Source organism: Saimiri boliviensis, chromosome 1, assembly GCF_048565385.1.
Source record: "Saimiri boliviensis isolate mSaiBol1 chromosome 1, mSaiBol1.pri, whole genome shotgun sequence".
Lineage (NCBI taxonomy): Eukaryota > Metazoa > Chordata > Mammalia > Primates > Cebidae > Saimiri > Saimiri boliviensis.
The window spans coordinates 98,971,872-99,255,602 of record NC_133449.1 but is presented as its reverse complement, the minus strand read 5'-3'; the positions used below and the strand labels follow the sequence as shown (position 1 = coordinate 99,255,602).

Sequence of the window (283,731 nt, the reverse complement as noted above, 5' to 3'; positions counted from 1 at the left end):
CTTCAAATATTAAAATGCATGTCTCTCTCTTACCATCCACAGATCGCCACTAAAATATATCCAGGGATTGCATTATAAAGCCCTAGCTTCCTTATCCACAAACCTGAAATCCAAAAGGCTCTGAAAAACTTTAAAAAAAAAAAAAATTCCTAAGCTTGTGGCAAATCAATTGGCCATGAGACTGCCAGCTGACACACAGAGGCTGAGAGGCTTCCTCCACATCCCCAGCACATGCAGAAGAGCAGAGCCGGGGCCACAGCACGAGGCAGGGCCCAGCCAGGGCTGAGTCAGTAGGCAACGGCCCGGCCATGTTCACGGTTGGTTTGGTTTCATTTTTGAGGTGGAGTCCCAGTCTTTCGCTCGGGCTGGAGTGCAGTGGCACCATCTCGGCTCACTACAACCTCTGCCTTCTGGGTTCAAGTGATTCTCCTGCCTCAGCGTCCCGAGAACCTGGGATTACAGGCACCCACCAGCATGCCCAGCTAATTTTTGTATTTTGGTACAGATGGGGTTTCGCCACATTGGTCAAGCTGGTCTCAAACTCCTGACCTCAAGCAATCCACCCACCTCGGCCTCCCAAAGTGCTGGGATTACAGGATTGAACCATAATCCCCCACATCATGTTCACTTTCCGAAGTAAAAAAAAAAAAGAGAGAAACAGAGTTGCAAGGATCATCTGAGCCCAGGAGTTCAAACCCAGCCTGGGCAACATAGGGAGGCCCTGGCTCTTAAAAAAAAAAAAAAAAAAATAGCTGGGTGGGGTGGCGCATGCCTGTGGTCTCAGCTACCCAGGAGGCTAAGGTGGGAGGATTGCTTAAGACGGGGAGGTCAAGACTGCAGGGAGCGAGGATTGCGCCACGCACTCCAGCCTGGGCAACAGAGTGAGATCCTGTCTCCAAGAAAAGGAAAAAAGAGGAGAAAAAAGAAAGAAAGAAACATGCTAATCTCAAAGGTTTTAAGATAGGGGTTCCGGAGCCACACAGTGAAAACAAAACCAATACTGCTACATTCCGTTCTCGACACTGGCCTGGTCCAGGGTCGGTTCGTCTCCGGACTGGACAAACTCACAGAGACAGAAAGCAGAAAAAGGCCAGGGCTGCGGGAAGGGGGTTTCGCGTCTACTGGGGTCAGAAGCTCAGTGTGAGAAGACAAGGTTCTGGTGACGGACGGTGGAGATGTTTGCCAGATTCCAGAAGGCAGTTGAGGCTGGGGAGGAGAGTCCCCGGGACGGGGGCTCTGTAACTGTACACTTCGAAATAGTTTATATGGTTAATTTTCCATACATTTTATTGCAATAAAAAATGTTGAGGTTTGTCTGACCTACTAGCTCTCGAGATGTCCCCTTGCAGTATGACTAAGTGTGGGGCGAGAGGAATCATCCTGCTGGGTGATTCGCTGTCAGTGAATGCTGTGCCAGCCGGGCCCCCTGAAACACATCATCTGGTTCAGCCCACACCTGGAAACACCTGCCCAGGGCAGACAGGTCGGGATTGAGAGAATAGGGCTCTGAGTTCAGGCTCTGCCTCCACCGCGTACCAGCTGTGTGACGTAGGGGGAACCACATGGCCTCTCCGGGCAAAGCTTCCTCCTTTCTTCAAGGAAATGGAGGGTACCGGCAGCCACCGAGACCCGAGCCCTCAGGAAGAGGCTCCACAGCCATTCGCCATTCTCCCTGTGATTACTCGATTAAAGGTGCGGTTGGCATGGCCCGCCTGACGTGGGAGATGGGAAAAACATCCAGGGTTCCACGAGGTGCCTGTCCCAAGGAAACCCAAGACCCATGGTGGAAAGACAAAAAACCCGTGTGTTATGTGATAAAAACGGGATCTGAGCATATTTGAAGGTGGGAGGTGACAAGGTGTCAGTGAGCAGGTGAAGGAAAAGGCAGAATTATCCTCAGCACGCAGAGGGAGGGATTACGGAGGCGACAAAGGCAGAAGGCGAGGTGACAGCCCACAGCTATTCTTATTTACGGCAGAAAGAGAAGAGAGCACAGTCAGGCAGGGGCTGGTGCCCGCGTCTTCCGGCCTAGGACTCTTGCATGTCCCCCTTGTCCTCTGTGTCCCACAGTGGCCATCCACGCCGTCCCGCCACTGGAGCTGAGACCACTGCAGCAGCCCCTCCCTGCTCTCCCAGCCACCAGCCTCCGAAGCCACCTCGGGCTCCACACACGGGTCTGCCGGTCACATCACACCCCTGCTCAAAACCGTTCGCCACTGCGAGTGGCCGGGTGGGCAAAGCATGCCTTCCGAATGGAAGGTCCCAGTGTCGTCGTTTTTGGATCCTGAGCTCCCGAACTTCGACTTCAGAGAGAAGACGAGAGGAAGAAGCGCGAGGTCAGTGTTCCGGCCCACAGCACGTCTGCCAGGACAGAAACTGCACGTTACCAGACAGCAGCGGAGCAGGCTTCTCGGAGAACAAAAGTGTCTCTTTTCGCAGCTGAGCCAATGCACCTCTGATAAAATAAACACAGCCGGACACTCTGTTATGTATTCATGGAGAGGGTGTTTACATTTCAAAATAAACGCATCGCCCTCCTTCAAGTCTTTTGGTCAGAAGACTCAGCTCCGTGTGAGTCCCACCAGTGGACAGAAGGAACCCAAGCCGGGTGCTGCGGCTCTCGCCTGTAATCTCAACGCTTTGGGAGGCTAAGGCAGAAAGATCGCTTGAGTCTAGCAGTTTAAAGCCAGCCTGGACAACACAGTGAAACCCCAACTCTACAACAAATATAGGCTTGGCACAGTGGCTCATGCCTGTAATCCCAACACTGTGAGAGGCCAAGGCAGGCGGATTATCTGAGGTTAGGAGGTCGAGACCAGCCTGTCTAACATGGTGAAACCCTGTCTCTACTAAAAATACACACACACACACACATACACATACACACACACACAGACACACACACACAGACACACACAGAGACACACACAGAGACACACACACTGACACACACAACACACACACACACAAATTAGCTGGGCATGGTGGCACACGCCTATGATCCCAGCTACTTGGGAGGCTGAGGCAGCAGAATCACTTGAACCCGGGAGGCAGAGGTTGTGGTGAGCTGAGATGGTACCACTGCACTCCAGGCTGGGCAACAGAGGGAGACTCCGTCTCGAAAAAGAAAAAAAAATTAGCCAGATGTGGTGGCGTATGCCTGTAGTCCCCGCTGGGGAGGCTGAGGTGGGAGGATCGCTTGAGCCCAGGAAGTTGAGGCTGCAGTGAGTCCTGATCACACCACTGCACTCCAGCTTAGTCGACAGAGCAAGACCCCATCTCAAAATAAAAAAGAAGGAACCCCACACTCCAGCCCACATTTTCTCAAAACCAGAGAAGCCTAACAAGGAGCAAAGGGCTAAAGGGTCGAGGTGGGTGTGGGGGTCTCTACAGGGTAGCTTGGAATCAAGCCGGGCACTGCAGTCTCAGCAGAAAGAACCGCGGCATCCAGAGCTGAGTGGGCACTGTCCAGGGAAGATGGCACCCCGAGGGGCAGCAGTGAGTCCCCTTCCCAGCCCCAGACTCTAGCCAGCACAGCTCAGGCCCCCTCCATCCCAACCGTCCCAGCACGTCACCATCGGACGCGCCCTGGCTCCACTCACCCACTTCTTCACGGCCTGTCTCCCCACTGCAAGGTGGGCTCCTGGCAGGTGGGGACTCTGGTCTGTACTGTCCACAGCTGCGCACCCCCACCCTGCCCCAGGACAGGCCTAGCCCACAGCGGGGGCCTAGAACACGGGCTCCAAGGAAATGCCTCGGTGCACTGCCAGCCGGTCTCACCCCGAGTGACCTCGTCGGCACAGAAGCCCCTCTCCTCTCCCCATTTCGCAGCCAGGAACACGTGGCTCCACTCTCTCTGAGCCCTGGTCCCCATGGTTGGGAGCTACAGTGACACTGAGGGTCCACATGGCATGTCCCTCAGGGTCAGTGCAGCTCTCAGCCATCCCCGAGGCTGCAGGGAGACACGGCAGCTGGGGCCGCCTGGGGGCCAGGGTTTCTGATCTTCCTTCCCTTCTGCCACCCACAGAGAGGCTGGCTCCCAGCCCCAGGTATGAGGATGCTGAGGCCACGCCTGCATGTCCTGGCCACCCTCGGCTGAGCAGGCCTCGCCCAACCAAGGGGCGCTCTCAGTAGAAGGTAGGAATTGTCTGCTCTTCAGAGAAAAACCATTTGGTTTATCACTGATTGTATCTAGAAATTGCCCTGCACGCTCACCACACATCCAAGACAGAAAGAAAACAAACTTTACAAGAACCATGCTGATTTTTGCTCCAATAGCCCCACGGGGACCCTGGGCTGGCCATGCTGCTGGGCAAACCCTGTCTCTGCTCCAGGCCCAGGATGCTCACCTGTGACGACGTGCAGGTGGGGACCACCCCTCTAGCGCCCTTGGCCAATGAGGAGACGGGGCAGGTGGATGAAGGTGCTTGCTGCAAGGTGACACAGAGCGAGACAACCCGGACCAGGGAGGGCCTGGATCCTGGAGGGAGCTGCCAAACTGGCCAGCGTTGGGAGGACGGACGTGAGTCCTGCAGAGAGGCCAGCGTTCTTGTGACTGCCGGTGACGAGAGCAGCACAGTCCCAGGACCCATCTTCTGGAACCAAGCGGAAGACCTGAATTATTTGGGTTTTAGGCCCCAGGCTGAGATAAAAGATGTGGGATTCTAAAGCTGGACGTGAGACTCTGGGCGGCAGAAACCTTCCTTGCCCCTCCCCAAGCAGATGGAGCAGGGCTCACTGGGGTCCCCGCAATCGCCCTTCCAATGCAGACCCCCAGGTGGCTCTGGATCCACTATTCCGAGCCGCCCACCCATGTGTCTGGCTTCTCCGCCAGGCTCTGAGCTCCGTGGGCCCAGGTCTTGTTCTCCCTGCGCCTGGCATGCAGGGGGTGCGCAGTAAGTGGCTGACGGATAAATCAATCACATCCAAGCCCTCGTGTGACCCCACAGGAGATACGAGGTGACGCGGCTGGTCTCCAGACGCCCCACCCAGCGCTCATCCTCTGACGCGGCACAGGCTTCTCCAAATGCCCCGGACACATACTCACAGCGGAGAGACCCAAGCTCGGGGTGACCTTCAAATTCAGCTCAAAATGGATTTTGCTGATCTTAATAAAAGATCCATTTAGCTTCTGAATGAGGGAATGCGAATTCCAGCAGGCCCCCTCTCCCCTCCGTCTAAACACGCGGTCTAAGCACAGGGCCTACTGGGACGCCCTCCCAGCGCAGGGAGCCTTGGCAAAGAACCACAGCATGTCGCGGGATTAATTTATGGAGCTGCTCAAGGTCTGGGCAGGTCTGGCTGCCAGCAACCGGGGAAAGCACGTCTGTGTCCCACCCATCGAGTCACAATGCTTACCAAAGGCTTCGGACAGAATCCGGAAAACTCTCCAAACTCCCCCAGGGCACCAGAGATTCAGCCAGCACCAGCCACACTGAGGAGCCATTTTCTCCTTTTCTCCCTCAGATTAAAACAGTAACACACACTCATTGTGACAAGCCAAGACGCAGGAGTGCACGCAGGAACTGGACACCGACCGCCCTCCCCGCTCTCCCCTCTGCCGCCCCCAGGGGCAGTGCTGACAGCCCGCTCCGAGTTCTCCAGGAAACTCGTGAACAAGATGGAACCTGGCGCCAAGTTCCAGAGGACAGAAGGGCCTACTCTCCCCGGTCACCGAGACGGAGATTATCCCATGCACACTACTCCCCGCTTCGGAGCCTTGCTCGGGTTGGGACTATAACGCTGGCCCCAACCCTCTTCCCAAAAGCCCCAAGTCCAAAAGCTCTGGAAACCCTAAGTTTTTCTTAACTCACTTGGCAGCAAAAACTGCCCTTCCCTGCGGCTATTTCGAGCCCCAGCTGTTCCCCACCGGGCGTGGACATTCCCATGCTCAGCTGCAGAAACACGGCCGTGTTTGGCTGTCGGCTGCTGCCCCCACTCTGCTGGGGGGTCGTGTCAAACACGACGTCGGTACTAGAGTCTCTGTCTGAGGGTCTGAGAACTCCTGACTTCTGAGATACATCTGGCCCCAAAGGGATCAGACCAGGGGCTGCAGGTCACAAGGGACAGGCACAGGAGCCGCTGGCTTTGAGTTGTTTTATTTTTTAACTGCATGTTAATGGAATTAGGACTGCTGCCTTTGGAAACACAGAGGCGCTCATTCTCTCTAACCGTTCCGGGACATTCTCAGCAGAGCTGTGCCCCGGGGCATCGGGAGTCTTCTCCCTGGAGGTCAAGTTCATGGGGTTCATTTTGACCCCACAAGCGACGCCGCCGTGGCCACCCTCACTGGTGGGTATACACCTCCCGGAATTTTTACCTCTATAAGGGATTAACGGGGGGACCCAAATGCTGTCGGAAATAGAGGGCAGAAGAAGGCAGATTGGACGAGTGTGGCAAGAGCAATACTCCAAGACTCGAAACCCAGAGCGCCACGTCCAAGTCCACCCCCTGCGTGACTCACAGCAAGTGACTCAACCTCTCTGGGCCTCAGGAACATGGGAAGCTGCGAGGATGCTCCCAGCTCTCCCTTGACAGCTGCCACCCTGTCCCGGTCAGGCCCCATCTCCAAAGCGGTTCCTGCTCGCTTCCTCCTCTCCTTTTCCAACTCGCCTGCCCACTGCCACTCAGGAAACTCCCTCTTGTAAGACGTCTGCTTCCGCTGCTGTTCACCCCGCCCCAAACACGCAGTGGCTTCTCAGCGCCCCCCGTGAATGGAGCTCGAGCTCCTCTGTGGGATTGTCTAAATCTTCCACTGAAAATATTAAAGCGCCTGAATCCCAGCAGCTGTAAGACAGCTGCCTTCACCTATGTCCGTTCCTGCTCCCCTTACACGCAGGCAGAGGCTGGGTGGCGGAGTGTGGACGGGTCTCTCACTTTTCCCACCTCACAAATCTCCTGAGTGATTCCTGTAATAGGAACAAGTCTTCATGAGTATCTGAAAGCTACTGGCCCCAGGACTGGCCCTGCCTGGGCTACGGCTGCCCCGAACACTCCCTGTCAGCCTCCTCTTAAAAAAATACACAGACAGACCTAGGCATCTTGGACCCTGCTCTCTAGACACTTTCCCAGCCTTGGCAACAGAACTTCAGATTCGCACCCCAGACAGAAGGTCTTTCAACCAGTTCCGGAAATACACTGCACAGAACAGAAGCCCGTCACAGTAGACACCAGTGCATTAAAGGCACTGATAAGTCCTGCAGCCAAAGCTCCTGTTTAGCCGTCTTTAATCTACTGTTTCCCAAACACATTTGAGCAAGGGGAGAAAACCATCCCAACCCAACACCCAAGTCACTAGTGTTCCCTGGCACCCATGTGGGGGCCTGCTAAGTGTCCAAGGTCACCTCCCACACTTCCGGAGTCATCTCCTGCTCAAAAACCTTCCAGAATGCCCCGTCTCCCTGGTAACCGATCTGAATCCTCAGCCTGGTATTTGCAATCAACCTCTTTTTACCTCTTAGAAAAAGCAGCGCATGTGGTTACTGCCTTGCGCAGAACTAGAAAAAATAGTGTCAGATCAGCCTCTGACCTCCAGGGTGACATTTAAGCGAGCCCACTCCCCTCCCTAAGCCCCAGTCTCCTCATCTATGGAATGGAAGAACCAGCACCCCAGGACCAGTATTTCTGGGTTCTAGTCTGTGCAGGGGTCTCAGCTCACAGCTGCAGCAGAGACCACAAGGTGCGTGGACACAGAGTCCAAGAACAACAGCAACGAGAGAAGGTGCCCGCTCTCCTGAAGTGAGTCAGGGGCTGGAGTCAGAGTCGAGCTTTGCTATGTACTGGCCGCATGAGCCTGGGTAAGTCCTTCACCTCCCGGAGCCTCATTTCCTTTTGGAAAAGTGAAACAGGTGGCCAGGCGTGGTAGCTCACAGCCCAGCGACTCACAGCTCAGGGCGTGGTGGCTCCCAGCACTTTGGGAGGCCAAGGTGGGTAGATCATGAGGTCAGGAGTTTGAGACCAGCCTGGCCAATATGATGAACCCCCATCTCTACTAAAAATACAAAAAATGGGCTGGGCGTGGTGGTGCGCGCCTGTAGTCGCAGCTGCTCTGGAGGCTGAGGCAGGAGAATGGCTTGAACCTGGGAGGCGGAGTGAGCTGAGATCGAGCCACTGCACTCCAGCTTAGGAGACAGACTGTCTTAAAAAAAAAAAAAAAAAAAGAAAGAAAAATGAACCAGGCTGTACACAGACGTACACATAGACATACACACACACACGTGCGTGTACAACTGGAGAAGTCAGAATAAGACCGACGGATTGTGTCAATGTCCTGTGCTGATTGTGACATTGTATTACAGTTACCCAGAAGGCTACCACTGGGAAACATGAAGTGAAGGGTACACTGGCTCTTCATTATTTCTCACAACTGCATGTCAATCTACAATTAACTCAAAATAAAATGCTTTTAATCATTGGTTCAGGCCTGTAATCCCAGCACTTGGGGATGCCCAGGTGGACACATCACTTGGGGTAAGGAGTTCAAGACGAGCCTCGCAAACATGGCGAAACCCCATCTCTAGTAAAAATACAAAAATTAGCCAGGTGTGGTGGTGGTCACCTGTAGTCCCAGCTACTCGGGAGGCTGAGACAGGAGAATCACTTGAACCCAGGAGGCGGAGGTTGCAGTGAGCCGAGACTGCGCCACCACTCTCAAGCTGGATGACAGAGCGAGACTCCATCTCAAAAAAAAAAAGAAAATGAAGCAGGTGAGCCCAGGAGTTTGAAGCTGCAGTGAACTATGATCACATCACTGTACTCCAACCTGGGTGACAGAGCAATATTCTGCCTCTAAAAAAACGTAAAAAGTTACAACAAGAATAAATGTAGGCCAGGTACAGTGGCTCACACCTGTAATCCCAGCACTTTGGGAGGCTGAGGCGAGGAGATTGCCTGAGCTCAGGAGTTCGCAGCCAGCCTGAGCAAGACAGTGAAACCCTGTCTCTATTAAAATACAAAAAAATTAGCCAGGCATGGCAGCGTGAGCCTGTAGTCCCAGCTACTTGGGAGGCTGAGGCAGGAGAATCTCTTGAACCCGGGAGATGGAGGTTGCAGTGAGCCGAGATCGCGCCACTATACTCCACCTGGGTGACAGAGCAAGACTCCAACTCAAAAAAAAAAAAAAAAAAAAAAAAAAGAATAAATTTAGAAACCCAGCAGGGATACTCACGGAGATACCTCAAGCCTTGAACAGAACGGTGTGTCTGTCATTCCCTCCAATGCCTATACACGTCGTGAGTACTCAATAAACAGACACTGAAGAAATGAATGAATGGAGAAATGGAAGGCAGAGGTGTTCGACCTTTTTTCTTACTCTTCTGATGAAGTCTTAATAGTCAAGAAAAGGAAACCGTTTTGAAGTTTGATGGCTGGGTACGCTGTAACCAGAGGGCTCCTGTGGTCTCCCAAGCATCGGACGCCTTACCAAGAGATGCCAGATGCCTGGGGCGGAGCCGTCTAGCAGGCTCCCAGCCCCCTCCAACAGCCCCCTCCTGCCCTAGTCGGCCAGAGGCCAGGTGGGCACAGGCACACAGCCAGCAGAACCGAGAACAGGGGTCACTCTTGTTCACAAAGGCATTTACACAAATCCCGCCTTCCTCCCGAAAGGGCGAGGGAGCTTCCAGTAGAGGCCCAGATCCTGTCCTGACCCCCGCACCTTCTCCTTCTGCCCTCGTCCCTTCCAACAGCTGGCCCAGGGATGCCACCCAGAGGCTGCCAGAGAATATCCCCCTCCTGGTCTCACCTCCTCTGCCACTTGCTGAGGCTGGCGAGTAGGCCAGGAGGCCCCCAGTCTCCCCAGAGACTGCAAGGTCACTCAATAAGAACCAAAGAGTAAGGGGACAGGCCGTTGACGGAGGCAGCGGAGGCACAGATGAGGTCCAAGAAGGTGCCTGCAGAGCCGCTCACACCTGTGAAGCCAGAAACAACCTGGGCACCCAGCAACAGGTGGCCAGGTACAGCCAATGAAACTCCTGTTATAGAACGCTGAGCCGCACGAGGCCACATAACAACACTGGGCACTTCGCTCTAACACGTCCTGACTTAGCTAACCTTTGAAACCACCGTACCATAGACACACGGCTATTAACCTTTACAGATGGGGCAGCTGTAGCACAGACGGGTTAAGTAATGGACCCAGAAACACAGAGCTAACAAGGGGTACAGCCCAGACTTGAACCCCAGCTTCTTGCTCTACAGTGGAGAGCCCTAACCCCTCTAAAACACATTCACGTTGTCCTGGTGAAAGACGTCAAAACCTGCAACGTACAGCCTGGCCCCACCCACAGCACTGCCCACGTGTGCGCCGTGCACACGCCTGTGTGCACCAGAATGTGCACAAGCAGAAAAGGGCTGGAAGCACCAACCTCCTTCTCCTCTCCGCTGTCTACATTTTCAACATGTGCACCTTAGATTTTGGAAAAAGATTCAAAACTGCTGTCCTTGCCCTCCTTGGTGCCCCGCCAATCTGCAGGTGCCCACCCACACCTGCCCACCCCGGGAGCCCTGCTCATGCACGGCCTGCATCCTTCAGGCCCCAGACAATCCCACCGCCTGAGAGTCTATCTGTCATGGTGTCAGGGAAATATTCCACCCAGAAGCCTAATAAGCATCACCTCCCACACATTTTGCATGGGCGCAAGCGGCCCTTCTCACCCTGGGTGCTCACTCTCAGGGTGAGGGTAAGTGCCGGCCTCTGCTCGGGAGCCCAGCAAAGGCATGAGGACTTCGTTTGCAGCAACAGTTGGGGGACATTTATGCCGGAGCGTTAAGGGAACAGACGTAAGAGGCACAGGGGCACGGAGAGCTCCGTCTGGTCTGGATAGAAAGCGCACACTGAACACGCCAAGGAGGAAGCAGGAGACACCAGCAGTCGCTGCCTCTGAGCTGTGAGGCCGGGCTCGCGGAGCGCCACCCCCTCATTCCACTCTGAACTTTCCAAAATTCTTACAGTAATAATGTAATAAACATAAAAATGAAAGCCAACGTGGCCGGGCGCAGTGACTCATGCCCGTAATTCCAGCACGTTGAGAGGTGGAGGCGGGCAGATCACCTGAGGTCAAGAGTTTGAGACCAGCCTGGCCAACATGGGGAAAGGCCATCTCTTCCAAAAATGAGCCGGGCATGGTGGCGCGTTACCTAAAATCCCAGCTACTCGGGAGGTTGAGGCAGGAGAATGTGGACATACGTTTTTGTTTCTCTTGGGTATATACATAGAATTAGAATTGCTGGGTTACACTATCACTTTATTTTTTAATTTATTCTGTTTTATTTTATAGATGGGGTCTTCTTGCTCTGTCACCCAGGCTGCGGTGCAATGGCACGCTCACAGCTCACTGCAGCCTTGACTTCCTGAGCTCCAGTGATTCTCCCACCTCAGCCTCCCGAGGAGCTGGCACCAGAGGCAGGACCACGCCTGGCTAATTTGATATTTTTTAAGAGGCACAGGTCTCATTATGTTGCCCAGTCTGGTCTCAAACTCCTGGGCTTAAGCAATCCTCCTGCATCGGCCTTCCAAAGCGCTGAGATTACAGGCATGAGCCACCACTCCTGGCCCATATCCTAACTTCATGATTAACCTTTTGAGGAACTACCAGATTATTCTCCAAAGAGGCTGCAACATTTCCCATTCCTACCAGCAATGTATGAGGATTCTTCCGTATGATTTGCTTTTAAACAAGGGGCACAGCAGGTGGGTAGGTGATCTTTATTTTCATAACAGTACACGTTCAATTTCTATGAAAGTCCCTTGCTATCCTTGAGCCTTCATATCAAAAAATTATTTTAATATATTTTTTTGGTTTCCATTTTAAAGGTGATAAATCCCAACTCCTACACTTACTGCGTGGTCATGGGCAAGTGGCTTAACTTCTGTGTGCCTCAGTTTCTCCATCTGGAACACTTGTGATTATATCCACCTCGAAGTGGGGGTTAAGTTAGTTAATGCATGTGGAGCACCTAGCCTAGGGTCTCTGGTAGTCAGTAAGACCCCTGTGGTGTTAGCATTTTTTTTTTTGAGACAGAGCCTTGCTCTGTCACCCAGCCCAGGCCAGAATGCAGTGGCGCCAGCTCAGCTCATGGCAACCTCCTCCTCCCGAGTTCAAGCAATTCTCCTGCCTCAACCTCCTGAGTAGCTGGGATTACAGGCACACGCCACCATGCCCAGCTAATTTTTTGTATTTTCAGTAGAGACGGGGTTTCACCATGTTGGCCAGGCTGGTGTCAAGCTCATGGCCTAAAGAGATCCACCCACCTCAACCTCCCAAAGTGCTGGGATTACAGGCGTGAGCAAGACACTGTCATCCTAATATCTATTTTGTAAAAGAATGGAACTGCCGAGGAAGCCGCTGTCAGTGGCTCTGACAGGACCCTGGGCCACCCTGGAGATGAAGGAGCACTGGGTCTCCAGGACGCTGCCCACCATCAGCCCCACACTGGTGAGGCCTGCCCTCTGTGCCCCGGGCCAGGAATCCCACATCGGCTTGGCAGCTGGGGCTGACCTCCCATGGCCTCTCAAATTGCTAATGCAAAAATACCAGGATAGCTATTGCCAGAGGGGCAGTTTTGGCTGGTGAAGCAGAAATTCCCAGGGCACTGGCATTCTGCCTCAGCCTCTGACAGGCTAAGTTGTGGGCAAGTCCCTTTCCCTTCCTAGGCCTTGAAGTCCTGTTAAATAAAGTGAAGAGTGTTAGACTCAAGTTCGCCCAGTTCTGTGATTCTAAACAGACACTCAGATTTGTTAAAAATACAAAGATGAGTGAAACTGGAATTTCAGTCAAGGTTACAGATAGAGCATACTTTGCAGCAAAAGCAGAGAAGGTCATAAATACTTTAAAGAGTAGATAATTTGAATAAGATATTAAATATAACACTATTAAATGCATATGCTCCAAATAACACGGCCACTAACAAGAGAGACAGCCAGCAACTTTTTACAATCTGTGCTTCTGAGATAAAGTAATTATCTTTTCTGGATTAAAAAATATTTCAGTTTAGTATTCTTCTTGCTCATCTAAGTTGTCATAAAATCTACTCAAGCCAAGGGACACACCATCTGGACTTCACCAATGTCCATCACAAGGGCAGGTGATAGAAATTGCTTTAGCCTCCACTGGCTCAATGCACAGAGAAAAGATCATGCCTGGAAAGTGTGCCCTTAGGACTGGCTAACTTGGAACAATCCTGGGGTTTTCACACACATTCCTCCTAGATTTGCAAAAGTAAAGCAAGACAGGTGACAAGTGCAAAAGAGAACATATTTCAAGCCCTCAAAAAACTGATTCAAAAACTTTAAAGAGGTAAATCTCTAAAATATAAACCTCTTGGGAGATTAATAAAATTCCTATACAGGTTTAGAAAAGAGAAAGCACCGATGACCAATATTAAGAATGAAAGAGGGGACATCATTACAGAACCTACAGGCATTCGAAAGATAATAAAGAAATACTAAGAACAAAGTTGTATCACTTAACTTGACTACCAAGACAAAATGAATACACTATTTGAGAACAATAAATTACCAAAACTGACTTAAGAAGAAATAAACCTCGTGGGAGACTTCTCATTGTCAGTACATTAAGACAATGGCCAAGTTTCCCATTCACTTAAGAAAGTAATTCAGAAAAAGATTACCAGCTGGAACAGGTTTTGAAATGTGGACAAACCTGGTTTGTTTTGGCAGTGATGTCTCTTAGAAGTTTTATTTACTATGGGTTTTAAAGACATACACTTAATGCCATTTTTATTGTTTTTCTCTAACCTCCCATTTTCACTGAGACTTTGATCTTGCCAGCTGTGATTCTGCCAAGTGCCACGCTTTTCAGGAATGCCACTCCTATCACTGGCAAGGAATCGCTATGTACAATGCACAAAAGAAAAACCAACAGAGGGGTCAGTGGGTAAAAATCCCAGTTTCAGCTATTTTTTCTACCTAGTTGGAGAAACAGGGCTTACACGTGAGTCAGTCAGAAGACAACATGAAGCCACAAAGAATGAAGTTATGAGGAAATGAATGAAATTATGAGGAAATGTCAAAAACGCTGCCTGGAGACGAGCGTCCAGGTCGGCCAGCAGAGGGAAGAGAAACTTCAGCTGGCAGGTGTTAGCAAAGAAGGCTCCCTGGCGCGGGAAAACAGGCAGAAACATGGAAGAAGGAGCATGTGTCAAGACTTAACGGTGGGAACAAGCTCAGCTGTTCAAGGAACGGTGAGGAATCGGCTTCCAGAAGCACTAGAGTGTGTGCAGGGAAATGTGTCTGTAACAACGGCTGTTTACCTTGTGGGAGTCACATGACCCCCACATGAGTCTGATAAAAAGCCACTGACCCTCTCTCCAGAAAATGCACACATGCACCACATTTTACATTAAATGTCGAGGGTTAAGAAAGGTGAATGTGAGAACAGAGGTAGTGTTGAGAATGACGGATCTTTGTAAACTCCCCCTCTTTTTTTTTTAAGATAAGAGATAAGGTCTCACTCTATCACCCAGGCTGGAGTACAGTGGTGTGATCACAGCTCACTGCCGTCTTGAACTCCTGGACTCAAGTAATCCTCCTGCCTCAGCCTCCCCAGTATCTGAAACTACAGGAGCATGCCACCATGTCTGGCTCATTTTTAATTTTGTTTTGTAGAGATGCAGTCTTGCTATGTTGCCCAGGCCGGTCTTGAACTCCTGGCCACATGCAATCCTCCTGCCTTGGCCTCCCAAAGTGCTGAGATTACAGGTGTGAGCCACTGTGCCCGGACTCCGCTAGCTCTTTCCCATAACCTGACCCAAAAGACAGCCCTCCTGATTCACCTGGACTAAAAGGGTCTAGGTCTCCATGTTTTTGAGGTCTAGGTGCCAGCTCTCAAGAGCAGTGGGAACAGAAAAACAGAAAAGAAACAATGAATAGCGAAAGTAATGCTACTTATTCGGGCATTAATAGAGCACATACTGTGTGCTAGGACCTGGAACACACACTCTACTGTCATTCTCAGATACAGATGAGGGAACAGGGCCCAGAGACGGACAGACGATCAACCGCTGCCCAGTAGCCAGCAGCCCCATGAAGAACCACGTGCCTGCATGCCCTTCTGCCCCTTGAATGAGCACTGGGAGCTCACGGGAGTTGAGGAAGCCTGGACCAGGGACCCTCCAGCCGTTGGCAGGTTTCCGTCCCACACCTTGGATGACAGTGGCCACCACCTGGCAGCCACTGTGAACAGGGCCCAGCACCCTGCAGGTGGTACCAAGGCCCATGGGAGATGTGCCAGAAGCCTGGGGACAGGGGTCCTGCTACAAGGCCAGAGCAGTCCAGGTGGGGACAGAAAGGGTAATCCCAAGGGTGAGGGGCACAGGCCCCTTCATTCCCAGAACTTTTGAGTGGGCCCTCGGCTACCTCACCCTCCCTTCCTCTGGCCCAGGTAACCACAGCGATCATTTCCGGAGTCCAGACCACAGGCAGGGCCCTCAGTGGCGGCTTCCCCTGCTCCATGTCCCACAGCCCTGCGAGGTCGGGCCCAAGCCTGTCCCCGCGTGTGGGTGAGGAGCCCGAGGCCCAAAGAACGGAGTGGGCTGCTGAGGGCCGCCCAGCTAGAGGCAGGTGGGTGTGAGACCTGACCTCCAACTACCCTTAGCCAAACCACACGTCTCCCAGTCAAGAGCAGACCAGCACGACTTGCCCTGGAACCTGGGTTTCTCCGATGCAGAAAAGGGATGGTACTAGCGCCAGCCTCACCTCCTTTTGTAACAATGGCTGGAGAGCCAGGTGACTCTGAGTAAGAACGGGCTTGGTCATGGAAAAATCTAGGAAGCAAGTTTTTAAAGTCCTCCTTTCTCTTTCCCCAGAGCAGGGCTCTCAGCCCAGACAGTGGGGGCCCCAGTGCTCCCTAGGGCCTTGGACCAGCCTGAAGCTGGCCTCAGCATTACCCGGCTCCCCACCACCCAGGGCCCCCGAGCCACGGGGCTGCTGGCTTCTGCTGCTGCTGACACTGCATTCCGCTGGCCTGATGAAGGCCCTGGAGCTGCTGCAGCCAGAGTCACAAGGGATCCCATCACGTCTCCTGGGCCCTGAGCTCCGGGCACCTGGACACCACAGCCGGGCAGCAGGGTCGCTCCCATTAGCCAGCTCCAGGCCTGGAGGGGACAGGAGCAAGAGGAGGACCTCCTCAAGGAGCTCCGCTCCCTGGAGACACCAAGCGTGGCTACATCATTGCACCAAGCCGGTGCTGGTCCGGCCCACGCTCAGCAGGGCTGGCCTCGTCTGGTCATGACAGTCACCCTGAGGGGCTGGTGGGAAAGAGGAAGTCAACTGCCCTCATACCCTCATAAACTGTCTTGTTTACAGGGTCAGTGAGATAATGTCTCGTAACTGATACGTGGCAACTGTCACTTCGATTTCCTTATCACCATCACCACCATCATCATCCTTACTGTATTTCACTGATTTGAAGACCCAGACTTCAGATTTTTTTTTTTTTTTTTTTTTTTTTTTGAGACGGAGTTTCGCTCGTTACCCAGGCTGGAGTGCAATGGCGTGATCTCGGCTCACCGCAACCTCCGCCTCCTGGGTTCAGGCAATTCTCCTGCCTCAGCCTCCTGAGTAGCTGGGATTATAGGCACTCACCACCATGTCCAGCTAATTTTTTGTAGAGACGGGGTTTCACCTTGTTGACCAGGATGGTCTCGATCTCTTGACCTCATGATCCACCCGCCTCGGCCTCCCAAAGTGCTAGGATTACAGGCTTGAGCCACCGCACCCGGCCTTTTTTGTTTTTTTTGATATAGGGTCTTCCTGTATCACCCAGGCTGGAGCACAGTGGCACGATCATAGCTCACAGTAGTCTGAAACTTCTGAGCTCAGGGCACTCTCTCCCACAGCCTCCTGACTAGCTGGGACCACAGACGTGTGCCACCACACACAGCTAATTTTTTAATTATTTGTACAGATGGGGTCTCACTATGTTGTTCAGGCTGGTCTCGAGCTCCTAGGCTCAAGCAATTCTCCCGCCTCAGTCTCTCAAACTGCTGGATTACAGGCGTGAGCCACTGCACCCCGCCTGTTTTACATGTTAATGTATCTGAAATGTGAAATCAGGATGAAATCTCACAATGGGGAGGGTCAGTCTCCCAGGAAGCATCTTCTCAGGCCTACGGGGACAGAATATCAGTGGCGACTGTGGTCTGATGTCACCACCTGGTACCATCGTGGTCCCTCATGCTGCTTCCCCCTGCTCTCATCTGGCACAGAGTAGGGGCCATGAAACTGCTGATTGAACCCACCCATCACCCCTGCTCAGGCCTCTGCATCCAGAGCCCATGGCAGAGAAGCCCCTCACTGTGTCAATTTCCCTGTAAATGTCTCCAAGGCAACGGCCCTCCCGGCCCCTGCAGGGCCGTCCAGAGTTTCCCAGAATGGCCCCGGGAGGGCTCAGGCCACGGGCAGCCTGCCACCAGCACGGAGCCCCAGAGGAGCTTCAGGCCACAGCCGGGCGAGAGCGAAACACCAGGAAGTGGATTTGGCTTAGACTCCCAAAAGCCCACACAGAGCAGGAAAGCCAGAGACTGGGGACATTTCTCCTGCCATCCAGAGAAATTCTTAGGACATGTGAGTCCTGGGAAGATCTGGCCAATATGCTCAGAACCATCTCACCAAACAGGGAGACGGCGCCAGGAGTCCCAGAGCTCCAGCTTAGTGAGAAGTTTCCAGCAACTGTTCCAAGCGTGCTCAGCCCAGCTCCCTGCAGGCTGCAGGCCAGACACTGTGTTCTGCATGGAGGTGACTTCTGGGGCTGCTGGGAGGTCCTCTGCCAAGGGCGGGCAAGGACTCAGCTCTGGCCACCTGGCAATCATGACACCAGAAAGTCACTGGGAAGGGGCGTCTCTCAGACCTGTGGCCCCAAAGCGACTGCTAGAGTAGAGACAACATGTGTGCAGCTGGTCTGAGAAGGGAGCACTCTGCCCCTGGAGCTGACACCCGCATGGCCTTGGGCAAGTCACCTTCCCTCTCCAAACCTCAGAGACATTCGTTTCCAGACGTGAATAATTGAGATACAAGAGGCTCCAAGATAAAGATGCTGGCAGAGGTCGGGGAGCTGCGGCACGGTGGGAACGGGGCCGGTTCAGCCAAAAGACAAAACTATCACAAATGGGCAAAACTCACAATGAAAGACTGGACAAAGTTAAAGGGACAAAAAGACAAATCCAAACTGTCATAGATCTTAACACTCTTTTCTCAGCAACTGCTAGACCCAAAAAAGAAATCAGTAACAACCTAGACCATCTGAACACCGCTACGAACCACCAACGTCCTCAAATTAACTGATATGGAGAGAACCAACTACTGTTGCTTCCATGCCCTTTTCAAGAGCTTGTGGTCCCTTCTCTAAGAGAGTAGACTTAAATATAAAAGGATTAAAGCCTTACAGAGTACCTGGTAACAGAAGTCAATTAGAAGTCAATAGCTATAAGATATTAAGACAGGCCAATGTTTGGAAATTAAGCAACATACTTCTAAATAATGCATAGGCAAAAGAAAAAAACACAAGGAAAATTGAAAAATATTTCAAATGAGATGAGGATGAGAAATGACTTACCACAAAGCGTGAGGTGCAGCTAAAGCAGCACTTAGAGGAACATGCATAGCCTCAATTGCCAATATTAAGGTAGGGATAATCATCCCTCCCATGCAGAATTTTAGAGAAAAATAAATGAGCTTTCACGGGAAAAAGAGGGAGCCATATGGGGGATGCTTAGCAAATATACCAGTGCCTGGCCCCCTTCTTAAATATAAGTTAGCAGGTATTGTTGAGGCTAGAAATTTCTCGCTCCACATTCTGAGGGACAACATGACTTTGCAGTTTCCCCTTTGGGAATATTAAGATCAACAATTTGCCAGGCGTGCAGGGGTAGGGGGAGTAGACACATCAGAAGATATCGCCAGCAGAGTCACTGCGGGGGCCGCAGGTGTTGACTCTGAGACAAGGTAATAAACCAGAACCAGAAATAACAGAAGGGAAGACAGGCCGGAGTCACGAATCAAGTCCAGAAGCCCCTCCCAAGACTCTTCCTGTTGCCCAGAACTCCCCAGGCAGAATTCTCAGAGCTGTAGAGGACCCTGAGAAGTTTGTCATTCCTTCCTGACACATCACAGGTAACGCCTGGCTCCTGAGGGAGTGACTTCTCCATCCCCAGAAGGATTCAAAGGGAGACGGAAGACACTGGGGAATAATGAGATGAACAATGACTGAGATTTTACTGGGCCTTGGTCTGTGCAGAACACGTCAACAGCTTTGTCTCACCCTCATAACATCTCTGTGAAGAAAGTTCTAGAAAGGAGGCACAGGGAGGTACTTGGGAGCCAGATTCTGGGCCAGACACACAGGGATCCTGTGCCAGCTCCGCTGCTCCCCAGCTCTGGCCTTGGCACGGTTCCACCTCTCTGAGCCTCAGCCTGCACACATACGAGATGGGGACAAGCATCTCTAAGGCACAGAGAGCGTCCACGTAGCTGAGCCATCGTTCCTGCCCCGGCTTTACAGCCAAACCTAAAGCAGGCCAGGTGACTTACTCAGTGTCACACAGCAGAGGACAGGTGCAAACATATATCTGAGTCCAAATGGCCCCAGGGCACAGAAGAGAGCCAGGCCACCAAATGAAAAGTGACCCTGTGGGGCCACAAATGACCCAGAGGACCACAGGGGTGAGAGCAGAGCAGGGAGGGGTCTGGGTGCCCCAGCTGTGGAACACCAGCTCCCCACGCCCGCCCTGCACCTTCCCTCCCCAGTCACTATGCCCACCTCCTTCCTGGTGCAGCCCCGCCAGACTCCAGAGTCTGTGCCAAGCTGTGCCTTAAGACAGGCCCCGCTGTGGTGAAGAGGAAGTGGTGGCACAGGTGAGAGCTAGGCTGGCACATGGGCCCTGCCAGATTCACCTCCAGGCAAGAATGTGAGAGTGTGTGCATGAGTATGCCATGAATGACAGAGGGTGTGCGGGAGTGAGTGTGTGCACACAGTTGTGTGTGAAGACATGCGGGTGTGTCACTGCAAATGACTGTGCGGGTGTATGAGTGAGAATGTAAGGGCAAGGGGGTGAGAGGACAGGTGTGCATGGAAGAGCAAGCATGTGAGCACGTGGACACAGGCGTGAGGGGGCGTGAGTGTGCGGGTGAGTGGGGCATGTAAGAATGCACGTGACCACATGTGCAACAGTGAGTGTGTGTACAAATGTGTGGGTGAGAATCTGCATGTGAATGTGTGTGCATACAACTGTGTGAGCGCGACACATGAGAAGAAGGTGCAGGTTGTGTGTGTGTGAGGGAGAGAGGTGGGTGTGCTGGGGTGCACGGGTCAGAGGGGTGGATGCCGGGGGAGGAGGGGCTCCACTCCCATCTCGGGCGGCCCTGAGCAATCTGCTGTCGGTCCCAGCATGCTCGCCAGCTTGGCCTGCCTTCCTGAAGACCTACATTGCACTAGCTCTGAAGCCCTGACCCTGTCACCTGCCAAGGGACAGGTGAGCAGCCAACGTGCTCCAGGTCTCGCTCGTTAATAGGAAGCGCTCTTGGAGGAAGTATCCGCAGTCACACCCCTGGGCACTCATAAAACCAGACCCAGCATTGACCCCAAACACTTGCGAATTAGAAAGAAAATGCAGTCTCCGGAAGAGAAAGAGGTTGGGGTATGGGAGAAGCAGCAATTCCCCTTGCAGGGACCAGGCCACCGGGGGAGTGAGTGGCCCCTTCTTTAAGTGCCGCCTTTCACCATAGGGCTTGCACGTGAGGCCACCCAAGGGCCAGGCCTGACCCTCCTCCACCCTCTGGAGCCTGCTTGTGTTCTCGGACAACAGGGCTGAACCCAGAGTCCACTGTGCACGCAGCGGCCGACCAGGTACATTCTGGGCGTCTGCAGGAGGCTGAATGATGGGTACTGTTCCCACAATGGCACCTCCTCCTCCCGCAGGAGCCCTGACTGCCCAGACTCCTGGCGGGGGTGGCTCCCAGGAGCCCTCACTGTCCACAGCGCATCTCCCGCACCTGCTGTGAACAGCCTTGCCGGGGGCGCCACACGCAGCGTGGAGGCAGAGCACAAAGCCACATGCTGGACATTCCAGGGCTCCCTTGTGCAGAGGCTCCTGGGGAGTCGCACAATTGCATAAAAGAAAGAACAGCCTACATCTGTGAGACGGTCCCTCTCAAAGGGCAAGGCACGCCTGGAGGCCGTGGCAGCTCAAAGGGACCGCAGTTCTTGGGACACCCGAGCCTCCGCCTGCCCTGCGCTGCCGCCAGGGGCCTCCCGGCCTCCCTTTGCTGCTGGCGTGGACCCCAGGCCCCCTCCCAGCCCCATGGCCAGTCCTGTCGCATCTGGAAGTGTGGAGGCCCCACATCACTTCCCAGCTGCCGCCCTCACCGCCGCCACTCCGCCACGCAAGCCTCACAGCCTGCAAACCTTCCCACCCGAAGCGGGAGACGAGGCTGCTGGGTGTGGAAGGGTGACAAAAACGCCACAGGTGTGGTGTCAGCCCTCTGACCCTCCACCTCCCGAACTGACAGCCTTCCTGAAAGCTGATGCCAGGGACCATGGTGGCCTCCTCCTGTGCTAATCAGGGGCTGGGCCAGGTGGAAGCCAGACCCCACAGGGGCTGCACCACCTCACAGAGGCACCCCTTAATTCCAGGGCAGGGGAAAGGCTGAGAGGGTGGCGTTGGACTGACCACTCCGTCACCTCCCAGCCCTGCCAATGATGGTTGGCACCTCTACCTCAAAGTCCCTTAGGTATCTGAGGCTTGGCCTCTTTATCTGAAAAAGTTGGAATGATGCCATCTGACCAGGGGGCACTTCACACCTCCGTCTGTGATCAGAGGTGCGGAATTGGCATCTTGCCCAAGGTCACCAAGTTAGCTGGTGGCAGCATGAAGCCCAGATGGGACCCACAAGGATCACGGGGCCAGCGGATGCGGTGGGCAGCTGTGGAAGCCGGGGCTGACACCAAACACGTAGCCCAGGTTCACCTGCTCCCAGCTCTCCAAGTTCAACATCAAGAAACACATGTTATTTCTAAATGTAAAATATGTCACAATCTGAAAATGTCTTTAAAACGTTGAAATGGTTCCTACAGCATAATAAATTGGCAGGCAGCATCCCAGCATACATTTAAGGAGTGAAATAAGGACTTTTTAAGGTGACATCACTGGTACATACATTCCAGAAGAGGAAGCTTTTCTATATTCGCCACATAGTTAAATGCTAAGAACTCGTTGGAGACCCCTCCTCCAGGGAGCCTTCCTGACCCCATCTATCTTCATCTTCCTGGTGGCTCCAGCCTGCCTTCCCATTGAGGAGGGGTGTGGTGAGCAGGTCAGAGTGCAGATGCTGAAGCCAGGCAACCTGGGTGTGGATCCCAGTTCCGGTGCTTCCCAGCTGTGTGACTTTGGGCAAGTGACTTAACCTCTCTGTGTCTCAATTGCCTTGTCTATAAAATAAGCCCATAAAACAGAGAGATAGTTAGATGGGGCAGCGCAGGCAAAGCTCTTGGGGCAGTGGCTGGCACAGGCACACACTATCAACACTGGCTGCTGCTGCCACTGGCACTGGTCTCATCAGAGCCCGAGGGCTTGGGAGCGGAGGGCTGGAACCTAAACACCCTGTGCCAACAAACAACCTAATGATGGGCAGGATAGCATGGCTTCGGTGGGTGAACTTTGAGGGGACGCCCTTGGGCCCTGGGCTGCCTCCTCTCCCCAACCCACTCCCGCCAAGTAGAAACAGCTGCAGCAAGAGGCACTGGGCCTGAGCCCTGGCTTGGCAAGGCTGAATACCAACCCCAGCCTTTGTGCCACTCTAACGAGGTTCCGTTCCTCTTGCAGGAAGCCCAATCCAGCAACCAATTTCATCAAGGGCTCCACGCCAGACGGGCCGGGCAGCAGAGCTCAAAACACACAGTCAGGGCAGCCAGACCCCAGGCAGAGAACCTGAGAGCCATGGGCTCACAGAGCCAGGCCAGACCCCCAACCTCCCGGGTCTTCCTGCCCCACGGCCCCCTGCCAGCACGTGCAGAAAGACAAGACGGCTAGCAACTGTCAGCTGCGCACGAGCCGGGGCTCAGCTAGTACTCTGCAGTCTGCTCCTATCTTCCAGAGGGGACAGCTGAGACCCAGCCAGGGTACAACATCTTGCCCAAGGCTGCAGCGAGTGTTGGGGCCATAACCCCGTTTCTAATGCCCAGGGCCGGAGCTGGAGCAAGCCAAAAGCCCCCAGAGCCCATGCAGCCCCCTTCTCCCTTCTTAGTACAGCTCCCCTCATCCCAGGAAGAACAAACACGATAGCCATCTTCAAACACAAATCCACCACCCGCAGACCAGGACTAGGAGGACAGACTGCAGACAGAGTAACAAAACAAGGCTTCCAGGCGTCCCCAGCGTGACCTTCCCAAACCTAAGCCCCATCACGTCCCTTGCCTGCCGGAAACCCCAACGGGAAAAGCGTCCTCAAAGAGTTAAAACTCCAGTGATCCGAGGACTCAGCCACCTTACTCCAAGGGAATACTCAAGAAAATACTCAAGGGAAATCATACTACAGGGCATACTCAAGGGAAACGCAGACACCTGTCCACACCAACACTTGCCCATGTGTGTTCACGGCAGCGTGATCCAGAGGAGCCGAAAACCGGAAAGCCAGCATCCATGCGCTGATGATGGAGATGCAGACGCGGTCCACCCACATGACGGCGCCTGACCGTGATACGGATGGAGTTCCGATCCACGCAGCACCGTGGCTGGACCCTGAAAACACGACGCTGCACGAAAGCAGCTGGTCACAAAATGTCACATATTAGATGATTCCATCTACAAGAAAACGTCCAGAACAGGCAGATCCATTGAGACAGAGGGCAAATGAGTGGGTGCCAGGCGTGGGTGGAGGGACTGACTCCTGACGGGCACAGGGTCTCCCTTAGGGGTGATGGGAATGTTCTGGAACTGAACAGTCACGGTGGTGCACAACTCTGTGACTATACTAAAGCCCACTGAATTGTACACTTTCAAAGGGTGACTTTTACGGTGTGTGAATTAGGTTGCCAAACAATCACAAAAACCAGAGCTTTCTCCAGGTCAGCCTCACAGGCCTGGTTCCTACCTGATGGGTCTCCGGCTGCTGCTACAATTGACGGCATGCCCCTCATTCCTCCCTGTCCCCCACACCTCCCCCCCTCACTCTCCCTCAGTCCCACCTCGAGCCCCCGCCCCTAGGACCCTCCCCACTGTGCAGGTGGCAGGCACCCACCACCCCTCTCTCTAGCCACTCTGCTGGCCACCATCACTACCCCCAAAACCCTGCCTGGTTGCTCACTGCTGGATCCTGGTGACCACAGCAGCGCCTGGGGCACACTGAGCACTCGGTAAAGATAGGCTGGGCAAACCGGACACTCATAAAGACAGGCCGGGCACACTGGGCACTCAGTAAAGACAGGCCGGGCACACTGGGCACTCAGTAAAGAAAGGCCGGGCACACCGGGCACTCAGCAAAGACAGGCCGGGCACACTGGGCACTCAGTAAAGAAAGGCCAGGCACACTGGGCACTCAGTAAAGACAGGCCGGGCACACTGGGCACTAGTAAAAACAGGCTGGGCACACTAGGCACTCGTAAAGACAGGCTGGAACTTGCAAAAGCATCTGTTTCCCGCAGCCTTCAAGGATAAATCCCAGACTCCCCAACTGTGCCCACAATGCCCTCCATTGGCAGTTCTCACCCTTGCGCTTGAACCTTCTAGAAGCTTTAAAATACCAGGGCCCAGGACCACCCCTCAGAGATTCTGATTTAACACGCAGGGGCTGGGCCCTGTGTTTGCTGTTTTTAAATTCAGATTGATTGGCGTTGTCTTTACATTGATTCAAGTGCTTCCAGGGATTCCCAACACAAACAGGAACACCGGTCCTGCCCATCCCTTGGGCCCGCCCCCTCTTCCCACTCCATGCAGAATGAACCACTGCGCTCCAGCGAATCAACCCCCCGTGTGCCCAGGCCTCAACGCCTGCTCCTCTGCCAGGAGCACATGGCCCCTACTCGGACTTGGCTGAATCCTTTTCAGTCTTCAGGACTCAGCTTAAATGTCACCTCTTCCAGGAAGCCTTCCCTGCACACACCTGTTTCTCACCCTGCCATAGGTTCTCAGCAGACCCCATCCTGACCTCAGCACAGCACTCAATGCCCTGCACAGCCATGGCTGGATCTCTTCATGGGCCCCTCAACCTCTCACCGTCCCCCAGCACTTCGAGGTCAGGGGATGCCTGATTCGCACCAGGTGCTCCCAGAGTGCCCGGCCCAGGGAAGGCACGCATTGTTCGGCTAGTGGGTGGAGTATGCATGTGTCTCTCCGGGGTAGCCATGGATGAGGGCAGGGCTCGCACAGCGACGGGAGGCAGGACTGTAGTTCATCCCTGGCCCAGCACTGCCGGGGTACAGCGTTGTCTGAAAGTGATGATCTGTGATTCTTCCTGACCCTCACATGTTATCCTCCAAAGGACAGAACCCCAAGGCATTCTGGGGCCCTAGCATCATATACGAAATTTAAAACCAGACCCCAAGACACAGTCATGCTCCTTTTACCAGCCCCATGGCAGACTCCCACCAACAGATCACAAGACATTTCCCAGAATCCAGACACAGCCTCAGAACCCTTCTTAACACAGCGTGAGACAGAGGAATGAGACACCACGTATACAATGCAAATCGCCTGTGACCTCTGGAGAACCATCCTGTCGTTCTGACAGATGGGGAAACTGAGTGGAGGTCGCCCAGTGAGGAGAGCTCCTTCCACAACTGACCCCAAGAGGGTCCTACCTGGGGCTATGTGAAGACAGCAGGCAAGTCCTGCAATGCTATTCTCCAAGGACAGATGCGTCACTCCTCTTCCGTGTGCCCACTAGAATAGGGACCTGAGGGGGAAGAGGGCCCTGAATTCTGGACACAGGGTCTTCCCAGGCAAGAGAACGGGCCCAGAAGTGACACATCCTCCAAAGACACTCACAGCAGAGTTAACCTCACAAGGGTGAGATCCTGAGATTGGAGACCCTGGCTCCTCCAGCCGCACCCCGCTCCTCCCGCTTCCGGGAGGCTGAGTTGTGAAGACCTTTCGCCTTCACTTCCTCCTTCCCCCGGTTGTCTCCAATTGCCTCTGGGTTTAGGAGGGGCACATCTGGAAAGCTCACTCCTCCGACTTGAGAAGGGCCAGGCCCCTTTCCGGCTGCTGCCAAGGAGAGGGTGCCAGTACAGCCCCAGCCAGGCTGCCTCCTCTGGCACCTTCCAGAAGGTGCCCCCTTCCGATCGGTCCTGACCAGGTGTTGCAAGAGCCTGAGCCTGGGGACGAGGGGCAGCCAGGCACCCCTGAGGAGTAGGGAACCGCGTGGGCGCAGATAGCCAGGAAGCATGGGAAACACATGTGCACGTGGCCCTGATGGGCGGGTGACGACAGACACTCTCTGCAGACCTCAGAAGTCCCTGCAGAGAAGAAAGGTGGCGGCAGCAGCAACACCTGTTCTGGGCTCGGAAGCCACCCTCGGGGGGCCTGGCTGGGGCGTCCCCACAGTGAGAGGCTGGAGTATGATTAGGTAAACAGCTGCATGCGCCATTAACCAGAATGCTCTCCGGACACAGTTCTGGAAGCAGGAAGGGCGGCCCGCCCGCCAACTGGCTTGCAGGGAGAGCCGATCCATCATGCAGCAGATCCACCCTTGATGGGAGCTCTCCCAGCAACAGAAGGAAGGTGCCGGCTAAGATCTCAACAGATGGGCCACGCTGGGGAGGCAAAGGCACAGGGTGCCACTGCTCAGTGAGAAAAAACTCGGCGGTGCAGCCGAGGCAGCCCTGTGGGGATATCTCAGGGCCTCTGCCCCACGAAAGCTAACTCCTGCCCTTGAGATGTTCTATCGGCTGGGGCGAGGGGGGGTGGGCACACAGGGGAAATTACGAGCCGCTGCCCCACCTCCAGGGCATGGCCACCTCCACGACTGGAGACCCACAGGGGACAGAGACAGGATTTAGGGAGGTGAAGGTGTGAGGATCACTTGAGACCAGCCACGGCAACAAAGTCTCTACAAAACACCAGAAAATGAGCCAGGGATGACGCAGCACACGCATGGTCCCAGCTACTCAGAAGCCTGGGGTGGGAGGATCGCCTGAGCCCAGGACGTGGAGGCTGCAGTGAGCAGACACCGCACCGTTGCACTCCAGCCTGGGCAACAGTGAGACTCTCTCAAAACAAAACAAAAGAAACCCACAAACAGCAAGGCCAGGCCAGGCAGAGGCTGGAGCAGACTCAAGGGCTGGACTCAGGCCCAATGCTGCTCCTGGGGTTACTGCTGAGTAACCCTGGACGAGCTGCTTAACCTCTCTGGACTTATTTCCTGATCTAGGCAAAGGGGACAGTGGCACCTCCTGAAAGTGGGCTGTGCGGAGGCTTCAGTGCATGTAAATACAAGTGAGGGGTGCACGCCTCCTAGAGTGCACGCTCAGAGCACTTCATAAAGGCATCACCCGTACCATCACGTCCCCAAATGCCACCCCCAGCATCCTGGCCAGCCCTATTTCTAGCTCTGAAGGGAGGGACAACCATTCCCCACCCCAGCAGAAAGGCAGAGGCAGCACTTCAGGGAGGGAAAGGGGGGGGCCGACGCATCTGCACCCCACTGCAAGCCAGGCCAGGCTGGCTCACCAGGTTCCACGACAAACCTTCCAGAGGGAAGAACTTCTCAGATGCAGCCACTGAGGCTGAGGCAGGGCCAGAGTCTTACCCAGGATCACACAGCCAACTCCCAGCAGCATGAAGATTCAAACCAGGCCTGTCTTAAGGCAACCCCAGGGTCTTTCCAGGGTTTCGTGCTTCGGGTGGGGGTGCCCGGCCAGAAAAGCAGGCTTCAGCCCTCCCCTGCCCATCCTGGACACAGCCCTGGCAAAGCAGGAGGCATGAGGCTGGTGCCTGCAGAGTGCGTTGCTCTGCGGGGAGCTGGCGCCCCGCTGGAGGGAAAAGTACAAGTCCTTATCCATGGCAGAGGGGACAGGGGACACCCTTCTCCTCTCCTTCCTTTTTTCTTTTCTTCTATTTTTTTTTTTTTTTTTTTTTTCAGGTTTCCTCTTGTGTTTTAGGGCTGACTCACTAATGAATGAACACTTCACAAGGGACCACGGAGGACTCACAGGAAGCAGCACAGATCACGGTTCTGGGACATGCCACGTCCCCCGCTGACTGGCTTCCCCACAGCACTGCCCTACTCACCCCACCCAAATTCTCAAACCACCACCCCCCAAAAACAGATAGGAAGACGCCCATGAGGATCAAGATCTCAGGGCTGGCATTAGGACCCCAGCTTGGGGACAGCCCCTCCACCCTCTCACTCTCCCCAGGGGCCTTGCAGGATTCTCCCTGATGGCCCCCGCCCAGAGCCCCAGCTCATTCCCAGCTCCTACAAGTGCCACCTTCGTGGCCCATGCCCACCCTGGCACTGGGTCCCACTTTTAATCTGTTCTGCTTCTTCTCTGCACTTAGCTCTGCTGGAAGCGGCTCCTTCCCTTCACTCCCCATGTGCGTCTCCCTCTCCCACGACACTGGCGGCTCTGAGCCTGCCACCAGATCCCCAGCATCTGGAACCACGCCTGGCTCAGAGTCCGTGCTCCATAAATATTTGTTGAATGAATGGGAAGGAGGGGGAGGAGGACGGAAGGCCAGAAGGCTGCATTTCCGGCATTCTCCCGGCTGTCAGTCGTGCCTCCCGGGAGCTGGGAGCTGAGGCTTCCCCTTTCCCTCCATCCAGGGGAGCCTCAGACCCGCAGAGCTGCCCACTCTGTGGGCAGACTTGCCCCGGCGGCCTCGCCACCCACCTGGATTGCTGGCACCGCTGGGCCTAAGCAGATGTCTTCTCCGTCCGTTCCACTTTCTTTCAAGAAACTGTTATTGCCCCCCTGAGCCTTCAGCTTCAAATCCAGCCTCCTATTCCTGATTTCAAGGCCTGGAGTTCACTCCAAGCTTGCTTCCTCTCATCCCTGGCAGGCACCTTCTGCCCAAGGAGGCTGAGCCGCTCACCCCGCTTCTGGGCCCACTTGCCTGCCCCATTCCAACAAATGCTACCTCCTTTCTGAGGCTTGAAGCAAGGGAGTCAGTGGAAGAGGGCCTAGTGGCAGAAGCAGGTTCGAACCCCACCTCAGACGCTCACTGGCTGTGTGTCGTCTGACTGCTCAGGGTCTTGGTGGACTCACTATAAAATGAGATGAGAAGGCCTCGAGGGCCATAGAAGGGGTGACTAGGGAACAGAGCAGGCGTCCATACGCGTGAAACCTTGTGAAACCCATGCTGACCCTTCTGCGCAGACACCAGCCTGCGTTCCCGTCCACGCCGGACTACTCTCCACTCCCCCTTCCCAGCCGCCTGGGAAACGGCGGCTTCTTGCTTCCCGGAGTTCTTATCGGTCAAGGCCAATGGGCAACATCCCATCAACTCCTGACATGTGAGCACATCCACACCAGAAAATGCATCCAAATCTGGACGTTCTGTACAAAATCCTGTGTTTGAGGCCTTGCTGAGAGTTCTGACTGCCCTGTGACAGACCGCTGCCACATGTAAAATTGGTCCCAGCCCGCAAGCCAGCATCTTGCACACAGAACCAACCACACCCAAGAATCTGCTCCTATGCATCAGGGCGGAGGGCGTGAGGGTCCCACTACAGGATGGTCCCTGACCGTCTGTGGGACTTAAATTTCCCCCAGTCCATTTAACTCCCACCATGTCCCTACAAGGCAGCCAGGATGTTTCCATTTCTCAACCAACGAAATTGACATGCCACCAGGACAGGAAACTAACTCCCAGGTGCTTCAGTAGCAAGAGAAAGGGCAGTTTCGAAGCCCGCCTCAGATGCCTGCTGGCTGAGCGTCGTCTGACGTCACTGAGTCTCGGTGGACTAATCAATAAACGAGATGAGAAGGCCTCGCAGCGCCACGGTAAGGAGCAAACGACCTGGGGTCAGTCTTGCTCCTAAACTCGGTCTCTTCGGCCAGTTTCAGCCTTTTCAGGAACCGCACCGCTCCGTGCCACAGAGGAGAGCAGCAGCAACCGTGACGGGAGACGGTGCACTCACCCAATTACAGTGAGAGGCCATCCCACCAAAGCCACAGAGACAGCTTGAAAGTCCAGAGCTGTCATTGGTAGAAACGGAGATCTGAGCAGAGCGTGAAGGTGGGGGCCGTGTACTGGGGGAGGAGGGGCAAAGCATGGCAGAGCACACTTGCCAGATGCGGCCACTGTGAGTGAACGTGTCCCCCAGATAGCCCGCCTATGTGCCCCCACACGTGCAGGTGGGAGGCAGGATCAGGAAGCTTTCAAGGGGTGGAATGGCCCTTTTGAACAGGACAGCGCCAACTTTCCCATCCACAAGTCCCTCTGCCCACCCTTGGCCAGCAGCTGCCGCTACAGGCATTTGATTAAAGCAAGCAGCACTGACTTCCTTTGGCAGAAATGACGATCCATGCCCCAGTAGCCAGGTTGGTGACCGCCACTCACAGACGCCTACATCTACCTCCCCAGACGCACCGGGGGCAGTTCCTGCTTGGGCCCTTGCAAAGCCAGATCCCAAATTAACTGAGCCCCGCCTGGCTCCTCGCGGGCGGGCAGCGGGAAGGCAGGCGCCTTATAAACAGGGAGAACGCCAGGCCCCCGTCTGCCTCCTGCACAGCTGACTTGCAGAGAAGAAAGACACTCTTCCCGCTGGGTGAAGTCTGTTTAGGCCACTGTCCCTCGAATTCCACACCCCCACGTCTGGAACCCTGTTTCCCTCAGTCGTAAAGCAAGCAGAGTCTCAAAGTAACAGTGTGAATTTGGGTGGAAAACTCTGGAAAAGCCACATGGGAGCTAGAATGGAGAGGAACTTCCACCTCTGATGTGTTTCAAACCGGGTGAGTGCAGACCTCTCTGTGACCTGCACGGCTGGACTAATTACCAATGTTATCAGGCGGATGACAGACATGCCCCGAACTTCCTCTGTGTGACAGATCCCACTGCACACACACCCAAGTTCAGGCCCGTGCCTGCTGTTCTCAGCAGTGCCCTATTCTTCCCTAAGACCACTCCTGACCGGCACTGCTCTGACCGCTGCCCCATGCCTCCAAGGTCAGCCAAGCCAATGTACCTACCAAGTACCAGCCCAGTGACTCAGGGAGGGTACCTCCCCCAGAACACACCACACAGAACCAGTGAAAACTCCTCCTTCCAAGTTTTTCTGAGGAACAGAAAACATCTCTCCCTTCTCTGCATGGATTTTGGAGATGAAAACTGCTGCTTACCTTCGTTGCTGCTGCCACCGGGGAGCTCCAGCTCATGGGTCCCTGGCAGGTGAGCCCTTGGCCCGCAGACACCAGGGTCCCACACTCCATGCAAGCGCCGATGATCAGCTGCTGTCCGTCATCCACCAGCAGGCTGTGGCTTGCTCGAAGTGTGTATAGGAACAGGGGCAGCCGGGCCACCCGCACAGACTTCAGCCCCAGACACCGTTTCTTCTCCTGCTGGCAAAAGAAGCACACGAATGTCTCCACGTGGTACTGCCGGGACCAGGCGCTGACAGCGTGATGGGTGCTGCGGGCCTCGTGCTGCAGCCACTGGGCCAGCAGGTCATGGTAGCAGAGCACACAGGTGGCCACCAGTCCAGTGGAGTCCACAGGCATGGCACGAGGCGCCGGCGGATACACGGTGAGGAAGGGGAAGAACGGCTCCTTCTCGCCCAAGCGGCTGGCGGGGTTCACGTTGAGCTGGAACTCCCTCCCGGGGCCCAGCTCAGCCCCACAGATGTAGCAGATGGACACATGGCTGCCCTGGGCTGATGCGGGCAGCTCAGAGAGGGCAGGGTCGGAGGCGGAGAAGGCCTGGTGGTACCTGCCCAGGAAGCCCTGCACGGAGGTGATGAGCTCCTCCTTCTGGCAGGCCCGGTACAGGGCCCAGACGTCCTCCAGCACGCTGAAGCACTTGGGGCAGCTGCGGACCTCGCAGCGCTTGTTGGGGCCCTGGGCATTGGGCGGGCAGGGCAGGAGGCTGAGGAAAGGAAAATGCATTGCGCTCCTGGCGTTGCCGTTGAGGATCCTGGAGGGCACCGCCCGGGCATCCGGGGTACAGTCCTCCCCGCAGAGGTAGCAGGCCTCTCGCAGGGCCCCAGGCGGAAGGCCCTCTTCCCTGGGGAGTCTCCTGCCCTTGGAGGCCATGCCGGGGGCGTGGCTGTCCAGGGGCACCACGTAGAGTCGCTGCAGGACTGGCACGTTGGCCAGCTCGAAGCTCTGCCACTGCTGCGTGAGGGAGGAGAAGCAGCTGGTGCACACTAAGGTGCTGCCGCCCTCGCTGATGGGCTGTGCCCCTGGGGGCGGGCTGTGCAGCCACAGGAAGGGGAAGAACGGGGCCTGCGCCAGCTTCTCCTGCTTCTGCACGTGGACCTGGTGGTGCGAGGCTGGGGACAGCGGGGACCCGCAGATGTAGCAGCAAAGGCCCTCTGGTGGGGCCGCCCGGCTGTCCGGGAGGGCCCGGGGGCCACGGCCACTGTTCTCCTTCTCTTTGGGGTTGCAGGAGCCTGGGAAAGGCGACTCCTTGTGATCCTCTTCCCCGCTGGTGATGTTGATGTCACTGTCCTCGGACGTGCAGAAGCCCCGAAGGGTGTCCCCCAGAGGCCTGCTCTCCAGGGGCTTGGTGGCCCTGCCGGAGGCGGGCCCTTTCATGCCGTCTGCAGGGGCCTCTTGGACAGGAGGGCCCTGCCAAGGATCCTGAATGCCCCTCAGGACGCTGGCCCGGGCCTCGGGAACCCAGTGTCTCCCAACCCCCTTCCGCCGGCGCCTAAGCCCGGCCTTGGGCTCCCCATCCGCGTGGAACCTCGCAGGGAGCCCCTCCTCCTCCACGCGCCCCTGCACCGGGGCCTCTGCGCCCGGTCCCGGAGGGGGTCCCAGAGCCGGCCTCCACTCCTGGCCGCGCCCCCCGCGAGGCCCTGGCCCCGGGGGGACCCGCGGCGCCGGCGCCCTGTCCTGGTGGGGGCTGGCAGCGTCGCGCGCGGGCGGGTCGGGCTCGGAAAGGGGGTCGGTGTCCGATAGATCCGACAGGTCCGAGTCTCGAGTCCCCTCGGCTGCCCCGCGGAGCCGGGGGCCGCCACCGTCGTCGTCGTCGTCGTCGCCTGCGGCGCTGCCCAGCGCGTAGGCGACGTTCCACTCGCGGGGGGCCCCGGCGCCGCCGCGGCGGCCGCCCGCACCCGCGTCGCACTGGTGGGGCCGCTTGAGCCAGTACATGCGCTTGTCCACTGGCGTGCGGGCGCGCTCGAAGGCGGCCCACTGCTCGCCCAGGAAGCAGCGGCACACGGCGCACACCAGCACGCAGCCGTCCGCCGGGGACAGCTCGCGCGCGCCGGGCGCCGGCTCCTGCTGCTGCAGGAACGGGAAGAAGGGCTGCGCCGGGGCCCCCGCGCCCGCCGCCGGCTGCTTCACCTGCAGCTTCAGCTCCTTGCCGCGCCCGATGCCGCCGCCGCAGATGAAGCAGGAGAGTGGCGCGCCGCCCGCCGCCCGCTCGCCCACGGCTGCCATGAGCCGCTGCTTGCGGGAGACTGGGGCCGGCCGCCCGCTCATGGCCGCGCCGCGCCGCCCGCCCGGGCCCCCGCGCGCCCTGGGCCGCCCTCAGCGCCCGCCCGCACCGCCGCCGCCGCGCCCAACTTGGAGCATGTGTGCGCGCCGCAAAGTTTGGCGGCCGGCGGCCGGCGCGGGCGCGAGCGCACGGCCGCTCGCAGCGGCGCCCCCCGGGGCCTGCCGAGCCCCCGGCGGCGGCGCGGGCCGAGGCGGCGCCGCGGCGAGCGCGCCCGGAACGCGGCGGCGGCGGCGGCGGCGGAGGGGCCCAGGCGGCTGGAGCGGCAGCCGCATGTGCGAGCTCCGGCGCCTGCCAAGGCGTGGGGTCATTTAATTGGGGAGGAGGGGGCGGGGCGGCGGCGGGCGGGAGGGGCGGGGAGGGGCGGAGGGCGGGCGCGCGGCGGGCGGGGGAATCCCTCCCCGCGCGCTCCCTCCCCCGCCCTCCTCCTCCCCGTCTCCCTCCCGCCCGCCGCCGCCTCCCCCCGCGTCCCAAACTGCGCACAATAGCGGCCGGCTCCTCTATCTATTTTGTGTCCAGCCGGAGCGGCGCGCGATGATTCATTGCCCCAATTAGGGGCTCTCTCCAGCGCGCCAGGCTCAAGCTGTCTGAAGGGTCTCCTGGGGGACCCGCCGAAACCCATCAGCAGCTAGAGCTGGTCTTTAAGTAAAGGTCAAGCAGGACGCGGGAGGAGCCAGGTAAGGACGCGGCGGGCGCCCTTGGAGACATTGGAGACGGAGGAACCCCCGGCCCCAGGGCCGCGGTAAGGGCAGCCCAAGTCCAGATGCTGGCACCCTGCGGGGTTCGCTCAGGGCGGTCCGGCACCCTCTAAAGGGGGAACCAAGCCAGAAAGCCCTTTTCAGTCCCTAACAGGCCTGGGTTGGGGACACCATTCAGGGCCCCATGTTCTAATTTTGGAGAGAGCGAAGAGGAGTCGTCCCAGTCTCCTTGGACCCACTAGTGAATGCAGCATCCAGCAGACAGTCTGGGGCCTGCTCTGCCCCCTCCCCACCACCGCCAGGGGTCACTGGGTCACCAGCAGAGGTAGAAAAGGTCCTGTGTGTCCCAAGTCCAGTGACTTAACCTCTCTGGGCCCCGATTTCATTCTCTTCAGCGGGAGCTGCAGCAGAGGATTAACTGTTTCCACGTCTTTGTTGTACATGTGTAGAGATACGTTGTATTTATTTAATAGGCAGACTGTTGTAAATGCTTTATATACGTCACTCAATTGCTCCTCCCAGTAACTAAAGGTTAAGTGTGATCAGCCTCATTTCACAGACAGCAAAGAAGTGGCATTGACTGCCGTCGGGCTCCAGGCCCTGCTCTTGACCACCGGGGTGAGTAGCTGTGCGAGGCAAATGTCTGGTCCATGTCACCAGCCTGCTGATGGAGACTGTCCATGGCAGGGCAAGGCCAGGATCCCTGGGTCCTCCCAGATGATCTGGCTCAGGCCCTGGTCCAGTCCAGGCATCACCAGACCTCTCATTTCCCATCTGTGAAATGGCACCCCTTCCAGCTTCAAAATTCTCCGAGTCTCTGACTTCTGGGCAGTTTACAGCTTCCTCACACCATTCTCAGCCTGGGGACAAAGGTGCCCGGTGGTCCCCTCCACCCACTGGGACGCTGAAATGCAAGTAAAACTGGGCTTCCTCTTGGCAAGGAAGAGGGCCATGCGTTATAAATAAACGCAAGAAGGCCTCAGCGCCGCCCGCGCCTGCTCTCCAGAATCCCTGGGGGATATTCCAGGGCTCAAGGTCCAAGGGTTAACAGGAAATCGTCATTGCCAGAGATGAGGGCCTTCGGGCCTTCACCCTGGCCCAGAGGAATGCTGTGTCAGCAAAACTGTCCCGAAGGAATGTTGGGGGTGGGGCGGGGGGCTTCCTGGCGCCTGGCATTTTTAATACCTGGAGAGAGGAGGGCGGGGGGCTGATTAGGAAAAGTGTAAAGGGCAGTGCCTGTTGAATTGCATCCTTGCAGAGTTAGAGAGGCTGTCAGGTCCCACACAGACCAAGTGGCTGCTGGTTAAGACACTGCCCGGCCGGGGACATCGGGTCCGCTGGTGAGTTAAACGTGGGTTCCTCAGGGCTGCGCAGGTGCTGTCCCTACTGCTGCTTCAAATGCGTTTTGGGCTCATCTTTGTGGCCATGGCCCCACTGTCATCCTCAGGCCTCCCTTTCTTCTCCTCTAGAGCAGGTGCTGTGCCGCCCTTCGCCGTCCCAGCTCCCCTGCACAGGAGTTTGCCATTGATTTTATTGACTTTTTTCTAACCACTGCTCCTGTCTGCCCCTTCCCCACCCCCCAGAATCCTGGGTGCTCCCTCCTGAGGGCAGGATCCAGGTCTGTCTTGCTCACCGGAGATCTGGGGCCTGGCTCAGTGCCTGAGTCCCACACACCTGGGTCTCAGTCCCGTTTCTTCCCTTGCCAGCTGTGTGAGCCTTGGGCCGACTTCTTACCACGCAACCTCTGGGTTTTCTGCTCTGCACAATGGGAGTTGTTAAATAAATGGGGATTTGAGCACAGGGGTGGGGTAAGTGACCGTGTATGTGTGTTGCCCATTCTTTTCTCCGGTGATTAAGGAGGTTCTCCAGCTACCTGTCTGCACTACCGTGTGCTATGGAGAGCCACTGTGATGAGGTCACACACAGAGTCTGACGGAAGAGGGCCATGGGCTCAGCCAGACCAAAAGAGAGAGGTCGGGTTGGCTGGGCTGACCTGGGTTCCTCCAGGAGGTATTCTGAGTATGCACCATACGTAGGCAGGGGTGAGTGTGTGCATGTGTGAATGTGCATGATTCTGCGTTTGTTAGAGTGTATACGTTTGTGTACATATGCGTAGTTATATATGTATGTGCAGCCTGTGTGTGAGCATGTGAGTATGCATGTGTGTGTGCATTGGTGTCCATGAGTTCACCTGCGTGCTTGTGGGTGTGTGCCTGTGTGTGCATGTCAAGTGGGCCAGTAATAGGAGCGGGAGGCATCCAGCTGGATGTTTGTCTTCCCTTCACTGACCCAGTGACTCAGGAAAATCCCCTGGAACACGTCTTGGGAGCCAGGAAGCAGAGTGAACACAGATCAGAGGAGAAGGCGGGTGATGGTGGCCACTCCTCTGGGTGGATGACATGGGGGCAGGGCCGCTGCCACAGCTCAACACACCAGATCGACATCACACCTCTGCCATTTACTAGCCGTGTGGCTTTTGGCTTGCTCCTTTACCTCTCTGAGCCTCGGTTTCCCCATCTGTAAAGCAGCACCAACTTGACAGTGTGCAGGGAGAGCGAATCGAGCCAATCCCGGGAAAGCACTTTGTGTCGGGATGCAGAATAGCAGTGATATAAACACTCGCAGCATGTGTAAGCATTAAACATCCAGCACGCCCGTTCCGTGTAAAGCACATGCCAGGACCTCTGCTTTGCAGGTGCCAACTCAACGAATCTTTCCCAGAAGTCCATGAGGTAGATTCTGTGGTACCCGCAAGTGTAGGGGTGAGGGAAGTCACAGGCCCAGGGTCACACAGCGTTGTGGAGCTGGGACTGGCTCCCAGGCCGCATGCCTGTGAAACCCCTTGCTTTACTAGCTGGCGAGATTCACTTTGCTTTCAGTCCTGAGATGCCGGGACAGGAACAACCTAGAGTCCGATCTCCCCTCTGCTCACATGTGTCCCCAGTTTCACACCAAAGGAAACAGGCCCTCACATGTGCCTGTCTGGATACAAAACAGGCCAAGTTTGTGCCAGGAGATGAGAAGAAATGCCAGGGTGCATTGGCATGAACTTCACACGCCAAAGTAGACTTGAAGTCCCTGTTTCTAATGGAAATGGGCAAAAGGCTCAAACAGGACTAAGCCGTCCAAACATCCCTGGCAAGAGCTGCTGACGCCACAGCCTTACCGTCCCCAGCAGAGCCCTCTCTTGGCTTCCCTCTAAGCCTTACACCCCACCCTGCAGCTGGAGAGAGGGTGCCAGGCTCCCTGCAGACCACACACTGCACAGCCCGGCTCTCCGTCCTTCAATCATAGGACTTGAAAAGCACTGACAGACGCTCATAGACAGACTCTGCATTGGGAGCAGGTAAAAAATGCCCACCTCCATTCTGCAGGAGACAGGAGGCTGTCAGCAAGGAGCACCTGGACGTATCTCAGATTTGCAGCTACCTGTAGGTTCGTCTTAGCCCAGAAACCGCAGGAATCTGCCCTCATCCCACCCCGGGGAGCTCATTTCCAGCCTCCAAACTTAACCGCACGTTGTTTTGTGTCTCTGTCTCTGTGCCTGCCTCTCCCACTGGGGCAGAACCTGAGCTGGCTTGCCTGGCCCTGCCCAGTTTCACAAAGCTGTGGACATGGTTGGGGACCAATCGGTGCTTGAACCAGGGACGCCGCTAGACTCTCCAAAACCTCACTCACTGTGCCTTCCAGTTCCAGAATCATTCAGCTGCCCGGCCAGCTTCTACTGCGCCATCAAACAAGATTCAACTCTGCCATGTGCCCCTGGCTTTTCCCAGCCCTGCAACCCGGCTTCCCTTCTCACCGGGGCCTTTTGCCCTTTTCCTCCTCCTTCTAAACTGCGCCTGCGCCTCTGGCATCCCTCCCAGGACCCACTTACCTTCTTAAGCTGGTCCATCCTCCTCTTTTCAGAGGCGACGTGTGCTGTGTTTGGCCTCCGGCTCACTGGGGACCAGAAAAACAAAATATATCATCTGACTGCCCTATTTTCTCTTTTTTCTTTTTAAATTCTTTTTGCTTAAGAATGAAACAAGCCCTTCCCTGCTATCCTCAGGAAGAGCTTCAAACATGGCAGGCCACTGGCAAAAATACATCCTCCTTCTCAGGGGGAAAGAATGTAACTGTTTTTGTTGTTGTTGTTGTTGTTGTTGTTGTTTGAGACAGAGTTTCGCTCTCGTTACCCAGGCTGGAGTGCAATGGCGCGATCTCGGCTCACCGCAACCTCCGCCTCCTGGGTTCAGGCAATTCTCCTGCCTCAGCCTCCTGAGTAGCTGGGATTACAGGCACGCGCCGCCATGCCCAGCTTATTTTTTGTATTTTTAGTAGAGATGGGGTTTCACCATGTTGACCAGGTTGGTCTCGATGTCTCGTCCTTGTGATCCACCCGCCTCGGCCTCCCAAAGTGCTGGGATTACAGGCTTGAGCCACCGCGCCCGGCCGAATGTAACTGTTAACGACAAAATAAATCGCTGGGATTTGTGGAGGCCTTGGGCTTATGAGCCAGTTCACCTCCATGCACTCACGTGACACAGCAGCACGTGGAGGCATCACATCCATTTTAGAGAGAGGGAAACTGAGGCTCCAAAAGGCAGGGATTTCCCCAAGGGCACCATTCTCGGAGTCAGGATAAGCTGCCAGCTTCGGGGCTGATGAAAATTCACTGCATTTATTGTGCTGATTTGAGAAATATAAACATTAAACATATGCAGAGCGTTTGGTAACCCTGTCTTAGGGTCTTGTTGCCTTTTTCTTTTATTTATTCATTTTACTTTTGAGACAGAGTCTCACTGTCACCCAGGCTGGAGTGCAGTGGCACAATCCCAGTTCACCACCACCTTCGCCTCCTGGATTCAAGCAATCTTCCTGCCTCAGCCTCCCGAGTAGCTGGGATTACAGGCGACCGGCTAATTTTTCTATTTTTAGTAGAGATGGGCTTTTACCATGCTGGCCAGGCCGGTCTCAAACTCCTGACCTCAAGTGATCCACCTGCCTCTGCCTCCCAGAGTGCTGGGATTACAGGCGTGAACCACCGTGCCTGGCCTTGTTGCCTTTTTAAATACAGGAGCTTCTGAACTTGGAAGTGGGTGGAGCATTTTCTATCTCGGGGGTCTGAGACAACTTAGGCAAAAACGGTTTGTAAACGGCAAAGTGCCTTTTGAAACAGTCACGGTTTGCGTTACACCGTTAAGTGTCAGAGCATGGGCTACAGATTTACAGAGCATAATCAGAGGCTCTAAAACCTTGCCTTGCTCCCCTAAACCTGAAAAAGAACCCAGCAGAGAAGAGCCCAGTCTCCCCCTCCAGGAGACACTGTCCCCCACCGCAGCCCTCACCATCTCCAAATCCAAGGCTATTGCCATGAACTTCAGGGCCTCATAAAACTCCTTTGATAAATGATCACCAGAGCTGACATGTGTCTGGGGATGATGGGACAAACACATAAATCTGGAGTGGACTCAAAGACTCCCTTGCTGCCAGCTTCTCAACAGGCCCCTGATTTGCAGCATGAAATTCACAGCAACCATTTACGTGGTATGTCCCCAAGCTTCCCAGCCACCACGGTTTCTTACAGGTGGGCGGGGTGGGGGCACAACCCAGAACTGCCGTGAGGGCACCCGGCGTGCCGTCGGCGCGCAGTACTAACCAGCGCACACCCTGCAGTGGCAGTAGCTGACGTTTAACTAGAAGGCAGGCACCGTGTTCAGAGCTGATATTCATATTATTATCCCATTTGGGTCTCACACCAGCCTAAAAAGTAGGCAAGTAGGCATGATTACACAGTTTTACAGATGAGAACACAGAGGCTTGGAACAGCAAACCCATGTCCCCTGTGTCACAAAGCTGGGAAGTGTTAAAGCTGCACTGAGAGCCAGTCTGGCCAGATCGCCTCACTCTCATCCGCCCTGCCGCGTGCTCAGCTCCCAGCCTGTTAGACCGCCTTCCCAGATCCTTCCTGGTCCCTCAAGAGGTCCTGCCAAGGATGCTAATGGTCAGGCCTTGCTGCAGGCCATTGAGTCCCGCCTGTGGCTTCATCAGCGGCCGCCACCTTCAGTACAGGTTTCCCCAGCTCTCTGGCACTGGAGTACTCAGTGGGCTGCAGCAGGTCCCCCGAGCTGCCCAACGGGAGGCGGTGAAATCAACAGCAGCAGATTATTTCCAGCTGCTGCTCTGAGTCACCGAAGCATGTTCCAAAGCCAGCCGCCAGCCCGCCTTCCCTGGCCTCTGATTTATGCAGCGGGTAGGTCGTTGCTGGACTCATGGATAGGGACACGAGGTAGGACTGAGGCATGCGTCTGACGCTACAGTGGGGTGTCATTTTTTCAAAACCTTTTTTACGGAAGTGTTGTCTCCGTAGAGAAAAGCGTACCTCATCATCCGTATGTACAGCAGGCAGAATTTTCACAAACGGAACATGTCTGTGTAACTAATACCCAGAAATAAGGCATGTCCAGACTTCCAGCAGGCCCCCAGGTACCTGCTTCCAGACCCTCCCCTACCCCCAAGGGTAATAACTTAGAGCCAGATTTCCAGGCACCTTGACTTCTTTTTTTTTATTATTATTTGTTTATTTTTGAGACAGAGTCTCACAAGGTCGCCCAGGCTGGAGTACAGTGGCGCAATCTCAGCTCACTGCAACCTCCACATCCTGGGTTCAAGCGATTCTGGTGCCTCACCCTCCCAAGTAGCTGGGATTATAGGCACCCACCACCACACCCAGCTAATTTTTTATACATTTTTTAGTAGAGACGGGGTTTCACTATGCTGGCCAGGATGGTCTCAAACCCCTGATCTCGTTATCCACCCGCCTTGGCCTCCCAAAGTGCTGGGATTATAGGCGTGAGCCACCGCGCCCAACCGACCATTTTATTTTCTAGCAGCTTTATTGAGATATTCAAATACCACACAATCCACTCTTTTAAAGTGTACGGTTCAATGGCTTTTAGTATATTTATGGAGTTTTCAACCACCACCACAATCCGTTTTAGAACATTTTTATCACCCCCAAAAGGAACCTCATACCCTTTGGCTCTCGCCCTCAACACCTCCAGCCCCCGCCCCACCCCTACCCCCCCAGTCCCTGGAAACCATTCATCTACTTTGTCTCTGTGGATCTGCGTGTTCTGGACAGGTGGATCTGCATAAATGGGATCGTACAGCACGTGGTCTTTTGTGACTGGCTTCTCTGGCTGGGCATAATGTTTTCAGGCCTAGCCCGTGTCTGCACAGCCTGTTTTTAACCTTCGCTAAGTGGAGGTAAGTGTATCACATGTACTCTTCGGGTTTGGCTTTTTGCTCGATGCTGGATCTGTGAAATTCTTCCCTGTTTTTGCCTGAAGCAGCACTTTGTTCTTTTTTCATTGCTGTATGGTAGTCTATGGATGAATATTCCATCATTTATTGGTCCATTCCACCACTGGTGAGCTTCAGGGGAGTTTGCATTTGAGACTCACATGTTCAATGTTTTTCTGAACATTATGTCATGGCTTCTGTTGCAAACACAAAATGCAGGCTGGGTGTGGTGGCTCGCATCTGTAATCTCAGCACTTTGGGACGTTGAGAGGGGAGGATGGCTTGAGCCCCGGAGTTCGAGACCAGCTTGGGAAACACAGTGAGACCTCATTTCTGCAGACAGATTTAAAAAGTAGCTGGTCATGGTGGCAAATGCCTGTAATCCCAGCTACTGGGGAGACTGAGACAGGAAGATTGCTTGAGCCCAGGGGTTCGAGGCAGCAGTGAGCTATGATCATGCCACTTGCACTCCAGCCTGGGTGACAGAGCAAGAACCCGCCTCCAAAACAACCCAAAAATCCAAAAATACATAATGCATTTCTGTTGAATAAATACCTAGGAGTTAAATTGCTAATCATGGGGTCAGTGTATATTTGACTTTAATACATACTGAGGTGTCTTAAATCACATTCACAGGGGCTATGGAATTCCCAAGCCTCCCTGCTTCCCAGACTCAGTCCTTCTGACTCCTCCCCTCCGCTGCCCGCCCACCAGCCCGACCTCCTGGGCGGCCTCGTACAGGGAACCCCCTGCCCTGCAGAGCGGCCGCAATGAAGTCCCTACAAGCTGCAGAGGAAAAGGGCTTGGTGGCCACGAGTTTGGTTGGGTTTTGCAAGTACACGTGGTCTCCCTGCCCTGGCTCTGAAACTGTGTTCCTTTCACAGGCCAGAAATACTTAGGCATGGCTCACTCTAAAAGGGGAAACACATTTTTAAATTCCAATCTGCCTGGGTCTTAGAATGATTTAGAACATTCCAGCTGTCTGAAGGACGGCGCTCACCAGGAACAGTGGCTCACTTTACAGTCCCCAGGATCAATCACTCACCATTTTGGGTCCTGATTCCACCCGGTCCTGGTTTCAATGTGCATTTCTTCTGCGGGATCTGGGTTCAAATACTGTGCAGAGTCCCGTCGTGCGAGCCGCCGGCCGGCACAGCGGCAAGCGCATGCGCCTTCGAGTGAGACGCATCAGTACAGCAATCGCGAGCCCTCAGCCAGCTGAGCTAAATCTGCGCCTATCAACCCGTTTCAGCCGGTCGGCGCCCGATGAGGGGTGGGTGCACACGTATTATTTGCCCTTTACACGTGAGGAAACGGAAGCACAGAGGGGCTAAGCTATTTGCCCAAGATCGCACAGCTTCTGACAGACAGAGCTGGGATTTCAGCCCTGGGCTGTCTGGCTCCAGACGCCACACTGAATACTGCACTATTTTGCTCTGGATTTCAAAATCTAGATAGAAATTCAGCCCTGCCATTTATTATCAGCATGGCCCCTGGGAAGCGGCTGAACTTGGGAGCCACATTTCCTTACTCCACGTGGGTGTGGCGCAATAACCACGCCCACAACACCCCCTTGTCAAGAGATCCGATGCCAAAGGGCCCCGAACACAGTAGACACTGCGCAAAGGTCCATCTCCCCAGCATCAGCACCCCCACCCCGCTCCCTGAAACAGCTCCCGCCTTCCATAAACGCCTGCCTCTAGAAGCCTGCATTTTTAGAGAGAGTTGAGACATTGGGTGTGCTCCAGCTAACCCCCTGAATTTGAGAGGTGCAGGGTCCAAGGCCCAGGGCAGCCCCGACTTGACCAAGGTCATAGATGGTCCAACTAGAACTCGGCATTCCTGACTCCCAGCTTAGAGCTCCTTTTGCCCCTTTAGAAAAGGGTAATTTGTGGTTATGAGGCCAAAGGGCCCTCACTTAGTCATTCAAGAACTTCTTCCCGACTCCGTTTCTTCCTGAGAAGCCTAAGGGTTAGCTCAAGGGAGGTCAAGCACTGGCCTTGAGGGAGAGCCAGAGAAAGTCTGATTCTGGGCTCCCAGGCTCAGCGCCCAGTGGGATGGGGTGGGGGCAGGCGAGGAGGCTGGGAGTCAGGCCCAGGTGTCCCGTTGCGACTGTAGCTGGGCACCCTGATGTGCCTTCCAGAAAGACTATCTCTCCGTGGGGCCCCCCTCGACCCTATGTGGCCATTAATATTTATCAGAGCTGAAAGCTGAGCTGTTGGAGAAGTGGAAAACAGCCGTGGACAGGTGCCGTGGTGGCTGGCACGCCGGCCCAGGGTGTGGGCAGCTGGGGGGGCTTAGCGGAGGGTAAGGAGGTGGGCAGGGTGGTGTGGGCTGAGCTGGGGCCTTGGCCTGTTGGGGGGGTTGAGGCAGGACTGCCATCTAAAAGGGGGAAGCAGATGATCAAGAAAGTGGGGGTCTCCTTAGGAGAAGCTGGAGCTCCCCTCCTGCCATGGGGGTCTGAGCCCAGAGGGTGGAGACAGTTGGAGATCCCTGGCCTGGGCTGGAAGCTGGGGAGCCAGGGGACGGACTTGGCGGGGCAGCCCCAACCTCCAACCTGCTTCCCCTCTGGGGGCCCCTGTACATCTGTTCTCCACCCAGCAGCCAGCATGGTCTTTTCCAAAAGCCAGTCTGGTCTCGGTCTCCCTCTTGCTTCAAATCCTTCTCAGAGTTCAGAGCTCTCAGGATAAAGGTCGGAATCCCTGTTTGCTGGCCCTGCCCAGGTCTCCAGGAGCTGCTAAGGCCTCTCAGGACGCTGCAGCCTCCTGGTGCCGTGGCCTTCCCAAGAGGTACCAGGCACATCGCACCGCAGGGTCCTGGTACCGTGCTGCTTCCGTGGCCTGGAACTTGCACCCCTCCCCTCTGTACCTGATGAATTCCTGCCTGTCCCGGGCATACCGCTTTTCTCACCCTTCTGCTCTGCAGGCTGACCCTGCAAACTACATTTCCCAGGCTGCTTTGCTTCTGACTTCCTATTAGGGACAGTTGTTGGGAGGCACTTGAGGGAGACTGAAGGGCCAGAGGAAGGAGGAGCCCTCTTACTCCCTCTGTCTTTCTGTCTTTCTCTCTGCTTGGCAGTGTCTCTGCATGTGGCCACAACTCTGTGGTTCCAGCAGCAGCTCTAGTAACGCCATCCTCCTCCCCTGTCCTGCCCAGGGGTGACAGCAGCTTCCTGCTCTTCGGGATCACGAGTCAGCCTCTCTTCCCCGCTTGCTCTTGCAGCCAGTTCTCTTTGCTGGCTTCCTCTCTTGACTCACCTGGCTCAGGTGCCCATTTTCTTGACCAGCGCTGGTCTCTGCGTGACCATCCAGACCTCGCAGGAGTCCTCCCTGGCCCCGGGGCCTGGCTCGGGAATCTCTGTGACGTTCTGAGTGATTTCTTCTCCTTCTGGGCACTGTGTGGGCGCGGCTTGTCGTTGCTGTTTGTAATTATGCCTTCATGAGTGTGGCGACTTGGCTAACATCTGTCTCCCCTCACATTTCTGAGTTTCACGAGGGTGAGGCCCAGGCATCTGTTCTTGCTCGACTGTGTATCTCCAGCACCAGAACCAAGTTGATGTCTGACATTTTGGGGGCACTCGATAAACACGTGCTGAATAAGGGGCAAATGAACGAATGAGGACAGCTGAGAGGGATGCGTTCCACCAAAGACATTTGCTCCAGGGATATCTTTTTTTGCCTAGATTTATGGGCACCTGTTGGGCACCAGGATGGATGGCTGGATAGATGGGTGAATGGACGATCACTGGGTGGGTGGATGGGTAGATGGATGGATACATGATGGCTGTGTGGGTGGATAGATAGGTAGGTGGATGAATGGATGGAAGGAAAGAGAAATGAAGTATGAATGGATGGATAAATGGATTGGTTCGTGGACGGACGGTTTGGTGGGTGGGTGAATGATGGGTGGCTAGATGGATGAGTCTGGGATAGAAGGTTTGGTGGGAAATGGATAGATGGTTGGATGGGTGGATGGATGGATAGATAAAGGATGGATGGATGGATGGATTAGGATGGGCTGGTATGCATACGGATGGGAGAAAGGAAGGATTTACTCCTGCAGAAAAGGGCAGGACGTGAAGACAGGCAGACTGAATTACGAGAGAAAGCACAGCTGCTCTTTGCTGAGCAGCAGCGGGTCAGGGAATGTCAGAGCTCATGTGGGGACTTCGTGTGCTGTTCCGCAAAATAGGCAGAAAAGTCAGGCTCTGAGAAGGGAGTGGTCAGGGAAGGTAGTATCTGAACTGACTGGCAATTCCCTGTGTTAACCAAGATTAATGACTTTGCTTTGGAGAGGACACTCCCAGCCACGGCTTTTTGGCCAGCAGGACATACTTGACAGCCCTGTGGCTGCCCCAGAGACATAGGGCTCCCAGGGTAACTGTCAAGGTTGACATGCCCCTGGCAGTGGGGGGCAGAGGTCAAAGGTGAGATCCTGGAGTCCCTAAATTCAAGACCAGCAGAAGCCGGAATATTTCCCTTCACTCCAATCCTGGGATCCACGACAGAGAATCTCAAGTGAAACAGGACCCAGAATCACCGTGAGCCTATTAACAAGCTGATGCCTGGGGCTCCCCAGCAAACTGGGTCAGGAGGCTAGAGTGGGGCCTGGAAGTCTGTGTTGATTTGTTTTTATTGGTAGGCGGGGGAGTTGTTTGTTTTTGAGATGGAGTCTTGTTCTGTCACCCAGGCTGGAGTGCTGTGGCATGATCTTGGCTCACAGCCTCTGCCTCCTGGGTTCAAGCGATCCTCCCATCTCAGCCTCCTGAGTAGCTTGGACTATAGGCGTGTGCCACTATGCCCAGCTAATTTTTGTATTTTTAGTAGAGACCAGGTTTTGCCACATTGGCCAGGATGGTCTAGAACTCCTGACCTCAGGTGATCCACTCACCTCGGCCTCCCAAAGTGCTGGGATTACATGCCCAGCCTGCACTGGTTTTAATGAACATGAAGGGATTCTGACACAGAAGTTCTGTAGACTACAGTCTGAAAACGATTACATTAGAGATATCGCAAACAGCATCCCCCAAGAAGGGCAAGGAGCAGGAAGGTGTAACAGTTTGAGGTTGGCCTTGGCAGCCAGAGATCTAGGCCCCATCCTGGCCTGTCTCTCATGACTGGAACCCCCCTGAGCCTTAATGTCTTCATCTGAGAACAAATTCTCTCCATGTTTGAATTCAGTAAATGGGCGAAACAACTGCAGAGATCATCCAGCCAATATCAGCCCTGAACACATCTGTCTACGTGGTTCAAGTCAAACGCACCTCCACCACACCAGAGGACTTCCAAAACTCAGCATATTCTGTAGCATTAGAACTACGAAATGCTATCAATGCCACTTACATGACCCCCAGCGGGGTTGGGGCAGCTCCCTTAATCAACCACTGTGATATTTCTGTAGCAAAATACATGAATATTCATGCTGAGTGCCCCAAGTGGAGCCTCCGAAGAGCCTCAGGTCAGTTTCTTGCAGCCAAATGATTGACACAAAAACTTGGTTTTTGGAGCGCTTGCAATTTTGCAACTACAGGTAAGGGATTGAGTTCTATATAAAGATGTGGGCATCCAGGCGGGTGTGGTGGCTCATGCCTGTAATCCAGCACTTTGGGAGGCCAAGGCAGGTGGGTCACCTGAGGTCAGGAGTTCGAGACCAGCCTGGCCAACATAGCGAAACCCCATCTCTACTAAAAATACAAAAATTAGTTGAGTGTGATGATGGGCACCTATAATCCCAGCTACTTGGGAGGCTGAGGCAGGAGAATCACTTGAACCCTGGAGGCGGAGGTTGCAGTGAGCAGAGATCTCACCATTGCACTCCAGCCTGGGCGACAAGAGCAGAACTCTGTCTCTAAATTAATGGGCATCCAGATGATGCTGTGAAAAAGCAGTCGTGCTCTGGCTACCTAGGTATTGACCTGGTATTGCTGAGTAGAAGGAGGCTCGTGGATAGTTTCAAAAGCCTACATCTTGGACCATGAATTTATACTACTCATCTGATTTATTTTTAATAATAATAAGTTATTAGTATTAGGTTTAGTTTAGGTTTAGTTTAGTTTCAGGCCAGGCATAGTGGCTCATCCCTGTAATCCCAGCACTTTGGGAGGCTGAGGCGGAAAGATCACTATCACTTAAGGCCAGGCATCCGAGACCACCTGGTCAACACAGTGAGACCTCGTCTCTACAAAAAAAAAAAATTAGAAAATTTTCTTGCCTGGCTAGGCAGGGTGTCGACCAAGGTCCAGGTTAAACACCTGTGTTTCCAGCTACTTGGGAGGCTGAGGGGGGAGGATCACTTGAGCCAGGGAGGTGGAGGCTGCAGGGAGCCATGATCTTGACACTGCACTCTAGCCTAGGCAGAAGAGCGAGACCCTGTCTCAGAAAAACAACAAAAACAGGAGTTTAAAAATATTTCAATGCCCAAAAAGTTGGTGAATGACACCTTTAAGGGACAGTGGTGGGATGGGGTGTCAGCACCGACCCATGGCCCCACTTAGGGTCTCCTCTGAGGGGTGACCAAGCCCCCCTTCCCTTGTTCCACTGGGGCTCTCTGCCCTCCCTACCCGGAGCCTTTGCAAGCCAGGCTCTGAAGAAGATGTTTGTCCCCTCATTGCCTGTCCAACCTCAGTGGGTCCCCTCTCTATGAGAGCCCCTGCCACGGACACTTCGGGGGCCCAGCGCAGAACACAGGGAGTAGGTGAGGCCAGCAGGCATGCAGGAGGAGGGGGTGGTGGAGGTGCCCCTTGTGGGGGTTGCCGACTTGCAGCCATCCCTTCCACAGGTGGCCTGCCATCTGCTCCGGCTCCCCGCCCAAGCCACGTGTCCAGCCCTCTTGAGTTTAACTTTGGCTGTGCACGAGGCCTGAGTTCATACAGCCAGAAAAAGAATTAGCCGAGAGCGGCCAGGCCTGAGGACAGAGTGTGGATCACTTGTCCCTAGTGAGGGAGGCTAAAAATGACCAGGGACCTTGGAAAGTCCCCCTGCTGAGGCCCCAGCCTGCCTTTTGCTTCCTTGGGTTCCTGGACTTTGGCTTGGAAAGCTTTCTAGAGCTGAACGTTCCCAGGCTTCACTCGACAAAGGGAAATGCAGGTCCAGAGAAGTGAAAGGCTTGCCTGGGGTCACACAGCGCAGCGGTTCATTGATTCAGTCGCTGATTCTGCTTATTGAAGGAGCTCCCTGCCCTCTGCAGACAGCAGTGGGAGAAGAGGCGCTGTCTATACAGACACCTAACCTAACCACCTGAATGTCCGCGGCGCGCAGAGCCTCTGCTTCCTCATCTGTAAAACAGGAATAATAAGCCGGGCGCGGTGGCTCAAGCCTGTAATCCCAGCACTTTGGGAGGCTGAGCTGGGTGGATCACAAGGTCAAGAGATCGAGACCATCCTGGTCAACATGGTGAAACCCCGTCTCTACTAAAAATACAAAAATTAGCTGGGCATGGTGGCACGTGCCTGTAATCCCAGCTACTCAGGAGGCTGAGGCAGGAGAATTGCCTGAACCCAGGAGGCGGAGGTTGCGGTGAGCCGAGATCGCGCCATTGCACTCCAGCCTGGGTAACGAACGAAACTCCGTCTCAAAAACAAACAAACAAACAAAAAAAACAGGAATAATAATAGTAGCGCCCCCTTCTCGGCGCTAGTGTGCTTGGCCATGTCACGTGTGTGCGATGAGAGAGCCCTTTTATTCAACCTCAGCGTCATGTGCTTTTAACTTTTTTTGCAAAAACTTGAGCAGTCACCATCACCAGCTTTTTTTCTTTTTTTTTTCTTTTTTTTTTTTTTTTTTGAGACAAGGTCTTGCTCTGTCACTCAGGCTGGAGTGCAGTGTCACGATCACGGCTCATTGCAGCCTCGACTTCCCTGGCTCAGGTGATTCTCAACCTCAGCCTCCCCGGTAGCTGGGACTGCAGACGCGCACCATGACAGCTGGCTAATTTTTGTATTTTTTTTGTAGGGACGTGGTTTTACCATGTTGTCCAGGCTGATCTCGAACTACTGGGCTCGAGCGATCCTCCCACCTCAGCCTCCCAGAGCGCTGGGATTACAGGCATGAGCCCCTGCGCCTACCCGCCTGCCTTTTGTAGTGAGGAAATAGACGTGGCGAGTTATTTGTTGGCGCACCAGGACAAGCCCAGACTCGGACCTGGTCAGTCTCATCGCCAGCGGGCTATCCCCACTCCCAACCCCCTCCTCCCTGAATCTTCCTCTGCCCTGCAGGGAGCATGTTGGAGCCTGTCCCCTGGGGCGGGGCCCAGCTGTCATCCTCCGGCTGCCAGGCCCCTCATGTTGGACACCTGGTGCCAGGCCTCAGGCTGAGGCTGGGGAGACACACACAGCTTCTGGCTCATCAGGGGCAGGAAAGGAGTCGAAGGGGCCAGGCGGGAGCCTTGGGTATAGCATGTTCCATCCTGTACTTCCCTCCACACGAGGCCTGTACCCTAACAGGCCCCGTCCTCCAGGCAGCCAGCCCTGCCTGATGCCTGTGGGGAGAACCCAGCCTCTCCTCTTGCCACCACGCATCTCCCTTACACCTACTCAACCATTCGGAGAGTCACTTACATGCAGGGTTCCAGGGTGGGAGCTGCCCTCCGTGGTGGACTCTCTGGCGCCCGCAGAGCCTGGGACCCAGCAGCTGAGCAGTGGGAGTTGAGTTTTCCAAGTATCAGCTGGAAGAACATTGTGTGTGTGTTTCTCGCAGCCTGGCGTTGAGGAGCAAGTGTTCCCGCAGCACACGCAGGGCAGCCGGCGGGCACCACGCGCTCACATTGTGGAAGACACCTGTGCTGGGTGTGGGGCCCTGTCTGTGGCCTCAGCCTTCCTGCCCTCCCGGTGGGTGGGGGCTCTCACCTCCACCTGGACTTGATGGCCTTGAACTTGGAGACTTCCTGTCACTGACGGGCAGCTGGGCTGCGGCCCCGGGGTGGCCACCTCCAAGTGTGTTTGGCCTGCTGCGCTGTTTGTTTCTGAGGAGCCCCTACCGAGGGTTGTTCCGTGGCCTGGTGGCTTCGAGGCCAGCTCAGGCCAGGCTTTCCTGGGGACTCTGACTTTCTGGGTCCTCCCAGGGCCACCACCCTCAGAGCTGTCATGGGCTCCCCAGGAGCTCATTTAAACTGGGGCCAAGAAACACGCAGGTGGGGAGATGAGGGCGGGCTGATGGCTGAGGGCGGCTGGGAGGGGGAGGCCTGGAGGCCACTGAGGGAGGTGGGGCCCGGGCCTCTTCCCAGCCTGGTCTCCTGGACTCCCTGGACTCCTGCAGAACCCGGGGCCATGCAGAGTTGGCCGTGCTCCACGGGGATAGGAGGCAGGGGCCTCTCCCAGGAGGAGGGAATTCATCCTGAAGGCTGGAAGGCATGGAGCCAGAGGCTGCCTGCTGCCTAGGCAGGAGCCGGGTGGGCCTTGTCCTGGGAAAGGACTGAATGCCTCTTCTTGCTGCCTGGAGGCGCCAGAACGGCCTGAGAAGGAGCCGCTGAGTCAGGACTGGCCTGTCCCCCTCATTCCATCCGCCCGGGGAGGGGCTTTCTTCTCACTCTCAGGAGCTGAGAGGCGGGAGAAGGACACAGTGATTCTGACCATGCACAGAGATGGAGGGAGACACACACAGGGGTGTGCAGAGAGACACAGAGACAGAGAGATATACACAGAGAGACACACAGCGGGGTGCAGAGAGACAGAGACAGAGAGATATACACAGAGAGACACACAGCGGGGTGCCGACAGGAGAGACACAGAGACAGAGAGATACACACAGAGAGACACACACACAGCGGGGTGCAGAGAGACAGGAGAGACATAGAGACAGAGAGATATACACAGAGAGACACAAACACAGTGGGGTGCAGAGAGACACAGAGACAGAGAGATATACACAGAGAGACACATACACAGTGGGGTGCAGAGAGACACAGAGACAGAGATATACACAGAGAGACACACACACAGAGGATGCTGACAGATACAGAGACAGGGAAACAAAGATCGGGAGACACAGAGAGACACACAGGCTGCTGAGAGACAGACAGAGATACAGAGACAGGAGACAGAGACACACAGGAGACAAACACACAGAGGATGCTGAGAGACAGAGATACAGAGACAGAGACACACAGAGGGGCACAGAAAGATGGAGAGAGAGATACAGATACAGAGATACAATGTCTCTACAGGGATACAGAAAAACATCGAGAAATACAGAGACACAAAGACAGAGACAGAGTATGTCAGAGGCACACAGAGATACAAAGATATGCATGCAGAGAGATGGGCACACACACAGAGAGACATGGAGACCACAAAGAGAGACGCGCACGCAGACTGAGGCACACGCATGCGGCTACACACACACACACACACAGAGTGATCCCAGTGCCCCCCACAGCCCCCAACCCTCATAGGCCCCGTGCACACCTGCAACCCTGTGACCCCACCTTGGCCTTTTCTTGGGGAGCAGGAGGAATAGCTTCTGGGGCCATCCTGCCAGCCATGACCCAGAGCCCAGCAGTCCCCAGGGCCCAGCAGTCCCCAGGTCTCTGCTCCCAGGGCCACATGTCCCAGCAGGAGTGTCTTGAGCTTTGACCCAGATTTGCTCCGAGTGAGGCTCTGCGTGGTAAGAAGCCCACCCAGTGCACATGCTTGGACCAGCCACCAAGACCCGTGTGTGCATCCTGGGACTGCCACCCCTGCTGCGAGACCCAGAGCAAGGGGCTTCAGCTCTCTGAGCCTTGGCCTCCCTCTTCTGTGAGGAAGATAGAGGTGGTGGCCGACCTGGGGCCTGGGGTAGGAGGAAGGTTGATAATGTGACCCCCACTTGGCCTCAGACGGGCTGTCACGCCACCTTGGCCCAGCTCTGCGGACTCCAGGAGTGGAGGCGTTCGGCTGCCAGCCTGAAGAGAGCAGGGGCACAGATGAGGGTCCAGCAGGGACCCGGCTTCCAGTCCCAGTGAGGGCACTGTTAGCCATGTGGGCTGGGGCTTGGGTTCTAAACAGAGCTCCTCCCGACTCGGCTCTGCCCTGTCCAGGGAGAAGATAAACCTCTCTCAGTGGCAGCCAGGCTTCCTGAAGAACCTACTGTATGCCCAGCACTGGTGGGATTCAAAGTGCTGCACTCAGGCCACACACTGTCTGATCCCATTGGCATGAAATATCCAGAACTGGCAACCCGTAAGGACAGAAACCAGCTGAGTGGCTGCCTGGGGTTGGGGGCTGGGGGGTGGGGAGTGCCTGTGGTTGGGGACAGGGTTTCCTTCCGAAGCAAGGCGAATGTTCTGAGATGAGGTACAGGTGGTTGCACTGCCTCATGACTTCACGCAGCGCCACTGAATTCACTCTTTAAAGTGGTGAAGTTCATGTCATTTGAATTTTGTCTCCATTTTCAAAAGGGAGGAGCTAATCTGCCCATTCTTTTTAGGATCGCTGCAAAGGTTACCCAAGATGGCGCAGGGAGCCTTAGCCCAGCGCCGGGCACACAGTCGCAGGGCCACAGCTGCCAGGCTTCGGCGGCTCCGTCTGCTCCGTCTGCTCGTTCCGGCTCTGTCCCGTGCTGACAGCACTGCCTGCATGTGGGAGGCGCTGTTCAGCAGGAATGGTTAGCTTCGGGACTGTGACTTCCCCCGGCCTCCCGGCAAAGCCCTGCCAGGAACACTTAGTAATGAGAATGTGTGCAGCACGACTGTGACCTTGACATCCATTATCTTCAAGAAATCTTCACAACAACCCCATCAGATGGGAATCTTTTAACATTCGTTGCCGTTAAATCTTCCCATGTTTACAGAGAAGGAAACGGACAGGGGTTAAGGAAGCTGTCCAAGGTCAGCCGCCAGCCAGCCCAGCCTGGCAACTCCCGAGCCCGTGGGGCAGGTGAGCAGGCGGCGTGGTCAGCCAGCCCCAACTCCCACCACGTGCCGAGCCTGGTACGGAGAGGCCCACCCTTGACTCTGTGCAGAGCGAGGTTCTCTGCCCTACTCTCGGGCTAGATTTTCGGAGATGAGGCCGGGAGGGGAAATTGTCCCTGTGGGTCTGTCCGGAAAAGACTCTGGACTCCCAGTACAGGGCAGGACGTAGCCTGCCCCGGGGTCCTCTGGCCGAGCCAGGAAGAAGGCCCCACGGCGGCCTGGCCGGCAGGGATTTCCCAGAGGGTCTGACTTGGAGGGAGAGGGGGTAAGGAAAACGTAGCCAAAACCCAGCAGGGAAACCTGCTCACGGCTGCCTGGCCCATCCGCTGTCCCCAGGCAGCCGCAGTGACTCTCACGGGACTTCAGCCACGGATTGGCCTCTCTTCCTTAGCCCTCAGTGGCCATGGGCACACCGCGTTCTCATTCTCGGAATTCTCCCGAGATCTCGCTCTTGACTGGCTCTCAGCCTGGCTGACCCCTCCCCAAGGCCATCATGCTGCTCTCCGCCTGGACTGGGGAAGGATCACCCTAGAGGCGTGATCCTCACTCCCCATTCCCCATTCCCAGCCCAACCCCTGAAGAATGCTTACTCCAGTGACCCCGTGAGCACGCTTCTGCCACATCCAGTTCTCCAAAACTGTTTCATGCATGCCACTCTCCTGCTCTCAAACTATCTGTGGCTCCCTAGTGCCCTCAGAGAGGCAGTTTGAAGACTGGCTAAAAGCAAAGATTCTGGAGCCGGGACATCTGGGTTTGAATTCTGACTCAGCTGCTTACACATTGAGCGCTCCTGGGCAAGTCACTGGCCTTGCTGTGCCTCTCTTGCTCCATCTGTGGGATAAACACTGGGGCCTCCCACACCATGCTTGGCATAGTAAATGACTGACAGACGGAGCATGTTTAGCACAGGGCCTGCGGGTCGTTGTAAGGACTGTGGATGCTGAGGGCAGAGCCAGTTCGTCTCCTGGGTCTGGACCAGGCCACAGTGTCTGGGGTCTGCCCAGCCAAAACACACGGCCCCCGCTGGCTGTCCCCATCACTGTCATGCCATGCTGAGCCTCCCGCTCCTGCAGTCACATTATCTTCCAAGCTCAGCTCAACAGATACCCACACCCTGGTCCCAAGCAATCTGGTCACCCAACTTGACCCCCTTCCTTGAGTGTCTACACCAGCGCTTCTCAGACAGGAAGTGCACGTGAAGCCCCCTTAGCCCACCGGGAGGAGAAGCTGACCGTCATCTGAGCTGACCCCTGGATAGGCAACTCTGGGTAGGAGGCCCCTGGCCTGCGGGCTTTGTGATCGCCCCTTCCAGGAGCAGGCTCCAGGCTGGTTGGGACCCAGCTCAGGGCCATTTATCAGAGTTAGGGGTCTGCCCAGTAAGAGGGCAAGGGTTCACCCAGGCTCTCGCCTCTGCCCTCCGCTGCACTGCCCAGTGGCTCTGTCATTTGTCCTGGGCAGCGCTCAGTAGCTTCACTTCCTCGCTCTGCGGCCCCCTCCCCTGCATGGGGCCCAGAGCACCCTGCCCCAGCTCATGCTGCCTCACAGTCGCTTGCTCATTCATTTGTTGTGAATTCATTAAATGCCCTCTGGGCTGTGCCCAGGTCTCTGATCCCTCAGCTGTCCTGTGGCTTTACTTTCCCATCTTGTGAAGCGGTCTTGGGATGGCTTATTTCACCTTCTTCCCAGGCCCCATTTGGGATGCCCCGTGGTCAATGCCCATCACAGGTTGAGCACCTACTGTGTGCCGGCCACTGTGTCATGCTGGTTACAAATGTCCTCCCACCAATGGCCCCGCAAGCCCTGGAAAGCCCGGGCCTCTTCTGCCCACCCTGACCCTCACTTGCATAAAGTAACGCTGGGCGAGGCAGAGTGACCTGCCCCAGGGCACACAGCCAGTGACAAGCCAAGCTGGAGCTTCGTGCTCCAAAGTTTGGGGTTCGCAGGGCCCCACAATACCCAGCCTATTGGTGTTGGCTGCGTGTGACAGTCACATCCTACGATGAGGCTTTCTGTGGCTCCTCAGTCCCCTCCAGCCCCTGTAGATGGTAGCTTCATCCTGTCCCCCACCCTGACTTCAGGGTCCTCAATCTCTAGCCCAGAAGTGTTGGCCTTGACATCAACCCTGAAGGCTGAGTACCAATTCCCAAAGGTGCCCCCTGTCCTAACCCTTCCTTGCACCTGCAACTGTGTTAACTTGGGTGGCCAAGGGACTCTGCAGAAGGACTTGGATGGTGGGGGTGCGTCCTAGATTAGCCAGTGGATCCGAGGAATCCCGGGGCCCTCAGGGGAGGGAGGCAGGGGCATCAGAGCCAGAGAGAGGAACGGGCAGATGCTCCGATGCTGGATTTGGAGAAAGAGGAAGGGGCCAGGAGCCAAGGAATTTGGGCGGCCTAGAATCTGGGAACACAGGACCTGGGCTCCCCAGAGCCTCTAGAAGGAAGCAGCCCCACCCACACCTGGATTTGGGCCCAGTGAGAGCCTCGTCTGACTTGTGACCTACAGAACCACGGGAGAAGCAGCTGTGATGTTTCAGCCTCGAAGCTTGCCATGATTTCTCAGGCAGCCATGGGACGCTCACTCAACGCCCTGGACAGCCCCGGCTGCCCCACCCCCGCTCCCATTGTACCGGCTTCTGGCCATGCCACCCTCCTCCCTTCCCTACTCCCAGGCTGATGCAAGATGGACCCCACCCAGGCCCAGACCCCAGGCCCGAAGGAGGTCTTGGCTGCCCCAGCCTCTGGGCTCCGGGCCCTGCCTCTGACCGACGGCCCCCCGCCCCTTCGCTTTCTGCCCCGCCCCCCCCCCCCCCCCCCCGCCCGGCCATTGTTAGCACCTTATCAGCCCAGCACATCTCGCCTGCATCTAATTGGAATTTCCTCGGAGGCAGGAAACCTGGCTCAGGCGTCTTTGCCTGTCCCACAGCACCGAGCGCAGTGTGGGCTCAGATGGTGCCCCGTGGCCTTCCTACCGGGTAAACTGAGTTGCACACCTGCCACTCTTGGCTAACCTCCTGGGGCTGCCTGATGCCCTTTCCCCTGGCCCAGGAAGCCCTGGAGGTCGGCATGCCCTCCCTCCCTCCCTCAGGGCCTCTGCCCAGGCAGCCCTCTCTGCCCGCAAGCTCAGCCCCTCGGGGTGCAGCGCTGCTCGGCCGAAGCCACCTCTTCTGAGAGTGTCCCACACGGCACTCTCTTGCTGGAAATAATTTCATTATTGCTTGGCTTTTTTTTTTTTTTTTTTTTTTTGAGTCAGAGTCTCTCTCTGTCACTCGGGCTGGAGTGCAGTGGCGGGATCTTGGCTCACTGCAACCCCTGCCTCAGCCTCCCCAGTAGCTGGGATAACAGGCACACGTCACCATGCCCAGCAAAATTTTGTATTTTTAGTAGAGATGGGGTTTCGCCATGTTGGCCAGGCTGGTCTTGAACTGGATAGCCCCAGCTGTCCCGGCGGCTGAGGTGGGAGGATCGCTCGAGCCCTGGTGGCTGAGGCTGCAGTCAGCTGTGATTGCACCACTGCCCTCCTGACCTCATGATCCACCCGCCTTGGCCTCCCAAAGTGCTGGGATTATAGGCGAGAGCCACCGTGCCTGGCCTTTTTTCTTTTTTTTAAATCCCTGAATCTTCTGAGGGCATCACGGTGCCTATGCCACTCCCAGGGCCTGTTTTGAGCAGGAGGTCCACGCATCTCTCCCGGACTGGCCAAGGCCGCTGTTGCACAAAGGTGTTCCTGTCTCAAGCTGACCTCGGAGAAGTCAAGCCCCGTCCTGGGCTGGGGGTTGCATCTGGAGCATGGCAACGCAAAGGTGAGGACATAAGATGCCTGGTGGCACGCAGAGGACATGCTCAGCTAATGGCAGCTGTTTCCCTAGACTCTCCAATGAGTGTCAAGGTGCCCCACCATCCGCAAGCCAGGGAGGCTATTGACTGATGAAATGTTTCCCCTGGCATGAAAGCACAGTCCATGAGGCCCTGTCCCCCTTTGGGCAGAGCCGAGGGCGAAGGAGACCCACAGCTGTGCAGACTCCCTGCCAGCGGGGATGGCCGCATTGCAGGTGGGACGACAGAGCTCTGGAGTGGGACACGCCTTGCTCAGGGCCACACAGCTGGCATGTCACCGATTCAGACTTCTATCCTGCTCTGTGTGACTTTGCCGTGGCCGAAAGGAGAGGAGCAGGACTCAGAGACATCTCAGAGGTGGACAGAGACTCCCAATCTGTGTGCAGTGGTTAAAGCTCCAAGTATACCTCATGCTGTGGACAGAGCCCCCCAAATCTGTGTGCAGCGGTCAAGGCTCCCTGTATGCCTCCTGCTGTAACCAGAACCCCACCAAACAGCTCGTGTTAAGGTCCCCAGGCCGGCCAGGCAGGGCTGGGCAGAGCGAGGTGCTCCTGGTCATGAACAGAGGGACTCAGAGGGCTTGGGGACTCAGAGAACGTTCCCTCCAGTTCCCCTGGGGAGAAACCAGGCCCCTCACTTCCACCCCAGCCCAGGTTCCTGCCCCAGCGAGGCTTTCTCATCAGCACAATCTGGGTCCCATTTGGAGCCAGGTCACAGGGAACACAGAGCAGCATCGGAAGTCTGGTGACAGGAAACGCTGTGACCTTGGCAGGGTTGGGAGGCTGCTGTTCTTGGTCGGGCAGGTCACGCCCCCGGGGAGGTGTGGGCGCACAGCCATGCAGGGGAGGCACTAGGTTGTGGGTTGGGGGATGGGGAGGCCCCTTTATCCCTGACTGGGTTGGAGCAGCAGTGACATCTTCTTTCCTCCCTCACTGAGCCCCTCTGTCTGCTAAGCTCTGAGTGGACATTATTTGTATAAATAAAATTCCTCACCGGGCTGGGTGGTTCATGCCTCTAATCCCAGCACTTTGGGAGGCCAGGGTGGGTGGATCACCTGAGGTCAGGAGTTCAAGACCAGCCTGACCAACATGGAGAAACCCTGAAACTCCATCTCCACTAAAAATACAAAGTTAGCCAGGTGTGGTGGTACATGCCTGTAGTCCCAGCTACTCGGGAGGCTGAGGCAGGAGAATTGCTTGAACCCAGGAGGCGGAGGTTGCTGTGAGCCAAGATCACGCCATTGCACTCCAGCCTGGGCAACAATAGTCAAATTCCATCTCAAATAAATAAATAAATAAATAAATAAAAATAAAATTCCTTCTGGGTCTGTGTGGATCCCCTCCTCAGCCAAGAGGCAGTTTGAGTCTGGGAGTGACAAGATCTGGCCCTCACAGGAGTGGGTGGGGCAGGAGGAGGTGACTTTTGAGCAGCTCATCCCCCTGCATGCCCTCAGTGAAGGGTCCTGCCTGGCACCGTGAGGGACAGGGGAAGGAGGAGGGGGACACTCTCTCAACAAAGGTCATGATGTCCCAGCTTTGCCGAAGGCTGTCTCTCACATCATTTCTGCCAGCTGCAAACAGCAGAGGAGCCCACAGCCAGCTGGGGCGGGGGATGGCGGCTGCCACCCAGTCAGTCTTGCTGTGCACCCCTAAGGGCAGAGCACGCTGCAGAAGGAGGGACGGGGACACAGAGGTTGCCCCAAGAGCTGGGAGCTGCTGAAGGAGGCCCCAGAGACCCCGAAGCGCCGCAGCCCCCACAAGCAGAGAGTATCCTTTCCCCTCCCACTTGCTTTGAGCAAACTACCTTCTGGCCAGCTCCCGGGCCTGACCCTGGCCAGGCAGCACAGGGCTCTCTGGGAAGGGTTTTCACAAACCCCTGTCCAGCGCATGGGCCACTGCAGGAAATCCCGGAGGCCAGCGCTACAATGCATTGCTTCCGGCTCCTAGGGGTCCCTGGGCACAGGAAAGAGGTGCCGGCGGCTCTTAGGCTTTCAAAGGGGACCGGGCTGGGTGGCCTCCCAGGAGCATCACGGCCTTGAGCAGCAGTGGTCAGGCAGGGGAACAGAAAGGCTGCCCTGGGAGGGCAGCGGGAGTTTAGAGCTGGGAGGGACAGCCTTCCTGAACGCCCACTCTCTCACTCATCTGCTCACATACCTTCCATGGCTCCCCATTACCTAAGGGATCACGTCTAGACACTGAAGCTTGGCATGCGGATTCTCTCCAGTGCCTCCTCCTGCAGTAGCCCTCTCTGCAGACAGACCACTGTCTTAAGCCAAACGTCCCCATCCTGACAGCCTTTGTCTCGGTCACTGCATCTGCCTGGAAGGCCCACAGGGCCCACAGCTCCGGGGTGGGCCCAATGTGCTTAGTGCTCCTCGTGATTGACTCCAATACTCCTCAACTCCGACGGTGCCTCAGTTCTCCCAGGATGGTGCCCAGCCACTCCCACAGGGAAGATGTGCATAGCATGATCAAGGCACTCCAAGTAGGCTGGCTTCGTTGGCTCAGGCCTGTAATCCCAGCACTTGGGAGGCTAAGGCAGGTGGATTCATCTGAGGCCAGGAGTTTGAGACCAGCCTGGACAACATGGTGAAACCCTGGCTCTACTAAAATATAAAATTAGCTGGGCATGGTGGTCCGAACTTGTAATCTCAGCTACTCGGGAGGCTGAGGTGGGAGAATCCTTTGAACCCAGGAGATAGAGGTTACAGTGAGCCAAGATCACACCACTGCACTCCAGCTTTGGTGACAGAGTCAAAAAAAAAATATATATATATATATATATATATTCAGACCAGGCTGGGCACATGGCTCATGCCTGTAATCTCAGCACTCTGGGAGGATAAGGAGGGAGGATTGCCTGAGTCCTGGTGGTTGAGGCTGCAGTCAGCTGTGATTGCACCACTGCACTCCAGCCTGGGCAACAGAGCAAGACCTTGTCTCAGAAAATTAAAAAAAAAAAAAAAGAAAAGAAAAGAGAAAAGAAAGAAGTGGTACCCATTGATGGGTACCTGAGGTCAGGAGTTCGAGACCAGCCTGGCCAATATGGTGAAACCCCATCTCTACTAAAAATAAAAAAATTCACCGAGCATGGTGGGGCATGCCTGTAATCCCAGCTACTCAGGAGGCTGAGGCAGGAGAATCATGTGAACCTGGGAGGCAGAGGTTGCAGTGAGCTGAGATCACGCCATTGCACTCCAGCCTGGGTGCTAAGAGCAAAACTCTGTCTCGAATAAAAAACAAAAAAAAAGAAGAAAGAAAGAAAAAGGAAGGAAGGAAGGGAGGAAAAGAAAGAAAAAGAAAGAAAGAGAGAGAGAAAGAGAAAGAAAGGAAAGAAGGAAGAAAGAAAGGGAAGAAAGAAAAGAAAAGAAATCTGAGCTCCAGGCCGGGCGCAGTGGCTCACACCTGTAATCCAAGCACTTTGGAGGCCAAGGCGGGCAGATCACCTGAGGTCGGGAGTTCAAGACCAGCCTGACCAACATGGGGAAACCCTGTCTTTAAAATAATAAATAAATAAATAAGAAAAGGAAAGAAATCAGAGCTCCAAGAGCCAGAAAATGGAGTCCAATGTAGAACTTGCTTTCTCTGGAAAAGGCCCCTAGCGAATGAGAGTCTGGTTCTGAGTCGAGCGGGTTTGTTAATGTGGAAATGACGGCTGCGGGGCAGCAGTGAGCCCCCCGATCCCTGGGGAGCCGAATCCCTGCACCTTCGTGTCACCTTCTGTTACCTTCTCTTCTGCCAACCCAGAGCAGCCACATCACCATCAGCCTCAACTGCTGGTCCCAAAGCCCCTCACATTCAGCTATTTGTCTTAAATAGTTAAATGTTTTTTAAAGCTATGTTATTCATGCAGTAGCTTTCACGGTTATATATAGGATTTTCTCTTTTAATTTAAAACTCCCTTGTTTCTAGTATCCAAAAGAGAGACAGATGCCAATGCCCCATGCTGGGCCATTGTCCTTCCAGGAGTGTGAGTGGGGCCAGGCATGTCTGATGCAGGTGGGCCAGCCCCTGCCCCCATCAGACATCAGACTCAGGAGAGACATTTAGAAATCAGACCTCCATGGCTGGGTGTGGTAGCTCATGCCTGTAACCCCAGCCCTTTGGGAGGCCAAGCCGGGTGGGATTGTTTGAGGTCAGGAGTTGGAGACCAGCCTGACCAACACGGTGAAACCCTGTCTCTACTAAAAGTACAAACATTAGGCTAGGCAGAGTGTCTGACGCCTGTAATCCCGGAACTTTGAGAGGCTGAGGCAGGTGGGTCGCTGGAAGTCAAGAGATCAAGATCAGCCTGGGCAACATGGTGAAACTCGTCTCTACTGAAAATACAAAAATTAGCCAGGCATGGTGGTGACGGCCTGTAATCCCAGCTACTTGGGAGTCTGAGGCAGGAGAATCACTTGAACCCAGGAGGTGGAGGTTTCAGTGAGCTGAGATCACATGACTGCATTTCAGCCCAGGCAACCGAGCAAGACCCTATCCAACCCCCTCTCCCGCAAAAAAAAAAAAAAAGAAAAGAAAAGTGAGCACTGAGCTTAGAGTTGCTACCTGTGGAGATGCTTAACCTTCTCTCTGTAGCTCTCTCTTAGGAACAGAAGGAAACCAGCTTTCTGCATGACTCAGCTTTCAGCTTAGTTTTGTCCTGGCATAATGAACAGGCTCCCTGTGTTTTATTTTCCTTTTACAGACCCCCTAGCAGGAGGCTCAGGTGCTTGGTGCTGGATCTGGAACATGGGGTGCTTCCGTAGGGCAGCTCAGGGAAGAACCTGCTGAGTTAGAACCCCCCTTTTGGGCACGTTTCCCCACCCTCCACGCCACCAGCAACCAAGGGAATCTCTGTAGACCACAAATCCGGCGATGACGGTAACACTAAGACTTAAATCCTCCAGTGGCCCCTGGGATCCTCGAAACAAAGTCCCCCACGCTCAGGCCTGCCACAGCCCCACCCTGCCACACCTTCTCACTTGTGCAACGGGGAGCATTTACTTTCTGTAACCCTCAAATGTGTACGTTTTCTCTCGCCTCTGTCCTCTTACACAGGCAGCTCCCATTGCCTGAAACACCATTTTGTGCCTCCCCACTCCTCTTTCTTCTTGCTTGTTTTCTTCCTTTCATTTTCAGCTTCAATGCCTCCTCCTCCAGGAAGCCGTCCAGATTGTTCCAAGACTGGTTGAGTACCCTTAAGGATTTCTGCAGCCTCCAGAGCTGCCCAAGTATTTCATATTTCTTACTCTATATTGTCAATACTTGAATAATTATTCCCTTTGCTAGCCAACCCCCTGAGAGGGTAGGGACCCCTCTGACTTCTCCAGGTTTCCTCCTTTATTTCCCACCTCCGGTGTCACCATGCCATCAACGTCACCAGCATCTCCACTTAAACAAGAAGAATCTTCTCCTACCTGCTTACTCTCCCTCCCCTCACACCCTCCCACCACCTGGTCAGATCCTGAGGCTCCCCTGCTCAAGCCCACTAGTGACCTCCCCATTGCTCTTAAAATAAAGCTCCAAGTCCTTACCCTGGCCCACAGGACGCCCAGATCAGACCCCGCCCCCTTCCCTTGGCGCCTCCACGTCAGCACGCCCCCACCCCCTGCCAGGCTTCTTTCCATACCCCACAGGGCAGCAAGCCTCTCAGGCCTCAGGGCCTTTGCACATGTGTCCCTGCTGCCTGGAGAGTTCTTACTGCTCCCCACGAGACTAGGCCCTCTCCTCCTGCCCAGCCCAGGTGAAAGGATCCCCCAGAAGCAGGCCGCATTAGACTCAGGGGCTCCGGCACTTGGCTGACTTCCCTCCTAGCCCCACCTGCATGACAATTACCTGTATTTACGCACTGGGTTATGTTTTATTCCTCGCATTCCACTAATGTGGAGGCAGGACGTTCTGTCTCGCATGCTGTTATACTCCAGACGCTTGAACCACACCCTGACCCCCAGCTGGACTCGGGCAATCTTTCAGAAATAAATGGAGCAGTGAAGGGACGAACAAAGGGCTTCTCTGCTGTGCTGGGTTTGAGGAGACCAGGGACCAGACCCCCTGCCCACACCCCCCTGGCCCCTGGCTCCACCAGCGCCCCCAGCCTCTCCTGGTGAGGATTTTCACTCGAAGAAGAGCTGGTGCTTTCAAACAAAACAAACACGCTGTCAAGTGGCCTGGTGGTGGTGGTGGTTTCAGCAGGTGGCGTTCCAGGGAGCCACAGACAGACGGATGGACAGAGGGCTGGGCAAGAAAGCGAAACCGCCAGCCTGGGTCACAGCTCTGCTGAGGTCTGTCAAGTTCCCCCCGCACCATGTCTGTCTCAAAAGTGTCAGCAATCCATCAGCATCAGGGGAGCCTGGGACCTGCCGCTGGAGCCCGCAGGTTCGGCTCTCTCTGCTATAAAGCTGTGGATCCCGGGCATGGTGGCTCATGCCTGTAGTCCCAGCACTTTGGGAGGCTGAGGTGGGAGGATCGCTTGAGATCAGGAGTTCAAGACCAGCCTGGGCAACATAGTAAGATCCTATCTCTACCAGAAAAAGAAGAAGAAGAGGAAGAGGAAGAAGAAAAAAGAGGAGGAGGAGGAGGAGGAGGGAGGAGTGGGGAGGGGGAGAAGGAAAGGGAGAGGGGGAGGGGAAGGAGGGGGAGGGGAGGGGGCGGGGAGGGGGAGAAGGGAAGGGGGAGGAGTGGGAGGGGCAGGGGGAGGAGAGGAAGAAAGAGAGAGAGAGAATAAGCCAGGTCTGGTGGCGGGTGCCTGTGGTCCCAGCTACCTGGGTGGCTGAAGTGGGAGGATCACTTAAGCCAGGGAGAAGAGGCTGCAGTGAGCAGAGACTGGATGACTGTACTCCAGCCTGGGTGACAGAGCGAGACCTTGTCAAAAAAAAAAAAAAAAAAAAAGGCCGGGCGCGGTGGCTCAAGCCTGTAATCCCAGCACTTTGGGAGGCCGAGGCGGGTGGATCACGAGGTCGAGAGATCGAGACCATCCTGGTCAACAAGGTGAAACCCCGTCTCTACTAAAAATACAAAAAGTTAGCTGGGCATGGTGGCGCGTGCCTGTAATCCCAGCTACTCAGGAGGCTGAGGCAGGAGAATTGCCTGAACCCAGGAGACGGAGGTTGCGGTGAGCCGAGATCGCGCCATTGCACTCCAGCCTGGGTAACAAGAGCGAAACTCCGTCTCAAAAAAAAAAAAAAAAAAAAGGAAGGAAGAAAGAAAAAGAATCTAAAAGCTGCAGGGAAGGGGAAGCACCCCATGGCGTGGGTGAGGTGGGGCAAGAGCGCAGAGCACAGCCGCCCCCCAGCTTTAGAAGTAGACAGACCGGGCTCGTCCCAGATCACGCCATTTGTTCAGGCTCTTGCCTTTCAAAGAGAGATCTTCAGAATGTGATCTTCAAGCAGGAAAGAGAAGTTGTGGGAAGGAGAGAAAAGGAAAGAAAAAAAGAAGAATGGGCTGGAGAGAGAGGGGAAGAAGGGAGGGAGAGAGGGAGAGAGAAACGGGAGAAGGAGGAAAATGAAAACCAGAAGGAGACAAGAAAGACAGGGACCCAGAGACCCAGAGAGACGGCGGAGGGGAAGGAAAGAGAAAGAAAGGAGAAAAGGGGAAAGGCAGGAGGGTTGGAGGGAAGAATGAAGACGCACATCCGTCCCAACAGTCCCCTGTCCCTACGCCACCCCAGAGGCCCTCATCTGATCTTGGCAGGCCAGGCTTGCTGGTGGGACCCCACCCACCGCCCAGGCCTGCTCTGCTCCTGGACAAGGCGGTTACACAACGGCCTCTGTGGACACCGTCCAGAAGCTGGAGGTCACATGAGACAGCTTGGCCCAGGACGGGGAGGCGCTTCCCAGACCCAGGCCACCCCTCCTCCCCAGCTCCCATTAGCTTGGCTGGGAGTCAGCTCTCCAGCACACTGGCCAGAGTGCTCCCAGATGTGCACCGCGGGTGATAAAAGGCACACTGGTTCCTGTCAGCAGCAGGGGGGACCCCCAGCAGCTGGCGGCCGGGGCAGATGTTTGCAATGTGTGCGCTGGCGGCAGGGAGGGGGGCCAGAGGCACCGAGATGGCCTGGCTGGCTCGCAAAGGGACCACACAGGGGGGTGGCCACACCCCCTCTCCTGACACAGAGCAGACGGGGTGGGGTCAGGTGCAGTCAGAAGACACCCTGACCTTCCCACCTGGGATGTGCCCTGGGAGTGGCATCCAGTCTGGGGACACCATGGGCCTCTACTGCCTGCCCTGGAACTATAACCTGGCTTGGAAATGGGCTGCTCCTCCCTATGCCCCTGAGGTTCTGGGGACGGCGCCAGTCCCAGTACTTTGCCCTTGACCCTTGGCAACGAGGGGAAACGTGTAGCCCAGTCCCGACCAATCACAGTTTCCCATTCTCCTGGCCACTGCTATTGGCGCCTGATCAGGACCAATGGAGTCCTTCCCTGAGAATGCAGAAAGTTCCCACCCGCGACTCTGACCCTGCGAGGGGCGATTCTGGAAGGTCGCTTGTGGCCACTAGACTACCCAGCAGGCCAGGAGATTGGGGTCTGGAATGGGCCTTGAAGCTGAGGTCATGCAGCAAGCTCAGGGGGAGGGTGAGTTTAGGAGAAGAATCAGCCAGGCGGGGTGGGAGGGGCTCTGGCAGTCCCAGCGGCGTGGGAGAGGAGAGGGGAGAGGAGCAGCCACCCTGGGCGACCCAGTGACCTTGAACATTTGAGCACCGTGAAATCAAGGCAGCTGGATGCAGAGCACAGGGGCAGCTGGGGCCGCCACAGGGCCGGGGGAGGGACTGCCCCTGCTGGGTCCTGCAGAAAGGAGCCGCTTTTTGCTTTAAAGCGCAGGCAGAGGCCAGTCAAACCAAAGCACCGAGGTGCCTCCTGGCAGAGATGGCTGCAGGAAGGGGTTAAACAAGGGCACCGTTAACTGGCCAGCTCGGGACAGGAAGCGGGGCCAGGCTGAGGCCAGGCCAGGGAGGAGATGCAGGATTCTTCCCCTCAACCCTCAAACTGACCTTTGCAGATCGCCCGGACCTTCTTCCTTTTCTCCTAATACGTTCGGGCACCAAGCTGCCCTGTGATTTGCGGTGGTGGCTTCTCTAGGTCTCAGGGCAGCCGCCGGGGGAGGAACTATGTTCTGCTCACTGTACAGATGAGGAAACCGAGGTTCACAGTGGTGATGCAGCTGCTGATAGCTGACAGGGCTGAGGCTGAAATCAGCCTCCTCTGATCCTCCGGCCAGGGCTCTTTCTATCTTTCTTTTAGAGACAGGATCTCACTCTGTCGCCCAGGCTGGAGTGTAATGGTGCAATCATCGCTCACTGCAGCCTCTACCTCCCGGGCTCAAGTGATCCTCCCACCTCAGCCTCCCAAATAGGTGGGACTACAGATGTGTGCCACCACACCTGGCTAACATTTTTAAAGTTTTTGTAGAGATGGGGTCTCACTATGTTGCCCAGGCTGGTCTCAAACTCCTGGGCTCAAGTGATCCTCCCACCTTGGCCTCCCAAAGTGCTGGGATGCCAAGCATGAGTGCCATGCTGGGCCTTTCCAGACCTCTTTACAGCTCTGTGGCTGCCACGAACACGGCTCTGCCATGGGCTGAGCGGCTTGCCTCTCTCCTTCGCCCTGTGCTGGGGTGACCCACAGACGCCCTGGTCTCCCCATCCTCTGCCCCATCTCCTCTCTCACAGAGCCCAGCTGTGAGTGGGTATCTGTCCACCACACACACACACACACCACGGTCTCTTCTGGAGAAACGTCAGGAGGAAGGGACATCACAGCTTCTAGTCTCTGCCCTTGGAACTGCTATTTGGGCAAAGTCCCTTCTGACTTTCTGGCCCATCCAGGCATTTTGCTGGCTGGTTTGGAGCCGGAGCTGAGGAAAGGGCTGTCTTTTCTCATTCCAGCACAGTTCCCAGTGCCTCGTCCAGCTGCGAGGGTCCCAGGTGCAGCTTCAGGGAGGGCTGAAGCCCACGAGTCCTGCTGTGTGCCCATCTCCAGCGGGAGGATGGTGGTGGCTTTCCCTGTTGAAGGTGGATATGCCCAGGCTCAAGCCCTGCCCTGCCTCTGCCATACACTCAGCTATGTGACCCTGTCAAGTTACATAACCACTGAGAGCCTCAGTTTCCCCATCCGTGAAGTGGGGATAACGACACCCTTAGGACCGCTGAGTGACTGGTGGACGCTTGCCCACTGGCTGCTATACCAACAGGCATTGCTGTCCCCAAAGCTGACACACAGCGAGCGCAGCGCCACCTCCTCTCCCGCCCCAGGCCAGCAGCCCTGGAAGGCAAGAGGTGGGGTCAGGCAGAAATTGGAGCAGCTCGGCCGGCCCACAGGGTGGGGACCGGAAAAAGAAGGGGGCGGCTGCAGGAAAGGTGTGGCCGGAATCCCTGGAGCCGGAGCCGGCAGCTGGAAGGAAGGAGTCGCCAGGTGGGTCCCGCCCTCGGCAGGCTTGCGGGCAGGCACAAGGCCAGGGCGTTTGGCTGGGCCATTCCCGCCTCCGGAGACCCCGGGATGTCCTTCGGGACAGAGGGCCAAGCATTGTGATGACAAGAGGTGCTTGCTGGTGGCTTTCACACAGTTCACTGTATGCTGGGGCCTTGGGAACTGACCTCAGCGCCCCTGGCACAGTAGGGTCTCAGATCGTGGCCCTCCATCTGCCATGTCCCTGAGCTTGGTGTCATGTGGGCTGTGGACCAGGGTGTGGCGGGAAGGGAGGAGGACTGAGCTCTCCTGTCTGCTGTCACCCATTCAGCTTGCGTCAGTGGGTGCCCCTGGGTGTCTGGAGGGGATAGAAGCTCTATGCGATCCCTGCCTTCCAGGAGCTCTGAGGGGCAGGGCCTGCCGAGGAGCAGCCACATGCACAGCGATTCTGCGGGTGTCCCAGAGCAGCACGTGATCCAGCCATGGGAAGATGAAGGAAACTTCCCAGAGGGGGTGGAGGCTGAGGCCGGAAGGACCAGGAGTCTGCCAGGCTGAGGCAGTAGAAAGGGAAGCAGCATGCCAGGCCAAGGCGGGAGCAGGTGCAAAGGCCCTGAGGCCAGCGACTGTGCGACACACAGAGAGGCAACCAGAAATGGGGATGAGGGAGAGGAGTCTGGCTTTGGGGCCGTTCTAAGCCCCTTTAAAGTGCTGGGTATGAAATGCAGCACCTCAGGGCACTGCAGAGGGTGACATGGCTCATAGGAGCGGGTTAGGACTCAAACCCAGGTCCGAGTCCCTTTGATCTATGAAGTCATGCACCGGACAGAGTCTTTCTCAGGCCGAGGGTGTGGCCCTGTCCCAGCGAGTTCAACAGACCAAGACAGACCAACCAGAAACCGAGCCACAACTTAGAACTTGACCTTTGGAAACAGACAGCAGGTGCTGGCCAAGGGCGTCATGGGGAAGGTGACCTTAGGCTGAGCCTGGAGGGACGGGTGGGCTTTAGGTTCCCAGCAGGTGAGAGGAAAAGAAGACACAGCAGAGAGTCCTCTAAAAAAGGACAGGCCTCCAGGCCACCTCTCATCTGCACTCCCTGCCCCATCTCCCCTTATTTTATTTTTTTTCTTTTTTGAGACTAAGTCTTGTTCTGTCACCCAGGCTGGAGTGCAATGGCACCATCTCGGCTCACTTTAACCTCTGCCTTTTGAGTTTCAGTGATTCTCCTGCCTCAGCTTCCTGAGGAGCTGGGACTACAGATGCCTGCCACCACGCCCGGCTAAGTTTTATATTTTTAGTACCAGGTTGGTCACCAGGTTGACCAGGATGGTCTCGAACTCCTGACCTCAGGTTATCTGCCCACCTCTGTCTCCCAAAGTACTGGGATTACAGGTGTGAGCCACCACACCCAGCTCCCCACCTCTCCTCTGTACCCCCTGACCACCTTCTCATCTGCCCACTTTCCTCCCTCCTCCAGCCTTAGTCTCCGCATCGCAAGTGGAAAGGAGGAGAACCAGGCAAAAAGGGCCAGGATGACTTGGGGACTCTCAGGAGCACTCTGGGGTATCTCCTGCCCCAGGAGAGGGGAGGGGGAAGGGGCCTAGGGTCAAGGCCCCAGCCTGGTCCCCTGCATTGCCCTCCTGCCAAGACTTTGGACAATGTCTCTGGAAAGTGGGGTTACTAAGACCCTCCTGGGGCATGAGTGAGGTGCCAAGGGGTGCCTGGTACACAGTAGGTATTCAATAAATGATCGTGAGCCCTCTGGGTGCTGCCCATTCCCCTGACAAGAAGCAGCTACGGATCCACACGAGTGGGGCAAAGGTAAGCCCCTGTGGGTCCCAAACATCCAGTGCTAAGCAGACTCCACCTGAAAGCAAGCCCTGCCTCTCTTAAGTATGCAGCTGTGCACACACAGAAACATGCACACACTCAGACACACATGTGTACACACAAATCTGCACACAAACACAGGTACACAAAGAAATGTGTACACTCGACACACGTGCACACACAGAAACACAAACATGGGCACACACCGAAATGTGCACACTCAGACACACGTGTGCACATACAGCATCGCAAATCCCATCCCCCAGCCAGGTACAGTGGTTCATGTCTAATCCCAGTACTTTGGGAGGCCGAGGTGGGCCGATTGCCTGAGCTCAGGAGTTCGAGACCAGCCTGGGCAACATGGCGAAACCCCCGTCTCTATCAAAATAGAAAAATCAGCCGGGCATGGTGGTGGGCACCTGTAATCCCAGCTACTGGGGAGGCTGACGCAGGACAACTGCTTGAATCCTGCAGGCAGAGATTGCAGTGAGCGGAGACTGTGCCGCTGCACTCCAGCCTGGGCGACACAGTGAAACGCCGTCTCAAAAATAAATAAATAAATAAATAAATAAATCCCATCCCTCATCTCTCCCTCCGTGAATTCACCCTTGAATCCCCAAGGCCCTGCCTCCTCTGTGTCCTGTAACCAACCATTCAAGGGTTCCAGTGCCTGAACCCCAGGACCAAGGAGAGTTCCCATAGCTGAGCACTTCCCCTCCCTTCCTTTCCGACCCCTCACTGCTCTTAGTCACGAGTGGTTACAAGCTGGGGTGGGGCCTCATGGCCAATTAGGGATAGAGTAAGTGGTACCCAGGCTTTGGAGAGGCAACCCCAAGTTCAAATTCAGTTACTCATCAGGGTTCCATTTTAATTAATTATTTATTTTGAGGCAGAGTCTCACCCTGCTGCCCAGGCTGGAGGGCAGTGGCACCATCTCAGCTCACTGCAGACTCCACATCCAGGTTCAGGTGATTCTCCTGCCTCAGTCTCCCCAGTAGCTGGGATTACAGGCACATATCACCATGCCGGGCTGATTTTTTGCATTTTTAGTAGAAACAGGGTTTTGCCATGTTGGCCAGGATGGTTTCGACCTCCTGACCTCGTGATCTGGCCACCTCAGCCTCCCAAAGTGCGGGGATTACAGGCGTGAGCCGCTGCACCCGGCTTTAAAATATTAGTTGGAGAAAGAGGTGGCCTCTCAGCTCGTTTCCACATCTGTCTTCTGGGTCTAATGGCTCACCCCTCTCGAGACGTGCCAAGGGTACAGGAAAATCTGTGTAAAGTTTGTGATGCGCTGTAGGTCCTCAGCCAGTGGCACCTGTGACTACTGTCTTCTGACATGCAGAGCTCCTGGAAACTTTCTCTGCAGGGTGGAGGCAGCTCACTGCCTCAGTTTACCCATCCGAGAAAGAGAGGCAGCTCTCCCCAAGGTCAGAGGAGGCTCAGTCATCACAGAGTCCTGTTCCTGCCTCGGCTGAAATTCTCGCCCCCGAGCTTCTCCAAATTTGGTGCTGCCTAGAGTCCTAACGCTGTTTCCTGTCCCCCCACCCCGCCCCTCCATCCTGGCTGCCAGAGGGGCCGCCACTGATGGGTCCCTCCCTAGAGTCCCCAGAAGCTGCCCAGAGAGGAAATCCTCTTCCTCCTCTTACAGGCTGGAAGCTACAGAATGTTTCTTTTGGAATTTTTTGGCTTCCACATTGCAGAATGTTCTAGCCTTGTCAGCCACAGGCCCCCCTTCCCTCTCAGCCGGTAATTCTTTGGCCACACAGGCAAGCCTGGACCTCACCTCTCCTCTCCCTCCTCCTCCTTCGCTGAAGTTTATTGCGAACAAAACAAAATACGTCCAGGAGCTCAGAAGATCTGACTGGAAATGAACGAAACTCACTCGACAACTGATGCTTTCCGAAAATAGAGACACAAGCTGTCCTGCTCTCCTGCCCCGGCCCCAAAATGACAAAAAGCGGGAGGGCAGGGGAGATTCTGAAGGGATGTTTTGGACCCTGCCTCGGCCTGGAAGAGAAAAACCCAGCTCTTTCCTCATCTAGCGCCTAACCCTCCCTTCTTGGCAGCGGAATAATTAAATATTCATGCCTTTTCTCCTTTCTCTAAGAAAGCGATAAGTCAGATTTCTGCACACACACAGAAAAAGTGCCCCAAGGTGAGGAGCCGGAGCCAAACTTCAGTTGGAGACAAAGCCTTCACTTCAATTTACGAATGAAAACACCCTTCACCTTTGCTGCTGCGAATTTCCTAGATACACACGGTCAAGACAATCTGAGAATTATGAGGCTCCAGGACCAATTAGGGCTGTTTGTGTTGACGTCAAGTCTGGGGGAATTTTTTTTCTTCTCCTTGCAAGTATTTATGACACTGACAGATGCAGCAGGGAAAAAAATCCCTGAACAGGAATGAGCCTCATGGGGCCATGTGGGTAAGGATTCAATGTGAAAAGCAGTCCTGGGGTTGCTTTAAGCTGCCAGATCTGTGTCCTGTTTTGCCGGCATGAAGACAGGGAAAGAGAGCAATTATTGTGTACCTACAGTGTGCTTCCAGGCATGTTACCAAGACTGCATGGTTGGGTTTTTTGTTTTTTTTTTTTTTCTGAGGCAGAGTTTTGCTCTGTCGCCCAGGCTGGAGTGCAGTGGTGCAATCTTGGCTCACTGCCGTATGTGTAACTGATTTGTAACCGAGTGTGTGACCTCATCCAAAGAGGGCCCCCCTTTGCTTTGAGAGACGGAGGCTTTCTCTGTCACCCAGGCTGGAGTGCAGTGGCAAAGTCTTGGCTCACTGCAAACTCTGCCTCCAGGGTTCAAGCAATTCTGCCTCAGCCTCCCGAGTAGCTGGGATTACAGGTGTGCACCACCATGCCCAGCTAATTTTTATATTTTTAGTCAGATGGGTTTCACCATGTTGGCAAGGCTGATCTCAAACTCCTGACCTCAAGTGATCCGCCTGCCTTGGCCTCCCAAAGTGCCAGGATTACAGGCATGAGCCACCGCGCCCGGCTGGGTGCATAGTTTAATCCCCACAGCAGACCCAAGGAGAAATAACTCAGCCCATTCTGTGGGTGAGGAAATGGAGCATCAGAGCCATTTTCTCAAAGCCCAGGGATGGGATTTTCATCCTGGCTCATTTAGCAATTTTTTTTTTTTTTTTTTTTAGATGCAGTGTTTCACTCTTGTCACGCAGGCTGGAGTGCAATGGCGCAATCTCCCCTCACTGCAACTTCTGCCTCTCACGTTCAAGGATTCTCCTGCCTCAGCCTCCCCAGTAGCTGGGATTACAGGTGCCCGCCACAACACCCAGCTAATTTTTTTGTTTTGTTTTGAGTTGGAGTCTTGCTCTGTCGCTCAGGCTGCAGTGCAGTGGCGCTATCTCAGCTCACCGCAACCTCCGCCTCCTGGGTTCAAGCGATTCTCCTGTCTCAGCCTCCTAACTGAGACCACAGGGGCCTGCCAGCAAGCCTGGCTAATTTTTGTACTTTTAGTAGAGACAGGCTTTCACCCTGTTGTCCCGGATGGTCTCGATATCCTGACCTCGTGATCCACCAGCCTCCGCCTCCCGTAGTGCTGGGATTACAGGCTCGAGCCACCATGCCTGGCCTACTTTTTATATTTTTAGTAGAGACGGGGTGTCACCATGTGGACCAGACTGGTCCTGAACTCCTGGCCTCAAGAGATTTGCCCGCCTCACCCTCCCAAAGTGCTGGGATTACAGGCATGAGCCACCACGCCCGGCCTAATTTAGCTTTAAAGACAATCCTGGCCGGGCGCGGTGGCTCAAGCCTGTAATCCCAGCACTTTGGGAGGCCGAGGCGGGTGGATCACAAGGTCAAGAGATCGAGACCATCTTGGTCAACATGGTGAAACCCCGTCTCTACTAAAAATACAAAAAAATTAGCTGGGCGTGGTGGCGCGTGCCTGTAATCCCAGCTACTCAGGAGGCTGAGGCAGGAGAATTGCCTGAACCCAGGAGGCGGAGGTTGCGGTGAGCCGAGATTGCGCCATTGCACTCCAGCCTGGGTAACAAGAGCGAAACTCTGTCTCAAAAAAAAAAAAAAAAAAAAGACAATCCTACTGTTTGCAATTCCATTGCACTTAGGTTCTCCCCAGGCAAAGCCCAGTGAGGTCTGCTGACCCGTGGGAGGCCGAGGTTGCAGCCTCCAGGCTCTGGCCAGAGCCCTGTCTCTTCTGCACACCAGGAAAATCAGAGAAGAACCTGAGGGTGAAGGGACTCAACAATGAGTCAAGTCCCCACCCGGCTGTCCCTTACAGAGCTCCCTGGACTGGAAAACGGAGGGTGAGAAAACCCCACCTGGAGAGCGGCAGGGCTGCTCTAAAACACACGCTGATCCAGCACCTGCTGTATGCAGGGGACAGTGCGGTGGCAAAGAGCAGCCTCTTATCAATGCCGGCCCTGCATAAGGGGTCGCTCCCTCTGGACCTCAGTGTCCACATCTAAAGAATGGGGACAAGGAGAGAGGCCCCTGGCAAGGTTGCTGTGGGGACTGAGATAAAGCAGCAGAGGTCCCTGTGGGTTTCTGCAGCCAGAGGCCTGGGTTCAAACCCTGCCTCTGGGCGGCTGTGGTGGCTCATGCCTGTACTCCCAGCTTTGAGAGGCTGAGGCAGGAGGATCGCTTGAGACCAGGAGTTTAAGACCAGCCTCGACAATGGAGTGAGACCTCATAGCGCTAAAAAAAAAAAAAAAAAATTGTTTTAATTAGCAGGGCATAGTGGCACGTACCTGTAGTCCCAGTTACCCCAGAAGCTGAGGTGAGAGGAACACTTGAGCCCAGGAGGTCAAGACTGCAGTGAGCTTGAGCCCAGCCTGCGTGACACAGACAGAGCCTGTCTCAAAACACAAACAAAACAAAGCCTGCCTGTTCCTCCTGTGTGACCTCCGGCCTGCAACTTACCCTCGAAGGGTCTCCGCTTCCTCACCTGGAAAACGGGGTGGTAACAGTGGTTACCTCACGCTATTGTTGTGAGGGTTAAAGGCATTTGTTTGCGGGAGGGGGGTGGGGGGGGAGGTGTCATGGTGACTCATGCCTATAATTTCAGCATTTTGAGAGGCTGAGGTAGGTGGATTACAAGGTCAGGAGTTTGAGACCAGCCTGGCCAACATCGTGAAACTGATCTCTACAAAAAATACAAGAATTAGCTGGGCATGGCGGCGCACGCCTGTAGTCCCAGCTACTTGGGAGGGTGAGGCAGAAGAATCACTTGAACCCAGGAGGTGGAGGTTGTGGCGAGCTGAGATTGTGCCACTGCACTCCAGCCTGGGCAACAGAACAATACTCCACCTCAAAAAATAAAAATAAAAAATGTGTTAAACAGTACCTGTATCTCTTTTGTAGTTTTTTTGTAGAGCTGTTGTGTTTCATAACATAAGAATTGTCTGTGGCGGTAGAGAAGGGGCATGACACGCACATCCCTTAGCACTGTCCAGGCACACAGTCAATCATCAGGAAACGTGCTGCTATTACTATTATTATCCTGTAGGTTAGCGGGAGCCATGGAGAGTCTTGGAAGGAGAGAGTCACATTGAGCAAAGTTCTATTTTAAGCATGTTAGAAGTAAAGACGTAAGAGCTGCGACCACCAGCGCATGAGCTACCTGTGTGTGTGTGTCTGTGTGTGTGTGTGAGGAAAAGATGGCCCCTGCTGGGCAGACAGAGCCCTGTGCCAGGGCACATGGCTGAATGGATGGAGCCAAGCACCTTGGCAGTGAACAACCTGTCCAACGGTACCTGGCAGCTTTGGCCAAGAGGACATAACGGAGTAGTTGTTAATTAGCGCCTTTGCTCCCAAATCTCTTTGCTTCTCTTGCTCAGTGTCCCCGCCCCCTGCCCCCCTTCACCGCCCCCCTGCACAGAACAGACAGCCCTGAGCCTGGAAGCCCACGCAGCAGATGGAAAGACTCCCAGCTGGCCCCGGGCCGGGCATGTGCGTGGGTGGGTGGAAGGGGGTGGGTGGAACAGCTTCCTGTGCCCCATCCCAGCTCGCTCACTCTCTGACCACATTTTTCCACCTCGCTTTTTTTCCTTATAATTCGCTCACACGTCTTACAATCTGGATTGTTTTTTTGTGAATGGAATGTAACCTGAGCGCTGGGGAGGAAAGTCCCCGGGAGGCCGCGCAGATGGAGAAGGAGCCCCTCTCCATGTGAAAGGGGAGCCGGGGCGGGCACTGTGGGTTCCCTGGCGGCCAGGGCAGCCGGCAAGACAGCAAGATGGACAGGGCCAGGTGGGGAAGGTCACGGTGCCCCACAAGGCCGAAGAAACGGGAGAGGCTGGGACTCCCCCAACCCCCTGCCGCCCAGCAGCTCCTCCGATGCGTTTTCTGAGCAGGCCACCCAGGGAGAATGTGACCCCGCTGGGATGAGGCACTGGCGGCTGTGACCTCTTCTAGAAGGAGTCTGGTGACTTCCAGCAGCAGATCTGAAGTCTGTGCCCAGCACCCGGTACTAAGCAGCACTCGTTCACCAATTCGTTTGTTCATTAATTTGTTCAAAAATATTTATTGAGTGCCATGTGCCGGGCACTGCGCCAGCTCCGGGAACTGCCGTGAAGGAGACAGCTGAGCCCCTGCCCTTGTGGACGGTGAGGAAAAGCAACCAGCACACGCCTCTGAACCTGACGGGCATCAGGGGTTCCTTCGGGAGCTGAGCGCTTTGCATGTGTTAACACCAGTTCATCCACAAGCCACTCTAGAAGTGATGCTGTCGCTGCCCATTTGACATAGGAGAAAAATCAAGGCCCAGAGAGATTCAGCAACTGGCACAAGAACAGAGTCGGGACGGCGGGACCCAGGCCCTTTCAACCCCTGGCCTGAGGGTCTAAGCACGGTGCCTCCCACAGCTGAGCCCCAGCCTTGGGTGTGGGTCCTGGGCTCCTGGGGCTCCCTGGGCTGGGAAGTCTGGGGTGGTAGAGGCTTCCCGGCCCCTCCCAGTGGCGAGGTAGGCCTTGCTTTGCTGAAGACCTGGAGCCTGCCAGGGTTGCCCCTGACGCAGCCAGGAAAAGAGTGTGAATTTGAGGGACTCAAATAGCTTCCCACGGCTCCTGCCTTCAGAGGCTGAGGATAATAACTCCCTCACCAAAGAGTGAGTGTTAGGATTAAACAAGGTTCAGTTTAGGCAAAGCGCTCAGCATGCTTTCTGGCATATAGCAGGTGTTCGACTAATGCTGCTTGCACAGTGAACAACCTGCCCAACAGTACCTGGCAGTAACCTTCCTGCTTTCTTTCATTCTAAAGTGATACAATTGAACTGAGATGTCCAGCAAGGGCTGGCGTTGAGGCCAGACGGACTTGGGTGGTGCTGAGAACTCTGGAGAGAAGCCAGAAGGTGGCTGTTTCAGACCCTGCCTGCCGCTTTCAACACGCCTGTCCTTTCTGAGCACTCACTGTGCTCATGATATGCCAGCACTCACCCCGGGCAGCGCAGAGCCACGGAAATTGTCCTCAGCAAGAAGACCTTGAAGAAGGCACCACGGTCATCGCCTTCAAAAGCCTGGAAACCTTCAAAGGAATTAATACCGTATATGCTTTCCTGGATTTGTGAGCCGAGAGCGCCCACATAGATGGAAAGCTTCCGGCCCTGGTCCTTCTCTCTGCTTAAAAAAATGTAGGTATAATCCATATACCAGAAAATTAGCAATTTTAGGCCGGGCGCGGTGGCTCACGCCTGTAACCCCAGCACTTCGGGAGGCTGAGGCGGGCGGATCACAAGGTCAAGAGATGGAGATCAGCCTGGCCAACAGAGTGAAACCCGTCTCTACTGAAAACACAAAAATTAGCTGGGCATGGTGGCAGGCGCCTGTAGTCCCAGCTACTCGGGAGGCCGAGACAGGAGAATCGCTTGAACCCAGGAGGTGGAGGCTACAGTGAGCTGAAATCACACCACTGCACTGCAGCCTGGAGACAGAGCGAGACTCCGTCTTAAAAAAAAAAAAAAAAAAAAAAAAGGGGCCGGGCGTGGTGGCTCAAGCCTGTAATCCCAGCACTTTGGGAGGCCGAGGCGGGTGGATCACGAGGTCGAGAGATCGAGACCATCCTGGTCAACATGGTGAAACCCCGTCTCTACTAAAAATACAAGAAACTAGCCGGGCGGGGTGGCGCGTGCCTGTAGTCCCAGCTACTCAGGAGGCTGAGGCAGGAGAATTGCCTGAGCCCAGGAGGCGGAGGTTGCAGTGAGCCGAGATCGCGCCACTGCACTCCAGCCTGGGTAACAAGAGCGAAACTCCGTCTCAAAAAAAAAAAAAAAAAAAAAAAAAAATGAGGCTGGGTGCAGTAGCTCACACCTGTAATACCAGCATTTTGGGAGGCTGAGGTGGGTGATCATGAGGTCAGGAGTTCAAGACCAGACTGGCCAACATAGCGAAACCCTGTCTCTATTTAAAGAAATATATACACAAATTAGCTGGGCACGGTGGCTCGTGCCTGTAATCCCAGCTACTTGGAAGGCTGAGGTAGGAGAATTGCTTGACCCGGGAGGCGGAGGCTGAAGTGAGTCAAGATTGCGCCACTGCACTCCAGCCTAGGCTACAGAGCGAGACTCCATGTCAAAAAAAAAAAAAAAAAAACATTTAAAAACTGCAGTTCAGATGTTTTCCGTATGTTCGCAAGGGCGCTTGAGTATCACCACTGTTAACTTCCAGAGAGCACTTTTATCACCCAAATAATCCCATGCACTTAACAGTCACCCCTTCCCTCTCCCCGCTCCCAGCCTCTGGCAACCACGCATCCACTTTCTATCTCTATGAATGTTCTTCTTAACGGTTCTTGTAAATGGAAACATATGTGATGCAAGTCTGCAATGAACAGCTTCTTTCACTTAGCATGTTTTCATGATTCATCCGCATCGTAACATGACTCAGCACTTTATTCCTTTTCATGGCTGAATAATATTCTACTGTGTGGATATAGCATACCTTCTATCTTCCTTCATGGATGGATATCTGGGTGAGTTCCACTGGTTGGCTACTAAGAATACTGCTGTTCTGAACATTTGCGGACAGGTTTTAGTGTGGAGGGACGTGCTCATTCTTCTTGGGTAAAAGCCTAGGCGTGGAATTGCTGGGCTGCATGGTAACTCTGTGTTGAAACCTTTTGAGGAGCTGCCAGATCGTTTCCACTGCAGCTGCGCCATTTTCATCCCCAGCTGCCGCGAGGATGGGTCCCAGCTTCTCCGTATCCTCACCCACACTTGCTATGGCCGGTCTTCATGATCCCAGCTGCTGTCCTGGTGGGAGTGAAGCGGCTTCTCGGTGCCATGTGGTCCTTCACTGGCACGTGCTTGTCTAACTGGGGCCCTCGCGAGACTGTGGCTCCAGCAAGGCACAGTCACCTGTCACGGCCACCACTGAGTCCCCAGAGCCAACCCCAAAGCAATTGCTCAATAAAAAACGTGTTAAATCAATGAGTTGCTCAAGAACTCCTCAAGTGTGAATGCAGGCGTCCTGACTGCAAGTGGCTCCGAGTTCCAAAGATTCTTTACCATTTAGAGAAGTCCAAGGAACCATAACAAAGTTGGCATCGTGTGGAAATTTCCCAGGGCCCATCTGTGACCTGTCCTCACTTCAGGCCCCTGGGGCTGGATGTCATCCTCACAGTGGGCCCCCCTGGCAGGGACTTGGTCCCGAGGGCGGGCAGGCAGCCGGGGAGTGACCGCGCCAGGCCCACGGGCAGCAGTGTCTTCTTCCTGGACGGCACCCCGGCCTGGCTGGGGCCCAGTCCCCCGCCTTGGCCTCCGAGGTGGTCGTCCCGGCCAAATGCACGAACACGTCAGCTCATTGGAGCGGATGTGCCCAGGCCGCTCTGGAGAGAGGGAGCGCACGGCTCAGCACTTAGCGTTTAAAGAAGAAGGTTTCGCAAAGCCTGGAGGCCAGGCTGTGAGTCGTCCCTGTGGAATCAGGGAGCCTGCAGGGAGGTCACTCTTTGTCCCCTCTGACAGAGGCGGCTTGGCTGGTGACCGTGGCCTCAGTGGAAGCCTGAAGTCAGCAGAGCTTGTACTGGGGACCTTCCCACTTTCCTCCCTCACACTCCCGGCCTCCCCTCCCTGCGGGAAGGCTCCCACCCCAGGTCCAGCCAGCGCCTCCTCTGCAGGACGGGCGAGGAGGCGGAGGCAGCAGAGGAAAACCGGCCATCACTCAGTGAGTGCGCGCTACACCCCAGGCCCCAGCCAAGCACCACATTATTCTCTATTTCCGCCGGGGAGGGGACGGGGGCTCTGACTACTCCCATTTTACAGATGAGGAAACTGAGGCCCACAGCCAGTCAGAACCGGTCGGTAGTCCACAGCTGGTGGGTGGCGGAGCTGGGTTTGGAACCAAGCAGTTTGGCTGTGGCAGTCCCTAAAAGGTGGGCTGGGAGGTCGGTGGTGATCTGGGCCAGAGTTATCAGGACCTCAAAAGCAAAATAAGGGTTCCTAAGCCAGGTGTGGTGGCTCATACCTGTAACCCCAGCACTTTGGATGGCCAAGGTAGGTGGATTACTTGAGGCCAGGAGTTTGAGACCAGCCTGACCAGCATGGTGAAACCCCACCTTTACTAAAAATACAGAAAAATTAGCTGGGTGGCATGTGCCTGTAATCCCAACTACTTGGGAGGTTGAGGCAGGAACATTGCTTAAATCCAGGTGGAAGAGGTTGCAGTGAATGGAGAAAACGCCACTGCACTCCAGCCTGGGTGACAGAGCAAGACGCTGTCTCAAATAAAAAGGAAGAGTGTGGGGGGGGGGGCAGGGCTCGGAGTGTTTATTTTATTTAATTTTTATTTCAATAGATTTTGAGAAATAGGTGGTGTTTGGTTACAGGAGTTAAATTCTTTAACTTTTGAGATTTTGGTGCATGCGTGTTTAGACTGTAAGAGGTAGGGGCAGCTGGCCTTTCTTCTAAGGGTTTTTTTTTTTTTTAAGCTGGGGTTTCACCATGTTGGTCAGGCTGGTCTTGAACTTCTGACCTCAGGTGATCTGCTTGCCTTGGCCTCCAAAGTGCTTGGATTACAGGCGTGAGCCACGACACCCAGCTGGTGTTTTTTTTTAATTGTTATTTTTTGCCCCTTCAGGAGCCTCTAAGGTTATGCCTTTTTTCCTTTTTTTTTTTTTTTCATTGGTGTGACAGAATTCTTTCTTTGAATAAAATGGTATGATAGGAAGATTTCACTTTATGGAGTTTTCAAGAAATGTTTTTTAGTACTGATTTTTAAATTATTTTTTATTTATTTATTTATTTATTTTTTAGCTGGAGTCTTGCTCTGTCACCCAGGCTGGAGTGCAGTGGCACAATCTCAGCTTACTTCAACCTCCTCCTCCAGGGTTCAAGCGATTATCCTATTCTTGGTACTGATTTTTGCTTAAAACACACACACACACACACACACACACACACACACACACACCCCTGGTTTTTGGTCAAATAAAAAGTCGTCAAGTTATTGGCGTCCCCACATTATTATTGCTTAATTTTTCTGATTGCTGAAGTCAGAACCCGCTGTGGAGGGGAGGCCACGGGCTCTGCTGCCCATCTCTGATCTCCTCGGGCACCAAACACAAACCGCCCCGTGCCTCAGTTTCCAGGTTTGGGAAACAGAGATGAGGATTCTTCCAGCGCCTGGCAGCCCGGGGGTTCTTTTCCCCTCTCCCTCCGGGACGGCCTGGCTCACCTGTCTCCCAGGAAGTCACACCCTCCCGCTTTTGGCCTGGGGCCTGCAAAACTCCCCCAGGGCTGATGCCCAGGCCACAGGAAACACCCTGTCCCTGGAGGGGCTTTAGGTCACAAACATGGTGACTCTCTCCTGTGTCTGAGCTTCTGGCGGGAGTCACCATGCAAGGCAGGCTGTGACATGGGCCCCTGTGTTGTTCCTACCCTCTGAGATGGACGGGAACATCCACAGGACATCTGTGGACCCAGGACACCTACGAGCAGTTTCCGCTTTTAGACGGCGTGGGGTAGTAATTCTGTTTTTTCTTCTCAGTTTTGGGGACCAACATAGGGTTGCCAACTTTTTGATTTATCACGAAAGAACATTTTATTATTTATTGATTGAGACGGAGTCTTGCTCTTTCAAAAAGGCTGGCATGCAGGAACACCATCTCCGCTCAACGCAACCTCTACCTTCTGAGTTTCAGCAATTCTCCCCCTTCAGCCCCCTAGTAGCGGGCATTACAGGCACCCGCCACCCCGCCTGGCTAATTTTTGTATTTTAGTAGACACGAGGTTTCACCAGGTTGGCCAGGTTGGTCTAGAACTCCTGACCTCAAGTGACCCATCCTGCTTGGCCTCCCAAAGTGCTGGGATTTAGGAATAAGCTGCCATGCCCAGCCTTATTTATTTATTTATTTTAGAGGCAGGGTCTTACTCTGTGGCCCAGGCTGGCATGCAGTGGTGCCATCTCAGGTCACTGCAACCTCCACCTCCTGAATTCAAGTGATTCTCCTGCCTCGGCCTCCCAAAGAGCTGGGATTGCAGGCACCTGCCACCAAACCGAACTAATTTATGTGGTGCAATCCCGGCTCACCATAGCCTCCACCTTCAGGTATCTCAAGTGATTCTCCCATCTCAGCCTCCTCAGTAGCTGGGACTACAGGCGTGCACTACCACACCCAGCTAATTTTTTAATTGTTTTGTAGAGACAGGGTCTCATTTTGTTGTGCAGGCTGGTCTCAAACACCTAGACTCAAGCAATCCTCCTGCCTCCGCCTTCCAAAATGCTAGGATCACAGGTGTGAGCCACCACATCCAGCCTTAACCAAGGACATTAAAAACAAACAAACAAACAAAGACCCCACTACCATTTTGTACCCAACAAGAAACACAAGACCACCAAAAATGAAGACAAGTCCCTGCATTCTTCCCCCCTCCAACCCCCTGCCTTTTTATTTGTGAGACGAAGCCTCAGTCTGTCCCACACACTGGAGTGCAATGGCACAATCTCGGCTCACTGCAACCTCCACCTCCCAGGTTCAAGCAATTCTCTGCTTCAGCCTCCTGAGTAGCTAGAATTACAGGCACCTGCCATCAGGTCTGGCTAATTTTTTTTGTATTTTTGTAGAGACCGTGTTTCGCCATGTTGGTCAGGCTGGTCTCGAACTCCTGACCTCAGGTAATCTGCCTGGTTTAGCCTCCCAAAGTGCTGTGATTACAAGTGTGAGCCACCACACCCGGCCCCTAAATTCTTTTAAAAATGAAACAGGCCCCACTTTGTCAGTTTGCATTTTCCATGTTCTTCCCAGTTCACCGTGGACTGTGGCAGTGCCGACCCGCCTCGCTTCGCCGTGCGGCTGGCTTTCGGGGACCCTGGGCTGGGGTCCTAGGACGTAGCATCCTGCCGACAGGTGCTTGGTGCTGGCTTTCCGCCAGCTGCAGCATGCCCCAGCTATTTTGTACTACTGGGAAACACGTCCCAAACTGCTGGCCAAAAAGTCTTCATGGAAACCCTTCCACCATCCCCAAAATGCCCAAGTACAGTACTAGGGAGGATGGACTGAGCCGAACACGGCCTTCCACCCTTGGAAATGTCACTTCTCCCATGCCTAAGGGTTCCTTTGCAACTCTTCACACTCCCAGATGGAATGTCCTTTTAGTGAACACATGACAGTTTCGTTCACTGATGTGGCCCCAAAGCCTGTGAGATTGCTGGGCTGAGTGGGCGCTTAATACATATTCATCAGTAACTGACAGAGCCCAAGCACACGTGCCCTAGTGGAAGACTCCGCAGCCACTAAAACAAGCGTGATCACTGTGCAAACGCCGACACCCGTAGAATCCAGATGGTGGGCACAAATTACATGATTTTTTTTTTTTTCGTTGTTCTATGTATTTGAAAATTTTTTAAATAAAAAAGGTAGAAAAATAACAAATAATAGATTAGCACATAAGAATGGCTGTGATGCCAATATGATAAAATAGAAATGATTTCCTGAAAAGACTGTGGAGACAGGCATCCTCTGTCACCCACAGGGCTCTCTGGATGTCTGGATGTGGGATCATGCCCCTTTCCTTCTGTACTTTCTTCCTGGATTTCTGGATTTACTATATAATTAGGGAGAGAAAGGCTGGGTGCAGTGGCTCACACCTGTAATCCCAGCACTTTGGGAGGTCAAGGTGGGTAGATCCCTGAGGTCAGGAGTTGGAGGTCAGCCTGGGCAACATGGGGAAACCCCGTCTCTACTAAAAATACAAAAATTAGGCAGGGCGTGGTGGCTCAAGCCTGTAATCCCAGCACTTTGGGAGGCCGAGGCGGGTGGATCACGAGGTCGAGAGATCGAGACCATCCTGGTCAACATGGTGAAACCCCGTCTCTACTAAAAATACAAAAAATTAGCTGGGCATGGTGGCACGTGCCTGTAATCCCAGCTACTCAGGAGGTTGAGGCAGGAGAATTGCCTGAACCCAGGAGGCGGAGGTTGCGGTGAGCTGAGATCGCGCCATTGCACTCCAGCCTGGGTAACAAGAGCGAAACTCCATCTCAAAAAAAAAAACAAAAAAACAAAAAAAAACAAAAATTAGCCAGGCGTGGTGGTGGGCACCTGTAATCCTGGCTATTCAGGAGGCTGAAGCAGGGAGAATTGCTTGAACCCGGGAGGCAGAGGTTGCAGTGAGCTGAGATCGCACCACTGCTCTCTAGCCTGGGTGACAGAACCAGACTCCATCTGAAGAAAGAAAATAATAATAATAATTAGGGGGAAAACCAGCTTTGTGAAAAATGCGACTTCAGGCGTACTTTCCCCACCATCCTTCCCTTTATCTCCTGTCCTGGGGAGCTGCTAATTGCTTCTAAGTTGCCTTCTCTTTGCTTAGGAGGCGAAAGGGTGTTTTTCCTGTTCCATGGAAACCTGTGAGCTGCTAAGAGCCCAGCAGAAGAGAGGCAGGAGAGGAAGGCGGCCCTGCATGGTCTCTGGGGCTGGTGTTTTGTGGGCAGCTCCCAGCTGGGAGCAGACGCCCTTCCCTATTGCTCAGAGGCTGCCTGGAGGTCAGGATGAAAGGTGTCTTGGGATATGGCGGGGCCCCAGGGTGTCAGGGCTGAGAGGGCACTAGGCATCAAGGGGCCCCACCCTTTCATTCAACAAGAAAATGAGACCAGGTGTGATGGCTGACTCCTGTAATCCCAGCACTTTGGAAGACTAAGGGGGGCAGATGGCTTGAGCTCAGGAGTTCAAGACCAGTCTGGGCAACATGGCGAAACCCCATCTCTACCAAAAATGCAAAAAATAGCTGGGTGTGGTGGTGTGTGCCTGTGGTCCCAGCTACTTGGAAGATCGCTTGAGCCCAGAAGACAGAGGTTGCAGTGATCCAAGACTGCACCACTGCACTGTAGCCTGGATGATACAGTGAGACCTTGTCTCAAAAATAAATAAGAAAGAGAGATCCAAGATGGCTGATTACTAGCAGCTCAGGACTGTAGCTCCCAGGGAAAACGCAGAGAACGAGAGGATGCCACACTTTCAGATGAATTTCTGTTGCTCCCAGACCAGGAGATTCCCAGCGGAGGAGCCCCAAGGTCACCAGCACGACTTCTGTGGCCAGCGCAGTGGTTTTGCCGGCGCCCCGGTGCAGTGGTTCCCACTGCAGAGTAAACTGGGACTGGGTCCCCTTTTGGTCGACGTTTGGAGCTCCGGGAAGGCAGAGTCGCCCATTCAGCTGACTGAAAAAGGGACCCAAGAAGGAAGCCAGACCGGAGATTCCCAGGCAGAAAAGCACCACAAATCTTAATGCCGCTGTTTTGGCCGGCGCAGTGGGTTGCTCAGATTCCGGCGCTGGGAATCAACAAGTTGGACATCCACTCAGAGACCTAATTTGAAAGTCGGTAATTACAAAGACGACAGGTGGATAAATTTACAATGATGGGAAGAAACCAGCATAAAAAGGCTGAGAATACCCAAAATCAGAAAGCCTCTCCCTCTACAGGGGATCACAGTTCCTCATCAACAAGGGAACAAGGCCTGATGGAGAACGAGTGCATTCCATTAACAGATTTAGGCTTCAGAAGGTGGATACTAAGAAACTTCTGTAAGTTAAAAGAACACGTTCTAGCCCAATGTAAAGAAACTAAGAACCTTGCAAAAAGGTTCGACGAAATCCTAACGAGAATAGACAATCTAGAGAGGAATATAAGTGAATTAATGGAACTGAAGAATATGAGAACGCCGCGAGGTATGCACAGGTTTTAACAGTTGAATTGATCAAGCAGAAGAAACAATATCAGAGGTCGAGGACCAACTTAATGAAATGAAACGATAAGACAAGATTAGAGAAGAAAGAGTAAAAAGGAATGAGCAAAGTCTCCAAGAAATATGGGACTATGTGAAAAGACCTAATTTACGTTTGATAGGTGTACCTGAATGTCATGAAGAGAATGAATCCAAGCTGGAAAATATTCTTCAGGATACTATTCAGGAAAACTTTCCTAACCTAGTAAGGCAGGAAAATACTCAACTTCAGGTAATACAGAGAACGCCACAAAGATATTCCTCAAGTAGAGCAACTCCAAGACACATAATCGTTAGATTCACCAGGGTTGAAATAAAGGAGAAAATTCTAAGGGCAGCCAGAGAGAAAGGTCAGGTTACCCATAGAGGGAAGCCTATCAGACTCACAGCAGATCTCTCAGCTGAAACCCTACAAACTAGAAACGAGGGGGGATCAATATTCAACATCCTCAAAGAAAAGAATTTTCAACCCAGAATCTCACATCCAGCCAAATTAAGCTTCATAAATGAAGGAAAAATAAAATTTTTTGTGAACAAGCAAGCACTCAGAGATTTCATCACCACCAGGCCTGCTTCACAAGAGCTTCTGAAAGCAGCACTATACACAGAAAGGAACAACCAGTATCAGTCATCCCAAAAACTTACCAAAAGGTGAAAAGTACCTCCATAATGAAGAATCTATATCAACTGATGGGCAAAATAGCCAGCTACCATTAAACGACAATATTAAACTCACAAATATCAATATTCATCCTAAATTTAAATGGATTAAATGCCCCAATCAAAGACAGACAGGCAAATTGAATAAAAAGTCAATACCCATTGGTTCACTATATCCAGATCCATCTCATAAGCAAAGACACACAAAGACTCAAAACAAAGGGTTGGTGGAAGATTTACCAATCAAACGGAGAGCAAAAAAAAAAAAAAAAGAAAAAGAAAAGAAAACAGGAGTTGTAACTTTCGTCTCTGACAAAATAGACTTGAATAGTAACAAAGACTAAAAGAAACAAAGACATTACATAATGGTAAAAGGATCAATGCAACAACAGGAGTCAATGATCATAAATATATATGCACCCAGATACATAAGACAAGTTCTTAATGACTTATAAAGAGATCTGGACTCCCACACAATAACAGCGGGAGACTTTGACACCACACTGTTAATTTTCGATGGATCAACGAGATAGAAAATTAACAGGGACATCTATGATTTGAACTCAGACCTGGAACAAGTAAACTCAGTGAATATTTATAGAATTCTTCACCCCAGGTCCACCGAACATACATTTTTCTCAGAATCATATCACACCTATTTTGAAAGTGATCACATAATTGGAAGTAAATCAATCACTCTTGAGCATTTGCATAGCCTTTCACAGACTTAAATGAAATATTGGTTGGCTGTTTGTTATTTTCTTCCCTTATTCCTTCCTGTCTCCACTGTTAAGCACGATTATCGGCATAAAAGAGATTTTTAATACCTATTTTTAGATTGCATTCCAGCCTGGGCAATAGAGCAAGACTCCTGTTCTCTCTCCCCCTTTCTCTTTCTCTTTCTTTAAAAACAAACAAACAAACAAACAAACAAACAAACAAACTCCTAGGGCAGTAAACCCAGTAGCTAAAAGAGAGATGGAAAAAAAAAAAATGTATTTGCAGTTTCCAACTGGTCTTTTTTTTTTTTTTTTTTTTTTTTTTTGAGACAGAGTTTCGCTCTTGTTACCCAGGCTGGAGTGCAATGGCGCGATCTCGGCTCACCGCAACCTCCGCCTCCTGGGTTCAGGCAATTCTCCTGCCTCAGCCTCCTGAGTAGCTGGGATTACAGGCACGCACCACCATGCCCAGCTAATGTTTTGTATTTTTAGTAGAGACGGGGTTTCACCATGTTGACCAGGATGGTCTCGATCTCTCGACCTCGTGATCCACCCGCCTCGGCCTCCCAAAGTGCTGGGATTACAGGCTTGAGCCACCGCGCCCGGCCTCCAACTGGTCTTAATGGTTGCCTGAAGGAATAGTTTAGTTAGGGCTTTAAAGCCTTGGGAAAGACTGCCATTTCCAATTAGGAATGTCTACCTTATCTGTGTACTATGACATTTTACATTGTTTATTGATAACTAGGAAGAAATTAATGGATAAGGGATATAAATCCATTGAGTCATTAATGGGTGGAAAACAGTATTAGATTCCTGACATACCATAATTAAAATGCAAAACCATTTAATCATGGATAACTGAGCTTTAAATAGTTAAGTAATAACTAATATGGAGAAGAATATGAATGTAATCCTAGTCTCTCTAATACTGAATTCCATTTCAGATAAATAAGTGTTACTTCATAATCAAAATGGGCTTGCAAAAAAAAAAATAAAAAGAAAAGAAAATGAGATTCACAGGGACAGAGTGACCTGCCCAGAGCCACACGGCACACCCGAGGCTAAGGTGGGACTTGATCCCATGACTCCTGAGCCGCCCCCGCCTGGCCCTCAGCAGGTCCCGTTCACCTTTCTGAGGGCCTCCACTCCCAGACTCTCTGTTTCGTAAACCCACATGGCAGCGATGCCAGCCACTTCCTGGCTTCCTGTGTCACCAGGCTCTGACATCATCACTGCGTTTTCCAAAGGGAAACATATTTTGGTTTTTCTTTGTCTTTTTTTCTGCTCACTCAAAGAAATCTGAGCGCCCTTCCTAATTGCTTGGTGGAGACTGAAGACAGGCAGCGAGGCACACCAAAAACTCAGTGACAACCCCAGGGAGCATGTGTCACGACTGGCCTGGAGGAAGATGGCATACCGGGCCTGTCACTGGGGGTGGCCAGATCCCGAGCCCAGAGGTCTCAAAAACAAGGGGCACGGGCGAAGCTCCCCAGTCCCTGATTTCGGTCCCCTGCAGGAGGAGCTGAGGGGGTCTATACAAAGCGCTTCGAGGCTGGAGCTTCAGCAGCTCTGAGTGCCAACAGGGCCTCTGAGGAAGTCAATGGCCATCAGCCCAGCCAGAGTGGAGCCCTACAGCCTGGACTACCCTGGACACAATTTCCGATTTGTACCTGAACCTGCACCTGAGCTTACATTTCCCGGCGTCCTTTGCAGCTAGGTATGGCCATGTGACTAAGCTCTGATCAGTGGGATAGGGGCACAAAGCAATGTGCATAGCTTCAGTAAAGAAAGAGGCATGACCAGGTACGGTACCGCACACCTGTGAGCTCAGCACTTTGGGAGGCCAAAGTGGATGGATCACTTGAGTTCAGGAGTCTGAGACCAGCCTGGCTAACATGAAACCCCGTCTCTACTAAAAGCACAAAAATTAGCTGGGCATGGTAGGGCACGCCTGTAATTCCAGCTACTAGGGAGGCTACAGCAGGAGAAATGCTTGAACCCAGGGGCAGAGGTTGCAGTGAACCAAGATTGTGCCACTGCGCTCCAGCCTGGGTGACAGAGTAAGACTCTGTCTTGAAAACAACAACAACAACAACAACAACAACAACAAAGAGGCATGGCCTCCTTTACCCCTCCCTTCTTCTGGCTAGATGGTAGGTACAATGGCTGGCATTCCAGCAGCCATTTTGGACCATGAAGCAATTCTAGGAATAGAAATTGATAGAAGAATGAGATAGAAGAAGCCTGGGTCCCAACATCGTGGAGCCTCACAGAAATGAGAAATAAATTCCCGTATTTTTAATTTGCAGTCGCTTGCAGAGGGGTTGTGAGGGGACCTGCTATGTCGAGGGGCTGGGACAAGTCCTGAGATGAGGCTGCTAATCATTGTGTGTAATACTAATTGCTGATGGGCATCTGTGAAACTCTTAGCCCAGTACCCAGCACAGTTTAAGAGCACAATAAATGTTACTTTATTTATTTTACTTATTATCTGAGACAGAGTCTTGCTCTGTCTCTCAGGCTGGAGTACAGTGGTGTGATCTCAGCTCACTGCATCCTCCACCTCCTGGATTCAAGCAATTCTCCTGCCTCAGCCTCCCGAGTAGCTGGGATTACAGGTGCGCACCACCACGCCCAGCTAATTTTTGTATTTTTATTAGAGACGGGGCTTCACCATGTTGGTCAGGGTGGTCTTGAACTCCTGACCTCGTGATCCGCCTGCCTCGGCCTCCCAAAGTGCTGGGATTATAAGCGTGAGCCACCGCGCCTGGACTTTATTTTATTTTTTTGAGATAGAGTCTCACTCTGTCGCCCTGGCTGGAGTGCAGTGGTGTAGTCTCGGCTCACTGCAACCTCCGCCTCCTCGGTTACAGTGATTCTCGTGCCTCGACCACCCAAGTGGATGTGACTAAATGTATGTGCCACCACGCCAGCTCATTTATGTGTTTTTAGTAGAGATGGGGTTTCACTGTGTTGGCCAGGCTGGTCCACCCCAAATTCCAGGCGGTGGGTGGCCTCTGGGACTGATGCTCTGCAGGTGGGTGTTGGGGAGGAGGCTGGATATTATGTCACATGGGGGAAGGTGGCCTGGAAGCACTAGGGAAGACAGTCTTATAAAACAGAGGCAGGGCCTGGGGCACCTCTGAGCCATTCTGCCATCCATTCAGCCTGAATCGGTGCACAAGGGAGTGGGCACCGAGGGACGTTCCCCAAAACAACTGCTTGGAAGTCCCCAGAAAGTCAGTATCGTGCCGGCTGAAGGCAGCGGGGTGGCTGCCCTGGGCCAGGAGAACATGGTTTTTGCTTGTTTGCTAAAATGGCACTATTGAGACAATTGCAGAATCGGGGTGAAGTGTGCAGAGGAGGGCACAGGACGTCACAGAGTGAACTTTCTGACTGTGATGCTCGTACTGGGTTGTGTAAGAGACTGGGCTTGTTCTTAGGAAAGACAGAGGAAGTATTTGGGCCAAGGGACTTCAGGTCTGCAACTGCTCTCAAGGGGTTCAGAAAATGAAATACACACGAGAGAGAGATGGGGCAGGGAGGATGAGAAACAGGCGTGGTAACAGGTCAGCAGCCGGGGCATCTGGCTGATGGAGTTCTTGTATTATTGCTACACAACTGAAATTATTTCAAAATAAAAAATTACAAAAATTAAAAGAACCAAAGTCAGTTTCAAGAAAGAAACAAGCCTGAGAACACGTCCTGATTCCAGGAGACTAGGCAGACCTGGGTAGTCAGGGCAGACCCTCCTGGATCCCAGGAAAACCCGCCGCCATGACGGCAGCAGCTGGACGCGGCATGTGAGCCCTCGAAGGGTGTCGGATGCCAGCACGCACGGGTCAGTTTCCTGCGTGTGGAGTCACAGGCGGACCCGAGGAGAGGTACTTGCTCTTGAGCTCCCTGGATTTCACGACGTCTGCAGCCCTCTCTCATGCGGCTCCCCAAAAATACATTTATAGGGCCGGGTGCAGAGGCTCACACCTGTAATCTTAGGACTTTGGGAGCCCGAGGCGGGCAGATCACCTGAGGTTGGGAGTTCGAGACCAGCCTGACCAACATGGCGAAACCCCATCTCTACAAAAATACAAAAAAAATTAGCCAGGCATGATGGCAGGTGCCTGTAATCCCAGCTACTCAGGAGGCTGAGGCAGGAGAATAGCTTGAACTTGGGAGGCAGAGGTTGCAGTGAGCTAAGATCGTGCCACTGCACTCCAGCCAATGTGACAGAGGGAGACGAAAACAAACAAAAAACCATTTATAGGAGAGAGTGGTGAGGGGAGAGCCCATGGGATCCGAATGGGGGTACACAGGCGTTCATGTACCCTGAACTTCACCCCAGCCCCGTCTCTCAATTTTTCTTTCTCTAGCCACTAGATGTCTCTGTGTTGCCCAACCAGGTGGTGGCTTTTTCTTTTCTTCTACTTTTTTTTTTTTTTTTTTTTAAAGTAGAGATGGGGTCTCACTATGTTGTCCAGGCTGGTCTTGAACTCCTGATCTCAAGTGATCCACCCACCTCGGCCTCCCAAAGTGCTGGAATTACAGGTGTGAGTCACCATACCCCAGTCTTCATTTTTAAAAAGCGCTTAACGTTTCTAAGATGGCGAATCAAATCTTTGTCCTTGCTCTCTGGCCCTCCTCTCTCTCACCCACCCCGTGTTAAGGTGGCCTTTTCTCAAATGAGCTTCTCTGGTTTCTCCGGGGCCACCCGGCCCACCGGACCTCTGCGGCAAGGCTTCTCCACCAGGCAGGTCTCTGCTGCCCTCCCGTGGCCATCGGCAGTAGCGCAGACCAGGCCACCTGGAGGGCTGACGCCTGATGGAGATTTGGTGTTCTCTCCTGCCCTAGACAAGCTGGGTTCTGCAAAGACGCAGAACCAGTCGGACATGGATTGAGCTAAAGGACTGGCTCACAGGACACAGAGAAGACACTCAGGAGGCTGGTACATGAAGGAATTAATTCACCGAGGGGATAATCCAAAACTCTCTCCAGGACCTGGCTGTTCCTTGGGAAGTTAAAACACATCCCTTAAAGGGGCCGGGGGCAGGGGCTCACGCCTGTAATCCCAGCACTTCAGGAGGCTGAGGTGGGTGGATCACCTGATGTCAGGAGTTCGAGACCAGCCTGTCCAACATGGTGAAACCCTGTGTCTACCAAAAATACCAAAATCAGCTAGGCATGGTGGTGTGCGCCTGTAATCTCAGCTACTTGGGAGGCTGAGGCAGGAGAATCGCTTGGACCGGGGAGGCGGACGTTGCAGTGAGAGGAGATCTCACCACTGCACTCCAGCCTGGGCGACAGGAGTGAAACGCCGTCTCCAAAACCAAACAAACAGGAAAAAAAAACCCACAAACAAAACTGCATCCCTTATGACAGACAACCCAAAATGCCAGCAGAGCAAAGCATTCACGTGAGGAGGACTTGAGGGGAGGTGACGGGGTGTTGGAGGAAGGGAGAGGGCAGGAGTGAGGACAGGGGCCCCAGAGACCCTGTGGGGACCAGGGGATGGTTTGCTCTCTTCGGAGCCTGTGTGCGTGTCCTGGGGCTCCCATATTAAAACTACCCCAGACTGGGGGCTTAAAACCACAGAAGTTTCTTCTCTCCCAGTTCTGGGGCCAGAGTCTGAAATCAAGGTTCTAGGGGGCTGCACTCCCTCCGGAGGCTCTGAGGCTCCCTCCTGCCCCTGGCAGCTCCCCGTGCTCCTGGCTCACACTGCATGGCTCCTGCCCCTGCCCCGAGGCCATGTGGCCATCTCCCCTGGTGTGTTTCCATCTCCTCCTCTCATGAGGAGGCCGGTGGTGGGATCAGCCACCCTCCGCCGGCATGACTCAGCTGATCACACCTGCAATGACCCTGTTTCCAAATAAGGCCACACTCTGAGGTCCCCAGGAGGACATGCATTTTGGGGGGACACTCTTCCCCAAGAGGGAAGGAAGCAGAGCAGAAGACAGACTTACCTGGGGCCCAGTGACAGCTGCACAGCGTAAAGGGGACACGGGACCCCCACCCAACAGCCTGGCACAGAAAGGGAGGAGCCATACGGACCATGGAACCCCACAAGCTACTTAGAGCCATCCCATGGGAGGTTGAGGGGGTTGATGGCCAGACAGAGAATGGGGACCCAGCAGGGACGGAGCTGGGTTGGTCCATACATTGTTCAGAGTCTGTGGGGAAACCCAGGCAGGGTGTCCGCAAAGAGATGACGGAGAGAGTGTGAGGAGGGGCCGGTCAGCCGACGCAGCCCAGTGAACACCTGGGGTCCGGCCGCAGAGGGAAGCCACCACCAGCCCGGGCCTGGGCTCTGGGAATTTCAATGAGTTCCGGGTCTCGTCCCCAGCCCCTGTGTCTGTCCCTTCACCCCCATGCCAGGGACTTACTTCTCCTAATTAAGTACTGTTACTATCCTATTCTGCAGGGGAGGGGACTGAAGCCCAGAGAGGTCAGGGGACTTGCCCAGGGTCACATAGCAGATTGGGCTCTGGGGTTTGGACCTGTGTTTAGCTGACCCTAAAGTCCTTGCTTTTATATATGCTTTAAAAGAAACCCCTTTCCATGAAAACCTCCAAACATACAGAGTAACAGACCGGCAGAGCGAGCCCTGTGCGAGCCAACAGCACCGCCATCCCTACGTCCTCCGCCGCCTCCCACCCGTTCCTTACTGTTTTGATTTTTGTTTCTTTTCTGAAAGTACAGTGTCTATACACTGAGATTCACAAATGTTACTATCAGTGGGATGTATTGGACTTGAGGTAGTACAATTAGACATGTGAGTTGATCTTTTCTTTCTGTGGTATTGTAACTGTCTTATTTCACTAACAGTGAACAGAGTGCACCTCTATAATAAGGAAAAAACAATGCAATTATGATAACAACATTAAAGACGTTCCGGCCAGGGGCGGTGGCTCACACCTCTCATCCCAGCACTTTGGGAGGCTGAGGTGGGTGGATCATGAGGTCAGGAGTTTGAGACCAGCCTGATTAACATGGTGAAACCCCGTCTCTACTAAACATACAAAAATTAGCTGGGTGTGGTGGTGCACGCCTGTAATCCCAGCTACTTGGGAGGCTGAGGCAGGAGAATCCCTTCAATCTGGGAAGTGGAGGCTGCAGTGAGCCAAGATCATGCCACTGCACTCCATCCTGGGCAATAGAGCAAGACTCTGTCTCAAAAAAAAAAAAAACAACAAACAACAACAAAGATGCTCCTTTGAGCCGGATCCTTGCCCCTCCCTCGGGACCCCTGAGTTTCCTCTGTGTGTGGGCAGTTCCACCTGAGCCTTCCCACAACCCATCCACCTGAACCTAGACCCCGGGAAGACCCGTGGTGGCAGCTTCCCTGCAGGGAGGAAGGAGCCCGGTGGGCGGGACCCACACACGTGGCTTGGCAAGTTGCCCCCTACCTCTCCCTGCTGCCTCCCGGGAGCCCCAACCACTGCCACGTTCCACAAGAGCCCCATCTTCAAAGGCAGAGCGCAGGCCTCTGTGGGATGCCCTCTTCTCTGCGTAGCCCCTGAGCCAGTGCAAGGCGGGGGAGGCCAGCCTCAGGGAGGCATTGCCTGGAGACCAGCTCCTCCCAGGGCCTGCTGTGGGCGGCCCCGTCGCCTGGCAACCAGGTGGCAGCGTCCCTTGAGCCCAGGCCACATAGCTGTGCCCAGCCGTGCCCGGCTCCTCCTAGGCCTGCAGGACCCCTGAGGCCCTGTCCTTATTCCCCACCACCAGGACGGCCTCAGCTCCGGTCACAATGAACATCGTCTTCTCCAGGTGAGGGGGCCGGTGCCGCCTGGCTGCCAGGGAGGTGGAGGCAGGGTTTTGAGGCCTGGGGCACCAAGAAAGATGAGGGCAGCAGAGCCCGCTGGGGGGGGGGTAGGGGGAGCTCTCCCTCCCACACCGCCTGCACCTCCTGCTCAGCGAAGACAGCGCTTGGGACCACAGAAGCTTCCAGAATCTGGCTTCCATCTGCTACTCAGCATTACCGCCTGTGGCTCTGGGGTGGCCAAATTCACCTCCTTCCCTCTCTCACTTCCACCTGGAAAACCCACTTTGCGCCTCAACCCCAGCCACGCCTCCCCTTCATGGAGGCCCTGTCCACACTGCCCAGCCCAGCCCTTCCCTGCTCTCACCACCTGCCTGCTCTGCCCCGGTCATATCCACGCCTGGTTCCTCCAAGGTTCGAAATCCAGGGAAGCTCTCAAGCACCCGATGTGTTTTTCTTATTTTTTTGAGACGAAGTCTGACTCTATAGCCCAGGCTGGAGTGCAGACGTGCAATCTGGATCTCGGCTCACTGCAAACTCCGCCTCCCGGGCTCAAGCGATTCTCCTGCCCCAGGCTCCTGAGTAGCTGGGACTACAGGCACACTACCACGCTCGGCTAGTTTTTTGTATTTTAGTAGGACGAGGTTTCGCCATGTTGCCCAGGGTGGTCTTGAACTCCTGAGCTCAGGCAATTCTCACACCTCGGCCTCGGACAGTGTTGGGATTACAGGCGTGAGCCACTGTGCCGAGCCCTGATGTGTTTTTAAAACACAGCTTCTCAGGCACACTTCCAGGGATTCTGGTGCCCACTCCTGGGAGCCCCAATATCTGACTTCTGTCCCCTGTGCTGCTGAGTCAGAAGCTCTAAGGAATCCGCCTGCAGGAACAGAGGCTATGTCTGGCTGTGTGACCTGCAGCAAGATGCTTTACCTCTCTGGGCCTCAGTTCACTCCATGTTCACGTGGTGATACCAGCAGCACCTTGCTTACAGGGCGATGCATGCGGAGTGTTTTGCGATGAGGGTGGTGAGACAGTTAGGGTCTGTTGGGACAGACAGCTGCTCCTCAGGGCATTTCTTGCATCAGGGATTTGATGAGAGGGTTGCACAGGGGCTTTGGTCAAAGGGAGAGAGGCAAGGACCGTGACATGCTGGAGATAAGGGAAAGGAGAGGGCATGAGACAGCCCAGGAGGGGGGCCGAGGCCGGGCCTCCACGGCTGTCTTAGAAGCCTGAAGGCGGCAGGTCAGTCATCGCTCACCTGCTCTGGGGAGGCGCCAGACTGGGAGCACGTAAAGGTGAGTCAGGACAGGGCACGGTGGCTCACGCCTGTCATCCCAGCACTTTGGGAGGCCGAGGTGGGCAGATCACGTGAGGTCAGGAGTTCAAGACCAGCCTGGCCAACATGGCGAAACCCTGTCTCTATTAGGCAGGCATGATGGCGGGCGCCTGTAATCGCAGCTACTCGGGAGGCTGAGGTAGGAGAATCACTTGAATCTGGGAGGCAGAGGTTGCAGTGATCTGAGATCACACCACTGCACTCCTGCCCGGGCGACAGAACAAGACTCTGTCTCAAAAATTTATATATATATATATAAAAGAATTTTGACAGCTTATGGGGAAAGACAGCACAGGGAGATTTCAGAGGGCAGAGGCCTTTGTGGCCAGGGACTGTGGCACAGAGTGACACTTCTAGGAAGACAGAAGCCCTTTTAGCATCACAGGGAGGAAAATGGCCGGGTTTGGAGCCAAGCGCGCATTTGTATCCCTGCGCACCGCTGACTGGCCCAGGCACATCCCGCTCCTCAGCCTCGATGGCCCTGACACTGCCACCTTGAGCAATAGCCTGTGACATGTATGTGCCACACCGGAGGCCGGCTGGCGGCAGCTCCTGTTTTCATAATCATTGTCTGCTCCCGGCATGACTGGGGCCCTGCCTCACTGCCCGGAACGGCCACTCAGGTCCCCGCGTCCGCAGGGACAGCCAGGTGAGGGTGATGGAGAATGCCGTGGCCAGTGCCGAGAAGTCCTTCGGGCAGCTGTGCTCGCTGCTGGCTGCCTACACGCGCAAGACCGCCCGGCTGCGGGACAAGGCGGACCAGCTGGTCAAACAGCTCATCGACTTCGCCAACTCCGAGAATCCTGAGCTGCGCGCCACCATGAGGGACTTCACCGAGGACCTAGCCAAGGTGCAGGATTACCGGCAGGCCCAGGTAAGCATGGCCGGCCCGGGGCAGGGATGCTGAGGGGCACCCAGGCTCCAATGCCAAGGTCAGGCCTGAGGGTAGCAGGAGCCCTGCTGTGGCCACAGCCAACGGGTGAGTCTCCAAAGACACTCACCGAGGGTGGACAGTTACACACTGCCCAGGGTCACACCTCTGCCTGCAGGAGTCACAGCCTAGGAGGCCTTGCTGAGTGAGATGAAGGGTCAATCACGCAAGGAAACCCAGGAAGTCAGCGCTGGGGCTCCACCAGCCCCTGAAGGAGATGCATCCAGGGCCTGTGAGGGCCTCCAGAAGGGACACAAAGGGGAGTGAGGGGCAAAGGGGCGGCAGGGTGTTTAGGAAATAATTAAAAATAGAAACTCCTGCCAGCCCAGAGACCTCCTCCATCAATTGCAGAAAAGAATGGAAAAGGGCTGGGTGCAGCGGCTCAGACCTATAATCCCAGCACTCTGGGAGACCCAGGCAGGCAGATTGCCTAAGCCCCGGAGTTCAAGACCAGCCTGGGCAACACAGCAAGATCCCATGCCTACAAAAGCATTAAAAAGTTAGCTGGGTATGGTAGCTTGCACCTGTGGTCCGAGCTACTCAGGAGGCTGAGATAGGAGGATCATTTGGGCCTGGGAGGTCAAGGCTGGAGCCATGATGGTGCCACTGCATTCCAGCCTGGGAGACAGTACAAGACTCTGTCTCATACCAAAAAACAGAGAATGGAAGAGCTTTACAATTGAGTACGCTTTAAACCAGAGAGCAACGCGTGTCATGGGCAATCCACGGAAGAGATTGGGCAGACAGAAACGGCACTCTCCTCTCCAGACAGGCAGACACAGCCCTCGGCGTCCATGTTCTCCAGACAAATGACAGCGCACCCCAGGAAGAGGCCTTGGCAGCCCCATTTCTCACCAGGAAGTCTCACCTGGTAACGGTGGTGGCCACCTATGCTAGCTAATTATCTCTGTTTGTTTTATTTAAAAAATTTTTTTAAAGAGACTGGGCTGGGTGAGGTGGCTCACGCCTGTAATCCCAGCACTTTGGGAGGCCAAGGCAGGTGGATGACAAGGTCAGGAGATCGAGACCATCCTGGCTAACACAGTGAAACCCCATCTCTACTAAAAAATACTAAAATCAGCCGGGTGTGGTGGCACGTGCCTGTAGTCCCAGCTACTTGGGAGGCTGAGGCAGGAGAATCACTTGAACCTGGGAGGTGGAGGTTGCAGTGAGCTGAGATCATGGCACTGCATTCTAGCCTGGTGACAGAGTGAGACTCCAAATCAAAAAAAAAAGAGACACGGGGTTTCGCCATGTTGTCCAAGCTGTTCTTCAACTCCTAGGCTCAAGCCGTCCTTCCACCTCGGCCTCCCAAAATGCTGGAATTACAGGCATGAGCCACCATGCCTGGCCTACCTAATTACCTTTAACCAAAGGAAAAACAAAACTTCTCGCTGGGCGCGGTGGCTCAAGCCTGTAATCCCAGCACTTTGGGAGGCCGAGGCGGGTGGATCACGAGGTCAAGAGATCGAGACCATCCTGATCAACATGGTGAAACCCCGTCTCTACTAAAAATACAAAAAATCAGCTGGGCATGGTGGCACGTGCCTGTAATCCCAGCTACTCAGGAGGCTGAGGCAGGAGAATTGCCTGAACCCAGGAGGCGGAGGTTGTGGTGAGCCGAGATCGCGCCATTGCACTCCAGCCTGGGTAACAAGAGTGAAACTCCATCTCAAAAAAAAAAAAAAAAACTTCTCATGGATCTGTGACAAATAGGTGGCAGAGCTTGGTGCCAGGCGCCTACGCTAAACTCCCACGGAGACCGGAGGAGGACCAGAGCACCAGGAGGCGGGCGCTATCTTCCTTGAAGTTTATGCGTTCACAGACATGGCTCCTGGCCCTCATAAAGCCACTTTCGACTGCAAGACTGGCAAGAAGCTGCTTTAGTTTTTTCGGGATTTTTTTGTTTTTGTTTTTGTTTTCCTCTTTTTCTTTGAGATGGAGTCTCACTCTGTCACCCAGGCTGGAATGATGTGACACTATCTCTGCTCACTGCAGCCTCCACCTCCCGGGTTCAAGCAATCCTCCTGCCTCAGCCTCCTGAATAGCTGGGACCACAGGCACGCACCACCATGCCCGGCTAATTTTTTGTATTTTTAATAGAGACCGGGTTTCATGTTGGCCAGGCTGGTCTTCAACTCCCGACCTTAGGTGATCTGCCCGCCTTGGCCTCCCAGAGTGCCTCACCCGGCCCTGCTGTGACTCTCAACAAAAATCTTGTCCCCAAAGCGAGGCTCAGTTTTTTTCATCTGCAAAGTGGGGTTGTCATTGCCACCCTGTGTGGCAGTTGGGAGGACCAGGCTGTCATGTAGCGGGACTGAGCACACACTGGGGACCCATCCTGCCTCCCCGGTGACGACACTTCCTGAGTTCTGGGCCAGGCACCATCTCCCTACTGTCCTGAAACCCTAGTGGGTGCACCCATGGCCTCGTTGGACAGGTGAAGAAACGAGGCTTCAAGAGATTGAATGTGTTGCCGGAGACCTCGGGAGGCAGAGCCGGGCCCTGAGCCCAGGCCAGTGTCTCCAACACGCTGGGAAAGGGAGGGCATCTCAAGCTCCCCATCCCCCGCACGGCTCTGGACATGAGGCTCCTGGGTGTGGGCTGTGCCTTCTATGCCCAGGCGGGAGGCAGGCAGCACCCTGCACTCTTTGCTCAGATCCCCTGGTGTCCCCGCCCCCCCAGGTCGAGAGGCTGGAGGCCAAGGTGGTCAACCCCCTGAAGCTCTACGGGGCGCGGATCAAGTGGATGCGGGTGAGCCAGGGACCCTCGGATGGGCAGCATCCCCATCTTGCCCTGTGAGTTCCCGGGAAACAGCCCTCCTCTTTTTCTGCAGGCTGAGATCAAGAAATTCAAACACGTCCGAAATCATGAGATCAAACAACTGAAAAAGCTCGAGAAACTGAGGCAGAAGTCACCCTCAGATCAGCAAATGATCATATCCTTCCCTGGAAGTGGGGCCCAAGGCTTCCGGGGCAGGGTGTCCACTCACACGGGATGTCCTCTGGGGTTTTCTGGGCAGGGGTTGTGAGGTGGCAGACCATCCCAACGGGGCTGTTTGGGCTTAACTGGGTTCCTTAACAGCAGGTTTTTCAGTCCCAGGTGAGTGTGACATGTCTGTCTGGGGCATCTAGAATCAGGACTTCAGGTGGGCTTTCCCTGGCAGAAGCAGGTGTGGGCAGGGCCCTGCGCTCAGGATGGGAAAGCCAAAGGTACCGGTGAAAAGGGCCGCTGGGGGTCTGGAGGCCTGGGCTCTGTCCCGTTGTTGACGCCATCCCACAAGCCACTCCCCCACGGGCTCAGTTTCACCGCCAGTTACTTGTTTAATGCTCACATCAGGTGGGTAATGCTACCCTCATCCCTATTGTCTACAGGAGGAAATCAGGCTCACAGGGACACAGTTACAGGAGCTCATGGGGCACAGCAGGTGGAAGGGAGCCCACATGCTGTCACACTGTCCTGCCCCGTGGGAAACACACAGGGGCCAGGAGGTAGTGTGAGAGCTGGAGGAGGGCTAGTCACCTCTGCTGTTTGTGTAACTGTGACCTCATCCAAAGAGTGCCCCCTCCCTGCTTTTGTTTGAGATGGAGTCCTACTCTGTCACCAGGCTGGAATGCAATGGCACAAACTCATCTCACTGCAACCTCCACCTCCCGGGTTTAAGCGATTCTCCTGCTCCAGTCTCCCTAGTAGCTGGGATACAGGCACACCCCACCATGCCCAGCTAATTTTTATATTTTTAATAGGGATGGGGTTTCGGGTTTCACCATGTTGTCCAAGATGGTCTGGATCTCTTGACCTTGTGACCCGCCCTCCCCAGCCTCCCAAAGTGCTGGGATTACAGGCGTGAGCCACTGAACCTGGCCATGCCCCCACTGCCCATTTTTTTTGAGAGACAGAGTCTTGCTGTGTCGCCCAGGATGGAGTGAAGTGGCATAGTCTCGGCCCACTGCAACCTCTGCCTCCTGGTTCAAAGGATTCTCCTACCTCAGCCTCCCTAGTAGCTGGGATTACAAGTGCCCACCACCATAACTGGCTAATTTTTTGTATTTTTATCAGAAACAGCATTTCACCATGTTGGCCAGGCTGGTCTCGAACTCCTGACCTCAGACAATCCGCCCACCTCAGTCTCCCAAAGGGCTGGAATGACAGGCTTAAGCCACCACGCCCAACCACAGAGAATGCCCCTCAATGGAGCGAAGTCAGCGTCCCTCACCTGGGCACATTTCACTATCTGGTGATGTTTCTGGTTCGCGACCGGGGAGCTCTGCTGGTACATGTTAGCTTCTTCCCGCAGTGGGGACAAATGACCGCAGACTCACCGTTCAGGAGGCTGGAGGTCCGTTGTGGGCCCTCCGGGCTAAATCACGGCGTGGAAAGGGCTGGTTCCTTCTGGAAGTTCCAGGGAGAGTCTGTGCCCTCACATTTTCCAGCTTCCAGAGGCCACACACGTCCCTTGGCCGTGGCCGGCAGCCTGCACCTTCCCTCTGTAGTCGCGTCTCTCCTCTGACTCTCCTGCCCGCCTCCCTCTTCCACGTGTAAGGACCCCTGTGATTGCACTGGCTGTAACAGATAATCCAGGATCATCTCCCACAGCAAGGACGGCTGATTGGCAACCTTCATTCACCTGCTACCCCAGCTCCCCTTTGCCTTGAAAGGGGCTGTATCGACAGGTGCCAGGGATTAGGATGTAGACGGCTTTGGAGGGCCATTATCCCACCTACCACCTGGCACCCAGTGGGGCGAGGCCGGAGATGCTGCCCTACCTCCCACAGGGCCCCGAACGTGGGGAGTGCTGACCTACACCAGTGTGGGTCACAGCCCCGCCTGAGCGCCACGGCTTCCATCCTGGCTCCTGTCTGGGTCACCCACCGTCTTTGTGACCATTTGACAACAGCTTTCCCTTCTTTCCCGGGGGCTTCCTAGATGCCAGCCCCCAGCTCTGTTTCCTTCTTGGGCGTTACACAAACATGAAGGTGGCATTTAAGTCCCCATTTTAAAGAGGACACTGAAGCTGAGAAAGGTGACTTGCCGAAGGTCACACAGGCAGTTACGTGGCAAATTTTGAACACAGCTCTGAGGTGCTCTATTCCAAAAGCCAGACTGTTCACATCTGGGCTTGGCATGGAGTAGCCACCTATGGATATTGATCAAAGGAACAAAAGAGTGAATTACCTAAACATGTTCCTCATGCAAGAATGAATGATGAGTGAACGTGGAGCCCCTGTCCCAAGGGCTCAGCGGTGCCACTGTTTAATTTTTCCAAAAGCCCTCCAAGCAAGTCTTATCACTGTCCTCTGTTTACAAGAAAGGAAACTGAGGCTCAGAAAGGTTAAGTGACTTGCCTGAGGTCACACAGCTAGCAGGCAGGTGCGTCTTTCTCTGGTGACTGCTCCTTCAGCCATGGTCCTACTCGGCCATTCCTTTGATGACCAAATTGGCAAGAGACGTCCCATGAGGCAGGAGATCGGGACTGAGAGAGGGTTTAGAGACAGAGTGATTCAGAAAGATGGCTATGGGCCAGAAGTGCCCCCATGACACTTTCTACCTCTGTGTCCCTGGGGCCAGGCGGAGACCAGCGTGCAGAGGGCTGCCGTGGACTCCAGCTGCACCGCCCTCCAGCTGGAGGAGACGGTGGACGCCTTCCAGAGGCAGAAGCTGAAGGACCTGCAGGTGAGGGCCACTGGCCGGTGTGGGAGGCACGCTGGGCTGCCTCGTGTGAGTGTGCATGCATGTGTGTACATGTGTCTGTGTGCATGCATTGGTGTGTATGTGTGGGTCTCTGTGTGTGTGTGAGCATTGGAAGGGGTGTGTGAGCATTGGAAGGGGTGTATGAGCATTTGAAGGGGTGTGTGAGCTTGTGCCCACACAGGCTTCTGTCACAGTTAATCCTGGCCACAGGGCATCAGAGGCTGTTGCTCAGGGCAGCGGTCCCAGCACAGGAAGCCCCTGGGTGGCCCTAGGTCCAGCTCCTAAGCAGGAAGAGTTTGCCTCTTCTCAACACACACTCCCTACTTCCTCTCCACACAGGTTTGCCCTAAACTTTTCTTCTCCTCAAAGCTCCAAACACCATTCCCTGAACAAGCCACGCTGAGGCCCAGCAGGTGGGCGTGGATGCCTTCCTCCTTCCAAGATCCCACCCCAGCGCCAGAGTCCTGGGCCCAGAGCCCCAGCCCTTACAGGAGGAGCTCAGAGAGTTGGGGTCTTTCAGGACTAACCGATTGCAGAGATTCCTTCTCCAGCTCTTGAGCCCTCCCTAGTCCATTTTCCAAAGGTGCACACAGCCTGGCTTTTTTTTTTTTTTTTGAGACGGAGTCTCACTCGGTTGCCCAGGCTGGAGTGCAATGGTGCGATCTCCACTCATTGCAACCTCTGCCTCCCAGATTCAAGAGATTCTCCTGCCTCAGCCTCCAGAGTAGATGGCATTACAGGCGTTCGCCACCAGGCCCGGCTAATTTTTGTATTTCTAGTAGAAACAGGGGTCTCACCATATTGGCCAGCTGGTCTCAAACTCCTGACCTCAAACGATCCGCCCACCTTGGTCTTCCAAAGTGCTGGGATTACAGACATGAGCCACCGCACCTGCCCCAGGGAACTCTGAAAAGGCAGGTCCAATTTGTCATCACGGGGCTGAGCTCCCTCTGGTGGCTCCCCGCTCCCCTTGTTCTAAGGATTGGAGCCAAAATCCCTTCAAGGCTTCTGAAGCCCCAGCCCTGTGGCCTCAGCCTGCCCACCACACTCAGGCTCCTGTGCGCAGAGCCGGTTCCTGCCCAAGGCCTTTGCAGGGCTGTGCCTGGCTCTGCAGCGAGTCAGTGCCTCCTCCTCTTTCAGCTTCAACCTCATTCTTCAGGGAAAGTCACAAGACCCCAGACTGGCCTGGTGAAGGGCTCTCGAAGGGCGTGTGAACTGGGAGTTCCCTCGTCCCCCTTGTTTATACACTCTGCTCTGCTCCCACCAGGCTGCTGTCCCAGGTGGAATAGTTACTTGTGTATTCACTTCACGCATTACTTTACCAAATGTGGAACACACGCCTACTGTGTGCCAGGTACTGTGCCTGATGCTGGGACACCGTGCCCACCAGAGCAAGGTCCCTGAGCTCATGGAGTGGGCCTGTTGGGGCGGGAGGAGATGGATGGATGGATCACGTGGTCCGTGATGTGCTGTGCGCCATTTATCACATTCATCACTTCGTGGGGAGGAGAAGCCTGTGAGGTGACTGCGTAACACATTGCATGTCATTGCCAAAGGACAGGCCCCCTGCTGGGCCCCAGTCACCAGGCTCCAGGCCCTGGCACCTAGTGGGTATTCAGTAAATACTAGTGGAATGAATGAATGAGTGAATGCCTACATGAATGAATGCACAGGCAATGAGGTATTGGTAATCAGTGTTCAGGCCACCTGCATGGGAAGGGGGACCTCAAACAGCCAGCAGACATCGTTCAGCACCTGATGTGTTTGGGGCTGGGTGGACGGCACCGGGGGTGTGGACCACACAGTTCTCGGCCTCCAGGTCAGGGGCCAACAGAAGCTGGAAGTTTAAAAGTGGGCACGCTTTCAAGCTCTGGGATTAAATCTGTAAGAGATGTGAATCCAAACCATCCCTCAAAAGCCCTTCAAAAGAGGTAAAAACAAAAACATGAGCTAATGATTACCACCTGTCTTAGTGCATTCAGCCCATGCCTACAGAACACTTGAAGCTGGGTGATTTGTAAACCATAGAAGTAAATTTCTCACCCTGTTGGAGGCTGGGGAGTCCCAGATCAGGGATCCGGCAGACTCAGCGTCCGGGGAGGGCCTGTTCCCCACGGCTGGTGGCTTCTATGCATCCTCATGCGGCGGGAGGGGTAGAAAAGCTCCCTAAAGTTTTTACAAGGGCACTCATCTCATTCCTGAAAATGAAGCCCTCCCGCCAATCACTTGAGATCAATAGTTTGAGACCAGCCTAGCCAATATGGTGAAACCCTGTCTCTACAAAAAAAAAAAAAAATTAGCCAGGCATGCTGGCTCATGCACTTTGGGAGGCAGAGGTGGGCGGATCACTTGAGGTGAGGAGTTCAAGACCAGCCTGGCCAACATGGTGAAACCCCATCTCCACTAAAAATACAAAAATTAGCTGGGCGTGGTGGTACATACCTGTAATCCCAGCTATTGAGGAGGCTGAGGCAGGAGAATCACTTGAACCTGGGAGGCGGAGGTTGCAGTGAGCAGAGATCATGCCACTACACTCCAGCCTGAGTGACAGGTGGATCCTGTGGTCAGGAGATGAGACCCTCCTGGCTAACACAGTGAAACCCCGTCTCTATAAAAGTTAACTGGGCATGATGGCAGGCACCTATAGTCCCAGCTACTCGGGAGGCTGAGGCAGGAGAATCGCTTGAACCTGGGAGACAGAAGTTGTAGTGAGCTAAGATGGTGCCACTGCACTCCAGCCTGGGCGACAGAATGAGACTCTGTCTCAAAAAAAAAAAAAAAAAAAAAAAAAAAGCGCCTGCTGTGAAAAGATCTCCAGGACTGATTGTAAGTAGAGGGGAAAAGCTAGATAAACACTAGCTTATCTCAGGGAGCGAGGGAGGAAGACATAACTCTGAGCACTACCTCAGGAGGTTGTGAGGGGAGTGAAAGAAGGGAACAGATTGAAGGATGAAGAGCCAGTGTCCTCAGACTGTTTTGGCACAGTCTGTCCGTCTGTACGTATTTACTTACCTGGGTACTTACTTAGTAGAGACAGGGTTTTGCCATGTTGCCCCGGCTGGTCTTGAACTCCTGGGCTCAAGCCACCCTCTTGCCTTGGCCTCCCAAAGTACTGAGGTGACAGGCATGAGCCACTGCGCCCGGCCAATAGTTTTGGTTTGGGAACCATGCAAATGTGTTTTCCATCAACGTGTCAACAAAAAAATGACATGTCGAAATTCTCCACCTAGGGCCTGTCCGCACCTGGACAGCTCCTCACCCCCACCCCATCTGCCTGCGTCCCAGGTTACCTTGGGCTCTCTTTCCCACTGCCCTGCTTACATTCTTTGGGCTTCTCTCCCCACAGACACTTTTTTCTGATTTTGTAACTATTGAGATGGTTTTCCACGCCAAAGCGGTGGAGGTGTATTCCAGCGCCTTCCGGACCCTGGAGAAGTATGACCTGGAGAGGGACCTGCAGGTGGGTCACAGACACCCTATTTCCTACTTGGTGGAGTGGGGCAAGGTGTCATTTTGCTTCTGTCTTGATAGAAGCAGTTTTTGTTGGTAACGTTTTACAACTTTTCTAAGACTCATTCTGATAAAGCATTGTCAATATCTGCCCCAGGTGTCAAACGGAGGATAATTTTTCCTAATGCTATTTGGGATATCAACATATTCATCATATGATGTTTAAACATGAATGGATTGGATGGGCGTGGTGGCTCACGCCTGTAATCTCAGCAGTTTGGGAGGTCAAGGCAAACAGATCACAAGGTCAGGAGTTTGAGGCCAGCCTGGTCAACATGGTGAAATACAAAATTTAGCTGGGCGTGGTGGTGAGCACCTGTAATCCCAGCTACTCAGGAGGCTGAGGCAGGAGAATCGCTTGACTGCACGAGGCAGAGGTTGCAGTGAGATTATGTCAGTGCACTCCAGCTTGAGTGACAGAGCGAGACTGTCTCAAAACAAAACAAAACAAAACAAAAAACGAATGGACTGACAACGAAAAACATTTCCTGGGTGGCGCTTGCTATAGTTTTGAAGTAGAAAGAAGTGCTTTTTATCCCCATCTGATCTGATTAAAATACAGAATGAGCTGTTTGCATTATCGGTAACGCCCTTCCACAGCCTAGTATTGTAAATTAACAGTCACTGATCATGACTCCCTCCTGTGGCTGATGGGGCTCACCTGGGCAGCTCTCAGGTCGGCCTTCCTCTGGTTGCTGTTGGTCAGAGGCTGGGGCTGTCTTTTCTCAGCTTTCTTTGCTTATGTCTGGTAGAAGGTGGCTGTCATCTGAGCACGGGACAGGCCATGTGATTTGCAGGACCCAGTGCAAAATGAAAACGTGGTGCCCTTCCTTCCAAAATTACTAAGATCTTCAGGACAGCAGTGTCAGAGCGCTAAGCCACGCACAGGGGCCTTCCAGGCATGGAGCCCTGGGCAAGTGCATGAGGCGCACCCCACAAAGCCTGACCTCCCTGGTCTTCCTCCCAGGCTGCAGCCAGAGCACCTGCCCACGGCCTTTTCATGGGGCCTGGGCTTCCTCACAGCAGCTGCTTCCAAGAGGGAGTGTCTGGGGACACAGGTGGAAACTCGATCGCCTTTTATGACCCAACCTCAGCAGTAACACGGTGTGGCTTTGTATGCCGTTTGCTGGAAGTGGATCTCTGAGGCTGCCTGTATTCGAGGGGAGAGGAATTTGATTCCACCTCCTGATGGGGGGAGCATCAGATCATCTGAGTTTCCAATAAGCCTTAAAACCTCCACACAAGGCTGAGTGCAGGTCAGAGGGGCTCTCTCACATTCACTCACTTTACAATATTATTTTCTCTTTTTTTCTTGTTTTGTTTTTTGAGTCGGAGTCTTGCTCTGTCACCAGGCTGAAGTACAGTGGCACGATCTCAGCTCACTGCAACCTCCGCCTCCCGGGTTCAAGCGATTCCCCTGCCTCAGCCTCCCAAGTAGCTGGGACTACAGGTGTGTGCCACCACACCCAGCTAATTTTTTGTATTTTAGTGGAGACGGGGTTTTACCATGTTGGGCAGAATGGTCTCAATCTCCTGACCTCGTGATCTGCCCACCTCGGCCTCCAAAAGTGCTGGGCTTACAGGCGTGAGCCACCGCGCCTGGCCTACAATATTCTTTTTAGGGGCTAGGGCGATCTCGAATCCAGGTGTTCTCTTGTTTGACTATGGAAATGTGACCTGGCCCGTGGGCTTCTCCCGTTTATAAAAGGGGGTGATAACCCACCGACAGGGCCCCTGTAGATTATGTGGAATAAGAAACAGGAAGCTCCTGGAGAGGACCGTGGTGTTGCAAGGGCGTCAGCTGTCGCAGGCCTTCTCATCCCACTACCCCGCTCCAAATCATGTTTTCCCATCGGATCCAACCCACCCTGGTCTCTCCCCGGCAGGATTTTAGAGCCAAGGTGCAGGGAGTTTCTGGGCGTCGTGACACTTGGCCGCTCGCCAGCACCACCCCCTCTCCATCTGCCCCTCATTCTCTCGCCAGCCAGGTGAGCACGTGGGAGGCTGAGGCGACACCTAAAATGACGTGCACAGCCTGGGAGACCCCGTGGCAGGAGTCCCAGGGATTAGAGAGGGCAGCTGAGAACCCAAGTCTGAAATGAGAGGCTGAGGAGGCGAGGGTGGCGGGAGTGTCGGGTGGTGGGAGGGTGGAGGGCTGCCCCAGGGTCTGACCAGGGCTTTGTCTTGAAATGGAATGAGGCCGCGTGCGGTGACTCGTGCCTGTAATCCTAGCACTTTAGGATGGATCACTTGAGGCAGGTGGATCACTTGAGGTCAGGATTTCAAGACCAGCCTCGCCAACATGGTGAAACCCCGTCTTGACTAAAAATAACGCAAAAATTAGCCAGGCATGGTGGCGTGTGCCTGTAATTCCAGCTACTTGGGAGGCTGAGGCAGGAGAATCGCTTGATCCCAGGAGGCAGAGGTTGCAGTGAGCCAAGATTGCACCGTGGCACACCGGCCTGGGCAACAGAGTGACTTGGTCTCAAAAAAAAAAAAAAAAAATGTAGAACCAGTAAAGCCACGTCACCCAGCATGGTGGGCCAGTCCCCGCCGTGGCTGCCGCGAGTCCTGACCACTCCCTGGAGGCACTCTGAGGTATTGCCACTTGAGAAACAGGCCCCCAGACAGGTCTACCTACACCTGCGTCCCAGCCTGTGTGCCCGTGGGTTCCAGAAACCAGGGTTTCTCAGAGGTTAGAGAATTGATTAGGTGCATACATTACACGTTTCCTTACAGCCCAGGAAGGTCCACCGTCAGGTGCATTTCTATTTCTGCGGGACCTTTGCAGGTCCATCTGACAAGGGTAAATAAAGGCCCTGAATAGCTGGATGCCAATCATGGCAGGTTTAGTCTCCGTGAGGAGGGGTGAGGGGCGGCCAGCCCACCACGTGTGGCAGGGTGGGCGTCTCATGCTCCCAGAACAATTCTCTCAAAAGATGGTAGGGGAGGTGCAATCCCCAGCCATTTAATCCCAGACTGCCCGGAGGCTTTTTTTCATATTTTCCTGTTCTTCTTTCTTTGTCTTTGTTGGATTGGGTTAATTCGAAGACCTTGTCTTCGAGCTCTGTGTTTCCTTCTTCTACCTGTTCAATCCGATTGCTGAGACTTCCCAGAGCACTGTGCACTTCTGTAGGTGTGTCGGATGTTTCCTGAAGTTTTGATTGTTTTTTCTTTATGCTCTCTGCTTCTTGATCCGAGCCCACTGCTCCTGGCGGTGTGACCATGGGAAAGTCTCCTAGCCTGTCTGTGCCTTAGAGTCCTCGCCTGCAGAGCGGCTCAGAACAGGAACCTCTGTGCAGGGCTGTGCTGAGTACCCAAGGACAGATCTACACCATGCTCCAGACATGTTGCTGCCATTATTATTATTGATGTCACTGTCGTTTTATTATTATTATTGTTTAGAGTGCCCAGGGCACCATAGGGAGCCCAAGGAAAGAAGAGGAAGAGAGTGAAGACGACTCCATGGAGGAGGCCCCTGTGGAGGACCTCAGGGCACTGGGGCAGGAACCCCATCAATAGGAAGAGAACTACCCACAACAGTCAGAAGAACTGAGTGGGCCTTGGATCCTCAGGTGGGCTCTGCTGTGTGTCCTCAGGCAAGCCACCTGTCCTCCGAGCCTCAGTTTCCTCATCTGTACTGCAGGACCAGTATCGCTCACCTCAGAGGTTGCTTTGGGGAACTGCCGTGCCTGGCACATAGTAGGTGTTGAATAAATGCTCGTGACCCTCAGCCTGACCCCAGTCTCTCATCCTGCCTTTTGTCCGGGGGCTCGGGTGTACTGGCGCCTGTGTTCACATCACCAACAGTGGATTCCTTTCCTGGGCTGCCTTGACAAAGTGCCAGCGCCCAGCAGCTCAGAGCCGGAAAGCACCTTGTTTCTGTAGAGATGATGGAAGCCAGAGTTCCAGATGAGGTTGAATCTTCTATGAGGACATGAAACAGCACAGAAGCTTCTTTCTACCAACTATCTAGGTAGGATCACAAGCCTTCCACCCCGGGGGGCCTGTTCCAGCTGCAGAGTCCTCTTGAGGGCATCCCCGCTGTCCAGGGCTCGTCCCTGGCTAGCACCCTGCCTTCTGAAGACCTCAGCTGGGAATGGTCTGCCGGTGGCCTCTCTTGCTGGCCTGGTGGGTAACTGCTGAGCTCTAGAGCCACATAGCCCTGGTGCCACATCCCCATGTGGAGTGCCCTGGTTATTCTCATCAGCAAAGTGGGGGACACACATTTTCCTCACAAGATCAAGGTAGGGTTGGCGTCTTCATCCCAGCGATTTTTTTTTGAGACAGAGTCTTGCTCTGTCACCCAGGCTGGAATGAAGTGGTGCAATCTGGGCTCACCGTGACCTCTGTCTTCCAGGTTCAAGTGACTCTCATCATGGTCCATACATGAAGAAGTTGAGGCTCAAGGAATTATCCAGCTAAGGGCATACAGTCAGCTGGCTGAAGGTGGAGCCGGATCCGGGCCCTTCCTGGTCCTGCCTCGAGTTGCCCGAGCTCTTTGGGGTCTCTGGAGTTTCTCCCCTCCCTGGAGTTTGCCTCCGAGTCTAGCCCCTCACCTGTGGGAGTAACCCCCCAGCACCAGAGGAAAAGCCCAGAAGCAACACCCCAGGGCTGTGCACCCACCAGCCATGCCCGCCCTCCCTGTGTGGTTGAGGGGGCAGAGGGAGATCTGGGGACATGGAGGCCACCCCATTCTTCCTCTGCCTGGGTGGCAGGGAGTGTCCTCAGTCCACGCAGGCAGCTAGGGGAGGGGGACCCTGCATCTCACCCCTGAGGTCTGGGGTATGCCCGTGTCCTGCTCCTTCCCAGGGCTCATTGCCCATCTGTTTAGGCCAGAGTATCAGAACATGGGTGTGGACTTCTTACAATCAGAGAAAAGGAACCCCCTCCCAGTCCCAATTTTTGAAATACTTTTGTGGAGTGGAGTTGGAAAGAATGGTGCAGGTGCCCTGCTTGCGTTGGGTAGGAGGCTGTGGTCAGGACAACTGATGGCCCCCAAATGCCCCAATGTAAGAGGTAAGGTGGCTTTGGCTCCAAGGAGCAGGGTCACCCGTCCAGGTGAAGGGGTTCAAGGCGCCCGTGTAGTCTGGGCTGAGACATGGTCCAGAGAGGGGGGGGTCCCTCATTCACGAATACTGACCCCCAGTGGCCAGGCAGACTGACATGGTCAACGTGGCTGCTGAATTTGCAGAGGGAGGCTCCTTCTTCTAGTGTCTCCCACACACTCGCCCATCTGGCAAGACCTGGCTGCTCAGCCTACATAGGAAAAATGTCTATTTGGTTTTAGAACAAAAAAAAAAAAAAAAAAAAAAAAAGATTTTCACTGGGTGCAGTAGTTCATGCCTGTAATCCCAGCACTTTGGGAGACTGAGGCAGGCAGATCACCTGAGGTCAGGTGTTCAAGATCAGCCTGGCTAACATGAAGGAACCCTGTCTCTACTAAAAATACAAAATTAGCCAGGCATGGTGCTGCATGCCTGTAATCCCAGCTACTCAGAAGGCTGAGGCAGAACAATTGCTTGAACCCAGGAGACGGAGTTTGCAGTGAGCCAAGATTGCACTCCAGCCTAGGCAACAAGAGTGAAACTCCATCTCAGAAAAAAAAAAAAAAAGAGAAAAAGAAAAAATGGTTTTCTTCTGAAAGGCTATAGATGTTACTGAGAAGATTACAAATTCTGTAAGAAGTCCTCATGGATATGTTAATAATAAACAGAGTTTTTTTTTTTTTTTTTTTTTTTTTTTAGTTTATTTCAGTTTCCACCTTCTGATCAGTTAAGGTGCGATATATATACATATTTTTTTCCTCACAGCAAACACCTTTGATTTTAGCGCTGTTTTGAGATCTTCACCCTTGAAACTTTCTCAACCTTAAAACAGTTTGTAGAACATCACCGAGTGGGACACAAAATTGCAGAAATGGAACAGATAAGATACTGGTGTCACTGCACTCCACTTGGGGGCTACCAACAAGGCCATGTCTGGACGTGAACACGCCAAGTCTAGGAAAGAGAAAGCAGAGGGTGTGCACGTGGGAGACGCCACGGATAGTCCTGACAGGGGCTGCCGGGTCCAGGAAGGCGGCAGGTCAACCATGTTGTGATGCATTTACATGTGTTAAGGGATCCATGTGTGTTGAGTTTCTTGCATTTTCTAGTGTTCAAATGCTTGCCTTATCTTTCTCCAAGTGTCCACCCAGCAGACCCTAAGCAACAGCCCCAGGCTTGCCAGAGACCGCATGAGCTCCTCCCCACAGCTGAACCCATGTGGAGCTGTCTCTGTCTCTCACCGGGAGATCTGGAGTCCACCCCTTAGGGCTGCACCTCCCTGTGGGCATGCCTTCCTCCTCCACCTCTATTTCATGGAGAAACCATCTAGGATCAAGGAGGGAGCGGGTGCAGCCCCCCCAGTTCTAGTCAATGCACAGGGGATTTACCGACAGGCTTCCTCCTTCCAGTTAAAGTGCAAGGTCCCTTAGAGCGCAGCTCAAGGGAGCTCCAGGCTACAGTGGGCTCAGGTTCTGACTGTTTTGTCAGGCCCCAGAGTCTGCAGATAATGTAGGGAGCTAGGTTCTTCCCAAATTGCACACTGTCCTGCAGGAGGGGTGTAGAAGGGAACTTGGGATGAACAAAACCAGCCCATCCTTGCTCCCAGTGGACATGGTGAGTTTTTCCCTTTCCAACAGTAACTAAGAAGCCCTATGCCCACCCTCAGCTCCTGTGGAGCGCTGTCCCACCGAAACCCTTTGGCCACGTGCGTCCCCAGGTGCAGCCAAGGCAGGGCTGCGCTCCCCCGGGCGCTCACTCATTGCACTCTGCAGGCTAAACCCAATCCCTTGCCAGCACCAGGAGGCGGGGCTCAGCACCCATTCTTGTGAACCTGTTGATCACGATTGATTCCATCCCTTTCCTGGAGAGGATGTAACACCCAGGCCCAAGGACGCATGGGGGACCGAGGTGCACAAGGCAGGCCCCCTGAGAGCCTGTGTGGAGGGTGGCTTTGGTGGCCAGTGCTGGCTTCAAGAGAACAGTCTGGAGGTGGGTCTTCCACTGGGTGTTGCCGGCATCAACACATTCCTGTTTCTGGCCTGCGGGGGGTCCTGGGGTGTGTGGCCTGTGTGGCTCCAGGAAGCCCTGCTCTGTCTTCAGCCTTAGCCTGTGCGAGCCAAGCGAGGTGCAGCTGGCATTCGACTCCCCTTTCCTGCGGGACATAGCTGGGAACTTCTGAAGCGAAACCTATCTCCCAAGAATCATCGACGTGAATACGTGATTTATAGGACAAGGGAATGAAACTGCCTCGTCCTAAGAAAAATGGTTCAGCAGAAGTGAATGGCTCACAGGGACTGGAAACAGGACAGGGAGAAGAGTGCGAATGATCCTCGAGAGAGAGCCTGGCAGCTTTGCCTTGTGGCTGCGGAAACTGGAGACAGACCAGCCTCAGAACGCCTGCCCGCCAGGTCTGGAGGGGCCCTCCCTCTCCTCTGAGGCTGGGGCTGGGCCGCTGCCACCCCGTGAGCATCCCTTCCTCTGTGACAAGGGACCCTCTAATTTTTAAAGTCCTCTTTCTCAAGCTCCACCCTGTTCTTGAAAACACTACTGGGCGTCCTGGCTGTGTTGTGGTCTGGTTTTAGGTAATTCAGTAACAAAGCTGATCTAATCACACAGGCCTACCTGGATCCTTCCTAATTAAAAAGCCAACAGAGGCTGACATCCTGGCTCACGCCTGTAATCCCAGCACTTTAGGAGACCAAGGTGGGCAGATGATCTGAGGTCGGGAGTACGAGACCAGCCTGACCAACATGGAGAAACCCCGTCTCTACTAAAAAATACAAAATTAGCCAGGTGTGGTGGCACATGCCTGTAATGCCAGCTACTCAGGAGGCTGTGGCAGAACTGCTTGAACCCGGGAGGCAGAGGAGCCAAGATTGTATCACTGGAGTGAAACTCCATCTCAGAAAAAAAAAAAAAAAAAAAAAAAGCCAACACATAGTGGGATCCAGGAAGGTCAGGCCTGTAGCTTACAGCCCTGGTTCCGGCTAAGGAACTCCAGTTAGACTGATACCTCTCACAAACTCTTTATGGTGCGAACCTGCATTCCTCACGTCAGGGGTCTGGAATACCCACGCAGAGCAGCCCAAGAAAAAACGAATCTCCCAGCTCCAACTTTCTTTCCTCATAACGGAACTCCACGGTGTGACTGGGCTTGGAGGAGAGAAAGACAGGCCTGTTTGGTTTTAACTCAGAGGAGGAAAGAGGAGAAGGGTCAGCGGTGTCTGTGATTCCCGCGCTGGGCCTCAGTGCTGGTTCTAAACCCCACATGTGTTCCTTGCATTAACCTGAACATTAGGATTTTGATTTGGGTACAGGCTCAGAAACCAGACTCTCCCTCTAGCCCGTTTTTGGAAATTTCAGAGCTCTTTGGCCCAATTTGCTTTTGGCAATAGGAAAACCATAGCGTCGACCCAGTTCACTTACAGATAACTGATGACATCAGAATTCAGTTCTCTGGCCCTTGGTCAGACGCGCGTGTGCACCGTACACACACACAGCAGATGCAATTTATGAACATGGTCCCTCTTAAACATCTATTAATGTTGCTAAAACTGTAACAAAGGCTAAAAACATACAGTGCTGCATCTCAACACATCCTGTTTTCAACGCAGGGAGCTTTGCACTTGAGCAAGTGGTTTGCATTTTGGTTCACTAGGATTCGCACAGCCCTCGAAGTTGGGGGGCAGAGCGCCTGCAATGCCCCTGTGCCGCCCGCTGGGACTGGCAACCACTCCCTAGGAATCACCTGACACTTCCTGAGTTTACAGAGGGGCCGTCAGAGCTCCTACACCCAGGTGGCCCTGGGTGTGCCACCTCCCCACGCAGGGACCTTTGAGCCACGTGGCTGGGTCTGCCTGCTCCACACCAGAGGCCAGCTCATGCCTGCTCTGTTCAGACCCTGGGCGAAGAGAGGAAACCTTGATGGCAGGCAGTCAGCCCTGTCCCAGGCACACTGGGCCTCCTCCAGGAGACCTCGGCCAGACCCACAGCCGGCAGGAGGCTGGAGGCTGCCTCCCGAGCCACTGCTTGCTCTGCTCACAGCATGGGAGGCTGTCTCTTAGGTGGCGTCCTGTGTGGACGGAGTACAGAGGTGACCCTTCCCTGTCAGGCTTCTTCCAACTCTTGAGGAGCTAGATCTATAAGAACAGGCAGTGAAGGGGAAAGACAAAACAAAATCCTTTCCTCTCCCCGAAATGGCTATTTCAAGAGGTCTATGTAGACAAAAAAGTGTCAAGATCATTTTTGAAGTGAAAGTGCTTGGAAAAAAGCCCGAAGAAGTCAGCGTCGCGTTCCTTGCAGAGGCTGTGCACGTGCTCCAGCACCCCTAGGAGAGTCTCAGAATCAAAGTTTACCCAGAAACCAAACAAATCAAAACTTCCATACAAAAATCCTATCCACACAGGGCCAAGTCTTAATGCATTTCAGCTAACGTGAATCACACAAGACCAAGAACGCTGACGACGAGACGGCTGAAGGGAGCTCCCGATGGTCAGCCCTGAGTGTGGCCTGAGTTTCACCGGGGCAGGGAGGAGGGCGCAGTGCCCTGGAACCACAGCTGGACACTGCGGGAGGCGCGTATTATCTGCAATTGGCATCAGAGCAACGGGCATCCACACACCCCTCTCTCTGATGTTTCTCTTAATCGATTTGGTGGAGACGTGGTCGTCAGGGCCCAACCATGGGGGAGGGGCAGCCCAGCCTGCACAAGCCCCCGTCCCTGCCCAGCTCACGGCGGGTGCACTGCAGCATGGCCACGCTCTGGCCAGCAGCATCACCAGGCTGAAATCCCTCACATGCCATGCAGTCAGGGGCCTGAGCCCCAGCTCCCCAGTTCTGGAGGCTGGCAGCATGGGGCCCAAATGCATCAGATGACACCATGTTTCAGGTAATGCCCCAGACACACGTTCTGTGATGCAGCCAGTCTGAGCTCGTCTCTGGAACATTCTGGGGAGCATTCCCCAGAGGAAAACCTTCCAAGCAGTGGCCAGGTGACTCTCAGGCGCTTCTGTGGTGCTGACAGACAAGACGGGACTTATGTGACCCAGTGTCAGAGGAGGTAGCCAGGAAGGACGGGAGGGGAGGGTGGCAGGTGGAGGGAGAGCCCCATGGGCCTATTTCACAGTCTGTGACCGCAGTGGTGATGGGCAAGAGGCAGGGAACCCCAGGTGGGCTGGCAGCGTCCACGCATGGGGAAACAGGAGGCTCCGGAGCCAGGCTGCACTTGCTGGGAGTCAGGCCTCGGGCCCACGGGCTGGCCTGAAGCATGTGTGGTACAGACCCACAGAAGAGAAGGGCCGTGGTTCCCGGGCAGTGGGTGAAGGGCGCGTCTGCAGAGGCTGGAGGAAGGAGCTGCAAAGGTCTGGTGGGGAAGGAAAAGCGCCTTCCGGAGCCCCTGGGGGCAGGGACACAATGCTCAGCGCTTGGAGGCGGAGTTCGTGACACTGGCTTGCCCTGCGTGTTGCCCAGAACTGCCTCTCTCCAGCAGCTGTCAACCCCGACTCAGACTTTCCTGCCTCGTCTGGAATAAAGAGCCGCACTGTCTGCCTTTAGAAAGGGGCGTTGGCTAGTGGCTACTAAAGAAACTTCTTTCCTGTACTGCTTGTGTGGGACACACGGCACAACACTGCTTCATGACCGAAGAGCCTTCTCTGCTTCAGAAGGGAGCTGTCGGCCAGGCGGGCACATTTCAGATGGTTTGCGTGGTCTGCTGCAGACACCTCAGCACTGCTGTGACTCTGACAGACACATAGATCCCAGGCCATCTGCCGGGCACACACATGTCCCTCTGGTGGTGCCAGGTCTTGCTCTAGCCAGCCAAGAGCATCCTCTACACCGCGCCTGCCCTCTCCCTAAAACAGGTGTTTCCTCCTCAAGGTCAGAGAGGGCCGGACAGGGAGCCCCGTTGCAGGAACATGGCCCAGGGCCACCCACTGTGAGCGGCAGCGCCAGTCCTCTGCCACTGGAGGGCTGCAGCCCCTCTTCGAGGCTATCCTGCCTGTGTCTCTCGCCTGCCCCCACCCTCGCCAGCCCTTGGCCCTCAATGGCCCATGGCGTCCTTCCCCTCCTCCCTCTTGGTCTCTTCTCACCAGCCTGGCACTCAGAGTACAGCTGGTCACCTTGGCTTTAGCCGTGTGACCCAAGAGACACTTTGGCACATGGATGGGGGGCACAGACACAGGCAGAGGAGAGGAGGGAGGAACAGCGGATTCTTCTAACCGCTAGTTCTAGGGCAGCGGGAGCGGCTCTGGGTGCTGCTGGCTTCATGCAGGTCATCGGGTGGGGTGGCAGCCAGGCGCCAGGCCCGGGAGAACAGCACGTGGCCTCAGTCCTCCTGCAGAGTGCAACCTCTGGGGCCTACTCAGTGGCCATTTGCTCAATGTGGTCACTAAGCAGCTTGTATTGCTCTGGAAGAGAAAACGATGTGATTTCTCAGATGAAGGATGGTGACAGGGACAGGTATGTTCTGCTCTTGTCACTCAGGCAGGGACAAATCAGGGCCTCCCTGGGAGCAGGGCTGGGACTTCCAAGCCACACTGCGATCCACAGGCCACACTGCTTGTGTGCTTCTGCACACACAGCCTGCTGACTAGCATGCCACCTGTGGGGCACAGCAGCTGCCTGGAAGGAGCCCTCAGAACTGGGAATGTACTTTCTTAGGAAAATGGTGTCATGGGGTGCAGCCCCTGCAGCCTGTGAAAGGCACAGGATGATCAGTCTCGCCAGCCTGGGGACCAGGGGAGGTGACAGCATCCTCCTTGCCCTTTGCTAGTGAGGTGAGGCCGCTGGCAACATTTTCAGATGGTCCAGTAGTCACTGGCACGGTCACGCCTCCTGTGGCCACTCCACCACAGATCCCTTGAATTACATGGAGAAGGGGATTCCCTAAGGACTACGTGTCAGTCCGTATCCATGCCTGAGCGTGAGGCCTTTTCCACCAAGAGGAAGCAGTGCTTGCGGCAGACGGGGCGGCACACAGGACCGGCCCCGCACAGGAGGGCACCAGCGTCGCAGCAGCTCCCGGCTGTCATGGAGGCCAGAGAGTCCAGAGAAACCTCAAAACTCCCTCCCCACCTCCCCTGCCCCTCGATACTTGTCATGGCAGTGAGGGCCGCGAAAGAAAAGAAAGCCACACGGCCGCCATTCAGCAGGGAGCCACTCAGGCTTGGAGTTTGGCTCCGTGCAAGCGCTGGGCCCAGGCGCTGTGTCCCCTCTTTCTTTGCCCTGACTGTGAACACCAAGGTTGCAGCCCCCACCCCAGCACTCCCATCTAGCAGAAATGGATTCCAAATGGAATGAGAGGTGTCCTGTGCATCTATCTGCACAGACCGGGGAGACAGGAGGACCGACCACCCAGAGAGCTCGGCACCACATTCCCGATGGCCACACGGCATACCTCCCGGCAGTGTGGAAGCACCAGCGGGCGCAGCCCTGGCTCTGAACCCCGGCCCTGCCTCCGGACCCAGCCCTGCCTGCCTCCCGCCAGCGGCCTACGCAGACATACCTTCGTCCAGGTTGCCAATCACAGCCTGCTTCTTCAGGAAGTCATTGCACAGCTTCTTGTTCAGGCCGAAGGCCAGCATGTTGTGCGTGAACGTGCTGCAGGAGAAACCCCCAGAGCATCACCCACCGGCCTCCTGGGAAAAGGGTCAGGGAGCTGGGCCCTTGTCTCTGGGATGCTCACCATGGCCTGCCTGGAATCGTCCGCAAAAATTGAAAAGTACTGCTGCCTAATTAGGCACCGGCGACTCTCAGTGCGGCACTGCCGCCACCAGGGGTCGTGTAGGATGCGGATTACTTATGAGCTGGCATGGAGGCCAAGTGTGAACACACCTCACAGCAGGCTGCCATCACACTCCAGGGTGTGACATCGGGAGGGACAGCTCACAGGGCGGGCCCTCCCCCTGGCTCCCCTTCCCCTTTCCCACTTCCAGCCCTTACCCCAGCTGCCCAAAGGTGATGTTCTCGTTGAACCGGAGGCTGTCGTCACGCTCCTCCTGGGTCATGTGGCACCACTTCTCCCTGCAAGCACAGGAGGTGACAGGAGCAGGGCTCAGACAGTGCTCTCCTTGCCCCGGCTCCTCGCCCTGCTGTGACCCGATGGTGCTGGCAGCACCATGCACGGCCCCCCGGGGGAAAGGGGGAATGCCCTTCACTGGACAGCCGTGTGCTGGGCCTTTCCACAAGGCCTGCTGGGATCCTGACACCACGCTTGGGGACCCCAACATTCACCTTACTCTTCACAAGATAAAGAGATGTGGAAACTAAAGTGTTCTTTACGGCCCCAAAGGCGCAGAGCACCACATGTCTACCCAGGCATTCTGCAGGCAGCGAGGCCGGCCCCAGGGCTTCACCATGGTTGGAGAGTGGGGCCTGGGCCCATCCCAGGGGGAGAAACCTCCAGAAAGAGAAGGGACCTGCAGGCCTTGTTGGCCCAGGGGACGTTCTCAGACTCATGCCTGTGTCTCCTGGGGCCAGCTGCAGATGGCAGCTTTGACAGAGGCCACGGGCGCTGAGGGCCACACTGTCCCCTGTCTGCAGAGTGCTGTGCCCTGCTCCGCTGCAGTCTCTCCAGGATGGCTTTCCTGAGGCCCTCAACTCCCTCTCTAGTCCACTCCCTAAATGACAGAGCAGACCCCCGCTCTTCCTGCCGGCCTGACTGTGGCCCTGTGAATGCCGCAGACCATGGCCAAGAGAGCACCCAGGTGTGAGAACGAAGTGCTGAAAACCCAACGACACAGCATCGACCGAGGTCTGCATGAGCTTCGGGAGCCAGCAGGGGACCCTGACGCGTTCTCCACACAGGGCCTGAGGTGGGAGGGTGTTCTGAGCGTTCACCGGCCACAGGCTTCGAGGGGAGCACGGCTGATCCTTCACCCGTCTGGGCAGAACAAGGGGGCTCCCCACCTCTTCCCCACCCCTCACTGCCACAGAGCCTTTCTGGGTTGCCAGCTCCTTCCCCGCTCCTTGGCCGGGGGGGCCCCTCCGTCCAGGGCCTGGGGCCTCCGACCCTTACACGGCTCCCCGGACACCACGTCCATCTGAGAAGCTACCTGCAGGAGCAGCTGCAAATGTGGAGACATTAATTTGAGCCCATTTCCCCGTAAGAAGAAAACTGGATGGATGAGTGACTAAAAGAAGGTTGAGAGGAAGATCAAAGGAAGGGAAGAAGGATGGTATGAGGGGTGAGAGGCTGGGGTCATGGAGAAGCCAGAGGAAGAGAAACAAAACGAAGGAACATGAACTCCTGGCTCCTCTCCACCTGTCCGGCCCACGAGAGGTCACTGGCGCTGCTGCAGCTCAGCAGGGGTCACCGGACATCAGGGCATGATGGGAGTGACCGGCAAAGGTCACTCCTTGAAGACAGCAGACTAGACTTTCAGGTACTCCGCGGAGTCCATCCCATTTCCTTCCTACTGTCTTCCCCCTGAAGAGCCGCCCTGAGGACTGTGCAGACACATAAAGCCCTCACCACTCCCAGGCCTGCTGTGCAGTTGGGCAGGTCGGGCCCTGCGCAACCCCAGACCTCACGGGAACGGCGCCCTTGAGGTTGTGGAGCACAGCAGCCCTGACCCCTCCTCTTCCTGAGCCAGGTGAGGAGACGATTCTTCTTGCCATGGTGAGGACGAAAACTGGGACATTTAACCTGATGTCTGAAGAAAGTGACTAACGCCTGTCATCCTAGCACTTTGGGAGGTTGAGGTGGGCAGATCACCTGAGGTCAGGAGTTCAAGACCAGCATGGCAAAACCCTGTCTCTACTAAAAATACAAAAATTAGGCCAGGTGCAGTGGCTCACACCTGTAATCCCAGCACTTTGGGAGGCCGAGGCAGGTGGATCACCTGAGGTCAGCAGTTCGAGACCAGCCTGACCAACATGGAGAAACCCCGTCTCTACTAAAAATACAAAATTAGCTGGGTGTGGTTGCACATGCCTGTAATCCCAGGTGCTCGGGAGGCTGAGGCAGGAGAATCGCTTGAACCCAGGAGGTGGAGGTTTCGGTGAGCCGAGATCATGCCATTGCACTCCAGCCTGGGCAACCAGAGCAAAACTCCATGTCAAAGGAAAAAAAAAAATAAGCCAGCAGTGGTGGCAGGTACCTGTAACCCCAGGACTCCGGAGGCTGAGGCAGGAGAATCACTTGAACCTGGGAGGTGGAGGTTGTGGTCAGCTGCGACGGCACCACTGCACTCCAGCCTGCGCAACAGACCAAGGCTCCATCTGAAGTTCAGTTTCCAGAACTGATCAAGCTCTTGACATTGCACAGCGAGCTGGACATACGTCTTCGCTGCCATGGCGGGAATCTGGACAGGACTGCCTGCCTGCTGAAGGGGAAAGTTTCTGAAATGGAGAAATGTCTGCCTCTGTGGGCAGAGGATGATAATGGCACCTCGCTGTCAGCAGAGGTTACCAAAAAAGAGATGTCACGTTGGAGGCCTGAGGTTGCTGGGAACCTGGAGGCAACCTCGCCCCCTGCCCACTGCCTCCTGCTTCAAACTCAAAGCAATACTCTGCCTTCTTCCGGGGAAGGCCCAGGGGCCCTCAGAGACGAGGAGCTGGTGCAAAGCTTTGTGTGGTCAGAGCTGATCTGCCCTGGTGAGAAGGCTCAGGAGGCCACGGTCCCCTCAGCTGTGCTCAGGACAGGCCACACCTCCCCCGCAGCACCGGCCAGCTCTCTGAGGACGCTGGGATGCTCCCAGCCCTCCTTGGGCCAGGACTTTCTGGCTGACTGGCTCCAGAAGTCTGGTTAATCACACGGTCACCCAGAGAGTCTGTGAAAACCCAGAGGCTTTGTTCATGAAAGGAGGTGTTTGCTAGGCCTAAGCGCTCCCTTGCAAGCTATAGGTAAGTCTGCACAAGAAACTCAAGAGCTACTGACGGAAACACTACAGACGTGTCACTGACTAGAGGAGGCAGCTTCGTGAATCCTCCACTGAAAGAGACATTCTATCCGGGACTTTGTTTGAAGAGGCAGCCTGGCAGCTCTACAAACACATCACAAAGGATTCTAGCCGACCGAAAGGTAAACAGGGAGAGTCAGACCCCTCTGTGGGCTGGCAGGAGACAGCCCCGTTCTAGGATTTCCTTGGGGACCCCCTGGCACCCACATCCCCAAGTGACTGGAAAAGTGGGAGTGCCGTCTTTCTTCCGTGCCTCCCTCAACCTAGTGGTCCCAACACCCCTGACGGTGGGTGGTGTGGAAAACAGGAGAGGCTCTGCACCCCCCCCTCGCAGCTTCCCAGATGAACCGGGACCCACTTCTCCAGCCTGCACAGAGAGGCCGAGGGCGAGGCTGCCAGGTCTGCTCAGAAGGGGCCAGAGTGGCTGGTGGAGAGCACAGCTGGCTCACAACTGGCGCCGGCTTTCCCCAACATCACTGCCTCTGCTCCTCTGAGCGCAAGCTGTCGCCAGGGCGTCTCCAGGTGTCACATTTGTTTTCTGACTATTTTGGAGTGCTGTGGCCTCAGGAGGCTCCCGCCTGCCCAGTTCTGGGACGTGTCGCCAGCCTGCCCTAGCGCCGGCCTCACCTCCCCAGGGCCGCCCTCCCCGCTGGCCGCCAGGCTGCACCTGCGTCTGGACTGTGCCCGCTGCAGCAGCTCGGCACGGCGCATAGCCCCCACGCTGCAGCGGCCTTCGCAGGAGCCCGCACTGTAAAATGGAACAAAGTCACGTGGACACACACACCTCTTCTCCTCCTCCTCTCCAGCATCCCCTCTGGAGCGGCAGCAGAAACAGGTAAACAAAGGAACATGTCAAAGTCATGCAAGATATGTGGATGGTCAAAAGAGAACAAGCAGAGAAGGAGGGTTATTACAGGCAGAAACGGAGCGGGACAGAGAGAGACAGGTATTCGAAATAAATTCACTTCCTAGAAGTCTGAGAACTAAAGAGGCAACGCCCACCCGCCTAGAGGCATCTAAGCATTTCCCTCATCCTGGTGTCCTGGCAGAGCGGGGTCTCTCTCGAGGGTCCTCAGGCAGTCTCAGTGTCTTTCCCTCTCCGCGAGCCCCTCTGCCTCCCCAGGAAATTCGGCCATGGCAGAATGCTCTGGGCCCCCCGCCCCCAGTATGGTTTAAGCTGCCCCCAGAGGGAAGAATTTCTCTTGAGACACTCCAAGTGCTGGTAGACTAGATACGTCACCCCAACAGCAGCCATCTGCTCACCCTCCCAACAAGGGTTGAGAGTAGGGGGTCTCTCTGGGGTTACAGAGGGAGGAATGTGCTTTATTAACAAGGAGACCAGGGCCCTGAGAGGTTCAGAGACTTTAGTCCCATGACTGGAAGGGGCTCCCGCAGGGGCTGCCATCCCTTGCTGTCACATCACTGCACACGGTGGATGGCACCTTTCCTTGCTATGGCCAGAGAGAGAACGCAGCATCGCCCCCAGGGAGTGGGTGCCAGCCCTCCCCTGCCACCACCAAGTGTGAGGTGGCCTCATCGAAGCCGGGAAGGTCTTGTCAGGCTGCAGACCACGAGGTGAGCATTCTCCAGGTGCCAGCTCTCAAGGGCACAGTCTCGGGGGCTGGCCAGCCCTTCCTCCCAGGACTCTGCTCTAAGGGTTGGTCCCCAGGATGCTGATTTTGTACAGCAAACAGCAGGGTGGGCCGGGGAGGGGAGGTCCTGATGGTCTCAGTGGGAGGTTGCATTTTTAGGAGGGTCAGGCCAAGTCATGCCAGAGCCCCAGGACAGAAAGCGCTCATGCAAGCTGAGCACCCCCCATGAAGCTGTGAGCCTTCAGGCGGCTTGCAGGGCACCAGGGCCACAGGGGTGAAGGAAAAACAGACAGGTCCACTCAGCTGCTCTTCTGCTCTCCTCTTCCGAAACCGGGAAATAAAGCCACTCCCTGGTCCTTTTTCCTGAGGCCAAATGGGGCCACACTTTGCTCCTACCTGGTGGTGGGAGATCGCTTTGTCCTCTCACAGTGGACAGCGTCAAAAAAGGCTGCATTCCAGAACCTCAGCGTGTGCCTGCAAGACAGAGCCCCGCGTCAGCCCTCTCCAAGGGGAGGTGGAAGGACCCGGGCCGTGGGCCTTGAGGGATAAGCAAGAGCTGTGTCTCAACCTGTCTGAGCGTCTGAAGTCTCAGAGGTAGTGCTGAGAAGGAAACACCGAGCATGTGACCTGATCTAAATGAAGCTGTTTCCCTGGGGCTTCTGGCTGCAGCTGTGCAGCTCTCTCGGGAGGGATGGCGCAAGTTGGGGGGAAGGCTATTATAACCCTGGCTGCAGGAGACAGCCAGCGGCCAGAGCCGGAGCCACCATCTGTAGGACACAGAAGTGGGACGTTTTCTTCTGCCTTTCCCATTGGGACTCCCAAGAGGAAGCAGAGGGCTGGGAAGATGTGCTTTTCTACAATGGGGTCTAGTAACATAAATGGGAACCCGGCAGGGACATGCCATGTGCCGAGCAAACTAACGTTCAGAGGGACACTTGAGCACTCGAGGAAAAACATTCTTTTTTTTTTTTTTTTTTTTGAGACCGAGTTTTGCTCTTGTTGTCCAGGCTGGAGCGCAGTGGTGCAAATCTTGGCTCACTGCAATCTCCGTTTCGTCTGTTCAACCGATTCTCCTGCCTCAGCCTCCTGAGTAGCTGGAATTACAGGCACATGCCACCACGCCTGGCTAATTTTGTATTTTTAGTAGAGACAGAGTTTCACCATGTTGGCCAAGCTGGTCTTGAACTCCTGATCTCAAGTGATCTGCCTGCCTTAGCCTTCCAAAGTGCTGGGATTATAGGCATGAGCCACAGCGCCCAGCAGAAAAATTCTTGGTTGTTTTTACACAGGCTGGAGTGCAATGGCGCGATCTTGGCTCACTGCAACCTCTGCCTCCTGGGTTCAAGCAATTCTCCTGCCTCAGCCTCCCGAGTAGCTGGGACTACAGGCGCGCACCACCGTGCCCAGCTAATTTTTGTATTTTTAGTAGAGACGGAGTTTTACCTTGTTGACCAGGATGGTCTTGATCTCTTGACCTTGTGATCCACCCGCCTCGGCCTCCCAAAGTGCTGGGATTATAGGCGTGAGCCACCGCGCCCGGCCCAGAAAAATTCTTAAAGCACATCAGGGGTTGGCAAACTATGGTGTGTAAGCTGAAGCGGGCCGGCAGCCTGTTTCTGTAAATAAAGTTTTATTGGAACAAGCCATGCTCATTCATTTATGCAACACCTCTGGTGGTGTTCACGCTACAACAGCATAGTGGCATAGCTGCAGCAGAGACCATCTGGCCCACAAATTCTAACATATTTATTATCTGGCCCTTCACAAGAAAGTTTGCCAAGTGACAATGAAAAGACAGCAATGAAGTCAAGGACAGAGGAGCTGAGCTTAAACTCCAGGTGGCGGGACACAGCCGGCCAGCTTCTCCCCTCTGTCTGCTTCCACAGGAACCAGGTCCAGCCTCCTGAACAGCCTTCCTGACAGCTCCAGCCTGCCCTCTGTCCTCTGGGTCTCTGCAGCACTCCCTGCCGAAGGTCCTCACGCAGTCCTTGCTAGGTTACAAGCAAAATGCAGCACAGCCGACTGTGATCCTCAGGGCAGGGAGGGGGTGTCTGACACTGATTCCAGGTGCTAGCAGAGCTCCCTAAAACACGGTGGGGAGAGGCTTCACAGAGACTAAAGCAGTGCAATGACCGTCTGCAGAGCTGGGCCATATGCCAGAGTGGGCAAGATCTCCCCTGCAACAGTGGTCTCACATTTCAACCACAACCTTCATTCGTTTATATGTATGTAATAGCTTAATTAGGATATAATTCATATGCCATGAAATTCACCCTCTAGGCTGGGCACGGTGGCTCACACCTGTAATCTCAGCACTTTGGGAAGCCGAGGCAGGCGGATCACGAGGTCAAGAGATTGAGAGCAAACTGGTCAACTTGGTGAAATCCCATCTCTACTAAAAAATACAAAAAATTAGCCGGGCATGATGGCGTAAGCCTATAGTCCTAGCTACTTGGGAGGCTGAGGCAGGAGATCACTTGAACCTGGGAGGCAGAGGCTGCAGTAAGCCGAGATCACTCCACTGTACTCCAGCCTGGTGAGAGTGGGATTCTGTCTCAAAAAAAAAAAAAAAAAAAAAAAAAAATTCACCCTCTAATAATACAACTGAGTGATTTTTAGTGTATTCACAGAGTTGTGTGGCCACCACCATTTCTACAATATTCTCTTACCCCATAAAGAAAGCCCATCCCCATCAGCAGCCACTTCCGGCTCCCACTTCCTGCCCTCTGCCCCAGCAGTCAGTCGCCTGCCCTGTCTCTAGGAATGCAGCTGTTGTGGACACTTCACAGGAATGGTATAATGCATGGGCTTCCGTGTCCGGCTTCTTCCACTGAGCTTCACGATGCTTCCCAGTCTATCCACGCTGCAGCATGGAGCAGCACACCATTCCTTTTCAGGGCTGGGTAATATTCCATGCAGTGCATGGACCACATTCTGTTTACCCATTCATCAGCGGACAGCCATGAAGACTGTTTCCACTTTGGGGCCATAATAAACGACACTGCTGCAGACATTTGTGGACAAGGTTTTGTGAGGACACGTGTTTTTGTTTCTCCTGGGCGACTCCTAGGGGTTGAGCTGCCGGGTCACAGAGGAACTCTGTTCCACCTTTAAAGGAAGTGCCAGGCTGTCTCCGACAGCGGCCGCTCCATTTACATTCCCACCGGCCTACAGGAGACCTCCAATTCCTCCACATCCTTACCAACACCCGTGAGTGTTCATCTTTTTATTCTGCCACTCTGGAGGTGGGAGAATTCTGCCATTCTGGTGGGGACGAAGGCAGCTAGAAGTGATCGCGGGGAGTGACTGCTGGCCCCGGAAGTAAGGGTGGCGGGAGCGGCGGGCCCGGCCTTACCAGATGGGCTGCTGCTTCAGGTGTGTGTACAGGTAGATCTTCTCCCCCTTCTTTTCGTCCTCCGGGCTGTACACAGTCCCTGCAGGAGGACAGAGAAAGACTGAAAGTGGCTCTGGCTGCGTGCTGCAGTCCCCAGGCGACAGCCTCCAGCAGCCAGCTTCTACGGAGGTCACAGACCACGGCTTTTCTGCCGGCCATGGCCCGTAATGAGGCTATTTCCACCCAGCAATGAGGACTCCTGAGAGAGCACCCGGAGGCCGTGCGCCTGCTTGTATGCTGGCCGAGGGGTGTGGGCCGGGCATCTCCCCCTGCTGCCTGGGCAGACTCACCAGCCCTGGGCTGCTTCTCCTGGGGTTTGTTCTCGTCTTCCCTGAGGGAGAGAAGGCACCATGATGACAAATGCGACTCACAACACACTTTCTCAAATCAAAGACGCACTTCCCACTTCCCTCAGGTGGCACTGAGCACATTTAACACGGCTCGCTCTCAAAAGCTTTTTATGAAATCCCGGCTCTATTGGTCAACTGCCAGCATTGCAAAATTGAGGAAATGTGGCATTGATGTTTCCTGATGTCATTTTCTTTGAATCCAAAGCTGAATGGGGCAGAGGAGGCGGCCAAGGCCAAGGCACCTGGCTGCGGCCCAGCCGTGGGTGGGAACAGGGGACCCCAGGGGCTCCCTCTGGCTGCCGCAGCCCTCCTCCCTGTGGAGGTTGCAGCTTCTATGTGCCTACTTCTGATGTGCCCGTCCCCAAAGGGGTTCCTGGAGTGCCTGCTACAGCCCTGCTCTCCTGGGGACAGTGTTTTTCTCCTGCGACTCAAGACCGTGTTCCACAAGCACGCACTCTTGGTCCAGCCAGGGGATGGAGGCAACAGACAGGACAGAGGGGACGGAGGGGAGGGGCTGCAGTTCCCTCTGCCGTCTGGCAATCCCTTGGGCTCCTCATCAGTTTCAGGGAGTGTGGCCCCAGGAACATCTCTGCACGTGGGTGGGAGGCTCGCCTTTACAGAGCACAGAGAGCGGTGGGGCGGGGGCGGCTGGGCTGCACTGTGCTCCTGGCAGTCTCTGGACCTCTCCCGCACCCTCCCTGCCACCCCTGCCTGAGCTCCACGCCACCCTCTCCCCCAGTCCCCGGCAGGTGAGAGGGACCCCAAGACCACACGTACTCATTCTTCCTGACCAGGGGCCCCTTCAGCTTGGTCTCCAGCCCCCCAAAGAAGCCCTTGACGTTCTCGGTCCTGGCCGAGGTGTTCTTCAGCAGGCGCTCGGCGATGTCCTTCTTCTCCGCCAGCCAGCTGTTTGCGGACTTCAGGTAGGAGTCGATGCTGCCCGCGGGCTTCTCCCGGGACTCTGGGGGCTGTAGCTGTGGTTTTCCTTGTAGAGAGGGAACAAGACGTGACCAGTGAGGCCAGGGTCTACGCCTGCTAACCGTAGAGGCCCAGACGGAGGCCTGCAGGGGTCCTGGGTAGTGGGGACACGGGAGCCTCCGTCCTCAGCCCAGGGCACGGGTGGTACAGGCTCAGCCGGCCCAGGATGAGGAAGTGGGGGCCCTGCTCCCCATGAGCACCCCCAGTACCTGCTGTGCACAGAGAAGCCACCAGGAGCAGGGAGGGAGTAAGATGCAGGCAGAAGCCTGGCCCAGGTGACAGGGTCTACAGGGAGGCAAAGGCAGAGGCCCGACCACGCCAGCGCCAGAGAGGCAGGAGCCAGCTGGGCACCAGCCCCTGGAATGGGAGTGTGGAGACAGCAGGAGGGGCCCTGGAGGAGGAGTCTGGGCAGTACCCAAACTCCCTTAGCCAGAGGATGGACATGAGGCCCTGGCACCCCCACAGGATGAGGCATCCCCACAGCTCCCAGGGCCCACTACAGGTCAAAGGCCCTCTGCAGACCCCGGCAGGGCGTCCTCACAAGCTCAAGCCGCTGTGCGTAGCCCTGTCTCAGGAAGCAGCATCTACTCGTTATGTGTCTATCTGTTATTTGAAAAGGAAGAGCCACAGGTTGCACCAGGGGCTCCTGTCCCACCCGAAGCAGCCGACGAAGGGCCTGGCAGGAAGGGCCTGCCTGCTGAGACACCGGCCATGGCAGTCAGACCAACTGAACCAAGGGGTGCGGAGAGGATGGCTGTGGGAGGGGGAGGGTCACATACACCCCAAAATCGAGCACGCGGGTCCCAAGAGAGGAGAGCAAGGGGGGCTGTGATCCAGCACCTCCCTGCCCAGCTTCAGTCTAGGTGGAAGCTTCCAACGACCTTCCACTTAGGGTGGCCTGAATAAGTCCTGTTGCTGCAGCCCAGGGAGAGTCACACAGGAAGCCCAAGTTCCAATGCAATGAGGTGGAAGCGATGCCACAGCCTCAGCATCAACAGTCCACACCCCTCGTGAGCCATGTCCAGCCCATCCCAGGAACTCTCTGAGCTTCAGATCCTAAGCGGCTCCTCCCTACCGCCCTCCAACAACCGAGTGTGCCCTGTTTTGCTGAAACGTAAAACTGGGCTCTTCACATCCAGCAGTCCCTGTCTCCACCGCGTGACATCCTGCCCCACGTCTCTTTCCTCATCGCCTCACAGCTCAGGAGTTTCCTGCGTACCCTGGGCTGTCAGCCTCCCGCCCCACACGATTCGGACGTGCTTTCTCTTCCTTTTTTAGAAGTCTCACTCTGCCCTAACAGCAGCTTCCTCTGACAGCACGATGTCAGCTGACGAGCCTCAGGGTGACCCCACATCAGCCCACCGTATCTTACCGATGTGGTAGTAGGTGAAGCACATGGTCATGAGGTTCTTGGCAGGCCCAAAGTCATCCATCTGATGGCACCTGAAACAAGAGGCAGGGCCCATGGCTGAAGCCTCCTCCACCTGCTTCTCCCTGCAAGTCAGCCAGACGCCGCGAGACACTTAACGCACGCGTCCCAATTATACCTTCTCCACTGGAGAAGCAACAGAACTATCCCCGGGTTCCATCGGGAGAGCTGCCCACAGCACAGAGCCCGGGGCTGACTGTGAACAGGAAGGAGTCTGCGGTCTGCCTGCCCGGCTTCTTTCACTGGAAAAGTGAAAGCCAAGGCGCGGGAAGCTCAGCTCAACACTTAGGAGCAGAGCCAGGAGGAGCTGGGGCTCAAGTCTTAGTGCAAACCTGTGGCCCAGGCCACCCGGCACTCCAGCCCTCGCTGTCTCGAGAAGTAGCAGTAAGTTGGATGACCTTCCCCACATCCCTGGCTCTCAGGCTCCCGCCCATAGCAACCAGGGGACGGTGAGGAAGGAGGTGGAGCCTCTTACTCGGCAGCTCTTGGTTGTGGGTGGGGCCATTCCTTTGGATTTCAGGCTTTTTTTTTTTTTTTTTTAAAAGATGGGGTTTCACCATGTTGGTCAGGCTGGTCTTGAACTCCCAACCTCAGGTGATCCGCCCACCTTGGCCTCCAAAGTGCTTGGATTACAGGCGTGAGCCACTACGCAGGCTTCTTTATCTCTGTTTTTTTTTTTTTTTTGAGACGAAGTCTTGCTCTGTTGCCAGGCTGGAGTGCAGTGGTGATCTCAGCTCACTGCAACCTCCAGTGAATCACTGGTTCAAGTGATTCTCCTGCCTTGGCCTCCTGAGTAGCTGGGATTACAGGCATGTGCCACCACACCTGGCTAATACTGTATTTTCAGTAGAGATGGTGTTCCTATATGTTGGTCAGGCTGGTCTTGACCTCCTGACCTCGGGTGATCCACCTATCTTGGCCTCCCAAAGTGATGAGATTACAGACGTGAGCCACTGTGCCTGGCTGCTTCTTAGCCTTTCTATCCTGATCCGTTTTACACTTTTTTTTTCCCCTCTTTAGGTTTTAACCATGGACAATTATTACAAGTCAAAAGAAATTATCTAGACAGTGGTATTAAGGGCCATTTTATCTTTTTACATAAAAAACTAATCAACTGAACTGGTAATAAAACTATAAAAGACTAAAAGCAAAAACTTAAAAAAAACCCATATTGTCTAAATATTAAAAGCGTTTCTGTTTCACTTTGTTCTTAGACTATACACACGTATATATGCTCAGGGGCCAAGTGATGGGAAGAGGTTTTGTGTTTTGGCAGGGTTAGGACTTTAACTCCCTCCTTCCCCAATTTTACATATGTAAGACAAAAAACGCAAAGAAAAATGGAGAATTACTTTTAGCCTAGTGCAAATTAAGGGGAAAAAAAAGAAAAAGAAAAGAAAAGAAAATGGAGATTTAGAATTATGCACATCAGGAGTCCATGGAAATGCCTATGATGCAAACGTTTGGAAACTGAGGTGTCTTAACTGCATGAATGTTTCATAAAAGGCAATCTGGAGGGTCTGTTTTAAACCAGTGCCCTCCTGGCGGAAGGTGAGGGTTCACTCAGCCTCTTTCAGTCAAGGTTTCTTAGCCTCCTCCCCTGGCCAGCTCTGAAGCCCAGACCCCAGAGGGGAAATGGATCTCGGAGTTGGGGGTATCCTGAGAAAGAGCAAGAAAAACAGGAATGTTCCTTTTGTTGGTCTTCTTCTTCCAGTATATGGCCAAGTTTAAAGGACAAGAGAGAAAGGGGAGAGACATGAAGATGCAGGAGAACTGGGACTCAGGAGGGCAGGCTGGGTGTGGGGCACACCTGCAATCCTAGCAATTCACAAGGCTGAGGAAGGAGAACCCTGTGAGCCCAGGAGTTCGAGACCAGCCTGGGAAACATAGAGAGACCTCGTCTCTACTAAAAAAATATATATACATACATACATGTGTGTGTACATATATGTGTATGTGTATATACATATGTGTATGTGTATATATGTGTGTATATATGTGTATACATGTATGTGTGTGTATATATGTGTGTGTGTGTGTGTGTGTGTGTGTGTCTGTCTATGGAATATGGCCAGACGTGGTGGCTCACTCCTGTAACCTCAGTACTTTGGGAATCTGAAGCAGGCGAATCACCTGAGGACAGGAGTTCGGAACAAGCCTGGCCAACAAAACCCATCTCTACTAAAAATACAAAAATTAGCCAGGTGTGGTGGCATGCGCCTGTAGTTCCAGCTACTTGGGAGACTGAGGCATGAAAATTGCTTGAACCCGGGAGGTGCAGGTTGCAGTGAGCTACCACTGCACTCCAGCCTGGGAGACAGAGTGAGATCCTATTTCAAAAAAAAAGAAAAAGAAAAAAATAAATTAAAAATTAGCCAGGTGTGGTGGAATGCACCTGTAGTCCTAGTTATTTGGGAGGCTGAGATGGGCGGATCCCCTGAACCCAGAAGATTGAGGCTGCAGTGAGCTGTGATTGCGCCACTGCACTACAGCCTGGGTGACAGAGCAAGATCCTGTGTCAAAAAAAAAAAAAAAAAAAAAGAAAAGAAAAGAAAGAAAGAGGCTCAAGAGAGCAGCTCCCTTTTGGTTGGGAGATGGGGAAGTAAAGAAGGGAGATTTTTCAGGCTTGGAAGGACAAAAACACAGTGATGAGGGGAGCTGCTGATGGGAGGAGCTAGGAACAGGAGAGGGCGCGGGGTCCAGAGCAGGGGCTGCCTGGAGGCGGCCTGCAGACAACAGGGATAGTGGGGTGCAGATATGCCCAGATCAGGGCTCCCAGCCCCAGAATCTGCCTCTTGAGGTTCCAGGTTGGTCAGCCCACTGCCCAGTCTTTCCAAGGCCCAGAGGTATCCCCTCCATTTCATACTTTGGAGGCATGAAGCTGGTCTGGTGACCCCAGAGAGTCATGCTCCTGAGAAGGGGTCTGTGCATCATGGAGTCTGGGTCCCTAATCTCACAGGTAAGTGGGGTCAGAGATGGGACTGGCCCCAAATCTCCAGCTGGTGGCCATGCCCTTTCCACCACCCATCACTGCCTGCCACGGGCTTCTGTGATCAAAGGCCCCAGAAGTGCCTCATCAGCACACGCAGGGCAGGCCACAACTGTCCCAACGTATGATTAAGTGTTTATTTGCTCGTGGTGCGGGGGCGGTTATTGAGTCTGAAGCACTTCACAACAGGAACCGGAGAAAGCGCCAGATCTCTGGAGGGTAGGGCCCCAGTACATCATCACGACGTGGCCCTGAGGACCCGCACGGAGGACGCTCCTCACACCCAGCTGCAGTCCTCTCATTCTGCTGCCGGCTAAGGACCGCCAGCCCCGCTCCCATGAGATGCTGGTCACGACTGTGCCTTTTAGCTGATGCTGGGTACAGCTGAGCAATTGCATCCTGATGACTACTGTGGATATGACTCACAGCTGGGTTATGACACGGCTGGGCAGGGAGGGAGGGAGGGAAAAGGAGCTTGCCAGGACAAAGCCTTTGAGCAATGGCATTACTTACTCGAACAGCACCACTGCGAAAGACTGCACCAGGCGGTAGAAGGTTGCCTCGGAGACACACTTGGAGTTGCAGCGCTGTCCAGAAAGAGGCCAGACACATCAGCGAGGTTTGAGGTGACACAGGCGGCACTCAGCAAAGCTGCAGGCTTTCCACTCTGAGCGTTTCTAAACGCAGCTGGGATGGGGGCCCAGGATGGCCGCTGCCTCTGCACTATAGAACCCGGCCCTCCTGCCAGACTCGGGCAGAGTGCAGCCACCTGCACCCAACCATCCCTGGGCAGGGCACACCCAAGTGTTCCCCTCGGGGTCCTTCCCAGATTTTTCAAAGTAGGACCTTCATATACACCCACACACGGAAGGCTACAAGGGACAAAAACCCCACAATGACAACAATGGCTATTTCCAGACTGTGGATCTGTGGGTAACTAACTTCTCTTTGCTTATCTGCATTTTCTAATTTTTCCATGAAAAGTATATAATTTCTAATAAAATACTTAAACACTAAGAACTTAGGCCACTCAGAAATTTACAAAATTTAATTCTTTCCTAAACTTCATTAATATACTGTTCATCACATGGCTGTCATGGTCTTAAATTTTTTCATATTTCTTTTTAACAAAAACCCAGTATTGTGGGTTAATAAAAATATGCATGCACATAACTCACATGCTTGCCTTTAAAAAACGAGCTTTTCTGGAATTTCATGAAGTTGAAAGCCCAGTTTCTTACTCTTTCCCTTAAAGTTCGATGTCCGAATGAGCTATTTCCTGTTTCTCACTATTCTTTTGTAATTTTTAGACATGGGGGAAGGAGAGAGTGACTCACTATGCTGCCCCAGGCTGGTCTCAAACTTCTGGGTTCAAGCGATCCTCCCGCCTTGGCCTCCCAAATTGTTGGGATTACAGGCATCAGCCACCATACCCAAACTGTTTCTCACTATTCTAAACACTCCTTTTCAGAACATTTTTGGGTAAATTTAACTTTTTTTTCTTTTGGGTCATTTCCCTTGACCCTTTTCTCCAGAGTGTCATTATAGGGTAAGGTGAAATTTGTTATACATCAAGATTCTTCACAATTTGTTCTGTTAAGAATCTTCCTTAAGAGTAAATGCCCATCGTCCCCATCACCTCTCCCTTACCTGGGCACTCACGTATCGAGCAAACCACTCCCGGCCTTTTCCATTTTCACTGCTGCAGTACTCTCCAAACTTGGCTTTCTCCTCCTGGTCTAAGTCCTCTCTTAAAAAAACAAACAAACAAACAAAAAAAAAAACAGAGGAGGGAAAAAACAAACAAACAAAAAACCCTTTTCAATCCCCTGGAGCTGTAGAGGAAGAGCAAGGAGAAGGAACTAACAAAGTACTGCTCTCCAGCCAAGCACGGGCACCTGACTCCTGACAGCCTCCGGGCAATGCCATGAGGAAACGGTATTATTGGTATTTCAAAGGCGAGGAGCTGGCTTGGAGAATCATATGGCAGGCTGAGAGTGGAGAAGCAGAGTTCCATCCAGGCTTCCCGGTTCCACGTCCTTGCCCTGCACTTCCTGACCCCCGCCTGGGGAGGTCTGAGCCTGGATAAGGGCATGAACCCTAACAGGGCTTGGTTCTCCAGCTTTCTGACTTCCCACTCGTTTTTGATGATGAAGTCAGCATGGAACCGGCCCCTGAATCTAAGACTTCCTGAATTTTCTCTCTCTCAGCATACTGATGCCAAGGTCTGATGCCATGAAGAAAACCATCTCCCACTGATCAGCGGGTGCTCACTCATCCTTCTGCATTTCCAGAGCAAGGCTGTTCACGGCTGGGACCATCCCCTGCTGTGTGTGTGAGGGATAGAGACTGGGGACCTCCACCCCGGTGTCACCACCACTAGGATAAATAACATACCCACCGATCTCAGGCCACTTCTCCTCACTCTTGGTAAGGGGCCAATACTCTTCCCCAAATTTAAAGACTCAAACATGAAGCAGAAGCCTGAAGATCACTTGGCTTATGCAATCTTCATTCACTCATGAGATGAGAACCAAGGGTTTTGTAGAAAACATCTTGGTTCTCATCTACTCTAAATATCAACATCAGATCAATGAGTATCTGCAGGCTTTTGCTGTAATTTCTGGAATGCTTGTGAAGATGCATCTGACTCAGGTGTCCGCATTCCGTATTGCTGACAGGCTGCTGCAAATACAGACTGCCTTTCCTGGCAAATGAGCAAACTTCTGGGCGTTCTCCCTTTTCATTAACCGGGGTGTGCTCAGAGAAAGCGCCCTCATCTCAGCGTTGGTGAAACTAAACAAGTAGGAAGCAACATCTGCTCTCCTAAAATGCATTCAAATCAAACATCAATGCATTCTTATTTTGTTTATTTTATTATTTATTTATTTTTTTGAGATGGAGTCTCGCTCTGTCTTACCCAGGCTAGAATGTGGTGGCAGAATCTCTGCTCAATGCAACCTGTCCCTCCCACGATCAAGCAATTCTCCTGCCTCAGCCTCCCAAATAGTTGGGATTACAGGCACCCACCACTACAACTGGCTAGTTGTTGTGTTTTTAGTAGCCATGTGCTTTCATCATGTTGGCCAGGCAGGTCTTGAACTCCTGACCTTAGGTGATCTGCCCGCCTCTCAAAGTGCTTGGATTACAAGTGTGAACCATCGTGCCCAGCCCATAAATGCATTTTTAGATAGTAAGATATTTGGATTGTCATACAATGGTTCCCTTTTCTAACCACATAGAAAACTGAGGCTTGTCTCCACCAACTGGAAAGCATGAATGAAAAGGGAGAAGTCCACCCTTGCCAGTATCCATGAGGGACTTCAGCCACAGTGGGAAACAACGGACTAGGCATAGTCACCCAGGCTGGAGTGCAGTGATATGATCACGGCTCACTGTAGCCTATGCCCTCCTGGCTCAAGTGATCCTCCCACCTCCGCCTCCTGAGTAGCTGGGACTATGGGTACATGCCACCACGCCCGGCTAATTTTTGGAGTTTTTTTGGTAGAGAAGGGGTTTCACTATTTTCCCAGGCTGGTCTCAAACTCCTGGGTTCAAGTGATCTGCCCGCCTCAGCCTCCCAAAGTGTTGGGAATACAGATGTAAGCCACTGTGCCTGGCCGCAAATTCTAATTGCTTTAATTAGACTGGAAAACTTTGCTGTGGCCAGTGCCTCTCAGACACTGATGTGTGTATGAACCGTCTAATGACTGTGTGAAAGGCACATTCTCACTCAGTGGGGCCTGGCAGGGCCCAAGACTCTGCATTTCCAACAAGCTCCCAGGAGATGCCAATACTGCTGGCCCACACCCAACAGAGCGGCAAGCCCATCTGTATCTAGTGTGCTGCTTATGGTGGGAGACCCACAGGGTACGCTGGAAACGCATGGCTCCGGGGTTGGTATGCGTCCTCCTTCCCACCACTGAGATGTGAAGAGGCAGTGAAGCAGGGAGGGAAAGATCAGGTCTATGCAGATTCCCGCTTCTCAGTGGACACCACAGCCTCAGACTGTCCCTTCCTGCTGCTCCAGTTGTCAGTACTCTCATTTTACCCTCAAGAACCACAAAAGAAAGGTCATCCAGAGGTGTAGGGAAGGGCCCCAGACAAACAGTGGCTTCAGAATCAGCTGTCATCCCAGCACTTTGGGGGGTTGTGGCAGGAGGACTGCTTGAGGCCATGAGTTTGAGGCTGTGATGAGCTATGACTGCACCACTGCACTCAAGCCTGAGTGACAGGGTGAGATGCTGTCTCAAAAAAAAAAAAAAATTAGCTGGCCATGGTGGCATGTACCTCTAGTCCCAGCTCCTCAGGAGGCTGTGATGGGAAGACTGCTTGACCCCAGGAGGCGGAGGCTGCAGTGAGCCATGATTGTGTCACTGCACTCCAGCCTGGGAGACAAAGCAAGACTCTGTCTCTAAAAAAAAGAATCTGCTGATTATGAGCACAAGTATGGGTAACCACAGCTTTATTATCTTCTGTTGCCCCTATATTTAATTTCAGTGAATAACTACAACCTCTTAGTCAACTATAGCGCTGACATGGACTGCTAGGGAGTGGCTAGCCTACAAACGCCCAGGTGCAGAGACGGTGTCCCTTGTGTTTAGCTATGAAGAGCCGAGACGAGTGTGGCGGAGTGATCAGAGCAATGAGTAAGACAGAAGTGCTGACTGCCACACAGACAACCCCTTCCAAAGCCTCACTTAAGGATGCATGGAACAAATTTGGGAACAACATGCATCAGAAAATAATAGAACTGCCCCAGGCATGGTGGCTCATGCCTGTAATCCTAGCACTTCAGGAGGCCGAGGCTGGCGGATCATATGAGGCCAGGAGTTTGAGACCAGCCTGGCCAATAGGGTGAAACCCTGTGTCTACTAAAAATACAAAAATTAGCTGGGCAGGGTGGCAGATGGCTGTAATCCCAGCTACTCGGGAGGCTGACACAAGAATCGCTTCAACCTGAGAGGCGGAGCTTACAATAAGCTGAGATTGCACCACTACACTCCAGCCTGGGTGACACAGCCAGACTCTGTCTCAAAAAAAAAAAAAGAAAGAAAAGAAAAAAATAAAAGAAACGAACAGAAAATAATGGAGCTCATGGGGATGATGTGAACCTGTGAGCTGGGCACTCGAGCGTGTCCCTCCAGGGGTTCTCTGCATGGCTGCCCTTCCAAATCACCTGGGAGCTGCACATACTTTGATGCTGGGCCTCACCCTAGAGAACTGATGTAACTGGTCTGGAGTGAAGTCCAGACTTGGGTATTCTTTAAACGTTCCCCACGTGGCTCTGCGCGCAGCCTGGGGTGGAGTGAGGCCCCTGCAGTGGTCATCCCTGGCTGATGAGGAAATGGAAGCTCTGGCCCCAGGTGGCACCCTGCGGAGAGGCAGAGCCAAGGGCAGGAGGCGGGTCCCCTTGGGCCCTGTGGCCATGCCAGGCTGTCTCGTCCACACGGGCCCCTTACCCTCCAGAGAAGATCTTCTCCACGTAGCCACGCATAAAGTCCCTGAGTGCCAGGGTCTCTTCATCTTGGGTAGACTCGGTGCTCTGGTTGGAGGAGAAGGACTCATTGGAGGAGGAGCGGCGGTCCTGGTCCCAGGACGGGTGTGAGGGCGACTCGCCCATGTCATTTTCACTGTCCGCGGACTCAGTGGTCTCGCTCTCTGATGCGCCGTCCCCTAGGGAGCCATCCTTGTCCTGCAACGCAGGGGGCGGTGTCTCCAGGGAAGAAGAGGTGGGTGCCTCAGGCCCAAAGTCGATTAGGGAGCCCACAGGGACCTCCGGGGCCTCCATGGATGCAGGAGCTGCTGGGGAGGATGCCTGGAGAGGAGCCCAGCAGACTGGTATCCCAGCTGCGTTAGCAGGAGTCCACCCAGCTCAAAAGCCGCTGGTAACTGCGGGCCACTGCGGGCCACCAAGAATGAGTCTTTTGCAGCAGCTTGCCTGGGCCTACGGCATCTGGAATGGAAACACAGACACCGACGTTAGCGCCGATCCTCGATCACACATGCCCCTAAAGAGAGGAATCTCTGCTCTTCCAAAATTTGGGGTGCCATCATCTTCCTGCCATCCACTTTACTGTTCAATACCTACTATGTGGAAGGCCCTCAATAAATACTTGTTAAATAAATGAACCAAAACACCTGGACAGTCAGGACTGCTCCCAGCTCTGCACACAGACTGTCAAGGCCCTACATCTGCTGGCCTCCGTCCCGCTCCAGCCCCAGGACTGAGCCCATCGCCAGGACAGAAAAGGCCCATCCTGGGCTGGAAACGGAGGATCACCGGAGACAATCCACCTGCCTGCTCGCTGTCACTGGAATCGGTGGCTGTCGAAGAACCTACGTGGTGAGCAACAGACACCTCACCTCCTGGGATCTGACCTCCTCCTTCCTGGGCTCTGTTCTCATGCAGGCCATTCCCAGACTGTCAGAGATACACCCCTCTGAGCATCCTTCTCAAACCCTCTGATGGTTGCTAAGCATGACATTTGTCATCTGGACCTGTCCCCTCTCCCGGCACTGCAGCCGCCCTGGACGATGACACACTCCCTGGCTCCTCAGGCTGGGCAGCCCTCTCCTTCTCCACTCCCCTCTTCTTTCATCCGCTGTTCCCACGTGGAGTTCTATTCATCCCTCCATTCTCTGCCACGGCCACATCTTCTGAGAAGCTCCACTCTGCTCCTATTCAAAATCAATGACCGATTCCTCTGCAGACTCCAGCAGTTTATTCAGCCTTGTTTATCATTCTGCTTGCTTTACTGACAGACACCAGTATCTGTGTTTACCCGTAAAGCACATGCCACTCCAGGGACATGAGACCCTGGCACCGCTGTGGCCATGCTCGGTCCGGTGAGGACTCCTGACACGTATGTGTGTGTTGCATGCTTGCTGAACAAAGCAACAGACCCGATCATGAACATGCTCACAGGTCGGAGGAGATGGCTACATCAGTCACAGAGTGGCAGAGCTGGGATTCAAATCTTCGATTCTAACCCAGGTCTCCTGGCTGCTGGTTCAGGAGGTACTAGGAAACCTTCCTTGCCAGGACAGAGGCAGACAGCTAAGGGGGAAGGGGACGCCCTCTTGACAGCCCCTCAGAGAAGAGCACACCTCTAACCTCAGCCCTGTCTCTGTTAGACCCCAAGTATCTAGGACAATGCCTGCCAGTGAGGTAGCTGTGAAACTGCTGAAGTGAACGAATCTTCAGAGGACAATTCAATAGCAGAATGGCCTTTTCTGCCTCTTAAGAGCCTAATGCTCACCGATCAATTATGGAATCCTCCAAATTCCCCAGCCTGGGGTATTTTTAAATACCCTGAGTCAGAAGGAGAAAAGGCTGGCTGCGGGTCACCAGAATGGTGAATGGCACGCTCAGGGGAGCCCCACACAGCAAGCCTTGGTCTGGAAGACAAGCACAACCTCAGCTCAGAAGACCTTTCCAGCTCAGGACCGCAACAAGCACCCCGGTGAGCTCGGAAGGCAGTGGCCACAGCTCAGGGGGCTGGTCGGGGTCTCCCCGTGCCATCTGCATCCCCGGCCAAGATCCCTACTCTCTGACAGGTCCCCTGGCTGAGGCATCAAGACTGGAGCAGAGACCCAAGGCCCTTTCACAAGCACATTCTCACTCGCCAAAGAACAGAAAACCACACCCACGGTTACATGCCTGGCATGAAAAATGAAAACCCACACACTAGGAAAATGTTCACAGTAAATGTGAGAGGACAATGGAGTCAGTGGTATCTGTATTACAAATTCACACAACTCTAAGAAATCTACATTCTAACAGCTACACAAACCACTTAAGTAGGCCAGGCACGCAAGAGGAAATACAACTACAGGCCAGGCGCGGTGGCTCTCGCTATCACCCCAGCACCTTGGGAGGCTGAGGCTGGTGGATCACCTGAGGTCAGGAGATCAAGACCAGCTTGGGGACATGGTGAAACCCCGTCTCTACTAAAAATACAAAAATTAGCCAGGCTAATTAGACCCCCTGAGAACGCTGAGAACTGGCTCAGGGAGGTCAGGGAGGCAGACCTCTAAACTGAGACAGAAAGAGGGAGAACCGGCATTGAAAAGACCTGAAGGTGACCTGGGCAGAGGGAACATGAAGCACACAGGCCCTAAGGTAACCGCTTTAGAAAGTTCAAGAACCAAGGAGGCTGGGGAGCCACTGCTCATGGAGAAGAGGCCGCAGTGGTCTGTATTCTGGAGGGAGTTTCCTCACCTCCTGCTGCAAGCCCCTCCGCCCCACTTCCCCCACCACTTCCTCTCACCCCGCAGCCTCCAGCTGTCAAAGGAACTCACGAGATTGCCTGGTGTGGCTGCTCCGCCACGTTCCCATGGAGCTGTGCTCACACTGATTTCCCCAGCATCCGGAACAACCAGAGCTGTGGCTTCTCTAGCAGGCTGGCCTTGGGCAATCAGACAAGGGCTCCCTGGGGAAAGAACCTGGAACTTTCTGTAAGCCTGCCCCTTGCCATCAACCTCAAGACACTCCTCTCTTTTAGTGTCCCTAAGAACCCCAAATGTGCTTCTCCTCTTATCCAGAGTCTGCAAAACCTCATGCAACACACAACACACACAGCATCAACACATATGCACCTGGATTGTCTCCCCTGTTAAAGCTGCGGTAAGGCAAGGTGGGGAGACGCCAGGAAGAGTCCGGGCGAGGAACCCAAACACAGGTCAGCTGGAGAGCCAGTGCTCCTGAACCCATGTCATCCTCACGTCTTACAGCACCATTTCAGATGCTTGAGGAGGTATTTCTAGGTGTGGAACTGCGGGCCAAAGGGTGTGCACATTATTAAGGTTTGTGGTCGGTATTGCCAAATTACCTGCCAACATTCTGTCTGTGGCAATATATACTTGGTGAGCTTTTACCTGAGACTTTATTATTATTATTATTATTTGAGATGGAGTCTCGCTCTGTTGCCTAGGCTGGAGTGCAGTGGTGTGATCTTAGCTCACTGCAACCTCCGCCTCCCAGGTTCAACTGATTCTCCTACCTCAACCTCCCAAGCAGCTGGGAGTACAGGCTCCTGCCACCATGCCTGGCTAATTTTTGTATTTTTAGTAGAGATAGGGGTTTCACCACATTGGCCAGGTTGCTTTCAAACTCTTGACCTCAGGTGACCTACCTGCCTTAGCCTTCCAAAATGCTAAGATTGCAGGCATGAGCCACTGCACCCAGCTTTTTTCTTTCTTTTCTTTTTTCTTTTCTTTTTTTTTTTTTTTTTTTGAGATAGATTCATACTCTGTTGCCCAGGCTGGAGTACAGTGGTGCAATTTCAGCTTACTACAGCCTTGACCTCCCAGGCTCAAGTGATCCTCCTGTCTCAGCCTCCTGAGTAGCTGGGACTATAGGCATGCCCTACCATGCCTGGCTAACTTATAATTATTTATTTATTTTTGTAAAAATGAGGTCTCACCATGCTGCCCAGGTTTGTCTCAAACTCCTGGGCCTAAGCAATCCTTCCAACTTGGCCGCCCAAAGTGCTGGGATTACAGGCGTGAGCCACCTGCCCGGCCTGAAACTTCGTTTCAACTGTAAGATGGAAACATCACTTAACCCCAGCCTCGGAGCTGGGTCTCTGTGTTTTGCTCCAGCTGTCCATGCAGGGTGCTGTGCAGGAAGGGCAGGTGCACTGTGGAGGGGGTGCACTGTGGAGGCGGGCACTGTGGAGGGGGTGCACTGTGGAGGGGAGCACTGGAACCCAAGACACCACTCGTGTCTCTGAGGGAGGTCTGAACTTCCCTCCTCCCCACGCCTCTGACTAAAGGACCTGGTTTGCTGACTCCCTGGTGGCCCAAACAAGGAAAAACTTGCCACTTTGTCCTTGAGTCTCAGCTCCACCACAAATCAACCTAAGAAAGCCAGGCAGAGTGGCTCATGCCTGTAATCCCAGAATTTTGACAGGCTGAGGTGGGAGGATCACCTCAGGTCAGGAGCTCGAGATGAGCCTGGCCAACATAGTGAAACCTCATCTCTACTAAAAATATAAAAATTAGCCAGGCGTGGTGGTAGGCGCCTGTAATCCCAGCTACTCGGGAGGCTGAGGCACAATAATCACTTGAGCCCAGGAAGCAGAGGTTGCAGTGAGCCAAGATAGCACCACTGCACTCCAGCCTTGGCAAAAGAGTAACACTGTCTCAAAAAACAAAACAAACAAACAAAAAATCAAAATGGGAAATCATTTGAATCTGTACCCTAGTTTCCTCTTTGAAAAATGTGAGGCCAGGCGTGGTGGCTCATGCCTGTAATCCCACCACTTTGGGAGGCCAAGGCAGGTGGATCATGAAGTGAGGAGTTCAAGACCAGCCTGGCCAAGATGGTGAAACCCCGTCTCTAGTAATAACACAAAAATGAGCCGGGCATGGTGGTGTGCACCTGTAGTCCGAGCTACTCAGGATGCTGAGGCAAAGAGCTGCCTGAACCCAGAAGGTGGAGGAGGCAGTGAGCCGAGATCACGCCACTGCTCTCCTGAGACTCTGTCTCAAAAAATAAACAAATAAATAAAACTAAAACATGAATGTGAATTGCTCTTTTCCCTAAGCAGCAGGATTATCACAGTAAGCGAGGCACTATATGAAGGGCCTTAGAAGAAACAAGTTAGGGAAACATGTCATGGTCCTCCCGGCTCGAGGGGCAAAGCTGAAGATCTCCCCCAGCTATGCTCACGAGACCGCGCAGAGGAGAAATCAGCGACCCTCGTATCAGAGTAGTTCATACCTTTCAAGGAGCAAAACTACACAAAACGTTGCATTCTGAAAACCTTCCCGCTGCCGTGCCAGCACTGCTGCTTTCACTCCCAGTTTGGAGATGAGAAATGTGGGGCTGCAGGGGAGGGGCGTATGCGGGGAGCACCTCCAAGCAGACCTCGTGTGCGATGGCATCTCAGGCATCAGGCCTAGCCTCGGGCACCCGACTCCTTCTGGAGCCACCTTAGCTGGATATTGCCTCCTATGACTAGAGGAGACAGCCTGGCTCAGGGGGAACCCCAAATCCTCACTGCACGAGGCACAGCTCAAGGGGCTGGGAATGCTTTTAAACTAGGGTTGTGGTTCCCAAATTGGCACCAGGGTACCCCCAGAACACCTAAGTAACCTTACAGAGGTACCACAGGATAGGTGAATTTTTCGAGGGAAACACGGCAATACTGGATACCTGCAAGAGAGCACATTGCCAGCTTGAAGCAGTTCACTTCTACCATGAAGTCACGCTTATGTGTCTTGAAGACACCCTATCTGAGGCAGAGAGTGATTTTCGGCTGTTTGGGTCTCCTAAGTACCAGGTGGTCTAATAGTTGGTCCAACAGTCCATGTCAGGTCACAGAAAATGTCACTGTGTCCTTTTAGATGTCAATGTGTTTGGGTTGCTGTCCAGACACAGATTCATGCTCAGTCAATATGGATCTAGAGCAACTACAGGACAGTGGAATCAGCCAAATTCATTACTGCAGCTGGGCAATGGATTTAGTTGAGTTTCCTGGCAGCCAAAGCAAAAAAGAAAAGCATCTTGGGTCAAAATATCCTCTTGATTCTCACAAATGCATCTGCAGAGTAGTTTTTTCCAGATACTGAATTCAGACATGCATTTGTCAGGAAGGTCCTCATATGCAATGACACTGATTAGCCACTGCACCTGGCTAATTTTATGTTTTTAGTATAGATAGGGTTTTAGCATGTTGGCCAGGCTGGTCTTGAACTTCTGACCTCAGGTGATCCGCTTGCCTTGGGCTCCAAAAGTGCTGGTATTACAGGTGTGAGCCACCACACCCAGTCGAAACAGGCATTTTTAAAAATGACTCAAAAAATCTGAGGCATACATGAAATCAATTCGGTACAGGTATTTGTCTGGCTGGACCTTGCTGCTAGGTGAAGAGACAAGCTCCCTGATCCATGAGACATGATAGCGAACATGCCCATGAAGGTGCCTCTCCCTCCACTGCCAGATGTCTCAAAACGGCTCTGACAAGTGTCGGACCACAGACCATTCACGCTTGAATTCTCTGAAGAGGACCCGAAGTGCCAACGTTCTGATTTGATGACCAAAATAGCATGCATGTGCTGTAGTCACCAGCAAGGGAGAATGGTCATTCTGCCATGAACATAAGAGCCTGGCTTTATTCCTGCAGACACAGACAGCAGCAGCATCTTAGCACCTGTAGGGGCTCCTCCTGTGGGGAGCACTGCCCAGTGAAGACAAAAATGTCAGCGTCACCAATGAGGAGGGTTGGGGGGCAGCACCAGCCCACACCAAGCCGTGTGCAGACACGCCAGGTTCCACACAGAATGGCCTACTCACACGTGCTGGCTTGAGAGGCAGCCTCAGCACCATAGGAAAGTGAAAAGAGAGAGAAGAAGAAGGAAGAAGGAAGAAGGAAGGAAGAAGGAAGAAGAAGGAAGGAGAAGAAGAAAGGAGGAGGAGGAGAAAGGAGGCGGAGGCGGAGGCGGAGGTGAAGGCGGCGGCTGCGGCGAAGAAGGCGAAGAAGGCACTGGCACGTGGGCTATGCTCTAGCTGACTGCCCCTCTTCATGACCCACGATTGAAGATCTCAGGACGATACTCCAACACAGATTCCCTGGGAATCAGGAGTCTTGTCTGATTTCTTCACTGCCAGGCCCGTAAGAGATGCTCAGTCAATGTTCTTAGTTAAAAACTCACAGGGCAGCAAAGGTGAGCTCCACCCAAAGGGGCTGCATTTGAACCGCTCCTTCCTCCATGCCTGCCTTAGTTTGCAAAGTCAGCTGCTCAGTCCAGCCACTGGGGTCCCGACTACACCCCACACTTCTTTCCGTTGCACTGTACACTCAGTGATGGGTGAGAAGCAGTTTAAGGAAGACTGTCAGGAAAATGCCCTGCTGCTTATTTATTTTGTAGCTAAAAGGAGAAAAAACTATAGGACCATTTACTGATCTTTTGATCAATAAAATGAATAAGCCTGGACTTGAAGCCATTCTTCCAAGCTGCATGAAAGTATTCACAGCATAATTACTGACCACAATGGGTTTACAAAATAACCAGGGGGCAAAGAAAAACGCATTCAACAATTCAAGTGATTCAAGGCAAACAGGCTTTCTGTGGGGGTGCTATGTATAGGAGACTCTGCAAACAAGAGCAATTGACAGACTCAATCTTCAGACACTGAGCACCTAGCAGGAAGAATAAGATGAGTATCTCGGCTAGGCGCAGTGGCGCTTGCCTGTAATACAGTAGCACTTTGGGAGGCTGAGGTGGGAGGATCACTTGAAGCCAGGAGTTCATGACCAGTGTGGGCAAAAAAGAGAGATCTCGTCTCTACAAATACTTAGAAAATAATTAGCCGAGCATGCACATATAGTCCCAGCTACCCAAGAGGCTGAGGCATGAGGACCCCTTGACCCCAGAAGTTCAAGGCTACAGTGAGCTCTGAGTGTGCCACTGCATTCCAACCCGGGCAACAGAGTGAGACCTTGCCTTAAAAAAAAAAAAAAAGACAAATATCTAAATAAGCAGGCAACGGGGCAGAGGCGGCCAGCACTGTAACCACTGAACAAAGGGCTGTCAGCGAGGGCGCTCAGAGGAGTGCAAGATCACACTGAATGGGAAGGAGATTCTCAGGGAAGAGCTGGGCAACTGTGTCTTGGAAGAATGGGTGGGTTTAAAGTGGAGCCGGGAAGGGAGGCTTTCCTGGAGAGAGACCCACATGGAGAAAGTCAGGCATTTCCCATGGGGTGGGTTGTGAAGCCACGCTGGCTCCCTCTGGCTGCTGTTCTGCGCGACGGAATGAGCTACCGCTACAGGGTGGCACAACCGAGAACTTATTGACCAGCTGGTCCTGACGTAACTTCCAGGGCATTTGAAAGACTTCTTATGTCAGTGTTGAGAAGGGGTCTCAGAAAGGCGGGCTTTTCTAATACCGCACTGATTGGAGAGCAAACACTGGGAGGCTTAGGAAGGCATGGGGCTCTACCGCAGTTGAGGACCCGTGTTCGGGATCCTGGATCCCCACCGCAGACTCTCATGCCATCCATCGCAACCAACTGCCAGCTAGCCTGAGTTCAAGGTGCCTGCTGGGACATGTTTGTCACATGGACAGGAGAGACTGCTGTGGCTTGCAGGAGGGCCTGGGCTGAACCAGAGGCACAAGCAAAGCACAAAACCATTTGGAGCACAGGCAATGGCAAGGCCAGAAGGGGGACTCGGGGAGACACGGGAGGGAAAGAAACGGCACAGACGGCCCCGCAGCGCCACGCAAGCACCAGCTCAGAGGTCTGGGTGGGCCCGAGAGCCCACACGTGTTGGGAGGCTGGCTCCCAGAACTTGGCTGTGGCACTGATGAATTACAACTCAACAGCCTCTACAGAGGAACTCTGTGAATCACGATTTCTCATCTCTGAGAAAACCAAGATAACACGCTGGGGGAGAGGTGAGAAGAAAGGCAAATGTAAACCTCATTTCAAAAGGAGAAGGTGATGGATTCTGTGCAACAGATGAAGTAAGATAGCCACATCAGGTAAGCATCTAGAAAGAGGTCACCAGCACAATGCTCTGCAAGCACCAAGAAGGGGAAGTGGTGACGGCTGAGGTCAGGAGCTAGTGCCAGACTCAGCCCTGCAGTTGTTTGTGTGTGTCTGCTACAGACTCAAAGATCAAGAGAGATCATCCTGTCCTGTAGAATGAAGAATAGTACACCACGTTTCGGCAAGGGACTTAAACACACTTTCTGTCTTTGACGACAAGACAGAAAAACATGGCCTGAACAAAGTGTAATTAGATGGATTTAGAAACGTTGTATTTCATTATCCTGAAATGCATCTTATTTTCTTTTGTACTCTAAGATATCTGAAATCATATGTGTCTTATCACTGCTCCAAACCAGTCCATCAATGGACACTCCTTTTCTATTTTTAAGCAATCAAAACACACACACACACACACACACACACACACACACACACATGCACACACACTCACTTTCTCTCTCTTTCTCTCTCTCTGGGGATGGTGGCTCATGCCTATAATCCCAGCACTTTCAGAGGCCGAGGCAGGAGGCTCAGTTCAGTCTAGGAGTTTGAGACCTGCCTGGGCACAGAGTGAGACTCTGCCTCTACAAAAAAATAAACAAAATTAGCTGGGTGTGGTGGCACATGCCTGTAGTCCTAGCTACTCAGGAGGTGGAGGTGGGAGGATTGCTTGAGCCCAGGAGTCAGAGGTCGTAGTGAACCGAGACTGCACCACTGCATCCCAGCCTTTGTAACAGAGCAAGACCCTGACTCAAAGACAAAATAAAATCCAAAAAGTGCGTAAGTCATAATGACGCTGCTCAATGAACCCTCACAAAGTGAATATGCCCATGCAACCACCATCCTTGCCAAGACAAAGAACACTGCCATCTCCTTTAGGCCTCCCCAAAGGCAAATGGATGGCACGGTCTGGGAAGGGCACACTGCTGGTAACAGGATGATACTGTACAGGAACATGGATTTTGGCTGGGTGTGGTGGCTCATGCCTGTAATCTGCAAGGCTGACGAGAGTGGATCCTTTGAGGTCAAGAGTTCGAGACCAGCTTGGCCAACGTGGTGAGACCCTGTCTCTACTAAAAATACAAAAATTAGCCACGCATGGTGGCATGCACCTGTAGTCCCAGCTAGCCAGGAGGCTGAGGTAAGAGAAGTACTTGAACCCGGAAGGCAGAGGTTGCAGTGAGCTGAGATTGCGGCCATTGCACTCCAGCCTGGGCAACAGAATGAGACTCTATTTCAACAACAAAAAAGAAAGCAGCATGGATTTCAATGGCACCGAGATAACTTCAGAAATATGGGCCTCTGAATGTGAAGAAGCTTTTGAAGTATTTTAAACAATTTATTTTGCTTGTATTTTCTTATTATGGGCCAAGGTGATACATGATAATAATCTATGTCTGAGTAATTCTAAATGACATTCTTTCAATAAGGATAGAATAAAAATTCTAAGTGACAAGAAAACATGTAATAGTTTGAATGGCAGTGTTTAATCTTTATTTTTAAGACAGTGTCTCACTCTGTCACCTAGGCTGGAGTGCAGTGGCACAATCATAGCTCACTGCAACCTCCACCTCCTGGGCTCAAGTGATCCTCCCACCTTAGCCTCCTGAGTAGCTAGGACTGTAAGCATGTGTCTCCACACCCAGCTGATTAAAAAAATTTTTTTTGTAGTGACAAGGTCTCACTATATTGCCCAGGCTGGTTCTGAACTCCTGGGCTCAAGTAATCTTTCTTAGTAATGTATAAAATAAAGATGAATCTTAGGCCGGGCGTGGTGGCTCAAGCCTGTAATCCCAGCACTTTGGGAGGCTGAGGCGGGTGGATCACGAGGTCAAGAGATCGAGACCATCCTGGTCAACATGGTGAAACCCCGTCTCTACTAAAAATACAAAAAAAATTAGCTGGGCATGGTGGCGTGTGCCAAGCTACTCAGGAGGCTGAGGCAGGAGAATTGCCTGAACCCAGGAGGCGGAGGTTGCGGTGAGCCGAGATCGCGCCATTGCACTCCAGCCTGGGTAACAAGAGCGAAACTCCGTCTCAAAAAAAAAAAAAGATGAATCTTAGAACTGATGAGTTGTTAAGTCTGATAAAACATGATAGCTGAGTTGCCCTACCCAGAGAGTCAACTTGGAAGGATGTCTCTATCCCTAATGGGGCAAACTCTAGTCCAGGCCTATTCTCACATGCTTATTAATTACTCAGATATGAATGCAAATAACATGTTGATAGAGAATGTGGGGAACATAAAACCAAGAGATATGGTTAACTTACAGAATGACACAATCGAGACCCAGGAAAATTCTGGCAGACTGCAACAATGTGCTGGGTCTAAAAGATGCTTCTGGCTAGGAAATTCATTCATTCACCAGGCATTTGCTGAGTACCTTCCGTGTACCAGGCACAATGTAGAAACAACATGGTACCTGCCCTCCAGTAACTCATAAATGATTATTGAGTTTGTCTAAAAATTTGATCCAGGTTGGGCATGGTGACTCATGCCTGTAATCCCAGCACTTAGGGAGGCTGAGGTGGGCGGATGACCTGAGGTCAGAAGTTTGAGATCAGACTGCCGAACATGGTAAAACCCCTTTTCTACTAAAAGCTACAAAAATTAGCTGGGCATGGTGATGGGCACCTGTAATCTCAACTACTTGGGAGGCGAAGGCAACAGAATCACTGGAACCCAGGAGGCAGAAGTTGCAAGGAGCTGCACTCCAGCCTGGGTGAAACTGTGATACTCTGTCTCAAAAAATAGATACATAAAAATAAAAATCTAGGCCGGGTGCGGTGGCTCAAGCCTGTAATCCCAGCACTTTGGGAGGCCGAGGCGGGTGGATCACGAGGTCAAGAGATCAAGACCATCCTGGTCAACATGGTGAAACCCTGTCTCTACTAAAAATACAAAAAAATTAGCTGGGCATGGTGGCACGTGCCTGTAATCCCAGCTACTGAGGAGGCTGAGGCAGGAGAATTGCCTGAACCCAGGAGGCGGAAGTTGCGGTGAGCCGAGATTGCGCCATTGCACTCCAGCCTGGGTAACAAGAGCGAAACTCTGTCTCAAAAAAAATAAAAATAAAAAAAAAATAAAAATCTGATCCGAAGTCACACAAGCACAATACCGGCAGGCAGCTCGCTTGCTCGCTGAGTCAACACGTTTGGAGGTAACAAAAACAACAAACTCTGAACTGATCTTCAGATGCATGGACAAAAGCGCAGGACCCCAAACCACAGTGATGTCACTCACTCTGCTTCTGCTGATCAGAATACTCCTGGAACATTCTGTTCAATTCTACCTCTCAGGAGAAATGATCAATGTTCCACAGCAATACTGTGGTTAGCCACGTCCAAGAATCTATACTGTTATCCTCAATCCTTATGCCCAAAGAAACCCATTAGGATCCATTGTTTTATTTATATTTATTTATTTATTTGAGACAGGTTTTTGCTCTTGTTGCCCAGGTTGGAGTGTAATGGCACAGTCTCGGCTCACTGCAACCTCTACCTCATGGGTTTGAGCGATTCTCGTGCCTCGGTCTCCTGAGTAGCTGGGATTATAGGTGCCTGACACCACACTTGGCTAATTTTTGTACTTTTAGTAGAGACGAGGTTTCACCTTATTGGCCGGGCTGGTTGCGAACTCCTGACCTTAGGTGATACACCTGCCTTGGCCTCCCAAAGTGCTGGAATTACAGGTGTGAGCCGCCACATCTGTCCAATGCATCATTTTAAAAAGGATAACCTTATGAAGGCATTTTAATTTAATAAGTGCTTGTCATACTTAAAAAATGATGAAAGGAGGCCAGGCACAATGGCTCATGCCTGGAATCCCAGCACTTGGGGAGGTGGGGGCAGGAGGATGGCTTGAGCCCAGGAGTTTGAGACCAGCTTGGGCAACACAGCAAGACACCATCTCTTAAAAAAAAATGATGAAAGGGAAAAGGCAAGAGCTACCAAGAATCCGAGAGCATCCAAAGAAATCCCAAACAAACCCCGCCAGTATTGTTAGGGAGTCTAATAATCATATCACACAAGCAAGGGTGAGAAAGCTGAAATTTACCATGGGGGTAACACAGGAGACAAGACAGTGATGCTTTTTTTTTTTAAAGACAGTCTCGCTCTGTCGCCACGCTGGAGTGCAGTGGGTGATCTTGGCTCACTGCAACCTCTGCCTCCTGGGTTCAAGTGATTCTCCTGCCTCAGCCTCCGGAGTAGCTGGGATTACACGCGTGCAGCACCAAGCCCGGCTGATTTTTGTATTTTTAGTAGAGATGGGGTTTCACCATGTTGGCCAGGATGGTCTCGAACTCCTGACCTTGTGATCCAACCACCTCAGCCTCCCACAGTGCTGGGATTACAGGCATAAGCCACCATACCTTGCTAGGACGGTGGTCTTTAAACGTGTGAGAGTCGCTATGTAACGAGGAAGTAGATGGTATGATTCTATGTGGCTCAGAGCGGGCGCTGAGTCTGCCAGTGGAGTTCCAGCAAGGTGGCAGCCACCACCCACCAGAACCGTCCTCTGGAGGCTGCTTTTGGGGTAAGTGGGGAGGGGAATGGAGATGTCTTCTTGTTAACAGGTTATTAACAGGGAGAGGCCATTGGACCTCTAAGGTTTCTTGCCATTTCCCTTTTGAAATAACGTTTTAAAAAGCTTAACGTGGTTCATCTCCACTAAAACTGTCGTAAGGGTTATTTCCAAAGATAGGTCCTATTTCATGGCCTCTGGGAAGAGGAAAACAACTAAATTTGGTTCACGGTTCACAGGAAAAAGAGATAAGGGGCCATCTGCTGGTTCCCCCACCCAGCGGGAGAATAAAACGTGCTAAGTTCTCCACAGAGACGACCTCACAAAACTATGGCTTCAACTGAGTCCTTTTTCTTCCTTTTTTAAAAGACAGGGTCTCACTCTGTCTCCCAGGCTGGAGTGCAGTGGGACAATCATAGTTCAATGTTAACCTCAAATTCCTGGACTCAAGTGATCCTCCCACCTCAGCCTCCCAAATAGTTGCACCTGGCTAATTTTTTCTAACAATTTTTTTGTAGAGATGGGGTCTTACTGTGTTATCCAGGCTGGTCTCAAACACCTGGGCTCAAGTGATCCTGCCACCTTGGCCTCCTGAAGTGCTGAGATTACAGGCATGAACTACTGTACCTGACCCACCGGGTCCATTTATAAACCCTTGTGAAGGGCGGGCTCTATGCTAAGTGCTGGGGACACGGCAGGCAGTGCAGGGGACATATTCCCCATGGCACGGAGCACACAGTCTACTGCTACTGCCTTCCTTGACTCAGCAACAGTGCACAAGGCTCCAAAGCAAACCCTCCTCTACCACACTGCTGAGAAACAAGGGGGTGAGTCAGCCCCCAGTGGATCAGGGAGGGAGGAAAGGAATTCCGTGGTTATAAATCAACAGCTCAGCCGGGGGCAGCAGCTAACTCCTGTAATCCCAGCACTTTGGGGAGCCGAGGCAAGAGGCTCACTTGAGGTCAGGAGTTTGAGACCAGCCTGGCCAACATGGTGAAACACCGTCTCTACTAAAAATACAAAAACTGGCTCGGCGCGGTGGCTCACGCCTGTAATCCCAGTACTCTGGGAGGCCAAGGCGGGCAAATCATGAGGTCAGGAGTTCGAGACCAGCTTGGCCAGCATGGTGAAACCCCATCTCTACTAAAAATACAAAAATTAGCCAGACATGGTGGCCTGTGCCTGTAGTCCCAGCTACTCCAGAGGCTGAGGCAGGAGAATTGCTTAGACCTGGGAGGCGGAGGTTGCAGTAAGCTGAGATCGCGCCACAGCACTTCAGCCTGGCAGAGTGAGATTTCATTTCAAAAAAAACAATAAAAACAAATATCAATCAACCAATCAACAACTCCTCCAGAGTAGGAGTCTTTGAAATTTCATGTTTCTTCAAAAGTTGTTCTAAGTCCCAACTCAAGTCACCTCACACAAGCACCTAGATGTATACTTTGCACTGTAGTTATTGTTTAATTGGTCCTAAGTGATTCCTGAGTTGAGGGTTGGGCCCTCGAGTTTCAGGCACGGAGACTGATGGGTTTCAGCACAGGCTGATGGATTGTTTACCATCAGCTATCACCACTGACTGAGCTGGTCCCACTACAACCCGGCGTTAGAATCCATCTCAAGGCACTCCCTCCCTAGGTGACCACCTGCACCTCTTTCACTAAAGGAGCCACTGGCCGACTCCGGGACAGCTGAATTCAATTCGAATAGAAACTAACCTGGCTTTCCATTCTTTCCCGTAATTTGGCAAAATAAATGAATATTGCCCCAACCCCTTGGCCTGGAGACGGTGGCACTAAATTACTGGACAGGGAGAGGCTCCCTAAAATATGCAGGACTCAGGCTTTAAGAATGTAAATGAGGCCGGGTGCAGGAGTTCAAGACCAGCCTGGCCAACATGGTGAAACCCCGTCTCTACTAAAAATACAAAAAATTAGCCAGGCGTGGTAGCAGGCGCCTTAATCCCAGCTACTCAGGAGGCTGAAGCAGGAAAATCACTTGAACCCAGGAGACACAGGCTGCAGTGAGCCAAGATCATGCCACTGCACTCCAGCCTGAGCAAGACTTCGTCTCAAGAAAAAAATATAAAAAGGAATGTAAATGAGGCCATTCTGGCACTGCTATAAAGAAATCCCAAGACTGGGTAATTTATAAAGAAAAAGGTTTTAATTGGCTCCACAGGCTGTGCAGGAAGCACGATGTTGGCATCTGCTTGGCTTCTGGAGAGAAACTTATGAACACAGTGGAAGGCAAAGAGGGAGCAGCCAGGTCTTACACGGCAAGAGCTGGAGCAAGGGAGAGAATGAGGGGAGATGCCACGCACTTTTAAACAGGCAGATCTCACGAGAACTCACGATCTCCAGGACAGTGCCAAGGGGGATGGTGCTAAACCATTCATGAGAAATCTGCCCCCATGATCCAATCGCCTCCCACCTTCAACACTGGTGATTACAATTTGACTTGAGATTTGAGGGGGATGCAGATCCAAACCGTATCAAAACCCAAGGTAGCTGAGGGGAGAAGGGAACCAACCTCCATTCTCTTTGGGCTTGGTGGTTGGCTCCCACTGGGCCCATGAAGGGCCAAAGCTAAGAGCTGTATGCCAAGGACACCTGCGCCTCTGTGGGAGGAAAGACTGGGCAAATTCTCCTGGATCCAGGGATGGCCTGGTGGGCCACAGTAAGCCCTCTGCTCAAGAGCCACTAGAATCTGTCCCCGCCTACCCATGACACCTGCCATCTCTGGCTGGGGACCAAGGCGCTCTGCAATCTGGAGCTGCTCAAAGCTGCCCACGCAGTTCTGCAGGGGACAAAGGCAGAGAGGACACAGCCACGGTGCAGGAGTAACCTCACCGACGCACTCAGCGCTGGTTCCTTCAAGACAAAACATCTGCCCTCTTCAGGCCGCTTTTCTCTCTCTCTCCTGCTCACACACACCCTGCACCTTTGCTGAGGCTTTCTTAATTTCCCCCAACACTACCGACCTCCCCATGGGCTATGGTCAACCCAAAGCCTGCCCCTCAATGCGGAGAAATCAGAAGATTGTTACTGTGTTCTGTTTTCTACACGTCATTTGTGGTCTGAAATCCTCCCTTATCTGGTTGAAACATGCTTAACAATATTTGATTAGTATTATTATCACCATTACTATGATTTAGAGACAGAGTCTCGCTGTGTTGTCCAGGCTAGGGTGCCGTGGCACAATCTTGGCTCATTGCAGCCTTGAACTCCTGGGCTCAAGCAACCCTCCGATCTCAGCCTCCCAAAGTGCTGGGATTACAGGCGTGAGCCACTGCATCCAGCTCGAGAAAGTCTTTTAACAAAGCAAGAATCATTCTTGCAATAAAAGTTTTGCTTTTCGAGAAAAAGAGGGGAGAGGGAGAGAGATCTGCTTTGAGACACTGAATTCTTTATCAAGCCCAGATCCAGTTCTGCAGCATGATGCTCTGCACATGGGGGACTACCTGGATACAGACACTTGATATCATGGATTAAAGACTCTTGGGCTGGGTGCAGTGGCTCACGCCTGCAATCCTAGCACTTTGGGAGGCTGAGGCAGGCAGATCATGAGGTCAGGAGTTCGAGACCAGCCTGGTCAATATGGTGAAATCCAGTCTCTACGAAAAATACAAAATTAGCTGGGTGTGGTGGTGCATGCCTGTAATCCCAGCTACTTGGGAGGCTGAGGCAGAAGAATCACTTTCACCTGAGAGGCAGAGGTTGCAGTGAACGGAGATGACACCATTGCACTCCAGCCTGGACAACAAGAGTGAAACTCCATTTCAGAAAACAACAACAACAACAACAACAACAAAAAGACTCTTGACTCTCAGAAACCCCTTTCATTTCTCCATCCATACCTTTTCTGACACTCCCCATAGAGAGGACAGGCCCTTGAGCTGCCAGCCAAAGCCTTCATCTCAACCTGGAAGGCGGGGTGGGTGTGGAGGGCTTCCCTCCACCCTCTGCAAACCTCACAAGGAAAGATGGGTGCCGGAGTTAGCGGATGGCCCCGAAGCCCACGTAGTCCGGCATATCAGGCGCTTCCGCTCCCTCTCACCTAATCGTCACCCTCTATTTTATTCCTGACTTCCTCATTTGTTTGTTTAATAAAATCTGGATTAAAGAAAGAAATGAAGAAGTCAGGAAGAAAACAGAGGGTGAATGACCAGGTTCTGGTTTCCTTATGGTCACTCCACAGGGAATAAGCGCCGCCCCCAGACCCCACCCTGCCCACTGAATGCGGCCAAAAGGCTAGACAAAGACACACAAGAGTAGCTACTGAGACCTCCGAGAATCCACCAGTAGCAGGTAGAAGGGGGCTGACGACCAGAATTTGAACTGCCATCAAGGCTGTGGTGAGTTTGCCTTGTCCCTGACCCTGGTATCCCCTGCATGCACAGAATGCAACCCAATGCCCAGAAGTGAGCATGTGTGTGCCCGGGGGCTCCAGGAGAAGCCTCTAGAAACAGGAGAGGGGTCACTTGGTTCTGAGACCGTGGGCCAGATCGTTGGGGTTTTCCTTTCTCCCTGTCTCTCTGGTGCCCTGGTCCCCAGGCAATTCCACGGCAGCAGAGGTAGGACAGTGACGGTGCCGGCAGTGGTGAGCCTGCAGGTGTCAGAAGCTCTGAGAGGGACCCTTCCTTTCCAGCTGGAGGAGCTGCGGTCTGAAGAAGGTGAAAAACCTGCTGGCTTTTTGTCTCTGTGTCCCCTTTTTCCTTGGCCACAAGTGTAAGCTGTGTCACGGCAAGCACGGCGGAGCTGGTAACTACAGCCCTGCCTCCTGGCTGCAGGGGTGAAGATGGGAGGCCCCAAAGTACTAGGGAGACTGCAGAGAGGGAGGAGCGTGGGAAAACAACCCAGTAAAGTTGTTATGAGCTCCCGGGCTCAACCCTGAGCGAGGCAGAAGTAAACAGAGCCTTCAAGTACAGACCCTGAGTGCGGAATGTCCAGGGCCCAGACAGGCCATGGAGTGCTACACAGCGGACGGATCAGAAGGGCAGACACAGGCTTGGAAAACGGCACCAACACCCACAGCAGAACGGTAGGGACTGAGAAGCTGAAGCCAAGCTGCTGCAGTGCCTGCTAAAACCACGGTACCAACAACTCTCTGGAGGACTGAATCAAGACCCCCAGTTTCCTAAGGTCATATTCAGAATGTTCAGGACCCATCCAGAACCACTCAGCACACAAAGAAGATGAATATCCTCAAATGCACTGGAAAAGATGGTCAACAGCTTATCCAACCTAACAGAGTGATCAAAAGTGTCGGGAAAGAAATGGAAGGTATAAAAGGGAACCAAAGGGAAAACTTCAAACTAAACATACAGTAACTGCAACTGTAAACGCCCACTAGATAGCTCAACCCAGAATGAGGATGACAGAAGAAAGAGTCAGTGAACATGAAGAGAGGCCTGGGCTGCATGCCTTCCTGACGAGCACAGGCCAGACCTAGGCTTCCTCTCGGTGCGTGCCATCAGCTGGCCTCAAAGGACGGCACCAGCCTACAGACAGGCTGTCCATCTACAGAAGGAAAGGGATTCTTTTTTTTGAAACAGAGTTTCGCTTTTGTCGCCCAGTCTGGAGCGCAATGGTACGATCTCAGCTCACCAAAACCTCTGCCTGCTGGGTTCAGGTGATTCTCCTGCCTCAGCCTCGGAGTAGCTGGGATTACACCACCACATCTGGCCAACTTTGTCTTTTTAGTAGAGATGGGGTTTCTCCATGTTGGTCAGGCTGGTCTTGAACTCCCGACCTCAGGTGATCCTCTCAGCTTGGCCTCCCAAAGTGCTATGATTACAGGCATGAGCCACTCCACCTGGCCAAAAGGGATTCTTTCTTGCAAGAATGAGGAACATGAAAAATAACCGAGGGGGAAGAGAATTGACGAAGGCAGAGCGGATGGGCTTCCACTGGGCTGATGATGTTTGTCAGCGGTGGGCTGAGCAGCAGGGCACGTGGGAAGGAGGAAGGTGGAAGAATTTAGGGAGTTCACAGTACCAGAGTCCTGAGTTTTTCCATCGTCGTAAGGCGAAACAAGTCACAGGCATGTAGAAAGCACTCTGGGTCAGGTAAGATGTTTGTTTTAAACTGCACAGGGTAAGAAACTGCTAAGAGAATGGCCACGTGTAAAAGGTGCAGCTGCACAGCAGAAAGAGACATGGCACGTGGACAGACAGACCTCACAAGAGATAGCCCCACACAATGGACTCCTCAGCTCTCTATATAAAGTTCAAACAGCCAGAGACCAAGGGAAGGGGTGAAGCAACCCCCTCAATGTGGAAAGCAAGAACACAGGCAAGATCAACGGCCACGCCCCAGCTTGTTTCCAGGGCTGTGACACGACCTACCCCCTGCGACATTTCCTACGGACCCTTCCTCGGGTGGCTGTCCTTTGAGATACATGTTATCAGTTCCCGTCACCTGCCTGGCCCTGCAGCAGCACAGCCATGTGTCTAGGATAAGTACAGAAAGTCCAAGCCAGACGGACAGACGGACAGATGGAAGTGGGCTACTCAGAGCTCCACAAAGCCCTGTGAGGTGCTCGCTGGTGCTGAAGGCAGCACTTGTCCACATAGCCTGCACACGCTGGAGCAGTGGCCAACACACAGGGCAGAACCTGGTCCCTTGAGTGATAACGACTTAGGATCACTGACTCTTCAAAGCAGATCCCAATTCCAGGAATTCCCTTTCCCATTCTTTACTTTTTTTTTTTTTTTTTTGAGACGGAGTTTCGCTCTCGTTACCCAGGCTGGAGTGCAATGGCGCGATCTCGGCTCACCGCAACCTCCGCCTCCTGGGTTCAGGCAATTCTCCTGCCTCAGCCTCCTAAGTAGCTGGGATTACAGGCACGTGCCACCACGCCCAGCTAGTTTTTTGTATTTTTAGTAGAGACGGGGTTTCACTATGTTGACCAGGATGGTCTCGATCTCTTGACCTCGTGATCCACTCGCCTCAGCCTCCCAAAGTGCTGGGATTACAGGCTTGAGCCACCGCGCCCGGCCCCTTTCCCATTCTTAAAACCTAGTCCTTGGGGCTGGGCACGATGGTTCACTCCTGTAATCCCAGCACTTTGGGAGGCCAAGGCAAGTGGATCACCTGAGGTTAGGAATTCGAGAATAGCCTGGCCAACACGGTGAAACCCTGTCTCTGCTAAAAATAAAAAAATTAGCTGGGCATGGTGGCACGCACCTGTAATCCCAGCTACTCAGAAGGCTGAAGCAGGAGAATCGCTTGAACCCAGGAGGTAGAGGTTGCAGTGAGCCAAGATGGCGCCACTGCACTCCAGCCTGGGTGACAGAGTGAGACTCTATCTCATTTAAAAAAAAGAAAAAAAAAGAGAGAGAGAAGCATTATTTTGTGGTGGTGGAAGGACAGAGACTGTTTCCAGAAATGTCAGGACAGAAGGAAACTCACTCAGAGCCCCAAGAAAGGAAACAATGTCAACATGTCCCCAACATGGGATGCTATGAGGGGACTGATTTCTCAGTCACCTTGCTGAACACTGTGGCCTGCCCTAGATAAGGGGACACTCGCTTTGCCTTCCTGGGGACTAGGGTCCCTGTGCACGTACCGAGCACCACTGGTTCACGTCCTCTCCATAACAAACCGATGTGACTGAGCCGGTGTCTTCACTGCTGACGGCACAAGGGCCCAAGTCACAGGGAACTTAATGAGTGAGCACAAATGGAAAGATACACAGGCTTCCTTCTTTCTGTCCTACTGAGGTTTCTAGTAAACAAAGACGGAAAACGTTCACGTCAGTCTAGAGGCAAGAAGGTTCAAGTAAAGCATTTCTGTTTTTTTGATATCGAGTTTCATCGCTCTTGTTGCCCAGGCTGGAGTGCGATGGTGCAATCGTGGCCACCACGCCTGGCTAATTTTTTATATTTTTAGCAGAGACGAGGTTTCACCATGTTAGCCAGGTTGGTCTTTCACTCCTGACCTCAAGTGATCCACCCACTTCAGCCTCCCAAAGTGCTGGGATTACAGGTGTGAGCTACCACATCTGGCCAGGAAGTGATGTTTAATGGATTGAAATGCCTTTCTTGAGGCCAGGCATGGTGGCTCACTCGAGCTGGCTCATGCCTGTAATCCCAGCACTTTGGAAGGCCAAAGCAGGCTGATCATGAGGTCAGGAGTATAAGACCAGCCTGACCGACATGGTGAAACCCCGTCTCTACTAAAAACACAAAGATTAGCCAGATGTGGGGGTTCATGCATGTAATCCCAGCTACTCAGGAGGCTGAGGCAGGAGAATTGCTTGAACCTGGGAGGCGGAGGTTATAGTGAGCTGAGATCGCGCCACTGCACTCCAGCTTGGGTGACGCAGCGGGATTCCATCTCAAAAAAAATAAAAATAAATAAAAATTCTCTTTCACACCACTTGTTTATAAACCTCATAGTTGTTAAAGAAAGACGTCTATCCCACCCATTATAGAAGTTACATACAGTCACAGTTTCTAAAATATTTTTTTCCTTAGAAACTTATATTTGAATAAGAGGATGGCACTTCCAGACATTGCAAAAGTCTCTGCTTCTCCCTCTCAGGGAATCTCAGAAGGCTGCCTGTCTCCAAGTGCCATGCTGAGGCCTGGCACAAATGCCCTACAGAAAGGCAAAGCTGACTACTTTCTGCTGCTACCTCTGCGCATGGCAGTGCTGGTAGGAAGCCACACTGGTCTGGACTGTTCTTTTCTATAACACTCAGCATTACCATTATTTACTACTTTTTAATAATTAGATAATAACTACAACTCATATTTATTGTATATTCCCTACACACCAGGCACTAATTATCTGATTGAATTCTCCAGTAACATATGAGCTAAGACTATTATCCCCACTTTATGGAGGAAGAAACTTCAAGGCTTAAAAGGGTTAAACAGTTGCCTAAGGCCACAGAGCCAAGATGGACATGTCTAGATAAACCAACGCAGAGCTGGAGTCCACAGCCTTGCAATATTGTGCAATATTGCGGGTATAGACAAGGACTCTGGCCCTGTTTGCTCATTTGGTAGATGGATAAGGACCCTTCAAACAGCTGTAGTACACCGGGGTGGACTAATACTCTCTCTACCAAGAGCCATGGGAAAAGACTCAACCTATTGGTCTCCCCATCTGGGAGACACACAGGCCGTATGTGATCAGCAATTGACATTCCACCCAAAGGATCTGAACTTCTCTATTTCCCACGTTAGTAGAGGCTGACAAACAAGGAGGGCTTAGCACTTTCCATCCACAAATGCTGGGCTTTCACAGAAGTTACTCGCAGCCAAAAGAAAAAAGATGGCCGGGCGCGGTGGCTCACGCCTGTAATGCCAGCACTTTGGGAGGCCGAGGCGGGTGGATCACGAGGTCAAGAGATCGAGACCATCCTGGTCAACATGGTGAAACCCCATCTCTACTAAAAATACAAAAAATTAGCTGGGCGTGGTGGCGCGTGCCTGTAATCCCAGCTACTCAGGAGGCTGAGGCAGGAGAATTGCCTGAACCCAGGAAGTGGAGGTTGCAGTGAGCCGAGATCGCGCCATTGCACTCCAGCCTGGGTAACAAGAGCGAAACTCCGTCTCAAAAAAAAAAAAAAGAAAGAAAAGAAAAGAAAAAAGATGAATGTTATTAAAGAGAATTGTTATTATAAAAGAATAAAGGATGTTTGCAAAGAAGTGGGAACAAAATAGCTATGTACTAAGGAAGTATAGACTTTGTGTTACTCAAATAAAATCCCAAGATGTTAGAGTTACATGAGACTTTGGACTTCTGGCAAATGGGTAGGAGCTTGGCAGATAGATGAGGAAGGGACAGGAGTGGGCAGTGAAGGGGATTCCTGAGAATCGTTTCAAGAGCAGGACACTGAAGCCCAGAGGGTGAAGTGACAAGGCGAAGCTGCATCTCCAAATTCATTTGATGGTTTCCTCCCATGGGCCCGAACCCCCACTTCCTGCCCACTGTGTCACCAGCTGGGTAACACAGACAACAGGGGAACCCAGCGTCACTCCTGCCTTCGGGTGGCTTGGCACCTCCTGATCAGTGCCAAGTCCAGGAATTTCACCACCTGAGGCTGAGGAGGACAGTTGCTGCCTCTCTGCCACTTCTTGCCTCACAGATGGAGGCAGCGCCCGCGTAGACAGACAAAAGTTGTTACTTTGTTGAGTTCAAGCTATTCACTTGGCAACTACCTTTAAGTCCCTATCAAGTACCAGAACCACGAAAAATCTTAGGAGACAAAGATGAACAGGACACGACCCTTCCTTTCCCAAGCACAATCCAGAGAGATGCATACAGAAAAGATGACAGCCACGTGCTCTGACTCCAGGATGCAGGTGCCAGTGGGAGCCCAGAAGTAGAACTCCACTCTGCCTGGGGCGGTTTCAAAGGGCTGCGTTCTTTGGGTGCAATCTGGTAGAAGCCTGAGCCTGCCAGTCATACAACGGAAGATATTCCGGACGGAGGAAACAGTTGGCGCCCAGTGGCAGGCATGAGGTGGTTTGCCACCCCCCACACAGCTAATTCAGACTTATTCCGACCTAGTTGGAGACTTAGGAAGGTTTAAAAAAGTACTGCCTAGTCTAGCACAACTTCAGTTTATATTTGGAAGTATTCCCCCAAACCGTAAAACTGAAACATATATAATCAACCACTTTTCTACCCATAATAAAATGGGAGCTGAGTTCTTATTTAGGGGACCTTAATATATAACAAGAATTAAAATACATCACATTCTGCACTCCAGTCCTGCTTTGCAATATGCAAATGCATTTCTGAGGAGCCTGGAAACGGTGGAGTTGGCAGATGTTTACTTGCATGTGAGTGAAAAGAAAGAGGTTTCTGCGGCCGTTTTGCTCCAAGGGTATCTAGACAGGTTCAAGGGCTGCTTTAAGTGTACTGATCCACAGTTCTCAAGGCACACGCTTTTCTAGATGGCTTCTCTGCAAAATTCTCATCTGCAGTTTAAAAGCAGAGCCAATTTTCTTTCATCTCAAATGCTTTGGCTGCAGGCGGCTCCCATTTGGTCCCTGCTTTTAGGAAAAGCAATGATAGGCTGGGAAGGGTTTAACCTGAACGGAGAGAAGAATGTGAAAAGATGGAAACCTGTCAAGACTAAAAACCTTCCTGACGTTCCCAGAGGCAATTCCAAGACAGCAACAAATGTGGAGCTGCTATCATTGACGGTGGGGTTTCTTTTTCTTTTTTTCCTTTTTTTTTGAGACAGAGTCTTGCTCTGTCACCCAGGCTGGAGTACAACGGTGCAATCACAGCTCACTGCAACCTCCACCTCCCAGGTTCAAGTGATCTTCCCACCTCAGCCTTCTGAGTAGCTGGGATTACAGGCGCACCCAGCCAATAGTGGAGTTTCCTGACAATGGCACTGTTAACATTTGGACTGGGTAATTCCTTGTGGTGGGGGCTGCCCTGGCACTATAGGATGCTTGCGACTGTCCTGGCCTCCACCCACTAGATGCCAGAAGCACCCCCGAGTTGTCACAACCGCAAATGTCTCCAGTTGAAAAATCCTGATCTACATTAACACCAATCAACCGCTCCAGATAATCTCAATCTCTGGACTTGCTTCTTGTTGAAAACCCTTCTCTGGCTGGGTGCAATGGCTCACGCCTGTAATCCCACCACTTTGGGAGGAAGAGGTGGGTGGATGACCTGAGGTCAGGAGTTCAAGACTAACCTGGACAACATGGTGAAACCCCGACTCTACTAAAAATAAAAAAAATTAGCCAGGTGTGGTGGCACATGCCTGTAATCCCAGCTACGCAGGAGGCCAAGACAGGCAAATGGCTTGAACTTGGGAGGCAGAGGTTGCAGTGAGCCAAGATTGTGCCACTGCACTCCAGCCTGGGCAACAGAGAGAGATTTATTTCCAAAACAAACAAACAAAAGAACACACTTCTCTCTTTCATATCACCATCACCCCCTGCAAAAAAAAAAACAAAAACAAAAACCAATAAAGATTAATTATGCCTTTGGGAGGCTAGGGGGATCACTTGAGGTCAGGAGTTCGAGACCAGTCTGGCCAATGTGGTGAAACCCCACTGCTACAAAAAATACAAAAATTAGCCAGGCATGGTGGCGCACATCTGTAGTCCCAGCTACTCAGGAAGCTGAGGTGGGAGTATCACTTGAGCCTAGGAATTCAAGCCCAGCATGGGTAACCCCATTGCTAGTGAAACCCCATTTCTACAAAAAACAAAATTAGCTGGGCGTGTTGGCGCACACACGGTCCCAGGAGGCTGGGGTAGGAGGAGGTTGGGGCAGGAGGATCACTTGATCCCAGGAGGTTGAGGCTGCAATGAGCCCTGATCGTGCAACTGCACTCCAGCCTGGGCGACAGAATGAGACCCTGTCTCAAAAAAATAAAAAAGAGTAATCACAGGGACCTTTGATGACCCACAAGTCCCCATATAAAACAGTGTTTTAGGTTACAAGGAATCTTGTGACATTAAATGGCCCTGGCTAAAAGGCTCCCAATGGCACTGACTACTCAGTGGCCTCTAATGCAGCCAGAGAACCGAGAGTTTGTGTTTGGCCATCCATCCATTCAATCACTCAACAAGTATTATCGAGCATCTATAGGGCACCAGGCATTGCTCTGGGTGAAAGAGACAAAAGCCTTGCCCTCAGGGAGCTCATGTTCTAGTCAGAGAGCAAAAAAGCAAACTAAGATATTACAGCCATCATCCATGCTATGAAAAAAATGAGTCACTAACAGCTCAGAGCTGTGCTGACCACTGTTGGAGCTGCTGGCCACATGTTGCCCGTGAGCCCGTAAGGGTGGCTTGTTCAACCAGATTTCAGACTTTGGACAGAAAAGAGAATGTAAACTACGTAAACTATCTCAGTAATAATTTTTATATGGATTACATGTAGAAATAATGTTTTAGATACATTAGGTTAAATAGAATCTACTAACAAATAGATTCTTTTTATTTTTGAGACTGAGTCTGGCTCTGCTGCCCTGGCTAGAGTGCAGTGTGACACAATCTTGGTTCACTGCAGCCTCCACCTACCATGTTCAAGTGATTCTTCTGCCTCAGCCTCCTCAGTGGCTGGGATTACAGGCACCCACCACCACATACAGGTAATTCTTTGTATTTTTAGTAGAGATGGGGTTTCGCCAAGTTGGTCAGGCTGGTCTTGAACTCTTGACCTCAAGTGATTCACCCGCCTCAGCCTCCCAAAGTGCTGGGATTACAGGTAGAAGCCGTGGTGCATGTCCGACTAGAAAGTAGATTCTATTGCTAGATACCTTTACTTGTCTAACGTGGCCGCTAGATTTAAAATCACACACGTGGAGTACCTTATATTTCTGCCGGATTGCACTGGGTTAGGGAAGGTGGCTGGCAACAAGGAGCAACTTCAGCCTGAAAAGCAGGGAGGTCATTATGATCCGGAGGCCTTGGGGCCCAGCGCAGGGAAGAGGCAAAGTCAGTGCTCTTCAAGGGAATGAACCTGGCCCATTCTATCCACAGTGAGGCAGGGTGGATGGAACTGAGGCTGGGAAGCTACAGGGACCAGCCCATGAAAGCAGGGACTTGCAGGCCAAGTTACAGACATGGGAACACATCCCAGGAGCAACTAGAGAGTTGGAACCCAGGGAATGACCTGAATCTGATTTTGGAAAGATGCTGCAGTCTGGCCAGTGTGTGGAGGGCGGGCTGGCAAGCTGGCAAGAACAGACACGGGACCACAGGTGGGAGGCGTGGCCTCACAGGGCCGCTCCAGCTCACCTGGCAGGTTCCCCGGATGACGGAGAGATGATGTCAGAGACTCTACTTCTTTCCCATGGCACAGATGACTGAGCTAATCCTACTTCCATCACATTTCTCATTATGTAAAATACCGCTTCCTTCTACAAGAGCAGACTAATAAACGGTTTTTTATTATGCAAACTGGGCCTTGGGATTCCAGGAGTGCTGCTGTTGTGTGTAATGAAGTCCAACGTCATCTGCCTCTCACTGAGTAGAGCAAGCATGACACTAGTTTCACTCTATTAACTGGTTTTCTATTTCCCTCCAACCACTGCAAATTAAGTTTTTTAAAAATTAGGGGGAGGGAGTCTTAGGTTTGACACTGACGTTAGTCTCATTGAATTCTTTTGTCTCCCTCTTGATACTTCCTCCTCACTTAAAACGTGGTTCTCTTCCTTCAGGAGGCTTCCGCCCTCCTTTCTGGGTCCCGTTTTGTGTCCCAGCTTCCTAGGTTCACCCGGCATCCCCTGACTCGAGGATGCCAGCGTCACAGCAGCCGTCCGCACGCACTGACTCTGGCATTTTCCATTTGTTCCACTGCTCCCAGATTCGCATTTTCCGCTAGCAAACCGGTCACTTTCGCCGCTGTGAGTCATCTGCTTGTGAGTCATGCCTGGCTGTGATGTAAAGGCCAGGACAATGTCTCAGAACACACCTGGCAGGGAAAAGGATGTCACTGAAGAAGACGGTCTGCCAGGTGCTTGCTTTCCTACATGGATTCACCCCTTCTCTCTCCTTTCTTTCTTCTAATTTACCATTCCCATCAGCCTTGGCTAGAAAGTGTTCCTGCCGTGCAATGGGGCCTGGCCATGCATTCCTGATATTTAGAGGTAGGAGAACAGTTCTGGAATAACGCCAGAACCCCTGCAGGAATGAAAGCAGGATTTTCTCAAGTAAAGGGTCTTCCTGTACTGTGCACGGTAGACCTCACACACAGGCGGCCGCTACTACACTTTCCTTTCAGGAGTTATGAGATCCCGTGTTACACAAAGACCATCACACCATGTGTGAAACGAGGGTGGTGACAGCTGTCCCAGGGCAGGGGCGCCAGGCAGATGTGACCACATACAATGTGGTGCCCTGGACTGGATCCCGGAACAGAAAGAGGACAGCACCGGAACACCGCAGAAGTCAAGCAAGGTCTAGGGCACAATAAGTAAGCACACCGAGCAGCGCTATCGTCCCGCTCACCCACCCCAAGCACAAAGATGCCATCTGCAAGAGGGCAGATGGAGTAGACTGCAGAGGGCCAGAAGGCATGGGGTCTCCTTCCGAGTACTAGACAATCACCACGAACATCTACAGTAAAAAGGAACGGAGCGCAGACACATGCTGCAACAGCGATGAACTAAAAACGAACCGATTACAAGGCCACATACTGGATCACGCTTATGCAATGTCCAGAACGGGCGATTCCAGAGACAAAAACCGGATTTGTTGTTGTCAGGGGCCAGGCACGGGAGGCGGGGGCAGAGACTGCTAACGGAAAGGGGCTTTGTTTATGGGGTGATGGAAACGCTGTGAAATTAGATGATGATGAAAGTTGCACCAGTCAAGTGACTAAGAATCACTGAATTGTACAATTGAAATAGAAGAATGTTATGACATCTAAAACATAATCAATAAGCTGTTAAAGAAACAAAGAAAGGAAGAAAGAAGGCTGTTTAAACACTCTAAGCAGGCCAGGTGTGGTGGCTCACGCCTGCAATCCCAGCACTTTGGGAGGCCAAGGCAGGAGGACTGCTTGAGCCTGGGAGTCTAAGACCAGCCTGGCAACATAGCAAGATCTCATTTCTACTAAAAATAAAAAATAAAAATAAATTATTCGGGGACAGTGGCGCACACCTGTAGTCCCAGCTACTTGGCAGGCTGAGCAGGGAGGACCGCTTGAGCCAGGGAGGTCAAAGCTGCAGTGAGCCGTGATTGCACCACTGCACTCCAGCCTGGATGACTGAGGAAGATCTCATCTCTACAAACAAATAAACAAACAAAAAAACAAAACAAACAGTGTAAGATAAGTGAGGGAGATTCTGAAGCTAGAAGACTTGAGGTCAAAGCCTTCCTTTCACAGCCTGGGAGAGGAGGGTCCCCACAGAGTCCGCTGGAGACCAGGGCTCCCTAAGCCACGAGCTGTCTGTGCCCCCAGTGTTTCTTCATTGCCTGCTCCACGCTGGGCACTGGGCGAGGCCTGGGGAACAGAAGAACCAGCAGGACAGCGCAGGACTTGCAGAACCGCTCCTGACCTGCTTAGGGAGGAATGGGTGGTGAAGAGGGCAAGAGACAGGCACCTGCCACGGGACGGGGAACAGATCCAGCACTGCCGTGGCCACACTCAGGGAACTGGGGTCTCGGGAAGATGTCCTGGTGCCTGGGGCTTTACGAGCCAGGTGGAAGTCAGAGGGCCGAGTGGAGGCAGGGGAGCCGACCGCCCGGCCTGTGGAAGGGGCAGAGGCAAGCGCATGGTGCGGGGCAGGGCTCAGGGGCCCCGCGCCCTGCACAGCACATGTCTCCAGTGAGCACTGATGGGGGGTCTCAAAGGTGACCCGCACTCTGCCAGGGGAGGCAGCTCACGGGAGAGGCGGAGAACCCAGGCCCAGAGGCAGGCTACCCTGACCCCTGCGCTGCCCTCACACATTGTGTGATGGAGGCACGTTACTCTGCCTTTCCATGCCTCAGTTTTCTCATCTGTGAGATGGAAACAGTAACTGTGGCTATTTTATATTGTTTTTGTGAGGGCTAAAGTGACAGGCCAATAAGGCACTGGGCACATAGCTGGGTGTGGACAGAGGAAACCCTATAAGTATGAGGCATAATAACAACCACACTATTTTTATACCTCAGCCACATAAAATAAATTGCCCCCATCACCTTCCTTCCCATGAGCCCTCTGTACTTGCCCTGGACAGGGTGAGCCCTGCCTAGTGAAGTCTAAGGCACAAGACTATGAAAACCACCCCAGAAATAAAAGCACTTTCCCTACACTCTTGCCCCACATTTACCTCTACAGACTCACTTCTGCTAAGCACCTTCCTTTCCCAGATAAACTCTTTGGCAGGAGTACAGTCATCAACTCTTTCCTTTCCTTCTTTTTTTGACATAGAGTTTTGGTCTTGTTGCCCAGGCTGGAGTGCAATGGCGCAATCTTGGCTCACTGTAACCTCCGCCTCCCAGGTTCACGCGATTCTCCTGCTTCAGCCTCCTGAGTACCTGGGCTTACAGGCAACCAAAACCATGGCTGGCTAATTTTTGTACTTTTAGTACAGAGAGGGCTCCACCATGTTGGCCAGGCTGGTCTCAAACTCCTGGCCTCCAGTGATCCACCTGCGTCTGCCTCCCAAAGTGCTGGGATTACAGGCATCAGCTACCACACTTGGCCTCATCAGCTTTTAACATGGGGAAACAAGTCATCTGTCAACAAAAGTCAGGAGTTGTAGCGAGGCTGGAGGAAGGAAGGACTGAGGGGAGGGACGGGGAGCACTGGCCACGGGGTGAGGCAGGTGATAATCAGGGACATTAAAAGGACATCAGATCTCCGGAGGGGGACAGAAGAAACAGACAGTAATGCCAATGGGGAGAGGAACTGGGAAGCTGGGGGGTACGGGGAGGGACAAATTACTTTTCACTCGACCTCTTTCTGTATCATTTGAATTTGGTACCATCTGCATATATTAGTCAAAAACAAAAATAAAGACGGGGGCATATTGGGTATCTGGGTGACAGACTCAGGAAGTGAGGCATCTCTAGGTGCAGGTGCCAGTCACCAGAGAAGTCAGCTGGCACCTGTCCTGCCCTATCCACCCCTGCCCCTCCCCTCCCCCACCCCCCGGCCCAAAGAGGGGACAGTTGCTCTGTGAACTCCCTGAGGGCTCATCCTTGGTAACACCTCAGCCGCAGAAGCCCGGCACTCTGACGTCCTTAGTAAACAGCCCTTCCAATCGGCGGGAGGAGGCTCTATCGATGCCACCGCCTCCAGGCAGCATCACCTAAGCGGGATACCACCTTATCAGCCGCGCCATGTATTTCACCGCTGGACGCCGATGAGCTGTTCCTCCACTACAAGGACCAGTGCAGCAAAACACGAAGGAAAGAAATCATCTCTCCAGGCCCCTGCAGAGCGCATCAGGGAAACCCTGCATCCTGACCTGAAGCAGCTGTGGCGTCCCCGCCAGGAGGGGTAAAGAAGCTGAGGGCTCTGCAATCAGAAGTGAGGAAGTGTCACTGCTCTGGAGCTGCCTGGCCTGGGGCAAGTGGCTGGCTTGCTGGCCCTCTTCACCGTGAAGTACACTAGTCAGCATTTGCCTCGAAAAATCAAATCGTAAGGATCATGAATACTTTTCATGAAAACATCCACATCCCTGTCATTATCCCTAAAAATAGCCCAGCACCTCCTGCTAATTTTTCCCTTCAAAACGTCACTGCACCTTGAAGCTGCAAGGCATTATAGATTGAATTTAGGTGCCCCCCCCACCCCAAAAGACTGAATTTAGGCATACTCCCAACCCCCCCAGGCACCAAAAGATATGTTGAGGTCCTAACCCAGGGAACCTGTGAACTTCACTGGAAATAGGGTCTCTGTGGATGTAATTAGTTAACAGGAGGTCATCCCAGCACTTAGGGAGGCCGAGGCAGGAGGATCACTTGAGGTCAGGAGTTCGAGACCAGCCAGGACAACATGGCGAAACCCCGTCTCTACCAAAAATGCAAAAACTAGCCAGGTATGGTGGTATGTGCCTGTAATTCCCGCTACATGGGAGGCTGAGGCAAGAGAATCACTTAAACTTGGGAGGCGGTAGTTGCAGTGAGCTGAGATCACGCCCTGCATTCCAGCCTGGGCAACAGAGACTCTGTCTGAACACAAGAGAAGGTCATAATGGAGTAGGGTAGACCCTAAGTCCAATCTGACTGGAGGAGAAGAGACACAGACCTACAGGAGAAGACATGAAGTGGAAACAGACACACAGGGACAAGGAGGCCATGTGACCACAGGGGCAGAGCCTGGGGTGACGCAGCTGCCAGTGAGGGAATATCACGGATCACCGGCCACCAGCAGAAGCTGAAAGCGAGGCACAGAGTCTCCCTCTGAGTCCCCAAGAAGGAATCAATCCCGTTAACGCCTTAATTCTGGACTTCTGGTCTCCAGAACTGTGAGAATAAATTTTGGTTGCTTTAAGCCGCCAGTTTGTGGTTTTTGGTTAGAGCAGTCCTGAGAGGAATGAAACCTGGCATTACTGTCTATCCAATGCCTGGATTCTCTTGCCCAGTGGTCTGCTAGCCAGGCTAGGTTAGACCGTCTCTAGTAAAACCATTCTCCAATAAACAAGGTCATTTCTGATATTGTTATGAAGAAAATAAAATACTGTAATATGACAGAGTGAGTGGGCAGGACCAGAAGAAAAAGGAACAATTATTTTGACTATTAGGGAAGGTCTCACTGAGGATATAATATTACAGCAGTGACCTGAACGGCAGGAAGCTGGCCATGGAAATGGGAGGAACAGCCCGTGCAAAGGCCCTGAGGCACAGTCATCTCGGCACTCAAGGCCCAGGAAGAAGGTGGAAGCTTCGTGAATGACAGTGGCAGTCAATGAGGCTGGAGAAACAGGCAGGGTCAGTCAGCACCTGCACAGCTGGCCTGATTGACCAAGATCCTGGGATGCTGCTGGGGAAAGACACGATTTAACTCAGAGTTTCTAAACGATCACTCGGGCATGATCACGTTCTTAAAACTGAAGTCTGGGGTGCAGTGGCATAATCTCAGTTCATGGCAATCTCCACCTCCAGGGCTCAAGTGATCCTCCCAGCTCAGCCTCCCTAGTAGTTGGCATTACAGGTTTGCACCACCATGCCTGGCTAATTTTTGTCTTATTTTTGGCAGAGACGGGGTTTTCCCACGTTGCCCAGGTTGGTCTTGAACTCCTGAGCTCAAGCAATCCGCCCTCCTGGGTCCCCAGAGAGTGCTGGTATTCCAGGTACAGCCACCACGCCCGACCAAGGCCAAGTCTTTCTATTACTTTTGTCCTTTGGTTCCTGGAACCTTGGGACTCTACAGAATGAGCTTAATAAGTCACAGTTCCTAAGCTTCTCCAGGCTTCCTACATCTACTTCATTCAGCACTGTAGCGGTTTCCAATGAATATGCTTATTTTTTTTCTACACCCTTCATGACATGTGATGTTCAGAAAAGAACACAACATTCTAAGCGTGGAGTAGCCGGGAACTATCACCTGTTTCATCCAGGCCTACACGTCTGGTTCCTGTGCCGGGATTACCACGGCTTCCCACTATTTCCTACCACTAATGTGCCAAAACATCTATCAGCCAACCTTCCCCTGAAGCTCTGTTTTTGATGCTCTGATTTTTAGAAAGTGGGATTAAAACTTGTCCTTTCCTCATGAGAACAGCTATGCTTTTTTTTTTTTTTTTTTTGAGAGGGGAGTCTTTGTCACCCAGGCTGGAGTACAGTGATGTGGTCTTGGCTCACTGCAACTCTGCCTCCGGAGTTCAAGTGATTCTCCTGCCTCAGCCTCCCATGTAGCTGGGATTACAGATGTGCGCCACCATGCCCAACTAATTTTTATATTTTTAGTAGAGACAGGGTTTCACCATGTTGCCCAAGCTGGTCTCAAACTCCTGACCTCAGGTAATCCACCTGCCTCAGCCTCCCAAACTGCTGGGATTACAGGTAGGTGAGAGCCACCGCACTGGCTCTATGTCTTATTTTTAAGTGTCACCATGACCCATACAATGCCACATAGAAAAAATGGTTTAGAATAAACAAAGCTACTGGGTCAGCTCGCTTGGTTTCACAACCACTGCATTTCTCTTTCGGGTGGAGGACAAGAAAAATGATTGTAGCAGGCTTCACGAGAATGGCCACGCTCTCTTGCCTCACACAGCTGAAGACACCTAGGCTATTTGGAAACACAGAGCACTTAAGCAAAAGACACTCTTAGCAATTACACTTCCTACTAGATTTCTCAAGGACCTCTAAATAAATCTGAGTCCGTGCAGAGGACCTCAAGCTCAGGGCAGGGGCTGGAGTGACGCAGCCGACTCCGTAAGCCGGGCAGGTGGTGGAAGAGAAGGATGTTTTGCAAGCCTCTAGGAAAGCCCCGGGACCCCTGGTGTGAGGCGCGATCTACCTGGACCCACCCCACTTTCCATTCCGCAGAGTGGCAAGGGCTGCTATATCCAGTGTCAGCCGGCCGTGTTAAACACTTCACTGTGCTCCAGTAGCTAAGCGACCCCATTTCACTCAGCCTCAGTTTCCTCATCTGTAACACGGGAACGATAACACACCCATCATTGCCAAGCTTATGATGAAGATCAACCAAGAGTCTGCGATGGAAAGCCCCTGTGAGGTATGAAAGTGGGGGTGATTATGGGCAATAGAGCTTTTACTCCCGCCTTTCCGTGTCTCTCCTGATGTTGGCTGCCTTCTCATGACTTTTTTTTAAAAGAATTGCCCCAGGCTGTTTTTGGTGTTTCTTTTAACCTGATTACTTTTGCTTTAGGAGAGAAAGGAGAGAGGAGGTGGGAGGAGAGAGAGGCACACAGCATGACTCATCCCACCCCAAACCTTTCCTGGAGACTGTCCTAAAACATGCTCCTCAGAGCCACTGGGGCTATTATAAAGCAATTCACTTTTGAAGAAGAAGTTATTATCATGAAAGGAGACCCACGTCTAATATCTGCGGAGATCCTCCACTTACTGAGGTTCTGCAGCAAACGATTTAAGGCTTGTGATTTACTCAGTCACTGAGTGGCTTCTCACTGCCTTTGGCTGTTACATCTCAAATAATGCAAACCAACCTTCACACTAACTGACACGTCCCATACAAAAGGCAAACAGAGCCAGAAACGTCAGAATGTAACAGAGGCTAGTGATGATCTGATCGCTAAGGCTGCCTACATGTCAGTCCCACGCCATCTTCATCTCTTTAGTGGAAAAAGAAAATCTCATGAGTCAACTTTTTCATTGCAAACCAATCTCAATAGCCTTTCGTCCTGTGCTTCAAAGGCATAAGCAGTCCTATTTCTGAACAAAGTGGAAATAAAAACAAATGACAGCCAAAGAGAGACACTGAACAATGGAGAACATACCCTTCCCAGGAGAACTGGGGGGAGACAGGAAGGAACGCTCAAATGCGATATAATCCAAACCTTCTTCCTTTGCACCATACAGTGTTAAGCATGTCTCTGCCCGGCTTTTAGGTTGAGGGTGGGGGTAGCTTTTAAGGAAATCAATCTGAAACATCAACATCAAGTCGCAGCCTGGCTAAAGCAGCCTCGGCCCTGACAGCTGTCAGCCTGCCTCTAACACTGACTCACCACAGCCACACTACCTCCACGTCAGGGACGCCTCACCTGGGCCAGCTCAGCAGAGAGTTCCTGCTCAATCTGCAGGCTGGGACTCATGCCTGGCCCTTACCTAGAGAGGAAGAGGAGCTGGCCAGTGCCCCTGCGAAGTCTTTTTCTCCTCTTCCCCTTTTCATCTTCCGAAGTCTAATCAACCTGCAACCCAGGGAAGCACAAACCAAGGACAGGGGTGGGAAGGGTGGGAGGGCACGCACCCAGCTCCAGAACACTCAATTCTGTCCTTTCCAAGATCCTGGAAACGGGCTCTATTCCACCTCAGCCAGCTGTCCTACACTGAACTGCTAAAACCACATTTTCACTGCTATCCTCCCCTTTGCTTACCGGCCCATCAAGAGGAGAGGGAAGAGGCAGAATGGACGGGGGAGGTCACCCGGGCCAGGAAGCCCCTTTCTGTCACCTCCCCCCCACCCCCGCCAGCCCCGGGAGCAATGAGGCAGCAACTTCACACCCCGCACACACGCACGACTCCCCAATGTTTCTCTCCCCTGGGTCCCTGCACCCTCTCCCCAGCTTGCCCTTGCAGGAGTCCGGGGTTTCTTCTTTCCCCAAGGCTGGGACACCAGCTTCATCCCAAAGCCACCTGCTGCCACCACCTGCCCCGGGGCTGGGGGCGCCTCCTCCAGGCGGCGGCCCGGGCTGCACTCATTCCCAGACGTCTGCACTGCCTCTCCGCCCGTGGGCTCCCGGCCCCCTTACCCTCTTCCCTTTGCGTCCCAGCAGGCGAGGAGCCAGCGGAGACCCCCGATCCGAGCCCCGGGCCCGCGAGGCCCCGCCCCCGACGCCCGGCGAACCCCTCCTCCCTCCCCGGGCCCCCCGCCCTACGGCGCTCCCAGCTGTCACCCCTCGCAGACCCCCGCCCCGGGTCTCCGTCATCCCTCCCGAGTCATCGTTCCTCTCACGAGCCTGTCAGGCCAGCCCGAGGCCGCCCCACCGCCCCTCTCACCGCGGGCGGACCGGACAGCGAACCGGTGCCGTCGGACTCCGCGGCTGCAGCTACTGCGCCGCCCGCGAGCAGCCGGGTCTTTTCCTGGCGCCGCGGCGTGGGCTGTCAGTCAGCCGCACGCTCCCGCCTCCAGTCCCTTCTGCGCAGGCGCGAGACGAGCCCTCCTCGCAGGGGGGCGGCCCGCAGTGGGCGTCACGTGAAGGGGCGGAGCCTGCGCGGCCCGAGGGCTGCCCCGCCCCGTGGGAGCGCGCTCTGCGACTCCGGGATCCTCCTTGCTGGCTCGTCTAGAAGCTGGCTGTTGTCCGGCTACTGGAAGAGTGGGTGGGGCAGGCCCCGTGCGCACAGGTGAGTTAGTTATTCCGTGATTTTGTTGCGGGTAAGGGAAGCGCCAGCAGGGAGGTAGGAAATACCGTCTGATTTTAGTTGCTTCCCAGCCCTGGGTTTCCCTACCTTTAAAACAAGCGTGTCACTTGCCCGCCCTATCCCCTAGTTCCAGTGAAAGCATGACATTAACCAACATACCTTTAAAATTAGTCCGGCGAGGCTTTGAGCTGGAGCTAAAAAGAATAATAATAAAATATAAAAAATTTAAAACAATTTAAAAAGAGATTTAAAAAAGAAAAAAGTCTGGGCCAGGCGCGGTGGCTGACACCTGTAATCCCAGCACTTTGGGAGGCCGAGGCGGGTGGATCACGAGGTCAAGAGATCGAGACCATCCTGATCAACATGGTGAAACCCCGTCTCTACTAAAAATACAAAAAAATTAGCCGGGCATGGTGGCGCGTGTCTGTAATCCCAGCTACTCAGGAGGCTGAGGCAGGAGAATTGCCTGAACCCAGGAGGCGGAGGTTGCGGTGAGCCGAGATCGCGCCATTGCACTCCAGCCTGGGTAACAAAAGCGAAACTCCGTCTCAAAAAAAAAAAAAAAAAAAAAAAAAAAAAAAAAAAAAAAAAGTCTGGCGAGGATGCAGGTTATGGAAGAGCAATTGGAGGCCAATTTACTTTTTAAAACGGGGCGTCTTCGAGACTGGTAGATTCCATCTCAGCTTCTCCATAAATTCTAGGCCAGTCTGCATTTTTTCAGCAAATACAATAAATACAACGTTCAGGCCATTCAGTTTCTTCTGTCTCTTCAATTAAAAGAAAAAAAAAGTTTTTAAAGTATAAGTGCTGCCTTTGGATGCCTTTTTCGTTGTAGCGAAGTATAGAAACAAACTGCCAGCCCCTCCCTGTAATTTGGGGATTATGACATACTTGACTCCAGCACCTACCAAAGTAGAGAATCTGGTTCTGGAGTGTTGGCTCTGACACCTTAGATTTTCTGGAGACATTTGTACAACCACATTCCAGTGCTGTAATGTCCACCAGGTAGCTCTTTAAATGAAACGATGAAGCCTTCTCTCTAAAGAAATGCAGTGATACCTGAAATAGGGCTGAATGTCAATTTTAGAAAACGGTGGGTTTTCTGAAGTTATGGGAGTTATGCAGGACAAACAAGTTCTACCACTTAAATGATGACATATGGATTGATCAAGTATCTGTCCCATGCCCCAAGCAGAAGTGATAGTCCTTGGAAAGCTGGAGACTTGAACTGTAGACTCCTTGGGAAAGTTTAAGGGAACACATGAAGAAGACAGCTGGGAGCTGCAGTACCATTATGGTTATGGAGCCTTCAGTGCCATAGCTCCTTCTGGTTCATTCTGGATTTGCCTGACCAACTGGACGTGGCCACCATGCACGTGAAGCTGGAACTCAGGGTGTTTCCAGTTTGGAAACCTTATGTCGATGCTACAGATAAGTGGGTATGCTTTTGGTCTCTGCAGGGTTCTGCCCTTAGTTCGGCAGGATGCAAGTGCCATCTTGCAGAATTCATGAGAATGGAAGAGGATGGTTGCTGCGGCTGAAGGAATTCCTCCCCTGAATCAGCAAGTGAACCTAGCACAAGGCACCGACTTGTGCCATCCTGACCTGACCTTGCATTACCAGCTGTTCGGGAGAAGTGAAAAAAGATCACTCATTTAGAGTCAGATTCTATTTTAGGGGAACATCATGCAGACCCTCTCCTGACCGTGTAGAAGGTTTTCTGACCTTTTCAGAAGGTTAGAGAGAGGTAGATGACATGACCATTTTTTAAAAGAGGAAGAGAGTGAGTTCTGCAAACCACAGATCAGTGAACTTGACATTGGGCCTGGAAAATCTTCAGGACAGATGACTTAACAAAAAAAATATTTGTGACTTCTCCAAAGAGGAAACACCAGAGACAAAGACCAAGTCACACTAGTTTAACCTTATTTCTTGCTGTGAATTATATAAACTGGTATATCAAGGAAATATGCTGGAAATATGCATCTGGACCCAGAAGGTGTATTTCCCAGGATTCTTTCAACTATAAGTGATGGAAACTCAATTCAAACTAGGAGGCCGAAAGCTTGTGGATCACCTGAGGTCAGGAGTTCGAGACTAGCCTGGCCAACATGGTGAAAGCCTGTCTCTACTAAAAACACAAAAAAGTTAACCGGCATGGTGGTGGGCACCTGTAATCCCAGCTACTTGGGAGACTGAGGCAGGAGACTCGCTTGAACCCGGGAAGTGGAGGTTGCAGTGAGCAGAGATCGCGTCAGTGCACTCCAGCTTGGGCAACAAGAGCGAAACTCAAAAAAAACCATAAATAAATAAAAATAATAAATAAGTCAACAAGCTACCGGCCGATTTCTTGTATATTTTTTATGATTCTGTTTACATTGTATATTTTTGAGAGTCTGTGCACATAGGAACATATATAAAACATGTAATCCACAACTTTTTTTTTTTTTTTTTTTTGAGACGGAGTTTTGCTCTTGTTACCCAGGCTGAAGTGCGATGGTGCGATCTCGGCTCACCGCAGCCTCCGCCTCCTGGGTTCAGGCAAGTCTCCTGCCTCAGCATCCTGAGTAGCTGGGACTACAGGCACGCGCCACCATGCCCAGCTAATTTTTTTTTGTATTTTTAGTAGAGACGGGGTTTCACCATGTTGACCAGGATGGTCTCGATCTCTTGACCTCGTGATCCACCCGCCTCGGCCTCCCAAAGTGCTGGGATTACAGGCTTGAGCCACTGCGCCCGGCTATTCTTTTTTGCATAAATACACAGTTCTATATAATAGACTCAACATACCTTGAGGATGTCGATTCATAAAAAACGGTCTCATTTTCTTTTTACAGTTGCAGACACAGTATTCCATTTGAGTCCAACATATTAGGACTTTAATATATTGATGGGCATAGAGGGTCAGGCCACTTGTTCACTTCTACAAGCATGCCACAGGAATTCCTCCTACACATAGACTCACCCATCTGCACAAAGATGTTTGCATCTGGGATTTCCAAAGAGAGGAACTCCTGCGTCAAGGGGCATGTGCACTTAGACTTTTGTGACTCGCGATGCCAACTTACTCTGCAAAGGGTGCAACAGACGTGCAATTGTACCAATTTGGTTTGCCCTGCAAACACAGCATACCTGTATTACCAAATCTTGACCCATCTGCTAGTGAAGAATGGTATTTAGGGCTAGGCACAGGGGCTCATGCCTATAATCCCAGCACTTTGGCAGGCCAAGGTGGGTGGATCACCTGAAGTCAGGAGTTCGAGACCAGCCTGGCCAACATGGTGAAAACCCATCTCTACTAAAAACACAAAAATTAGCCAGGCATGGTGGTTAGACCCTGTAATCCCAGCTAATTGGGAGGCTAAGACACAAGAATTACTTGAACCCAGGAGGCAGAGGTTGCAGTGAGCCAAGATTACACCAGCCTGGATGACAGAATGAGACTCTGTCTCAAAAAAAAAGGTATTTATTTCCTTATATGTTAAATTTGTATTCAATCCTTTCTGAATGTGGCTGAGTATCTTTTCACATATTTGAATAAAGCTTCTACTTTAATTTTTTTCTTTTTTGAGACAGGTTCTCTATTGCCCAAGCTGGAGTACAGTGGTGCAATCTTCGCTCATTGCAACTTCCGCCTCCTGGGTTCAAGTGATTCTCCTGTCTCACCCTCTGGAATAACGGGGACTACAGGCACGTGCCACCACATCCAGCTACTTTTTTTTTTTTTTTTCTTTTCCTTTTTTTTACTTAGCCCTGCCTAAGCAGGACAGCAAAAAATTTGGTTATAAACTCATAATTGTTCCTCTCCATGGAAATCTTTAGTAAAAGGTGAAAGACTTACTCGTTATGAAGAGAAACCAGAGGATAATTTTTGCTTTTTTAATACAGATGGGGTTTCACCATGTTGGCCAGGCTAGTCTCGAACTCCTGGCCTCAAGTGAGATGCCTGCCTTAGCCTCCCAAAATGCTAGGATTACAGAGCCTCTACTTTAAATCAGTTTATTTCCTGGGATGAGGGTTTAGCTGGAAACAGCTCCTGAAGATTTGGTTTTTGCCTGAGGGAGAAAATTAATCCTGTAAATGGGACATTCTGCATCTCTACACCACTAGATTTTTCTGCTACTAGGCCTTGAGTGAAATCAGAGAGAGGCAAAAACAAAGAAACAAAAAAACACAAACTCTGTTAAATCAGTCTTTAAACAGGAAGAAACCTTAGAAATCAAGTCTAGGCTGGGCGTGGTGGCTCACGCCTGTAATCGCAGTACTTTGGGAGGTCAAGGCGGGTGGATCATGTGAGGTTGGGAGTTCGAGACCAGGCTGGCCAACATGATAAAACCCCGTCTCTACTAAAAAAATACAAAAAATTAGCTGGATGTGGTGGCAGGCGCCTGTAATCCCAGCTACTTGGGAGGCCAACATGATAAAACCCCGTCTCTACTAAAAAAATACAAAAAATTAGCTGGATGTGGTGGCAGGCGCCTGTAATCCCAGCTACTTGGGAGGCTAAGGCAGGAGAATCGCTTGAACCTGGGAGGTGGAGGCTGCAGTGAGCTGAGATCATACCACTGCACTCCAGCCTGGGAAACAACAGCAAAACTCTGCCTCAAAAAAAAAAAAAAAAAAAAAAAAATCAAGTGTAATCTCATATGGTAGAGATTATTTTTGTGTAAAGCCAAGGCATAGGGAGGGAAATGACTTGCAGAGATCACATATCACTTCTGCTGAGAAACAGATGGAGATCCTTGATAACAATGGAATTATTTTTGTCAACTGCCAACTTCTCCATTAAATATTTTAATGAGCCAGGTAGGGAGGCTCATGCCTGTAATTCCAGCACTTTGGGAGGCTGAGCAAGAGGATTGATTGAGGCTAGGAGTTCAAGACTAGCCTGGGCAATATAGTGAGACCACTACCATCACCCCCCAATCTTAAAAAAAAAAAAAAAATTAACCAGGTGTGGTGGCAGGCAGCTGTAATCTCAGCTACCTGGGAGGCTGAGGCAGAAGGATCACTTGAGCCAAGGAGTTTGAGGCTGCAGTGAACCATACCAAGGCTATTGCACTTCAGCCTGGGCAATAGAGCAAGACCTTGTCTGTCTCTCTAAATAAAAATTTTACTGGCTGCGCGTGGTGGCTCATGCCTGTAATCCAAGCACTTTGGAGGCCAAGGCGAGCGGATCACCTGAGGTTGGGAGTTCAAGACCAGCCTGACCAACAGGGTGAAACCCCGTCTTAAAAAAAAAAAAAAAAAAAACCATTTTAATAAATGATTTTATTGTTCTGTTTCCTTTAGCAAGGATACAATTTTATACAAGCTATACAAGTAACTAAAAGCACAGGCAATGCAAACAAATATAAAAGAAACTTGCAGGACTGTAAGCCAAAAATAAAATGTTAGGACCAGTGTGCTGGTGCATGCCTGTAATCCTAACAACTTGGGAGGCTGAGGTGGGAGGATCACATGAGCTCAGGAGTTCGAGACTGGCCTGGGCAATGTAGTGAGACCTCATCTGTATACATTTAAATAATAATAACAACATTTTAAAAGTTAAAAAAACAAAATTCTAAGCCACCAACCAACTGAATGGACCCTTCCTCTTGGAAAGGACCTCACAAAGTTAACCTGAAAATTAGTTCAGGCCATGATGGCGGGGGTTGGAAATGCCTCACTATACGTTCCTCCTGTTGGAATTTAGGCACAGCTGACCAGAACTAACATTGAAACAGAGGTCCTAAGACTGACGAAGAAGCAGCCTTTTTGTTTTAAGACAGCAAATTCCAGCCTGACCCTAGTATAGCATCATATGGCAGATAGCAGGCCCCGAGAGAAATGAAATCTTTCTTTTTCTTTCCTTTTCTTTGAGACAGAGTCTTGCTGTGTCTCCCTGGCTGGAGTGCAGCGGTGAGATACTCAGCCTCAACCTCCCCGGCTCAAGCAACTCCCACTTCAACCCCCTTCAAGAGCTGGGACTACAGGGATGCATCACCACGCCCAGCCAAAAATTATTAAATTTTCTGTAGACAGGGTCTCACTATATTGCCCAGGCTGGTTTCAAACTGGCCTCAAACTCCTGCCATGGCCTCTCAATATGCTAGGATTGCAAGTGTGAACCACTGCACCTAGACCAAAGTATATTTCTTTGGCATATTTTGAAATGGCCCTGCAAAGCTGTCTCCCGTGGGGAAAGTCTACATTCTGTTAAGAATCCCCTTTTCTATTCAGGTGTTTTCCTTGATCCAGGAGAGAACTTACTAAGAAAATCTAGCACCTTTTTTTTTAATGTCTGTTAAGGACTCCGTGGCCAGGTGCAGTGACTCACCCCTGTAATCCCAGCACTTTGGGAAGCTGAGGCGGGCGGATCACCTGAGCTCAGGAGTTGGCCATCAGCCTAGCCAGCAAGATGAAACCCCGTCTCTACTAAAAGTAAAAAAAAATTAGCTGGGCATGGTAGTGGGTACCTGTAATCCCAGCTACTCGGGAGGCTGAGGCTGAAGAATCACTTGAACCTGGGAGGCAGTGGTTGCAGTGAGCCAAGATCCGATTGCACTCCAGCCTGGGTGACAAGAGCCAAACTCTTGTCTCAAAAAAAAAAAAAAAAAAAAAAAAAAAAAAAAAAAAAAAAAAGAGCTCTGAAGCCTGCTACCTGAGGCTTCACATGCATGATAAAACCAAAGTCTCTACACCCCCTTAACCGACACATTCCTTTCTATTGGCTCCAGGTCTGTAGATAACTCTGTCAACTAATTGCCAATGAGAAAAATCTTTGAATCTACCCAGGACCTGGAAGCACCCGTCCCCGCACCTGACAGCCTTATTTCAGTTGTCCCACCTTTCCAGACTAAACCAATGTACACCTTACATGTATTCATTGATGCTTTCTCTCTCTAAAATGTAAAAAACGAAAAAACTGTAACCCAGCCACCCTGGGACATGTTCTCAGAATCTCCTGGGGCTGTGTCCCGGGCCATTGGTCACTCATATTTGGATCAGAATAAATCTCTTCAAACGAGTTTCACTGTTTGGCTCTAAATTTGTCAAGGTGTAAGTTATGCCCTGGAGACTGGATAATGTTGCATGTTTGCAACTTCTGCTTTTTTTTGAGGCAGAGTCTTGCTCTGTCACCCAGGCTGGAGTGCAGTGGCATGATCTCGGCTCACTGCAACCTCTGCCTCCCAGGTGCAAGCGATTCTTCTGCCTCAGCCTCCCAAGTAGCTGGGACTACAGGCGAGCACCACCATACCTGGCTGATTTTTGTATTTCTAGTAGAGACAGGGTTTCACCATATTGGCCAGGCTGGTCTCAAATTCTTTTTAATTAATTAATTTTTTTTTTAGAGACTGGGCTTCACCATGTTGGCCAGGATGGTCTCCATCTCCTGACCTTCTGATCCGCCTGCCTCGGCCTCCCAAAATGCTGGGATTACAGGCGTGAGCCACCGCACCCAGCCCTGGTCCCAAATTCCTGAGCTCATGATTCACCTGCTTTGGCCTCCCAAAGTGCTGGGATTACAGGCATGAGCCACGGTGCCCAGCCACTTCTGCTTCTGAGACTATAGATTAACTGTCTTCCTCACTATTTGTGTTCTGTAGCTGACTAGGAGAAAGACCTCCTCCCCTTTCAATCACTTACCTTTGTTACAGATCAATTACCTTCTTTATTGGCCTCTACTTAAGTAACACCTTCACTGTGGAACCTCTTCTTAAAGAAAAAGAACACCTTGAATAATCAGATTGTTATAACCGTGCATTAACCCTGCTATAGAAAGATGGTGAAATCCTGTTAAGCTTCCCTAAACTATGTCTTTATAAACCATCCCCAAACTCCATACACTGACTTCCATTCTTTGGAATCTGTACTTTTCTGGTGGCCATCCCCAAACTTTGAGTTTGAATATGCCCTCTTTAGATTCCAATCCTTTTTATTATTTTGGGTTGGCGAAAGTGTGGGGACTGAGAATTATGGGGTGAGGATCCCCTCACTCTTCATTTTTTGAGAGACTTTAAAATGGGTCCAAAGATTATTGGGGGATAGGGGAGGAGAAATCTCCTTATCTTTTTACTCTTTTAAGTTCTTTGCTGGGGCCCTTGTAACAAAGATGAATTAGGTGGGCACGGTGGCCCACCTGTAATACCAGCGCTTTGGAAGGCTGAGACAGGACGGACACTTGGGGTCAGGAGTTCGAGACCAGCCTGGCCAACATGGTGAACCCATCTCTACTAAAAATACAAAAATTAGCCAGGTGTGGTGGCGTGCCACTGCACTCCAGCCTGGGCAACACAGAGACTCTGTCTCAAAACAAAATAATACAATCACACAAAAACAACAACAAAAAACCACACACACAAGAGAAAGACAAATAGAAGTTTATTAACATATACATCTCACATACATGACAGAAACTTGGGGAAGTGTAACTCAAAGAGGTGGCTTAGAAAGTAATTTCACATAGTATCTTCGACAAAGATACTATGTGATCTAATACCTTTGGCTGAGTGTGATGGCTCATGCCTTTAATCCCAGCACTTTGGGAGGCCAAGGCAGGTGGATCACTTACAGTCAGGAGTTTGGGACCAGCCGGCCCAACATGGCGAAATCATCTCTACTCAAAATATAAAGCCCAGCCAGGCATGGTGGTGGGCACCTGTAATTCCAGCTCTTCGGGAGGCTGAGGCAGGAGAATCACTTAAACCTGGAAGTGGAGGTTGCAGTGAGCTGAGATTGCACAACTGCACTCTAGCCTGGGAGATAGAGCGAGACTCCATCTCAAAAAAAAAAAAAAAAAAAAAAAAAAAAAGCAATACTTTCGTATACAGAGTTTTCAGCTTCCAAGGGTGGCAAATGGTGGGAAGAAACTCAATAGAGTGGGGTTTGTTTGCAGATTCCTTTGGTGTCCTCTCTGGGTTAAGAAGAGTCTAGAGTGTCCAATAAAGGTGAATTTACACCTGGCCTTTAAGCAGAAAAGGGGAAGGATAAAGAGAGCTTTTCCTGCATTTGTCGCTTCTTAATTGCCTTCACCTGAAAATAATTTTATGTAAAGAGGCGTATTTTGCGGTGTTATCTTCTGGTTTTCTTTAGGTCTCTTCACTGAAAAAGTAGGTGGTGTCTGGATACCATTCTTGGGTATCTCATGAGGTCTTCTTTTTGTCTTTAAGCTATCGAGAGCGCTAGTGGAGCACTGCGTATACAGCATCATTAATGAGTTACATGAAATCTTTGACATCTGTTCATTTTCTATTAGCGCGATCTCGGCTCACTGCAACCTGCGCCTCCTGAGTAGCTGCTGGGATTACAGGCGCCCATCACCACATCCGGCTGACTTCTGTGTTTTTAGTAGAGACGGCAGTTTCACCATGTTGGCCGGGCTGGTCTCGAACTCCTATTGTCAACTGATCTGCCCGCCTTGGCTTCCCAAAGTGCTGGGATTCCAGGCGTGAGGCACCACGCTTGACCTTAAAATACTTGTTCCTACTTTCAAACACCTTACGGCTTGCTACATGGAAGGGACCGAGGCGATGCTCTGGTGTCCAGGTCCCTCAGAGAGGAGGGCGGGGGATCCGCGGGAACCTCAGGAGTCAGGCTTCCAATCTCCAGTTTCACCATGTTGGCCAGGATGGTCTCGATCTCCTGACCTTGTGATCCGCCCGCCTCGGCCTCCCAAAGTGCTGAGATTACAGGCGCGAGCCACGGTGCCCAGCCACAAATTCGGCTTCTTGGACTATAGATTAACTGTCTTCCTCACTGTTCTTGCTCTGTAGTTGACTAGGAGAGAGAAGACCTCCCCTTTCAATCACTTACCTTTGCTACAGATTAACTGCCTGCTTTTTTTTTTTTTTTTTTTTAGACGGAGTTTCGCTCTTGTTACCCAGGCTGGAGTGCAATGGCGCGATCTCGGCTCACCGCAACCTCCGCCTCCTGGGTTCAGGCAATTTTCCTGCCTCAGCCTCCTGAGTAGCTGGGATTACAGGCACGCACCACCATGCCCGGCTAATTTTTTGTATTTTTAGTAGAGACGGGGTTTCACCATGTTGACCAGGATGGTCTCGATCTCTTGACCTCGTGATCCACCCGCCTCGGCCTCCCAAAGTGCTGGGATTACAGGCGTGAGCCACCGCGCCCGGCCAACTGCCTTCTTTATTGTCCTGGAACTAAGTCCGACCAGGGCGCTTCCCTCTTTTCCCAAGTGCTTTCTGGCTTAGCCGTTTCCACCCCCGCTCCCCTACTTTCCCATTTCCTTAGGTCACACCCCCGCACTTCGTACAGGCCACACCTGGAGCTGCTTCCGAGGCGCCGCCGAGGGCGCCGTACTCTGCCCGGGGCATTCCCGACCCCGTGCCGCAGCCTAACGGCGTGGCTTGAACCCTGCGGCAGCCCGTAGCCCCCATCCTTTCTCCTTCGGACTTCGGTTTGGCTGGATCTCTGTCTTAATGAGAGGGACTGTGACTAAAAACTGCCTTTTGTCAGTGAACTGCCAGTCTGTAAGAGCCTCCGTCCCAGATAAATCCTGGCCCCGGGGTCCCCCTCAAATCGCCTGGAGCGCCCCTCTCCGCCAGAGCGGCCAGGCCGGAACTGCGCAGGCGCGGCGTCGCTGACCTCCCCGGGTTCACTTCCGGGGGTCGCGCCGCCCCGCTCTCCAGCCGGGGCTCTGGGCTCCGGCGTCTGCTCGGCGGCAGCCTCCCCTCGGACCGGCCCGGCGGGACCCAGGGGACCGAGCCGAGCCGCGGGGTCCGTTCCGGCCCGGCCATGAGCGCGGCCGCATGATGCGTCCCTGCCTCGGCCGCTGCAGTCGCCGCCGTCGCCGCCGCAGGCCGGGAGGAGCCGCAGCGCCGGGCGACCCCGCCCGGGCCTCGGGTGAGTGCGGCGTGCTGGGCCGGGCGGCCTGCCTCCTCTGGGGTCTCCCGGCCCCGGGCCTGCCCTGCCCTGCCGTCGGTCCCGCCGCTCGCTCTCCTCCACCCTGCCGCGCACCTGCGACCGTCTGGAGTTCCTAGGGGCGCCTAGGTGTCCGCACTTGACTTCCCTCCCAGGTGCCCTCTTGTCATTCCTTAGTTGCTTTCGGGATAGGGCCGGGATGGCAGCACCAGCTTTTTGCCTGACCTTGAGCGTGACACTCAGCTCTCCGAACCCTGGTTTTCTTTGCGGCTATTGACGGGGTGGTGGTTATAGAGCAGCTATAAACCCTGTGTAAGCTGTAAAGAGTTTTTTATAGGCATGTATTACAATGAGCAGTCTCGCACGTCGTGTTGTGGCTTCCTCTTCAGTTATAAACTTTTTTATTCTCTGCCCATCTTCTTATTTACCTTCCCTTCTGCTCCACGTCAGTCATCGTTGGGTGTTAGTTGCCTGAAAGGGCATCTGGACAGTCAGGTCAGCTCTCAGGGCAGTAAGGTCATCTCTCCTGGTGTAGTTCCTTCTGCAACCGAGTCCCTTTTTTGCTGTTAGATAGACACACTTTATTAGCTTATGAATAACCAGTTTATTGTGGCAGTTAAATTGGAGTGTAAGCAGCAGTGTTGATGCGGCTGCCTGCCTTGTAGCTTCTGTAGTGCCTGAGCTGTATACCGTGCTGGTGAAATCGCTGCTACAGTGTTGCATTTGCAGTCTGCTTATTGAGCACTTAAACGCACACATATTTGTCTATTTTAATGTTAACTGTCTCAAGTGGTCTAGAGGTTTAGGTCAATATGTATTAATATATCTTTTTAAACTCTTCACACAGATGACATGTCTCTCTCTCTCTCTCTCTCTCTTTTTTTTTTTTTTAATGTTTTTCAGTGTTTACGTACCTGAAATCAACTTTTAGTCACTTTGTGGCCTGGCTCTCCGTGGCTCGTGCATGTAATCCCAGCGCTTTGGGAGGCTGAGGCAGGAGGATCGCTTGAGCCCAGGAGTTTGAGAGCAGCCTTGGCAACATACTGAGAGCCCCATCTCTACAAAAAATTAAAAATTTAGCCGGGTATGCTGATGCACGCTTGAGATCTCAGCTGTTTGGGAGGCTGAGGTGGGAGGATTGCTTGAGATCGAGATCATGCCACAGCACTCCAGCCTGAGCAACAGAGTGCGATCCCATAAAAAAAAAAGTCACTTTGTTAAATTTGCTTGTTATAAAGTCAGAACTTGGTTATAACCAAGTGAAAGGCTCTTGGGATATTTGAAATACAGAATGGAACAGAAGTATTAACTAAATTGCATTTCTTGCAGGGTCTGAAAAATAGATGGTTAGGGTTATTGGAGCTAATTTGCATTGTGTACTTTTTGGAGTTAGACTGGTAAGGCCCACGTTGACTTCTGATTTGAGAGTTGAAGGAGAAGACTATTCAAAAAGGTAATTTCCTAAAGGATACTCTAAATAACAATGGGAACTCTTCTGCTACCATTACCATTGGCTCAGAGCCTGCCTTACTTAACAAATAAATGAATTGGAACCTTTACAGCCCTGCTAACCAATGAACTGTAAAAACAAATCCTCGTTAAGAGCAGAAAATTATTAGTCTGAACAGATTGACCCTCTCAGTGAGAGAGAAAAGCACTGAAAGGAACTGTATATAAGAACAATCTTGGCTGGGCGTGGTGGCTCACGCCTGTAATCTCAGCACTTTGGGAGGCTGAGGCAGGCGGATCACCTGAGGTCAGGAGTTCAAGACCAGCCTGGCCAACATGGGGAAACCCTGACTTTAAAAAAAAAAAAAAAAAAAAAAAAAGAACAATCTTGATTCAGTCAAAAGTATGAATGTACATTTACGTTCTTCCTGAAACTTAACTGCTGGCTTGGACGCTTTAGTGATATAAATCTTTGTTAAAGTAACAAAGGGACTAAAGTAAATGGGCCTGGAAATAAGTTCACATGGAAGGTTAATATTTGGGATGAATTGAGTAGTTTTCCTGATTGGACAACTATACAAGATTTTTTACTAAAGCAGCTTTTTGGGTGTGTTTCTTTAAAATATTTAACCTATAGAAGTACCTTTTTTTTTTTTTTTAAACCTTAAAGCAGAATATAAAGTCAGAACTCATTTTCACTGGAAATACTTATTCGCAAAGCTAGTCTCCAGGGTCAGTGTTTATAACTTGCTGTGTGACCCTTCTGTTGTAACATCTGAGAAGAGTTTACGTGGACTCTGCCAGTTAGGTAGCTAGACAGTTTAGAGGAAACAGTGCCAGTGCACACAGGGTTGCCCTCACTTCTGATAGCGACTGCAAGTTGTTACTGTTTTTTGGGTGGAGGTGATGGTTCCCAAAACCGTGCTTGGGTGGAGTCCTGGGAACCAAAGGCACAGTTGTCCTCTCCCTGTGGAGTCAGAACATGTTACTTTCTTGGCCTTGATATGTGACAGTATGTGCTGAGTATTGACAGCCTCAGAAGCTCACCTGAGTCTTGGTGGTCAGGTTTTTTTTTTTTTTTTTTAAAGACGGGATTTCACCGTGTTGGTCATGCTGGTCTTGAACTCCCAACCTCAGGTGATCTGCCCGCCTTGGCCTCCAAAGTGCTTGGATTACAGGTGTGAGCCACCGTGCCCGACTGGTGGTCAGTTTTTATTGAGGCTCTATTATGTAGGCATACTTGATTGATTGCCCATGGGGTTGATCTTAGTTCCCGGATAGACTCATACTCTGTGAAAAAGAGCGCCCTCGCCATTAGTTGAGGACAAAGGTCAGACCTCTTTCTGGGTGAGATTAAATAAGGTTAAATTGTTTTCTGTTTGTTGGCTTTGAGACAGGATCTTGCTGCTCTGCTGAGGCGGGAGTGCAGTGGCACAATAATGGCTCACTATACCCTTGATATCTTGGAAGCCAGTGGTTCCTTCTGCCTCAGCCTCCCCATTAACTGGGACCACAAGTGTACGCCACCATGCCCAGTTTATTTTTTTTGTAGAGATGGGGTCTCACTGTGATACCTAGGCTTTGAAACCCATGGGCTCAAGCAGTCTGCCTGCCTCGCCCTCCCAGAGTGCTGTGATTACAGGCATGTTACGCTGTGCCTGGCCTGGTTAAATTATTTACTACATAGCTCACACCTGTAATACTTCTTTCCTGGTCCCTTCCTACTTGAAAATACTGTATACTACTTTGCTTTGCCGTTGACAAATGACTGTCCCTTCTAGAACATGGAGACACAGGCCACAGGGAGAGCTCTCAACCTTGCTTTCCTTCTAACTCAGATGTCCTTGAATATCTGTCAGTCATTGTCTTCTGCTTTGCCTCTGAGGAAGAGACAGTCCCTCATTCCTGATGTTAACTCTTGTGTCTGCTTTGGTGTACTTGTTACGGGACTGTGAATTATCATGTACTATCACTTACCTTTTTGTTTTTTCCATTTGCTCGTTTCTTCTATTCTGTTTACAAACATGTTCTTGTCTTGCTAATCTTAGTCTTGCTTGCTACTAAGTTCCATTCCATTCCGTTCTTTTTATTTTTTTGAGATGGAGTATTGCTCTGTTGCCCAGGCTGGAGTGCAATGGTGTGATGTTGGCTCACTGCAACCTTTGCCTCTCAGGTTCAAGTGATTCTCCCGCCTCAGCCTCCCAAGTAGTTGGGATTACAGGCGTCTGCCATCATGCCTGGCTAATTTTTGTATTTTTTGGAGACGTGGTTTTACCATGTTGGCCAAGCTGGTCTCGAACTCCTGACCTCAGTTGATCTCCCTGCCTTGGCCTCCCAGATTGCTGGGATTACAGGTGTGATTTTCAGTAGAATCCTATTAATCTTTGAAGCACATCCAGACTCTGTATGGGGCTCACAGTGCCTTATTTCGGGTCCTCATCTTATGATTTTGAAAACACTGCATTCTTCTACAGTGTCTTATGGGTAAAGGGTGTTTGAAAACTGTTGGGTGAATGAATAATTTGGCAAGGCAGAGAGAGAGAATTCTAATTGGAGGAAATAGCAGGGGCAAAACCACAGAGGTGTGAGAGGCCAGGTAAGGGGAATCCAAAGGAGCACCATATGGAATAGAGTGGGGAATGTTGAGCCAGGAAAATTTCGGAGAGCTGGAAAGTTTTGCAACAGGTTGATTTTGTGAACTGTGCTTTGGTTTTGTTTTATGTATTATTACTATTTTTGAGACAGGATCTTACTGTATCACCTAGGCTGGAGTGCAGTGGCATGATCTCGACCTGCTGCAGCCTCAACCTCCTGGGCTGAAGCAATCCTCCCACCTTAGCCTCTGAGTAGCTAAGGCTACAGGTGCACACTGCTGTACCTGGCTCTTTTTTTTTTTTTTCTTTTTTTTTTGAGATGGAGTTTCGCTCTTGTTGCCCAGGCTGGAGTGCAATGGCGCGATCTCGGCTCACCGCAACCTCCGCCTCCTGGGTTCAGGCAATTCTCCTGCCTCAGCCTCCTGAGTAGCTGGGATTATAGGCACGCGCCACCATGCCCAGCTAATTTTTAGTATTTTTAGTAGAGACGGGGTTTCACCATGTTGACCAGGATGGTCTCGATCTCTTGACCTCATGATCCACCCGCCTCAGCCTCCCAAAGTGCTGGGATTACAGGCTTGAGCCCCCGCGCCCGGCTTTTTTTTTTTTTTTTTTTAATTTATAGAAATGGGGTCTTGCCATGTTGCCCAGGCTGGTCCTGAACTCCTGAGATCAGTCTGCCCGTCTCAGCCTCTTAAAGTGCTGTTATTATACGTATGTGCCACTGCATCTGGCCCTATTTATTATTATTTTTTTGAGACAGAGTTTTGCTCTTGTTGCCCAGGCTGGAATGCAATGGTGCGGTCTCAGCTCACTGCAACCTCTGCCTACTGGATTGAAGCGATTCTCCTGCCTCAGCCTCCCAAGTAGCTGGGATTAGACACCCTCCTACTAGCGTGTGCCACCACGCCTGGCTATTTTGTATTTTTAGTAGTAGTGACAGGGTTTCTCCCTATTGGTCAGACTAGTCTTGAACTCCCGACCTCAGGTGATCTGCCTGCCTCTGCCTCCCAAAGTGCTGGGATTACAGGCATGAGCCACCGTGCCTGGCCTATTTTAAAATTATTTATTTAATTGTATTTCTCAAGGAATTTTTATTTAGGTTTTTTTTTTTTTTTTTTTTTTTTTGAGACAGGGTCTTGCGCTTTCTTTCTTTCTTTCTTTCTTTTTTTCAAAGACAGGGTTTCACCATGTTGGCCAGGCTGGTCTTGAACTCCTGACCTCAGGTGATCTGCCTGCCTCCGCCTCCCAAAGTGTTGAGATTACAGGCTTGAGATTACTGGCTTGGTCTTGCTCTTTCACTCAGGCTGGAGTCCAGTGATGCAGTCATAGCTCACTGCAGCCTCAAACGCCTGGGCTCAAGTAGTCCTCCTTCCTCAGCCTCTTGAGTAGCTGGGACTACAACTGTGTGCTACTGTGCCCAGATAATTTTTAATTTTTTTTTTTTTTTTTTTTTTGAGACAGGGTCTCCCTGTGTTGCTCAGTCTCGTGTCTTAACTCACATGTTCCTCCTGCCTTAGCCTCTCAAAGCACTGAGATTCCAAGTGTGAGCCCCACCCCTGGCCTGTGCTGTGATTTTGAAGGATAACTCCTGCAGCCACATGGAGAGTCATTGGAAGCTAGTGACCCTTGAAGTTAGTGTTCTGCAGAGGTACAGGCTAGAAATGAGGGCTACCTAAACTTGGGTTTTGGGAAAGGTGAGAAGAGAAGAATCAGAGCTGTAAGTGGAAGTGTCGTCGTATCATAAACGTAGGAATGGAGGAATTTTGTGTCCAGAGGCTAAAAGGTGCTGAATAAATCCTGGTTGCATGAGGAATGTCACTGATTTGGAAAAAGATGCTAGCTCTGTTCAGCTGGCGGTTTGCTTCACTGGGAAACACTGCATTTCATTTACAGCACCCCATGGGAGGGGCAGTCAGCTGGAGAGGCTTCCAGTCTCATTGGAGACTGGCTTTTACAGTTCACTGAAATGCTTTGAATTCTTAGATTCCATATTTCCCACATTCAGTTTAGTCATTACAGAATACACTTTCTAAAACCCAGAGCTCTGGAAGCCAGTGTATTTTAATGTAAGAACATGGGCTTTGGAGTCAAAACAATCCTGACTCCACCCTAACTGGCTGTGGATCTGAGCAAGGCACCTAGCCTCTAAGACTCAGTTTCGTCACCCTGAACATGAGCTAACGAATGCCCAGCTTTTAGGGTGGTGGTCATGTGTAGATCTCCTGACACACAGTAGACGCTCGCTCAGTAAATAGCCTTTCCTCTCACTCTCAAATATTTGATGTTGTCATTAACTTGTAACTGAGAGCCAAATATATTATTAGCGTGTCATATTTTCTTACTATTTTGAACTCTGGTTAATCTAGCATAAAAGCTGATTTTGTATTAGACAAGCACACTCTAGAAAGGTAGGAAAGGAGGTTGGGAATACCTCTGATTCAGGCTCAGCTGTTCCCTGGGACAGGACACTTAATGAGGTTTGGAACTTTAGAGTTCTTTTTATGTCTGGATTTAGATTTCTTGAGGGTTTAGTTACCATACTGGGATTTTTAAAAATAGCTGTTCCATTTGACTGTCAACGGTAGGTTGTGGCTCTCGTACAGGGATGGAAGGGGAACCTTTGGGGTTCGAGTGAGCATTCCTTGGAGACTGCCTCATCTGGCTGTGTGCTGTAGTGTGGTCCCATGCACGTGTTTTCTGGGCCTGGAGTTGTGACTTCCCTACAGGTGGGGGTTTTTCTCTTCATCCCATTTTCCCTCCTTCTCTGTAACTCTTGTACGTTTCTCTTCTACTCCTTTTCTCCCAGGCTCCTTTGGGCCTCTGACCCACTCCCATGGCAGATCTTGCCACACGCCCCTGTCATTTGTCTGCGGGCTTCCTTTCTACCTTTTCTTGTCTGCTTCAAGCACCCTGCTTCCCTTACTTAGTCACTCAACTAATGTTTGCGGTATGGTGAGGCTCACGAGTGCTGGGGATGCTACGAAGAACATTCCATTGAGGTGATGGCAGAACAAGCCAGCCGGGAAGAGGCTGCTAGGAAGGGAGGACAGCAGGCTCCAGATGGAGTGGGGCTTTCTAGGCCATTGTGGGGGGGTGGGGGTGGGGGTGGGATTTTAGTCTAACTGAAAAGGCAGTGATTGCATGGGCTTAGGCAGGGGAATGACGTCTGATTTCTCTCTGTAGAAGACCATGCTGGGTGCCGCATGGGGGACCGGATTGTTGGGTGAGCAAAAGCATAAGAGTAGAGAGAGGACTCCCCAGGTGAGAGCTCATGGGACCTTGCTGGTTGCTGGTGGGGAGATAGTCAGATTTGGGGTGGGTTTAGAGGTGCACCCCATAGGACTTGCTGATGAACTAGATGTGGGGAGTTGGGGAAAGAGATACACCAAGGGCGGATCCTTGTTTTTGACCTTGGTATGCCATTTATTGAGAATGCAAAGAGTGGGGTTGTTACTGATGGGGGGAAGTTCTGCTTTGACACTCCTGCAGTGGGGTTTTTGGGTGGCCAGCTGGATATACGCACTTAGTGATATGTTATATATACTGAGTAGCTGGGATTACAGGTGTGTGTCACCACGCCTGGCTAATTTTTGTATTTTTAGTAGAGATGGGGTTTCACCATGTTGGCCAGGCTGGTCTCGAACTCCAGACCTTGTGATCCGTCCACCTCAGCCTCCCAAAGTGCTGGGATTACAGGCATGGGCCACTGAGCCCAGCCCTCTTTTTTTTTTAAGCTTCATGAGCCTGAGGTCCCCATGAGCTCCTTTGTGGAGAGTATATATATGAAGGGAAGACCAAGGACTAAGCCCAGGTGCTCCTGGCATTGACCTGAGTGGAGAAGTGTCCAGGCAGAGACCGGCTGCGGCTGGCGGGTAGGAACTCAGTGTTGTCCCCCAGGCCCCTCATTCCTGAGACTGTCATTCCCTGTCCCGCTTCCATGGTTTATTGTGTGCTGTGTGTGTTCCCCCAGTTTGCCATGCTTTTGATCTGCAGTGTCCACTTCCTCTTGTAGAGTGACTAAGTATTTTAATATGAAATGCCCTTCTAGAAAGGTCGGGCAGGGTTACTATTCAGTGTGGCTTATGTGCCAGCATATCATTGAGACTTGGCTTTAGTTGGGTTAATATTCTGGTGTGGATTTTTTTTTTCCTTTAAAGTTAATATTCTGATCTTTGGATTCAGTAATTTGAGTAGAAAATCGTGGTTTCATAGAGCATACATTATTTCTTACAGTAGGATTTGAAAGGACAAGCTGAATATTTCATGATTGCCAGTTGGAAAGAGCATTTAGGAGCGTGGTCACCGGCAGCTCATTGCAGTGGCTGAGCTGAGTGCTGTGCTAGTTTTCCAAGTTGAGTGAGGATGTGAGCTCCCTCTGTAGCCTTCCCCACACTGACTAAGGTTCCCTTACTCATGCAGGCTGGTGACGTGCCTGGGATGAGGGTGCCCTACCTCTGTGTGATCCCCTGTTGGCCTGGCCCATAGGAACCCTTGTTCTCCCGAGTAACTCTTAGAGCTCCCCCTGGGAGTGCCCCTTCACGTTCTCTGAGTCTGTTTCTCAGGCTCTTCGGGCTTTCCGTGCCCTGAGTTCGGGTCACCCGGCTTACCAGGCCCTTCCTCCCGTCCCCCTGGACTCTGAGGTTGGCCTCTCCAGCTTGCATCTTGGTCTTGCCTTCATTCCTCTGCTTTTCTGTCCCAACATCCTGGCTAATCTCCAGCCCGGCTTAAGTTTAGGATGCTGGGCTGGGCTTTTGGATAAAAGGGCCAGCCCTTCCCATCCTCTGTGAGACAGTGAAGGTATCAGCATTGTCTGGGCCCCACAGGGTTACTGTTGGCTTCTGCCTCTCCACCACATTTCCATTTTGCAATCTCCTAGGCCCTCCCAGCCCGCAGCCCCACCCCTGCTGTCTGCTGAGACTGCACTCATCTTGCTGAGTGTGAACTGCTTTCACTTCTCTTCGTCCGGGGTTTCTCTGTAAGCCCTCCTTTCTTCCTCTAGGGAGGAAGGATCATTCTGCTTTGTTGACTAGCCCCCTGCTCCACCCATGCCTTCTGTCTCCTCTCAGTACAATTCACACTTGATTCAGATGGCTTCAGCTTTTCCTTAATGTCCTTTTTCTGTCCCAGGATCCCACCAGGGTCACAGAGGACATAAGTGGGCCTGTCTCCTTAGGCTCCTCTTGGCTGTGGCACTTTCTCAGATGTTCTTATTTTGGTGATTGGGCAGTTTTGAGCAGTGCTGCCTGTCAGGGACCTTTTGTAGGATGCTCTTGTATTGGGACTTGTTTGCTGTTTTCCTCAGGACTAAACTTGGGCGATGAGGTAGAGGGCCTGTATCATCATAGCCTGTCAAGGCTGGATTCTGTCCACTCAACTCATTGTTATGGATGTGGCCTTGAACACCCGGCTGACTGAGGTGGGGTTTGCCCAGTTTTTCCTCAGTAATGTTTTCCCTTTCCTCACTCTACCTGTTGGAAACTGTCCCTGTGCATGGCTGTACTTGAGGGGTGGGGAGCCACGTCTTCCATCCCAGAAGGAGGCTTGTGCTTTTCTTGGATTTGCGGTGCAGGATGTTTGTCTATTTTCTGTTTATTCAAGTATGGCTTTATGTCAGTCTGGACTTGTGCATGTTTACTCTATGCTTCGGGTTATAAAGCAGTACTGTTTTGTTTTGCTGCTCAGGTTGTTCCAGCTTTGGCCACTGGAAGCTGTTTCACTTGGTTCCTATGTCCTTTTCACGTGCCCCCAGTCCCCATGATTGTGTGTGTCTACTGTGAACACTTCATTACTCTCCAACCCAGCACTTTGGGAGGCTGAGGTGGGAAGATTGCCTGAGCCCAGGAGTTCAAGACCAGCCTGGGCAACATAGCAAGGCCCCATCTGGAATATTAACAACAACAACAACAACAAAACCAAGATCTGGGAATTGGGTGTGGCTGTTGGCCGCTGGGTTGTTGCTTCTAGGCCCTCTCAACTGACAGAGCAAGTAAATATGTATGTGGATGCTAACCTATGTGTGTGTCCATGTCTATAGATATTTCTTTTTCTTTTCTTTTTTTTTTTTTTTGGAGACGGAGTTTCGCTCTTGTTACCCAGGCTGGAGTGCAATGGCGCGATCTCGGCTCACCGCAACCTCCGCCTCCTGGGTTCAGGCAATTCTCCTGCCTCAGCCTCCTGAGTAGCTGGGATTACAGGCACGCGCCACCATGCCCAGCTGATTTTTTGCGTTTTTAGTAGAGACAGGGTTTCACCATGTTGACCAGGATGGTCTCGATCTCTTGACCTCGTGATCCACCCGCCTCAGCCTCCCAAAGTGCTGGGATTACAGGCGTGAGCCACCGTACCCGGCTGTCTATAGATATTTCTCTATGTAACTGCCTGTATCTATCTTAAACCAAAAATGAGTTCATAGTCAGGTCTCCAACTCTGATCCATTACCACGTAGGTCATTCTAGCTTCCTCCTCTTCTTACCTGGAAACTTCCATGTCAGTAGTGAGAAGCCTGGCTCTTGCCATCCATTTTCTTAATTTTTTTTTTTTCTTTCGAGACAGGGTCTTGCTTTGTTGTCCAGGCTGAAGTGCAGTGGTGTGATCATAGCTCAGTGCAAGTTTGATTGCTTGGACCCAAGCAATTCCCTTTCTTAAGCCTCCCAAGTAGGTGAGACCCCAGATGTGTGCCACCATGCCTGGCTAATTTTTGTTTAAAATTTTAATTTATATTTTTATTGTAATTTTTTAAAGCTTGAGACAGTCTTTCTCTGTTCACCAGGCTGGAGTGCAGTGGTGTGATATCAGCTCACTGCAACCTCCGCCTCCCAGATCAAGTGACTCTCCTGCCTCAGCCTCCAGAGTAGCTAGGATTATAGGTGTGTACCAACTCGCCGGGCTAATTTTTGTATTTTTGGTAGAGATGGGGTTTCACCATGTTGGTCAGACTGGTCTCGAACTAGTGACCTCAGGTGATCCACCTGCCTCGGCCTCCCAAAGTGCTAGGATTACAGGTTTGAGCTATACCAGGCTCAGCCTGTTTTGTTTGTTTGTAGGGATGAGATCTTGCTGTGTTGCCCAGGCTGGTGTCAAACTCCTGGGATCAAGCAATCCTCCTGCCTCAGCCTCCCAAAGTGCTGGAATTATAGGCGTGAGCCACTGCATACTTCACTGTTAAATTCCAGAATGTAAGTATTAATATAATGGTTTCAGAATTGTTCATCATGGCCTGTGGGAAACAACTTTATCAACTAGAATAGGTGCATGTGGGTCCTGTTTACGGTGTAAGACCTAAGTCTTACGTATTCCACTTACCACTCAAGTTTCTTAGGTCAGCACCTTCCCAATCCCCTCTGCAGTATGGTTGTTTTGTACATTCATACATTTGTAATATTGGTAGATAGGTAGGTTCTTCTGTCATAGCTTGCATTCCATCCTGATACACTTGCATGCATTAAGGTTCACTGTGTTACAAAGTTCTGTGAGTTGTTGCAAGTTCATAATGTTATGTCTCCACTTTCACGGGGTCATGTAGTTACACTGCAGGAAAGCAAGCCCCCTGTGGGTCACCCCTCTCCAACCGCTGCCAACCACAGATCTGTTTACTGTCATCTCTGTAGTTTTGCCACCTTCAAAATGTCGTACAATTGGAGTCCTCAATATGTAGCCTTTTCACTGGCTTCTTTTACTTAACAGTATGTTTTTAAGATTTACCCATGCCATTGTGTGTTAATATTTAATTTCTTTTTATTGCTGAATTGTATAGATGTGTCACAGGTATCCATTCACCTACTGAAAGACATCTTGGTTGCTTTCACTTTTTAGTGAATATGAATAAAGCTGCTATGAATATCCCTTGCAGGGTTTTGTGTGGATGTTAAATTTTCACATCAGTTGGGAAAATGCCTAAGAGCGTGATGCTAGATCTGATGGTAAGGGTATATTTAACTTTGTAAGAGGCTGCAAAACTGTCTTCCAAGTTGCTGTACCATTTTTTGTTCACATGAAAATAGAGGAGAGTTCCTGCCGTTCAGCATCCTCTCCAGCCGTGGATCTGGTCAGTGGTTCTTATTGTAGCCATCCTCATATGCAGGTAGTGGTGTCTCATTGTCTTAATTTGAAGTTCCCTAATGACATATCATGGTGAGCATGTTCAAGTGCTTGTTTTCCTCTTGGATAACCTTGTTAATGAAGTGTCTGTTTGGAACTTTTTGCCTATTTAAAAAATTGTGTTTGTTATTGTTGAGTTTTAAATGTTCTTTCTATATCCTTGTTAAGAGTTCCTTATCAGATAAATGATTTAGAAATATTTTCTTCCAGTTTGTGGCTCATCTTTTCATTCTCTGAACAGTTTTTGTCTTTCACCTTTCGTCTTTCCTTCTTTTTTTTTTTTTGTTTTTGAGATGGAGTTTCACTCTTGTTACCCAGGCTGGAGTGCAATGGCGCGATCTCGGCTCACTGCAACCTCCGCTTCCTGGGTTCAGGCAATTCTCCTGCCTCAGCCTCCTGAGTAGCTGGGATTACAGGCACGCGCCACCATGCCCAGCTGATTTTTTATATTTTTAGTAGAGATGGGGTTTCACCATGTTGACCAGGATGGTCTCGATCTCTTAACCTTGTAATCCACCCGCCTCGGCCTCCCAAAGTGCTGGGATTACAGACGTGAGCCACCGCGCCTGGCCACCCCATTTTTTTTTTTTTTTTTGAGGTGGCGTCTCACTCCTTCGCCCAGGCTGGAGTGCAGTGGTAAGATCTCGGCTCACTACAACCTCTGCCTCCAAGGTTTAAGCGCTTCTCCTGCATTGCCTCCCAAGTAGCTGGTGTTACCAGCATGTGCCACCACACCTGGCTAATTTTTGTATTTTTAGGAGAGATGGGGTTTCACCTTGTTGTCCAGGCTGGTCTTGAGCTTATGACCTAAGGTGATATACCTGCCTCGACCCCTCAAAGTGCTAGGGTTACAGGCATGAACCACCACACCAGAACCACACTGGCCAGAATCTCATTTTTTAAAAAGAGAAAACTTCAGTGAACCTATATTGTATTTGTAGTTGTAAGGAAACTTCAAAAAAGTACAAAATTAGGAAACACAGGACCAGTGTGGCAGGGCCTCTTAGCTTATGTACTCTTAGTCTCATAGCTCACTTGGCTTGACTAGGCAGAAATTCTTCATTCTCTTTCCATTAAATATACTTCTGGGGCTCTCCTAGGCTTTTTTTTTTTTTTTTGAGACAGAGTCTTGCTCTGTCACCAGGCTGGAGTGCAGTGGTGGGATCTCTGCTCACTGCAACTTCCGCCTCCTGGGTTCAAGCAATTGTCCTGCCTCAGCCTCCAGAGTAGCTGGGACTACAGGCGTGCTACCACACCCAGCTAATTTTTGTATTTTTAGTAGAGACAGGGTTTCCCCATGTTGGCCAGGATGGTCTCAATCTCTTGACTTCGTGATCCACCTGCCTCGGCCTCCCACAGTGCTGGGATTATAGGCATGACCCACCACAACTGGCCTGTCCTAGGCTTTTTGAGTATGGCATGGTGGGACTTGCATAGAGTTACAGGGACCCGGGGTTGAGACTCTGATACCTCATTGACTGACTGTCACTGTGGTGTTACTTCAGTCCCATGGGGCCAAGGAGCTCCTTTGTAAAATGGGGAGACCAAGAACATCTTAAGGCTTGTCCTAATCCTTAAATGAGATAATATATGAGGGGAAGTTTAAAAAAGATTTTCCTCCACTTTTCCCTCTAGCTACAGATGTCTGTCACTTAGCTACAGTTTATAAAATTGGCTTAATTTTCTTACTACCCAGTCTCCTAGTCTTTTGTACTTACTGAAACTGTCAGGAGAAAGTACCTGCTAATCCCAGTGGCCTCTCCCCAGGCTTATTTGGGGTTGTTGACTCCTCCAGCCTTCCTCACTTCCCATCCCTCCGCTTGCCACAGCTTCCATCCCTGCCTTTCCTGGCTTCCTTCTGTTAATGTTTCTGCTCCCCAGGGTCCTGCCTGGGAAGCTCATCTGTTCCCACTTTGGTCCCACTTTGCCTGTCACCTCTGTTCTGGGACCTCTCGTTCTGGGTCAGAGCATTCGTTGTCTTGCCACGCAGATACCTCAAATTTGGTGGAGTCCAGTCTCAGCGCTCTACGTGAGTCTGCAGCCCCACGTCCCCAAAGTGTGTTCACCCCAGGGCAGAAATGCTCCACTTCCCTCTTTGCTGTAGTGGCTGTGCTGTGCTCCCCTCTGTTCCACCCCATTGGTCTCTGTACTGCTGTTGTCTCTGTGACTGTTTCTCAGATGGTCATCAGCCTTGGAAGAGGCCCTGCTGCTTAGGGCAGCAAGCTCCTGGGTGCCAGTCTTCCCCCCACCAACGTAGTCTCACTTTGTTCCCAGTTATCTTTTATTTTTATTTTTATTTTTATTTATTTATTTATTTTTGAGACGGAGTTTCGCTCTTGTTACCCAGGCTGGAGTGCAATGGCGCGATCTCAGCTCACCGCAACCTCCGCCTCCTGGGTTCAGGCAATTCTCCTGCCTCAGCCTCCTGAGTAGCTGGGATTACAGGCATGTGCCACCATGCCCAGCTAATTTTTTGTATTTTTAGTAGAGACGGGGTTTCACCATGTTGACCAGGATGGTCTCGATCTCCTGACCTCGTGATCCACCCGCCTCGGCCTCCCAAAGTGCTGGGATTACAGGCTTGAGCCACTGCGCCCGGCCTTATTTTTATTTTTTGAGACGGGGGCTCGCTCTGTCACTCAGGCTGGAGTACAGTGGCAGGATCTCAGCCTCCCAGGTTCAAGTGATTTCCCTGCCTCAGCATCCCAAGTAGCTGGGATTACAGGCACTGGCCACCACACCTGGCTAATTTTTGTATTTTTAGTAGAGCTGGGGTTTTGCTGTGTTGGCCAGACTGGTGTTGATCTCCTGACCTCTAGTGATTTGCTTACAGGCATGAGCCACACTGTACCTGGCCCCAGTTATCTTTTAAATCATCTAGTTTACCTAAGGTTTGGTGCCTCCCATTCCAGCAGAGTGAAGTCCAGAATTCTAGACTGCTTAGGAACTACAGGCTTGTCCTTCTGGTGACATTGCCCTGTGGAATGCTGAATTCCCTTCTGCTTCTGCACTGGCTCACATGAGTGTCCTCTCTTGTCCATATCTTGCTGGTCTGCTTGGTACCACCCATGCTGTCGTCTTTCTTGACATTTTCTCTGGTTCCTCCAGAATGAGCTGTTTCATCTCTCTCCCTGATCACACTTTGCTCCTAACTTGGGGAAGACACTTTGCACATTGTTTACAGTCTGATTCCCACCCCCCTCGTCTGTGCATTCTGCTCCTGTGGCTGAAGCTGTCATTGGCTGCACATCCTTGGGGCCTTGCACAGAGTATGTGTTTGGATGCCCACCCCCCAGCTCCCCAGCCTGATGTTTGAAGTGGGAAGACTGTTCCTGGCAGGGGTTGAGTTTGTTTTTTTATGCTTCTGTCCTAAAACAGGTTTCCTTATTTTTGTTTTTTTTTTTTTTTTGGGGGGGGGGGTGTCTAAGTGGGTGTATGAATAGTAAAGCAATGACAAGTTTAATTAGTAGAAACGTGGATTCCAGACTCTAGGGTGGACATTCTTAGCAGTGCAGTGGTAAAAATAATTGTCTTGGTTCTTTTTTGTGGTAACTGATCACCAGAGAACACTGGTGCCTTCTGTTTACTTGTTTTCAGTGTGTTCCTGGGAAATACATTTTCTGTTGATAGCCTAGGAAAAAAGTAAGGGGGAAGAGCTTAAGAAACTTGCTTGAAGTTACAGATACACGTGCATCCAAGACAGGGTCTTGACTCAGGAATGCAGGTTACAGGAAGAAAAGTGTCTCCACCGCGAGCTAGGACTTGCCTTGTGCCACACCCTTGCACGTTCACACCTGTCATGCATACCTGTCTTGGGTGTTTTTTCTCCACATTTTAAAAATTGAGGTATGATTAATGAACAGTGAAATGCATTTTCTTTTATTTTAGAGACAAGGTCTCACTCTGTTGCCCAGGCTGGAGTACAGTGGCGCAAACACAGCTCACTGCAGCCTTGACCTCCCAGACTCAAGCAGTCCTCCTGCCTCAGCCTCCCGAGCAGCTGGGAGTACAGGCTGTGCCTGGTCAACTTCAAAAAACCATTTTTTGTAGAGACAGGGTCTTGCTGTGTTGCCCAGGCTAGTCTCAAACTTTTGGGCTCAAGTGATTCTGCCTTAGACTCCCAAAGCATTGGGATTATAGGTATGAGCGACTGCACCCGGTCCCACCTTTTGAAGTATATAGTCCATCTCGTTTTTTTTAAACAGTGAATTGTATTTTATTTTGACAAATGTATATGCCTCTGTCACCCACTTCCCTCTCAAGATACAGGCATGTCTGTCAACTTAAAATTTGGCCCTCTCCACACTCACTACAACTTGTGCTCAAACACTCTGATTTCTTTTCTTTTCTTTTTTCTTTTGAGGTGGAGTTTTGCTCTTGTTGCCAAGGCTGGAGGAGTAGAATGGCGCCATCTTGGTTCACTGCATCCTCCGTCTCCCTGGTTGAAGCGATGTTCCTGCCTCAGCCTCCCGAGTAGCTGGGATTACAGGCATGCGTCACCACGCCCGGCTAAATTTTAGTAGAGCCGGGGTTTCTCTCTGTTGGTCAGGCTGGTCTTTAACTCCCAATTTTGGGTGATCTGCCTGCCTTGGCCTCCCAAAGTGCTGGGATTACAGGTGTGAGCCACCGCGCCTGGCCTGATTTCTTTATAAATAAGTGAGTTTGCCTCACTCAGAATATCATATACATGGAATCATACTATATATATTCTTCCGTGTCTGGCTTCTTTCACGTAGCAGAATATTTTTTTTTTTTTTTTTTTTTTTTGAGACAGAGTCTCGCTCTTGTTACCCAGGCTGGAGTGCAGTGACGCGATCTCAGCTCACCGCAACCTCCGCCTCCTGGGTTCAGGCAATTCTCCTGCCTCAGCCTCCTGAGTAGCTGGGATTACAGGCACGCGCCACCATGCCCAGCTAATTTTTTGTATTTTTAGTAGAGATGGGATTTCACCATGTTGACCAGGATGGTCTCGATCTCTTGACCTCGTGATCCACCCGCCTCGGCCTCCCAAAGTGCTGGGATTACAGGCTTGAGCCACCGCGCCCGGCCTTCACGTAGCAGAATATTTTTGAGATTAAGCCATGCTGCTTGTTTCCATAATATTTTCCTGCTTTTTGCTCAAAAGTATGCCATTATAGGAATACACCACTGTTTGTTACCTGTCCCCTGTTGATGCATATTTGGCTTGTTTCCACTTTGGGGGTATTAGGAACAAAGCTGCTGTGAACAGTCCGATTTGGGGGTATGATTAGCAAAGCTACTGTGAAAGGTGTCATACAAGTTTTTGTGTTCATATTTACTTTTCTTGGGTGAATACCTGGAAGTGGAATCGCTGAGTCACAGGGTGGTGGTAGTTGTTAATTGTGAGAAAGTGCCAGACTGCTTTCCAAATTGGTTGTTGTGTGGTTACTTTTTACAATTTTTAAAACTATTGGAGATTTCATCTCACTGTAGAAAGCTAATGTAGACCTGATGCTTGCAATTCTGAGTCTGGGATTTTGCAAACCAGTTTTTGATTTTAAAACACTGCTAAGACTAGCTCATTGGAAAACAGTTCAAAATATTACCAACCATTTCATGTTTCTGACTGGTGCATAGATACCTGAATAAAGTTACTGTATATAAATAGTGCACTTAGGCTGAGGCAGGAGTTCAAGACAAGCCTGGCCAACATGATGAAACCCCATCTCTACTAAAAATACAGAAATTAGCTGGGCGTGGTGGCAGGTGCCTATAGTCCCAGTTACTTGGGAGGCTGAGGCAGGAGAATCACTTGAACCCGGGAGGCTGAGGTTGCTGTGCCCACTGCACTCCAGCCTGGGCGATAGAGTGAAACTCAGTCTCACATATGTACATACGTGCATACGTACATACATACATACATACATACATATATACAGCATTTAAAGTAATCTCCATTGGTTTAAGCACCACGGCGTTTCTGGCCAAGTTTGTTATTTAAAAGCTCAGTTGGGAGGCCGAGGTGGGTGGATCACGAGGTCAGGAGTTTGAGACCAGCCTGGCTAACATGGTGAAACCCTGTTTCTACTAAAAATACGAAAAGTTAGCCGGGTGTGGTGGTGTGTACCTGTAACCCAGCTACTCAGGAGGCTGAGGAAGGAGAATCGCTTGAACCCGGGAGGTGGAGATTGCAGCGAGCTGAGATCATGCTATTGCACTCCAGCCTGGGCAACAAGAGCGGAACTACCTCAGGGAAAAAAACAAAAAACAAAAAACAAAAAAAAACGCTCAGAACGGCCTGAGAGCTGGAGCTGGGTTGGGGACCGGTGCTGTGTCAGTGTTTGTCTAGGTTAGGGCCTGGGCAGAAGACTGAGGGGGAACCAACCTCTGAGGGATCTGGCAGTGGGTGAGATGGGCACAGCGACCTCCACAGAGCTGACCCAGGTGGAGGCCTGGCACACTTGGGGCAGGAGACAGCACCAAGACACCTGCCATCTCCAGCTGTCAGGAGGCAACCCAGAATATGTTTGCAGAAACTAGGGACACTTCCCTTACCTACCTGTTGGTCCTGCCTCAGACCCCTGGCCCCTGCCCTTTTCAGCCCCAGGAGCCTCCTGGTGTACTAGTCAGGGCTCTTGGTTTCAGATAACAGACAGCAGCTGAGGTTGACTAAAGCAGAAAAAGCAGTGTGGTGGAAGCTCATCAGCTACAGATGGAGTGGAGCAGCCAGGCAGCCACATGGGAGCCAGAGCCGAAGCCCACCGTGAGGAGCTCTGCTTGCCCTTTCTTCTGGGGCCCCCTCTACTCGACCTCTGTTTGGAAGGTGGACCTCCTGACCCGATCTTCTAATTTTATTTTACATTCTCTCATGGTTTTCTCTCTGCCCTCTAGTTGTCTTCTCTGGGACATTTGTACTATTTTGTCCGATTCTGTTTAAGAAAATTTAGAATCCATACATGGTTGTGTTTTCATCGTTTAATAACCAGGAAGTTATTAAACTCTTCCTCTTTTTGTTTCATAGATACAACCTCTTATTTCTAAGAATATGAATTAGTTGTGCCTTGTTGACATTTTCTTCCCTGTGCATCACGTATGTTCTGGAGTCTTACTCCTCATTTCTGCTCTGTGCTCTTTCATGAGGCGTGTCTGGACTTTGTTTTTATATAACAATTATAACGAGCACTTGAAACCTCTCTGTCCATGGCTGGGGTGAGGGGGGTTTCTCTGTGGCCCTCCTCTTAGGGAGGTCAGATGGTGAATCTCACCTTTTTGTTAGGTTTTCTCTTTGCATTGAGGAGTCTTCATATCTTTCTCTTGGGTCATATGTGTGCTAGAGAAGATTCCTTGACCCTCCCATCTGCCAGGGTTTGGGGAGCCCGGTGGGAGATGTACGCTGGGAGTCTCTACTCATTGTGTGGCCCTCACTGGGTTCCCATGTCTTCCTTCAGCTCCTCGCCCCTCCCACAGCAGGGCCTGCCCTTTCAGTCCGGCCCCTCCTGCCTCACGGGCTCTGTCTCTCTGTCTGTTCTGTGGCCAGTAAATCAGTTTATTGACAGCAGAAGTGCAGGCTAGGCAGATTTGGTCTGCCCTGGGGGATTTTTCAGCTTATAGATCTGTATTTAACACTGGGGCTAAAAGAGCAGGAGGGTAAATGGAAATATTTAAAACAAATTACTTAATTTCCAGGATTGTGAATTTACCTAGTAATCAAAACTTAGAAGAGCAATAATTTCATCTTTAAGGATAGTTCTGAGTGACAGAACTTGATGTGTCAAATGTTACATTGCTTATATACACTCCAAAAATTAATCATACCTTAAGAAATACACGTCTGTCATAAATCAATTTTCTAATCAGATTTTATTGTCTTTCAGATCCAATCACGTAGGGCACTATGCACCTTAAGATCCTGAAGAAAAGGCACAAAGCGTTCAAGTGATGTTTCGAAAGGATTTGTGAGGTAAGAGTGTGATTATTTAGGGTCTCAGCACTGTTTCGTTTCTCAGAGCTCATACTAACTTGTACGTTACTAAAAAGGTACCTGTGCTTGTGGCAGAGCAGAGGTGTGGTGCCAAGGCTGACAGACACGCCTTCCTTTTCATTCGCTGCCTGCCTGTCCTAGAAGTAGGGTATATCTGTGGGGGGACTTCATGAATTGAATTGATGAGTGATTGGCCAGTATTACAGGACAAGGGAAATACTCAGCTTTATACTTGAAGCAGAAAGTGGTTTTTTTTTTTTTCTTTTCTTTTTTTTTTTGAGATGGAGTCTCCCTCTGTCACCTAGGCTGGAGTGCAGTCGCGTGAACTCAGCTCACTGCAACCTCTGCCTTCTGGGTTCAAGTGATTCTCCTGCCTCAGCCTCCCTAGTAGCTGGGATTGCAGGCACCCGCCATCATGCCCGGCTAATTTTTGTACTTTTAGTAGAGATGGAGTTTCATCATGTTGGCCAGGCTGGTCTCGAACCCTGATATGAGATGGTCCTCTCACCTTGGCCTCCCAAAGTGCTGGGATTACAAGCGTGAGCCACCACACCTGGCCTGAACTGGAAAGTTTTTGCTTGTGTGGTTGTCCCTTTAAATATGGAGATCTGCTGTGTTGCTTTTGGTGTTCTGGAACACAGGGCTCTATTTAATGTGCCGATAAAGAGCTTAGGTTCAGGAGTGTTGACAAAATCCCATTAAATCGGCCATTAAAGTAGAAGAGTGATTCTGGGACATCTGTCTGACAGTGCACAGTGTTTTCATGGCTCCCGGAGAAACTGTCTTGAGTCTAAAGTCAGTAGTGGTTTTGGAATTCAGTGCAGAATAAGGCTGTACCCTTACTCCTAAGGTATGTGTGCATTTTGATATTGCATCTCAAATGGCCGAAATGTTTGCTTTTAGATTAGGTTTCCTGTAAAGGATGGTTTCATTTCTTTCCCTTCCCTTCCTGTTGCATTACTCAAGTGTAAATACAGTGACTCAGGGACGCAAGTGCAGTTTGTTAGTGAGAGCTGTATTTGTCCAGCCTAACCCCACTATATTCATTTGTTGGTTTCTTGAAAATAAAGCAATTTTTGGATCTCAAGTTATTTTCATGTTGACTTACAATGGATCTTACAGATGTGGCACTAAAGCCCTCCAGTGTTACAAGTCACCCTAATCTGCCCTTGTAGGAATGTCCTGCCATGGCCAGTGTTGGACGTCTGTGGGCACTCTCCTTACACAGCTGTGCCCGCCATCTGCACCCCAAGGTCAGGCATGGCACCCAGCAGCAGCCTGCTCTCCAGGGAGGTCTGACCAGAACCTAAACCAGGAAGGCAGAGCTGAGCTAGCTCAGGTGTCACATGCGTGCCTTTAGAAGACTTTGAAGGGGCCCTGCTTTCTGGAAAGAGCTCAGACTGACCAAACATTGCACTCTGACGAAAGTATAGCTTGTTTTATTGCCTGGCAGGCACGCCTCCTTTTCTCATGGAATGTGTCCTGCTAGAGAAGTTACCATAAAGTGGTTCTGATCAGAGGAATTTGTCAGGTTAAGGCCTTCATGTACTTGGGGCCACAGATAAGATGCACCAAGAAGCTTACATGGAAATCAGCAGGAGATTATTGGACTCTGAGAGAGGGACTGCTTGCTCTTTGTTGCATCTGCCTTTTAACAAACATGCCCTTGCTGTGTGCCAGACAGTATGGAGGGCACAAGGGGACCAGAGGGAGAGGAGACCCACACCCGCCTGGAGGGGCTGATGTCAGGCAGGGAGGTGACCTGCAGGAGCTCTCAGGTAGCAAGTATAAGTACCTGGTGGGAAGAGCTGGTGATCATGCCCAAGGCTTCAGGGGAGGCAGAGGAACTTCCAGGTACTTTCTCCGGCTCCTGACAGTCAGGCATTTCTAGTGGTGCAGGCAGAAGCAGTTCCAGCCTTCACCTCCAGATAGGCATGTCTGATGTTTAGGACCCCTTAACAAAGTGCTCCTCAGAAGAAACAGAACTCCCTTTTCAGACTGGCTTGCCTAGAAGAGAGAAAAGTTAGGCCCTACAGGGTGAATGGGGTTTGTGGAGGAAATGGGTGCTGTAAAGGTGTTTGCAGGGATATTGAGCAGACAGAGCTGGAATATGTAGGTTCAGTCAGTGCTGAAGGAATGGCTGGCTAAGGGGGCTGTCCAGATTCTTTTCATCTTTAGTTTCTTCTAATTCACTTAAACACTTACTTTTAAAAATACTTTTTAATGGAAACCATTTTGTTGACACTGGGTCTTACTATTGCCCAGGCTGGAATGCAGTGGTGGGATCATGGCTTACTGTAGCTTCAACCTCCCAGGCTCAAGCCATCCTCCCACCTCAGCCTCCCAAACAGCTGGGACTACACATGCATGCCACCACGCCTGACTAATGAAAAAGATTTTTGAGATTGGGTCTTCCCGTGTTGCCCATGCCAGTCTCAAACTCCTGGGCTTAAGAGATCCTCCCACCTTGGCCTCCCACAGTGCTGAGATTACAGGGGTAAGCCACTGCACTCAGCCTTGAGCATTTTTAATTTATTTTTATTTTTTGAGACAGGGCCTTTGTTACCCAGGCTGGAGTGCAGTGGTGTGATCAATGGGTCACTACAGCCTCAACCTCCCAGGCTCAAGCAGGCTTTCTACCTCAGCCTCTCTACAGGCACAAGCCGCTATGCCTGGCTAATTTTTATTTATTGTGGGGATGAGGTTTACTCTGTTTCCCAGGCTGATCTCAAACTCCTGGGCTGAAATGATCCTTCTGCCTCAGCCTCCTGAAGTGCTGGGATTATAGACGTGAGCCACTGCACCCAGCCTTAAACATTTTTTAAAGCTGTTTTTATCTGATGGAAAAATAGGATTATTTTACTGACTATCGGGAACAGTTTCATTTTGCTTTTGTACCAGTCAGCATTTTTGTATCTAGAGGAAATTTTGTAAAATATATGGCGAATGAACTCTCACCAGCATGTTCATTCAGCAAACGTTTTCATAATCGCTATGTTCCAGTTGTATTTAAGAAAAGAAAAAGTCACACCCAGATCTGAAAAACGGTGCTGTTACTTGGTTATAGTGACCTGAACTCTGAGAACATTCCTGTTACTCTTCCTTATTCACATTTCAGAAGCCAGGGTTTCTGCACTCTGCCTGCATAAAAGGTTGGTGCTCCTGCTCTGAGAAGGTGCTGGGGTCAGTTTGTTACAATATTTGTCAGTGTTTTCTCCCCATGGGAAAGCTAAGGCGAAATTGACCGTCTCTTACTTTCCTTGTGATATTACAACTCTCAGAGCAAACACCGATGAGAGAAGGGCATACAGTCAAAGAAGCAGTCAAAACAGTTACCAGGAAAATTGTACTTTTTTTCTTTCTTTTTTTTTTTTTTTTTGAGATGGAGTCTCACTCTGTTGCCCAGGCTGGGGTGCAGTGGCGTGGTCTTGGCTCATTGCAACCTCTGCCCCCTGGGTTCAAGTGATTCTCTTGCTTTAGCCTCCTGAGTAGCTGGGATGACAGGTTCCTGCCGCTGCGCCCAGCTAATTTTTGTTTTTAGTAGAGACGGGGTTTCACCATTTTGGCCAGGCTGGTCTTGACCTCCTGACCTCATGATCTACCCACTTTGGCTTCCCCAAGTGCTAGGATTACAGGTGTGAGCCACCGTGCCTGGCCTACTTTTTTCTTTAGTTTCTTTAGATCCTGTATGTTTTTAGAAATCGGATGCTATTGGAAATAGGGAAGAAGTGTCAAGAGGATGGCTTGAAAAAGAAAAGATTAATAAATGAAGGAAAGGCAGGGCATGGTGGCTCATGCCTATAATCACATCACTTTAGGAGGCTGAGACAGGAGGATTGAGTCCAGGAATTCCAGAGCAGCCCAGGTAACATAGTGAGACCTCGTCTGTGAGTTATGATTATGCCACTGCACTCCAGCCTAGGCAACAGAGGGAGACCCTGTTCCCCCAAAAAAGGAAAAAAGGAAACTTTAAAAGATGAAAAAAGAGGCCGGGCGCGGTGGCTCAAGCCTGTAATCCCAGCACTTTGGGAGGCCGAGGCGGGTGGATCACGAGGTCGAGAGATCGAGACCAACCATGGTCAACATGGTGAAACCCCGTCTCTACTAAAAATACAAAAAATTAGCTGGGCATGGTGGTGTGTGCCTATAATCCCAGCTACTCAGGAGGCTGAGGCAGGAGAATTGCCTGAACCCAGGAGGCGGAGGTTGCGGTGAGCCGAGATCGCGCCATTGCACTCCAGCCTGGGTAACAAGAGCGAAACTCCGTCTCAAAAAAAAAAAAAAAAAAAAAAAAAAGATGAAAAAAGAGGCCGGGGGTGGTGGCTCACGCCTGTCATCCCAGGACTTTGGGAGGCCGAGGTGGGTGGATCACCTTAGGTAAGGAGTTTGAGACCAGCCTGGCCAACATTGTGAAACCCCGTCTCTACTAAAATTGCAAAAATATTAGCCAGTCACGGTGGTGGGCACCTGTAATTCCAGCTACTCGGGAGGCTGAGGCAGGAGAATCACTTGAACCAGGGTAGTGGAGGTTGCAGTGAGCCAGGATCATACCACTGCACTCCAACCTGGGCAACAGAGTGAGACTTGGTCTTAAAAAAAAAAAAAAAAAAAAAGAGACAGAGGAAGGGCATGATAGAAGCAGGGTAGAGTACCAAGGAACAGAGATACACAAATGGGAGTCTGTTACAAAAACATCAGGGAGAAGTGAGAATAAACTGAGAATCAAATGGAGAAAAAACAGGTAAGACCAGTGAGGTCCTTGTGTATGAGGCAGTGTAAAAATGAGTAGAGGACCAACATGCTGTTTGCCATAGTCTGTGCTGAGTATCTGCTTGGGAGCGTTGAGGTGAGCTGCTGAGCAGAGCAGAGACAGGTAGGGCCCTGGGGAAGCAAGTGCGGCAGTGATACGGCACAGCTCCTCTCCACCCTGCCGGGAACCCGGCGCTGTGACTTCACATCTAGCTATGCTTTGTATCATCTTTGTATGTGGCCATGGCTGGCCGTAGGTGACAGTTTTGTGTATATAGGTGGGACCTGTACTGCGGGACTTACTGTGTTGTAGTAAAGCAGTCGGTAAGGGCGGAGATTTAAGTGTTCAGATCTCAGTTACATTTTTATATTCTTTACCACTTTGTGATTTAGACTAACTTTATGAAATGGCCAAGGACAAACCGTAACACATCCTATTTAAGGTGGCTTGTGAGCTTCGTGAGCCTCACCAGCTCTGTGTCGTCCCCCTCCCCAGGGCGCGTCAGGGAAATCATGCAGCCATCAGGACACAGGCTCCGGGACGTTGAGCATCACCCTCTCCTGGCTGAAAATGACAACTATGACTCTTCATCGTCCTCCTCCTCCTCCGAGGCTGATGTGGCCGACCGGGTCTGGTTCATCCGTGATGGCTGCGGCATGATCTGTGCTGTCATGACATGGCTTCTGGTCGCCTATGCAGACTTCGTGGTGACTTTTGTTATGCTGCTGCCTTCCAAAGACTTCTGGTACTCTGTGGTCAACGGGGTCATCTTTAACTGCTTGGCTGTGCTCGCCCTGTCGTCCCACCTGAGAACCATGCTCACCGACCCCGTGAGTGCTGGCTGCGTCACTGGGGACCCTCTCGTGTCTGGACTAGTGTTGCACACAGACCATGTGGTGAATGGACTTGGGTTTTTATTAATTCCTGGACACAAGCTTGTAGCCTTTTCCATGTCTTAAATGGAGAAGAAACATTGCTTAAATAGTAGTGATATCATGGTATACTGATGGAAAGTATTAGCCCACTGGGCTGATTATTCAAAGGAAGAGATTGTGCTAGTTAATTTCTTTTTTTTTTTTTGTCTTGTTTATTTATTTTTTTGAGATGGAGTATTGCTTTGTTGCCCAGGCTGGAATGCAGTGGTGTGATCTTGGCTTACTGCAACCTCTGCCTCACAGGTTCAAGCTATTCTCTTGCCTAGCCTCCTGAGTAGCTTGGATTACAGACGTGCCACCACTCCCAGCTAATTTTTTTTTGTTTTGGAGATGGAATCTCGCTCTGTCTTCCAGGCTGAAGTGCAGTGTGCAATCTCGGCTTACTGCAACCTCTGCCTCCCAAGTTCAAGCGATCCTCCTACCTCAGCTTCCCAAGTAGCTGGAATTACAGGTACCCACCACAACGCCTGGCTAATTTTTTTCTATTTTTAGTAGAGACAGGCTTTTGCCATGTTGGCTAGGCTGATCTCGAATTCCTGACCTCAGGTGATCCGCCTGCCTTGGCCTCCCAAAATGCTGGGATTACAGGTGTAAACCACTGCACCAAGATTTTTTTTGTATTTTTTAGTAGAGATGGGGTTTTGCCATGTTGGTCAGGTTGGTCTCGAACTCCTGACCTCAGGTGTTCCACCTATCTCAGCCTCCCAAAGTTCTGGGATTACAGGCATGAGCCACCATGCCCGGCCTGTGTTAGGTCATTTCTAAAATCCCTTCTCATTTAAATACTTGTTTTTTCTCAAGGATAGACTGAAAGCTGGGAAGCCTGGGTTCTAGATGTCACCACTTTGCCAGTGTCCTCAGGTGTGGCTGACCCTTTGGAGGAAGCAGCGCACCCTGGAGTTGAGGCGCAGTGCACAGGGAGCAGATTGACAAGGGGGTGGAACACAAAAGGTGGATTGAGCTCATTTTTGGAGCAGATTCCCTTTAGGCTGAGAATAAACATAGGCCAGACCTAGCACAGTGAAATATGCTTAGTTCCTGCTATGTTGCAGGCCACCAGATTCCGCTTCCACCTTGGCTTTCAGGCTGTTCCTGAGTTTTGAGACATCTTTCAGTCAGGAAAGGGCATTAGGGCTGATCGTACAGATTCTTGCAGCTCAGCCATCCATAACCTGCAGTCAGCGAGTCCCAGGCTCCCTGTAGAGCTCGGAGGAGATGCCCAGCAGCTGCAGCTGTGCAAGGCCAGGTATTAGCAGTCAGTGGATTTTCATTTACAGAAGTCCTTAACACTGCTTTAAAACAGTGGTTTCAAACCACGGTATAGGCATTCCCAATATGTCCATTTAAAATCTACTGGGCTCTTGTCTGTTTCCAAGCTTTCTCTAAAGAAGGTACCCAGGAGTTAATAAGATTAGGACTCTTCTTTTCGAATGATTTTCCGGGCTCAGCCTCCTGAGTAGATGGGATTGCAGGCATGTACCACCACACCCAGCTAATTTTGTATCTTCAGTAGAGACAAGGTTTCGCCATGTTGGCCAGGCTGGTCTTGAACTCCTGACCTCAGGTGATCCACTCGCCTCGGCCTCCCAATGTGTTGGGATTATAGGCGTGAGCCACTGCTGCCAGCCAGGAGTCTTTTTCGAGAATAAACTGATACTGATCAGCTCACAGAATGTAGTCTACATGTGGCTTTATCTGTCTTTGCTTTATCTGAATTAATGATTCAGGGGTTGGATGTACATTGTTTACTGTCTCCTCTTTCACTAGTAGAGGTCTTGGGCAGCTGTCCTGGGAATGGGACAGTATCACTGGGCAGCTGGGGAATGGTACCTTGGGGACAAACTCGGAAGCAAAGTCTGCTAGTGGCTTTGTATAGCCTGACCCAATGGTGGAGTCTTTGACCATAACTGGGTCTCTTCTCTGATGGGTTTGTGCCTTTGGAGGAATAAAGGCTGTCTGGTCATTTCTTTTTATGAAGCAAGTCTCCCTCTAGGAGCAGACCCTGCTCCTGATCTCTGTGTGTCTCTGCCTTCTCCTTCCTTGGGTGCAGCCGAACCCCACTGTAGTCAGGCACTTTGACTAAGGAGAGTGCCAGCCTCAGGGCCAGGGCCTGCTCAGCAATTTCTACTGGATTCTTGCCTTGTAGGAAAAATCCATGAGTGCTGACCATCTGCCCGCAGAGCGAAAACTGGGCTGGACCCATCCCTTTGGGCAGTTGTGGTGACAGAACCGCGTTTGTGCAAAGCTTCCTGCTTGTGAGTGCGGGGTGGGACATGGGGAGGGGCAGCCCAGCTTGGACTCCTAAGCAGTTTGCTCCTCATGCCGACAAGTGCACCTGCTCCTTCCTCCTCTTCAGCTACTCAGCAGCCCAGCTCCTGATCCCACCCCGCCCCTGCTTCTGGGGAAAAGGCCCCAGAAGCCCAGAGAGCTGGCGGTGGCCAGGAAGTAGGGGTAGAAGGTGTGTGCAGGCCATGCTGCTGCCCTGATGGGCAGATTTCTTTTGCTTGTATCACTGCAGAGAATGTTGAGTGGAACGTTGTGAGAGAGAGGCTGGAGATCTTGGATGTCAGGGATGTTTTGAATGAGATTTAATTCACATAGCACGAAGTTCATCCTTGTAAGTGCGAGGTTTTGTGGTGCTTACGCATCCACAGTATCCACCCATGACCCTGTCAGTTTAGGACATTTTTATCACCTCAGAAAGGAACCCCACCCCCCGCTTAGCCATCACTTCCCAGTCTCCAACCCCCCCAGCCTCTGCCCCTGGCAACCACTCGTCTGCTTTCTGTCTCTGTGGGGTTTGCCTGACAAGGGAATTTCATGTCATCGAATCTGTGGCCTTTTGAGGCCGGCTTTCACTAGGCATCGTGTCTTCAGCATCCATCTGTGTTGTGGCATGATCAGTGCTTCATTTTGTTTTAGGGCTGAATAATAATCCATGCTCTGGGTTGACCCATCTTGCTTAGAGCCATCATTAGTTGCTGGGCATTTGGGCGAGTTCCGGTTTTCGGCTGTTATGAATCATGCTGCTCTGAGCATCCGTGTACAAGTGTCTGTGTGGACGGATGTTTCATTTCTCTGGGTATATACCTAGGAGTGGAGTTGCTGGAACATATGGTGACTCTATGTTTAACATTTGTGGAACTGCCAAGTAGTCTCTAAAGTGTCCCCACTGGGGGAAAAAAAGAAAAAGAAACTTCTTGTGGGGAAGGGAATGATAAAAAACCCAAAACACCAGCATGTCCACACCATTTTACATTCCCACCACCACAATGTGTGCACACCTTTGGCATGTTACTGCCCTTCTTTTGTGACGTGCTGTCTCACTGTGGCTTTGCTGTGTGTCTCCCTAATGACCAGCAGTGTTGAGCATCATCTCATGTGCTTGTTGGCCATTTGTGTGTCTTCTTTGAGGAATGTCTGCTTGAGTTCTTTGCCTATTTGGATGTCACTGTTTCACCCATGTCACGTATTAAGACTCTGGTGGCAAGTAACAGAAACCACTGGGCGTCGTGGTCAGTGAAACTGAGGAAGGGGGAGGATGCGGAGCCCAGGGCAAGGACGCCCCTGGCTGCTGGCAGGCTGCGGAGTGGATGGTGGACAGAGGGGAGAGGCTGACAGCTGCCCTCAGGCTTTGTCTGTTCCTCCAGGTTCTGGCTTTCCTGCTGCCCAGTGAAGAAGGGAAGTCCCCAGAGCAGGTGGGGCGGCTGTCACCAACATCCAGATCTACTGTTCTGAAGGGGAGAGTGGGTGTGGCCCAGCAGGGTCAGGCATTGAGTCTATCCTCCCAGTGGGGAGTTGATTTCTTGTCTCCACAGATCATATCCTTACCCTGCCAGGGTCCAGTCCGGGCTGAACTAGAACCATCACATCACCTCTGAACTGAACAGTTGAGAGGTTGGGGCAGATACCCCAGTGGGATTTCATGTCATTTTCCTAAACTAACAGGACTGGGCATTCCTCACTGGGATTGGCTTGGGTTTGTATTGACACCTGAGGAAAGTCATTGGTGCTTTGAGTGAGGAGTGAAGGGGAAGATGGGGTCCATGGCATTTGATGGTCAGAGGCATACTCTATTGATAGAGCAGCAAACCCTGCTGTGGAAGGATGAGACGTGGATCCCAGGCTTAACTCTGGAGATTGTTAGAAGGCTGGGAGGGAGGAATGCTCCCTACAGTCCCGGGTCCTGTACCCCTTCACCTGGATGTAGCCTGTGTCTTCAGAGCAAGCCCGGCTGATGCCCATGAGCCTTTTCAGCAGCCGTGCGGGTGCCTTCTGGAGGTGCCCTTCGTGGGGCTGTGGCTGCTGTCCAGGAGCTCTGCCAAAAGCATGCTTCCCTTCCACCCTCACAGCAGAGCTGGGACGTAGGCGGAATATCTGCGTGAGAACACGAGGCCTCGCTGCCAGTAAGAGGCCAGGCTGGGATTTGAACCAAACTGTCTGTTTCCAAAGCCCCAGCCTTTCAAATTTCACTTCTTATGGGAAATTTCAAATGTGCACAGTGGAAAGAAAAGACCACTCAGTGTTGAGCTTGTCACCACCTCACTCGCTGTCAGTGGTGGCCTGGCCCACGCCGTTCTCCTCCCCAGATAACCCGCCCAAAGTTCACTCATTCTTTTGTTTCATTTGTAAATATGTGTATCTTTTAAAAGGGGCCTTTTTAGGCTGTGCGCAGTGGCTCACGCCTGTAATCCCAGCACTTTGGAAGGCTGAGGTGGGCGGATGATGAGGTCAGGAGATTGAGACAATCCTGGCCAACATGGTGAAGCCCCGTCTCTACTAAAAGTACAAAAAATTAGCTGGGCATGGTGGTGGTACGTGCTTGTAGTCCCAGCCTCTCGGGAGGCTGAGGCAGGAGAATTGCTTGAAACCGGAAAACGGAAGTTGCAGTGAGCCAGGATTGGGCCACTGCACTCTAGCCTGGTGATAGAGCGAGACTCTGTCTCCAAAAAAAAAAAAGGGGGGGGAAGGGGGGGCGTCTTTTTAAAAACATAACCTCAATACTGGTAGCTCATGTAAAGCAATGTAATACTTAATACTAGCTATCCTGTTGGAGTTCAGATTTTCTCACTTGTCTCATTTCTTTTTCTTTTTTTTTTTTTTTTTGAGATGGAATCTCACTCTGTTGCCCAGGCTGGAGTGGTACAGTAGCATGATCTTGGCTCACTGCGACCTTTGCCTTCTGGGTTCAAGCAGTTCTGTCATCTCAGCTTCCCTAGTAGCTGGGATTACAGGCACCACCATGCCAAGCTAATTTTTGTATTTTGAGAAGAGACGGGGTTTCACCATGTTGGCCAGGCTGGTCTTGAACTCCTGACCTCAAGCAATCTGCCTCCCTCGGCTTCCCAAAGTGCTAGGATTACAGGCATAAGCCACCAAGCCTAGCCTGTCTCAATTCTTTTATAATTTTTTCCCTTGAATCAGGGTCCAAATAAGGAGCCACGCAATGTGATTGGTTTATGTGTCTCTTAACATCTATTTTAATTAATCTCGGTGGTCCCTGCAATCTTTTTGTTTTCCTTGGGATTTTTTTTTTGGAGATGGAGTTTCGCTCTTCTTGCCCAGGCTGGAGTGCAATGGCGCGATCATGGCTCACTGCAACCTCCGCCTCCCAGGTAGGTTCAAGTGCTTCTCCTGCCTCAGCCTCCCGAGTAGCTGGGATTACAGGAATGCACCACCATAGGGTTTCTCTATGTTGGTCAGACTGGTCTCGAACTCCTGACCTCAGGTCATCTACCCACCTTGGCCTCTCAAAGTGCTGGGATTACAGGCTTGAGCCACCATGCCCTCTCCACCTTGGGATTTTTTAAGTTGAAGAAACACAGTTGTTTGTTCTGTAACTGGAGTTTGCAGTTTACGTCCCTGTACTGGGTTTTGACATGCTCCTTGTTCCCAGCATTTTCCATAAGTTAGGAGGCAGATCCACAGGCCTGGCCCCGTTCTTACCTGCCTCTTAGGCCTGGGGATCCAGAATGCATCGCAGGGAGCTGGGGTGAAGGTGGAGAGCAATGGAGAAAGGACAGGAAGCGTGGGATGGGGTGGTTGAGAGTGCTTTGCTCAGGCCTACGTGGCTGCTTTGTCTCACCACGGCAGACTGGAAGTGGGATGTGGGCAGGGGCACTGGGAGAGGCAGTAGCCAATCAGGAAGCACCTCTGAAGGGAGGCAGCTGGACATTTGGGGTAGGAGGGAGGAGCCTGTGGTCAGTCCTACAAGAAGATGGGTGGGAAACATTCAAGAAGTATTTTAGGAAAAAACCTCTCAAAAATGGCTAAAGTTGGAACTGAGGGCTGAGCAAGGTGCTCCGTTACCTGGAAGGTTTGTTTTGGTGGGAAGAAGAGTGCCCCAGGGGTGCGGGGCAAACAGTGCTCCAGCCCCTGCAGCAGTTGTTGTGGGCATATCCTGGCAAGGCCCTTTGAAATGGTGCACACATGCACACTTCCTCTACATATGGTCTCTGCTTCTGCCAAATCACAGCTCAAAAGGCTCACAATGAAAATGTAGGTAATAGACTCAGGGCCTCAGGTGGATGGCCTTGAAGCCCCCATGAGACCATACCTGTGAGAGTTTCACTGTCTGCCCAGGGTTCTGAGAGCCCAAATGAAGCCCTGGACCCAGCAAGTGCCTAAAATCCTAGCAGTCTCAGGTCCCTGAGGATCACCCAGTATATACCTGGTTACCCCTTTGAAGTGCCTTTCCTGGGTAACGTCGTAAATGACCAAAAACTGGGGTAGTGTTTGGGTGGCCGCTTTCCAGAAGGATATCGTGCCACATCGTATCACATTTGCTGCTGCTGTGGAAAGTGCATGCATGGCTCGTAAAATTAAGGTGCCTGTAGTCCCAGCTCCTTGGGAGGCTGAGGCAGGAGAATTGTTTGAACCTGGGAGGCAGAGGTTGCAGTGAGCTGAGGTCGCACCACTGCACTCCAGCCTGGCGCCTGGTGACAGAGTGAGACTGTCTCAAAAACAAACAAAAAAAAAAACAAAAAAACCACTTTCCTTTTCCCCAACTAAAATACATTCTTCTTATACGGTAGGGGGCGGTACCCAAAGGAAACGCTACAAAAGAATACATGGAGAGCCTGCAGCTGAAGCCCGGGGAGGTGATCTACAAGTGCCCCAAGTGCTGCTGTATTAAACCTGAGCGCGCCCACCACTGCAGGTACGGCCCCAGCACCTGGCAGCATTCACAGGCTGGCCCCTCGGCGTCTCTTTTTTGGGTAGGGAGCTGAGTAAAGGGCCAGTGCCCTAGAGTCTTTTTGGGAGCTGGGAACCAGTATGGACATGGGGATCCCCTCCTTCCCAAGGGATTTGCTGTGGCATGACAGCCAGATGAGGTGCTGAGGTTCCCGCCTTTGTTCCTGACACACATGCCACAGGCCAGCACATGTGTGCTCACAGCCCTGGGCACATCCTGTGTGGGGCCAGGAGAAGGGCTCAGAACCTTTCCCTCACTCCTGCTCTGGGGTGCTCCAGCCAGCAGAGGGGCTGTGTACGTTCACTTTTGTTCTCACGTAGGGTGGTGGTGCAGTGCAGAGGCCAGGCGCTTTTGGACGTGCTCTCTTTATTTTTTTTTTTTAATTTTATTTGGTGTGCTCTCAAACACGTTACTGTATTTTTAAAAACCCACAGTCAGTTATCTGCCTGGCTCATGCAGCCTTCCTGGCCCTCACGCCTCACCCCTGCTGGTCTTGGTTGCATTTTATCTGCCTCCCCGAGATGTGCCAGCTCCTGACTCCTTTGTCTGCTCCTGGAGGGGCTGACCATTGATTTCACGTGCTGAAGTGCAAAAGTTTGGGTGTATTTCTCTATTCCTTGAAATAGTTGCCACACATCCCTGTATTGTGAAACTGCTGGGGCGTGGTTGCACCTAGACAGTACCTTCTCCCAAGGGTCGTGCCCTGCTCGGATAAGCTGGGTGCCATTGATGACCTCCAGTGGGAGGAAACAGATGTAGGGGTTGCTGACTGCTTTATGGTTGGAGTGAAAGCTTTAACAGATTCATATCTACATAGTTTAGCCACAAAGTGAAGACAGATGAAATGGTATCAGGAAGTAGATGGGTGATTGTCTTGAGCTGGGGTGACTGTGGATGGGCTGAGGTTTCTTGGGTGGTGGGAATGTTTTTTTTTTTTTTTTTTTCTGAGACAGAGTCTTGCTCTGTTGCCCAGGTTCAAGTGATTCTCCTCTCTCAGCCTCCTGCATAGCTGGGATTACAGGCACACACCACCATGCCCAGCTAATTTTTTGTATTTTAGTAGAGATGGGGTTTCACCATGTTGGCCAGGCTGGTCTTGAACTCCTGACCTTGTGATCTGCCTGCCTTAGCCTCCTGAAGTGCTGGGGTTACAGGTGTGACCCACCGTGCCCAGCCGAAATGTTCTAAAATTAGATGGTGATGGTCTCACAACTCATAAAAATCATTGGGTTGTACAATGCAAATGAGTAAACTTTTATGATACGTAATTTTTTTTTTTTTTGACACTGAGTTTCGCTGTGTCGCCCAGGCTGAGTGCAGTGATGCAATCTTGGCTCATTGCAAACTGCCTCTTGGACTCAAGCGCTTCTTGTGCCTCAGCCTTCCTAGTAGCTGGGATTACTGCCCCCCCCCCCCCCCCCCCCCCCCCCACCCGCCACCACGCGCAGCTGATTTTTGTATTTTAGTAGTGACGGGGGTTTTGCCACTGTGGCCAGGCTGGTTTTGAACTCCTTACTTCAGGTAATCTACCTCCCTTAGCCTTCCAAAGTGCTGGCATTACAGGTGTGAGCCACCTCGCCTGGCCTATGACATATAAATTATACTTCAGTATATCTGATTAACAAGATAAATTGGGAATGTTTTGGAAGTCAGGTGCTGTGGAGGTCAGGCAGGTAACCCAGGTCAATGAATAGAAGCTGACTCTACTATAGCAAGTCTGCCTGGAGCAAACCTGATGCCATAGATGTCTGCTTGATGTAATTAATTGGTACAAGCTATTACTAAAAAGTAATTGATATCCAATCAGTTATTTAAAATTGGACATACAGCGTATTTTGAGCGAATGACTTAAAGCATGGGTATATAGTTGCATGATTCAAGGTGAATATACATATTCATCAGTGAATATGGGTTAAGTGGTAGAAATTATTTGAAGAAACAAAGAATGTTTCTTTCCCTAAAGGTAAACATTCAATTTTTGTTTATTGAAATAGAGTTGTAACTTTTAAGCTTGCAAAATTGGGAACATTACTGATAGGTGTCCATGATCCGGTTTTGTGGGGGGAGAGTGAAAACTCGTAAGTATGGCTCAGCATGGTCTTTCGCCTCCTCCTGTTGGGTCATGGACTATTTTCCTTAGGAAACAGGAGACATTTAATTAAAATGATAAACCCTAAAGCAATATAGTGAGTGCATATGGTTGTTTCACATGGTGTATTAGGATATGTGTTCTGATTTCCTCCACCTTTGATTTTATTTGGTTGTGTCACTCTGGTTTCCTCAGAGCATGGAATACTGAAAATCCAACTTTTCTTTTCAGTATTTGCAAAAGATGTATTAGGAAAATGGATCATCACTGCCCGTGGGTGAACAATTGTGTAGGAGAAAAGAATCAAAGATTTTTTGTGCTCTTCACTGTAAGTAAAAATACTTTTGTAGTGACTTACATTGAACTTGACATTCTGTAAGTGCATCTTGCCTGGAGCAGGGAAATCGGTACCAACGTCAGACCAGTTTCTCTCCATCCTTTTCTCCAGGATTCACGTTATAATACCGTGCTGTCCTGAGTAGGCAGTAGTCCCAATACATAAATATGTTGCTTGTATGATTTTAGGTCTTCACTGTAGTTTCATTCTCTCCCAGATGTCCTCAATCAGTACTGTTTATTAATAATAAGAATAGGAATCTTCCTAAACTCTGTTAGAGCTTATTTCCCTATTTGTTTATTTTGAGATGGAGTTTTGCTTTTGTTGCCCAGGCTGGAGTGCAACGGCGTGATCTCAGCTTACCGCAGCCTCAGCCTCCTGAGTAGCTGGGATTACAGGCAGGCGCCACCATGCCCATCTAGTTATTTTTTTTTGAGATGGAGTTTCGCTCTTGCTACCCAGGCTGGAGTGCAATGGCGCGATCTCGTCTTACCGCAACCTCCTTCTCCTGGGTTCAGGCAATTCTCCTGCCTCAGCCTCCCGAGTAGCTGGGACCACAGGCGTGCACCACCATGCCCAACTAATTTTTTCATTTCTAGTAGAGACGGGGTTTCACCATGCTGACCAGGATGGTCTCGATCTCTTGACCTTGTGATCCACCCGTCTCGGCCTCCCAAAGTGCTGGGACTACAGGTGTGAGCCACCGTGCCCAGCCTAGTTTTATATTTTTAGTAGAGATAGGGTTTCTCCATGTTTCTCAGGCTGGTCTGGAACTCCCTACCTCAGGTGATCCACATGCCTTGGCCTCCCTGTGTGCTGGGATTACAGGCATGAGCCACTGTGCCCAGCCATTTTTTTTTTTTCCTCAGTAGACAGAGTTTTGCCATGTTGCCCAGGCTGGTCTCAAACTCCTGAGCTCAAGTGATTTGCCTGCCTTGGCCTCCCAAAGTGCTGGGATTACAGGTGTGAGCCACCATGCCCAGCTGTATTTTTTAATAAAATTATTCCACTTGGTGTTATATGATCTTGGGTAGGAAAATGTCAACTACTGCAATTTCATCCTTCCCTCGTTTTTCCCTGACAAATAAGGTGGAAGTATAAATGTGATGCTTCATCAGCCTCTGCTCCTAGGAAGATGGCATTGTTTCCGTTACTAACTGGCCAGGCACGCTGTCTCATGCCTGTGCTTTGGGAGGCCAAAGCGGGCAGATCACTCGAGGTCAGTAGTTCCAGACTAGCCTGGCCAACATGGTGAAACCCTGTTTCTACTAAAAATGCAAAAGAATTAGCCAGGTGTGGTGGCAGGTGCCTGTAGTCCCAGCTACTTGGGAGGCTGAGGCAGGAGAATCACTTGAACCCAGGAGGTGGAGGTTGCAGTGAGCTGAGACCACACCACTGCTTTCCAGCCTGGGTGACAGAGGGAGACTCTGTTTCTTAAAAATAATGTAAAAAAGTGACTAAGCAGTCTCCCCCTCATTGTAGATGTATATAGCTCTGTCTTCAGTCCACGCTCTGATCCTCTGTGGGTTGCAGTTCATCTCCTGCGTCCGAGGGCAATGGACTGGTAAGTTCCCTGGGTGTCCTGCGTCATTCCTGGCCGTGCATGCTGTTACTGGGTGAAAGGGGAGGCTTTAAAGGAAGAACCAGGTTTCCAATTTTCAAGGAAGTCATTGCAGTTATTTTAGGAATTGAATTTTAAAGAATTTAGTTAAGTTTTAACACCACCATTTTGTTAGTGTATTTAGACTGGAGGGGAATTCCTGTTGTTTTCCCCAAGCTTGTGTCTGTCTTCTGGTCTGCTAGCTCGCCAGTGTTCAAAGCAGGCTTCGCATTGTTCCTGTGAGTACCGACCCTAAGCAGGTGTCGTGAAAACAGGCACAGAGAGGTCTGGACATTGCACCCCAGGGAACGTGGGAGTGGACTCCTGTGCGCACTGCTCACTGGTATGGGGGCACATAGCCCTTCTGGTCGGGCCTCAGTTGCTATTTAATACACAACTACAGTGTCAATGGAAACCTCAGAAAACAGAACCTTTGAAGCCACTGGCCGGGAAATGGTGGTGTGAATTTTTGCTTGGAAGGGTGGCCCTCCTCTGCTCCTTGGAGAACAGTGAAAGTGCCCGTTTAGAAAGTGAACAGCTCCTCCCCACTGGAAGCTGGCCGGGGACTGGCTTTAGTGGGTTCTTCTCTGAACCAAACATTGTGCCACTCTGGGTGTTCAGGGCCAGTTATAACCAGCTTCCTCTTGTTCACAGAATGCAGTGATTTTTCACCTCCAATAACTGTAATCCTGTTGATCTTCCTGTGCCTTGAGGGTCTTCTGTTTTTCACTTTCACTGCAGTTATGTTTGGCACCCAGATCCACTCCATATGCAACGATGAGACGGTAAGTTTTGTTCTCAGCTGTGTATATTTAATACGTGGTCGAAGCTTGAGTAAATGGAAGTCCTGATGTTAACAGCAGGTGCCTGTGGACTGACTCGGGAGAGTAATGGGGCAGTCTTGATAGCTTCAGCCTTCCCTGTGTTTGCTGTTGCTTCCATTCTGCGCGGTGCAGAGTTCTAGGCTTAGATGGATTTGCGAGTGGGCAGAGGCGGGCAGACTCCCGGCTCCCAGCGCAGTCAGTGAATTTCAGGGAATTGACTGCTTTCAGGGCGTGGCTCTGTAGGCTTGGAATGGCGCTCCATAAATGTTTGTACACAGTAACCGACAGGTGCAAAATGTTGGTGCTTGGCTGGGCTGGCCAGATGCCTGCAGCTGGGGTTGTGCTCACAGAGGCCATGGATGGGCATCTGGATCGGGGTGAAGCTGGGAAGGAGAGTTCCACACTGTGCTTGAACACAGTGCGATTGGCAGGCTCCATGGGGTCTGCCGAGCTTCCTGGAGCCGCTGCCACTTGCTCTTCTTTCTGCTTCCAGGAAATTGAGCGATTGAAAAGTGAGAAGCCCACGTGGGAGCGGAGGCTGCGATGGGAAGGGATGAAGTCCGTCTTTGGGGGTCCCCCCTCACTCCTCTGGATGAATCCCTTTGTCGGCTTTCGCTTTAGGCGACTGCCCACGAGACCCAGAAAAGGCAGCCCGGAGTTCTCAGTGTGAGGCCTGGTTCCGCAGGCTGGAACTTGCTCACAGACTTCCGCTTATTTATTTGGGGTCTGAAGGAGATCAGCAGCTCATCTGTGACCAGCAGGGCAACTGGAACCTACACAGCCAACTGCTTGCAGCAAGCAGCGTTTTATATACTTCTAGTCACAGATGGCAGGTTCTCCACACCGGAAGAGGTGCTCAGTCCCCACCTGTACAACGTCGGAAAGGTGTGTGGCTACGCAAAGAAGCCAGATGTCACGGCCTTCCTGCAGAGTTAGGATTTTTGTTAAGAACACTTTGCATTTTTTAAGAAGTCGTTGGGGTTATTACATGGGTTATTCACATCCTGTGTACTGAGCTGCTGTTTCCAATCATGAAGACAAAACAGTCAATCCAGTGAACAGGCATTCTCCGAGCAGTCATTTCCGGGGGCTCCTGCTGACCCCCCCTCAGCAGTGCACTCCCCGGACCACAGCAGGGCGTTTCCATAGAAAGACGTTTTGCTCTCCATTAGCTCTGATGCTTTGCACCGAAGTTGCAAAAGATCTGTGCACTGAACAGTGAAGGTGGCTTCCAGCACACTCCCCGCTGCCCCAGAAGAGACATCCTTTGACCCTCTCAGCAAGTTTGTGTGTGCGCGCGTCTGCGTGTGTGTGTGCGTGTGCATGTGTGTATCAAAATTGTCAGTGTTGTTGAGGCAGTGTGACATTTCCGGCTGTGTACAGCAAACAAGCTATTTTTTAGAAACCGACGTTTCAGGGAAGAGGGGGAGTGGCCGCGGGGTCCTCCCCGTGGTTACTATGAATGTATTGCTTCTGGAGGACATCTCGATCCAAAGAGCAGTTGTTCCTGTGCGGTCCTTCATTGCCCTCCTGCTTTAATTTTTAAAAAAAAATCTTGAGTGCTTGAGGGCCTTGGAACTGATTTTTTTGTTCCAGCCAAATATAGCAGTGTCTAAATGGCTCCAGGGGAAGGGCAGGGCCGAAGTTCAGTGACCTGATCCATTGGGCAGCTCCATCCTGTCGGTGTGTGGGGCAGGGGAGGCATTCCAAGTGGAGAGGCAGGCTCCAGACCTCGGGCACCTCTGGGAAGGTGAGGGGACCAGGAGGCAGCCAGCCCTGTCAGGGGCGACTGTGCCACCACGCAGGCCGCGCTCAGGTGGGAATGGTCAGGATGGCGCCCTGCCGTTGCATTTTTTGTTAGCTTTGATGTTTTCTCTACCCACGGCACAGGTGATAAAATAGGATCCTTCGTGTGGAGCTTAAACTTATGCCAGAAAGCCAACAGCTCCCCTCCGTGGGCACTTGCCTTAACCTTGCCTGGTTTGTACATTTTTTGACAGATGCATCAAGAAGCAATCTGTGACATGGTCCGAGGGTCTTCCTTTAAGCTTGCCCTCCATGCTGAGAGAAGTTGGCGTCTCCCTCCTGGGAACTGTTTGCCTTTCTGTTCATCTGTGAACTGTTTGTTTTTAGTTAGTTACTCTGTACCCCATCTGAATCAGGGCTTCTACCACTGTTGATGCAAAACCACAAAGGGATCTACCTGAGCCACCGTCCTAGCCAAGCGAGCAAGCCTGTGGGGGGTTTGGAAGTGGACTCGGTCACCGCGGAAGCGTGTGCGCCAGTAGGGGAAGCAGTGTGTCACAGCCAGAGGGACAAAGCATAGACCATGCGAGATCCTGGAGACGCGGGTTTCCAGAGACTGTTTTGCATATTCATTTGCACATTGTTGTCTGGGTGGGACATGTGTTTGGGCTTCAGTGTGAGGCTTTAAATATGTATATCCTGTTATCAGTAAAAAACTTATCCAAGTGGTTGAATCCTGTGAGACTTGGCAAGTGTGTGCAAATCAAGTATACTTGACTTTTCAACCTCTTCTTTCAATGTAACTTTTATATGAAATAAAGTAATCCATTGACAGTTCTCAAATGGTTTCCAAAGCGCCTGTTCTTCATGGATGGCAGTGTTTTCAGGGGGTAACCTTTCCGTGGTTCATGGACCCAGCCCCAGGCTGTTAAGGTCATTCCCAAGCAGTTTCCAGAACCTCTAAATGCTTTCGTGCCCAAAATGAGTGACCCAGGCATTTGTGCAGGACTTAAAATGTTGCCCGCTGAGGACTGCTGCTCTGTGAGGGCTGCTGCTTGTTGAACATTTAATTAGACTCCCATCTTTGTTTTTTTGTTTTTATGTTTTGAGATGGAGCCTCGCTCTGTTGCCCAGGCTGGAGTGCAGTGGCGTGATCGTGGCTCACTGCAACCTCCACCTCCTGGGTTCAAGTGATTCTCCTGCCTCCACCTCCTGCAAAGCTGGGATTACAGGCACATGCCACCACACCAGGCTGATTTTGGTATTTTTAGTAGAGACGGGGTTTCACCTTGTTGGTCAGGCTGGTCTCGAACTCCTGACCACAGGTGATCCACCCGCCTTGGCTTCCCAAAGTGCTGGGATTACAGGCATGAACCATGCTCAGCCAACTCCCGTTGTTTTAGTTCTTTTCATTGCACATTAAAATAAAAACAGTGTTTCAAAAATCTCTCTCCACAGTCCAGAATCTCTAGTACCTACAATTTGGTTTTAATTCATTGACCAAATTTGTCTAATATTTGCACTGTGAGGGAACCAAAATGCCCACTTACCTCCCAGAGGCCAGATGGTTGGTGTGTCCCACGGCCCTGCCTCGCGCATGCTGTGCCTTGGGGTGCCCGGTGGCATTCCAGACATGCAGAAAAGGGAAGGAGACTCGAACTCAGAGGCGTGGACCTGAACTGGGCCGGTGCGTGGTCAGCAGCTCTCCAGCTTGTGTTTGTGGCTGTGCCGAATTTTGCTGCAATATTATTTGTATTCCTTAGATTAAGCAGGCTCATTATATAGACGTATGACGTTTATATTAAAACATAAATATCCCCCAAATAGGAAGGTGGTTAAATCCCATCTTCTATACACATGAACTTGGCTTGGGTACAAAAATCAGGGAAAGTCACTTGAAGGGTAGGTAGCCTGGGAGCTGCACACAAAAAGCAGGATGCCCAGAGAAAAAGTGCAAGTGCCAGCCAGGCGCGGTGGCTCACGCCTGTAATCCCAGCACTATGGGAGGCTGAGGTGGGTGGATCACAAGGTCAGGTGTTCAAGACCATCCTGGCCAACATGGTGAAACGCTGTCTCTACTAAAACACAAAATTAGCCGGACACAGTGGTGCACGCCTATAGTCCCAGATACTCAGGAGGCTGAGGGAGGGGAATCATTTGAACCAGGGAGGTGAAGGTTGCAGCGAGCAGAGATCCTGCCACTGCATTCTAGCCTGGCAATATAGCAAGACTCTGTCTCACCAAAAAAAAAAAAAAAAAAAAAATTGCAAGGGCCCTACAACGTCTCCTGAGTACCCTCTTTAAAACTCTGTTGCTCCCCATCCATCTGCTAATTTTAGCCAAGACAACCTGAAGATGCCAAGGGGGAAAGTAAGTTGGGACAGGCCTGCGGCTGGTTTTGGGAGCTAAAAGCTGAGCCGGTCTCTGAGCTGTAAGAACACGTGGCTCAGTGACCAGGCCCGATGGGCCCCTGCAAGCAGCTTCCCAAAACGGCCAGCAAGTTTCCCAAGAAGGTTCTAGGCACAGCACATCTGCAGTCCAGAGAACTCCGGGTCTCCTGCCTGCTCTCCCTTCCCCACTCACCAAATGTATGTACGTCCTGCATTTCATACATGATCAGGTTTAGTTGTGACGACTGAATCTAGATAGGGGCCTCTGATTTCTTCCTTTTTTTTTTTTTTGACAGAGTCTCACTGTGTTGCCAGGTGCCAGGCTGGAGTGCAGTGGCAGGATCTCGGCTCACAGCAACCTCAGCCTCCCAAGTAGCTGGGAATACAGGCACACGCCACCACGCCCAGCTAATTTTTTTTTTTTTTTTTTTTTAGTAGATACGGGGTTTCACCACGTTGGCCAGGATGGTTTTGATCTCTTGACTTCGTGATCCGCCCGCCTTGGCCTCCCAAAGTGCTGGGATTACAGGCGTGAGCCACCACGCCCGGCCTGGGGCCTGTGATATGTCTAACCTTTTGCTTTTACAGAGATGAAGCTGCCTCTTGTGTGCCCTCCAGCTGTCACTGAGTGCCTGCAGCCAAGCCAGCCTCTGCCACAGGCATCAACCTGCCACCACCCCCATTCCCTGCTGAGATGACCTGGCTTCTCCAGGGTTGCCGGGTTCAGAGTATGGCCTTTCTGTGCTTCCGGATCCTACCAGTGGTACAACATACTCCCTGGGAGCCGGTGGAGAAGGGATGCCTTATTCCTCAAGTCTCCAGTATTTTGGCCCACCTACAACGGCCTTATTCTATTTCACCTTTGGTTGATGGCATAGGTAAACACTTTACACAGCCTGTGAGTGTATTTCACCATCTTCTGGCTCCCAGAGCAGCCATGGAGAGCCCATACTCTCCTGCTCCCTGTGCTACGTGACTGAATCTTTTTTTTTTTTTTTTTTGAGACAGGGTCTTGCTCTGTCACCCAGGCTGGATGGAGTGCAGTGGTGTGATCTCAGCTCATGGCAACCTCCCCCTCCTGAACTCAACCAATTCTCATTCTTCAGCCTCCTGAGTGGCTGGGACTACAGGTGCCTGTTACCACACCCAGCTAACATTTTTGTATTTTTGGAAGAGACAGGGTTTCGCCATGTTGCCCACGCTGGTCTCGAACTCCTGACCTCAAGGGATCCACCCGCCTCCACCTCCCAAAGTGCTGGGATTTTTAAGTATGAACCATCACACCCGGCCCACATCCTCTCTTAAATCCTTGGGCCTCAGCGCTCCCCTGGCTGTGCTGGTGCTTGGCAGAGCCTTTCCACCTGCCACTCAGCTTTCTGCTCCTGGCACACGTCCTGTGTTACGCCTTTGGACATCCCATTTTCTCCATTTCCTTTCTTTTCTAACTTTAAAAGTACATGTTGAACCGTCTACAGTGATCTTCTAATTTTCTTATTGTACACTCTGTTTTCTGGAAAATCTTTTTACTTTGCTTTAAAAAAACTTTTTTTTTAAGATTGAGGTCTTGCTCTGTCCCTCAGGCTGGAGTGCAGGGGCAGGATCTCTGCTCACTGCAACCTCTGGCCTATGAAGTTCAAGCGATTCTCCTGCCTCAGCCTCCTGAGTAGCCGGGATTACAGGCATGTGTCACCAAGCCCAGCTAATTTTTGTATTTTTAGTAGAGATAGGGTTTCATTCACTATGTTGGCCAGGCTCGTCTTGAACTTCTGGCCTCAATCTGCCCGCTTAGACCTCCCAGAGTGCTGGGATTACAGGTGTGAGCCACTGTGCCCCACCCAGCTGCGTCTTCTAGCCCTTCTACTGGATGTTTTTAAAACGTCACGCTATGGTAGTTTTAATTTCAAGAAGCTTTTTCTTTTCCTTCACAGTTCTGGGGAAACAGCATCCTGGGTTTGTCCGCAGATGCCTCACCGCTCCCTGACTCTAAGGATGCTTGGGTTCTGTTGTGCATGTCCCGCTTCCTGGGTGTTCTCTCCCAGCCTCCTCAGCCCACATTCTCTCCTCGCAGAAGCTGTCCTCCGTGTACACTAGTCACTGTCTGGCAGGGCCGCTGGGGGAGCCAGCTTTTCCAGGAGGGGGCCCCCATCTCCTCACTAGAGGACTGGCTGCTGGCTTTTCTTCTTTTATTTTTATTTTTATTTTTATTTATTTATTTTTTTTTTGAGACAGAGTTTCGCTCTTGTTACCCAGGCTGGAGTGCAATGGCACGATCTCGGCTCCCCGCAACCTCCGCCTCTTGGGTTCAGGCAATTCTCCCGCCTCAGCCTCCTGAGTAGCTGGGATTACAGGCACGTGCCACCATGCCCAGCTAATTTTTTGTATTTTTAGTAGAGACGGGGTTTCACCATGTTGACCAGGATGGTCTTGATCTCTTGACCTCGTGATCCACTCGCCTCGGCCTCCCAAAGTGCTGGGATTACAGGCTTGAGCCACCGCGCCCGGCCTTTTTTTTTTTTTTTTTTTTTTTTGGAGACAAAGTCTCACTCTCCAGGCTGTAGGGCAGTGGCATGATTTCAGCTCCCCACAGCCTCCATCTCCTGGATTCAAGTGATCCTCCTGCCTCAGCCTCCAGAGTAGCTGGGATTACAGGTGTGCACCACAGCGCCCGGCTAATTTTATGTATTTTTAGTGGAGATGGGGTTTCACCCACGTTGGCCCGGCTGGTCTTGCCTGACCTCAGGTAATCTGCCTACCTCAGCCTCCCAAAGTGCTGGGATTATAGGTGTGAGCCACCACCCCCAGCAGCTGCTGGCTTTTCTGGGTAGACGAGGGTCCAGAAGCTTCACTGGGCAGTTAACAGACTGGCCCCTCTCTCCTTTTCTGCTCCAGTGGTGCCTGCTGTCCTTGACCCCGTGATCTTCCAGGAATAAACTGCCCCTCTCCTTTGAGGCCCAGGGGTGGTGCCTAGGAGTCTGACCTCCTCCTCTGGAAAACCCCCCTCCTTCGTATCCGGGAACCACTTGTCAAGCTCTGGTCTTCCTCAGCACTCCCTCACGTCCCTGGGAGACAGTGTGACCGAGGTGGTCATTTCACAGGTGGAGAAATGGAAGCCAAGAAGCTTTCTGACTTGCCCAGCTGGGTGAGTAACAGAGCTGACCTCTCCTGGTATACCAGCCCACGCTCAGGAGAAAATTTCCCCAAATACTCATGACAGCCCTTGTTCATGGAAAACCTGCCTGTCCTGGGCTATGATTTAACACGCAGTTTCCCTTAATTCTTGCAATCATCACCATCTCATAGATGGAGAAACTGAGGCTGAGAGAGGTTGCTCAGGGACCCATAGGTAACAAACAGTGATCATATTATATTTACACTATCGACACTAGCTGCTTCATAATCACACCATTACTAATAATGTGAACAACTGTAACAGGGACTTCCCTCCAGCTCACCTGGTCATCCAGAAGCACACAACTCCACGGGGGCCACGAGCTGCCACTGTGTGGATTTGCACACGTCACTGTGGGTGGCCACATGGGAGGTGGGTGGCCAGGAGAAGAGCAAACCCTGCGGTAAGAGAAGGGGTTGGCAACTGAGCATGCGCCTGCATGATGGCCACCAGGGGGCGCCACAAGATAGCAAATACCCATCCACTGCTCAGGCCGCGTCAAGTTCACCCATGGCTGGCTCCTCCGCTCAGTAGGTCCACAGATATTTACAGAGCCCTCTGCCCTCAATAGACACTAATTAGCTGGGTGCGGTAGCTGACGCCTGTACTCCTAACACGGGAGGCCAAGGCAGGTGGATCACTTGAGGTCAGGAGTTTGAGACCAGCCTGGCCAACGTGGCGAAACCTCGTCTCTACTAAAAACACAAACATTAGCTGAACATGGTGGCTCATGTTTTTAATTCTAGAAACTCAGGAGGCTGAGGCAGGAGAGTCGCTTGAACCCGGAAGGCAGAGGTTGCAGTGAGCCAATGCCCTCCAGCCTGGGTGAACAGAGTGAGACTCAGTCTCGAAAAAAAAAAAAAAAGATACTAATAGAAAAAATTAAATATGCACTTTGTAGACTGATTTCTGCTGTGTTGAGAATGGGATGTTCGCCATCAGGGTGGATACTGCGGAGGAGGAGTTGTCAGAGGGGCCCTGGGGGGAGATAAGGGGGCTGCAGCTGTGGTTACTGTCCATGTAAAGGCCCTGGGGCCAGGAAGGCCTGGGTTTGTTGCAGGACCCTCCTGTGGGCAGCTAGTTTTAGTCTCTATAATGTCAATGTGGAGTCAGAACTGGTTATGACCCCAGAAAGCTGGGGCTGTCAGCTGCAGAATTCATCCAGCTTTGCCTTCTAGGCTCGGAGAAGGTGCTGAGGGGTTACCACCACACAGAGGGCCAGCAGGCTCCCCAGGAGAGACACTGCTCTAAGCTGGGTTTCTTAAGAGATGGGGTAGCTGTTCCCCCAAAGCGTAGGAGCAGAGCAAAATGTGGCTTTCTAAGAAAAGCGACTTCAAAGACCTTTCCCTCTTGGGTGTGTTGTGAGGGCTTCTCAGGTGGGGATGCTGAGGTCAGCAGAGGAGGGTGGAGGGGTGGTGTGGGAGGCCAGGAGGGGTCTGTGCATGGCCTTTCTTTGGCCTCTGTTGGGTGAAGCCCCACCATCTGAAGCACCAGGGGATACTTGCTTGTTGGGTGGCCTGGAAGGCTGGCCATGGACCAGCTCCATGGAAAGCTTGGGCAGCCCCCACCTGCAGCCACCAGCACTGGGAAGCTCCCTGTTCTGACCAATCGGTGCGCCGCCCCTGGAGAAGCAGGGAGGGTGGGACTGTGGCTGGGTGCCTGGGGTCAGAGCAGCACCTGCAGGGGCTCTTGCTTTATATAGCCAGGCAGAGGAACCCCCCACAGACACACACGTGTGATTCAAGTGGCCCTGCTCCAGCCGGGCCAGAGATGAGCAGCCAGGACTCTCCCTGCACCCCCTCCCCTCCTCTGGGCTCTAGGTGTGATGAGTGGGAGCTGGGAGGGTTTCCCTCCCTCAACACATCCCTTCGCACTGTGGCTCAGGCCTGTAATCCCAGCACTTTGGGAGACAGAGGTGAGCAGATCGCCTGAGGCCAGAAGTTCGAGACCAGCCTGGCCAACACGGTGAAACCCCATCTCTATTCAAAATGCAAAAATTAGCTAGGTGTGGTGGCGCACACCTGTACTCCCAGCTACTTGGGAGGCTTAGGCAGGAGAATCACTTGAACCCAGAAGGCGGAGGTTGTAGTGAGCCATCATGCCACTGCACTCCAGCCTGGGCGACAGCAAGACTCTGGAGAAAAAAAAAACAAACCAAAACAAAAGAAAATACAACATCCCTTCCTTACCCACCCTCAGCCTCTGACTTCCCTACTAGAGCATCACATCTAACTGGAGGAAGGCTCATACCGAGGCTGGTACCAGTCCCCTGCACCTTAGTGTGAATGAACTTGCTGGTTTTCTTTAAACAGTGGATTTCAGCCCATTCCCCTCCCTGGACCAGGAGCGTCAGCATCACTAGGAACTTGTTAGAAATGGAAATTCTCAGCCCTGCCCCAGACCTCTCCCATCAGAAACTCTGATGGCCGCCCAGTGATATGTGTTTTAACAACATGCTCCAAGTTAAGAATCAAAGCTCTGGGACCCAGGACTGGAAACAGTAGGAGATTCCTGAGTGGAGGGGAACAGGCTTTTCAAGCTCATTGCAAACCGAAACCACCAAATCTGGTCATCTGCTGGCTATTCAGGACCCCAGCACCAGGCTCAGCAGTTGTGAGGCCCGGAGCAGGTCACCTCCCACCTTGGCATCTGTTTGCTCCTGTGTAAAATGACAACTTCTGCCTCATGCAGTTGCTGGGAGGATGAACAATAACGAATCCTGAAGGGTGAGAGGATGCTTGGCACATAGTATGTGATCAAGAAATGATAAGGGCGCAGTGGCTCACGCCTGTAATCCCAGCACTTTGGGAAGCCGAGGCGGGTGGATCACAAGGTCAAGAGATGGAGACCATCCTGGTCAACATGGTGAAACCCCGTCTCTACTAAAAATACAAAAATTAGCTGGGTGTGGTGGCACACGCCTGTAGTCCCAGCTACTCGGGAGATTGAGGCAGGGGAATTGCTTGAACCCAGGAGGTGGAGGTTGCGGTGATCTGCGATTGCGCCATTGCACTCCAGCCTGGATAACGAGTGAAACTCCATCTCAAAAAAAAAGAAATGATAGGGACTATCATGGGATTGGCTACGTAGGGGCTTGGCAGCCAGGCAGGGCAGCAAGGCAGATCCATGGAGAGAGGGCAGGAAGCCTGATTCCCTGCCCCTCTTGTTTACCCTTTACTTGGTTTTTTGGGATAACATGGTGCTTGCAGTTAGGATGGTCCAGCAGTTTTTTGTGGGTTTTTTAAAAAAAGAAAACAAGCAAAAACATAACCGACCAAACAAAACCAAGTCCATTTATAACAAGATCCGCCAGAGTAAACATTTACAGTCTCCCCAGAAAGCGTGCTCTCAGCGGCAGGAGGCCCGTGGGCTTTTAAAAGGCTGCAGCTCTTGTCTTTTACAACCATTAACATCTGGGTGTGTGTCTGGAGCTTTTCTCTCTGCCTGGAGGGACTTTTCCATCTGTCCTCCCTTCTCCCAGTAAACCCCAAGGAGGTGAGAGGTGGCGGTCTCCCGGGTGCAGATGCTCCACCCCCAGTCATCCTGGGTTTAGTCGGCCAGCTGGTAGCTGAGACCTGCATTTGCCTCCAATGGCGTTGACAAAATACCTTTAGTCAGTTGCTAAGAGCTACAAGTCAGGAGATTTCACCTTGAAATTCAGATTTACCGCTTCCCTGGGGCCCAGTTCTTTCAGCCTAAGTGGCTGGAGCTGGGGCTGTGCCTGTGCACACCCACCCAGGACAGCATTTCACTTTTAGAAAAAAAATGCACTGAGGTAAAATTCACATGACTTAAGAGCAAGCAATTTAAACCCAGCAAGCCAATGGCACTTCATGTCATATATTTGCTATCTTGTACAAGCTCCGTCCTATCTAGTTCCAAAACATGTGAATCATTCCCGTTAGTGGTCAGTCCCTGCTCCTCCTCCTACCCACTCCCCCGGGCCCCGCCGCCACTCATCCACTCTCTATGAATCTGCGTGTTAGGATATTTCATCTCAACGGAATCTTGCAAAACGTGTCCTTCTGTGTCTGGCTTCTTTCACTCTGCATTATGCTTTCAGGTTCCACCCACGTGGCAGCGCATATCTAGACTTCATTCCTTTTTTTTTTTTTTTTTTTTTTTTGAGACGGAGTCTCGCTCTGTTGCCCGGGGTTGGAGTGCAGTGGCATGATCTTGGCTCACTGCAACCTCCGCCTCTCGGGTTCAAGCAATTCTCCTGCCTCAGCCTCCTGAGTAGCTGAGATTACAGGCGCCCACCACCATGCCTGGCTGATTTTTGTATTTTTAGTAGAGACAGGGTGTTACCATGTTGGCCAGGATGGTCTTGAACTCTTGGACTTGTGATCCACCCGCCTCGGCCTCCCAAAGTGCTGGGATTACATGCGTGAGCCATGGCATCCAGATGAAAAAAAGCTTTTGACTTTTCACTTTGAAATAATGTCAGACTTACAAAAAAGTTGCAAATACAGAAGAGATTTCCTACATACCCTTTATGCAGCACCCTCTCTTAGTCATCCAGCCCCAAATGTTAAGTGTCCCCAAATGCTAATGTCTCATCTAACCACTGGACAATTATTTTTTTGAGATAGTGTCTTGCTCTGTCGCCCAGGCTGGATTGCAGCGGCGCGATCTCGGCTCACCGCAACCTCTGCCTCCCAGGTTCAAATGATTCTCCTGCCTCAGCCTCTTGAGTAGCTGGGACTATAGGCATGCGCCACCATGTTCAGCTAATTTTTGTTGTTTTTTTGAGATGGAGTCTCACTCTGTCACCCATGCTGCAGTGCAGTGACACGACTGTGGCTCACTGCAACCTCCGCCTCCTGGGTTCAAGTGATTCTCCTACCTCAGCCTCCCGAGTAGTTGGGATTATCGGCATGCACCACCGCATCCAGCTAATTTTTCTATTTTGAGATGGAATTTTGCCCTGTTGGCCAGGCTGGTCTCGAACTCCTGACCTCAGGTGATCCGCCCGCCTTGACCTCCCAAAGTGCTGGGATTACAGGTGTGAGCCACCATGCCTGGCCTAACCCCTGGGCAATTATTGAAACTAGAAAGCTGGCATGGAGACACCCCTGTCAACTTGTCCACAGCCTTTTCCAGATGTCACTATTCTCCCTCAGTACCCTTCTCCTGGGCTTGCTGCACTGTGTGTCTGTAACTGTGTGTGCACGTGATTGTGCGTGTGCATGACTGTGTGCGTGATTATGTGCGCCTGATTGTGTGATTTTGTGCACGTGATTGAGATTGTGAGATTTTGTGTGCTTGTATGTACGTGATCATGTGATTGTATATGTCATCGTGTGTGAGATTGTGCATGATTTCGTGTGTGATTGTGACTGCATGACTGTGCATGCTGTGTGTGCAATTGTGTGCGAATGTGTATGTGATTGTGTGCATGACTGTGTGTTTGTGTAACTGTGTCTGTGATTGTATATGTAATTGTGTGTGGCACTTTGTGATTACAAAAGTGCAGTGTGCATCCATGTGTGGTTCTGTATGTGATGCTGAGTGACATGTATGAGATGATTGTGTGCACGTGTAATTGTACATGGCTGTGAGTGGGTGGGTACAGTCTGTTGTATGTGGGTGTGCTGGGAACCAGCCTGAATTCAGGTCTCTGAAACTGTTTCCAAATTGCAGTGGGAGAAATCTTGGAGTCATGGGAGGTGCCCAGACCCACGGAGGGTCGTGGCTTCCCAGCTCTTTCCCATCACTCAAAGGGGTGAAAGGCAGGGAGAGTGACCGTGACACCAGAAACAGCAGCAACAGCAGCTACCAACAGGCAAACCCTTAGCTCTGCCAGCTCCCAGCCCACTGCTCCTCATGCGCTGACCCTTCACAGAGGCACCAGGGAGTGGGAGCTGTGAGGGAAACCGAGGCAGACTCAGCTTCAAAACCTGGACTCCATAAAGCCAGGTTCTTCGGTTTTGTTTTTTGTTTTTTTGGTTTTTTTTTTTTACTTCTATTGATTTGAAAACTAGTAATTTCATGTTTTGAGTGGGTGGTACCCATGCTGGGCCTAGACTGTCTCGGAGTGTGTTCAAGCTGCCAGGTGCGTGTGTGCGTGCATACACACGTCTGCACTCCGGTGTGTTTGTGCACTAATGGTGGCTAGCATTCTTCATCCCTTCGCTGTTCTGTGCGTCACAACTCGGGAGATCAGTCCCTATCAGCAGTCACAGAGCTCTATCCTTTCCTGTCCCCCACGACGCAGCCACACCACACCTAATGAAGTCGAGGCCCCCTTGGCTCTGTCACCCCGGGGGGGGGGGCAGCCCTGCCCACACTCAACCTGGCCAAGCCCTGGACCTGACACTGGCCCTGAAAAAGAGGTCAGAGATGTCCTCTGTTCTCCTGGCCATGCCTCGCAGGACAGCACATTTTGGGCGCGTGTTTTCCACTCATGCAGCATTTGTACTTTGCAGACTTGGAACAGATGCCTGTTAATGGCATGAATGGAAAGATGAGTGGCTCCTTCTCACTCACTGTTCCAGGCCCGGCTCAGACTCCACGCTTGCAGGGAGGCTCCGTGGTCACCCCGGCCAGGGTTCGTTCCCATCCTCCAGGTCCTTAGGCCCGCACCCTCATACCAGAACTTAAGCCCCGGGTGTGTGGGCATGTGGCTGACAGGCATCTGTCCCTGCCCTAACCCTAACCCGGGCATGTGGCTGACAGGCATCTATCCATGCCCTAACCCTAACCCTAACCCTAACCCGGGCATGTGGCTGACAGGCCCTGCATCTGTCCCTGCCTCCAGGCTGGGTCCTCGTGGTGTCACCTCCTAGCGTGGAGCAGTCAATCAACAGCAGGCCAGTGCTGGCATAGGGTGAGGGAATTCATGATGACCCGCTCGTCAGCCCCACACCCGAAGCGCACTGAAGGGCTCCAGATCTCACCGTGCCCTGTGAGGAGCGGGGAGAGCTCATCACCCCCATTCCAGGCAGGAAGCCCAGGCTCTGAGAGGTTCCACCTGTCTCTTGAGGACGACCCCAGCCCTCTGCTCTCGGCCCCACCCAAATCTTGCTCCCACCATGTCATCAACAAAGCAACGTCCAGGGGCTAGGGGTGAGAATACAGGTCAGGGCAAGGGTGGGCTGGGAGGGTGGGCAACACCTCCTGGCATCCTGGGGCTCTCAGGAACGCCAGCGTGGAGGATGAGGACCAGTGGGGAAGAAGGGGACCCTCTGGTGGGGCTTGATTGGATCATACACACTGAAAGTGCTGAGGCTGGGGGTTAACTAAGGTCCTTCAGCGATGGGGTGAAGAGACTGGAGAAAGAGCAGCCACCGAAGACCACCCGCGCCCACACCTACCCCTCCCAAGGCTAGGGCTGCCATCGTGTTCTGGCCACAAAGTTGAGGGCATCCTTCATCCCTCCTCACCTCTCCTTGGATAGAATGGGAGGGAGAAAGAACAGGCCCAGCCAGGACAAAGCTCTAAAGACAAGAAAAGGCTCCAGCAGCAGGGGAGAGGATGGCTGGGCTGACAGTGAGATGCGGGACGCACGCAGGACTGGCCGCCGTCGGAGAAGGTACGTGGCTTTCACTCCTCCTCCTCCTCCTCTGCTCTCCACGGGGAGCTCCGCCTTTCCCAGGCTGGTTCCACCGCAGACAGGGCTGGGGAAGGGGTGGTGGGGGACAGGGCCTAGCGGGGAAGGAGGAGACGCGCGAGGAGGCTGTCCTTTATGGCGGAGAATCCGATCCTAGATGAGGCCACCAGAAAACGAGCAGAAATGGACAGAGGAAGCTCCTTCCCCTAAGCAAAGCAAAGGCTCGGGGAGGCGAGGCGAGGCGAGGCGAGGCGAGGGAGAGAGGCAGAGATGAGGGCTGGATGCCGGGGGCAGTTCCGGGCGAGTGAAGGAAGGTTCTGGAACCAGTGCAGGATCCAGGAGGAGAAGGGAGGAGAGGAAGCAGGATTTCAAGACATGTCATTGTGGGTTAAGAAGTGGGTCCCTTTCAGTGTTCTAGAGACATGCTAGTCAAACCCTAGATTCTTTCCCAACCATTTTTAGTGGCTGGACTGTGCTTGTCTGTGACTCTCTCTAGCCTGAGCTGTCTGCGACCCTGGCTCATATTAGGGTTACATCCGTAAAGCCTGTCACTACAAGCAAATTGTTAGGCAAGAAAGTCCCCCTTCTTCTAGGAATATCAGGCGACCAGCAGGTGATGGTCAGGCAGTCGCTAAACTGTTTCTCTAAAGTAATAACAGGCTGCAGCCTGCGCCAGGGAAAAGCGAGCTCCCAAGAGATAAAAACATCTGAGGCTGAGCACGGTGGCTCACACCTGTGATCCCAGCACTTTGGGAGTCTGAAGCGGGAGAATCATCTGAGGTCAGGGGTTTGAGACCAGCCTGGCCAACATGGTGAAACCCCACCTCTACTAAAAATACAAAAATTCTCCAGGTGTGGTGGTGCATGCCTGTAATCTCAGCTATTCAGGAGGCTGAGGCATGAGAATCTCCTGAACTCAGGAGGTGGAGGTTGCAGTGAGCCAAGATCGTGCCACTGCACTCCAGCCTGGGCAACAGGATGAGACTCAAAAAATGAAAAGAAAAGAAAAGAGAAAATAAAGAGAGAAAGAAAGAAAAGAGGAAGGGAAGAAAAGGGGAAGGGAGGGGAAGGGAGGGCAGGGCTATTTGGAAGACACCTAGAGCTGGTGATCAGCAGCTTCCCGGTGAGAGTGCAGGAGTGAGGCCAGCGGGCTCAGGCATGCACACGAGAGGCAGAACGGTGGTGCTGAATGAGTGGGAGCCTGTCCCTCCTCTAGGAGCAGCCCTCGCTGGCTCCAGTCACCTGAGGTGAGCAAAGTCCCTACGCTGCAGCCCCTTCAAAGTGGCGACAGGCTACTGCGCATGCAAACAGCCCACCCCAAGGAAAAATCCAGAACCATGCCAACCTACAAAACCATGCCACCTACAAAACCCCAAGTCAGAGGTTCAACAGAGCACTTGCGTCTCTCAATGTCGCTGGCTTGACCGGCCCTCCTTCCGAGTGGACTCGATTCTGCTCTAAAGCTTTTGAATGAACCTTCACTCCTGTTCTAACACTTGGCCCCTCCGCCAAATTCCTTCTTCCAAAGAGGCAAGACACGAGTTGCTGCAGACCCATATGGATTCACTGCTGCTAACAAAATAATCCTCACCACAGCTCAGAGGTTGAGGTGATCATTATCCCTCCTCAAAGATAGGGAAACTGAGGCACAAAGAGGCCATGTGAGTTCCCAAGGTCACAGCTAGGAGGAGCTCAGACAGAGCAAAACCCAGGTCTTCCTGCCTCCAAATCTCACCCGCTTGTCTCAGTGTGGCCGTCCCCTGGGAAAGGAGCCTGTGCCATGGAATTGCCTCTTTTTCAGAGTTCGGTATTTCAGGTCACATCTGAGTGAGACTGCTGTTTCCTCTGAAAAGTCTGGCCCGACCTTAGGCCACTGCTGACTGGTCACTGGCACAGTCCCCTGTTGGCGGTGATGGGCTCGGGGGAGGCTGCTCTGGGCAGGACTGAATGGAAACTCAGATAACTCAACAATACTTGTTTATCTTTGTGGTACAAATACACAAGACCATTTCAAGATATAAACTATGAAAATGCCTAGTGCTGGCACGGACGTGGGGAAATGAACACTGCTGCTCTGTGTTGCTGGAAGTTTAAATCTGTATGACCTCTGGAAGGCATGTTTTTTTTGGTTTGTTTTTTGTTTTTTTCTGAGACAGGATCTCCCTGTTGCCCAGGCTGGAGTGCAGTGGTGCAATCAGTGGTGCAATCGTGGCTGACAGCCGCTTCAGCCTCCTGCGCTGTGGAGGGCAATGTGGCACTCAGCCAGAGGTCTTGGAAATGCAAAGCCTTTCACTTAGCTTTTAGGAACACAGTTTATTTTTAGTAGAGACGGGGTTTCACCATGTTGACCAGGATGGTCTCTATCTCTTGACCTCGTGATCCACCCGCCTCTGCCTCCCAAAGTGCTGGGATTACAGGCGTGAGCCACCGTGCCTGGCCAGGAACACAGTTTAAGAAAACAGTCCCGCCTAATTGGCGTCCACACATTGATTCCCTCAGGGTCAGGCTGCTGTGTGCTCAGTGGCATTCAAGTCCAATTAAGAAGAGGTGTGTTCTTCCCTGAACTGCTTTTGCTTCCCCACACATAGGAAAGCATCTGGACTATTTAGAAAAATAGCCTCAGCCGGGAGCAACGGCTCACACCTGTAATCCTAACACTTCGGGAAGCCGAGGTGGGTGGATCACGGAGTCAGGAGTTCAAGACCAGCCTGGCCAAGATGGTGAAACCCCGTCTCCACTAAAAATATAAAAATTAGTCAGGCATGGTGGCAGGTGCCTGTAGTCCCAGCTACTCAGGAGGCTGAGGTAGGGAACTGCTTGAACCCAGGAGATGGAGGTAGCAGTGAGCTGAGATCACATCATTGCACTCCAGGCTGGGCAACCAAGTGAGATTCTGTCTCAAAAAAAAAAAAAAAAAAAAAGCCTCTGATTATGCACAGAAGTTTCTATTTTGTGAGTTGGCTTCCCACTGTTAAAGCCTCAGAGTTTTCAGTGTAGAGGCCTTCAGGATTTGTCCGTCCAACATTTTCCAAAGTGTCTTCCATGGGAAGCTAAAGGCCGCGTGGAAATGGGGGTTTTCATTATTGAACAAGCTTGGGAAAATGGAATTTTTTTTTACTTTCCTGCAGGACTTCTCAGAGCCTTTGCTCTATGATGGCCAGAACCAGACTCCACGAAGCAGATGGAGGATGTGGTGTTTTGCACCCATGTTCAGCCACTGTATTCGTTTCCTGTGGCTGCTGTAACAAATAGCACAAACCTCGTGACTTACACAACAGAACTTGGGTCTGACACCAAGTTATCGGCGGGGCTGTGCTCCCTCCAGGGACCCCCCTCCTTGCCCCTCCAGCTTCTGGTGGTGGCGATAACCCTTCACTCTCTGTGGCTTGGGGCTGCGTGTTCCAAACACAGCCTCTGGTTTCACCCCCCTCCTCTTTTCCGGGTGTCTCACCAAACTCCTCCTCCTGCTTTTATAAGGAGACAGGTGACTGCGTTCAGAGCCTATATGGATAACGCAAAGCCAGCTCCTCCTCTTGGGATGTTTAAAGTAATCCCGTCTTTTGCCATATTGCGTAAACACAGGTTCTGGGGATTAGAATGGGGACATATTTAGGGGCCACCACTCAACGCCCTGTAGCTGTCATCCTTTTTGGGTGCCGCATGTGAAGGGGGGATGCCCCAAGGAACACCTGAAGAGAAATGGCTCAAGTCCAACCTTCTGCTTTGCAGACAGAGAAACTGACGCCTGCAGTGAGGAAGGGACTTGATGAAGTTCCAGAATGTGTTTGCATCAGAGCTGGGTCCCACCCCTCCGTCAGCTGACCACACAGCCTCCTCGCTAAGTGTGTCAGGGTCCCATGCAGGATGGCACCAGGGCTGCACAGTTACAGACGCCACCTCCACCGGGCAGCTCCAGGGACCACCACGCTACCACCCCCATGATGCTGGAGCATCTATCCCAGGATGGCCCACAGCCTTTGCACTGGCCTCCAATGCCCCCCTGCCCTGAGTCACCCCAGCACTCCACTCCAGGAGCCCCACACTCCTTTCACCCCAAATACAATGCACCTCCCACCATGCCTGCAGGATGGGCCTTGTCTCTCTGTCATTGTGGGTGTCAAATAGCAGGGACTGTCAGCCGAAGGAATTTCCCCTCCTGGGACCTCAGCGTTCTCTTCTGGAACACCGGCTCTGGGGGTGTGAAGATGGCTGGGTGGTGCCATCCTGGCCCCGGGCAGCTCTGCAGAGGCTGTCCCCACACATGTTCTCCGCAGGGCCTTCACAGCAGCGGGTGTGTGCCTGGGGTGTTCTAGGGAGGGCCAGGGTGGCCATACCTGGTCTGACCTGAGCCCTCCCTGGGAGGGGTCACTAAGCGGGTGCTGGCAACAGACCACAGTGCAGGAGTGTGGTCTGTGTGAAGCAGAGGAGGTGGCCTGGGTGAGGAGACCTGTGGCTTTTGGTAGCTGCATGTCCCAGGCTGGGCCAAGCCACTGGGCTCATTGAGTCCTGTGGGCACAACCTCAGACCCAGAGCCTGCTTCTGATTCAACAGGGCTGAGGCTGAAAAAGGACCATGTTGCCCAGGCCAAAGTCACCCGCCAGCCCACTGGGCTGCAGCGTCCCTTCCCAAGCTGGCCACGCAGCAGGTTACAGAGCCAGAGTGAACCATCCTCATGTGAGCTTGAAAATTCCTTGTGGACCTCTCCCTTTTACTAGGAACTCAAAGGACTTGTTCCAATGTCTGGGTGAGGAGGAGGCGGGCCCGCTTCTATCACCTAGTGGGACTGGGCGGCGTAAGCCATGGCTGTAAACTGGGCTCCTTTCTGTCCTTGCAGGAGGCCCTGGGCAAGGGCTGCTATGAGCACCTCAGTTTCCCCATCTGTAACATGGGACATGACATCCCTATACCTCTCAGCCTGGGGAGGCTCCTGGATGGGGGTGGCAGGGAGGGGACTCTGAGCCCTCCCCTTCTCCTTTCCGTCCCTTTCTGCCTCAACCAGAGCAACTCGGGTTGGTCTTCCAAGTAAAAGTTCACTTGAAAGTGTGTCCAGAGGCTAACAGATGTACGAGGAACCCATGACCAGGAATTCAGGATCTCATGGTCCTGACATCCAGTCCAGGGACCCTTGGGTTGCTGTCAGACAGCAGAGAGAAGGGAGGCTGGGACCACCCCACTTCCTTCCCAGCCTTCCAGGAGCTTATCTTATTCTAGTCACGTTATGCTGGCAGAGCTGCCAATCACAGGGCCCCACCCCTGGACATGCATCTGACCCAGGCCTGGCCAATGATAGGGCTCCTAGCCAGTGGCCACCGTAGCAGTTCCCAGGGCTAGGCACACGAGCACACCCAGCCAATCAGAGTCCTTCCCTGGGTGTTTCTATCCTGAAACGGGGAGAGAGGGCTATTCAGAACTTTCTCACCAAAGTGAACAGACCTAAGCCAGGTGCCTGCATCATGGTTCCCACTGCTGGGAGAAAAATCTGCCCACCTGGGGAGAAAATGAGGTCCCTGCGGAACAGCCCAGACAGGAACAGATGATGAGAATGTGTGTTCTCAGCACCGAGGTCCCAGTTTCAGGTTCCGTGGCCCCCAGGATGGCCCTGGGGCTGAAACTTTCTCTGTTTTGAGTTTCTGTCACTGACAACCATGGAGTCCTGCTTGACCCGGGACCACTGGGAAAGGTGAGAACTCTTCTTCAGCAGCAATGTCCCCAAAGGGGTGTTCGAGCTTCTGGAGGGCAAGTGTAAATAAGGACTTTTCTATGTACTTATTTATTCTGTAGTATCAAATGCAGGTTGGGGCACCCCACCCATGCTGGACAGGCTCAAAGGATAGGGAGAGGGGAGTGGGGAATAGCAAGGAGGTGAACCCAGTTCATATGGAACTTGGCAACTGGCCAAGAGTGACCCTCACTCTAAACTACAGGGGGATTGGAAGAGCCTAAGAGCATAACCCCTCACCCAGAGTCACACACCGGGCCTTTGAGGCAGAACCTGACCCAGAATCCAGTTCCCTTGACTCCAAAGCCCATGTCTGCAGGCTTTTGAATTTCATAAAAGTTCAGAAGAAGCTTTTGAGAATGATGAGCAGATAGAGACCTGAAGCCGTCCCTGACCACGGTCCTTCCAAAAAAATGACAGCTTAGCTCCCAACAAGGAAGGTCATCATCTGGGAATACAGGCCAGTTCTTGAACTGGGATTTGTCAAGGGACATCTGATTTTCTTGGGTTTCCTCAAAGCATCAACTATTGGCCATGGTGACAGTGAAGAGAATGTGTCTGCATCGGAGCCGGGTCCTCTCCCTCCGTTAGCTGACCACACAGCAGCTGTCCCATGCAGGATCGCACGAGGGATGTGCTATCGCGGTTCCCCACCTCCACTGGGCAGCTCCGGGGACTACAACACTGTCATCCCTGCAATGCCAGGCTTGGGGATCTCTCCTCAGGAGACTGAGACACAAGAATCTGATATCAGCAAGACACAAGAAAATCGGGCTCCCTCAGTAAGCACCTGCTCACCGCCAGCGATCCTTGGCGTTTTCACTGCAACCCTGCCTCCATCTCACATGGCCTTCTCCCCATGTTTGTGTCTAAATTTCCCTTTTGAAATTTGAGATGGAGTCTCTCTCTGTCACCCAGGTTGGAGTACAGCGGCATGATCTCAGCTCACTGCAAACTCTGCCTTCCTGGTATAAGCGATTCTCATGTCTCAACCTCCTGAGTAACTAGAATTACAGGCTTGCGCCACCATGCCCAGATAATTTTTGTATTTTTAGTGAAGACAGGGTTTCACCATGTTGACCAGGCTGATTTCGAACTCCTGGCATCAAGCAATCTGCCCACCTCAGCCTCCCAAAGTGCTGGGATTACCAGTGTGGGCCACCACATCAGCCAATGTCCCTCTTCCTGGAGTACAATGGGGTGATCTTGCCTCACTGCAACCTCTGCCTCCCAGGTTCAAGTGATTCTCTTGCCTCGGCCTCCCAAGTAGCTGGGATTACAGGTGTGCACCATCATACCTGGCTAATTTTTGTAGTTTTAGTAGAGATGGGGTTTCACCAAGTTGGTCAGGCTGGTGTCGAACTCCTGGCCTCAAGCGATGCCCCCACCTTAGACTCCCAAAGTGCTGGGATTCCAGGTGTGAGCCACCACACCCAGCCCAGTTTCCTCCTGCTTATAGGACATCAGTCACTGGATTAAGCTCCAACCTACCCCAGTATGACCTCATCTTAACTAATTACATTTGCAAAGACTCAATTTCCAAATAGGGTCACATTCATGGGTAGGGGTTAGGACTTAAACCTATCTTCTAGGGGGCACAATTCCACCTGCTAGAGTGGGACAGCATTATGGCTGCCAGCAAAGTGTGAGACAGATGGAGGCAAGGAGCCATTCCCCCCTGGGCTGGGAGTGCCGCTGGCGACCCCTGGGCCATTCCACTTTTCCTGGCAGCCATAGGCTCCACATACCTTTTTTCGAGACGGAGTTTCGCTCTTGTTACCCAGGCTGGAGTGCAATGGCGCAATCTCGGCTCACCGCAACCTCCGCCTCCTGGGTTCAGGCAATTCTCCTGCCTCAGCCTCCTGAGTAGCTGGGATTACAGGCACGCGCCACCATGCCCAGCTAATTTTTTGTATTTTTAGTAGAGACGGGGTTTCACCATGTTGACCAGAATGGTCTCGATCTCTCAACCTCGTGATCCACCCGCCTCGGCCTCCCAAAGTGCTGGGATTACAGGCTTGAGCCACCGCGCCCGGCCTTAGGCTCCACATTTCTTTTCCAAGGAGCGGCTGCCCTGAGGTTGGCCAAGCCAGACTGGAACACAGAGGTTTAGGGCCAGGCCAGTACCAAAGGTCCCTGGGGAGGGAGCCCAGAGTCCCAGCCCCAGTCCAGGAAATGTGCCCAGCCAAGAGAGGAGGGAGAACACGAATTCACAGCGAGAGCAATCTTCATCTTTGCCTTTTGGAAGCAGAGCGAGGGAGGGTTTGGCCTCGATTAGAGGCTCCAGGGCATCTGCCAGGTGGAAGGTGCTGACACATGCAGCAGCGGCCAGCCCAACCTGGTCCCCAGTGCCCAGGCAGGGACCGCAGTGACTCCCAGGTGGCTGGTGCTGCAGGGACCCGTGGAAGCTCTGCCAACGCAAACAACACATTTTCCAGAGAGGTGTGTGGACTGACCTGAGGTCACACAGTGATCAGTCAGGGCTGACACGAGTGGCCGGGACACCAAGCACAGTCCTGTCAATGAGAGCCTCTAAGCCAGGCGTCCCCAAACTACGGCCCGCGGGCCGAATGCAGCCCCCTGAGGCCATTTATCCGGCCCCCCGCCGTACTTCAGGAAGGGGCACCTCTTTCATTGGTGGTCAGTGAGAGGTGCACAGTATGTGGCGGCCCTCCAGCAGTTTGAGGGACAGTGAACTGGCCCCCTGTGTAAAAAGTTTGGGAACACCTGCTTTTAGCCTTTTACTCACTAAGAGGGCACAGGGAAGGGCAGGTAGGTAGTTTTTGCCCATGGGAACCCAGGGCTGATTTTATTTTAAGACAGTCTTGCTCTGTCACGCAGGCTGGAGGGCAGTGACACCATCCAGGCTCACTGCAGCCTTGACCTCCCCAGCTAAAGCGATTCTTCTACCCAAGCAGCTGAGACCACAGGTGAGCACCACCTTACCCTGCTCATTTTAAAACCCTGTCTTTGTAGAGATGGACTCTCCCTATGTTGCCCAGGCTGGTCTCGGACTCCTAGCCTCAAGCAGCCTTCCTGCCTTGGCCTCCCAAAGTGCTGGGATTACAGCATGAGCCCCCGAGCCCAGCCAGGGTTGATCTTCTAATAGTTTTGTAGTGGCAATCAGAAGGAAACTGTCATCCAATTAGCGGCCAGACTGGAGCTGCAACACCGGATGTCTGGGAAAATGGGCAGGAAGACCGACATTGCTTGTACCCCTGCTATGTGCTGGCACGTCACGCACAGGCAAAATCACCAAGCCCCAGGCCTCTCCCCTGAGAGGCAGCTCGGCGCACACCTCACCTGTAGGCAGCCGGAGGCTCAGGCAGCTTAGAGTAAGCCCGGAGTTCCTGTCCCTGCTCAGGTCCCCGAGGGGTGTCAGTTCATCTCACAGAGCCTCAGTTTCCCCACCTGTAAATTGGGGATCCCAGGCCCAGTCTCACAGGTGCTCATGAGGATTAGGAATCACATCCCAGGAATTGCCACATAGGCATGCTCAAGAAAGGTGAGGGGTGGATGTTCCACGGCTTCTGTAACAAACGCCCACGGACTTAGAGGCTTAAACCACATCTGTCATTTACAGTTCTACAGGTCAGAAACCCAGCCTGGGTCTCACTGGGCTTAGGTCAAGGTCAACAGGGCCGGTTCCTTCTGGGGGCTCTGGGGAGAATCTGTTTCCCTGCCTTTTCCAGCGTCCAGAGGTCACTGGCATCCCGCGGCTCCCAGCCTCTTCCTGCACCTTCAGGGCCGGCAACGTGGAGCCCCAGCTGCTGCTTTGGCGATCACAACTCCCTCTGATCACCGCTCGCAAAGGTTCTCTGATTAAGGACGCGTGCTACTCGATTAGGTCCACCTGGACCTAATCCCCATCGCACGGTTAATGTTCAGCCCACCTGCAAAGTTCATTTTCCCTCGTCAGGTAGCAGGCACAGGTGCAGAGAATTGGAGCGAGCTGACTTGCTGGACTCATCCGGCCACAGGTGAGCTGAGTTGAATTCTGTACCCCAAGGGAGGCCTGGGCTGGTTTCTGGCGGTTCTTTTTGGAAGAAGAGGATTGCGCTAAAACCAGCTCATTCTAGGACCATTTCCCATCTTTCTGCTGTTTTTGACTCTTTTCAAAGAGGCCCTGTCTAGCCAAGGAGACTGGATCACGTCGGCCAAACCTTTGCTTTAAAATAAACCCTACTAGGAAATTTCCATGGGACTGGAAATTTCTTCCCCACAGACCTGCTTGAATTTGAAAACCTGGCAGGCTTCTGTACAAAAGGGCCCGGTTGTGCCGCAGCCCCAGAGCGGGGTCTCTGTTGTTTGTGTGCTTCTGTTTGCTTGCGCCGTCTCCATCTCTCCACCCGGTGGGGCCACAGCAAAAGGGTCGCCTCCGTCACCTGCCCCATGTCCCTCTCACAGCCGCGTCCTTGCTCAACAGCACCTTTCTGTCCTCAGGGCCCCATCTTGCACATGTCCCCCGTCTGATTTCCACCATGGTCAGCTCATGTGTGGCTCTGGGGATTCCAGGAAAGCCTGGCTTTCAAGACCACTGGCTCATCAAAGACTTAAAAAAAAAAAATCACTTAAAAATCTATTTTGATGATCAAAGTTGAGTGTAGATTCCTCTGTCCCTGTGCTCTTCCCTGAGCAAGAAGCCTCATTTCAGGGCCTGGCTGTGATAGGAGAAGAGGTGCTGACGGCACTGGGGGCCCCCTAAAGAAACTTGCAGAGCTATTTCATAACATCCTTTGCCTCTAGATGTCAAGCCAGCAGCCAGCAAGCAGCAGTCCATTCATGGGACAGCCCTCTCCAGGATCGCTAGGCTCGCATGTGTAGCTCAGCGCTGGGGCTCTCTGGAAGGACAAAAGACACCAGCAATGTGGAAGGGAAATGGGGCTTTGGGATGACAGCCAGGCTCGGTTTCCTGACCCTTTTGCACTGTGACACTGGGCATGTGTCTGAGAGCCTTTTACTGAAGGAGGAAAACTTCCTTCTCTTGTCTCTTTCCAGAAGAGGTTGAGTGGCTCATTCATCTTTTCTGAAATGAAGAAAACAGCCGATGGCAGTCTTTTGCTGGCAGGCTGTACTTTGGGAAGTCCCCAGGCCGTGGCTGATAACGGGCCTGTGACCTGTGATGCAGTCTCCAGCAGAATCAGGCCACAGGCATGTGCGGGAGGTCCTGGCCGTGGGGCCCCCTTTGGCTGGTGGAGTTGATCTCCCTTCCCGGATGAGGATGCTCAGGCATTGCTCTCATGGCCTCTCTCTCTGCCCACTGGCTGCGTGGCTGCCTAAGTGGCGAACCGCACATACCCTCATCGGAAGCCTGAGATTCACCAGCCCTGCAGTAAGATTAAGGGGATCAGGATTCCACCCCCTTCCCTTGCTCAACCTCTGAGGTCAGGCCCAGGCCAGGCACCCGCTGGAGAAAAGCCAGGCTAGCCCGACCTCGTGCCGTCTGGGTCTGCTCCACGCAGCGCTGGCCCGTCTGTCTTGTGTCTCCTGGAGAGCATGACTTGGTGGTGTGCCATCAGATGCCTCCTGCCAGCTGGAGACTTTGTTATTGCCTTTTGTGAGTGATGTCCGCCCAGCATTAGTGGGCGGGCAATCTCTGAAGGACGGCAAGGAAGGCTTAGAACCAAGCCCAGGACCTGCTGGGGAGCGGTATCTGCAGCCTGGAGCTGCCACGTACGTTGAATGCCATTCCCTAAAAGGCCACCAGAGGGCACTGCCCAGATCACGGTGCAGCTGCCCTACAAACCCTCCATGGCTCCCCATGGCTCCCAGGAGGAGGCCCAGAGTTGCAAACCTGCCCCCAAAGCTGTAAATGAGCTGGCCACTGACCTCTCCAGCTCTATCTTGTCCTCCTCTGTGCTGTGTGTTCCAGCCACGCTGGCTTCCTCGCAGTTGCTGGAAAAGATGACATTTCCTGCAGCCACAGGTCTTTTGCACATGTCCTGGCCACTTTTTTTTTTTTTTTTTGAGATGGAGTTTCGTTCTTGTTACCCAGGCTGGAGTACAGTGGCGCGATCTCGGCTCACTGCAACCTCCGCCTCCTGGGTTCAGACAATTCTCCTGCCTCAGCCTCCCGAGTAGCTGGGATTACAGGCGCGCGCCACCATGCCCAGCTAACTTTTGTATTTTTAGTAGAGACGGGGTTTCATCATGTTGACCAGGATGGTCTCGATCTCTTGACCTCGTGGTCTACCCGCCTCGGCCTCCCAAAGTGCTGGGATTATAGGCGTGAGCCACCACGCGCGGCCTCACAGAACTCTTTGGGCAAGTGTCAGATAAAAACTAAGGGCTCAGCAGACCCCGTGGGGAGGATTCACACGTCCTTTCTCAGGCACAGGCTGGTGGAGAGCTCAGGACGCGTGTCCTGTCCCAAGGAAGATGGTGGCTCGCCTGTGCTGCTGACTCCATTTATTGCAATAACTTAATTAATGCACACAATGAGCATCTCTGCATTTCCAGGTTTAAGAGATTCCTGAAAGTGCCCCAGACCACAGGTCAGGAAAAAGCAGAGCAGGGTTGGAAACAGTCCCCCTGACCTGCTGTCCCTGTTCCTCACCCCACTGCCTTTCCCTCCCATGTGCTTCCTTTGCAATGGGTGGGGGGTGTCCCCACAACTGTCCTTTGCACAGGGCTCTGTGCTTTGCAAGAGCTGTGTTGCTCGGGAGGAGATTTACTTCCAACCTCATTGGCCGGCCCCACACCTCCCTCCCACCTGCCTAATCAGCTCAGAACACCTGGAGAAAGCCAGGCCTCCCCGGTGGAAGGTCAGAGGGAGGGATCTCGTCAGCTGTCCCCCTGCATTGTCAGTGGATTTCACCTCCCTCCATGACACTCACCACGTCTCGAGGAAGGTTTGAGGCTGCTGTGAGCAGGGCTTGTCCCTGGGGCCAACCTGAGGCACGGTCCACCTTGTACTGGTGCCCGCTGGGGTGGAAAATGGGTCAGGCAGACTCAGGCTCAGACCCCAGGTCTGCGACTTATCACCTGTGTGCCCTGACACCTGCTCCTCCCCCGCAGAAATATCAGAGAGAGGCACACCCCACCACACAGAGATACACACAGAGCGGCACCTGGGCACACTGCACACACAGACAAAACCACACATAGACACACACTCACACAGACAAAACCACACAGAGAGACACACACACACAGACAAAACCACACAGAGAGACACACGCACACAGACAAAACTGCACAGAGACACACACACACAAACAAAACCACACAGACACACATACACTCACACAGACAAAACCACACAGAGATACACACACAGAGACAAAACCACACAGAGACACGGTCACACATACAGACAAAACCACGCAGACACACACACACACACACACACACTCACACAGACAAAACCACACAGAGATACACACAAACAAAACCATACAGACACACACAGACTCACACAGACAAAACCACACAGAGATACACACAAACAAAACCATACAGACACACACACACTCACACAGACAAAACCACACAGAGATTCACACACAGAGACAAAACCACACAGAGACACAGTCACACACACAGACAAAACCACACAGAGACACACACACACAGACAAAACCACACAGAGACACACACACACACAGACAAAACCACACAGAGACATACACACACACAGACAAAACCACACAGAGACACACACAGACAAAAACCACACAGAGACACACACAGACAGAGACAAAACCGCAGACACACACACACACACACACACACACACACAGACAAAACCGCACAGAGACACACACACACACAGACAAAACCGCACAGAGACACACACACAGTCACACAGACAAAACCGCACAGAAAAAGTCACAGAGCCACAGCACTGCCGGGCACCCAGAGTCCCGGCTGGCACGCGGTCAGGGCTCAGTCAGTGAGTGACTGAGGAAATCAGGGCTGCCCTTTATGTGCCATAGTGCAAGGCATGGGTGGGAGAGTCCCAACCCCTGTCTCAGGTGGGAGGCCCCAGAGGCCCAGTACCCAGTGAGGACCCGTGTGCAGGCACCGTGCGGTGCCCCGGCCCGGCGGGCTTTGGGTGCAGAAGCAGGGCAGGCTCGGGCCAGAGAAAGCCTGGCAAGGGGCCCATTTCAGCCCCAGCCTGATTCTCGGGCAGCCAAGCCGGAGGCAGGCCTCAGGCAAGGGAGCTGGGCCTCTGACTCCGCAGCCACAGAGTCGCCCTGGGGCACTTTGGCCAGGTGTCTGCTGTGGCCAAAGGCAGTCCTGGAAGGAGTGTTGCAGCTGCTGGCCACCGGAACAACAACACTGAGAGATCCCTGGGGACCTCTGTGGGTCACCAATGCCATCCGCAACACACGCGATGTATGCCCGGCTAATTTTGGATTTTTAGTGGAGATGGGGTACTGCCATGTTGGCCAAGCTGGTCTTGAACTTCTGTCCTCAGCGTTGGGAAGGAAAAGCAGGGTCTTGCTCTGTTGCCCAGCCTCGACCTCACCGGCTCAAGTGAACCTCCCACCTCAGTCCCCGAGGAGCTGGGGCCACAGGCACTGTGCCATTGTGCCCAGTCGGCAAGCATCGTGACAACTTTATTCTGTATATGAAAAAAGAGGGAAATACCTGCTACCTCTCTTAGCATTGGGCACGGGAAGAGCCCTGGGAGCCTCAATTTCCCTGTTTGTAAATGTGTGCTGATGCCAGGGCCTGGCCTGCTGGGCCTGTGGAGCCTCAACTGGCCAGAACTGCACAGACATCCCCAGCGTCATTCTGAATCCTGCTGGGCAGCCAGGCTCCGAGGCGTGCAGCTTCTTCCTGGTTGGTTTCGGGGGTGTCCACGGCATTAAATTAGCCACATTCCCAGGTGGGCTGGGTGGGAGGAGAGTGTTACCAAGACAAAGAGTCTCCCAGGGTTGGCCACGCAGCCTGGCCCCCGCCTGCTTCTTATTTTTATTTATTTTTGAGACAGAGTCTCAAAAATCCTGCCACCCAGGCTGGATTGCAATGGCACCATCTTGGCTCACTGCAACCTCTGCCTCCCGGATCCAAGCGATTCTCCTTCCTCAGCCTCCTGAGTAGCTGGGATTACAGGTGTGTGTCACCATGCCCGGCTAATTTTTGTATTTTTAGTGGAGATGGGGTTTTGCCATGTTGGCCAGGCTGGTCTTGAACTTCTGACCTTGAGTGATCCACCTGCCTCGGCCTCCCACAGTGCTGGGATTTATACGCATGAGCCACCACACTCGAACCCCACCTGCTTCTTGATAACAAGAGGTCAGCGTGGAGGAAAATCCTTCACAGATGGCAGGGGGGCTATGGCAGCTAAAAATAGCCCAGAGCAGGGGGCCAGGCCCTCTTTTAAACAGCCGAGTCTCAAATGAAAAGCCGCTGTTGGGACACAGGCCACAGCTGAGCAGGCAACAGGCAGGAGGCCTGCCCTGGGCCTCTTTGGGCTGGAGGAGTGAACAGCAGTTGGCTCTGAGAAGACAGTCCCCGGAGAGAGGCCAAGTCCCTCCTTGGCCAGCAGCCTCTTACCTATAAATCCTTCAGTGAACAATTTCTGAAAACAGGGATGTTCCCGTAACATAACCACATAGAGTCACCAAACTCAGGAAATCACATTGCCACACTGCCTTATCTTGTCCATTCTTGTTTTAGTTCATAATCTAATCTAGTTCGTGCCTATAAGTCATCGACCATCCCAATAAAGTCCTTTATAGCTGTATTTTCCTTTCCTTTTTGAGTCTGAAATCAGACCCAGGCTCACGCACAGCATCTACTTGTCCTGTCTTTTCAGCCTCCTTCGGTTCTTTGCCCACACGTCCCACCCCATCCGCTTTCGTCTTCCGCGATGCTCACATGTTCATGGCATATGAAAAAGTTCTTTTGTAGAATGTCCTTGGTTTGAGCCTGTCTCTCACTGAGACTTGGGCTACACATTTGAGTTAGGAATAGCACAGAAATGGAGCTATGTCCTCCTCAGAGCATTGTATCAGCAGGCCCATGGGGTTGGCTGGTTCCAATTGTGATGATGTCAGTTTTGATCACTTAAGTGTGTATCTGTGACGTTCGTCCACTGAAAAGTCACTATTTTCCCCTTTGTAAATAATAAATAATCTGTGGGGAAATATTTTGTGACTATAAATTTCCTGTCACTCAAAAAATTGTCAGCCAGGCATGGTGGCTCATGCCTGTAATCCCAGCACTTTGGGAGGCTGAGGCAGGCAGATTGCTTGAGTCCAGGAATTTGAGACAAGCCTGAGCACCATGGTCAGACCGCTTTTACAAAAAAAAAAAAAAAAAAAAAAAAAAAAAATAGCCAGTATGGTGTCATGCACCTGTAGTTTTAGCTACTTGGGAGGCTGAGGTGGGAGGACCACTTGAGCCCAGGAAATCAAGGCTGTAGTGAGGTGTCATGGCACCACCACACTTCAGCCAGGAATGAAACCCTGTCTCAAAAAAAAAAAAAAAAAAAAAATCACTAGTTGTTAGCATGCTTGGATGACCTGAATCCATTATCCCTAACTATTAGTGCGCCCTCACACTGCTATAAAGGACAAGCTGAGACTGGGTAATTTATGAAGAAAAGAGGTTTAGTTGACTCACAGTTCTGCAGACTTAACAGGAAGCATGGCTGGAAGGCCTCAGGAAACTTACAATCATGGCGGAAGGGGAAGAGGAAGCAAGCCCCTTCTTTACATGGCGGCTGGAGAGAAACAGAGAGTGAGGGGACATGCCACACACTTTTAAACCATCAGATCTCATGAGAACTCACTCTCACAAGAACAGCAAGGAGGAAATCTGCCCCCAAGATCCAATCACCGCCCACCAGGTGCCTCCCCCAACACGGGGAATTACAGTTCGACATGAGATTTGGGTGGGGACACAGAGCGAAACTGTATCACTGAGGTGTTTGTTAGCTGGAAGATATATTAGTTGTTAAAGAGGAACTCTCTTTAAAAGAGAACTTTCCCTTCGTTCCCATTTGTTTATTCTTTCATCATTTGCGTCAGCCTGGACGCAAGGATCTTATTTTGTTCAGTGAGTTATAATTCCTTACCATATTTATTTTGAAGTTCAAATTGTTCCAGATTGGGGCAGGCTGGCTTCTTTTTCACATGTCCTCATTATCCTTTGAAAACTTTCTTTCTGGGGCAGTGAGATGTTCTCGGCTCCTCTTTTGCCCTACTCCAGCCCTGGAGTCAGCCTTTTCTTCAAGGTGCCCTAGTCCCCTAGAGTGGGCAAGCATTGCATCTTATAAACTCGAACCAGCAGATCTTCACATGAGAAGGGCTCCCTGCTCCCTGTCCTCCACCCAGCCTGCAATTCCTTTCAGGACCTCTGTAGCCCCTGCAGAAATGTGCTGCGCACACCTTGGCCTGGTCTAACCCACTGAGAACACAACTCAGCAGCAGGTGCCGCTGGCGCTGGACGTGCCACAGTTTTTTTCCGATTGGTATTACTGTGACACTGTGACAACCACCCCCCCCCCACCTCATTTCCAACACCACCCCCACACTGGTCAAGAGCCACCGTAGCTGAGTGTGACGATTGATCCAAGATGGAAATCCGTTGTGGTGCGGTGAAAGCGGGAGGAAGGACCTGAGGTCAGGGCTGCAGAGCAGAGACGGGAAGAACTTCCTTGAGGAGGTGATTTGAAGAATAAATAGGAATTGATGAAAGGTAGAAAGCAGCATTCCAGGCCAGACTGACACACAGGACATATTAGAGGAACTTGAAAATTCCTTCCGGGAGCTTAAAGCTGCGGTGTGTGCATCTGAAGGAGATAAGAGACAAGCCCGGCGGGTTAGGTTTCGGCCATGTGCGTCAGAATGAGAAGGTTGGATTTTGTTCCAGAAACCACATGATCCATGAAGGATTTTTGGTAGAAGGGGGAGGGATCTTTGAAAGGATCGTTCCAGCTGCTGTGGGAAGAGTGGGTGCGGGGGGGGTATATTAGTTATCAGTGGCCGTGTAACCTATCATCCCAAAACTGACTCATAATATTTACTGCCTCTCATGGTCTCTGTGGACCAGGTATTTGGGAATGGCTTGGTGAGGCCAGTTCTGGCTTGGGTTTCCTGGGGTCAAGATGTTGGCCTGAGGACTTGATCACAACTGGAGGACCCGCTTCCAGGGGGGCCCCTCCCAAGCTGCTGCGTCTGCATGCACCTTGGTGGGAGGCCTCAGCTGCCTTCCACATGGGCCTCCACGGGCTGCCTGAGCATCCTCATGACACGGTTATGGCTTCTTCAGAGCGAGGGAGCTAAGAGAGGGAGCCAGACACAGGCTGGCCCTTGTAAGACTAGCTTTAGGCTGGGCACGGTGACTCATACCTGTAATCCCAGCACTTTGGGAGGCCAAGGCAGGCGGATCACCTGAGCTCGGGAGTTTGAGACCAGTCTGGCCAACATGGTGAAACCCCATCTCTACTAAAAATACAAAAATTAGCTGGGTGAGGTGGCGGGTGCCTGGAATTCCAGCTACTCAGGGGGCTGAGGCAGGACGGTTGCTTGAATCTAGCAGGCAGGGGTTGCAGTGAGCTGAGATGGCACCGTTGCACTCCAGCCTAGGTGACAGTGTGAGACTCAGTCTGAAAAAAAGAAAAGAGGAGATGAAACACTGATCCAGGCTATACAGTATGGATGGACCCTGAAGGCATGGTGCCAAGTGAAAGAAGCCAGACACGAGACCACATACTGTGGGATGCCATTGAGATGGAACGTCCAGGTCAGGCCAGTCTGCAGAGACAGAAAGCAGGCTGGAGGCTGCCAGGGGCTGGGGAGGCAGAAATGAAGAGAAGCTGCTTACTGGGTCCAGGGTTTCACCATGGAGGGAGGGAAATGTTTTGGAGCTAGATGGGGGTGGTGGTTTTACAACATCGTAAATGTATTAAATGCCATTGCGTGCAGGGGTTCATGCCTGTAATCCCAGTGCTTTGGGAGGTCAAGGCGGGCGAATGTCTTGAACCCAGGAGTTCAAGACCAGCCAGGTACCCATGGCAAAAAAACCCTGTCTCTACAAAACATTAGCCGAGCATAGTGGCATGCGTCTGTAGTCCAAGCTACTCAGGAGGCTGAGGAAGGAGGACTGCTTGAGCCTAGGAGGTTGAGCCGAGACGGCACCACTGTACTCCAGCCTGGGTGACGGAGGGAGACTCCATCTCAGAAAAAAAAAAAAAAAAGTACTAAACAGCAATTAATTTATCATTTTAAGATGGTTATTTTTGTATTATATGATTTCACCTAAATACATTATTTTTAAAACCCTACAAACAAAACATTTCAGTGGGCAAGGCAGAACCAGGAGGACCAGCTGGTACATCATACAAAAAGGAGGGCGGCGGGATGGCGCTGGGAGGAAACTGGGGTGTGCAGAGAGTTAGGGTGACCGGCACCATCCGAATGGTGGGTCGGCAGGAGAGGAGAGGACAGGAGAGATGTCTAGCATCTGGAGGAAGGGTGGACGAATCCGAAGCACAGAGGGTTACAGAAGCTTCTGGAAGGAGAGAGGACCTGTGTGTGTGTCGGGTCTGCGGGGCCCGAGGGCAGGCGGCTCGTATGAGTGTCTCCCACTGAACGAGTCAGGCAGAGAATATGTGGGAAAAACATGCCAATGTGTCCTGCATGTCACCCATCCCTGGCTCAGCCGGTGTGTGTCACTCAGTCCGAGGGCAGATGGGGAAATGTGTCTGCGGCGGTGCGGGTGGGGTGGGGAGTAGGTCGCCCTCGTCCCACTGGGTTGCAGGGCGGGTGTGCTCACGTCAGAAGGAAGGTCTGGCCCAGGAGTCCCAGGTGTCTGCACAGCGATGCATCTCCCGTTTTACTAGGGGGAGAACACAGACCCAGAGAGGTCCAGTCACGGGAGTTAGGGGTGACTCAGTCCGCCCTTCTTTTTTTTTTTTTTTTTTTTTGAGACGGAGTTTCGCTCTTGTTACCCAGGCTGGAGTGCAATGGCGCGATCTCAGCTCACCGCAACCTCCGCCTCCTGGGTTCAGGCAATTCTCCTGCCTCAGCCTCCTGAGTAGCTGGGATTACAGGCACGTGCCACCATGCCCAGCTAATTTTTTGTATTTTTAGTAGAGACGGGGTTTCACCTTGTTGACCAAGATGGTCTCGATCTCTTGACCTTGTGATCCACCCGCCTCGGTCTCCCAAAGTGCTGGGATTACAGGCTTGAGCCACCGCGCCCGGCGCCCGCCTTCTATACGCATGCCCTTGCCCTTATTTCATGCTTAACCCCTCACCACATAGGTACCTTTTGCAAGCACATTCCAGGAAGGCCCCTCCTAAAAGTGGACACAGTTTGGGAGCTGAAGGCAAAGCAGGCCTCACAGGCACACTCGAGGTGGGATAATTTAGGGAGTGCTCAGTAAAAGGACTGTGCACAGAGGTGCAGGGATCCGTGGGCTCTGGGACCCCGCAGGCGGTGGGCACAGGGGTGGCGCCAGGCCTGGCAAAGGCAGGAGTGGCCAGTGCTGAGACCCGAGGGTGACACAGGCAGATGAGATGACGGTGGCCCCCCGCTCAGAGGATTAGTGTCCCAAGTCTGAGCTCCGGAGAAAGAAAATCGGGTGCGTTCATACCCTCAGGACATTAGCAACTAACAGGTTTGCAAAAGTCAGAACAAAGAACAGTTCATTAATTTGTAACATGACTTGTGATGTACGTTACATTTGAAAAATAGCATTTTGAGAAAGGCATTGTACATTCTTGGGTGTGATCTTGCCCTGTGACCTTGCAGCTGGTCAGCAAGAGAAACAGGAGTCTTGAGATGCCTGCGAACTTTGCTTAGAATGTGGGGAGGTAGGTTTTACAGGGAGTTAGTGAATTGGAAGCAGAGCTAGGGGTTAGGTTTTCTATTAACAGCACACAGCACAGTAGCAAAATTCACCTTATTATATAGCAACTATAAATGAGAAGGTTTTGTTTTTACTATTATTGTTGTTATTTAATTCCCTTCTTTAGTTGGGGACACGGGAGGCATCTGGCCCCTGCGGCCCTGCAGAGAGGGGTATCTGGAAGTGGGTGCGACTCACCTCCTCCAGCACCTCTGGTCTCTCACTGATGCCTCCCACCTGCCACACGCCTCCAGAGGTGGGGGGTGGCGGGGGTGGGCAGCTGGCCCTACACTGCATTTCCCAAGGCCGGCATCCCTGGCTGGAGAAGCGTGGACGTGGGCCCCAGGCGCTACGTGTGGACTTCAGGCGACACTGGGTGGCATCCCCCAGCCCTGAGCCCCCCTCACGCACATGATCACACACAGGGGTCCTGGCCACCTGTCAGGAGGGGCCCCTCAGCCTGCTGTTCGTAAACTTCAGAAAGTCAAACAGTCCCTTGGAGCAGCTGGGCCTGGATTTGCTGCAGACATCTGGAACAAGTTATCCTCTTTCTCAATCTCCTGTGGTTCCCCACTGCCCTTGGTGGACACGGATGGGGACCTGTGGAGAGGGGCAGCCCCCACAGGCTGAGGCTGGTGAGGCGGGCACAGGGGTCGGACGCTGATGAAATGTCACGTTTGAGGCAGTTCTCACCCGGGGCCTGTCTGATGCAGGCCAGACCTGGAGAGGGTGGTAGAGACTGTGTGGGCAGGTGTTCCAGAACTTTCCGTGAGGTGCATGGGGCCTCACCGCAGGCCATCTCTCCAGATCTCTGCTCACGCCTTCCCTGCACTGTTGCCTTTGTCTGGAATTCCACCCCAGCCTTCTGCCTCAAGAACGCCCCTCCCCCCTTCAGATCTCACGGGCACAGTCCCCATCTTCCTAAATGGGGTCAGAGCCCCCTAGTAATCATGACGAGGACTCTCTCCTTGACCAAGCTTTGCTCGGGGTCCTCCAAACCCTCTTCTCCAGGAGGCTCTGGCCTGTGGGCTTCCGCACGGGTCCTGCCTTTGTCCAGTTTTAGTGAGAACACACAGAGTCAGTTTAGCAAAACTCCCCAACCCCAACATGTGATCAGTTCCTTGTGGGCACCGCCCCTCGGGGGAGTCTGGTCACGTGGCATGCCTTCAACAAGAGGCGTTTACATCGGTTTAGCCAGAACTTCCCCCAAAACTCATGTTTCCTCTTAGTCATTTTCTTCTTTTTTTTTTTTTTTTAAGACAGAGTGGCACATTGTCACCCAGGCTGGAGTGTAATGGTGCGATCTTCCTCACTGCAATCTCCGCCTCCCAGGTTCAAGTGATTCTCCTGCCTCAGCCTCCCAGGTAGCTGGGATTACAGGGGTATGCCACCATGCCTGGCTAATTTTTGTATTTTTAGTAGGGACAGGGTTTCACCATGTTGGCCGGGCTGGTCTTGAACTCCTGACCTCAAGTGAGCTGCCTGCTTCGGCCTCCCAAAGTGCTGGGATTACAGGCGGGAGCCACCGTGTCCAACCTCCTCTTAGCCGTTTTCCATGCACTGAGGCCCTACTCCAGGCGATATCCCCACTCGTCACCGCTGTGTTCAGAACAGAGCCCAGGTCTGCACCAAGATCTCTTCCCCTATTTCAACAGTTCCTCAATAAAATCTGTTTTTCTTTTTTCTTTTTTTTTTTTTTTGAGACGGAGTTTCGCTCTTGTTACCCAGGCTGGAGTGCAATGGCGCGATCTCGGCTCACCGCAACCTCCGCCTCCTGGGTTCAGGCAATTCTCCTGCCTCAGCCTCCTGAGTAGCTGGGATTACAGGCACGTACCACCACGCCCAGCTAATTTTTTTGTATTTTTAGTAGAGACGGGGTTTCACCATGTTGACCAGGATGGTCTCGATCTCTCGACCTCGTGATCCACCCGCCTCGGCCTCCCAAAGTGCGGGGATTACAGGCTTGAGCCACCGCGCCCGGCCATAAAATCTGTTTTCACTCCTCACCTATTGTCTGGCACTGGTTTCTTCCATAGTCACATGGTCTTTCTCCCCCGCCGTCAGCTCCAGGTGGGCGGGGCTGTGCGTGTCCAGTTCCTGCTTGTCCATACCTTGTATATGGTGGAAGCTCCAGAAAGAATTTTTTGAATAGGCTGGGTGCAGTGGCTCACGCCTGTAATTCCAGCACCTTGGGAGGCCAAGGAGGGCTGATCACTTGAGGTCAGGAGTTCGAGACCAGCCTGGCCAACATGATAAAACTCTGTCTCTATTAAAAATACAAAAATTAGCCAGGTGTGGTGGCAGGAACCTGTAATCCCAGCTACTTAGGAGGCTGAGGCAGGAGAATTGCTTGAACCCAGGAAGCAGAGGTTGCAGTGAGCCAAGATCACGCCACTGTACTCCAGCCTGGGTGACAGAGCAAGACCCTATATCAAAACATACATACATACATATATATATATATATATAATTTTTTAAATAGATGGATGAATAACTGGAAACCCCTGATACAGGGTTTTTCTTGACTCACCCAGTTTCTCCTGATTTAGATTTAGAACATGGTCTAAATCCAAATGGATTTAGAACATGTGGCTGACACAATCCTAACCTTTCCCTCTGTGTATTTTTGATGTTTTGGGGACAGGGAAGTAGAAAGAAGTCAAGTCATCTGCTGAAGTTGCAGCAACTTTGGAAGCTGCGATGGCCCTTTCCTAGTTCTCCAGACGCTCTTATGTCATCTGAGGTTTGTGCTCTGGGCCAGGGACTGCTGCCCACTGGGCAGCACTGGGGTCAAGGTGGCCAGAGTCCTCCATCGGCCCAAGAACCCTTTCCTGGGTGAACTCACCCACACAGGGGCCGCAGCGCCTACCTGGGCTCAAGCAATTGTGGTGCACGATTCTGTCTTCTCCCAGAGTCCTGGGATTCGAAACAGACATGTAACAAGAGGAGAAATATGTTTTCAAAAGAGCTGGAATCAATTTGGGGGTTAAACGCAGCTACCCACACAGATTTTTTTTTTTTTTTCCGACAGAGTCTATTCACTCTATTCACCCAGGCTGTGGTGCTGCAATGACGCAATCTCAGCTCACTACAACCTCTGCCTCACGGGTTCAAGCCCTTCTCCTGCCTCATCCTCCGGAGTAGCTGGGATTACAGGCTCCGGCCAACACACTTGGCTGATTTTTATACTTTTAGGAGAGACGAGGATTCACCATGTTCATCAGGCTAGTCTCAAACTCCTGACCTCAGGTGATCCTCCCGCCTCGGCCTCCCAAAGTATTGGATTACAGATGTGAGCCACCGCAGCCGGCCTGCCTAGGTATTCTTTAAGAGAGCAGAGGGTCTAAAATGGAGTGTGTGTCTAAATTCAGATTTCTGAGCCTCCTGAGGAGGTAAGGGTTGGGGATCCTAACGGGGAGGAGTTTCGGGGGCCCAGGCTGACAGAATGGCTTGTGGCCTCTCTATGGGAGGGGCCCCAGATCCGGAATCCTGATGTGGGAACCGTGATGACCTACAAGACATTTGGACAAACTCCCCGCTGCCTTGATGGCTTTCCTGAAGACAACCGTGACCCGGGTGACCCTTCTGAACATGAGGATTAGCAGAATTGTCTGGCTCATTGGCCTCTCAGAAAGCCTAGTCTGGAAAATTTGTGCCAGAAAAAAAAAAAAAATGGAAACAAACATGAAAAGAGGGGGAAAGATGTTTTCAAAAGAGCTGGAATCAGTTTGGGGTTAAACGCAGCTACCCACACAGATTCATTTCACTCTTCAGCGTTATTCTATACGATTGATTTCCTGTTTCAGCATTTGACAACTATTGTGTAAACAGTTTCCATTTATTCTGGAACTACATCGTTTCCTGCTTTGGCGAAGTCTTACCAGAATCCAACTAAATCCAAACAACAACAACTGGTTTTGATGTGGAAAAACCAAACCCACAAGAAGACATAAGGGTCAAATAAATGCTGACTCCAAAAGGAACCTCAGATATTCCACAATGAGTCACCCAGGGCACCTCTGGCCTCCTGGAAGGTGTAGCTTTGATTCTTGCTGTGTGCTCTTGGGCAAGTAACTTAACCTCTCTGAGCCCTGTTTCTTCACGTGTAAAATGGGGACAGTAGTCAGCTCCCCTCCTAGGGATGTTACCAGTATTAACTGAGACTGGACATGGTGCATCATCAACACTGGGCAATGGTAGCATGTTGCCCCTTGTTAAGTGGGAGCCCAACAGCAAGAACGCACGGACACTAGTGGGGAGCAGCAGCCACCGGGGCCTCCTTGAGGGAGGAGGGAGGGAGGAGGGAGCAGAGGAGGAAGAATTCCTGTCGGGTACTATGCTAATTAACTGTGTGACAAAATTATCTTTTTTGTTTTGAGATGGAGTCTTGCTCTGTTGCCCAGACTGGAGTGCAGTGGTGTGATCTCAGCTCACTGCAACCTCCACCTCCTGGGTTCAAGTGACTCTCCTGCCTCAGCCTCCCAAGTAGCTGGAACTGCAGGCACCTGGTACCATACCCAGCTAGTTTTTGTGCTTTTAGTGGGGACGGGGTTTCACCATGTTTGTCAGGTTGGTCTTGGACTCCTGACCTCAAGTGATCCACCTGCCTCAGCCTCCCAAAGTGCTGGGATTACAAGTGTGAGCCACCATGCCCAGCCCAGGTGACAAAATTATCTGTACACCAAACCGCCATGGCACAGTTTGCCTAGATAACAAACCAGCACATGTACCCCTGAACCTCAAATAAAAGCTAAATTAAATAAAAATGGTAACAATTACTGTTCTTTCTCTTAAATAAAATTTTTTAATTTCTGTGGGTAAATAGTAGGTGTATGTATTTGTGGGATCCATGAGGTAGTTTAACATCAGCATACAATGTGTAATAATCACATCAGGGTAAACGGGGTACCTGTCAGGAGTTCAAGACCAGCCTGGCCAATGTGGTGAGATCGCAACTCTACTAAAAATACAAAAACTAGCCAGGTGTGGTGGCACACGCATGGAGTCCCAGTCAGTCGGGAAGCTGAGGCAGGAGAATTGCTTGAACTAGGGAGGAGGAGGTTGCGGTGAGCCGGTACTGCGCCACTGCACTCCAGCCTGGGCGACAGAGTGAGACTCTGCCTCAAAAAAAAAAAAAAAAAAAAAAAAGTGATTTGCGGCCAGGAGGCAAGCACTGTAGGAGGCCGAGGAGGGCAGACGGCTGGAGCCCAGGGGTTTGAGACCAGCCTGAGCAACATGGTAAAACCCCATCTCTACAAAATAGGTTTCTTTATTTATTTACAGAGTTTTGCTCTTACTGCCCAGGCTGGAGTGCAGTGGCATGATCTCGGCTCTCTGAAACCTCCACCTCCTGGGTTCAAGTGATTCTCCTGCCTCAGCCTCCCGAGTAGCTGGGATTACAGGCATGTGCCACCACGCCTGGATAATTTTGTCGTTTTTAGTAGAGTCGGGGTTTCTCCATGTTGGTCAGGCTGGTCTCGAACTCCTGACCTCAGGTGATCCCCCCGCCTTGGCCTCCCAAAGTGCTGGGATTACAGGCATGAGCTAACGCGTGACCCAAAATATACATTTTAAAATTAGCCAGATGTGGTGGTGTGTGCCTGTAGTCCCAGCGACTAGGGAGGCTGAGGTGGAAGGATTGCTTGAGGCTGGGAGGTGGAGGTTACAGTGAGTTGAGATCGTGTCATTGCACTCCAGCCTGGGCAACTGAGCAAGACTATCAAGAAAGAAAGAAAGAGAGAGAGAGAGAGAGAGAGAGAGAGAGAGAGAGAGAGAAGGAAGAAAGGAGAAAAGAAAGACAGAGAGAGAAAGAAGCAAGGAGGGAAAGAAAGAAAGAGAGAGAGAAAGAGAAAGAAAGAGAAAGAAGGAAGGAAGGAAAGAAGGAAAGAAAGAGAAAAGAAAGAAGAAAGAGATGGAAGGAAGAAAGAAGGAAGGAATGAAAGAAAGAAAGAAGGAAGAAAGGAAAGAGAAAGAAGGAAAGAGAGAGAGAAAGAAAAAAAAGGGAAGGAAGGAAAGAAGGAAAGAAAGAGAAAGAAGGAAGGAAGGAAAGAAAGAACAAGAGAGGAAGAAAGAGAAAGAGGGAGAGAAAGAAAGAAAGAGAGAGAAAGAAGGAAGGATGGATGGAAAGAAAGAAAAGAGAAAAGAAAGAGAAAGAAGGAAGGAGGGAAAGAAAGAGAAAAAGAGAGAGAGAAAAAGAAAGAGAGAAAGAGAAAGAAAGAGAGCAAGAAGGAAAGAAGGACAGAAAGAAAGAGAAAGAGAAAGAAGGAAGGAAGGAATGAGAAAGAAGGAAAGAGAGAGGGAAAGAAAGGGAAGGAAAGGAGGAGGGAAAGAAAGAGAGAGAGAGAAAGAGAGAGACAAGGAAGGAAGGAAGGAAAGAAAGAAAGAACAAAAGAGAGGAAGAAAGAGAAAGAGAGAAGGAGAGAAAGAAAGAGTGGTTTGCAAACCACCAGTCACATCATTCTTTTATGGCCATTAGCAAAGAAAACAAAATTGTTATTCAGCCAACTCAGTGAAGTTAGTTGGAGAAGAAAAGAACATTCGGTGAGCTGACCTGGTGCAGGATGGAATTCAGGTGGTGGGAACGGGGCTTCTGGAAAGCTAGTTAGAATTAGAGTTGAGTGAGGACCGTTTTCCTGCAGCTCCCCGCAGTGACTGCCAGGGTCTGGGCTGGTTGGAGGGAGGCTTGAGTTTTGCGGTGAATGCGGGGAGGTGGCTGCAGGTGTGAGGCGTGGCTGTAGGTGTGAGGTGTGACTGCAGGTGTGAGGTGTGACTGCAGGTGTGAGGCGTGGCTGTAGGTGTGAGGGGTGACTGCAGGTGTGAGGGGTGACTGCAGGTGTGAAGCGTGACTGCAGGTCTTAGGCGTGGCTATAGGTGTGAGGTGTGGCTGCAGGTGTGAGGCGTGGCTGTAGGTGTGAGGGGTGACTGCAGGTGTGAAGCGTGACTGCAGGTCTTAGGCGTGGCTATAGGTGTGAGGTGTGACTGTAGGTGTGAGGCGTGGCTGGAGGTGTGAAGCGTGACTGCAGGTGTGAGGCGTGGCTGCAGATGTGAGGCGTGACTGCAGGTGTGAGGCGTGGCTGCAGGTGTGAGGCGTGGCTGGAGGTGTGAGGCGTGGCTGCAGGTGTGAGGCGTGACTACAGGTGTGAGGCGTGGCAGGTGTGAGGCATGGCTGCAGGTGTGAGGCATGACTGCAGGTGTGAGAGGTGACTGGAGGTGTGAGGCGTGGCTGCAGATGTGAGGCGTGACTGCAGGTGTGAGGCGTGGCTGGAGGTGTGAGGCGTGGCTGCAGTTGTGAGGCATGACTACAGGTGTGAGGCATGGCAGGTGTGAGGCATGGCTGCAGGTGTGAGGCGTGGCAGGTGTGAGGCATGGCTGCAGGTGTGAGGTGTGGCTTCAGGTGTGAGGCGTGGCTTCAGGTGTTAGGCATGGTGGCTGCAGGTATGAGGGGTGGCTGCAGGTGTGAGGCATGGCTGCAGGTGTGAGGTGTGGAGGCAGGTGTGAGGCGTGGCTGCAGGTGTGAGGCGTGGCTGCAGGTGTGAGGCATGGAGGCAGGTGTGAGACGTGGCGGCAGGTGTGAGGTGTGGCTGCAAGTGTGAGGTGTGGCTGCAGGTGTGAGGCATGGTGACTGCAGGTGTGAGGTGTGGCTGCAGGTGTGAGGCGTGGCTGCAGGTGTGAGGTGTGGAGGCAGGCGTGAGGCGTGGTGGCAGTGTGAGGCGTGGCTGCAGGTGTGAGGTGTGGTGACTGCAGGTGTGAGGCGTGGCTGCAAGTGTGAGGTGTGGAGGCAAGTGTGAGGTGTGGAGGCAGGTGTGAGGCGTGGCTGCAGGTGTGAGGCGTGGTGACTGCAGGTGTGAGGCATGGCTGCAGGTGTGAGGCGTGGCTGCAGGTGTGAGGTGTGGTGACTGCAGGTGTGAGGCATGGCAGCAGGTGTGAGGCATGGCGACAGCAGGTGTGAGGCATGGCGACTGCAGGTGTGAGGCATGGCTGCAGGTGTGATGCGTGGCTGCAGGTGTGACACGTGGCTCACGGACACCTGGAGGGCTGTGTGCTTGGTGTGCGGGGAGCTGTGCTCCAGTGGCCACCGTTTCCGGGGGGGTGTGATCACGCAGCACCCCCAGGCTTGGCAGAGAACAGCAGGGGCCACCTGGCTGGCTGGGGCAGGCCACACTGGCCCAAGTCTGACTGACTGGGCAAAAGCCCCTGCCAGGCCAGAGCACAGAAAAGGGCCTCACCCTCCCTGCTAAGTTCATCATCTCATCTGGCCTCCCCCTGGCAACAGAGAGAGGAAGGCCAGCGGCTGGAGGCCAAGAAAGCAAGTTGAGGTCAGCATCGCAGAGCCGTGCAGAGGAGACACAGCAAGTGCGGGCCAGGCTGACAGACAGACCAGGCAGCTCAGGACAGACCGGAAGCCACGCCAGGCAGGCAGGCCAGAGTCAGCACTGGGAGGCTGGCCGGGCATCGGACGGCCTGGCAGCAGGCAGGAGCCACCCCCGAACCCAGGGGTTCCCAGCAGTGCGCCTGAGGACACAGACAGCTCCCCGCAGCTGTGACCCGGCCACCTCCTGCTGGGGATGGGCTATGGAAGGGCAGCCAGGGTGACCTCAGTGCTCAGGAGGCACGGACGGTGCTCCTGCTTCTCAGCTGTGATGTGCTCTGACTCAAAGCCAGGAATTGGCACAGGGCTGGAGGGACCTCACGGCGGGGACAGCCCAAAATTCTAAGAAAGTTTTTGACAAGTCAGGGGCAGCTCAAAGGGGTGGCCTAGAGCCCCCAAATATTCATGAGCCCTTCTTCCTTGTGTTTTAGATTGGATCCCCCAGAAGCAGAGCCTGAAGCCAGGATTTGGGTGGATACAGTTTAAGGGGAGGGAGGTGCAGCCGGGGAACACAGGTGAGGGAATGGGGAGGTATAGTGGAGGGTAAGGCAGTAAAGAGTGGGGTGCCCACTGGGGACCACAGGGATGACTAGAGCATGCCTCAGAGCCATCCCATATACGGGCAGGGAGCTGGGGTTTCTATGCCTATTCTTTTTTTTTTTTTTTTTTTTTTTGAGATGGGTTCTCAATCTGTCACCCAGGCGGGAATGCAGTGGCATGATCTTGGCTTATTGCAACCTCCAATTCCTGGCACAAGCAATTCTCCAGCCTCAACCTCCTGAGTTACTGGGATTACAGGTGCGAGCCACCAACACCTAGCTAATTCTTGTAATTTTTGTAGAGATGAGGTTTCACCCTGTTGGCCAGGCTGGTCTCAAACTCCTGAGTTCAAAGCGATCCGCCTGCCTCGGCCTCCTGAAGTGCTGGGATTACCGGCATGAGCCACTGCGCCTGGCCACACACACCTGCGCCTGCCTTCACTGCTGGAGGGCTGCTCTGGGGACATCAGCTCCTCGTAGAGTGACCAGCTGTCACAGGTTACCTGGCACTGAGGGGTTGTCTGGGATGTGGGACTTTCGAGGCTGAAACCAGGAATGCCCTGGGTGAGCAGGAAGGAGTTAGGCGCCCTCCTCTCCGGCCCCTTTGGCTAGCCCCTTACAAACCCGGAGTATGCTCCTGCAGTCAGAGAAAGCCTCAGGGGCTGCAGGAAAGAAGCCGCTGGCGTGAGCCACGCTGTGCGTTCGGAGGCGCCGGCTGGGGCCTGCAGCAGCATCTGCCAGGCCGGACCAGCTGCTCCCATGACCCCGTGCCTGCTCTCCTGGCGCCCTTCCTGCCACTCCCCTGACTCCATCCAGGACACCCTGGCCAGCCTCGAGGTCTGGCAAACACCAGGATGCTGTGACCTCAGGCCCTGCACTGGCTGTGCCCTCTGCCTGGACAGCTCTTCCCTGGGCACGCACATAGCTCATACCATCCACTGTCTCTTCTGCTCAATGTAATTGTACCTGTGGGGCCGTCCTCTTCTTCCTCTTCCAGGAAGCCTCCCTGCCCCGTTTTTCCTCCGGAGCAGGCGTGTCCACTGATGCACCATCAGTCTCACGCGTTCCTTGTCTACTTCCAGCACTAAGACGCAGGCTGCAGGAGGAAAGCTGGCTGGTTGTCACCAGTGGGGGATCCTCAACACAGAGATCAGTGCCGGTGAGCAGTAAACATCCAACCACTAAACACATGCACCGAAATCACCTAAAACCAACACTGTCTAAACAGAAATGACGGTCTCAAATGCACCTGGAGACGAGACTCCATGGAATCTGCTCCCTCCAAAGGAAGGTGGGGACCTGGCAGTCACGGACTGAGAGAGGGAGCCTGGGTTCCTGCGGCGCTACAGCCACTGCCTCTGGGCCTGAGGCCTGCGAGCCTCCGGCGCTCTCCAAAGTGAACACCAGTCAGGACCAGGACTCTCCCACTTCTGTTCTTCAGCAAATTAATCTTTTGCAGAAACCCGTCAAATACAACAAGAAATGTGGTACTGGCTTTGTTAAAGCAGAGATAGGAAGTCTAGACCTGCCTACTCCCCGCTTCCCTCATGGGGGCCTGGATGGCCCTGGGGATTTGGGGTGCCACTGGAAGTGCAGTAAGTTGGGGTGGGAGGAGTGGGAAGGGACAAGGACAGATGTGAAAGTCTGCAGAGCTGAGCCCGGAGCTTCTCCAGCGGCGATGTGCACTCCCGCGGGTCGAGGCGCATTACAGTTCGAAGGTCGACGCACGAGGCTGGAGCTGGAACCAGCGTTTCTAAGCAGCTCCCGGGGGCCAGCGGCTAATGCTACAGGTCTGCGGCCAGGGCTGTGGGCACGTCTCCCTCTCTGCCTGAGTCACAGGACTTTCATCATCCTGCCTGCACTTTCCACAAGCTCAGCAGTGGTGAGGAGCAGGAGAGGAGGCAGAGGCCCCGGGAGCTCACCGGAGGCTCATCTCAGACAGAGACCCAAGGGTCTGAGCTAGGCACTGTGTAAACTGTGCTGAAAGAGAGGCCCTGTAGTACACGATTCTAAATAAGGTAGATGCTTGTTTCTCTCCGATAGCACAGAGAGAGGTGACCCGGGGCTGGTAGGGCACCTCCACTAGCTTCAACACATGGGGTTTTCTTTGTTGCTATTTTTAATTTTTAAAAATTTCTCCCATGTCAGAATCTAAGAGAACAACACATGGTTTTTAATCTCTGGATCCAAAGTGATTGCCTCAGCTCCTGCCATCACGTCTACATCCCAGATAGTGGGAAGGAAGAAAGGCAACTTGAGCTCATGCCCATTCTTTTTAAGGCCTAATGTAGAAAGTGGAGCAGACTGCTTGTGCTTGAACTCACCTGGCGAAATCACAGGTATGTGGGCATCCCTCCCTGCAAAGGGGGCCAGGAAATGTAGTTTAAACCAAATTGTCTTCCACCCAGTGAAAAGCTGAGACATTCTATCACCAAAGGAAGAAGAGGGATATGGATATTAGTGACAGCTACAGGAAGAGAGGTTGTTACTAAAACACCGAAGTTGAAATCATATGAATAAAATTCCAGTGCATCCATCAGATGGAGGCTGCTTGCAACGACTATGCAGGTAGAGCTTGTGCAGTGTGTGCTCGTTGGAATAATGGCCCCAAACATGTCCATGTTCTCATTACCAGACCCGTGGATATGGGAGATTATGTGACAAAGGCACTTGGCAAATGTGATTAAGTTGAGGACCTTTCGATGGGGAGATTTTCCTGGATTAGCTGGGTGAGCCCAACGTCATCACAGGGGTCCTGTGGAAGAGGAAAGTGAGGGCGCCAGAGTCAGAGGAGATGGGACCACAGAGCCTGAGGCTGGAGTGATGCATTTTGAAGATGGAGGAAGGGACCATGAGCCAAGGGATGTGGGCGACCTCTAGGAAGCTGGAAAGACAAGCAAGGGATGGATCCTGCCGACTCAGCACAGCCACACCCATGCTCACACTCACTCACGCCCACACCCACCCACAGCCACTCACCCACACCCACACCCACACACATACCACGCCCGTCACGCCCACTCACCCACACCCACGTCCACAGCCACTCACCCACACCTACGCCGTGTCCTCGTCACACCCTACTCACCCATACCCATTCCCAAACCCACACCCATACCCACACCCACCCATCCACCCACACCCACACCCACACTCACACCCAGTCCCACATTCACACCCACTCTCACACCCACTCCCACACACCCACACCCACACTCACACCCAAACCAACACTCCGCTCTCTGACACCCATGCTGACCCACACTCAGTCACACCCAGTCCCACACTCACACTCACATCCACTCCCACATTCATACCCATGCTCTCTCACATCCACTACCACTCAGCCTGGCACCATGCAGACGTGGCATTTCCCTGACGTCCCATCTTTGATGGAGGAGGAAAGTGGCATGCCCCCAGAAAACCCACACCCACGGAGAGCGTGCAGACTCCGCACACCGGGCCGCAGTCAGGAAGCGATTCCCCCGCTAACGTGGTACTGACATCACACTGAATGACGCGCCCCGGGGCCTTCCATGTGCTTAGGCTGCTTTTAGCCACTGCATTTGCAGCAGTTGGCTGGAGCGGCTGAATGAATTTATACACGTCCTGGGGAACACACACCACTGCTTAACCCCAAGGCTGCTTCTGGCTTGAGAGTGGGGGCGCGGGGCGATCGGCCGCATGGGCTCTCCATGACTCCTCTGAGTCCTGATCTGAGTGTGGGGGCTGCACCTCGACTTAGACCCAGCCCTTGGTGTCTTTCACCCCTTTTGGGGTCGTCCACCAGGCCCTCCTACCATCAGCCGAGGACAGAAATTCAAACCGGGTCCTTCCCAGGGCCCACGGGTTCAGCACTTTGTAGTCCTCAAAGAAATAACCCAGCAACCAGCAGAAACTGAAGAGTTTCAGTGTTGCTCTGCAACTGCCAAGGAACTCCAGAACAACATCCAGGTGGACCCAACCTCCAGCCACAGCGGTTCTTGAGAACCCCCTTCCCCTGCTCCTGGCTCTACGATGGGATCCTGTCAGAGGTACTCAGGCTCACTGACTCCCCCAAGCCCCTAAAAACCTCTCAAATGCCCCCACATCCCTCAGATTGGAGGCCCACGTGGCCTTGATCCTCCCTCCTCTCCATGCGCCTTCCCATGCCGGCGCCAGCCCCGATCCTGCTGGCCGCCGGGGTCCCACCCTGGCTCACGGCCGCAGAGTCCGGCTCCATCACATCCGTCCACTTCTCCTCCTGCTCCTCCCTCACCTAGAGAACCCCAGGACCCCTGCGCGGCCAATGCAGTTTTCTCCTACTCTGCCTCTCCCTGCAGGATTTCCAGTGAATTTCACCAATAAGCAAACCTTTTAAAAGTAAGGGACGCGCGTCGAGGACTTCTTACGTATCTGGCACTGTACCCAACATTTTCCAGACGACACAAACCCTTTACACATCCCGATTGCCCTTCAGAAAAAGGATAATTATTAGGCAGCGCCTTCTCCATTTTGTAGATAAGGAAACAGGCTGGCCGGGTTCCCAAGGTCTCCCAAGGTCATGGTGTCGGGAGCTTGAGGAGCTGGTCGCAGGCTCGGGTCCAGCCTGGCGTCGGAGCCTCTGGGCTGCTCTACTTTGTTTTGGGGCTGTGGCAGGAACTGGCTGCAGAGAACCATCCCCTCTCACCGGCCTCAACAGCTTGTCTCTGTTTTCCTCCCTGAGAGTGGCCCTCAGGGTCCCGGGCCATTTTCCTCTTTTCCTGGCAAGTAAGATAAACTGAGCCACAGCTGTGGGTCTGAGGCCTGGCCAGGGAGGCCGAGCGGCTTTGGCTCTGGCCAGAGGCTGGGCCTGGGACCCGGACTGAGTCAGCGAACGTACAGCCCCACCCTTGGGATGGCCCAGCCAGGCCCAGGGAAATGGAACCGCTCGGCCTGGCTGCGCTGGGAGGCTTTGTTTCAAGGGTGTCCCTTCCAAGCGCTGTTCTGAGTAATGGGGCATGTGGGGCGGTGGGCAGCACCACTGTTAACCCCTGGCCAGCACCCCTCTTCCACCATCTTGAAACCCCGTGAAAGTGAAGGGGAGGAGAGGGCTGGCCTGGAGCAGGGCTCTGAGCCTCCGTTTCTCACCTGTGAAGTGGAGCAGCAGCTGGCCTGCCCGCTCCAGGTGCCGTGAAGACCAAATGAGATCAAGGAAGGAAAAGTGCTTTGGAAACTCACTCACTCTGTGAAGCGTCTTCGCAAAGAGCTGCGATGGGCCAGGCTGGGAGGGGTGTGCAGAGGGCTCTGTCGGGCGGCAAAATCGTGCCCAGACGAGCCTGGGAGCCCCGGAGTGCCAGGCGGTTCTGGGGCACAGGAGGAGCTGCAGCTGGCAGGGCAGAGGGCAGTGAGCTGGAGGAGGAGCCATCCCAGAGGCTGGAGCCCACAGGAATGCCAGTTCAACCCAGCTTTGGACTCAGGGCCGGCAGGCTTTAGCTCACAAGCTCTTGTAAACAGGGGGCTGAGGCCCTGGCGAGGGCACTCACCAAGGACACATGGCTGGGGTCTGGTGGAGCTGGATTTGACGGCCTGAGCGGAGGCCCAGAGGCACCTGGGAGTGGGAGGAGGGGCAGGGTGCACAGATGGCCAGGGGTCGAGGCGGGGAACCCGAAGGCTACGCTCTGAGCCTGAAGGCCAATGGGATGGCGAGGGGACCCTATGGGAGGGTCTGAGTGAGGGTGGGGACAGAAGACGCAGGGTCCTTGTGCCAGGAGCCCCATCTGTTCATCTGTGACCCTGCCAGGGCTGGGCCAGGGATGCTTCCCTCTGATCACTGATGAGTTCCCCTTCACTTTTGGGGACCCTGGCTGGGCTTTCATCTTCTGGACAAACACTTGGAGCAGGGTGAGAACATATCGTTTTGGAGATAAGTCCCAGCCAGGCTCAAGGCCAGGCCTCCCCGGAGCCGGCTTCGCCGGTGGCTGTGGGCCCCCGGCCTGGCTCTCTGGGATCGGAGGCGCCGGAGTATTTTGATGCTAAGTTTGCCTTGAACCCCTGAGGAACTCGGCGGGGCTCAGCTCACTTCAAGGACTGTATGGAGTTTATAGACAAATCTGACGGCAAAGTCTGGGGCCTTTAAACTGAAATGCAACTCGCAGTGCCCTCCTCTGCTTTACTATGAAGGCCCGGCCACTTGAAGGCGGCCTCGGGACAGAGCCCCTAACTTGGACGCGGAATCGAGCTCAAGCACCTGTTCTTTCTGTCCTTGTCTTTCTTCTCTCTGTCTGTCTTTGTTTCGAGATGGGGTCTTGCTGTGTTGCCCAGGCTGCAGTGCAGTGGCATGATCCTGGCTCACTGCAGCCTCAACTCCTGGGCTCAAGCAATCCTCCTGCCTCAGCCTCCCGAGTAGCTGGGATTACAGGCTTATGTCACCATGCCCGGGTGATTTAAAAAATTTTTTTGTAGAGATAAGGGTCTCCCCATGTTGCACAGACTGCTCTCGAGCTCCCGGCATCAAGCCATCTGCCTGCTTCGGCCTCCCTCCCAAAGCACTGAGGTTACAGGTGTAAGCCACCGCACGTGGCCTCAGGCACCTTTTCTAAACTATTTTGCTTAGGGATCAGTTTGGGAAAAATTTAAATACTCATGAGGTGCACCTGCTGCCTCTCATTGACAATTAAAATGGCTGTGGAGAATCTCATGGAGAAGCGTGGATTTTTTTAACAGCTTTTTTTGAGATACAATTCACATTCCACACAATTCACCTGTTAAAAGCCCACAATTAGGTGTGTCTTTTTGGTGTATCCACAGAGGTGCACAGCCATCACTGCAAACCTCTTTAGAATATTTTATTTCCCCCCCAAAAAACCCTGTACCTTAGCCATCACCCCCAATTCCCCAACTTCCTCCAGCCCCTGCTAACCACAGATCCACTTTCAGTCGCTGGATTGGCCTGTTGGGGACATCTCTTGCGAATGGCATCATGTGATCTGTGCTTCTCCGTGTCTGGCTTCTTTCACTCAGTGTCACCTCTTCAGGGTTGCGGGCGCTGCTGCACGTCCCTGAACACCATTCCTTTTTCATGACCGAATCGTGCTCCATGCGGGTTGTTTCCACTGCGTTTGGCTGCTGTGAATACTGCTGCCAAGAGCATTCTTGCAGACATTTTTGTGTGAATATAAATTTTCATTTCTTCTGGGTGTCAACTCAGAAGTAGAATTGCGGGCTTCCCTGGAGACTCTTATGTTTCACCTTTGGAGGATCAGCCAGATTGAGAACACATAGGTTTTTACAACATGCATGAAAATTTGCTGATACTGGTGAATGTTTACTACGGGCCAGGGTGTCCCATGAATGATCTTATTTTGTCCCCACAACAAGTTTATTTGGTCAGTTCTGTGACTGTCTCCAGTCGACAGGGAGGGAAAGCTGGGGATCAGAGAGGTTGTGACACCCAGGTAGATTCAAATCCCAGCTTGGATGAATCAGGGATTTGAATCCAGGCAGTGGGGTCCCCTCCCTTCTGATGCTTTCCGACGAGTGGCCTCTACTTAAGTGCCCGGTCTGTGGAGCCCTGGGGCTGCTTTTCAGCCACAGAAGTGCTCATGTTGCAGAACTGGCAACTCTTCCTTCTGGATCCTTTGGGAGCTGTGCCATGGGCACTGTGTGTCCAGAGGCTGCCCCCATACCCGGCTCATTCATCCATCAGGAACCGCCTGCTGCAGCCGGCACAGGCCAGCCCCACAGAGTCCAGTCCCTTGTTCCAGGCCAGCCTCCATATCATGTAGGCCACTGCCACCATACCACGGTGTCCTTGCTGATGGCAGCATTGGCATGGGGCTGTGCAAATGAAAGCAGTGGTCCTATCTGGCCTGATTCATTGGTTCTCATATCTGGGCTGCCTCAGAATTTCCCGGACAGCTTCTTCAAACCCACCTTGTGGGCCCACTCCCTGAGAATCTGAATCTGTTGGTCCGGGGTGGGGCCCAAGAATCTGCATTTACAGCAAGCTCCCAGGTGAGGCTGCTGCTTCTGGCCTGGGGACTCAACTTTAAGGCATTCAGAAGTCCCCAGGATGGTGGCCGGGCCTAGGACCCTTTCTTGGATAACAGGTCAAGGGCTTCAGTCACTACTTGGGCTAAACAACCTTTAAGAAACGGGGTTCATGCTTCCCTGGAGGCCTCTCTGGACCCCTGGTTTGCACGGATGGAGCACATATTGGACTGGAAGGAAGAGGGGCTGCCTAGATGGGTTGGGGTTAGAAGCATCCTTTCTTACCCCTCCAGGGGGCAGTAGAAATTGGTCCCTGGTGCTCTGCTGCCCCCTGGTGGTGGGCAATTCTGAACTGCCCCCTTTGAGGGCGAGGAGCCCCTTGAGTGCTGCCTGAAGCCAGGGTGCCCACTCCCTGGACCCCACTGCCAGGGTCCTCATACTTGTTCTCTCTTGGAAACTGATCAGCTGTCAGTCATATGCACTTTAGTGAGAATATATCCAAGTCCTTGATTCTCATCTCCTGGGGGAGATTTACACTTAAAGCCCACGGCTTGTGGCTAAAGGACAGGAAGGCTCTGCCCGTGGCTTGGAGCTTCATGCACCAGGGAAGGAAGGGGAGGGTCCTCCCAAGAGTCCGGCTGAACAGCTGTGTACCCTGACCCCTGATGCTGGGAGGGCCTGGCCGCGGGCCTGCTTCCCAGTCGCAGCCTCCTCCACCTTGGGGGGAGGTGCCGTGCCGTTTGCACGCAGCCTTAGAAGGCACCATCCTCAGACCTTCCGCGCTTACCACGTGCTCAGTGTCCTTGCTGTAGCCTCCTGCACGTGCACAGCGGCCCTCCAGAGTCATCATGATGTTACAGGCCAGGAGCCCAGACAGGCTACAAGGCGTCAGCCAAGGCGTGGAGATGGCCATTGGCCAGTGGGCTCCATGGACCTGGGCCTCAGAGAGGCAAGAGTGGAAGACGATGTGGCGTGGTGGGGGGGACACATGCAGATGGCGTGTAAGGCAAGGGATGGGATGGCTCTGCAGGGGAGAGGGAGCCCAGGGAGAAGGGAAGAGGCCCAGGGTCGGCCAGTTACTGGGAGACCAGAAAGGGAGCAGGGCAGAGAGGCCGGGGAAGGAAGGAGAGAAACCGCGAGGGCGCAAAGCGTGCACGGGGCTTACAGGCGGACCGTAACGGAAGGTTTGTGACCTTTAAGAAAAATCTGACCATTTGATTGGCTGCTCTGCTTGGCTGTAGTACAAAGCCCGCCCACTTTGAAGAGGGGCCCAGAGGCAGCCTGAGGCTCCGTCCTCTGCGGAACTTGAACGCAAATGTCTTTCCTGTGTTTTTTGCTTGAAGTCCAATTTTCAAACTTGTTCTTCCCCCTTTTTTTTGGTAGACATGGGGTCTTCCTTTGTTGTCCAGGGTGGTCTTGAACTCCTGGGCTCAAGTGATCCTCCTGCCTCTGCCTCTCTAAGTACCGGGATTGCAGATATGAGCCAGCATGCCTGGCAAGCTCCCGTTTTCAAAGAGAATATCTATATTCATCAGAATAGTTTATATTCTTCAGGATCGTCTACATCAAACTAATGCAAACTATTAGTTTATCTCATACAGTTGTATCGTCAAAAAGATCCGTCCACATACTAACCCCAAAGAATTATGACCGGGACCTCATCTGGAAAAAGGGTCCTTGCAGCTGTGATGAAGGATTTGCGATGGGTCAGTCTGGATTAAGTGGGGGACGGGCACAGGCAGTGGCAGGTGTCCTTATAGGAAACAGATGGGGAGAAGGCCACGTGAAGGTGAGGTGGAGACTTGTGTGTCCTGGGATACGTCGGTATCTATCATTCATCATCCATCTATAGCTAAGTAGACAGGTGGTAGCTACGGAGAAACGTATCTAGATATAAAATATCCCTTGCATAGAGATCAGGAGAGCATGCCATCTGTGTCAGCATTTCTCAAAGTACAGCCTGAGGAACTCCTGCCTCCAAGATGCCTGGGACTTTGTAAAACTAAAGACTCCTGGGCCAGCTTTCACAACGACGGGATTAGACTGTGGGCAGGTCCCAGGAATGGGCATTCTAGACACGGTTTCCAGGTGATTCTGATGGTTCCGGGTGGTTCCCTGGTATGGTGAGGATGGCTTGGGAGCAGGTACGGGGAGGTTTGCCAACCAGAAGGAACCAGAAATGTGCCCAAGCAGAAAGAGAGGGGCAGCGTAGGCTGTTCTGGCTAGGGGGAGCTCCTGGCACACCTCCCTTGGGGGCTGACAGACAGCTGGTGTGTGCTGGGGGCCCAGATGTCTGTGGTCACAGGGACCCTGCCCCACCCTTGCTGGCACTGGGGCCCCCACCACCCTCTGGGCCCAGCTGCTGTTAGAGAGGCCAGGAGTGCACAGAGGCTGTTGTCAGCTGCCGTCACCCTCGGTGCCCCTGGCCTTCCTGGCGTTTAGACAGCTGCTTCATGTCTGGCTGCTCTGGGAATTCCAGGGCCCGGGAAATGGCCGGAGCTGACATCCCAGGAGCAGCTGGTGGGGTGGGCCACTGGGCCATCTGGAAGTTTCCGGGCCTCAGGGAACACTTATGTAACTGGTTTGGAGGGGAGGTTTGGATAATAGATTCGCTGAGGGCCAAGAACAAACTGAGCCTTCCCCAGGACAGGCAGGTCCCCTCCCGCCAGCAGGCATCTCATCCACTCCCCAGGGCCCTCTCAGCCCAGAGGGTCCCTGCTGTCAAAGCCAGAAAAGCAGATGATGGGACTGAAGCACTCCAAGGGCAAGGACTTGTCTGTTTTGCCTCGTCACCCTCTGTGCTTAGCACAGCGCTTGGCACGTGGTGAGTGCTGAGTATTGAATGAACATGCACTGGTGTACATGACAGAGTTTCCTCCAGGGAGCAAGGGCTGGCGCAGAGAAGCGGCTCGCAAAGCGGGATTCCTGGGCCAGCCACATCAGCATCCCCGGGAGCTTGTTACAGCTGCAGGTTCACTGCCGGGCGTGGGTGCTCATGCCTGTAATCCCAGCACTTTGGGAGGCTGAGATGGGCAGCTCACCTGAGGTCGGGAGTTGGAGACCAGCCTGACCAACATGGAGAAACCCCATCTCTACTAAAAACACAAAAGTAGCCAGGCGTGGTGGCAGGTGCCTGTAATCGCAGCTACTTGGGAGGCTGAGGCAGGAGAATCGCTTGAAATGTGGAGGTGGAGGTTGTGGTGAGCTACTGTCATTACCGTCACTACCACCGCCGCTACGGTTACCACCGCTACTGCCGTTACCGTCACTACCACCGCCACTACGGTTACCACTGCTACTGCCATTACCGTTACTACCATCACTGCTACGGTTACCACGGCTACTGCTGTTACTGTTACTACTATTACTATTATTACTACTTCTGCTCCTACTAGTGCTATTGATTTAGCTGAGGCAGAACACCTGGGTCCTCCATGCATGGGCACTCACCTTAGATTGCAGCCGTGTCCCTGAAGGTGGGGCACAGATGCTCAGATGTTTCCAGGGACTCATGGGCAGCTGCTGGCCTGGATGAAAGGGCACTCAGGGCCTCTGAAGTGACACAGATTTGGATTCAAGTCCTGGTCCTGCCTCTTTATTTATTTTTAAGACAGAGTTTCATTCTGTCACCCAGGCTGGAGTGTGGTGGTGCATTCTGGGCTCACTGCAGCCTCCATTTCCTGGGCTCATGTGATCCTCCCACTTCAGCCTCCTAAGTAGCTGGGACCACAGGTGCATGCCACCATGCCTGGCTAATTTTTTTGTATTCTTTGGAGAGATGGGGTTTTGCCATGTTGCCCAGGCTGGTCTCCAACTCCTGGACTCAAGTGATGTTCCTGCCTTGGCATTCCCAAGTGCTAGGATTGTGTGGGAGGTAGAAAAGTCCCTCTTTAAAGTTTCTTTCTTGTTAAATAAAAAATCATAAATTTGCTAATAACCCTTTGTTAAGCCCTATCCTATGTAGCTGTTAGACATGCCATGCTTACAGGCACGTGGTACATTCTACCTCCTTGTACTTTAATCAAGATATCTGTGCTTGGACATGCTCACAGGCACATCCCAGCTCGCCATTGCTTTTACCTGGTTAGAAAAGTTTTAAGTTGTTAGGTTTTAGTTTAGATTGTGAGGTCTGCCTCCAGCCAACGGAGATCAGACAGAGCAGTAAGGACGATACCAAATGTGTCTGCTTTTCCTTTGTTCGTTGTACTCTCGTGGTAACATGGCTCGTGAGGGTCCCCTTCCTGCAGTCCAGGAAGTAAAAAAGTAAAAAAATGCTTTGCTGTGAGATCCTCTGTCTCGGTGCTAATTTTTCTTTGCGGCACCAAGCATCGGTTTCCAACAGATTACAAGAGTGAGCCACTGCGCCTGGTGGCCCTGTCTTTTAATAGTGGGGAGACCTCGGGCAAATCACGTACAAGCCCCATGCCTCAGTTTCTTTATCTGTGAACGGAGGGTGGTGACGGTACTGCCTTCCTCATAGGTGTCTTGGAGAGTGAACGTGTGTGTCTCTGAGCACACTTACAAAGGTGTCTGGGGTGCAGCGGGCACTAAACGCTAGCTGAGGCCGTGGCTACCGTGAGTATTACGATGACCATTATTATCACAACTGCTGCTCCGACTATTTTTACCAGTTCCATTATCACTATTACTAACACTATGTTACTGTCATTACTAGGATTATTACCAGTAATAGCAGTATTACTCCTACAAGCACCATGTACTACTATTACTGCTGCTATTATTATTGCTACTGTTACCGTTACTATTACAAATGTTCCTACAACTTCTACTATGACTATGTATTTAGTGGAGGTGGAAGAGCTTGGCCCTCCTTGCGTGGAGAGCCACGTCCCATGCCTAGTGACTTAGCTATGGGCTCTGGGAGCAAGAACCCAACTAAAGCCCGGTGCAGCTGGAGGGCTCAGAGGCCCGGGGCGGTGCCTTCGAAAGACGCAGCTGGTCGCTGGCAGTGCAGAGGCAGAGTGTCTGCTAATTACAATGTCAGACATGATCATTAATGAATCTGGGACATGGTCAAAAGCAGAAAGAAATCAGTCTCCTGCTCAGAGAGCACCTCTCTTAATCTATAGTAAGTTTCCTTTCAGTCTTTTTCTGTACATTGTAAAATGAAGATGACGTCATATCATAGATTACCCTTTGTTTTCTTTAATTTACTATGCCCACGATTTTTCTTTCTACCTCCTTCCTCAACTCAGCGGTACCTGGATTGATCAACAGCACAACCAGTCCGGCTTTACTAAGCCGGACAACCAGAAGGCATCTGACCCTGCCTTCTCCCTCTCCCCAAAGCCCGTGTACTCCCAAGCCAGTGTTTTTGCCTCAGTATCTCTCTACCAGCTTCTCTCCATCCCAGAAGCTACCACCCTAGTCTGAGCTGCTGAAATCTCTCACCGAGGCTGGGAAACAGCCTCCAACAGGTCTCCTTGCCTCTACACTGGTCCTGTCTACCCATTTTCCATGCTGCCGTGAGAAGGAGCCTTCGAGATGCAAATCTCGTCCCAGCACCCTGGAGGAACACTTCAGTCACTGTGGCCATTGCTCCTAGGATACAGACGAGATTCCTCCGCCAGGAAGCCTCCCTGTCTTTACACACAAAATCCCCCGCTTCAAAGCCACCTGCCACTGACTACCGCTACTGTTTTGGGGACTCTTGTCTACCCCTCCCCTGACTCTGGGAACCACTCTATCTCTGTGCTCAATCCAGAGCATCCACTTGAGAACTCATGTGTTGACAGAATGGGAGAGAGCTCTCATCGCGCTTCCGAAATCGCAATGCTGGGGCGGCATCGTGACTCACATGTGGATGCATCGCGCTTTCTGAGTCATGCTTTTATCTTGTTTCGTTGTCCTTTTGTTAGAATGTAGGATCCACGACCAGCCAGCATGACGCATCGCTGTATACCCACAAAAGTCTGGCATCTGCCATCCGACGTGCTGAGAACCACACCATGGCTCTCATTCTGCTATCAGAGAAATAGAGCTGGTTCTTAGTCTAAAGAGAGATCCAGGGGAAACAGCTGAGCAGAAGGGGGACTACAGAGCAATCCTGAAAAACCCCTCCAGGCCTTGCTTCCTGAGCCGAGAGGGTAACTGCGGTTGCCGAAGGCAGCCCCAGCCCCTGGTGATCTTCTGCTAGGTAACTCCCAGCCTGCAGTCACGCCCACACCTGCCCACTCTTATGATTGTCAAATGTTTGCTGTCACCGACTGGTGAGTGAGCTACCCGGGGCAGTTCTGAAAGACAGCTGGCGAGGTAAGCTGAGGCCACACAGCCTGCCGGGAGACGCTGGCGGTGTCTAAACTCCCTTCCCTTGACCACACTTTGGGGTTAGGTCCCCCGGTCCCTGGGGCAGTGCAGAAATTCCCGCCACTGGGGGTCAAAGAGGAGCACCTGCGGCCACTCCAAGCTGGGACCCATCTCTGCTGACACCTCGAGGTGTCCCTGCTGTATTTGGTGCCCTTTTGTTTCAAGAAATAATTTTCCTCTTAGTTTGTGGCACGTGGTGGGATTTGTTGCTCTCGAATTGGCAAAGCAACTAGAGGAAAAACCAGCCCACACAGTCTGGAAGGGAAGGAGGTGTCGCAGGCTGAGATGGATTCTCCCTCCTTAGCTTCCGGACGGCGGGCGAGGAGTGAAGCGTCTTATCTGTGCAATGGTCGCCACTCTGATCCATATCACTGCCATTGGGATAAAGTTTGCTGAGCACACAGCCAGTGATTAGGACACTATCCGTATCTGCATTTAACTGAATTGAATAATTTTCTTGAGACAGAGTCTTGCTCTGTCACCCAGGCTGGAGTGCAGGGGTGGGATCATAGCTAACTGCAGCCTCGACCTCTCGAGGTCAAACCATCTTCCTGCCTCAGCCTCCTGAGTGACTAGGACGACAGGTGAGCACCACCATACCCAGCTGAATTTTTTTCTTTGAGATGGAGTCTCGCTCTGTTGCCAGGCTGAAGTGCTGTAGCGTAATCTCGGCTCACTGCAACCTCTGCCTCCCGGGCTCAGGTGATTCTCTTGCCTCAGCCTCCTGAGTAGCTGGAATTACAGGTGTGCACCACCATACCCGGCTAATTTTCGTATTTTTAGTAGAGACGGGGTTTCACCACCTTGGCCAAAATGGTCTCGACCTCTTGACCTCGTGATCTGCCTGCCTCGGCCTCCTAATGTGCTGGGATTACAGGTGTGAGCCGCCGCACCCAGCCCCCAGCTAATGTCTTTTTTTTTTGTCTTTTTTGACGTGATGTTCTTCATGATGTGCTTCTGGTTTTGACCCAGGAGTCTGGGACCTGAGAACTATCCTGTGATGTCC

General features: G+C 52.3%; 4 protein-coding genes, 2 long non-coding RNA genes and 1 other non-coding gene across 18 annotated transcripts in view; 4 read left to right on the top strand and 3 right to left on the bottom strand.

Moving 5' to 3' along the window:
* The window catches only part of GSE1 (Gse1 coiled-coil protein), a 504,956-nt gene extending 471,305 nt beyond the window's left edge, over positions 1-33,651 (bottom strand). For 2 of the 3 annotated variants that reach the window (XM_010333673.3, XM_010333674.3), the window contains exon 1: positions 31,290-33,649. In XM_010333673.3, the coding sequence (XP_010331975.3) occupies positions 31,290-33,593 (2,304 nt within the window). In that variant the 5' untranslated portion in view covers positions 33,594-33,649. Of the gene's footprint in view, positions 1-31,289 lie in introns of all 3 variants that reach the window. The other variant, XM_039473653.2, reaches the window with a different exon arrangement.
* A 425-nt stretch (positions 33,652-34,076) lies between these two features.
* On the top strand, positions 34,077-39,022 carry LOC120368330 (uncharacterized). The gene is made up of 2 exons (XR_012518067.1): positions 34,077-37,739; positions 37,870-39,022. It is a non-coding gene; the product is annotated as an uncharacterized LOC120368330 (long non-coding RNA).
* Positions 39,023-94,726: 55,704 nt separating this feature from the next.
* On the top strand, positions 94,727-113,549 carry CIBAR2 (CBY1 interacting BAR domain containing 2). Its single transcript, XM_039459957.2, is given in 9 exon segments — positions 94,727-94,862; positions 96,830-97,064; positions 99,807-99,875; positions 99,958-100,060; positions 102,685-102,794; positions 106,159-106,272; positions 108,209-108,310; positions 109,728-109,897; positions 113,450-113,549. Coding segments are annotated over 9 exon segments (1,023 nt in total). The 5' UTR covers positions 94,727-94,842.
* On the bottom strand, positions 112,041-175,221 carry KIAA0513 (KIAA0513 ortholog). 2 transcript variants are annotated; one of them, XM_003922815.4, is made up of 13 exons: positions 175,110-175,221; positions 138,466-138,959; positions 134,654-134,753; positions 133,517-133,590; positions 129,958-130,028; positions 128,385-128,592; positions 127,548-127,588; positions 127,219-127,297; positions 124,260-124,337; positions 123,056-123,085; positions 119,312-119,392; positions 118,875-118,969; positions 112,041-117,777 (listed from the first exon to the last, which is right to left on the bottom strand). In XM_003922815.4, exons 2-13 carry the CDS (start codon positions 138,792-138,794, stop codon positions 117,728-117,730), a joined length of 1,236 nt encoding a protein of 411 aa, XP_003922864.3. In that variant the 5' UTR covers positions 138,795-138,959; positions 175,110-175,221; the 3' UTR covers positions 112,041-117,727. The 2 variants fall into 2 exon arrangements, with proteins under 2 accessions (XP_003922864.3, XP_003922863.3); XM_003922814.4 differs by lacking the exon at positions 123,056-123,085.
* Positions 175,222-175,347: 126 nt separating this feature from the next.
* LOC141581241 (uncharacterized) lies at positions 175,348-177,808 on the top strand. The gene is made up of 2 exons (XR_012513759.1): positions 175,348-175,454; positions 176,668-177,808. It is a non-coding gene; the product is annotated as an uncharacterized LOC141581241 (long non-coding RNA).
* Positions 177,809-179,221: 1,413 nt separating this feature from the next.
* On the bottom strand, positions 179,222-179,338 carry LOC120361911 (U5 spliceosomal RNA). Its single transcript, XR_005577949.1, has one exon. It is a non-coding gene; the product is annotated as a U5 spliceosomal RNA (small nuclear RNA).
* Positions 179,339-186,061: 6,723 nt separating this feature from the next.
* Positions 186,062-226,742, top strand: ZDHHC7 (zDHHC palmitoyltransferase 7). 9 transcript variants are annotated; one of them, XM_074400927.1, is made up of 11 exons: positions 186,329-186,493; positions 187,242-187,422; positions 205,088-205,265; positions 206,317-206,402; positions 211,669-212,003; positions 215,759-215,806; positions 219,143-219,267; positions 221,624-221,720; positions 223,212-223,293; positions 223,984-224,114; positions 224,647-226,742. In XM_074400927.1, exons 5-11 carry the CDS (start codon positions 211,686-211,688, stop codon positions 224,821-224,823), a joined length of 978 nt encoding a protein of 325 aa, XP_074257028.1. In that variant the 5' UTR covers positions 186,329-186,493; positions 187,242-187,422; positions 205,088-205,265; positions 206,317-206,402; positions 211,669-211,685; the 3' UTR covers positions 224,824-226,742. The 9 variants fall into 9 exon arrangements, with proteins under 9 accessions (XP_074257011.1, XP_074257000.1, XP_003922862.1 ...); XM_074400912.1 differs by lacking the exon at positions 205,088-205,265 and adding an exon at positions 187,668-187,791; XM_074400910.1 differs by lacking the exons at positions 186,329-186,493; positions 205,088-205,265 and adding an exon at positions 186,062-186,320.
* Positions 226,743-283,731: the final 56,989 nt, after the last annotated feature.

Excerpts from the sequence above, each read along its gene's own strand:
- KIAA0513 (XM_003922815.4), bottom strand. The coding sequence starts at position 138,794 with ATGGAGGCCCCGGAGGTCCCTGTGGGCTCCCTAATCGACTTTGGGCCT. Across the intron at positions 134,754-138,465 it reads GAGAAGATCTTCTCTGGAGG|AGAGGACTTAGACCAGGAGG; the intron begins GTAAGGGGCCCG and ends TGTTTTTTTAAG. Across the intron at positions 127,589-128,384 it reads CCCCTGGTCAGGAAGAATGA|GGAAGACGAGAACAAACCCC; the intron begins GTACGTGTGGTC and ends TCTCTCCCTCAG.
- ZDHHC7 (XM_074400899.1), top strand. The coding sequence starts at position 211,686 with ATGCAGCCATCAGGACACAGGCTCCGGGACGTTGAGCATCACCCTCTC. Across the intron at positions 215,807-219,142 it reads AAGGGAAGTCCCCAGAGCAG|GGGGCGGTACCCAAAGGAAA; the intron begins GTGGGGCGGCTG and ends CTTATACGGTAG. Across the intron at positions 219,268-221,623 it reads GAGCGCGCCCACCACTGCAG|TATTTGCAAAAGATGTATTA; the intron begins GTACGGCCCCAG and ends TTTTCTTTTCAG.